The 288,358-nt window shown below is 47.7% G+C and overlaps 4 protein-coding genes and 3 non-coding genes across 12 annotated transcripts; 5 read left to right on the top strand and 2 right to left on the bottom strand.

The window, feature by feature from the left end:
* Positions 1-64,582: 64,582 nt before the first annotated feature.
* Positions 64,583-65,843, bottom strand: MARVELD1 (MARVEL domain containing 1). The gene has a single exon (XM_040361261.1). It carries the CDS (start codon positions 65,554-65,556, stop codon positions 65,062-65,064), a length of 495 nt encoding a protein of 164 aa, XP_040217195.1. The 5' UTR covers positions 65,557-65,843; the 3' UTR covers positions 64,583-65,061.
* Positions 65,844-80,242: 14,399 nt separating this feature from the next.
* On the top strand, positions 80,243-131,363 carry AVPI1 (arginine vasopressin induced 1). Of its 5 annotated transcripts, none has more exons than XM_040361255.1 (4): positions 80,243-80,373; positions 122,453-122,563; positions 124,859-125,193; positions 130,793-131,363. In XM_040361255.1, exons 1-4 carry the CDS (start codon positions 80,362-80,364, stop codon positions 130,983-130,985), a joined length of 651 nt encoding a protein of 216 aa, XP_040217189.1. In that variant the 5' UTR covers positions 80,243-80,361; the 3' UTR covers positions 130,986-131,363. The 5 variants fall into 5 exon arrangements, with proteins under 5 accessions (XP_040217189.1, XP_040217192.1, XP_040217190.1 ...); XM_040361256.1 differs by lacking the exon at positions 80,243-80,373 and adding an exon at positions 108,263-108,441; XM_040361258.1 differs by lacking the exon at positions 122,453-122,563 and having other exon boundaries at positions 80,244-80,373.
* Positions 131,364-134,978: 3,615 nt separating this feature from the next.
* PI4K2A (phosphatidylinositol 4-kinase type 2 alpha) lies at positions 134,979-176,927 on the bottom strand. Of its 2 annotated transcripts, none has more exons than XM_040361253.1 (9): positions 176,459-176,927; positions 160,726-160,926; positions 157,843-157,974; positions 156,207-156,360; positions 148,664-148,725; positions 148,475-148,574; positions 145,532-145,692; positions 141,790-141,849; positions 134,979-140,430 (listed from the first exon to the last, which is right to left on the bottom strand). In XM_040361253.1, exons 1-9 carry the CDS (start codon positions 176,804-176,806, stop codon positions 140,269-140,271), a joined length of 1,380 nt encoding a protein of 459 aa, XP_040217187.1. In that variant the 5' UTR covers positions 176,807-176,927; the 3' UTR covers positions 134,979-140,268. The 2 variants fall into 2 exon arrangements, with proteins under 2 accessions (XP_040217187.1, XP_040217188.1); XM_040361254.1 differs by having other exon boundaries at positions 145,559-145,692; positions 176,459-176,926.
* Positions 176,928-177,613: 686 nt separating this feature from the next.
* On the top strand, positions 177,614-216,141 carry MORN4 (MORN repeat containing 4). The gene is made up of 5 exons (XM_040361252.1): positions 177,614-177,740; positions 204,757-204,854; positions 208,127-208,241; positions 213,089-213,198; positions 214,790-216,141. The coding sequence occupies exons 2-5, from the start codon at positions 204,788-204,790 to the stop codon at positions 214,945-214,947; spliced, it is 450 nt and encodes a 149-aa protein (XP_040217186.1). The 5' UTR covers positions 177,614-177,740; positions 204,757-204,787; the 3' UTR covers positions 214,948-216,141.
* On the top strand, positions 187,178-187,250 carry TRNAA-AGC. Its single transcript has one exon. It is a non-coding gene; the product is annotated as a tRNA-Ala (tRNA).
* On the top strand, positions 188,949-189,020 carry TRNAG-UCC. The gene has a single exon. It is a non-coding gene; the product is annotated as a tRNA-Gly (tRNA).
* On the top strand, positions 189,437-189,525 carry TRNAY-GUA. The gene is given in 2 exon segments: positions 189,437-189,473; positions 189,490-189,525. It is a non-coding gene; the product is annotated as a tRNA-Tyr (tRNA).
* Positions 216,142-288,358: the final 72,217 nt, after the last annotated feature.

Genomic DNA, 288,358 nt, shown 5'->3' with positions numbered 1-288,358 from the left:
AAAACTCCTGGGATGTATGACAATTTTGGCCTAGGCCAGAAACCAGGAAGACAATGAAGAAATAAAAAACAATATAATCTACTTTCCGATCTATTTACTAATGTAAGCAGCTTAAGAGCCGGTTCACACTGGGGCGACTCGTCAGGCGACTCAGCCGCCTGACAAGTCGCGTACCATTCTATTCAATAGAACCGTTCTAATAGGAGCGACGCAAAAGGTTCTTGTACGACTTTGGGAGCGACTTGCATTGACTTCTATACAGAAGTCATTTTGCAAGTCGCCTCTGACGTAGTCTTCAGGACGCCTTGCCGAGTCGCCCCCAAAGTCGTGCCGCCCCAGTGTGGACCGGCTCTAAGGATTAAAGTGGAGTTCCATCCATAAATATAACATTACATCAATAGTTTTAAAAAAATGTCATTAGTCCTTTACGAAAAAAATGTTTTTTTTTAGATGCCTTCAAAGTGTTGTTAGGCAGAATAGTTAATCTTCCCACTTCCTGCACCTAGGTGCTTAATGCTTCCTAACCTACACCGCACAGACTCCTGGGAATGTAGTGGGTGTAACTTTCCAGGAGTCTGTGCACTCCCCAGTCTCAAAGAATCATGTGACTTGGACACCACAGGTGCTGAAACCTGATCTGACACTGCTTGTGCAGCACTGAGCATGTTCGAGATCTGCAAGGCTGAAATCCAGGAAGTCATACAGTCTGGCTTCATGATGCCCACACTTAAGATGGCCCCAGTCAATTTCTATTTTATAAAGTGTCTAAATGCTGTAACAACCTAACAAAATGGACCTTAGTTTATAGACTAACTTTACTAGAATACATTAAGCTTGTGTATTACAGGGGTATTTATATTTAAAAAGTGAAATTGTGGCCGGAACTCCGCTTTAAATATAGTTCATGCTGATTGAGAGAGTTAAATTCTGCTTTAAATAGAAGTGCTGGAAGCACAAATAGAAGGAAAATGAATGGCCCGCTGCCTGTGAGGCTCATAAAACGATGAACACAACTTGAAGGCATCCTAGAAGATCAAACAGAGAATGAGACCTGGAGGCGATGAATTCCTAGAATCCACTCCTTTAAGTCAGGCTGAAAGGGAATAGGGGACGGGGAGAGCTGGTAGCACCGCTCCGAGCATCTGTACTCCTCATGTTGCAGACGGACTGGAAGATAATTCTATGGAGCAGATTTTCACAATATTACATTCCTGCTTCCAATTCCTTATCAAAGTTGCTCAGCAGTGATTGTTTAGTTGTATTCAGGGCCTTTATTCCTCAGAAAATAGGTGCAGGAACTCAACCACGACAAATTTCACCACTAACAGTGGGAGGGACTTAAAGGGGGCGTCAAATACCAGGAGTGCATTACATACAGAGTAAGACTGCAGTGCTCGGGGGGGGGGGGGGGGGGGGGGTAGAGTTCCCAGTTCAGGAGTGCACTATTTGCAGAGTTTAGGTGTGTTTTACGTACATAGTGCCGAGTTCAGGGGTGCGGTGCATATACTGTAGAGTGCCGAGTTCAGAGGTGCACTGCATATAGAGTGCAGAGTTCAGGGGTGCGCTACATATAGAGAGTCGAGTTCAGGGGTGCACTGCATATAGAGTGCTGAGCTCAGGTATGCGCTACATATTAGTGCCGAGTTCAGGGGTGCGCTGCATATAGATTGCAGAGTTCATGGGTGCGCTACATATAGAGTGCCGAGTTCAGGGGTGCGCTACATATAGAGGGCCGAGTTCAGGGGTGCGCTACATATAGAGGGCCGAGTTCAGGGGTGCGCTACATATAGAGGGCCGAGTTCAGGGGTGCGCTACATATAGAGGGCCGAGTTCAGGGGTGCGCTACATATAGAGGGACGAGTTCAGGGGTGCGCTACATATAGAGGGCCGAGTTCAGGGGTGCGCTACATATAGAGGGCCGAGTTCAGGGGTGCGCTACATATAGCATGCCGAGTTCAGGGGTGTGTTACATATAGAGTGCAGAGTTCAGGGGTGTGCTACATATAGAGGGCCGAGTTCAGGGGTGCACTGCATATAGAGTGCCGAGTTCAGGGGTGCACTGCATAGAGTGCCGAGTTCAGGGGCGCGCTACATATAGAGTGTCAAGTTCAGGGGCGCGCTGCATATAGAGTGCCTAGTTCTGGGGTGCACTGCATTAAGAGTGCCGAGTTCAGGGGTGCGCTGCATATAGAGTGCTGAGTTCAGCGGTGTGCTACATATAGTGCTGAGTTCAGGAGTGCGCTACATATAGAGCGCCGAGTTCAGGGGTGCACTGCATATAGAGCGTTCGATATCCGGGGTGCGCTGCATATAGAGTGCCGAGTTCAGGGGTACGCTGCATATAGACATATAGAGTGCCGCGTTCAGGGGTGCGCTGCATATAGAGTGCCGCGTTCAGCAGTGCGCTTCATATAGAGTTCAGGGGTGCGCTGCATATAGAGTGCCGAGTTCAGGAGTGCGCTGCATATAGAATGCAGAGTTCAGAAGTGAGCTGCATATAGAGTGCCGAGATCAGGGATGCACTACACACGCCTTCTTCCACAACTGCTCACCTCTGCATCTCCCATCCACATCTCACTTTCACCCCTCTTCAGCTCTGATCTCTGCATGCAACCTTCCCTCTTTCTTAAAAGCTCCACCATCTTCCACATGTCTTCTTTTTTTTTTGCTGTGTTCAACGGAAGCATCCAGCTGGCTCTAGTACCTCCCCATACACTGTGTAGGTGGCACCTCCTTCCTCGCTTGCAGATCATCTAGTGGGTGTGTCAGCATCCACAATGAACCCCCAGGCACTTGCATTTCCCTTGATCCCATCCTACACTCTGCAGATCTGTTGGGAGACAAACTATCACTGGTAAACACAGAAGCTGGACTTCTGTGTTTACCAGTGATGGTGGTGAGCAGAGAGCAGAGTGCCTGAGCCAGAGGTAGTGGAACTGAGTTCCACCAAGTTCCAGCTGAAAAAAAGCCCTGGTTGTATTTAAAGCGGACCTTCCCCCTGAAGGTCAACTGGTTTCCATCACCCTTCTCCCTCTCTCACATTTGGATATTTTTTTAACTCTATTGTGTTTTTGTGCTGCAATGCAGTACTTCCATCTTTCTTGTCTAGGTGAGAATGACATTTTCCATCCACCCATCCATGTTGTTGCTATTGCTATTTTAGTGATTGTTTTATAGCATATATGTATATGGAATGATACATTTTGTTTACAATGTATTGTTTTTAGAAGCTAGGCTTACCCTACTCACAAGCTAATGAACTTGTATGGCTGGTTCATGAAGCTCATGCAACAGAAAATGATATTGGCAAAAAGCAGGGGGAGGGAACAAAGCACAAGTAATTTTGGGGGACACTGGGAAACAAGGCGCAATCTGGAAGAGATTCTGGATAGATGGAAGGCAACTCCATAAAAGAGAAAGACTGAAAATTCGAACTTTACCTGGGAATGATACTAAATCTAGAACCCAAGTTATGTGACTTTTAGTGCATCCCTAATACGTACATTTGCTAGGAAGGATAGGTAGCTTGTGCATGTGTATATTTTATGCATATTTTGTAGTACTCTATATGTCGTGTATATTCCTAAATTTGTAAGTAGAATGTACAGCATTCCTTTTTTTTTTTAAAACCAATGCATTCCTGGAGATTCTGTGACAGCTGGCAGTTATATTATCTCTGACTTTCTGCAAACTTATGCCAGCTGTACAGCAGGCACTCTACGGTGTAGTACAAATAGAAATCACTGAGTAACGTTGGACGAGATACAGAAATAAGATTCAGCAATAACAGAAACCTCCTCAGCAGTGGCGGCCAGTGCATTGTGGCTGCACATGCGCCACCCCCCCCCCCTAACACCACCGCCGCCCTCCCAGTCCCTACAGATGATCCTATTGCATGCCTGACGTGGAGCCAGGGAGGGAGCCGCTGGAGCCAGAGAGGAAGCCCGCCACCCTGTAGCAGCTGCCCGGTCCCCACACCCACTAGCCTGGGCCACTGCCCGGACCCCGTACCCAATAGCCTGGAGCCGCTGCCTGGACCCCGCACCCACTAGCCTGGAGCCACTGCCTGGATCCCGCACCCGCTAGCCTGGAGCTGCTGCCCAGACCCCGCTAGCCTGGAGCTGCTGCCCGGTCCCCGCTAGCCTGGAGCCACTGCCCGGACCCCGCTAGCCTGGAGCCACTGCCCGGTTCCCGCACCTGATAGCCTGGAGCCACTGCCCGGTTCCCGCACCTGATAGCCTGGAGCCACTGCAGGGACCCCGCACCCGCTAGCCTGGAGCCCGCACCTGCTAGCCTGGAGCCACTGCCTGGATCCCGCACCCGCTAGCCTGGAGCCCGCTAGCCCGGAGCTGCTGCACAGACCACGCTAGCCTGGAGCTGCTGCCCGGTCCCTGCACCCGCTAGCCTGGAGTCACTGCCCGGACCCCGCTAGCCTGAAGCCGCTGCCCCTGTTCCCGCACCTGATAGCCTGGAGCCGCTGCAGGGGACCCCGCACCCGCTAGCCTGGAGCCGCTGCCTGGACCCCGCACCCGCTAACCTGGAGCCACTGCCTGTATCCCGCACCCTCTAGCCCGCACCGCTAGCCTGAAACTGCTGCCCAGACCCCGCTAGCCTTGAGCTGCTGCGCGGTCCCCGCACCCGCTAGCCTGGAGCCACTGCCCGGACCCCACTAGTCTGGAGCCACTGCCCGCACCCACTAGCCTAACGTCATTACCTGGACCCCACACTCGCTAGTCTGGAGCCGCTGTCAACACCCTGTTGCGCTGGATGACACCCCCCATCTATCTGGATCCATCTATCCAGGTTAAGTGCCGGACCAACCGGCAGACACAAACAAAAAACCCACCCGCCGCCACTGCTCCTCAGGTTTACAGAACAGTGTGAATACATAATATAACATGGGCCCATGATTAAGTCACGTGTCCAGTGACGATACGCGTGGGGGAGGAGCTTGAGTGACGGGACGCACGGAGGTGCCGGATGAGGAGCCTGACAAGCTGAGCAGCACACATGCACATACGTTGAAGCCTTAATGTTACCGAGGATTCGTGAGTGATATTCTGAGTATTGTGAGATGCCAGTGTTTCATTTACGGTATCACACTATCGGTCTTTTCTGTCTCCCTTTTCTTTGCATATTTGAGCACGTGAATACCTGGTGGAAAGCACACTCTGACCTGACAAGTTTGATTATCACATCATCAAGCTGTTGATATCTCACACACTGTGTATGTGTGGTCTGGGAAGGTGTAGCTGAGTTGCTCTAGGATTATAGCATCAAGGGACGATTTACAATGAAGTTTGGAACTTTATTCTTTGTATAACATTGTCTTTCTCCTCCAGTAATTTTGATGTGTTGACACCTCACTTAATCAGTTGTTTTAGCGCATTATTATTTACACATATATTTTTGCTTGGTTTAGTTCACCGATATAATTGCAGCTTTTACATTTATTTATTGGTTAGGTGGTATAATTATTTAATCACTAGTAGCGCTGTAGACCCTCACATATCTTTTAGAAGATACTAACTTGCTGCTGTCAGTGATTCTTAACATTCCCGAGCTGTACCACTGGTGACGCACGCTGTTTTTTTGTTAGTGACGCTGTCCTTGGAATTGTTATTGATTAGGATCGCTTTTACTACATAGCCAACAGCCAGGAGAAAACATGTACACAAACTCCGGTGTCAGGCACATCATAATACATATTTTTAGGCATGGGAACCTAACTAAGCATGCAAGAATGCACACACACGCACGTGCACGCAGATGCACAGGCACGTCTACCACAGATACTTGTGCCTACTGGACTATTAAAATCTAGGCCCTGCATGGGTAGGATCACCTCAACCAGGGAGGGAGATTAGTGAGGGATGAATGGCTCTTTCTCAGCAGATATAAGCTGGCAGCAGGGAGAGGGGGAGAGACCAGCTTTCAGCTGCTGGAGGAAGAGTTCTGCAATTGTCATCCATCACTAATCCCCATCTCTGTGTGGGCCCCCTACAAGAGGACCAGTGGTCCCCCTTTTCAGTGGCCCTGGTGGTCTCGCTCAAAGGGACGGTTTTATCTGTAAAACTAGATGTCCGGAGCACTCCACACCCCCCCTCAGATGTCAAGAGCCCCCCCCCCCCACCATCAGAAATCAAGAGTCCCCCACCCTCCCTTACATCACAGTGCACCCATCCCCTTACCTTGTACAGCTGCTGGGAGTGGAGCTGAGAAGTATAAAGTGCAGAGTCTGGAGGAGGACCAGAGGTGAGCAGGAGTCAGCTGCCGGAGTCTGCTGAATGCTGAGAGCAGGGAGGTGGAGATTAGGGGGTGCTGTGGCTGCACTGAGAGGTGCAGGATTTGTAGGAGGGGTTCTGTCCTCCTCTATGTAGCTGACTGCTGAGATGTGGGGGGAGGGGGAAGAGACAAGCCTCTCCGCAGGTGCATATAGAAGCACAGGATCTGGCGGAAGAGTTCCGTCCTCCTCTTTACTGCCAATTGCTGAGACAAGGTGGGTGTGGAGACAGGGGGGGGGGGGGGGGGGTTCGACGGCTGCGGGAGAGGTGCTGAAGGACTCCAAGATGGTGAGAAATACGATTCTCTGGTCTGATGAGACCAAGATAGAACTTTTTGGCCATAATTCTAAGCGGTATGTGTGGAGAAAACCAGGCACTGCTCATCACCTGTCCAATACAGTCCCAACAGTGAAGCATGGTGGTGGCAGCATCATGCTGTGGGGGTGTTTTTCAGCTGCAGGGTTCAGGACGACTGGTTGCAATCGAGGGAAAAGATGAATGCGGCCAAGTACAGGGATATCCTGGACAAAAACCTTCTCCAGCGCGCTCAGGACCTCAGGCTGGTCCGAAGGTTTACCTTCCAACAAGACAATGACCCCAAGCACACAGCTAAAATAACGAAGGAGTGACTTCACAACTCCGTGACTGTTCTTGAATGGCCCAGCCAGAGCCCTGACTTAAAGGGGTGGTTCAGCCTAAAAACTACTTTTTCTTATTCCACTGCCCCCCCCACATTACAATACGATTAAGGCTATTATTTTTTTTTTTATGCTGTACATACCTTTGTACAGCATATTCACCCGGGTTGCGAGTCCAGCGGGAGTGGGCGTTCCTCACATGCTGGTGATTGACGTTTTGCCCAAAAACGAGCTCCCCCCCCCGTCGCGTAAGCCGCGTCACGATTGGCGAAAGTAGCCGAACAGCGATGCGCATGCGCAGTATAGCGTCGACTCGCCGTTCGGCTCCTTTCGCCAACCGTGACGCGGCTTACGCGACGGGGGGGGAACTTGTTTTTGGGCAAAACGTCAATCACCAGCATGTGAGGAACGCCCACTCCCGCGGGACTCGCAACCCGGATGCACGGGTGAATATGCTGTACAAAGGTATGTACAGCATAAAAAAAAAAAAAATAGCCTTAATCGTATTGTAATGTGGGGGGGCAGTGTAATAAAAAAAAGTAGTTTTTAGGGTGAACCACCCCTTTAAACCCAATTGAGCATCTCTGGAGAGACCTAAAAATGGCCGTCCGCCATATATTTACTATCCAACCTGACAGAACTGGAGAGGATCTGCAAGGAGGAATGGCGGAGGATCCCCATATCCAGGTGTGAAAAACTTGTTGCATCTTTCCCAAAAAGACTCATGGCTTCCACTAAATACTGAGCAAAGGGTCTGAATACTTAGGACCATGTGATATTTTACTTTGTCTTTTTTAATAAATCTGCAAAAATGTCAACAATTCTGTGTTTTTCTGTCAATATGGGGTGCTGTGTGTACATTAACCACTTAAGGACCTCCGCACGACAGTATATACGTCGACAGAATGGCACGGCTGGGCACAAGGGCGTACATGTACGTCCGCTTTAAGAACCCAGCCGTGGGTCGCGAGAGCACCGCCAGCTGCGCGCTCGCGACCCGGTCCGAAGCTCCGTGACCACGCCAGTGGGACCGGATTGCCGCCGGTGTCCCGCGATCAGGTCACAGGAGCTGAAGAACGGGGAGAGGTGAGTGTAAACAAACCTTCCCCGTTCTTCTCTGTGGCAGTGTCACTGATCGTCTGTTCCCTGTCATAGGGAACGACGATGAGTGACGTCACACGTCCAACCACGCCCCCCTACAGTAAGAAACACACATTAACACTCCCTTAACCCCTTTAGCGCCCTCTACAGCTTAACCCCTTCACTGCAGTGTAATTTTCACAGTAATCAGTGCATTTTTATAGCACTTTTCGCTGTGAAAATGACAATGGTCCCAAAAATGTGTCAAAAGTGTCCGATGTGTCCGCCATAATGTCGCAGTCACGATAAAAATCGCTGTTGATCGCTACCATTACTAGTAAAAAAAAATTATCAATAAAAATGCCATAAAACTATCCCCTATTTTGTAGACACTATAACTTTTGCGCAAACCAATCAATAAACGCTTATTGCAAATTTCTTTACCAAAAATATGTAGAAGAATACGTATCGGCCTAAACTGAGGGGAAAAAATATGTTTTTTTTATATATTTTTGGGGGATATTTATTATAGCAAAAAGTAAAAAATATATTTTTTTTAATTGTCGCTCTATTTTTGTTTATAGCGCAAAAAATAAAAAACCGCAGAGGTGATCAAATACCACCAAAAGAAATCTCTATTTGTGGGGGGGGAAAAAAGGACGTCAATTTGGTTTTGGAGCCACGTTGCACGACCACGCAATTGTCAGTTAAAGCGACGCAGTGCCGAATCGCAAAAAGTGGCCTTCCCCTTTACCTGCATAATGGTCCGGGACTTAAGCGGTTAATGAGGATAAAAAAATGAACTTAAATGATTTTAGCAAATGGCTGCAATATAACAAAGAGTGAAAAATGTAAGGGGGTCTGAATACTTCCTATACATGCTGTTTCACCAGACGAATGCTGTGGGGCGGTGTGTACTGAGGGGGGTCTGTACTGTGGGGGGTCTGTACTGTGGGGGGTCTGTACTGAGGTGTGGTCTGTACTGATGGGGGTCTGTTCTGTGGGGGAGGTCTGTACTGATGGGGAGGTCTGTACTGATGGGGAGGTCTGTACTGATGGGGGTCTGTACTGAGGTGTGGTCTGTACTGAGGTGTGGTCTATACTGATGTGGGTCTGTACTGTGGGGGGGGGGTCTGTACTGTGGGGAGGTCTGTACTGTGGGGGGGTCTGTACTGTGTGGGGGGTCTGTACTGATGTGGGTTTGTACTGATGTGGGTCTGTACTGTGGGGAGCTCTGTACTGATGGGGGGGGTCTGTACTGATGGGGGGGGGTCTGTACTGATGGGGGTCTGTACTGTGCGGGGGGTCTGTACTTAGTGGAGGGTCTAGATGAGAGAGGGGAGTCAGTACTGAAAGGGGTCTATACTGAGGGGGGTCTGTTCTGTGGGGGGGTCTGTACTGTGGGGAGGTCTGTACTGAGGGGAGGTCTGTACTGAGGGGAGGTCTGTACTGAGGGGAGGTCTGTACTGAGGGGAGGTCTGTACTGAGGGGGGTCTGCACTGAGGTGTGATCTGTACTGATGGGGGTCTGTTTTGTGGGGGGGTCTGTACTGTGGGGAGGTCTGTACTGAGGGGGGGGTCTGTACTGAGGGGGGGGTCTGTACTGAGGGGGGGGGGGGTCTGTACTGAGGGGGGGGGGTCTGTACTGTGGGGAGGTCTGTACTGAGGTGTGGTCTGTATTGATGTGGGGGGGGGGGGTCTGTACTTAGTGGAGGGTCTAGATGAGAGAGGGGAGTCAGTACTGAAAGGGGTCTATACTGAGGGGGGGTCTATGCAATTTTTTTTTAAAAATAGACCCCTAGCTATATAGTAGATACACCGAGAAGACTTCAAATACCATCCCCGGCCTCAGGATTGCTTGCAATGCGCAAGTCTCAAAAACTGCTACTGCTCCTTTAATGGTAAATTGGAAAACGTTCGATATAAATCCCATTATTTATGTTGATTTTATTTATTTTCACGTCTTTCTAGTTGCCGGAATTTATACAAGGTCATAATCCCCCCACACACACATACAGCTCTGCCTATGTTTTACCTGCTGAATCTGCTCTGTGTGACCTTCTGATTACAACGCGCACGGCGCGAAAGACAGATTTATAAAGAACATAATAAATCGCCTCCATTAAATCTCCCACCAAAATTACTTTTTTCTAAACAGATGTTTATATTTTCGGCTGTTTTTCATCCGACCTTATCGGAGGCGTCCTTTATTTGTTTTAATGGTGGCATGTAACTTATTTTGTTTCCTTGACGGGGAACATATTAAAACAACTCAACTAAACAAATGTTTTATAGGTCACTCATTAAATTAGCCGATTTTCGTAGAGATCTCTGCAGCAAAATAAAAAGTGTCGGTGAGTGAAAAAACGCTGCCCCCTGGTGTCCAGAATAAAGCCTGACACCCAAATAGAATGTATTTACGGGAATATCAGAATTATTATAAATAGCTCATGAAAACAAACCCTGAACTAAACCATGTGGTGTGACCAAATCCCCATATTTGTTTTTTATGTTCCGGTGCTTTTGCTCTGTTTGTATGGTCTTATAGCAGCAGCACCATCTTTAACCACTTCAATACCGGGGGGCACTTACGCACCTTCCTGCCCGGGCCAATTTTCAGCTTTCAGCGCTGTCGCACTTTGAAAGACAATTGCGCGGTCGTGCTACACTGTACGCAAACAATTTTTTTTATCATTTTGTTTCCACAAATAGAGCTTTCTTTTGGTGGTATTTGATCACCTCTGCGATTTTTATTTTTTGCGCAACAACAACCCCGGCCAATACTCTGCAATACCCCGGCCAATACTCTGCAATACCCGGAAAATAGTCTTGAAAAATAATGCATTTTAACCACTTAAGGACCGGACCAATATGCTGCTAAATGACCCAAGGGGTTTTTACAATTTGGCACTGTGTCGCCTTAACAGACAATTGCGCGGTCGTGCGACGTGGCTCCCAAACAAAATTGGCGTCCTTTTTTTCCCCACAAATAGAGCTTTCTTTTGGTGGTATTTGATCACCTCTGCGGTTTTTATTTTTTGCGCTATAAACAAAGATAGAGCGACAATTTTTAAAAAAATGCAATATTTTTTACTTTTTGCTATAATAAATATGCCCCAAAAACATATATAAATTTGTTTTTTTCCTCAGTTTAGGCCGATACGTATTCTTCTACCTATTTTAGGTAAAAAAAAAAAAAAACGCAATAAGCGTTTATCGATTGGTTTGCGCAAAATTTATAGCGTTTACAAAATAGAGGATAGCTTTATTATTTTTTTTTTTTTTATTACTAATGCCGGCGATCAGCGATTTTTTTCGTCACTGCGACATTACGGCAGACACTTCGGACAATTTTGACACATTTTTGGGACCATTGTCATTTTCACAGCAAAAAATGCATTTAAATGGCATTGTTTATTGTGAAAATGACAGTTGCAGTTTGGGAGTTAACCACAGGGGGCGCTGAAGGGGTTAGGGTTCACCTAGTGTGTGTTTACAACTGATGGGGGGTGTGGCTGTAGGTCTGACGTCATCGATCGAGTCTCCCTATAAAAGGGATCACTCGATCGATGCGCCGCCACAGTGAAGCACGGGGAAGCTGTGTTTACATACGGCTCTCCCCGTTCTTCAGCTCCGGGGAGCGATCGCGAGGGGGCGGCTAGAAACGAACAGCCGCGCCCTCGTCCCGGATCGCTCCTGAAGCCACGGGAACCGCCGCATGTACCGGGGGGGATCCTGATCGGACCCACGTCTAGGCAGGGACGTACAGGTACGCCAATGTGCCTGTCCGTGCCATTCTGCCGACGTAAATGTACATGCAGCAGTCCGGAAGTGGTTAACCACTTCCCGCCAGCCGGCCGTCATATGACGTCCTTGACTTTGTGCAGGGATATCTGAATGATGGGTGCAGCTACAGGCATCATTCAGATATCAGCTTTTTCAGCCGGCGATTCTCTACACCATAAGAATGATCATAGTGGCTGTTCCGCCTCCTGATCGTTCTTACGGGGAAGCGAAAGGGGACGTCCCCCACCCTCCCGTCACCCTACCGACTCACTGCTACGATCGAAGCCAGGATCGTTTTTTTTTTATTCCGGGCATCCCAGCCTAGAGGTGAGATGTGAGGTCTTATTCACCCCATGTCTCACTGTAAAGAGGACCAGTCATGCCATATTCCTATTACAAGGGATGTTTACATTCCTTGTAATAGGAATAAAAGTGATCAAAACATTTATTTTTGGGGAAAAACGTGTCAAACTAAAATAAATAAAGTAAAATGAACAATAAACATTCTTTTTTTTTTTTAATCGCCCCTGTTCCCGTGTGCTCGTATACAGAAGCGAACGCACACGTAAGTCCCGCCCACCGGCGTTCAAACCACACATGTGAGGTATCACTGCGAGCGTTAGAGCGAGAGCAATTAACCTCCTCCGTAACTCAAAACATGTAACTAGTAAAAATATATAAAGCGTCACCTATGGGGATTTTTAAGTAGTGAAGTTTGGCGCCATTCCACGAGCGTGTGCAATTTTGAAGGGTGACGTGTTGGGTATCTATTTACTCGGCGTAACTTCATCTTTCACATTATGCAAAAACATTGGGCTAACTTTAATGTGTTTTTTTTTTAAAAGCACAAAAAAACGCGGTCGAAAAATTCCTGTGCAAATACCGTGCGCGATAAAAAGTTGCAACGACCGCTATTGTATTCTCTATAGTCTTTGCTAAAAGAAATATATAATGTTTTGGGGTTCTATGTAATTTTCTAGCAAATAAATGATGATTTTTACATGTAGGAGAGAAATGTCAGAATTGGCCTGGGTGCTCCAGAACGCCTGAAGGTGCTCCCTGCTTGTTGGGCCTCTGTATGTGGCCACGCTGTGTAAAAGTCTCACACATGTGAAGGTGCTCCTTGCATGTTGGGCCTCTGTATGTGGCCACGCTGTGTAAAAGTCTCACACATGTGAAGGTGCTCCCTGCATGTTGGGCCTCTGTATGTGGCCACGCTGTGTAAAAGTCTCACACATGTGAAGGTGCTCCCTGCATGTTGGGCCTCTGTATGTGGCCACGCTGTGTAAAAGTCTCACACATGTGAAGGTGCTCCCTGCATGTTGGGCCTCTGTATGTGGCCACGCTGTGTAAAAGTCTCACACATTTGGTATCACCATACTCGGGAGGAATAGCAGAATGTGTTTTGGGGTGTAATTTGTGGTATGCATATTCTGTGTGTGAGAAATAACCTGCTAATATGACAATTTTGTGAAAAAAAAATAAAAATAAAAAAAAAATCTTGATTTTGCAAAGAATTGTGGGAAAAAATAACAACTTCAAAAAAACTCACCATGCCTCTTTCTAAATGCATTGGAATGTCTTCTTTCCAAAAAGGGGTCATTTGGGGGGTATTTGTACTTTTCTGGCATAATAGGGTCTCAAGAAATGAGAGAGGCTGTCAGTACTTCAGGTGTGATCAATTTTCAGATATTGGCACCATAGCTTGTGGACGCTATAACTTTCACAAAGACCAAATAATATCCACCAATTTGTACTTTTTGTCCGATGTGTCCGCCATAATGTCGCAGTCACGAAAAGAACGCTGATCGCCGCCATCACTAGTAAAACATTTTTTATAAAAATGCCATAAAACTATCCCCTATTTTGTAAACGCTATAAATTCTGCGAAAACCAATCGTTAAACGCTTATTGTGATTTTTATTGTGATTTTTTTTTACCAAAAATAGGTAGAAGAATACGTATCAGCCTAAACTAAGGGGAAAAAAAGTTTTTATTTATATCTTTTTTGGGGGATATTTATTACAGCAAAAAGTAAAAAATATTGAATTTTTTTCAAAATTGTCGCTCTATTTTTGTTTATAGCGCAAAAAAATTAAAACCGCAGAGGTGATCAAAAACCACCAAAAGAAAGATCTATTTGTGGGGGAAAAAGGACGCCAATTTTGTTTGGGAGCCACGTCGCACGACCGCGCAATCGTCAGTTAAAGCGACGCAGTGCCGAATCGCAAAAAGGGGTAAGGTGCAAGGTTAATTCGAATTTTTTTTAGTGGGAAGAAGATGGAAAATTTGAAAAGGAACCTAAAGCTCCACCTGCTGGCGGGTTAAAAAACTCAATAATATTCATGTATAATAATAAATATAAAAATAAAAACATTTATTTTTTTGGTCCAACCCATAAATATAAAAGAAAAAAAACACAATACATTCCCTTTAAACAAATGTTCTTACATGTACTGTACAATGCACTGTATACAGGACACTGTCTTAGTTTTTTACTTTTTTGTTTTTTTTAAACCAGACCATGAACCCATTTCTTCACAGAACTATTTTTTTTTTTCTTCAGAAACAAAGTTATATTGTGGGATACTGTCACCATTAAGAAGTGTATCATATGGTTACTTCTTATGTAATGGAAAGCTTATTGTAAAAACAATTGGGCGACAGCTCCCTCTTGTGACCTTTCCTCATATCACATTAAAAAGAGAAGCTTCTATTTTCCGGACACCATGCGCCGCAAGTGTCATCAACCCAAAAGTTTGCTAAATTTAATTTTAGCACTTTAACCCCTTCGGAACCAGGGCGATCTATGAGTGGATGCCCAGTGCAGAACTAGGTTACCACTCTCATTTGCAAGACACATATCTCTTATTTGGTAAATTGTTTTAATAAATCCCCAGTACAGAGTTTTTCTTATAAGCCAACAAAGGGAATAAAAAATACAAATTTTACTTAGTCAGATTATGATAATATTTTATTATTTGTCTTTTTTTTATTTATTTTTATAGTATTTTACTCAGCATCAGCCCCGGAGGATTTGGATGACCCAATGACCGGGCCATTTTTTGTGATTCGGCACTGCGCCGCTTTAACTGACAATTACGCGGTCGTGCGATGTGGCACCCAGACTAAATGTATGTTATTTTTTTTCTCACAAATAGAGCTTTCTTTTGGTGGTATTTGATCACCTCTGCGGTTTTTATTTTTTGCGTTATAAACAAAAGAAGAGCGACAATTTTGGAAAAAAATGCAATGGGGTAGATTCACAGACAAGATACGACAGTGTATCTCCAGATACGCCATTGTATCTCTGAGTCTGGCCAGGCGTATCTATGCGCCTGAGTCATAGAATCAGTTACGCATAGATTTCTATTAGATCCGACCGGCGTAAGTCTCTTACTCCGTCGGATCGTAACTGCATTTTTACGCTGGCCGCTAGGGGCGTGTATGCCGATTTACGCGTCGAAATATGTAAATCAGCAAAATACGCAAATTCACAAACGTACGCCCGGCCTGACGCAGTACATTTACGCCGTTAGGCTTTTAACGGCGTATAGTTACCCCTGCTATATGGTGGCGTAAGTGTGGCGTACCAATGTTAAGTATGGCCATAGTTCCCGCGTCGAATTTTGAATTTTTTACGTCGTTTGCGTAATTCGTCCCTGAATGGGGCTGGACGTCATTTACGTTCACGTCGAAACCAATGACGTCCTTGCGGCGTATTAGGAGCAATGCACACTGGGAAATTCCACGGACGGCGCATGCGCCGTTCGGGAAAAACGTCAATCACGTCGGGTCACACAACATTAACATAAAACACGCCCCCCTGTCCCACATTTGAATTAGGCGGGCTTACGCCGGCCAATTTACGCTACGCCGCCGCAACTTACGGAGCAAGTGCTTTGAGAATACAGCACTTGCCCATCTAAGTCGCGGAGGCGTAACGTAAATCGGATACGTTACGCCGCCGCAAACAAACACCGGTCTACGTGAATCTACCCCAATAAAGAGATTTTTAATACAGCTTACCTGTAAAATCTTTTTCTTGGAGTACATCACGGGACACAGAGCGGCATTCATTACTATATGGGTTATATGGAGTACCTTCAGGTGTAGACACTGGCAATCTCAAACAGGAAATGCCCCTCCCTATATAACCCCCTCCCATAGGAGGAGTACCTCAGTTTTGTAGCAAGCAGTATGCCTCCCAAAATGGTCCTCAAAAAAGAGGGGTGGGAGCTCTGTGTCCCGTGATGTACTCCAAGAAAAAGATTTTACAGGTAAGCTGTATTAAAAATCTCTTTTTCTTTATCGTACATCACGGGACACAGAGCGGCATTCATTACTATATGGGATGTCCCAAAGCAATGCTTACAATGAGGGGAGGGAGAACATCTCCAAGACAAAAGGATTTAATTTAGAGATATACTCAAATCATAATAAATCCAACTTAGTTGAGAAAAATAAAATTTTTAAATTTAACTCGAACAAGAGGAGCCCCCGGAATCCGAGGGTCTCAAACTGCAGCCTGCAGCACTGCCTGCCCGAAGGCAGTATCAGTATTCCTTCTTACGTCCAACTTGTAGAATTTTGTAAACGTGTGGACAGAAGACCAGGTTGCCGCCTTGCAAACTTGAGCCATAGAGATCTGGTGGTGTGCTGCCCAGGAGGCGCCCATGGCTCTAGTAGAATGAGCCTTTAATGATACTGGAGGAGGCAACCCTTTCAAGCCGTAGGCCTGAGTGATTAATTGCTTAATCACCTAGAAATGGTGGACTTTGCAGCTGCCTGCCCCTTCTTGGGCCCATCCGGTAGAATGAACAGCACATCTGTCTTCCGGATCTTCTTTGTAGCTTTAAGATAGGCCTTCATGGCCCTGACAATATCCAAGGTATGCAGCAACCCTTCCTTTCTGGAAGTAGGTTTAGGGAAGAAGGATGGTAATACCAAATCCTGGTTCAAATGAAAACTGGATATGACCTTCGGAAGGAAGGAAGGATGAGGGCGGAGAACGACCCTGTCCTTATGAAAAACAAGATATGGTTCCTTACAGGATAAGGCTGCCAGCTCCGAAACTCTTCTTGCGGAAACTATGGCAACCAAAAATACTAACTTCCTTGTCAGTAGAACCAAAGGAATATCAGCCAACGGCTCAAACGGTTGTTTCTGTAAACTTGACAGAACAAGATTTAAATCCCACGGACAAAGCGGGGATTTAACTGGAGGTCTAATACGTAAGACCCCTTGAAGGAAGGTCTTAACCAGCGAGTGGGTGGCCAGCGGCCGCTGAAACCACACTGACAGAGCAGAAATCTGTCCTTTGATTGTGCTTAATGCCAATCCTTTATCCACTCCTAGCTGGAGAAAACGTAATACTCTATCGATGGTAAATTTGCGAGAAAGCCATCGCTTGTACTCACACCAGCCTACATAGGCCTTCCAGACCCTGTAATAAATCACCCTAGAGACCGGTTTCCTGGCTCTGATTAGGGTAGAGATTACTTTCTGAGACAGACCTCTACCCCTGAGAATCAGGGATTCAGCTTCCAGGCCGTCAAATTTAGATGCCGTAAGGCAGGGTGGAGGATCGGACCTTGCGATAGCAGGTCTGGCCGTAGAGGAAGAGTCCAAGGGTCTCCCACTACCATCCTTAAGATTAGTGAGTACCATGCCCTTCTGGGCCATGCTGGAGCTACCAGGATGACTGGTATGTGCTCCACCCGGATCCTGCGCAGCAGGCGGGGTAGTAACTGGAGCGGGGGAAACGCATAAAGAAGTTTGAACTGATGCCAAGGGCAAACCAACGCATCGGTTCCGCAGGCCATCGGATCCCTTGAGCGGGACATGAACCTGTCTAGTTTCTTGTTGAGTCTCGATGCCATGATATCCACGTCCGGCACTCCCCATCTTTGGCAGAGTGCTTGAAAGACTAGTGGATGCAGAGACCATTCCCCCGGCCATAGAGTCTGGCGGCTTAAGAAGTCCGCCTGAAAGTTGTCCACTCCTGGAATGAATATTGCCGATATGCAGGGCACATGAGCCTCTGCCCATAGAAGAATCAAGCTCACCTCTCTCTGAGCGGCTTGACTCCTGGTTCCCCCTTGGTGATTTATGTGTGCCACGGCCGTGGCATTGTCTGATTGAATTCTCACCGGGAACCCCTGCAATTTTGACGTCCAAGCCCTGAGGGCTAGTCGAGCAGCTCTGAGCTCCAAGATGTTGATGGGCAACTGCTTCTCTGGCTTTGCCCAAGTACCTTGGCGAGTGCAACCATCCAAAATTGCTCCCCAGCCCGTCAGGCTGGCGTCTGTGGTCACTATCTTCCAAGCCACTGGGCTGAAAGACCTCCCCTTCAGTAGATTCTGAGGGTCTAACCACCAACACAGACTTTGTCGGACTCTTGATGAGAGCAGCAACGGGATATCCAAGGCCTGTGGCCTTCTGCTCCATGCTGACAGGATGGCTGCCTGTAGGATGCGAGTGTGGCTCTGGGCGTATGGTACCGCCTCGAATGTGGCCACCATCCTGCCTAGTAACCTCATACATAGGCGAATAGTCGGTTCTTTCTTGCTTAGAACCAGTAGGATTAATTCCTTGATGGCTTTTACCTTCCTCAGAGGTAGGAACACTCCTTGTTGTTCTGTGTCTAATCTCATGCCGAGATATTCCAACTGCTTTGTGGGCTGGAAAGCTGACTTTTCTCGATTTAGGACCCAGCCGAACCTCTCGAGGTATTGGACCGTGAGGGCCACTGCTCGCTCCAAGCCGGGAGACGAGTGATCTATGACTAGGAGGTCGTCCAGGTATGCTAGGATCGTGACCCCTTGGATCCTTAGTTTGGCTAGGATTGGAGCTAGGACCTTCGTGAACACCCGGGGGGCCGTAGCCAACCCGAAGGGAAGCGCCACGAATTGGAAGTGACGCGAAGCCACCATGAAGCGTAGATATCTTTGATGTGGCTGATAAATTGGAACATGAAGGTAGGCATCCTTTATGTCTATGGACGCCATGAAGTCGTCCTTCTGGAGTGTGGCAGCTGCTGACCGCACGGATTCCATCCGAAATGAGCGGATCTTTAGATATGCATTTACCATCTTTAGGTCCAAAATTGGCCTGACATCTCCATTGGATTTTGGGATGATGAATAGGTTGGAGTAGAAACCCAGCCCCTGTTCCAGGACTGGTACCTCTACTATTACTTCCTGGGAAAGTAGATGATCTAATGCCGATCTTAATGCGGCTCCCTTTTCCGGATCGTTTGGAATCCTCGACTTCTGGAAATGAGGAGGAGGAAACCTTAGGAAATCTAATTTGTAGCCTGTGGCCACGGAAGACCGTACCCACTCGTCGGGAATGCTGGCTTCCCAAATCTCTGAAAAGAGTCGCAGCCTTCCCCCCACCTTCGTGGGTGGGGGCGCCCCTTCATAAGGTTGGCTTGGGGGCTGGTTTTGCTGGTTTGCGAAACCACTGCCTTTTGCCTCTAACAGCCTGTCCTTGTGATCTGCTGTTGAAGCCGAAGTTTGCTTTTGCAGGAGGCCGTCGATACTGCTTGGCATTAGAGGGCCCCTGCCCAGGGGAATACTGTCGTTTAAACGCAGGTCCCTGAACCTTCTTCTTAGTTGGCAAGAGAGTACTCTTGCCGTTTGAAATGGTCTGAATGTATTTATCTAGGTCTTCTCCGAAGAGTCGTCCTCCATGGAAGGGGAACCCTACCAGGAGCTTCTTGCATGGGGGCTCAGCCTCCCAGCTTTTTAACCATAAGAGTCTTCTCATATGGATAAGGGATAACGATAAACGTGACGCTTGCTGGATAGAATCCTTGATTGCGTCTACCGTAAAACATATGGCCTTAGGGACATCCGAAAATTTTTCTGCCTGCTGGGCCGGAATAAGTTTAAGCATCTGCTTAAATTGATCCGATAATGCTTGAGCGACCCCAATCGCAGCCACAGCTGGCTGTACTACTGCCCCTGCAGTAGTGAAGGAGTTCTTAAGTAGTGCTTCCAAGCGCTTATCAACTGGATCCTTGAACACCTGTATGTTTTCTACAGGGCATGTTAACGATCTGTTAACACATGAGATGGCTGCGTCCACTGCAGGAGTAGCCCATCTTTTGGAAAATTTTTCTTCCATAGGATATAGGACAGAGAACCTTTTAGGTGGTAAGAAGATCTTATCTGGCTTGTTCCAATCTTGGAACAAAATTCCCTCTAATAGAGGATGGATCGGAAACACAGCATTGCTTTGAGGCGCCCTCAGTGAGCCCAAAGCTGAAACCGTCGATACCTGGAGATCTGGTACTGGCAAGTTGAATGTCCTATGGACCAAGTCCGACAATCCTTGAATCCACCAGCTCTCCCTCAGGGAGACTGCCCCAGACTCCTCTGTATCCGGGTCTTCGATCCCTGAACCTACTTGGTCCGTGTCCAAGAGGTCGTCCAATTCCCCTGAGGAAAGGACCTCCTCTTCTGAGGGTCCGCGCTCGGGCGACGGAGATCTATTCCGCTTACTGCCCCGCATAGCTGCGGATATCATTTTTCCCATGCTTTTCTCATCTCTTTTAAAGAGGTGAGTAATACCTCCTCCGTGACCATCTTAGGGTTGGACTGACCCGCGTCAGCTCCAGCCCCAGATCCCGATGGCCCCAAGGCTCCCTGTAGGGAAAACAGCGGCATACCATGGTACAATACCGAGGTACACCTGCTACCTATTGGTATTTGGAACTATAAAAGTTAATTGTCCAAACACCTGTTTGGGGGATAAAAAAATGCTTCCTCTCCCCTAGATGACTTTTTTTTTTTTTTTTTTTTTTTTCGTTTTTGTTTCAAATCCAGGAAAGAAAAAACATTCTGTCCCCCTGAGTAGTATTGCAAAGAAAAACTATGAGATGGAAAAGAAACAGCCTATTTCTAGGCTTGACAAAACAGTCCTCTGAAGACTGCAATATCCTTTCTGGCCACTGTGTGTCCTCGGCGCCCCGTGCTGCCGCTCTGGTCTTTCTCCTCAGTTCCAAAGTATTGATGGAACAAACAAGGAAGGGCCGCCCCTTCCTTTAAGCCACTGACCCGCCCTTCCCCCCCAGCAACCTCAAACAGGAAATGCCCCTCCCGACAGGGGGAGGGGGGGGGGATTTTGGGAGGAAGGGACCTCTCTGTTCCAGCAAACTGCAGCCTGCAGCCTGGAACCATGAGGAGGTCAGCGTTTTGCCTGCTTGCAGGCTCTGAGGAGGAAGACTGAATGGAGCATCGCCTGGAGGCCTGCAGGTAAGCAAAGCTCTCTGACACACACATATATTTTTATATAACACAGGCCCCACTCAATGCTTTTCCAACACTACAAGGGAGGTCACATCTTATGGGGAATAATACATAGAGAGCCATCCTATCTTTATGATATGTGACTAGTTTGCCAGATGCAGTGCATAACTTTAGGCATGTCCCCTGTGACCCCCCAGAAAAAAACCTGCTAAGAACCAAGTTCCGCAAGTTTTCCCCTCACTTACCTGCTCCATGCCGCAGGACTTTGCCAAGCAAGAGGCCCAATCTTCCCCCATCTCCGTGGGGATGTCTAGACCTTCAGGCCCTGGGTTCCTATGAAGGATCCACTGTCCTGGGCCCATATAGCACCCTGGCAACAGAAAACTTTAGGTACCCAAAGGTTTCTAAGTTCTGGGCCCAGGGTCCAGCTCTCTAAAAAGAAAAGCATTATGGGCTATACCCCAAGGGTTTGGGGTCCGGTTACTGACCACTTTAGCGCTGAGGCTTTTTTGGACAGAACCGGTAGCTCACCTAATCCCAAGGATGCGGAGGCAAGCTAAACCATGACTAACACCTAAGACACTGGCGTAAAAACTGAGGTACTCCTCCTATGGGAGGGGGTTATATAGGGAGGGGCATTTCCTGTTTGAGATTGCCAGTGTCTACACCTGAAGGTACTCCATATAACCCATATAGTAATGAATGCCGCTCTGTGTCCCGTGATGTACGATAAAGAAATTTTTTTACTTTTTGCTATAATAAATATCCCCCCAAAAAATAAAAAAATAGGATTTTTGTATTCACCGTAAAATCCTTTTCTCTTTCGTCCATGGACGGACACATACTCTTCACTGTAGGGTTATGTTCCGTCTATTAGGAGAGGATCCCCCGCCCACAGAACTGCCCTCTTCCTATCAACTCCCTCCCACATCACTGCCCCTTTACATCAACTCCTCCCTCCCCAAAGCACTGCCCCCTTCCTATTAACTCCTCCACCACCACAATACTGCCCCCATTTCATCAAACCCCTCCCCCCCCCCCACGTCCACAGCACTGCTCCCTTCCTATCAACTCCCCCCCCACAGTACTGCCCCCTTTACATCAACTTCCCCACCACCACATTACTGCCCCCCACTGGAGTATTATTTAAAACAAAAAATAGAGACTGTCATTGTTCACTTCTTTTTAAAGATGCAAGTTCCAGGGCCATCATCCTTCCTTTACTGGCCCCTGGGATATATTTTGGATGCATTCGACTTTAGTACAACTCATTCAAAAATACCTTTTCTTTCAGAAAGCACAATAAAACTTCAATGCTTCTTTAGTTCTCTGCACTAAGGTGTGATAATTTAGAACTGCCTGGACCTTTTCCTGTGTGGTCAAGCATGTAATTACATCCCACAGGACTCTATGGAAACACACAGCAAATGCATTGTAAATAAATAAAACTCACCTATAACTTGCTTGCATGCCTTGTAGGGAGATGGAAGCCAAACTGTGTCCCCCGAATCTCAGGAGCGCGTGCATGACGGCATAGAACACACAGGTACAGGTGTTGGGAAAACGCATTCGTACATGACCTGTAATACATTTGTGAAAACAGGTTCTCAGAGATAGAAATCCAAACATTTAATTAAAAATAAACATTTAGCTCGCTTTAATTTTCATTATATTTAATTGTCTGATCTGAAGATGACCCACTCTTAAATTCAAATTCATGGAGGTCCAGTAAAATTTTCTTGCAGCAAGGGTCCGAATCGCATGTTTTGTACGATGACTCCGATCCTTCCCATTACAGCCCCCCTCATTTTATATCACAATCCTGTTCATACATCAGTGTCCTCATTCACCCACCCATCACAATCCCCCCACTTCACATCAATTTCCACTGCCCCCTTCCTATCAACCCCCCCCCCCACAGTACTGCCCCTATTTTACATCACCCTCTCCCACCACAGCCCTGCCCCCTTTACATCACCCCCATAGCACTGCCCACTTAAGATCAACTTCCCCCACAGCACTGCCCCTTCCCCCTTCAGGTCACCCTCCCCATAATATTGTGCTCTGCCCCTTCAAATCGTCCTCCACACCCACAACACTGCCCCCTTTACATCATCCCCCAAAGCACTGCCCCCCTTTTACACCACCCTCCACAAAGCACTGCCCACTTAGCATCACCCCCCCCCCCCACAGCACTGCCCTCCTTTACATCATCCGTCTACAGCACTGCCCACTTCACATCACCCCCCCCCAAGTGCTGCACACTTCCTATCACCCCCCACCACACTTTCCCCATTTCACGTCACCCTTCCCCTACCCACAATAATGTGCTTTGTCCCTTCACATATGCCCCCTTCAAATCATCCCCACACGCACAGCACTTCCCCCTTTAAATAACCCACCACAGCACTGCCCACTTCACAACTCCCCCCCCCCCCCCCCACAGCACTGCCCATCTTTACATCACCTGCCCACAGCACTGCCCACTTCACATTACCCCCCTACAGCACAGCCCCCCTTTCACATCACCCCCCAAAGCGCTTCCCACTTCACATAAACTCCCCCCCACAGCACTGCCCCCCTTTACATCATCCACCCACAGCACTGCCCACTGCACAGCACCCCCCACAGCACTGCCACCCCCTTTCACTTCACCCTCCCCTACCTACAATAATGGGCTCTGCCCCTTCATATATGCCCCCTTCAAATCGTCCCCCAAACCCACAACACTGCCCCCTTTACATTAACCCCCACAGCACTGCCCCCCTTTCAGATCACCCCCCACAGCTCTGCCCCCCTTTACATCATCCGCCCACAGCACTGGCCACTTCACATCACCCCCCCAAGCACTGCCCCACTTTCACATCTCCCTCCCTCTACCCACAATAATGTGTTCTGCCGCTTCACATCTGCCCCCCCTTAAAATCGTCCCCCACACCCACAGCACTGCCCCCTCCACATCATTTACCCCCCACCCCAACCTCATAGTCATGTACACTTGCCCATCTTCACTCTCCTACCTTACACAGAGTGGAGAGCGGGAGGCACAGCAGCCCTGAATGGAGGATGGGAGCTTCCAGGGTTAACCTTTTATAATTACAAGCTGGTGATTGGTTGCTAGAACCGCCAGCCGTCCAACCAGCTACTTACCTGCTAGTTAATTAAAAAATTAACTTGTGCAGCTCCCGCTCCCACCCTCCATCCAGTTTGGCTGTGCCTTACACTCTCTGCTCTGCCATAAGAATTACAGCGACAGGGACCAGGGGGTAAGAAGCAACTCCTAAATGGCACATCTGTGGGTCCAGATGGGACAGTGGCTCAGTCCAGATCCAGACCACGGTCCGCTATTTAGTAATGCCTGGTCTAGACTGTTATACTAACCTTTGTACCCCAGAAGAACCCCTGCAATGCAACATAATTTGTCAGGTCTGATAAAACCAAATCATTCTTGGTCAGTGGTAACAATGAATGTTCCTTACATTGGTGGTCAGTGGTAAGAATGTTCCTTACATTGGTGATCAGTGGGAAGAATGTTCCTTACATTGGTGATCAGTGAGAAGAATGTCCCTTACATTGGTGATCAGTGGGAAGAATGTCTCTTACATTGGTGATCAGTGGGAAGAATGCTCCTTACATTGGTGATCAGTGAGAAGAATGTTCCTTACATTGGTGATCAGTGAGAAGAATGTTCCTTACATTGGTGATCAGTGGGAAGAATGTCCCTTACATTGGTGATCAGTGAGAAGAATGTTCCTTACATTGGTGATCAGTGAGAAGAATGTTCCTTACATTGGTGATCAGTGAGAAGAATGTTCCTTACATTGGTGATCAGTAAGAAGAATGTCCCTTACATTGGTGATCAGTGAGAAGAATGTCCCTTACATTGGTGATCAGTGAGAAGAATGTCCCTTACATTGGTGATCAGTGAGAAGAATGTTCCTTACATTGGTGATCAGTGAGAAGAATGTTCCTTACATTGGTGATCAGTGAGAAGAATGTTCCTTACATTGGTGATCAGTGAGAAGAATGTTCCTTACATTGGTGATCAGTAAGAAGAATGTCCCTTACATTGGTGATCAGTGAGAAGAATGTCCCTTACATTGGTGATCAGTGAGAAGAATGTCCCTTACATTGGTGATCAGTGAGAAGAATGTTCCTTACATTGGTGATCAGTGAGAAGAATGTCCCTTACATTGGTGATCAGTGAGAAGAATGTTCCTTACATTGGTGATCAGTGGGAAGAATGTCCCTTACATTGGTGATCAGTGGGAAGAATGTCCCTTACATTGGTGATCAGTGAGAAGAATGTCCCTTACATTGGTGATCAGTGAGAAGAATGTTCCTTACATTGGTGATCAGTGAGAAGAATGTCCCTTACATTGGTGATCAGTGAGAAGAATGTTCCTTACATTGGTGATCAGTGAGAAGAATGTTCCTTACATTGGTGATCAGTGAGAAGAATGTTCCTTACATTGGTGATCAGTGAGAAGAATGTTCCTTACATTGGTGATCAGTGGGAAGAATGTTCCTTACAGTGGTGATCAGTGGGAAGAATGTCCCTTACATTGGTGATCAGTGAGAAGAATGTCCCTTACATTGGTGATCAGTGAGAAGAATGTTCCTTACATTGGTGATCAGTGAGAAGAATGTCCCTTACATTGGTGATCAGTGAGAAGAATGTTCCTTACATTGGTGATCAGTGAGAAGAATGTTCCTTACATTGGTGATCAGTGAGAAGAATGTTCCTTACATTGGTGATCAGTGAGAAGAATGTCCCTTACATTGGTGATCAGTGAGAAGAATGTCCCTTACATTGGTGATCAGTGAGAAGAATGTTCCTTACATTGGTGATCAGTGAGAAGAATGTTCCTTACATTGGTGATCAGTGAGAAGAATGTTCCTTACATTGGTGATCAGTGAGAAGAATGTTCCTTACATTGGTGATCAGTGAGAAGAATGTTCCTTACATTGGTGATCAGTGAGAAGAATGTTCCTTACATTGGTGATCAGTAAGAAGAATGTCCCTTACATTGGTGATCAGTGAGAAGAATGTCCCTTACATTGGTGATCAGTGAGAAGAATGTCCCTTACATTGGTGATCAGTGAGAAGAATGTTCCTTACATTGGTGATCAGTGAGAAGAATGTCCCTTACATTGGTGATCAGTGAGAAGAATGTTCCTTACATTGGTGATCAGTGGGAAGAATGTCCCTTACATTGGTGATCAGTGGGAAGAATGTCCCTTACATTGGTGATCAGTGAGAAGAATGTCCCTTACATTGGTGATCAGTGAGAAGAATGCTCCTTACATTGGTGATCAGTGAGAAGAATGTTCCTTACATTGGTGATCAGTGGGAAGAATGCTCCTTACATTGGTGATCAGTGGGAAGAATGTTCCTTACATTGGTGATCAGTGGGAAGAATGTCCCTTACATTGGTGATCAGTGGGAAGAATGTTCCTTACATTGGTGATCAGTGGGAAGAATGTTCCTTACATTGGTGATCAGTGAGAAGAATGTCCCTTACATTGGTGATCAGTGAGAAGAATGTCCCTTACATTGGTGATCAGTGGGAAGAATGCTCCTTACATTGGTGATCAGTGGGAAGAATGTTCCTTACATTGGTGATCAGTGAGAAGAATGTTCCTTACATTGGTGATCAGTGAGAAGAATGTCCCTTACATTGGTGATCAGTGAGAAGAATGTTCCTTACATTGGTGATCAGTGAGAAGAATGTTCCTTACATTGGTGATCAGTGAGAAGAATGCTCCTTACATTGGTGATCAGTGAGAAGAATGTTCCTTACATTGGTGATCAGTGAGAAGAATGTCCCTTACATTGGTGATCAGTGGGAAGAATGTCCCTTACATTGGTGATCAGTGAGAAGAATGTCCCTTACATTGGTGATCAGTGGGAAGAATGTCCCTTACATTGGTGATCAGTGAAAAGATTGTCCCTTACATTGGTGATCAGTGAGAAGAATGTCCCTTACATTGGTGATCAGTGGGAAGAATGTCCCTTACATTGGTGATCAGTGAGAAGAATGTCCATTACATTGGTGATCAGTGAGAAGAATGTTCCTTACATTGGTGATCAGTGGGAAGAATGTTCCTTACATTGGTGATCAGTGAGAAGAATGTTCCTTACATTGGTGATCAGTGAGAAGAATGTTCCTTACATTGGTGATCAGTGAGAAGAATGTTCCTTACATTGGTGATCAGTGGGAAGAATGTCCCTTACATTGGTGATCAGTGAGAAGAATGTCCCTTACATTGGTGATCAGTGGGAAGAATGATCCTTACATTGGTGATCAGTGGGAAGAATGTCCCTTACATTGGTGATCAGTGGGAAGAATGTCCCTTACATTGGTGATCAGTGAGAAGAATGTCCCTTACATTGGTGATCAGTGGGAAGAATGTCCCTTACATTGGTGATCAGTGAAAAGATTGTCCCTTACATTGGTGATCAGTGAGAAGAATGTCCCTTACATTGGTGATCAGTGGGAAGAATGTCCCTTACATTGGTGATCAGTGAGAAGAATGTCCATTACATTGGTGATCAGTGAGAAGAATGTTCCTTACATTGGTGATCAGTGGGAAGAATGTTCCTTACATTGGTGATCAGTGAGAAGAATGTTCCTTACATTGGTGATCAGTGAGAAGAATGTTCCTTACATTGGTGATCAGTGAGAAGAATGTTCCTTACATTGGTGATCAGTGGGAAGAATGTCCCTTACATTGGTGATCAGTGAGAAGAATGTCCCTTACATTGGTGATCAGTGGGAAGAATGATCCTTACATTGGTGATCAGTGGGAAGAATGTCCCTTACATTGGTGATCAGTGGGAAGAATGTTCCTTACATTGGTGATCAGTGAGAAGAATGTTCCTTACATTGGTGATCAGTGAGAAGAATGTTCCTTACATTGGTGATCAGTGGGAAGAATGTTCCTTACATTGGTGATCAGTGAGAAGAATGTTCCTTACATTGGTGATCAGTGAGAAGAATGTCCCTTACATTGGTGATCAGTGAGAAGAATGTTCCTTACATTGGTGATCAGTGAGAAGAATGTTCCTTACATTGGTGATCAGTGAGAAGAATGCTCCTTACATTGGTGATCAGTGAGAAGAATGTTCCTTACATTGGTGATCAGTGGGAAGAATGCTCCTTACATTGGTGATCAGTGGGAAGAATGTTCCTTACATTGGTGATCAGTGAGAAGAATGTCCCTTACATTGGTGATCAGTGAGAAGAATGTCCCTTACATTGGTGATCAGTGGGAAGAATGCTCCTTACATTGGTGATCAGTGGGAAGAATGTTCCTTACATTGGTGATCAGTGGGAAGAATGCTCCTTACATTGGTGATCAGTGGGAAGAATGTCCCTTACATTGGTGGTCAGTGGGAAGAATGTCCCTTACATTGGTGATCAGTGAGAAGAATGTTCCTTACATTGGTGATCAGTGAGAAGAATGTCCCTTACATTGGTGATCAGTGAGAAGAATGTTCCTTACATTGGTGATCAGTGAGAAGAATGTCCCTTACATTGGTGATCAGTGGGAAGAATGTCCCTTACATTGGTGATCAGTGAAAAGATTGTCCCTTACATTGGTGATCAGTGAGAAGAATGTCCCTTACATTGGTGATCAGTGGGAAGAATGTCCCTTACATTGGTGATCAGTGAGAAGAATGTCCATTACATTGGTGATCAGTGAGAAGAATGTTCCTTACATTGGTGATCAGTGGGAAGAATGTTCCTTACATTGGTGATCAGTGAGAAGAATGTTCCTTACATTGGTGATCAGTGAGAAGAATGTTCCTTACATTGGTGATCAGTGAGAAGAATGTTCCTTACATTGGTGATCAGTGGGAAGAATGTTCCTTACATTGGTGATCAGTGAGAAGAATGTTCCTTACATTGGTGATCAGTGAGAAGAATGTTCCTTACATTGGTGATCAGTGGGAAGAATGTTCCTTACATTGGTGATCAGTGAGAAGAATGTCCCTTACATTGGTGATCAGTGAGAAGAATGTCCCTTACATTGGTGATCAGTGAGAAGAAAGTTCCTTACATTGGTGATCAGTGAGAAGAATGTTCCTTACATTGGTGATCAGTGAGAAGAATGTTCCTTACATTGGTGATCAGTGGGAAGAATGTTCCTTACATTGGTGATCAGTGAGAAGAATGTTCCTTACATTGGTGATCAGTGGGAAGAATGTTCCTTACATTGGTGATCAGTGAGAAGAATGCTTCTTACATTGGTGGTCTATAGGAAGAACGCCCCCTTTACACACAGCTAAAAAGATCATTGGTGTCATGCAGTTGGCTCTGCACTTATGATGCAATAAAAAATCTTGAAATCTTCATTGTGCTGACCATGGAGTAGGATGTGTGCTGAGGAAGGGCTGAGGATTTGTGTTGGGAGGGGGATAATTTGTGTTTGGAGGGGAGGGGTGAGCATTTTTATTTTTTTGGCAGGAAAGAGTGGGAATTTTCGTTGAAATGGGGGGGGGGGTGCACTGTATTCTACATTACATACTTCTCACCAGTGACAGCTGGTGCTGTATATTTTTTTTGGGGGGGGTGGCAAACAAGACACCTGCTCATCTGTCCCCCACCAGCCCCCCACTTAACCAATCTAGCAGCTTTGGCTTCTTCCTGTGTCTCCTCCTCCTCCATAGCGGTGGCCACCTTCTCAGCTTCCGTCTCCGGCTTCACGGCGGCTTCCCTCCTCCTTCCCTCTGCGGCGATCGATTCTCCTCTCGGCCAATCAGGTCGCAAGACCCCCTTCCTGATTGGCCCGGGAGGAGAATCAGGAAGAAAATAGCGAATATTAGTTTGCTATTGTCAGACAACTGGGTGGGCTCAGGGCACAGTGCTCTGCGCCCCCGAGCCCATCCTTTTTTTTAAGCCAATTAGAGCCACAGGGGTAGATTCAGATAGATTAGCGGATCTTTAGATCCGCGTAATCTATCTGATTTACGATCCGCCGGCGCAAGTTTGAGAGGCTAGTGCTGTATTCAGAAAGCACTTACCTCAAAACTTGCGGCGGGGTATCATAAATCCCCCGGCGGAATTCAAATTCCGCGGCTAGGGGGAGTGTAGTATTTAAATCAGGCGCGTCCCCGCGCCGATCGAACTGCGCATGAGCCGCCGGCTAAATTTCCCAGCGTGCATTGCTCAAAATGACGTCGCTAGGTTTCGGCGTGAGCGTAACTTGCGTCAGGCCGTATTCTGAATCGACTTACGCAAACGACGTAAAAATTCAAAACTCGGCGCGGGAACGACGGCCATACTTAACATAGAATACCCCTCACATAGCAGGGGTAACTATACGCCGGAAAAAGCCAAACGCAAGCGACGTAAAAAAAACGACGGGCGGGCGTTCGTTTCTGAATCGGCGGTTCTCCTCATTTGCATATTTGTCGCGTATACAAACCGAAGCGCCACCTAGCGGCCGGCCGGGAATTGCAGCCTAAGATCTGACGGTGTAAGTCGGATCTTAGGGGGATCTATGCGGAACCTGATTCTATGAATCAGCCGCATAGATACGACGGCCGGACTCAGAGATACGACGGCGTATCAGGAGATACGCCGTCGTATCTCATATATGAATCCGGCCCACAGACTCGAATCATGTGCTTAAAAAAAAAAAACATTGAGATCCATGCGTCCGGTGCCCTGCTTGTTGATTAGGGGCCGGACGCATAGATTAGGGGCCAGCGCCCCTGCGTCCCTAATGGACGGGCCATGACTGCTTCTCATTAAAGTGTTTATCGTCTCAACAGTCATCTCAATCGGCCCCTGACTATTATAATGAAGTTCTTCTGTAAGGTAGGCTCAGACAAAGTGTTAGCTCTCTGTCTATAATCAGTGTGTGCAAAACCATATATAATGGAAGCATTATTTTGTGTTATTATGCTGGAGTTTATATGTGTCAAAGCAGGGGTGGACCATCCAATGTGGGCGCACGGGCGCTGCGCCCCCCATCCATGCCACCTTCCTCTCTAGCCCTGTGCCTGGCACCTTTCAGGATGCCGGGTGCATGAATTCCTATGGTGGGGATGGGCAGGGGTGTGTTTTTTTGTAGGGTTGTCCCGATACCACTTTTTTAGGACTGAGTACAAGTACCGATACTTTTTTTCATGTACTCGCCGATACCGATTACCGATACTTTTTTTTTAATGTCATGTGACAGTTTTCAAATTTAAGAATGTCTCTTACATTGGTGGTCAGTGGGAAGGATGTCTCTTACATTGGTGGTCAGTGGGCACAGGGTATGGTGCACATCAGGGTACTGGGCACATCAGGGTGCTTTGCACATTAGGGCACAGCGGTGTACTGGGCACATCAGGGTGCTGGGCACATCAGGGCACAGCGGGGTACTGGGCACATCACGGTACTTGGGCACGGCAGGTCACAGGCCACATCAGAGTACTGGGCACAGGGTATGGTGCACATCAGGGTACTGGGCACAGGGTATGGGGCACATCAGGGTACTGGGTACAGCAGGGTACTGGGCACAGCAGGGCACAGGGTACTGGGCACGGCAGGGCACAGGGTACTGGGCACGACAAGGCACAGGGTACTGGGCACATCAGGGTACTGGGAACGGCAGGGCACAGGGTACTGGGCACATCAGGGTACTAGGCATGGCAGGGCACAGGGTACTGGGCAGGGCACAGGGTACTAGGCATGGCAGGGCACAGGGTACTGGGCACATCAGGGTACTAGGCATGGCAGGGCACAGGGTACTGGGCACATCAGGGTACTGGGCACAGCAGGGCACAGGGTACTGGGCACATCAGGGTACTGGGCACGGCAGGGCACATCAGGGTACTGGCCACGGCAGGGCACAGGGTACTGGGCACATCAGGGTACTAGGCATGGCAGGGCACAGGGTACTGGGCATGGCAGGGCAGGGCACTGGGCACATCAGGGTACTAGGCATGGCAGGGCACAGGGTACTGGGCACATCAGGGTACTAGGCATGGCAGGGCACAGGGTACTGGGCACATCAGGGTACTGGGCACAGCAGGGCACAGGGTACTGGGCACATCAGGGTACTGGGCACGGCAGGGCACTGGGCACATCAGGGTACTGGCCATGGCAGGGCACAGGGTACTGGGCACATCAGGGTACTAGGCATGGCAGGGCACAGGGTACTGGGCATGGCAGGGCACAGGGTACTGGGCACATCAGGGTACTAGGCAGGGCACTGAGCACATCAGGGTACTGGGCATGGCAGGGCACAGGGTACTGGGCACATCAGGGTACTAGGCAGGGCACTGGGCACATCAGGGTACTGGCCACGGCAGGGCACAGGGTACTGGGCACATCAGGGTACTAGGCATGGCAGGGCACAGGGTACTGGGCACGGCAGGGCACAGGGTACTGGGCACATCAGGGCACACGTTCTTTTCACTTTCCTTTAATGCAGAGTAGTGCAGGAAGCATGTTTAACCATGCCCCCTAAAGTGACACTAAAGGTTCATACTTACCTCCACTGTGCAGTTCGTTTTGCACAGAGTACCCCTGATCCTCCTGTTCTGGGGACCCACGGCGGCTCTCGCGGCTCCTCCCCGCAATAGATAACCCCTTCTGGGAAGCTCTCTCCCGAGGGGGTTACCTTGCGGGCGCGCTCCTGTGTCATACACTCTGCATCCATAGCCGCCAAGTGTATGACTCAGCCCCGCCCCCCAGCACCTGGGTCATTGGATTTGACCCCTTTAAGCCCCTCTCACTGTTAACAGCTTGGCCACACCCACTTTTGCCGTGGCATGCGTAGCGCGTTGCAGGTTGCTGCCTCGCTCAACTGTCCCTCATTCTCAAGTTCAAAAATCGGGAAGTATGAGACACACCACAACAGTTTATATTCATAGGGAAACTTCAAAAAGCATTCACAAACTCTCATGGTTCTCACTATTTATCTAATCTGCTTCACAAATATGTGAAAACGTATCAGGAGTTCCTCATCTATCAGATTGGACAACTAGTATCTAATTCGTTTCCATAAGAGGCGTTTTCTCGCTTCTTTCCCTTTCCAAATTCCATATATAGCCCCTTCGCGCCACACCCTGCGCGACTTTACGAGGAACAGAAAAGGCAGTGTTGAGGGAAGCACAGAATGGAAGACGCAGGCGGCCAAAACATGAAATCTATATTTAGACCACAAAAAGTGCTTTCAGATGCTGGAAAGCGGCGGATGACATCGCAATGTGCGGAAAATTTCATATGGACGCTTTATTAAGTGTTGAATTGATGTTGAAGAGATTCTGCCGTGAGGAATTAAAAACCCAGAACTGATTAAAGTGGAGGTTCACCCTAAAAACAAATTTTTTACATTAATAGTACAATAGTAACGACATTTCATTTCGGCAGGTTTTTTTTTTTTTTTCTCTGTACTTACCCTTATATCCGGATTTTGTCCAGGGCTTCCGCGTTCTGATGACTCCGGGACTGGGCGTTCCTATCCCTGCCTCAGGGTTCCGATGACTGCAGGACTGGGCGTTCCTATCCTTCCGTTCGATGATTGACGTCTTGTGAAACAGGTGACCTGTCGCACAACGCGCGTCACCAGATTTCCGAAAAAATAGCTGAGCTGGGAGTCGGCACTATACGGCGCCTGCGCCCGCCGTGTAGAGCTGACTGCGCCGGCGCCGTATAGTGCCGACTCGCAGCTCAGCAATTTCCAGACATCTGGTGACGCGCGTTGTGCGACAGGTCACCTGTTTCACAAGCCGTCAATCATCGAACGGAAGGATAGGAACGCCCAGTCCTGCAGTCATTGGAACCCGGAAGCCCTGGACAAAAACAGAATATAAAGGTATGTACGGAGAAAAAAAAAAAAATGACCTGCCGAAATGTAATGTCCTTAGTATGCTGGCTCTGCTAGAGGTAATTTGAATTTTATTTTTTTGGGTGAACCCCCGCTTTAAAGTACAAAGTGAAAGTTTTCCCAGAGGTACATGCACCTACCTGTACCAACCTCCCAATCCCTACCCCAAGCCAAATGCTGGGCTGTTCTGAGGCTGCATTCCCACTTGTAGCATCCTTGAACGTTTTTCCGGCGTTTCTTTGCCCCCTCCTCCTTCCCCTGCCACTGGGCCATTTACCAAGCGCAGCCTGCTTTACGCATGCGCAGTAGGGAACCGGCTGTGAAGCAGGCAGGGGGCTTTTATCAGAATCTGAAAGCCCCCTTTAACAAGGGGGCCCCCAGATCCTGGTCCCCACCCAATGTAAATGAGTATGGGGTACATATGTAGTACCCCTACTCATTCACCAAAAAAGCGTAAAAACGGAATAGACGGTACAGACGTTTTTGACAATTCCTTTATTAAAAAAAAAAGTTTGAAAAAGTCCCCTGATGTAGATCAATCGTCAATCACGATGTCCGCCACACCACCGGACCCGAAGAAAAAGAAAGAAAAAAACCTCTGGCCTCGTCAAATGCTCCCACCAGCTGCCTGCTCCTCCGTGTTTCTTAAATAGCTAAGGGGCGGAGTCACCCGATGACATCAGCAGGCGACCCTGCCCCCTTGTTGTGTCATTAACCCAGCATGCCCCGGTCGCTGACATCATCAGGTGACTCTGGCCCTTTGTTAAGAAGATGCCTTCACTCTCCATCCTGGTGTGCAGATCTGATGATCTCTGCACTGTACAGAGCAGACTGGCTGATTATGAACGGGGTACACACCTTTACACACCTCTTGCATCTTTCTTTTCACTGAGAAGGCCATTATCATAGTGATGGGCCATCAGTTACATACAGTAAGTGTGGAGCCTTCATCGTCCTAGCCCCTCCCCTACACTTGTTCGACACAGGGTCACATGTCTTCCTCAGGGGGATCTAGAGAGACCCCCTGAGGAAGACACATGACCCTGTGTCGAACAAGTATAGGGGAGGGGCTAAGACGGTGAAGGCACTTGGGCTCTATAGCGATTTGAGGAGCCGATTGAGATTTTGGATGTGCGGCTTTATGTTGCATTTTAAACCCATGTACGTAATAGTGTGGTGCGCTGGAAGCACCCGCATATTGTGAGTACCCTGTACATTTTAACCACTTTACCACCGGGCCAATTTTGGCACTTCTCTCCTTCATGCAAAAATCACAATTTTTTTGCTAGAAAATTAATCAGAACCCTAGGGAATAAAATGGTGGTCATTGCAACTTTTTTACTCGCACAGTATTTGCGCAATAATTTTTCAAAAGCCTTTTTTGGGGGGAAAAAAACGGTTTCATTAATTAAAAAATAACAAAACAGTAAAGTTAGCCCAATTTTTTTGTACAATGTGAAAGGTGATGTTACGCGGCTTACGCCGAGTAAATAGATACCCAACATGTCACGCTTTAAAATTGCGCACACTCATGGAATGGTGCCAAACTTCGGTACTTAAAAATCTCCATAGGTGACGCTTTAACATTTTTTACAGGTTACTATTTTCAAGTTACAGAGGAGGTCTAGTGCTAGAATTATTGCTCACACTCTAACGCACGCAACAATACCTCACATGTGGGGTTTGAACGGCGTTTACATATGTGGGCGGGACCTGCATGCGTGTTCGCTTCTGCGCGCGAGATAACGGGGACAGGGGCGTTTTGAAAAAAAAAAATGTTTTAATTTTATTTTTATTTTTATTAATTCTTTTTATTTTTACACTTTTTTTTACATTTTTTTTTTTATCACTTTTATTCCTATTATAAGGAATGTAAACATCTCTTGTAATAGGAATCAGTGTGACAGGCCCTCTTAATGGAGAGTTGTGGGGTGAATAAGACCTCACATCTCTCCTCCAGGCTTACAAGCATGAAATCGGTGAAAAAAAAATTACCGATCTCATGCCGACAGCCGCGATTGCGGCTTTGTTTACTTCCGGGTACCGGGCGTGACGTCATAACGTCGCGCCCGGGCCTCCGACGGTCATAGAGATGACTAGTGACCATCTGGTCACCAGTCATCTCTATGCTTTCCAGCACCGCCGACCGATTCGCTCTCCGGGCCCCCGATGGCACGGGAGAGCCCGGAGAAGCACCGGATGGCGGCGGGAGGGGGGAACGTCCCCTTCCGCTGCCTCTAAGAACGATCCAACGACCGGATTGCCGCTTTGATCATTCTTATCGTGAACAGACTCCGATATCTGAATGATGCCTGTAGCTGCACCCATCATTCAGATATCACCGCACAAAGAGGAGGACGTCCCAGGGACGTCCTCGGTCGTCAAGAGGTTAATAAACGCATGTTAAAGTGTTTTAAACAATTCAAGCACTATTGGAGTCTGCATATGCTCTGCTGCTGACATACAGTACTAAGGAGATCTTGGGAGAAGGTTAGGAGCCAGCTGTGTTGGATGTCTCGCTGAGTCCTGGGGTGACTCACAGGCGTTTTCTGACCCTACTTAGTTGGGGGGGGGGGGTGGCATTCCTAGAGGTGAGCCTAAACCCATTGGGGGGGAGCACGAATAAGGGGAGTCGTTGGTGGTCTGGAAGTTTTATATAGGATTTCACTGTTGTTCATCAATCAACATCCATTTGTAGAATTTTCACTCTTTTAATATGGACTTTTTTTTGCACTTTATTGCATGGACATTTAATTATGCACTTTATATGTTGTTTGATTCAATGATTTTTGATATTTGTTTATATTTTATCATTCAGTGCTGCACTCTTTTAACCACTTGCTTACTGGGCACTCTTACCCCCTTCCTGCCCAGGCCATTTTTCAGCGCTGTCACACTGTGAATGACAATTGCACGGCCACGCAACACTGTACACATATGACATTTTTATCATTTTGTTCACACAAATAGAACTTTCTTTTGGTAGTATTTAATCACCACTGGGGTTTTTATTTTTTGCTAAACAAACAAAAAAAGATTTTGAAAAAAAAAAAAAAAAAATTCATATTTTGTTATAAAGTTTTGCAAACATGTAGTTTTTCTCCTTCACGGATGGGCGCTGATAAGGCGACACTGATGGGCACTGATAGGTGGCACTGATCAGGATGCACTGATGTGGCTGCACTGATGGGTGACACTGATAGGTGACACCAGTGGCGTATCTAGGGTATGGCAGCCATGGCAAGTGCCATGGGCGCAATGGGGAGGGGAGTGGCAAAAAGCTACCCCCTGCACGGAAAAACCCCCACCCGTCCTCCTGCGGCCGCCTCCCGCACTAATGTAGCTCCCGGCATCGCGGCCGGCCTGCTGAAGCGCGGCGCCGGCACAGCAATTGCTAATATTGCTACTTGGCCCGGGAAGGGGCGTGACAGGTGCCCCCATGACGGCCTATGACTGGCCATTGATGGCACAGTGGCTGCTTTTGATGGGCACAGTGGCTGCAATTGATTTTTTTTTTTTTCAGTTTGTTTGCGCCCCCCCCCCCCCAAAAAAAAATTCAGCACCAGCCGCCAGTGGTCCCCAGTGTCCCTCTATGTCCTCGTCGCACTGCATCCCTCCCTGTCCCTGGTTATCTGAAAGGTTTCAAATGTTTTGACAGGGGCGCAGTTTCAGTGCTTGCCATAGGCACCATTTTCACTAGATACACCTCTGGGTGACACTGATAGGTGGCATTGATGGGCACTGATAAGCGGCATGGAGAGGTGGCACCGATGATGAGGCACTGGTGGACACTGATTAGCAGCACTGCAATGCACTGATTAGCAGCACTGGAGGGCACTAAGGGGACCGATGTCACTCTAAGGCCCCGTACACACGACCAAACATGTCTGCTGAAACTGGTCCGCGGGCCAGTTTCAGCAGACATGTTCGGTCGTGTGTAGGCCCGAGCGTGCAGGATTCCAGCAAACATTTGCCCGCCGGGCCTTTTCCCAGCAGACAAATATTCCTGGACTTGTTTTAAAACAGTCCGCTGGAATCCTGCCCGCTCGGACATGTTCGGTCGTCTGTACAGACCTACCGTACATGTCCGAGCGCCCGCCATCCCTCGCATGCGTCGAATGACTTTGACGCATGCGTGGAAGCATTTAACTGGCAGGCCCGCCCACGTCGCCGCGTCATTGTCGCGGCGACACCGCGGACACGCCCCGCGTATTGTTTACGCGCGGATTTCTGTACGATGGTTAGTACAGCCATCGTACAGAAATCCCCGGGCAGACATGTACGGTGAAACCGGTCCGGCGGTCAGCTGTCATTGGCTAACAGCTGATCACATGCCAATGATTGGCCCTTTACCTGATCTGTGATCAGCCGAGTCCCAAGGACTCAGCGGTCACAAAGCACGCTGCACGTGCCCCAGGGGTCGGGCGGGCAGCACAAGAATGGGAGGACGTCCATGTACACCCTCCTGGCATTTTAAGCCCGCGCTGTAGCCATCTTTTGGTTATAGGGTGGGCACCAAGTGGTTAATTTCTGTTTGCTTGTGTTATTGGTCTGTACATTAAATCTAAGAAAAAATGGCAACCGCCCTAATTTATAACTAGTTTTTGGAGCAAGGTGCATGTGGAAGGGCTTATCTCACCACAGACAAAACTATATGTACTGTACCTGCTCTGTGCAAGGGTTTTAAACAGAGCAGCCCTGATCCTCTTCATCTGGGGTTCCAACGGCTGCACTCCTCCTCTTTGGGTGCCCCCACGGAGAGCTACTCTCCATTGGGGCATCCATGCGGGCACGCTCCTAAGTCTTGCTGCTGTGTCCATTAACACAGACAGCAGGACTCAGCCCCACCCCCGGCTCCCGTGTCACTGGATTGGAATGACAGCAGTGGGAGCCAATGGCTCCCGCTGCCATCAATCTATCCAATGAGGACTGAGACAGTGGCTGGGCTCGTGCACGGTGCTGGAATGGATCGGCTCGGGTTAGCAAAAATCGAAATTTGGTGTGAAAATTAACACGGCTATCTTGGTTACTTGGGGAGCCACAGCCCAGTCTGCCTGAAACCTGGACACATGACTCAAAACTCACACTGTCCGGGTGAATCCTGGACAGGTGGCAACCCTAAACCAGCTGCCTCTAGTACCTCCCTGCACACTGTAGTTGGCTCTGCTTCTCCTACTTGCAGGGAGACCATCCCTTGGGTGTGTTGAGATCTGCACTGCACCCAAGGGCACCTGCATCTCCCTTCATGCGTCCCCATCCTGCATTCAGACGCTCAGGAGATCAGATTTGTGGGAGCCGTTGGGAGACAAGAAATCACTTGTAAACATAGAAGCGCCTGAGCCAGAGGTGGTGGAAACTGAGTTCTACCAAGTTCCAGCTGAAAAAATTAGCCCTGATTATACCAATTTCACTGAGTGTTGGGATTCCTGACTCGTTCCCTCTAAGGGTGCCCGCTGCTGACATATTCATCAGATACACCGACGTTACTACATTTATAAGAAACGTAAGTGAGGACGGTAAGTAGATATCGTCTGGTAAAAATGGAATTACCGGTATATATCACACACAGATTCATAAATTTGGAAGAAGACTGGCGTCTATGCAACAAATTAAATTTATGCCGAGAGCCTGACTGTAAGCGATATTCTGCACTACATCATGCTGAGACAGCGACTGAACTCCAGACCCCGCCACCAGCCATTAATTGTCTTTAATCACATTTTAAATGCGGCTGTGATTTAATCTCGGCTTCCTGGTTATGTTTCATTTTTGCTTCAATCTGAAAAACTCCCAGAATATTCTCCGCAGAGAAACGGGACTGAAAAATGAAAAAGAAAGGTAATTCTAGAGGAACGTTCTGTGCCACCGAATACAAAATACCCCAAAACTCGGCAACAATGATTTCCACTGAGTGCTATTTATGTGAGATAAATGTATCCATTTACAGAATAAATACAAAATAATATAAAATATATTCTATACATATCTATGCTGTATATATTATATTTATTAAGGCAGAACTCAACTGGATCTGAGCACCACTAACTGAAAATTAATTTTTAATATTTAAAGCAAACTCCTCCATCCATCCATGTCTCCATCCATCCATGTCTCCATCCATCCATGTCTCCATCCATCCATGTTTCCGTCCATCCATGTCTCCATCCAACCATGTCTCCATCCAACCATGTCTCCATCTATGTCTCCATCCAACCATGTCTCCATCTATGTCTCCATCCAACCATGTCTTTATCTATGTCTCCATCCATCCATGTCTCCATCTATGTCTCCATCCAACCATGTCTCCATCCAACCATGTCTCCATCCAACCATGTCTCCATCTATCCATCCATGTCTCCATCCATGTCTCCATCTATGTCTCCATCCACCCATGTCTTTATCTATGTGTCCATCCATCAATGTCTCTATCTATGTCTCCATCCATCAATGTCTCCATTCATCCATGTCTCCATCCATCCATGTCTCCATTCATCCATGTCTCCATCCAACCATGTCTCCATCTATGTCTCCATCCAACCATGTCTCCATCCATCCATGTCTCCATCCATCCATGTCTCCATCCATCCATGTCTCCATCTATCCATCCATGTCTCTATCTATGTCTCCATCCACCCATGTCTTTATCTATGTGTCCATCCATCAATGTCTCTATCCATGTCTCCATCCATCAATGTCTCCACCCATGTCTCCATCCATCCATGTCTCCGTCCATCCATGTCTCCCTCCATCCATGTCTCCGTCCATCCATGTGTCCATCCATTCATGTCTCCGTCCATCCATGTCTCCGTCCATCCATGTCTCAGTCCATCCATCCATGTCTCCATCTACCCATCCATGTCTCCATCCATCCATGTCTCCATTCATCCATGTCTCCATTCATCCATGTCTCCATTCATCCATGTCTCCACCCATGTCTCCATCCATCCATGTCTCCATCTATCCATGTCTCCATCCATCCATGTCTCCATCCATCCATGTCTCCATTCATCCATGTCTCCATCCATCCATGTCTCCATCCATCCATGTCTCCATCTATCCATGTCTCTATCCATCAATGTCTCCATCCATGTCTCCATCCATGTCTCCGTCCATCCATGTCTCCATCCATGTCTCCGTCCATCCATGTCTCCATCTATCCATGTCTCTATCCATCCATGTCTCCATCCATCAATGTTTCCATCCATGTCTCCGTCCATCCATGTCTCCATTTATCCATGTCTCTATCCATCCATGTTTCCATCCATCAATGTTTCCATCCATGTCTCCGTCCATCCATGTCTCCGTCCATCCATGTCTCCATCCATCCATGTCTCCATCCATCCATGTCTCTATCCATCCATGTCTCTATCCATCCATGTCTCCGTCCATCCATGTCTCCATCCATCCATGTCTCCATCCATCCATGTCTCCATCTATCCATCCATGTCTCTATCCATCCATGTCTCCGTCCATCCATGTCTCCATCTATCCATGTCTCCATCCATGTCTCCATCCATCCATGTCCCCATCTATCCATGTCTCTATCCATCCATGTCTCCATCCATCAATGTTTCCATCCATGTCTCCGTCCATCCATGTCTCCATTTATCCATGTCTCTATCCATCCATGTTTCCATCCATCAATGTTTCCATTCATGTCTCCGTCCATCCATGTCTCCGTCCATCCATGTCTCCATCCATCCATGTCTCCATCCATCCATGTCTCTATCCATCCATGTCTCCGTCCATCCATGTCTCCATCCATCCATGTCTCCATCCATCCATGTCTCCATCTATCCATCCATGTCTCCATCTATCCATATCTCTATCCATCCATGTCTCCATCCATCAATGTCTCCGTCCATCCATGTCTCTATCCATGTCTCCGTCCATCCATGTCTCCATCTATCTATGTCTCCATGCATCCATGTCTCCATGCATCCATGTCTCCATGCATCCATGTCTCCATGCATCCATGTCTCCATGCATCCATGTCTCCATCTATCCATCCATGTCTCCATCCATCCATGTCTCCATCCATCCATGTCTCCATCCATCCATGTCTCCATCCATTCATGTCTCCATCCATTCATGTCTCCATCTATCCATCCATGTCTCTAACCATCCATGTCTCTAACCATCCATGTCTCCATCCATGTCTCTAACCATCCATGTCTCAATGCTTTATTTTTTGAGAAATCACTTTGAATGAATTATTATTACATCCATTGACACCAATGTTGGGGTTTATTATTGTAGCCACTGACACCAATATTGGGGGTTATTATTGCAGCCACTGACACCAATGCTGGAGGTCATTATTACATCCACTGACACCAATGTTGGGTGTCATTATTGCGTACACTTACACCAATGTTGGGGGTTATTATTGCGTACACTGACGCCAATGATGATAGTTATCATTACATCCACTGACACCAATGTTGGAGGTATTATTGTATCCACTGACACCAATGTTGGGGGTTATTATTGTATCCTTGGACACAAATATTGGGAGTTATTATTGCATCCACTGACGTCAATGCTGGGGGTTATTATTGTGTCCACTGACACCAATGTTGGGGGTTATTATTGTGTCCACTGACACCAATGTTGGGGGTTATTATTGTGTCCACTGACACCAATGTTGGGGGTTATTATTGTGTCCTTTGACACCAATGTTGGGGGTTATTATTGCATCCAATGAAACCAATGCTGAAGGTTATTATTGCACGGCTTGTTTTTAACCTGCATATTTATGAATCCCAGTAAAATGAAATATAAATATGTTTACGTTTTTTGTGCACCAATGGGGGGGGGGGGGTTCCACTTATTTCCTGTCTTGGTGACATAACAGGAAGTGATAGAAAATGACCCCAATGGGGACCAGGGCACGAATAAAAAATCAATTTCTCTAGCCAAAATTAGAAAAAGAAAGATTGTGCATTTCCTCCACGAGAATGATTTGTATACAGTCAGGTGATGTGGGCTATGATTGTGATTATTATGATGCTGAGATGACTTGTTGATCAGGAAGAGCCATGTGTTCATTACTCAGCACCCCCCCAGGCGTCTTATAATCTCCATTAGCTGGAAGATCTTCACAAGCCTCCGCTAGCGAAACTAAACTCGCTCCACAAGAGCAGAGCGGAGATTTCCTCGTCTGATGAATTATGGAAAGCTTTTCCTTCATACATTAAAACTCCATTTTCGGGCGAGTCCATTTCACATGGAGTGAGACTCCGGGGAGACGGAGAGAGGATCCGTCCAAAGCTGCCTCAGTCCATTAGACGTCACCCCCCCCCATCTTAAATCATCGTTGTAAATGAGTGTTCTCCGGTTTATAGCAAAACCGCAATCAGGGGAATCGCCGGGCATAATCTCAGCATCGAAATCCATTCGCACATCACTCAACGCATTTCATGTTCCCACCTTCCCAATGGCTTCCGTCTAATTCTAGCTCAGTTATTTCCTATAGATAAACTCTGACGAGTCACTTAGTCACTGTGCACAAATGGTCAGCTGAAAAGTAAAATAAATAATAAAAAAAATAATAATTAAAGTGCCCCGTCCCGCCGAGCTCCCACGCAGAAGCGAACACATACGTGAGCAGCGTCCGCATATGAAAACGGTGTTAAAATCACACATGTGAGGTATCACAGCGATTGTTAGAGCGAGAGCAATAATTCTAGCACTAGATCTCCTCTGTCACTCAATACTGGCAACCAGTAGAAATTTTTAAACGTTGCCAATAGAGATTTTTAAGTGCCAATGTTTGTCGCCATTCCACGAGCGGGCGCCATTTTGAAGCGTGACATGTTTGGTATCAATTTACTCGGCGTAACATTACTTTTCACAATATAGCAGAAAATTGGGCTAACTTTACTGTTGTCTCATTTTTTTATAAAAAAAAGTGGGCCAGATTCACAGAATAAGTACGCCGGAGTATCTGCTGATACTCCGGCGTACTTTCAAATTTGCCGCGTCGTATCTTTATTTGTAATTCACAAACAAAGATACGACAGCATTTGGCTAAGATCCGACAGGCGTACGGCTTCGGATCTTAGGATGCAATACTTCGGCGGCAGCTGGGTGGAGTTCGCGTCGTTTTCCGCGTCGGGTATGCTAATTAGCTGTTTACGGCGATCCACGAAGGTACGCGCTTTCGTCGCATTCTCTTACGTCGTCGCTAGTCGGCTTTTTCGCGTTGCAAAGTTACGGCTGCTATTTAGGTGGTGTAACAATTGACAGCCCATGTTAAAATATGGCCGTCGTTCCCGCGTCGAATTTCAATATTTTTATTTTTTTTCCGTAAGTCGTCCGGGAATACGAAAGTACGTTACGCACGTCGCCGTTCAAAACATTACGTCGGGGCGACGTCATTTCGCGCAAAGCACGGCGGGAAATTTCAAAACGGAGCATGCGCAGTACGTCCGGCGCGGGAACGCGCCTAATTTAAATGGTCCCCGCCCCATTTGAATTAGGCGGGCTTGCGCCGGACGGCTTTAAGCTACGCCGCCGCAAGTTTACACGCAAGTGCTTTGTGAATCAAGCACTTACGATGAAAACTTGCGGCGGAGTAACGTAAAGGACATACGTTACGCCGTCGTAATTTTTCGTGAATCTGGCCCTGTGTATTCCCCCCCCCCAAAAAAAATTGCACTTGTAAGACCGCTGCGCAAATACGGTGTGACAAAATATTGCAACGACCGCCATTTTATTCTCTAGGGTGTCTGAAAAAAAATATATATATACTCAAGTATAAGCCGAGGCACCTTATTTTACCACAAAAACACTGGGAAAACGTATTGATTCGAGTATAAGCCTAGGGTGTCCATCTGCATGCCTCACTGTGCCTCACTTTGCCTCACTGTGTCCATGACCAAACTGACGTTTAACATGGGGGTCTATGGAAGGGGTGCCCCGGCTTTGAAAAATTGGTGCTCCCCGGCCGTAGGTCCCCCAGACAACAAACTTTGCACACTTGTAGAGGAAGAGTGGGGCTACATGTGTGGCAAGGTGTCCAGGGGACCTACGGTACCGGGTCCCCAAAGTCCGGGAGATCAGGCGCAAAAAGGTGGCTCGAGTATAAGCCGAGGGGGCATTTTCAGCACAAAAAATGTGCTGAAAAACTCGGCTTATACTCGAGTATATACGGTGTGTGTGTATATATATATATATATGTTTGGGGGTTCTAAGTAATTTTCTATCAAAAAATAAATTATTTTAACTTGTAAACAACAAATCTCAAAAAGAGACTCTGTCCTCAATTGGTTAACCACTTGACCTCTGGAAGATTTACCCCCCCCCTTCCTGACCAGGCCATTTTTTGCGATAGAGCACTGCGTTACTTTAGCTGACAATTCCGCTGCCGTGCGACGTTGTACCCAAATAAAATGAATACCCTTTTTCCCCACAAATAGAGCTTTATTTTGGTGGTATTTGATCACATCTGAGTTTTTTTTTTGCGCTATAAATAATAAAATACCAACAATTTCTTTTTATATTTTTTTTAATTCTGCTATAAAACACATCCAATAAAATTTTTGAAAAACATCTAATTTCTTAATTAATTTAGGCCAATATGTATTCCGCTACATATTTTTAGTATAAAAAAAAAGTCCCAATAAGTGTATATTGATTTGGTTTGGGATATTTTTATGGTATTTTTTATTTATTTTTTAACTAGTAATGGTCAGTGATTTGTAGCGGGACTGCGACATTGCGGCGAACAAATCTGACACTTTTGATACTTTTTTGGGAACCAGTGACATTGTAGTGATCAGTGCTAAAAATATGCACTGTACTAATGACACTGGCAGGAAAGGGGTAACACCAGGGGGCGATTAAAGTGTTAAGTGTGCCTAGGGGGTGCTTACTAACTGTGTGGGGGATGGACTGACTGGATGAACAAAGAGATCCAGAGATCTGTGTTCCTGATTAGCAGGAACAGAAGATCTGCATCCTCCCCTGTCAGAACGGCGATCTGCCTTGATCACCATTCTGCCTCTGGGGGGGGAATGATCGCTGGTGGCCGGCGAACAACGAGTCAACGGGACCCACTGATTGGCTCCCCCTTTGTCCAATGAGTGCACACCCACAGTATCTATTAAACAAAATTGCATACAGGTACGTTATTGGGCGCAAGAGAGCCGCCCTGTCGCAGTATATATGTGGTGAGCGGTCTTTAACCACTTAAGACCCGGACCAAAATGCAGGTAAAGGACCCGGCCAGTTTTTGCGATTCGGCACTGCGTCGCTTTAACTGACAATTGCGCGGTCGTGCGACGTGGCTCCCAAACAAAATTGCCGTCCTTTTTTTTCCCCCCAAATAGAGCTTTCTTTTGGTGGTATTTGATCACCTCTGCGTTTTTTATTTTTTGCGCTATAAACAAAAATAGAGCAACAATTTTGAAAAAAAATCTATATTTTTTCCTTTTTCCTATAATAAAAATCCCCCAAAAATATATAAAAAAAACGTTTTTTTTTCCTCAGTTTCGGCCGATACGTATTCTTCTACCTATTTTTGGTTAAAAAAATCGCAATAAGCGTTTATCGATTGGTTTGCGCAAAATTTATAGTGTTTACAAAATAGGGGATAGTTTTATTATTTTTACTACTAATGGCGGCGATCAGCGATTTTTTTCATGACTGCGGCATTATGGCGGACACTTCGGACAATTTTGACACATTTTTGGGACCATTGTCATTTTCACAGCAAAAAATGCATTTAAATTGCATTCTTTATTGTGAAAATGACAGTTGCAGTTTGGGAGTTAACCACAGGGGGCGCTGAAGGTGTTAGGGTTCACCTAGTGTGTGTTTACAACTGTAGGGGGGTGTGGCTGTAGGACTGACGTCATCGATCGAGTCTCCCTATAAAAGGGATCACACGATCGATGCAGCCGCTGCAGTGAAGCGCGGGGAAGCCGTGTTTACATACGGCTCTCCCCGTTCTTCAGCTCAGATCGCGACGGGGCGGCTATTAACGAATAGCCGCGCCGTCGTCCCGGATCGCTCCCTGCGGGAATCCGACCGCCACATGTAGCGGGGGGGGGGGGGGTCCCGATCGGACCCGCGGAAAGGCGGGGACGTACCTGTACGCCCATATGCCTGTACGTGCCATTCTGTGGACGTAAATGTACATGTGGCGGTCGGCAAGTGGTAAAGTGGTTAAACAAAAACAAAAAATACAGACAATTTTGGGAAAAAATATATATTTATTAGGGCTGCGGAAATTAACGATTAATTGTTCGATTAATCGTTAATTTCTTTGATCGACTAAAATTATTTTGATCGACGATCCGCGGAGTGAGCTCCGCGGTCTCGCCCATAGGAAAGACCGCGGCTTCGGCCTAGCTCCGGAGCCGCGGCCATCTTGGTCCACCCGGCGGCAGCCAAGTAGCGGTGCGCTGACGTCATCATCACCCGCCCGCCTGCTTGTATTATCTTCCCTTGCGCACGTGTCCATCAGCTACTCTGCGGACCGGTCTGTAGGTAAGAGAGGACGACAACCATCCTTTATATTAAAGCATGGGGGCATATGTGTATGTAAAGCATGGGGGCAAATGTGTATGTAAAGCATGGGGGCAAATGTGTATGTAAAGCATGGGGGCATATGTGTATGTAAAGCATGGGGGCATATGTGTATGTAAAGCATGGGGGCATATGTGTATGTAAAGCATGGGGGCAAATGTGTATGTAAAGCATGGGGGCAAATGTGTATGTAAAGCATGGGGGCATATGTGTATGTAAAGCATGGGGGCATATGTGTATGTAAAGCATGGGGGCAAATGTGTATGTAAAGCATGGGGGCAAATGTGTATGTAAAGCATGGGGGCAAATGTGTATGTAAAGCATGGGGGCAAATGTGTATGTGAAGCATGGGGGCAAATGTGTATGTAAAGCATGGGGGCAAATGTGTATGTAAAGCATGGGGGCAAATGTGTATGTAAAGCATGGGGGCAAATGTGTATGTAAAGCATGGGGGCAAATGTGTATATTCTTGCAGTATGGGGGCAGATGTGTATATTAAAGCATGGGGGCAGATGTGTATATTAAAGCATGGGGGCAGATGCTGTAATATACACATTTGCCCCCATGCTTTAATATACACATTTGCCCCCATGCTTTAATATACACATCTGCCCCCATGCTTTAATATACACATCTGCCCCCATGCTTTAATATACACATCTGCCCCCATGCTTTAATATACACATCTGCCCCCATGCTACTGTAATGTACACATCTGCCCCCATGCTTTAATATACACATCTGCCCCCATGCTACTGTAATGTACACATCTGCCCCCATGCTGCTGTAATGTACACATTTGCCCCCATGCTGCTGTAATGTACACATGGGGGCAGATGTGTATATTACAGCATGGGGCAAATGTGTATAATCTTACAGCATCAGGGCAAATCTGTATAATCTTATAGCATCGGGGCAAATGTGTATAATCTTACAGCATGGGGGCAAATGTGTATATTCTTGCGTTAATTAATCGAAATTAGTCGATTAATCGATAAAAAAAAAAACGATTAATCGAACACAAAAATTTTAATCAGTAACAGCCCTAATATTTATTACTGCTATAAAACATATCCAATAAAAAAAAATAGAATTTCTTCATAAATTAAGGCCAGTGTGCATTCTGCTACAAATTGTTTTGTAAAAAAAGAAAATCCCAATAAGCGTATATATTGATAGGTTTGCGCAAACATTATGGCGTCTACAAACTATGGGATTTTTCTATTTATTTATTTTTACTAGTAATGGTGGCAATCAGTGACATATAGTAGGATTGTGATATTGTGGTGGACAGTCGGACACTAATGCCCCGTACACACCATTACTTTATGTGATGAAAAAAAACGACATTTTCTGTGAAGTAAAAAATGACGTTTTTGAAACTTTAATTTTCAAAGACGAAGTTGCCTACACACCATCGTTTTTCTCACAATGCTCTAGCAAAGCGAGGTTACGTTCCACCACTTTTTTCCATTGAAGCTCGCTTCATAAGTAGCTTCTGGGCATGCGCGGGTGTAAAAACGTCTTTTTAAACAACGTTTTTTGCGACACACGGTCAATTTCTGTGAAGTAAAAAACAACGTTTTGAAAAACGACACATAAAATTGAAGCATGCTTCAATTTTTTTTGGTCGTTTTTTAGAAGACATAAAACGACGTTTTCCCCCACACACGGTCAATTAAAGTGACGTTTTTAAAAACGTCATTTTTTTTCATCACATAAAGTGATGGTGTGTACGGGGCATAAGGCCGGGTTCACACTGGTATGACACGACAGTTGTCTCACTTTGGATCTGACTTTGCCCTGCGACTTGAAGTCTGACACGCGTCAATGAACCCCAAACTCATTCACATAGGGTGGGGGGCCGGGATCTCAGGGCTCCCTTGTTAATGAGGGCTTCCAGATTCCGATAAGCCCCCCCCGCCCACAGAACCTGACAACCAACGGCCAGTGTTGTCGGGAAGAGGCCCTTGTCCTCATCAACATGGGGACAAGGTTCTTTGGGGTAGGGGGGCCATGTTGAGGGCATGCAGCCTGGTATGGTTCAGGAGGGGGGGGGGCGCTTGCTAGTCCCCACCCCCTTTCCTGACCTGCTGGCTGTGTGCTCAGATAAGGGTCTGGTATGGATGGAGATGGTCAGAGACTGCAGGCATGATACAAGAGATGGTCAGAGACTGAAGACACACTACAAGAGATGATCAGAGATTAGGAACATAATACTGGAGATGGTCAAGGACTGCAGACATACTACAGGAGATGGTCAGAGACCACAGGCATGATGCAAGAGAATGTCAGACTGCGGAAAAGATACAAGAGATGATCAGAGACTGCAGACATGATACAAGAGATGGTCAGTGACTTTGAACATACTACAGGAGATGGTCAGAGACTGTAGACATGATACAAGAGATGATCAGAGACTGCAGACATGATACAGAGACGGCAGACACACTACAGGAGATGGTCAGAAACTGCAGACATGATACAAGAGATGGTCAGAGACGGCAGACACACTACAGGAGATGGTCAGAGACTACCGACATGATACAAGATATGATTAGAGACTGCAGACATAATAAAGGAGATGGTCTGAGACTGCAGACCTGATACAAGAGATGGTCTGAGACTGCAGACCTGATACAAGAGATGGTCAGAGACTGCAGACATAATAAAGGAGATGGTCTGAGACTGCAGACCTGATACAAGAGATGGTCTGAGACTGCAGACCTGATACAAGAGATGGTCAGAGACTGCAGACATAATAAAGGAGATGGTCTGAGACTGCAGACCTGATACAAGAGATGGTCTGAGACTGCAGACCTGATACAAGAGATGGTCAGAGACTGCAGACATAATATAAGAGATGGTCAGAGACTGCGGACATGATACAAGAGATGTTTAGAGATTGCGGACATGGTACAATAGATGGTAAGATACTGCCGACATGATACAAGAGATGGTCAGAGACTGCAGACATAATAAAGGAGATGGTCTGAGACTGCAGACATGATACAGGAGATGGTCAGAGACTGGGAACATACTATAGGAGTTGTTGAAGGCGGGGGATATGCTTCAGAAGACAGTAATACATAGGGCAATAGGGAAACACAGATTAGTGTCTGCAGGGGCTCCGAGGGCTGCACAAAAAGTGGCAAATGGCCACAGATTGGGCACCAGCTATGTATAATATTTCATTAGGATACGTCTAAGAACTGCCTCACTAAAGCTTCCAAGACAACTAAGCACACAGGAAATGTCAGGTTCATGAATGTGTCAAACGTGCAGCATCCTCTTCCTGTGAAGCCGCGTCCGAGTTCGAAAGACGTGTTGGTTAGCTTCAGATTCCTAATTCACTTGTACTTATGAATGTAAAATAACGCTCGGTGCTGGCTAGACGCTTGGCCAATTTTCTAATATAATCAACCCGACCCAACCAATTTTCACAAAAACATTTAAAGAAGTCATGGTAACTGTGACGTACCGTCTGTCACCCAACCTGGGCGCCTCCGTCAAGATACAACTTCCTCCAATCTGGAACCATGAACCAGGTATTAAAGCTAGACAGGAAATGGTCAGAGACTGCAGACAAGATACAAGAGATGGTCAGAGACTGCAGACGTACTACAGGAGATGGTCAGAGACTGTAGACATGATACAAGAGATGGTCAGAGACTGTAGACATGATACAAGAGATGGTCAGAGACAGGGAACATAATACTGGAGATGACCAGAGACTGCAGACGTACTGCAGGAGATGATCAGAGACTGCAGACGTACTACAGGAGATAGTCAGAGACTGCAGATATGATACAAGAAATGGTCAGACTGCGGACATGATACAAGAGATGGCCAGAGACGGCAGACACACTACAGGAGAGGGACAGAGACTGTCGACATGATACAAGAGATGGTCAGAGACTGGGAACATAATACTGGAGATGATGAGAGACTGCAGACGTACTGCAGGAGATGATCAGAGACTGCAGACGTACTACATGAGATGGTCAGAGACTGCAGATATGATACAAGAGATGGTCAGAGACTGCAGACGTACTACAGGAGATGGTCAGAGACTGCAGACATGATACAAAAGATGGTCAGAGACTGCAGACCTGATACAAGAGATAGTCAGAGACTGCAGACATAGTACAGGAGATGGTCAGAGACTGCAGACATAATATAAGAAATGGTCAGAGACTGCGGACATGATACAAGAGATAGTCAGAGACTGCAGACATAGTGAAGGAGATGGTCAGAGACTGCAGACATAGTAAAGGAGATGGTCAGAGACTGCAGACATAGTAAAGGAGATGGTCAGAGACTGCAGACATAGTAAAGGAGATGGTCAGAGACTGCAGACATAATATAAGAAATGGTCAGAGACTGCGGACATGATACAAGAGATGGCCAGAGACTGCATACATGACAAAAGGGATGGTCAGAGACTGCGGACATAATACAGGAGATGGTCAGAGACTGCTAACATGACAAAAGGGATGGTCAGAGACTGCGGACATAATACAGGAGATGGTCAGAGACTGCCAACATGATACAAGAGATGGTCAGACACTGCGGACATGATACAGGAGATAGTGAAAGTCTGCAGACATTTTACAGGAGGTGGTCAGAGACTGTGGACAGTGCAGTTCTGAGATCAGTTCATATGTACGCCCCACAGAAATGGCTTTATAAAATTAAAAGGTGAGAGAAGTGTCCGTCTTCCAAAGAGCAAATCGTTACCAAAAGTGTCAATTTTTGTGCCAATTAGGAAATAAAAGCTAACACTTTTTTCTTTTTTTATAAAGGAAACCCTGAGAGTTTTTCGAAAGACGTGTTGGTTAGCTTCAGATTCCCCTTTACTTGTAGTTGAATGTAAAATAACGCTCGGTGCTGGCTAGACGCTTGGCCAATTTTCTGATATAATCAACCCGACCCAACCAATTTTCACAAAAACATTTAAAGAAGTCATGGTAACTGTGACGTACCGTCTGGCAACCAACCTAGGCGCCTCCTTCAAGATACAACTTCCTATATTTGCTGCCTATACTACGGTAGCCAAGGATATTACGATGTAACGCGTTTTACTTTAGCTGTTGATATGCCTTCACCTGTTAATATTTTGTGCACGCTTACCACTAGTAGTTTGTACCTTTCTCTCTCTCTTAAAATATTGAATAAAAAATGTGTTGAAAGCTGAAAATTGAAGGACAATGTGCCATAATTACCCATAAAATGCAAAGTTTAAGGGCCAGATTCTCAAAAGAGATACGCCGTCGTATCTCTGAGCTCGCCCTTTGTATCTATGCGACTGATTCTTAGAATCAGTTACGCATAGATAACCATTAGATCCGACAGGCGTAAGGCTCTTACGCTGTCGGATCCTAAATGCATTTTTTTTTTCGACGCTAGGTGTCGTTTTCTCAATCGAGTATGCCAATTAGCAAAATACGCGAATTCCCGAACGTAAGCCCGACCGACGCAGTGAAGTTACGACGTTTACGTAAGATTTGCGACGCGTAAAGTTGCCCCTGGGTATATGAGGCGCAGTTAATGTTAAGTATGGCCGTCGTTCCCGCGTCGAAATTTGAAAATTTACGCCGTTTGCGTAAGTCGCCCGTGAATGGCGCTGGACGCCATTTACGTTAACGTCGAAACCAATGACGTCCTTGCGACGTCATTTAGTGCCTAATTTAAATGATCCACGCCCCCTACTATTTGAATTAGGCGGGCTTGCGCCGGAGGATTTACGTTACGCCGCTGCAACTTTACAGGCAAGTGCTTTGTGAATCAAGCACTTGCCCGGAAAACTTGCGGCGGCGTAACGTAAATGAGATACGTTACGCCGCCGCAAAGATGCGTCGATCTACCAGAATCTGGCCCTAAATATGTTAGAATTATGCCGCATACACACGATCGGTTATTACGATGAGAACGGTCTGATGGACCAATTTCATCAGACCAAACTGATCGTGTGTAGGACCCATCGGTTATTTATCCATCGGTTAAAAAATGTGAAACTTGTTTTAAAATTAACCGATGGATACCTAACCGATAGAAAAAAAACGATCGTTTGTAGGCACGTCCATCGGTTAAAAATCCACGCATGCTCAGACTAAATTAGGGGACGGGAGCGCTCGTTCTGGTAAAACTAGCGTTCGTAATGGAGTAAGCACATTCATCACGCTGTAACAGACAGGAAAGCGCGAATCGTCTTTTACTAACACGAAATCAGCTTAAGGGTGGCGCCATTGGATTTGAACTTCCCCTTAAGGCCGCGTACACACGATCGGTTAAACCGATGAAAACGGTCTGATGGACCGTTTTCATCGGTCCAAACCGATTGTGTGTGGGCCCCATAGGTTAGTTAACCTTTGGTTAAAAAAATGGCAACTTGCTTTAAAATTTAACAGATGGATTGCTAACCGATAGGTCAAAACTGATCGTTAGTATGCAAAACCATTGGATAAAAACCCGCGCATGCTCAGAATCAAGTCGACGCATGCTTGGAAGCATTGAACTTTGTTTTTTTCAGCACGTCGCTGTGTTTTACGTCACTGCGTTCTTTTTTTTTTTTAATTCTTTATTTTATCCTTTTCTTTTTTCCATAGTAATGAGTGTTATATTGTTACATTTACAGACAAGTAAACATTTCTGGTTTCCATATATTAATACAAATATTATTACAGTCCTCTTGGTTACATCAGAGTTTCTGTATCTTTTACTGTTAAACTTAACTACTCACTGTTATGAAATAACCCGAATCTATACTTCATCTACCCGTTTCCCTCTTTTCCCTTAACTACCTCCCTCCTCCCTCCCCCCAAAAAAAAGTGACACGATCGGTTATTTAACCGATGGTGTGTACACACGACGGACCATCAGTCAGCTTCATCGGTTAACCGATGAAAACGGTCCATCAGACCGCTCTCATTGGATGGACTGATCGTGTGTACAAGGCTTAACTGTGGGGGGGATGGGCTACCACTGACGTGACACTAATCACTGCTCCCAATGACAGGGAGCAGTAGATCCCTGTCCTGTCACTAGGCAGAACAGGGAAATGCCTCGTTTACATAGGCATCTCCCCGTTCTCACTCTCCTCACCGCAATTGCGCGTCGTCGGCGTTGCGCGCGTGCCCGCTAGGCGGCAAATTCAATGGGACGTAGAGGTACGCCTATTTGCCTGCCCGTGCCATTCTTCCGGCGTATATTGGCGTGCGGCGGTCGGCAAGCGGTTAAAATGCAAATCAATTAATAACTTTTTTTAAATGCGTTTTTTTGGATCTTTTTTTTTTTTTGTTGTTTTTCTGTCTCTCGACGTTAAAATAAACCAACCATTAAAATTATAGGGCCAGATTCATGTAGAATCGCGGCGGCGTAACGTATCGTAGATACGTTACACCGCCGCAATTTTTCATCGCAAGTGCCTGATTCACCAAGCACTTGCAATGAAAACCTACGCCGGCGGCCTCCGGCGCAAGGCGGGCCAATTCAAATGGGCGTGTGCAATTTAAATTAGGCGCGCTCCCGCGCCGGACCTACCGCGCATGCTCCGTTTCCGAACTCCCGCCGCGCTTTGCGCGAAGTGACGTCATTTTTTTGAACGGCGACGCGCGTAGCGTAATTCCGTATTCCCGGACGGCTTACGCAAACGACGTTATTTTTTAAATTTCGGCGCGGGAACGACGGCCATACTTTACACAGCAATACGATTGCTGTGTAAAGTTAAGGCACCAAAAAAAACGACTAACTTTGCGACGGGAAACTAGACTAGCGGCGACGTAGCGAACGCGAAAAACCGTCGGGGATCGCCGTAACTCCTAATTTGCATACCCGACGCTGGTTTACGACGCAAACTCCCCCCAGCGGCGGCCGCGGTATTGCATCTTAAGATCTGACAGTGTAAAACAATTACACCTGTCGGATCTTAGGGCTATCTATGCGTAACTGATTTTATGAATCAGCCGCATGGATAGAAACAGAGATACGACGGAGTATCAGGAGAAACGCCGTCATATCTCATTTGTGAATCTGGCCCATAGACTGATCTTTTTATTTTTTTTATCAGTGGGCAAATGTACAAAACCAGTAGGGGGGTCAAATACTTATTTCCTCTCGCTGTATGTGTACAGTGTTACCCTGATGAACATGACCGGATTGTTGCAACGTCACCATTCTGGTTGTGGGGGTGAGGAATGGTTGTACTGCGCTCAATGCGCGACAAATATTAAACATCTGCTCGCTTCGTTCTTATAGTCCCCTGTGAGTCATTTCCATCTCAGGCACGCCGAGTGTACATTGATTCTAGATAACCACATCTGCTCCTCTTGTTCCGGGTATGTAGACAGAAATCGCAGGGACTTATACACTGAGAGAAATATGGGAGGCTACCATTGCTGACTTCTGTCTAAAAATGCCGGTTACCTGGCTATCTCTAGCTTCAATCCTCATTGGTTAGGAACAAGCATGCCTCCAGTGAAGTCAGATCCCTTTATATTGTTTTAAGCCAGATTCAGAAAGACTGGCTTAACTTTGTGCAGGCGTAGCGTATCGCATATACGCTACGCCGCCTTAAGTCAGAGAGGCAAGTGCTGTATTCACAAAGCACTTGCCTCCTAACTAACGGCGGCGTAGCGTAAATGGGGCCGGCGTAAGCGCGCCAAATTCAAATGAGGATGGGGGGGGCGTGTTTTATGTTAATGGGGGGTGACCTGACGTGATTGACGTTTTTTACGAATGGCTCATGCGCCGTCCGTGTACATATCCCAGTGTGCATTGCGCCAAAGTACGCCGCAAGGACGTATTGGTTTCGACGTGAACGTAAATTACCTCCAGCCCTATTCACGGACGACTTACGCAAACGACGTAAAATTAAAAAATTTCGACGCGGGAACGACGGCCATACTTAACATTGACTACGCCTCCTAGGGGCAGCTTTATCTTTACGCGGCATATCTCTTACGGAAACCGTGTATCTTTACTGCGACGGGCGCACGTACGTTTCTGAATCGGCGTATCTAGTTATTTGCATATTCTACGCCAAACTCAACGGAAGCGCCACCTAGCGGCCAGCGTAAATATGCACCCTAAGATAGGACGGCGTAGGAGACTTACGCCGCTCGTATCTCAGCCTAATTTAAGCGTATCTGGTTTCCAGAATACGCTTAAATTTAGGACGGCGTAGATTCAGAGTTACGATGGCGTATCTACTGATACGCCGGCGTAAAGCTACCTGAATCTAGCTATATGTCTATTTTTTTTTTCCTGGCCAGTGACTGGATTGAAATAAAATGGGATTTTCACTCATCCCCCCCCCCTCCGAAAAATAAAAGTCAACCGCTACAAATGATGTCGCTGCTGACTTTTAACCTCTGCAGCCCCCGGAAGGTTTACACCCCTTTTCATGACCGGGCCATTTTTTGCGATACGGCACCGCAGTACTTTAACCACTTAAGGACCTTGCCTGTTTTTAAGACTCGGTGTTTACAAGATTAAAACATTTTCTTGCTAGAAAATTACTTAGAACCCCCAAACGTTATAATTTTATTTCCAACACCCTAGAGAATAAAATGGCGGTCATTGCAATACTTTTTGTCACACCGTATTTGTGCAGCGGTCTTACAAGCGCACCTTTTTTTGGGGGAAAAAAATCACCTTTTTAAAAAAAAAACAAATAAGACAACCGTAAAGTTAGCCCAATTTTTTTTCATATTGTGAAAGATAATGTTACGCCGAGTAAAATGATACCCAACATGCCACGCTTCAAAATTGCGCCCGCTCGTGGAACGGCGTCAAACTTTTACCCTTAAAAATCTCCGTAGGCGACGTTTAAAAAATTCTACAGGTTGCATCTTTTGAGTTACAGAGGTGGTCTGGGGCTAGAATTATTGCTCTCTCTCTAATGATCGCGGCGATAAATATCCCCCAAAAATATATATATATAAAAAAAAAAAATTCCCTCAGTTTAGGCCGATACGTATTCTTCTACCTATTTTTGGTAAAAAAAATCGCAATAAGCATTTATCGATTGGTTTGCGCAAAATATTTAGGGCCAGATTCACAAAAGGGATACGACGGCGTATCTGCTGATACTCCGTTGTATCTCTGTTTCTATCTATGCGACTGATTCATAGAATCAGTTACGCATAGATAATCCTAAGGCCTCGTACACACCACCGGATCTATCCGCTGGGATTTATCCGCAGATCAGTTCCAGCGGATAGATCCTGTGGTGTGTACGGCCCAGCGGATTTATCCGCGGATATTTTTCGGGTCGATGGATTTCAAGCGGATATAAATCTCTTAGCATGCTCACCGGATCAATCCGTCCGCTCCTCTCCCTCGCATGCGTCGTAATGATTCGACGCATGCGTGGAAGTCTTTATCTTCCAGCGTCGCGCACGTCGCCGCGTCATCATCGCGGCGACGGCGCGACACGTCACCGCGGATGGATTCCGCGCGGATTTCGATCTGATGGTTAGTACAACCATCAGATCAAAATCCGCCAGAGGATTTATCCGCGGGAACGGTCCGGAGGACCGTTTCCAGCGGATAATCCTCTCGTGTGTACGGGGCCTAAGATCCGACAGGTGTAATAGTTTTACACTGTCGGATCTTAGGATGCAGTACCGCGGCCGCTGGGGGGAGTTTGCGTCGTAAACCAGCGTCGGGTATGCAAATTAGCAGTTACGGCGATCCACAAAACTTTTTCCCGTCGTTACGTCGCCGCAAGTGTTAGTTTGCCGTCGCAAAGATAGGGCACCTTTTACAAAGTGTAAAATTAGTACACCATGTAAAAGTATACCCGTCTTTCCCGCGTCGCTCTTGACATTTTTTATTTTTTTTTTCCCGGCGCAAGTCTTTTTTTCACGTCGCGATTCACAAAACGTCGGCGCCTCGTAATTTCGCGCAAAGCACGTCGGGAAATTTGCGTCGGGAGCATGCGCAGTGCGTCCGGCGCGGGAGCGTGCCTAATTTAAATGGTACCCGCCCCATTTGAATTGGCCCGCCTTGCGCCGGACGGATTTAGGATACACCGCCGCAAATTTCCAGGTAAGTGCTTTGTGGATCGGGCACTTAGACAGAAACTTTGCGGCGGTGTAACTTAAATCGGTTACGTTACGCTGCGCCCGGGCTACGTGAATCTGGCCCATAGCGTTTACAAAATAGGGGGTAGTTTTATTGCATTTTTATAAAAAAAAAAGTTTTACTACTAATGGAGTGTTCTCAGCCCCAAAATGCCTACAACTCACACACACATGGAGGATGGACTTGATGGACCGTATCCGCGGATAAATCCTCTCGTGTGTACTAGGCCTAACACACACACATGGAGGATGGACTTGATGGACCGGAGTCTTTTTTTCAACCGTATCTAATGTGTAACTATGTAACAGTGACATCTATCTGCCTCTTCCTGTCTGTAGTCTATGGCCCCTGGGGGGGAGGGGGACACACAAATGACATGATGGCACTTCCACTGTGTGTATGAGATCATCTTCCAGAGACAATGAGAGCTTTGAGATGTCAGATTGTAGAGATGTTCTCTGTACTCTTCACATACAATAGGGGGGATTTACTAAAACTGGAGAGCGCAGAATCTTGTGCAGCCGTGCATGGGAGCCAATCAGCTTCTAACATCAGCTTGTTCAATTAACCCCTTCTCGACTGCAATACGTATTTATATACATTGCGGCTTTAAAGTGGTTTACCGGGATTATGGCTGAAGCTGTCATACCCCGGATATTTTTATTTTATTTTTCTCGTGAAATGCGATCTGAGTGGCCGATTAGCTGCTGAATCGCTTTCAGAAGCAAGCGGGGGGGGGGGGGTTGCCCCCTCCTGCGGCTTTTGCCGGCGTTTCTCGTGCTTACTGTTCTTACCAGCGCTCCCGGGAATTTTTTGGGGGTTTTATTTTTAATCCTTTGCTTACAAAGTTAAGCTGGCCGCACACGCCATACAATTTTCTTATTCAATTTCCTTTAGACCCCTTTCGCAATGGGGCGTTTTTCAGGCGCTTTAGCGTTAAAAAAAAAAAAGCCTGTAAACCGCCTGAAAGAAGCCTCATCTGCAATCCCAATGTGAAAGCCCGAGTGCTTTCAGTGCCCTTTCACACTGCCAGCGCCCAAAAAACGCTGGTAAAGCGCCGCTAAGACCCCTTTCACAATGGGGCGTTTTTCATGCGCTTTAGCGTTAAAAAAAAAAGCCTGAAAGAAGCTGCATCTGCAATCCCAATGTGAAAGCCCCGAGTGCTTTCACACTGAGGCGCTGCGCTGGCAGGGCGTCAAAAAAAAAGTCCTGCAAGCGCCGTCTTTGCAGCGCTTTAAGAGTGTTGAATACACGGCTCCTAAAGCCCCCTTCCCATTGAGAGAGCTTTTTTTTAACGCCAAAGCGCCTGAAAAACGCCCTAGTGTGAAAGGGTTCTTAGCGGCGCTTTACCAGCGTTTTTCGGGCGCTGGCAGTGTGAAAGGGCTCTGAAAGCACTCAGGCTTTCACATTGGGATTGCAGATGAGGCCCGAAAAACGCCCCAGTGTGAAAGGGGTCTTAGATTTACCTTCAACTGTGCAAAAAACTACTTAGAACCCCCAAACATTATAAATATATATATATATATATATATATATATATATATATATATATATATATATATATATATATACCGTATTTATCTGCGTATACTGCGCACTTTTTTGCCCTGAAAATCATACGTACAGGACATGAGCCGGAGAAGCCGAGCCTGCCTGACTATACACGAGTATTCAAACTCAGGGCGGGAAAGCGGGGATCGAGCGGGGAGGACCCCGCAGAAGGACGCCGGACCCGACGAGGCGGCCGATGGACGCCATGCAAGACACCAAAACTGTAAGTACTAAAATCTTTTTTTACAGGAATGTCGGGTCCACTTTAGGGGTGCGCGCTATACGCCAGAGCGCACAATACCCCGATATATACGGTATATATATATATATATATATATATATATATATATATATATATATATTTATTTATTTATAAAAAATGTTTACTATGGCCCGGGAACCTGAAAGTGACGTCAAACATAACTCCAGTCCTCCAAATCTAAAGGAAGTCTATAGAAAAAAATTGTATAATGTATGAGAGCCCTTTCACACTGTCAGCGACCGAAAAACGCTGGTAAAGCGCCGCTAAAAGTAGCAGCGCGTTTTTCAAGCGCTGGCAGGGCGCTTTTAACCCCCGCTAGTGGCCGAATAAAGGGTTAAAAGTGCCCACAAAGCACCGCTGACAAGGCACTTAGCATTGATTTCAATGGGAAAGGGCGCTTTAGGAGCGCTGTATTCACTGCTCCTAAAGCGCTGCAAAGAAGCTTGCAGCGCCTCAGTGTGAAAACGCTTTCACGCTGAGATTCCAGGTGAGGCTTCTTTCAGGCGCTTTAGAGGCGCTTTTTTTAGCGCTTGAAAAACTGCCCCAGTGTTAAAGGGGTCTAATGTCTCGTACACAACTACACACGATCGGAATTTCCGATGAAAAAAGTCAGGACGGAATTTTTTTTCATCGGAAATTCCGACCGTCTGTGGGCCCCCATCTTTTTTTCGTCTAAGAAATAGAACATGTTTTATTTATTTTTATTCGATGGAAAAAAACTATCGAAAATTCCGATCGTCTGTGTGGAACTCCGACAGAGAAAAAAAACACACGCATGCTCAGAATCAAGTCGACGCATGCTCGGAAGCATTGAACTTTCTTTTTCTCGGCTCGTCGTAGTGTTTAACGTCACCGCGCTTTGGACGGTCGGAATTTGGTCTGACAGTGTGTATGCAAGACAGCTTGAACGTAATTCCGACGAAAAAATTCCATCAGATTTTTATACCGTCGGAAATTCCGATCGCGTGCACAGGGCATTACAGTAGATGGGGTCATTAGCTGGGCATGGAGACATGTGAGGCAAAGATGGTCGCCACTCATCTCTTTTTCCTTGGCTTGGAGGACCGGAGTTATGTTTGACGTCACTTCCAGGTTCCCGGGCCATAGTAAACATTTATAGATATAGATATAGATTTATATATAGATATCTATATATATATATATATATATATATATATATATATATATATATATATATATATATATATATACCGTATTTATCAGCGTATACCGCGCACTTTTTTGCCCTGAAAATCAGGGCAAAATCGTGTGTACGCGGTATACGCCGATACCCGCTTTCCCGCGCCGAGTTTTGAATACTGCGCCAACATATACCGAGCGCAGTACACTCGGGTATAGTCGGGCAGTCTCGGCTCCTTCCGCGCTCACGTCCTGAATGTACAGGACGTCAGCGCGAGAGTTGCCGAGCATTGCCGACAATACACGAGTGTACTGCGCTCTGTATATGTCGGCGCAGTATTCAAACTCGGCGCGGGAAACGAGTGGGAAGGACGCGAGGACGCCGCAGAAGGACGCCGGACCCGACGAAGAGGACACCCGAAGCCGCAGAAGGACGCTGGACCCGACGAAGAGGACACCCGAAACCGCAGACGAACGCCGGACCCGACGAGGCCGCCGATGGATGCCGCGCAAGACACCAAAACTGTAAGTACAAAAAAAACTTTTTTTTCCACAGGATTGGGGGCAACTTTAGGGGTGCGCGGTATACGCGGGAGCGCGTTATACCGCGATAAATATGGTAGATAGATATCTATATATAAATCTATATACATAGATATATCTATATAAATATATATGTACAGTATATGTATATATATTAGAGCTGGGCGATTTAAAAAAAAAAAACACAATTCATGATTCGAATCGATTCTTTTTTCTTTTTATATGGACGCCCCGCCGATCCTGAGGAGCTGCGGGCGGGAGTTTTTAGGCAAGGCTGCAGCTTCAGCCTAATCCGCGACGTCCGGCCTAGCGGACTAGGCCGCAGTCGCCGCCTCGCCTAAAAACTCCTGCCCGCAGCTCCTCAGGACCGGCGCGGTGTCAGCGCCGGTCCTCGTGGAAAAAAAATAAAAAAATCGAAAAAATCGAATTGCTGAAAATCTGAATCGATTTGACCTCTCAACTCGATTCAGGTTACAAATCGATTTTTCCCCCAGCCCTAATATATATATAAAATGTTTGGGGGTTCTAACTAATTTTCTAATAAATACAGATTTATACTTGCCAGGAAAGGCCTTGAAGAAGAAAAAATCTAGAAGCCGATTGGTTTCTATGCAGAGCTGCGCCAGATTTCGCACTCTCCAGTTTTAGCGCAGGGGTCGACAATATCCGGGCGCCAGGTCGCAATTGCGGCAAGAAATTGTGACCTGGAGCCCGCGCCCGCCGGTAATTGAGGCCGCGGCTTTGCGGCCTACAAGGCCGCGGCCTCAATTACCGGCCGCCGCAGGCCCGCCACGATCGCGCGGTGGGGGAGGTGGGGGCGCACGGAGGCACAGGATCCTGTGTCTCCGTGCGCCCCCACCTCCCCCGCTGCACGATCGTGGCGGGCCCGTGACGGCCAGTAATTGGGGCCGCGGCTTTGTGAAGTCCCAAGCTCTTCCTTCTGCGAGCTGGCGCCATCTGGTGGTGGCCGTTGGCATTACAAGTTAAACAGCAATTCTAAAATGTAATTTTTCACTATTTTCACTGCCATCTCCTTCCCCCTAATTAGAACCCCCAAACATTATATATATTTTTTATTCTAACACCCTAGAGAATAAAATGGCGATCGTTGCAATACTTTCTGTCACGCCGTATTTGCGCAGCGGTCTTACAAGCGCACTTTTTTGGGAAAGAATTACACTTTTTTTTTATTAAAAAATAAGACAACAGTAAAGTTATCCCAATTTTTTTTTATATTGTGAAAGATAATGTTACACCGAGTAAATTGATACCCAACATGTCACGCTTCAAAATTGCGTCCGCTCGTGGAATGCCGACAAGCTTTTACCCTTTAGAATCTCCATAGGCGACATTTAAAAAAATGTACAGGTTGCATGTTTTGAGTTACAGAGGAGGACTAGGACTAGAATTATTGCTCTCGCTCTACCAATCGTGGCGCTACCTCACATGTGTGGTTTGAATACCGTTTACATACGCGGGCGCTACTCACGTATGCGCTCGCTTCTGCGCGCAAGCTCGTCGGGACGGGGCGTGTTTTCTGGCTCCTAACCTTTTTAGCTGGCTCCTAGGGCCGGATTCAGAAACGAGATACAACGGCGTATCTCCTGATACGCCGTCGTATCTCTGAGTCCAGCCGGTCGTATCTATGCGCCCGATTCAGAGAATCAGTTACGCATAGATATCCCTAAGATCCGACTGGTGTAAGTGTCTTACACCGTCGTATCTTAGGCTGCATAACCACGCTGGCCGCTAGGTGGCGCTTCCGTATAGTTTCGCGAGGAATATGCAAATGAGCTAGATACGCCAATTCAGAAACGTACGTCCCGCCGGCGCATTTTTTTTTACGTCGTTTACGTTAGGCTTTTTTCGGCGTATAGTTACCCCTGCTATATGAGGCGTACTCAATGTTAAGTATGGCCGTCGTTCCCGCGCCAAGTTTTGACATTTTTACGTCGTTTGCGTAAGTCGTTCGCGAATACGGCTTTACATTCACGTCGAATCCAATACGTCCTTGCGGCGTAATTTGGAGCAATGCACACTGGGATATTTTACGGACGGCGCATGCGCCGTTAAAAAAAAAAACGTCAAAAAACGCGGGGTCAAGTAAAATTTTAATAAAACACGCCCCCAACATCCCCATTTGAATTAGGCGGCCTTACGCCGCAACACATACCCATTTGAATTAGGCGGCCTTACGCCGCAACACATACGTTACGCCGCCGTAACTAAGGGCGCAAGTTCTTTCTGAATACAGATCTTGCGCCCAAAGTTACAGCGGCGTAACGTAATCGGAGATACGTTACGCCGGAAGAAAGATGCGCTCATCTTTCTGAATCCGGCCCCTAGATTCCAAGCAAATTTGTCAAACCCTGTTGCGCTCAAATTTGTCAAACCCTGTTGCGCTGTCAAACCCTGTTGCGCTCAAATTTGTCAAACCCTGTTGCGCTCATCTTTCTGAATCCGGCCCCTAGATTCCAAGCAAATTTGTCAAACCCTGTTTTAGTGCATCAACCCCCCAAAGCCTTATCTAGCCCAGACGCACCACATACCGCGCGTTCCGCTCTACAATACACAATCATATATAGACGGTTGATACATTTGTCGTTTATTTTTCTTAAAGCCGTAGAAGCACTCCCCCCACCCCCTTTTCCCAGGAACACGGAAAGAAGGAAGGCGTTACATACATCTACTGTATAAAATATATAAAATAACACACAGAGATCAATCTCTGCCATCAAATATAATACTGTGATGGTGTAAAAGGTTCCCAAATCAAAGCTGCGTTCAGTTTTTTAATCGATAGGGGAAAAAAAATAAAAAATTCTGTAACCAAAAACTTATCTTTGGAGTTGTATTCAGAACTATGACAAGCGTTACAAAGACACAAAATAAAAGTAACAATGTTACATAAAAGGACTCATCATCAGAGATGAATATTTCCTCTGCCACACCTGGAACGCGTCATTCGCGTGTGGCTCAGAAAAGAGAAGTCAGTTTCTTCCACCCCGAGGCTACACAAAAAAAAAAAAAAAACACAATTTCTCCGCCAAAAAAGAAAAAACGTTAAATGACGCTCTTGTTCCCTTTACACTTCTTGACGGAGAAGCAGACGGTGGTGGAGACATAAAAGAGGCAGCAGAGGCAGGCGAAGACGGAGGCCACCACGTAGGTCTTGTAGTAACAGGCGCTCTTGTAGTTGGGGATGTTGCAATAAGAGTTGCTTTCGATGGTGACGACGATGATGGCAGTGGCGGCGACGTGGAGGGCAGCGGCCAGGGCGTCGTAGACCAGGTTGGTGAGGAGCCACCGGTCGCCTCCGATCAACGGGACCATTTCCTGCTTGTCCAGCAGGGTGACGAAATAAAGGAGCAGGGTGACCAGCCAGAAGAAGACGAAGACAAACAGGGCGAAGCGGACCGTGTTGTTGAAGTTGCTGGTGGCGATGGCGATCCAGACGGCGGCGCCCGTGGCGAGCTGCAGGAGCCTCAGCACCCCGGGGAAGCTTCGGAGGAATACCTTGTTGGGGCTGAGCGAACTCCTGGTTGCTTGGGCAGACATTGCACAGACCGCAGATGACTGACACAGGAGGGGGGGGGGGAGAGAAGACTTAATCCAAATTCTTGCAGATCAGAACTTCTCTCCGGAGGTCCAGAGGAGCAGCGAGGAGACACTTTTTCATACAATCCAGCTCTGGGCTTCTATAGAAGCAGATTGCAGGATCCCTTTCAGGGCTCTTTTTTTTTTCTTGTCGGGATTGGAGGGTGGGGGCAGTCCCACCGTGTAACTCAACGCCTCTCGTTCCTTTGCTGACATCATCCTCAGCATACAACTTCCTCTGCCTCAACATCTGGCTGAACAGAGTCCCAGCAGATACTCTATAGTATTGGCTCTATACACAGAGCGAAGGCAGTGTGTTCATACAGCATCAAAGCATGGCCAGGAATGTAGGATCTGAGCAATGACTGGGGGGGGGGGGGGGGGGGCTGCTGGCATTCCAATGTGAGGTGGAGAATTTATTACTTTTACTTTGTTATTATTATTTACTGTCAAGTGATACTAAAGGCTGTTTTCGGTTCTAAAAAATAAAAACGTATGCATGATGTTTGCTTACAGTAGAACCCCCAAAAACATTATATATCCTAGATATATATATATTTTTTATTATTTTTTTATTTTTTATTATTATTAATATTTTTTATTTCTTTTTTATAAAACATTTTTAGTGGAGACCCTAGAGAATAAAATGGAAATCATTGCAATATTTTGTCACACGGTATTTGCGCAGTGGTCTTTCAAACGCAATTTTAAAGTGTGACATATTAGGTATCTATTTATTTGGTGTAAAATATATATTTATATATATATATATATATATATATATATATATATTTTTTTTTTTTTTTAATTGGGTTATATATTGTTTTTTTTTTGCATTACAATTCCTTAAGTATATACCGTATTTATCGCGGTATAACGCGCTCCTGCGTATACCGCGTACCCCCAAAGTTGACCCGAATCCTGTGGAAAAAAAAGTTTTTTTTGTACTTACAGTTTTGGTGTCTTGCGCGGCGTCCATCGGCGGCCTCGTCGGGTCCGGCGTTCGTCTGCGGCTTCGGGTGGCGGGTCCGGCGTCCTTCTGCGGCTTCGGGTGTCCTTCTGCGGCGGGTCCGGTGTCCTCTTCGGCGGGTCCGGCGTCCTTCCCGCTCGTTTCCCGCGCCGAGTTTGAATACTGCGCCGACATATACAGAGCGCAGTACACTCGTGTGTTGTCGGCAATGCTCGGCTACCCGCGCTGACGTCCTGTACGTCCAGGACGTGAGCGCGGAAGAAGCCGAGACTGGCCGACTATACCCGAGTGTACTGCGCTCAGTATATGTCGGCGCAGTATTCAAAACTCGGCGCGGGAAAGCGGGTATCGGCGTATACCGCGCACCCACGATTTTGCCCTGATTTTCAGGGCAAAAAAGTGCGCGGTATACGTTGATAAATACGGTATATATGTGTGCGTGCCTGGTGGGCACGATGAACGACAGGCACCCGCGATTGCTCGTGACAGAGTGAGAACTCTGTTCTGTCAGGGGAGAGGAGACAGATTGTGGGGCAGATCCATATACATCTGCGCCGGGCACAGCGTATCTAAGATACGCTACACCGCCGTAACTTATCTTTTTTAATTAGAATCCACAACGAATCCGCGCCATAAGTTACGGCGGCGTAGTGTATCTCTCGCGACGTAAGGGCGCGGAATTCAAATGGATCTAATGGGGGCGTGTTTTATGTTAATACGTCGTGACCCCGACGTAAACAACGTTTTTTTGGAACTGCGCATGCGCCTTCCCTGGGGGTATCCCAGTGCGCATTCTTGAAATTAAACCGGAACCCGCCAATGCTTACGACGGTGACGTCATTCTACGCAAATTCCTATTTGCGAACGACTTACGCAAACGACGTAAAGAATTGTACTCGGGAAGGACGGCCATACTTAACATTGAGTACGCCTCAGTATAGCAGCTATAACTATACGCCGGAACAAAAAAGCCGAACGCAAACAACGGAAAAAAAATCGCCGAGCCGACGTACGTTCGTGGATCGCCGTAAATAGCTAATTTGCATACTCGACGCTGATTTCAACGGAAACGCCACCTAGCAGGCCGCCAAAAAATTGCAGCTTAGATCCAACGGCGTACGAAGACGTACGCCTGTCGGATCTAGCCGAGATGCCGTCGTATCTTGTTTTGAGGATTCAAAACAAAAATATGACGCAGGAATTTTGAAATTACGCCGGCGTATCAATAGATACGCCGGCGTAATTTCTTTGTGGATCTACCCCATTGTGTTTTTATACAAAGGAACCACAGATCTGTCTCCTCCTCTAGTCAGCCAAATTTCCCCTACAGTTAGAACCCAGGGAACACATTTAACCCCTTGATCGCCCCCTAGTGTTAACCCCTTTCCTGCCAGTGACATTTATACAGTAATCAGTGGCTATTTATAGCTCTGATCGCTGTATAAATGACAATGGTCCCAAAAAAGTGTCAAAAGTGTCTAATGTGTCCGCCGCAATGTTGCAGTCCTGATAAAAATCGCAGATCGCCGCCATTACTAGTAGAAAAAAAAATATTAATAAAAATGCCACAAAACTATCCCCTATTTTGTAGACGCTATAAATTTTGCGTAAATCAATCACTATACGCTTGTGATTTTTTTTTACCAAAAATATGTAGAAGAATACATATCGGCCTAAACCGAGGATTTTTTTTTTTTTTGTTATTATTATTTTTGGGGGGATATTTATTATAGCAAAAAGTAACAAATACAATTTTTTCAAAATTTACACTCTATTTTTGTTTATAGCGCAAGAAATAAAAACCGCAGAGGTGATCAAATACCACCAAAAGAAAGCTCTATTTGTGGGGAAAAAAGGACGTCAATTTTGTTTGGGTACAACTTCGCACAACCGCGCAATTGTCAGTTAAAGCAATGCAGTGCCGTATCGCAAAAAATGGCCCAGGCAGGATGGGGGGTAAATTCTTCCGGGGCTGAAGTGGTTAAAGTGCCTCCCCCTGTCCCCGCGAGCTCGAAAGAAAACGAATGCGTAAGTCGCGCCCGCATATGTAAGCGGTGTTCAAACCACACATGGGAGGTGTCGCCGCGATCGTCAGAGCGAGAACAATAATTCTAGCAAAAGATCTCCCCTGTAACTCTAACCTGGTAACCGTAAAAAATTAAAGCGTCGCCTATGGAGATTTTTAGGTGCCGTAGTTTGTTCGCCATTCTACTAGCGGGCGCAATTTCAAGGCATGACATGTTAGGTATCTATTTACTTGGCGTAACATCATCTTTCACATTATACAAACAAATTGGGCTAACTTTACTGTTTAGTATTTTTTATGATTCTTTGTTTTTTCTTAAAAAGTGCGTTTAAAAAGATCGCTGCGCAAATATCGTGTGGCGTAAAATATTGCACCATTTTGTTCTCTAGGGTCTCTGCTAAAATATTATATATATATATATATATATATATATATATATATATATATATATATGAATAAATAAATGTTTGGGGGTTCTAAGTAATTATGTAGCAAAAAAAATGTTTTTGCATTTCAGCTCCCGGTCCTGTCAGGGGGAGAAATGGCTGATCGTATGTTCATACAATGTATGAACAGCGATCTGCCATTTCCCCTAGTCGGTCCCACCCCCCCTTCAGTTAGAACACACCCTAGGGAACATACTTAACCCCCTTCCCCGCCCTCTAGTGTTAACCCCTTCCCCGCCCCCTAGTGTTAACCCCTTCACTGCCAGTGACACTTTTACAGTAATCAGTGCATTTTTATAGCACTGATCGCTATAAAAATGCCAATGGTCCCAAAAATGTGTCAAAAGTGTCCGAAGTGCCCGCCACAAGGTCGCAGTACCGATAAAAATCGCAGATCGCTGCCATTAGATCCTGCACCTCTCAGTGCAGCCACAGCACCCCCCCCTTGTCTCCGCCTCCCCTGGTCTCAGCATATAGCCGACTCCAGTCCTCCTCGAAGCCTCTGCACTTTCTGCTTCCCTGCTTCACCACAAGCTTCCAAGCTTCTTCCCAGCAGAAGCACATGGAAAGGGAGGTGCACAGCACTATAATATAAGAGAGGGTGGGGGGGGGCTCTGATGGTGGGGGGGGACTCTCGACTTCTGATGGTGGGGGGGACTCCCAGACTTCTGATGGTGGGGGGGACTCTCGACTTCTGATGGTGGGGGGGCTCTCGACTTCTGATGGTGGGGGGGGGCTCTCGACTTCTGATGGTGGGGAGGCTTTTGACTTTTGATGGTGGGGAGGCTTTTGACTTTTGATGGTGGGGGGCTCTTGACATCTAGTCTTACATACACAACCGGCCCTTTGAGGGCCATAAAAGTGATGGCTGTAGAGCCACCCAGATCACTATCACTAGGCAGCCAATCGCCAACGATCCCAAGATCAATGCTGCAGCGTGGAATGCACGTGGTTGCTGCACGCTGGTGCGGGGTTCAAGCAGGCAGCGAGGAGGCGATACATCCCCTCAATGCCTGTCAAAGCGATATAAATGCGGATCACCCTTCAGAGACCAACACTTGTGTGAACGAAGCCCTTCCTGCCACACGACAACCAAACTGAGGAGACTAAAAACGGTGACAGGCTTGCCCGTCGTGTGCGATTTCTGGCGTATCTTCTAACCCTAATAACCAAACAGATCGCCAGAAAACAATGTTGCAAATGCTTTACAGGCCCCAGCAACAAAGTTACAGATTTATACCATAAAATCTCCAGTAGGGGGAGCTATGAGATCAGTTTGAGTTCTATTTATTGCATCGTTCAAATAGAGGAAAAAAATCATAAATAAATAAGTATTAAAGTTACTCTAAGCCCCTCTTTCACACCGGTGACAGGCAGGGCTGGTGCTAGACTATTTTGCACCCTAGGCAAGACCATCTACCTACACCCCCCAGCCTCAAACCCCCCCCAGAAAATATTAAAACAACCTGTAGCTTGGGTGACATGACACGGTACCACTTTATATCACCTGCTAGCCGTAATTTTTCTCTGGACACTGGACTTTGTGTCATGGCAGCGCGATGGAGTCTGGCAGTGCGCTGGGGTCTGGAAGTGTGCTGGGGTCTGGAAGTGCGCTGGGGTCCGGCAGTGCGCTGGGGTCCGGCAGTGCGCTGGGGTGTCGCAGTGCGCTGGGGTGTCGCAGTGCGCTGGGGTCTGGAAGTGCGCTGGGGTCTGGAAGTGCGCTGGGGTCTGGAAGTGCGCTGGGGTCTGGAAGTGCGCTGGGGTCTGGAAATGCGCTGGGGTCTGGAAATGCGCTGGGGTCTGGCAGTGCGCAGGGGTCTGGAAGTGCGCAGGGGTCTGGAAGTGCGCAGGGGTCTGGCAGTGCGCTGGGGTCTGGAAGTGCGCAGGGGTCTGGAAGTGCGCTGGGGTCTGGCAGTGCGCTGGGGTCTGGAAGTGCGCAGGGGTCTGGCAGTGCGCAGGGGTCTGGCAGTGCGCTGGGGTCTGGCAGTGCGCTGGGGTCTGGCAGTGCGCTGGGGTCTGGCAGTGCGCTGGGGTCTGGCAGTGCGCTGGGGTCTGGTAGTGCGCTGGGATCTGGAAGTGCGCTGGGGTCTGTAAGTGTTCTGGGGTCTGGAAGTGCGCTGGGGTCTCGCAATCTGAGGTTCCACTGTATAAACAGACTAGACATGTGCACTGCCGAAAAATTTGTTTGTGTTCGTTTCATTTGTTTTTTGTTAGTTTTTTGGATCATTCGTTATGATCGCAATTTGGAAATTCGAAAAACCAAAAATAAGAGCGAAAACCAAAGATTCTAAATACTAACTAATAATAACAATTAAATGATAGGAATTGGAATGTCCTTTCAAATTTGTCTGTTAGTGAATGTAACAAATACAAATTTATTAGAAGTTACGAATTATCCGAAATAACAAATGCTGCATCTAAAAAAATAATAATAATAAAAAGTAATTAGTTCTGTTCCATTCGTTTTTAGATACGGCATTCGTTATTTTGGATAATCCGTAACTTCAGATAAATTCGTATTCGTTACGTTCACTCACAGCCAAATTTGTAAGAAAATTTCAATACCTATATTAAATAGTTAATTATTATTAGTTAGTTAGTTATTTCAGATTTTTAAATTTTAGGTTTTTCGTTCTTATTTTGGGATTTTAATTTTTTTGGGGGGATTTTCTAATTTTCTAATTTCCGAAATTTTGAGTTTTAGAATTTCCGAATTTTCTAATATAACAGAATTTCCGAATTTTAGGAATAGTTTGTTAAATGGGTTTTGTTTTTTTGTTCTTATTTGGGGATTTTCATTCTTTCAAATTTTTTTGATTTTTGATTTATTTATTTTTGGTGGGTGAATATTAGATGTAAGATTATGTATCTTGATAAAATGTATAAATGTATAACTTGTACTGTTATGAAAAGAATAAAAAAAGTACTAAATAAAAAAATAAAAATAAAAAATAATAATAATAATAAAAAGTAATTTTTTTTTGGGATTTTCACATTTCCGAAAATTTTGTGTTTTAGAATTTCCGAATTTCCTAATATAATTGAATTTCCGAATATTTGGAAAAGTTTGTTAAATGGGTTTTTGTTAATAATAACAATAATAATAATAAAAAGTAATTTGTTTAAAATTCTTTTAAATTTTAGAATTTTCCTTTTTTTTTCTCGTTAATAATAACAATAATTTTTTAATTATTTTTATTTTCGGTGGGTGAATATTAGATGTAAGATTATTTATCTTGATAAAATGTATGTATAACATTTCTACATACATTTTATCAAGATACATAATCTTACATCTAATATTCACCCACCGAAAATAAATAAATAAAAGATTCTTATTAACGAAAAAAAAAGGAAAATCCTAACATTTAAAATAATGAAAATCCCCAAATAAGAACAAGAAAAAACAAAAATGTGGAAATCTGAAAATTAACTAAATAAAAAAAAAAAATAATAATAATAAAAAGTAATTTGTTACATTCCATTCGTTTAGATGCGGCATTCGTTATTTCGGACAAATTCGTATTCGCTACGTTAACTAACCGCCAAATTTAAATGGGAATTCCAATACCTAGAATTTTATAGTTATTTATTACTTCAGAATTTTCGACTTTTTGGGTTTTTTGAATTTTTCGAAATTCTGAATTTCTAATTTACGAATTTTCTAATTTATGAATATTCGTAAAAAAAATTGTTACACAGGTTTTTGTTCATTCGAATGTTTCCGAATTAACAAATTTGACGAAATGCATAAAAAAAATAAAAAAACGAATTTGAAAAGAAAGCGATTTTGTCTAAAACAGACAAGATTCGTCGTCTTCCACATAAAATACGGGAAGTAAACATTTTATTATTCAGATAAGAAAAACTTACAGATAGCGGCTCTGCTCCGGGAATCCCGACATGGCTGTCCAATCATATCTGTTGTGAATAAAGAGAGAACTGTAAGTGGATGGCTATATAAACGAATGTCTGGGTCTGAGCCAATCACAGACCGCCTAGAACAACGTACTTGAAGCTTCGGGTGAATGGTGTGAGAGTCTCTGGTGCACCGCCCCCCAAAAATAAGTTTTTTTTTTTTTTTACTAGACTTCAGCTTTAACGTATTTTATGTTTGTTGTTTACTCGCAAAATCCTTCCTTGTGAGGAAATTCAAAAGCCCTGAGAGCCGGCGGGGGCCCCGCAGCCGGGATGTGATGTCAGCAGCCCCAGTAGACTGACATCACATCCAAGAGACCATGGCCTCCAGTTTCCTGGGCCTCCAGCCAGCTGCAGATACCCCAACCTCCCATGGACTTCCATAGTGCCCCCAGCCTCCAACAGGGTCCCACAGTGGCCCCCAGCCTTCTGCACAGCTGCCAGACCCTCATAGAGCCCCCAGCCCCCAAAAAAGGGCCCACAGTGCCCCCCCAGCCTGCTACAGAACCTCCAGCCCTCCATAGTACCCCCAGCCTCCAACAGTGTCCCACAGTGCCCCCCCAGCCTGCTACAGAACCTCCAGCCCTCCATAGTACCCCCAGCCCCCAACAGGGTCCCACAGTGCCCCCCCAGCCTGCTACAGAACCTCCAGCCCTCCATAGTACCCCCAGCCTCCAACAGTGTCCCACAGTGCCCTACAGCCTGCTGCCAGACCTCCATAGTGCCCCCAGCCTCCAACAGGGTCCCATAGTACCCCCCAGCCTACTACAGAACCTCCAGACCTCCATAGTACCCCCAGCCTCCAACAGTGTCCCACAGTGCCCCCCAGCCTGCTGCAAGACCTCCAGCCCTCCATAAAGACCCCAGCCTCCAACAGGGTCCCACAGTGCCCCCCAGCCTGCTACATAACCTCCAGCCCTCCACAGTACCCCCAGCCTTCTGCACAGCTGCCAGACCCTCATAGAGCCCCCAGCCCCCAAAAAAGGGCCCGCAGTGCCCCCCCCCCCATCCTGCTACAGAACCTCCAGCCCTCCATAGTGTCCCGGCCTCCAACAGGGTCCCACAGTGCCCCCCAGCCTGCTGCAAGACCTCCAGCCCTCCATAAAGACCCCAGCCTCCAACAGTGTCCCACAGTGCCCTACAGCCTGCTGCCAGACCTCCATAGTGCCCCCAGCCTCCAACAGGGACCCATAGTACCCCCCAGCCTACTACAGAACCTCCAGACCTCCATAGTACCCCCAGCCTCCAACAGTGTCCCACAGTACCCCCCAGCCTGCTGCAAGACCTCCAGCCCTCCATAAAGACCCCAGCCTCCAACAGTGTCCCACAGTGCCCTACAGCCTGCTGCCAGACCTCCATAGTGCCCCCAGCCTCCAACAGGGACCCATAGTACCCCCCAGCCTACTACAGAACCTCCAGACCTCCATAGTACCCCCAGCCTCCAACAGTGTCCCACAGTACCCCCCAGCCTGCTGCAAGACCTCCAGCCCTCCATAAAGACCCCAGCCTCCAACAGTGTCCCACAGTGCCCTACAGCCTGCTGCCAGACCTCCATAGTGCCCCCAGCCTCCAACAGGGACCCATAGTACCCCCCAGCCTACTACAGAACCTCCAGACCTCCATAGTACCCCCAGCCTCCAACAGTGTCCCACAGTACCCCCCAGCCTGCTGCAAGACCTCCAGCCCTCCAAAAAGACCCCAGCCTCCAACAGTGTCCCACAGTGCCCTACAGCCTGCTGCCAGACCTCCATAGTGCCCCCAGCCTCCAACAGGGACCCATAGTACCCCCCAGCCTACTACAGAACCTCCAGACCTCCATAGTACCCCCAGCCTCCAACAGTGTCCCACAGTACCCCCCAGCCTGCTGCAAGACCTCCAGCCCTCCAAAAAGACCCCAGCCTCCAACAGGGTCCCACAGTGCCCCCCCCCCCCCCAGCCTGCTACAGAGCTGCCAGACCTCCATAGTGCCCCTCAGCACCCCCTACAGGGCCACCAAGCGAACTTGTATTCAGTATGGAGAGGAGAAAGGAGATCCCCAGTTGTCACCAGATGAAAATATCCCTTCACTTCCTGTCCCATAGCCAACACAGGAAGGAAGAAAATCCCCCCCCCCACCCCCTCCAGGTGAGAGGAAGTTCCTCCAAGGTGAGGGAATCCCGGGTGTCACCATAACTTTCCCAATTAAAAGATTTTTCTTCACTTCCTGTCAGGCGGGCCAAGAGACCGTCAAATGCTCTCTGAAAAGCCATTCAAATGCTGAACGCTCTTCAGAGGGCGTCACACTCCACTGTGAGTGTCAAGAAACCCCCGGCATTGGTGGTCAGTGGGATCACCACGCTGTCCCTCCTTGCCACCAGTGTCCCCATTCAGAGATTTCCCTTCACTTCCTGTCCCATAGCCAGAGCAGGATGGGGGGATACGCTGTCGTCACCAGAACTTGTGTCCCCATTTGAAGATTTCCCTTCACTTCCTGGTCCATAGCAACAACAAGGAAGCGAGTAAAACCCTCCAAATAAGAAGAAATCCCTAGTTGTCACCAGAACCGGTGTCCCCAGTAGATTTTTCTTCAGTTCCTGTGCCATATCCAAAACAGGAAGTGAGAGGAAAACCCTCCAAAATGAGGAATCCCTGTGTGTCATCAGAACCAGTGTCCACAGTTGAAATTCCCCCTTCATTTCCTGTCCTACAGCCACAGCAGGAAGAGGGGGGGGGGAATCCCCGGTTGTCACCAGAACTACTGTCCCCATTCAAATATTTCCCTTCACTTCCTGTCTCATGGCCAAAACAGGAAGCGAGAGGGAATCTCTCCACAATGGGGGGGGGGGAGTTTCTTGTTTTTTACCAGATCTGGTGTCCCCAGTCGAAGGCTTTCCTTCATTTCCTGTCCTGTACCAGCAACAGGAAGTGAAATCCCACCGAGCGAGAGGAAATCCCTGGTTGTCACCAGAACTAGTGTCCCCAGTCAAATATTTTTCTTCACTTCCTGTTTCATATCCAAAGCAGGAAGTGAAAGAAAATCCCCCCCGGATGTCAGCAGAACTATTGTCCCTATTTGATGATTTTCCTTCACTTCCTGTCTCATAGCAACAACAGGAAGTGAGAGAAAATCCCCCCCCCCCCGGTTGTCACCAGCACTCTTGTCCCTTTTTGATGATTTCCCTCCACTTCCTGTCTCATAGCAACAACAGGAAGTGAGAGGAAATCCCTCCAAAGTAGGGGAATCCCTGGTAGTCACTGGAACTGGTGTCCCCGTTGGTAGATTTGTTCTCATTTCCTGTCACTGTAGCCACAGCAGCAGAAGGCGAGAAAATATTCTCAAGTGAGAGGAAATCCTCAGTTGTCACCAGAACTACTGTCCCCATTCAAATATTTCCCTTCACTTCCTGTCTCATGGCCAAAACAGGAAGCGAGAGGGAATCTCTCCACAATGGGGGGGAATTCCTGTTTTTTTTTACCAGATCTGGTGTCCCCAGTCGAAGGCTTTCCTTCATTTCCTGTCCTGTAACCGAAACAGGAAGTGAAATCCCACCGAGCGAGAGGAAATCTCTGGTTGTCACCAGAACTAGTGTCCCCAGTCAAATATTTTTCTTCACTTCCTGTTTTATATCCAAAGCAGGAAGTGAGAGAAAATCCCCCAGCCCCGGTTGTCACCAGAACTATTGTCCCTATTTGATGATTTCCCTTCACTTCCTGTCTCATAGCAACAACAGGAAGTGAGATCTGGTGTCCTCAGTCGAAGGCTTTCCTTCATTTCCTGTCCTGTAACCGAAACAGGAAGTGAAATCCCACAAAGCGAGAGGAAATCCCTGGTTGTCACCAAAGAACTTCCTGGCCCACAGCAACAACAGGAAGTGAGAAAGTCTCTCCAAAGAAAGAGGAAGTCCCCAGAACTAGTGTCCCCATAGGAAGATTTTCCTTCACTTCCTGTCCCACAGCCAAAACAGGAAGTGGGAGGAAATCCTACCAAATTAGGGAAATCCCTGGGTGTCACAAGAACTTGTGTCCCCATTGGGAGCTTTTTCCTTCACGTCCTGTTCCATGGCAACAACGGTAAGTGAGAAAATCTCCCTATGGGAGAGAAAATGCCTGTCATCGTTACTAGTGTCCCCATTCCAAGTTGTTCCCTCATTTCCTGTCATATAGCCAGTGTGGGAAGTGAGAGGAAATCTCCAGTTCTCACCAGAACTAGTGTCCCCAGTTGAAGATTTTTCTTCACTTCCTGTTCCGTATCCAAAACAGGAAGTGGGAGGAGATCCCTCCAAAGTGAGATAATTCCTGGGTGTCACCAGAACTTGTGTCCCCCAGGTGAAGTTCCCCCTTCATTTCCTGTCCTATATCCACAGCAGGAAGTGAAAAAATTCCGGTTGTCACCAGGACTTGTGTCCCCAGTGAAAGATTTTTCTTCACTTCCTGTTTCTTTGCAAAAAAATAAATAAATACAGGAAGTGAAAGGTGAGAGAAAATCTCACTGATTGTCGCCACAACTGGTGTCCCCATAGGAAGATTTCCCTTCACTTCCTGTCCCAGAGCCAAAACAGGAAATCTAGGAAACCCCTCAGGTGTCCCGATAGGAAGATTTTCTCTCCTGTTTTGGGACAGGAAGAGGAAAATCTTCCTATGGGGACACCTGGGGGTTTCCTCACTTCCTGTTTTGGCTCTGGGACAGGAAGAAAAGGAAAATCTTCCTCTGGGGACACCTGGGGGTTTCCTCACTTCCTGTTTTGGCTCTGGGACAGGAAGAAAAGGAAAATCTTCCTCTGGGGACACCTGGGGGTTTCCTCACTTCCTGTTTTGGATCTGGGACAGGAAGTGAAGGAAAATCCTCCTATGGTGACACTTAGGTGTTTCCTAACTTCCTGGTTTGGCTCTGGGACAGGAAGTGAAGGAAAATCCTCCTATGGTGACACCTCTGGGTTTCCTAACTTTCTGGTTTGGCTCTGGGACAGGAAGTGAAGGAAAACCTCCTATGGTGACACCTCTGGGTTTCCTCACTTCCTGTTTTGGCTCTGGGACAGGAAGTGAAGGAAAATCCTCCTATGGTGACACCTCTGGGTTTCCTCACTTCCTGTTTTGGCTCTGGGACAGGAAGAAAAGGAAAATCTTCCTCTGGGGACACCTGGGGGTTTCCTCACTTCCTGTTTTGGATCTGGGACAGGAAGTGAAGGAAAATCCTCCTATGGTGACACCTCTGGGTTTCCTAACTTCCTGTTTTGGCTCTGGGACAGGAAGTGAAGGAAAATCTCCTATGGTGACACCTCTGGGTTTCCTAACTTTCTGGTTTGGCTCTGGGACAGGAAGTGAAGGAAAACCTCCTATGGTGACACCTCTGGGTTTCCTAACTTTCTGGTTTGGCTCTGGGACAGGAAGAAAAGGAAAATCTTCCTCTGGGGACACCTGGGGGTTTCCTCACTTCCTGTTTTGGATCTGGGACAGGAAGTGAAGGAAAATCCTCCTATGGTGACACCTCTGGGTTTCCTAACTTCCTGTTTTGGCTCTGGGACAGGAAGTGAAGGAAAATCCTCCTATGGTGACACTTAGGTGTTTCCTAACTTTCTGGTTTGGCTCTGGGACAGGAAGTGAAGGAAAACCTCCTATGGTGACACCTCTGGGTTTCCTAACTTTCTGGTTTGGCTCTGGGACAGGAAGTGAAGGAAAATCCTCCTATGGTGACACCTCTGGGTTTCCTAACTTCCTGTTTTGGCTCTGGGACAGGAAGTGAAGGAAAATCCTCCTATGGTGACACTTAGGTGTTTCCTAACTTTCTGGTTTGGCTCTGGGACAGGAAGTGAAGGAAAACCTCCTATGGTGACACCTCTGGGTTTCCTAACTTTCTGGTTTGGCTCTGGGACAGGAAGTGAAGGAAAATCCTCCTATGGTGACACCTCTGGGTTTCCTCACTTCCTGTTTTGGCTCTGGGACAGGAAGTGAAGGAAAATCCTCCTATGGTGACACCTCTGGGTTTCCTAACTTTCTGGTTTGGCTCTGGGACAGGAAGTGAAGGAAAACCTCCTATGGTGACACCTCTGGGTTTCCTAACTTTCTGGTTTGGCTCTGGGACAGGAAGTGAAGGAAAACCTCCTATGGTGACACCTCTGGGTTTCCTAACTTCCTGTTTTGGCTCTGGGACAGGAAGTGAAGGAAAATCCTCCTATGGTGACACCTCTGGGTTTCCTCACTTCCTGTTTTGGCTCTGGGACAGGAAGTGAAGGAAAATCCTCCTATGGTGACACCTCTGGGTTTCCTAACTTTCTGGTTTGGCTCTGGGACAGGAAGTGAAGGAAAATCCTCCTATGGGGACACCTCTGGGTTTCCTAACTTTCTGGTTTGGCTCTGGGACAGGAAGTGAAGGAAAACCTCCTATGGTGACACCTCTGGGTTTCCTCACTTCCTGTTTTGGCTCTGGGACAGGAAGTGAAGGAAAATCCTCCTATGGTGACACCTCTGGGTTTCCTAACTTTCTGGTTTGGCTCTGGGACAGGAAGTGAAGGAAAACCTCCTATGGTGACACCTCTGGGTTTCCTCACTTCCTGTTTTGGCTCTGGGACAGGAAGTGAAGGAAAATCTTCCTATGGAGACACCTCTGGGTTTCCTAACTTCCTGTTTTGGCTCTGGGACAGGAAGTGAAGGAAAATCCTCCTATGGTGACACCTCTGGGTTTCCTAACTTCCTGGTTTGGCTCTAGGACAGGAAGTGAATTGAGGAAACGCCCCCCATAGGAGGGTTTTCCTTCACTTCCTGTCCCAGAGCCAAAGCAGGGGGTGAGAGGAAATCCCAGATCTGGTGTCCCCATTTAAAGATTTTCCTTCACTTCCTGTCCTGTAACAGGAAGTGTCCCCATTTAAAGATTTCCCCTCACTTCCGGTTTTATAGCAACGACAGGAAGTAAGGGGAAATCCCTCCAGAAGAAGTGAGGAAATCTGCAGACCGGTGTCCCCATAGGAAGATTTCCCTTCATTTCCTGTTCTATAGCCAAAACCCCTGGTAGTTGTGTGTGTCTGTGTGGGAGGGGGTCACACACGGTATATTATCACCTCCAGCCCCCGGCGGTGACCCCGCACACACCGACCGGCTCCTCTTCTGACTGGAAAAACGCTCTGAGGGGACACGGACACGCCCCCTCCCCGCCTCACACCCTCCCGGGTCACGTGGGTGTTCCTCGCGCGTTCACAGCAGGCGGGAAACCGCTCGCCTCGCACGAGGCTCCTCGTGACGTCAGTCACACCTCACCGCCACGTGGGCCTCGCAGGGCCCTCAGGGCCACGCCCGCCGACGGCTCCGATTGGCCGGGGGCGCGTCCTGCGCGTTACCTGGATGCAGAGAGCTGGTCGCGGGTCAGTCGGGGAGAAGAAGAGGAGGCGGGGCGATGTCCTCCTGGGGGGAGAGCGTGACCGGAGACGGGGCGCCGCATGGACGGACAGGTCTGTGATCACCACTGTGACGTCATACACCGGCCAAATGACGTCACGTTTTTTATAGCTCCCTCATATTCATTGTCATTATATATATTTTTATATGTGTCATACATGGAACGTCCTCATACTACGTCTGTGTGTCATACGCGGAACGTCCTCATACTACGTCTGTGTGTCATACAGGGAACGTCCTCATACTACGTCTGTGTGTCATACACGGAACGTCCTCATACTATGTCTGTGTGTCATACACGGAACGTCCTCATACTACGTCTGTGTGTCATACACGGAACGTCCTCATACTACGTCTGTGTGTCATACATGGAACGTCCTCATACTACGTCTGTGTGTCATACACGGAACGTCCTCATACTACGTCTGTGTGTCATACAGGGAACGTCCTCATACTACGTCTGTGTGTCATACATGGAACGTCCTCATACTACGTCTGTGTGTCATACAGGGAACGTCCTCATACTACGTCTGTGTGTCATACATGGAACGTCCTCATACTACGTCTGTGTGTCATACGCGGAACGTCCTCATACTACGTCTGTGTGTCATACAGGGAACGTCCTCATACTACGTCTGTGTGTCATACACGGAACGTCCTCATACTATGTCTGTGTGTCATACACGGAACGTCCTCATACTACGTCTGTGTGTCATACACGGAACGTCCTCATACTACGTCTGTGTGTCATACAGGGAACGTCCTCATTCTACGTCTGTGTGTCACACATGGAACGTCCTCATAGTACGTCTGTGTGTCATACATGGAACGTCCTCATACTACGTCTGTGTGTCATACACGGAACGTCCTCATACTACGTCTGTGTGTCATACATGGAACGTCCTCATAGTACGTCTGTGTGTCATACATGGAACGTCCTCATACTACGTCTGTGTGTCATACATGGAACGTCCTCATACTACGTCTGTGTGTCATACATGGAACGTCCTCATACTACGTCTGTGTGTCATACATGGAACGTCCTCATACTACGTCTGTGTGTCATACATGGAACGTCCTCCATACTACGTCTGTGTGTCATACATGGAACGTCCTCATACTACGTCTGTGTGTCATACATGGAACGTCCTCATACTACATCTGTGTGTCATACATGGAACGTCCTCATACTACGTCTGTGTGTCATACAGGGAACGTCCTCATACTACGTCTGTGTGTCATACATGGAACGTCCTCGTACTACGTCTGTGTGTCATACATGGAACGTCCTCATTCTACGTCTGTGTGTCATACAGGGAACGTCCTCATACTACGTCTGTGTGTCATACATGGAACGTCCTCGTACTACGTCTGTGTGTCATACAGGGAACGTCCTCATACTACGTCTGTGTGTCATACATGGAACGTCCTCGTACTACGTCTGTGTGTCATACATGGAACGTCCTCATTCTACGTCTGTGTGTCATACATGGAACGTCCTCGTACTACGTCTGTGTGTCATACATGGAACGTCCTCATTCTACGTCTGTGTGTCATACAGGGAACGTCCTCATTCTACGTCTGTGTGTCATACAGGGAACGTCCTCATTCTACGTCTGTGTGTCATACAGGGAACGTCCTCATACTACGTCTGTGTGTCATACACGGAACGTCCTCATACTACGTCTGTGTGTCATACATGGAACGTCCTCATACTACGTCTGTGTGTCATACAGGGAACGTCCTCATACTACGTCTGTGTGTCATACATGGAACGTCCTCATACTACGTCTGTGTGTCATACATGGAACGTCCTCATACTACGTCTGTGTGTCATACATGGAACGTCCTCATACTACGTCTGTGTGTCATACAGGGAACGTCCTCATACTACGTCTGTGTGTCATACATGGAACGTCCTCATACTACGTCTGTGTGTCATACATGGAACGTCCTCCATACTACGTCTGTGTGTCATACATGGAACGTCCTCATACTACGTCTGTGTGTCATACATGGAACGTCCTCATACTACGTCTGTGTGTCATACGCGGAACGTCCTCATACTACGTCTGTGTGTCATACAGGGAACGTCCTCATACTACGTCTGTGTGTCATACATGGAACGTCCTCATTCTACGTCTGTGTGTCATACAGGGAACGTCCTCATTCTACGTCTGTGTGTCATACAGGGAACGTCCTCATACTACGTCTGTGTGTCATACACGGAACGTCCTCATACTACGTCTGTGTGTCATACATGGAACGTCCTCATACTACGTCTGTGTGTCATACATGGAACGTCCTCATACTACGTCTGTGTGTCATACAGGGAACGTCCTCATACTACGTCTGTGTGTCATACACGGAACGTCCTCATACTACGTCTGTGTGTCATACATGGAACATCCTCATACTACGTCTGTGTGTCATACATGGAACGTCCTCATACTACGTCTGTGTGTCATACATGGAACGTCCTCCATACTACGTCTGTGTGTCATACATGGAACGTCCTCATACTACGTCTGTGTGTCATACAGGGAACGTCCTCATACTACGTCTGTGTGTCATACACGGAACGTCCTCATACTACGCCTGTGTGTCATACAGGGAACGTCCTCATACTACGTCTGTGTGTCATACACGGAACGTCCTCATACTACGTCTGTGTGTCATACATGGAACGTCATACTACGTCTGTGTGTCATACATGGAACGTCCTCATACTACATCTGTGTGTCATACATGGAACGTCCTCATACTACGTCTGTGTGTCATACTACGTCTGTGTGTCATACATGGAACGTCCTCATACTACGTCTGTGTGTCATACAGGGAACGTCCTCGTACTACGTCTGTGTGGCATACAGGGAACGTCCTCATACTACGTCTGTGTGTCATACATGGAACGTCCTCATACTACGTCTGTGTGTCATACATGGAACGTCCTCGTACTACGTCTGTGTGGCATACAGGGAACGTCCTCATACTACGTCTGTGTGTCATACAGGGAACGTCCTCATACTACGTCTGTGTGTCATACAGGGAACGTCCTCATACTACGTCTGTGTGTCATACATGGAACGTCATACTACGTCTGTGTGTCATACGCGGAACGTCATACTACGTCTGTGTGTCATACACGGAACGTCCTCATACTACGTCTGTGTGTCATACAGGGAACGTCCTCATACTACGTCTGTGTGTCATACATGGAACGTCATACTACGTCTGTGTGTCATACGCGGAACGTCATACTACGTCTGTGTGTCATACACGGAACGTCCTCATACTACGTCTGTGTGTCATACAGGGAACGTCCTCATACTACGTCTGTGTGTCATACACGGAACGTCATACTACGTCTGTGTGTCATACACGGAACGTCCTCATACTACGTCTGTGTGTCATACAGGGAACGTCCTCATACTACGTCTGTGTGTCATACATGGAACGTCATACTACGTCTGTGTGTCATACAGGGAACGTCCTCATACTACGTCTGTGTGTCATACATGGAACGTCCTCATACTACGTCTGTGTGTCATACAGGGAACGTCCTCATACTACGTCTGTGTGTCATACATGGAACGTCCTCATACTACGTCTGTGTGTCATACACGGAACGTCATACTACGTCTGTGTGTCATACATGGAACGTCCTCATACTACGTCTGTGTGTCATACATGGAACGTCCTCGTTCTACGTCTGTGTGTCATACAGGGAACGTCCTCATACTACGTCTGTGTGTCATACAGGGAACGTCCTCATACTACGTCTGTGTGTCATACATGGAACGTCCTCATACTACGTCTGTGTGTCATACAGGGAACGTCATACTACGTCTGTGTGTCATACAGGGAACGTCCTCATACTACGTCTGTGTGTCATACATGGAACGTCCTCATACTACGTCTGTGTGTCATACACGGAACGTCCTCATACTACGTCTGTGTGTCATACAGGGAACGTCATACTACGTCTGTGTGTCATACATGGAACGTCCTCATACTACGTCTGTGTGTCATACGCGGAACGTCCTCATACTACGTCTGTGTGTCATACATGGAACGTCCTCATACTACGTCTGTGTGTCATACATGGAACGTCCTCATACTACGTCTGTGTGTCATACATGGAACGTCCTCATACTACGTCTGTGTGTCATACAGGGAACGTCCTCATACTACGTCTGTGTGTCATACATGGAACGTCCTCATACTACGTCTGTGTGTCATACATGGAACGTCCTCATACTACGTCTGTGTGTCATACATGGAACGTCCTCATACTACGTCTGTGTGTCATACACGGAACGTCATACTACGTCTGTGTGTCATACATGGAACGTCCTCATACTACGTCTGTGTGTCATACATGGAACGTCCTCATACTACGTCTGTGTGTCATACATGGAACGTCATACTACGTCTGTGTGTCATACACGGAACGTCATACTACGTCTGTGTGTCATACATGGAACGTCCTCATACTACGTCTGTGTGTCAAACGCGGAACGTCCTCATACTACGTATGTGTGTCATACAGGGAACGTCATACTACGTCTGTGTGTCATACATGGAACGTCCTCATACTACGTCTGTGTGTCATACCCGGAACGTCCTCATACTACGTCTGTGTGTCATACATGGAACGTCCTCATACTACGTCTGTGTGTCATACAGGGAACGTCATACTACGTCTGTGTGTCATACACGGAACGTCCTCATACTACGTCTGTGTGTCATACAGGGAACGTCCTCATACTACGTCTGTGTGTCATACACGGAACGTCCTCATACTACGTCTGTGTGTCATACATGGAACGTCCTCATACTACGTCTGTGTGTCATACAGGGAACGTCCTCATACTACGTCTGTGTGTCATACAGGGAACGTCCTCATACTACGTCTGTGTGTCATACACGGAACGTCATACTACGTCTGTGTGTCATACACGGAACGTCCTCATTCTACGTCTGTGTGTCATACATGGAACGTCCTCATACTACGTCTGTGTGTCATACATGGAACGTCCTCATACTACGTCTGTGTCATACACGGAACGTCCTCATACTACGTCTGTGTGTCATACACGGAACGTCCTCATACTACGTCTGTGTGTCATACATGGAACGTCATACTACGTCTGTGTGTCATACAGGGAACGTCCTCATACTACGTCTGTGTGTCATACAGGGAACGTCCTCATACTACGTCTGTGTGTCATACTACGTCTGTGTGTCATACATGGAACGTCCTCATACTACGTCTGTGTGTCATACATGGAACGTCCTCATACTACGCCTGTGTGTCATACAAGGAACGTCCTCATACTACGTCTGTGTGTCATACATGGAACGTCCTCATACTACGTCTGTGTGTCATACGCGGAACGTCCTCATACTACGTCTGTGTGTCATACAGGGAACGTCCTCATACTACGTCTGTGTGTCATACATGGAACGTCCTCATTCTACGTCTGTGTGTCATACAGGGAACGTCCTCATTCTACGTCTGTGTGTCATACAGGGAACGTCCTCATACTACGTCTGTGTGTCATACACGGAACGTCCTCATACTACGTCTGTGTGTCATACATGGAACGTCCTCATACTACGTCTGTGTGTCATACATGGAACGTCCTCATACTACGTCTGTGTGTCATACAGGGAACGTCCTCATACTACGTCTGTGTGTCATACACGGAACGTCCTCATACTACGTCTGTGTGTCATACATGGAACATCCTCATACTACGTCTGTGTGTCATACATGGAACGTCCTCATACTACGTCTGTGTGTCATACATGGAACGTCCTCCATACTACGTCTGTGTGTCATACATGGAACGTCCTCATACTACGTCTGTGTGTCATACAGGGAACGTCCTCATACTACGTCTGTGTGTCATACACGGAACGTCCTCATACTACGCCTGTGTGTCATACAGGGAACGTCCTCATACTACGTCTGTGTGTCATACACGGAACGTCCTCATACTACGTCTGTGTGTCATACATGGAACGTCATACTACGTCTGTGTGTCATACACGGAACGTCCTCATACTACGTCTGTGTGTCATACATGGAACGTCATACTACGTCTGTGTGTCATACATGGAACGTCCTCATACTACATCTGTGTGTCATACATGGAACGTCCTCATACTACGTCTGTGTGTCATACTACGTCTGTGTGTCATACATGGAACGTCCTCATACTACGTCTGTGTGTCATACAGGGAACGTCCTCGTACTACGTCTGTGTGGCATACAGGGAACGTCCTCATACTACGTCTGTGTGTCATACATGGAACGTCCTCATACTACGTCTGTGTGTCATACATGGAACGTCCTCGTACTACGTCTTTGTGGCATACAGGGAACGTCCTCATACTACGTCTGTGTGTCATACAGGGAACGTCCTCATACTACGTCTGTGTGTCATACAGGGAACGTCCTCATACTACGTCTGTGTGTCATACATGGAACGTCATACTACGTCTGTGTGTCATACGCGGAACGTCATACTACGTCTGTGTGTCATACACGGAACGTCCTCATACTACGTCTGTGTGTCATACAGGGAACGTCCTCATACTACGTCTGTGTGTCATACATGGAACGTCATACTACGTCTGTGTGTCATACGCGGAACGTCATACTACGTCTGTGTGTCATACACGGAACGTCCTCATACTACGTCTGTGTGTCATACAGGGAACGTCCTCATACTACGTCTGTGTGTCATACACGGAACGTCATACTACGTCTGTGTGTCATACACGGAACGTCCTCATACTACGTCTGTGTGTCATACAGGGAACGTCCTCATACTACGTCTGTGTGTCATACATGGAACGTCATACTACGTCTGTGTGTCATACAGGGAACGTCCTCATACTACGTCTGTGTGTCATACATGGAACGTCCTCATACTACGTCTGTGTGTCATACAGGGAACGTCCTCATACTACGTCTGTGTGTCATACATGGAACGTCCTCATACTACGTCTGTGTGTCATACACGGAACGTCATACTACGTCTGTGTGTCATACATGGAACGTCCTCATACTACGTCTGTGTGTCATACATGGAACGTCCTCGTTCTACGTCTGTGTGTCATACAGGGAACGTCCTCATACTACGTCTGTGTGTCATACAGGGAACGTCCTCATACTACGTCTGTGTGTCATACATGGAACGTCCTCATACTACGTCTGTGTGTCATACAGGGAACGTCATACTACGTCTGTGTGTCATACAGGGAACGTCCTCATACTACGTCTGTGTGTCATACATGGAACGTCCTCATACTACGTCTGTGTGTCATACACGGAACGTCCTCATACTACGTCTGTGTGTCATACAGGGAACGTCATACTACGTCTGTGTGTCATACATGGAACGTCCTCATACTACGTCTGTGTGTCATACAGGGAACGTCCTCATACTACGTCTGTGTGTCATACATGGAACGTCCTCATACTACGTCTGTGTGTCATACATGGAACGTCCTCATACTACGTCTGTGTGTCATACATGGAACGTCCTCATACTACGTCTGTGTGTCATACACGGAACGTCATACTACGTCTGTGTGTCATACATGGAACGTCCTCATACTACGTCTGTGTGTCATACATGGAACGTCCTCATACTACGTCTGTGTGTCATACACGGAACGTCATACTACGTCTGTGTGTCATACATGGAACGTCCTCATACTACGTCTGTGTGTCAAACGCGGAACGTCCTCATACTACGTATGTGTGTCATACATGGAACGTCCTCATACTACGTCTGTGTGTCATACATGGAACGTCCTCATACTACGTCTGTGTGTCATACGCGGAACGTCCTCATACTACGTCTGTGTGTCATACATGGAACGTCCTCATACTACGTCTGTGTGTCATACATGGAACGTCCTCATACTACGTCTGTGTGTCATACATGGAACGTCCTCATACTACGTCTGTGTGTCATACATGGAACGTCCTCATACTACGTCTGTGTGTCATACGCGGAACGTCCTCATACTACGTCTGTGTGTCATACATGGAACGTCCTCATACTACGTCTGTGTGTCATACAGGGAACGTCCTCATACTACGTCTGTGTGTCATACAGGGAACGTCCTCATACTACGTCTGTGTGTCATACATGGAACGTCCTCATACTACGTCTGTGTGTCATACATGGAACGTCCTCATACTACGTCTGTGTGTCATACATGGAACGTCCTCATACTACGTCTGTGTGTCATACATGGAACGTCCTCATACTACGTCTGTGTGTCATACACGGAACGTCATACTACGTCTGTGTGTCATACATGGAACGTCCTCATACTACGTCTGTGTGTCATACATGGAACGTCCTCATACTACGTCTGTGTGTCATACACGGAACGTCATACTACGTCTGTGTGTCATACATGGAACGTCCTCATACTACGTCTGTGTGTCAAACGCGGAACGTCCTCATACTACGTATGTGTGTCATACAGGGAACGTCATACTACGTCTGTGTGTCATACATGGAACGTCCTCATACTACGTCTGTGTGTCATACCCGGAACGTCCTCATACTACGTCTGTGTGTCATACATGGAACGTCCTCATACTACGTCTGTGTGTCATACAGGGAACGTCATACTACGTCTGTGTGTCATACACGGAACGTCCTCATACTACGTCTGTGTGTCATACAGGGAACGTCCTCATACTACGTCTGTGTGTCATACACGGAACGTCCTCATACTACGTCTGTGTGTCATACATGGAACGTCCTCATACTACGTCTGTGTGTCATACAGGGAACGTCCTCATACTACGTCTGTGTGTCATACAGGGAACGTCCTCATACTACGTCTGTGTGTCATACACGGAACGTCATACTACGTCTGTGTGTCATACACGGAACGTCCTCAATCTACGTCTGTGTGTCATACATGGAACGTCCTCATACTACGTCTGTGTGTCATACATGGAACGTCCTCATACTACGTCTGTGTCATACACGGAACGTCCTCATACTACGTCTGTGTGTCATACACGGAACGTCCTCATACTACGTCTGTGTGTCATACATGGAACGTCATACTACGTCTGTGTGTCATACAGGGAACGTCCTCATACTACGTCTGTGTGTCATACAGGGAACGTCCTCATACTACGTCTGTGTGTCATACTACGTCTGTGTGTCATACATGGAACGTCCTCATACTACGTCTGTGTGTCATACATGGAACGTCCTCATACTACGTCTGTGTGTCATACATGGAACGTCCTCATACTACGTCTGTGTGTCATACTACGTCTGTGTGTCATACATGGAACGTCCTCATACTACGTCTGTGTGTCATACATGGAACGTCCTCATACTACGCCTGTGTGTCATACAAGGAACGTCCTCATACTACGTCTGTGTGTCATACAGGGAACGCCATACTACGTCTGTGTGTCATACAGGGAACGTCCTCATACTACGTCTGTGTGTCATACATGGAACGTCCTCATACTACGTCTGTGTGTCATACATGGAACGTCCTCATACTACGTCTGTGTGTCATACAGGGAACGTCATAATACGTCTGTGTGTCATACAGGGAACGTCATAATACGTCTGTGTGTCATACATGGAACGTCCTCATACTACGTCTGTGTGTCATACATGGAACGTCCTCATACTACGTCGGTGTGTCATACATGGAACGTCATACTACGTCTGTGTGTCATACACGGAACGTCCTCATACTACGTCTGTGTGTCATACAGGGAACGTCTTCATACTACGTCTGTGTGTCATACATGGAACGTCCTCATACTACGTCTGTGTGTCATACAGGGAACGTCCTCATACTACGTCTGTGTGTCATACATGGAACGTCCTCATACTACGTCTGTGTGTCATACATGGAACGTCCTCATACTACGTCTGTGTGTCATACGCGGAACGTCCTCATACTACGTCTGTGTGTCATACACGGAACGTCCTCATACTACGTCTGTGTGTCATACAGGGAACGTCCTCATACTACGTCTGTGTGTCATACATGGAACGTCCTCATACTACGTCTGTGTGTCATACATGGAACGTCCTCATACTACGTCTGTGTGTCATACACGGAACGTCCTCATACTACGTCTGTGTGTCATACATGGAACGTCCTCATACTACGTCTGTGTGTCATACATGGAACGTCATACTACGTCTGTGTGTCATACATGGAACGTCCTCATACTACGTCTGTGTGTCATACAGGGAACGTCCTCATACTACGTCTGTGTGTCATACACGGAACGTCATACTACGTCTGTGTGTCATACAGGGAACGTCCTCATACTACGTCTGTGTGTCATACAGGGAACGTCATACTACGTCTGTGTGTCATACATGGAACGTCCTCCATACTACGTCTGTGTGTCATACATGGAACGTCCTCATACTACGTCTGTGTGTCATACAGGGAACGTCCTCATACTACGTCTGTGTGTCATACATGGAACGTCCTCATACTACGTCTGTGTGTCATACAGGGAATGTCCTCATACTACGTCTGTGTGTCATACATGGAACGTTTTCATACTACGTCTGTGTGTCATACATGGAACGTCCTCATACTACGTCTGTGTGTCATACAGGGAATGTCCTCATACTACGTCTGTGTGTCATACATGGAACGTCCTCATACTACGTCTGTGTGTCATACATGGAACGTCCTCATACTACGTCTGTGTGTCATACATGGAACGTCCTCATACTACGTCTGTGTGTCATACATGGAACGTCCTCATACTACGTCTGTGTGTCATACACGGAACGTCCTCATACTATGTCTGTGTGTCATACATGGAACGTCCTCATACTACGTCTGTGTGTCATACATGGAACGTCCTCATACTACGTCTGTGTGTCATACAGGGAACGTCCTCATACTACGTCTGTGTGTCATACAGGGAACGTCCTCATACTACGTCTGTGTGTCATACAGGGAACGTCCTTATACTACGTCTGTGTGTCATACATGGAACGTCATACTACGTCTGTGTGTCATACGCGGAACGTCATACTACGTCTGTGTGTCATACATGGAACGTCCTCATACTACGTCTGTGTCGTGTCATACGCGGAACGTCATACTACGTCTGTGTGTCATACATGGAACGTCCTCATACTACGTCTGTGTGTCATACGCGGAACGTCCTCATACTATGTCTGTGTGTCATACATGGAACGTCCTCATACTACGTCTGTGTGTCATACAGGGAACGTCCTCATACTACGTCTGTGTGTCATACATGGAACGTCCTCATACTACGTCTGTGTGTCATACATGGAACGTCCTCATACTACGTCTGTGTGTCATACAGGGAATGTCCTCATACTACGTCTGTGTGTCATACATGGAACGTCCTCATACTACGTCTGTGTGTCATACATGGAACGTCCTCATACTACGTCTGTGTGTCATACATGGAACGTCCTCATACTACGTCTGTGTGTCATACACGGAACGTCCTCATACTATGTCTGTGTGTCATACATGGAACGTCCTCATACTACGTCTGTGTGTCATACATGGAACGTCCTCATACTACGTCTGTGTGTCATACAGGGAACGTCCTCATACTACGTCTGTGTGTCATACAGGGAACGTCCTCATACTACGTCTGTGTGTCATACAGGGAACGTCCTTATACTACGTCTGTGTGTCATACATGGAACGTCATACTACGTCTGTGTGTCATACGCGGAACGTCATACTACGTCTGTGTGTCATACATGGAACGTCCTCATACTACGTCTGTGTCGTGTCATACGCGGAACGTCATACTACGTCTGTGTGTCATACATGGAACGTCCTCATACTACGTCTGTGTGTCATACACGGAACGTCCTCATACTACGTCTGTGTGTCATACGCGGAACGTCATACTACGTCTGTGTGTCATACGCGGAACGTCCTCATACTACGTCTGTGTCGTGTCATACGCGGAACGTCATACTACGTCTGTGTGTCATACATGGAACGTCCTCATACTACGTCTGTGTGTCATACAGGGAACGTCCTCATACTACGTCTGTGTGTCATACACGGAACGTCATACTACGTCTGTGTGTCATACACGGAACGTCCTCATACTACGTCTGTGTGTCATACATGGAACGTCTTCATACTACGTCTGTGTGTCATACATGGAACGTCCTCATACTACGTCTGTGTGTCATACATGGAACGTCCTCATACTACGTCTGTGTGTCATACACGGAACGTCATACTACGTCTGTGTGTCATACATGGAACGTCCTCATACTACGTCTGTGTCATACACGGAACGTCCTCATACTACGTCTGTGTGTCATACATGGAACGTCCTCATACTACGTCTGTGTGTCTTACATGGAGCGTCCTCATACTACGTCTGTGTGTCATACATGGAACGTCCTCATACTACGTCTGTGTGTCATACATGGAACGTCCTCATACTACGTCTGTGTGTCATACATGGAACGTCCTCATACTACGTCTGTGTGTCATACAGGGAACGTCCTTATACTACGTCTGTGTGTCATACAGGGAATGTCCTCATACTACGTCTGTGTGTCATACATGGAACGTCCTCATACTACGTCTGTGTGTCATACATGGAACGTCCTCATACTACGTCTGTGTGTCATACATGGAACGTCCTCATACTACGTCTGTGTGTCATACATGGAACGTCCTCATACTACGTCTGTGTGTCATACATGGAACGTCATACTACGTCTGTGTGTCATACACGGAACTTCCTCATACTACGTCTGTGTGTCATACATGGAACGTCATACTACGTCTGTGTGTCATACATGGAACGTCCTCATACTACGTCTGTGTGTCATACACGGAACGTCCTCATACTACGTCTGTGTGTCATACATGGAACGTCCTCATACTACGTCTGTGTGTCATACATGGAACGTCCTCATACTACGTCTGTGTGTCATACACGGAACGTCCTCATACTACGTCTGTGTGTCATACAGGGAACGTCCTCATACTACGTCTGTGTGTCATACAGGGAACGTCCTCATACTACGTCTGTGTGTCATACATGGAACGTCCTCATACTACGTCTGTGTGTCATACACGGAACGTCCTCATACTACGTCTGTGTGTCATACATGGAACGTCCTCATACTACGTCTGTGTGTCATACATGGAACGTCCTCATACTACGTCTGTGTGTCATACAGGGAACGTCCTCATACTACGTCTGTGTGTCATACATGGAACGTCATACTACGTCTGTGTGTCATACACGGAACGTCCTCATACTACATCTGTGTGTCATACACGGAACGTCCTCATACTACGTCTGTGTGTCATACATGGAACGTCCTCATACTACGTCTGTGTGTCATACACGGAACGTCATACTACGTCTGTGTGTCATACATGGAACGTCCTCATACTACGTCTGTGTGTCATACAGGGAACGTCCTCATACTACGTCTGTGTGTCATACAGGGAACGTCCTCATACTACGTCTGTGTGTCATACAGGGAACGTCATACTACGTCTGTGTGTCATACATGGAACGTCCTCATACTACGTCTGTGTGTCATACATGGAACGTCCTCATACTACGTCTGTGTGTCATACAGGGAACGTCCTCATACTACGTCTGTGTGTCATACATGGAACGTCCTCATACTACGTCTGTGTGTCATACAGGGAACGTCCTCATACTACGTCTGTGTGTCATACAGGGAACGTCATACTACGTCTGTGTGTCATACGCGGAACGTCCTCATACTACGTCTGTGTCGTGTCATACGCGGAACGTCATACTACGTCTGTGTGTCATACATGGAACGTCCTCATACTACGTCTGTGTGTCATACAGGGAACGTCCTCATACTACGTCTGTGTGTCATACACAGAACGTCATACTACGTCTGTGTGTCATACACGGAACGTCCTCATACTACGTCTGTGTGTCATACATGGAACTTCCTCATACTACGTCTGTGTGTCATACATGGAACGTCCTCATACTACGTCTGTGTGTCATACATGGAACGTCCTCATACTACGTCTGTGTGTCATACATGGAACGTCCTCATACTACGTCTGTGTGTCATACAGGGAACGTCCTCATACTACGTCTGTGTGTCATACATGGAACGTCCTCATACTACGTCTGTGTGTCATACATGGAACGTCATACTACGTCTGTGTGTCATACATGGAACGTCCTCATACTACGTCTGTGTGTCATACAGGGAACGTCCTCATACTACGTCTGTGTGTCATACATGGAACGTCCTCATACTACGTCTGTGTGTCATACACGGAACGTCATACTACGTCTGTGTGTCATACATGGAACGTCCTCATACTACGTCTGTGTGTCATACAGGGAATGTCCTCATACTACGTCTGTGTGTCATACATGGAACGTCCTCATACTACGTCTGTGTGTCATACATGGAACGTCCTCATACTACGTCTGTGTGTCATACATGGAACGTCCTCATTCTACGTCTGTGTGTCATACGCGGAACGTCCTCATACTATGTCTGTGTGTCATACATGGAACGTCCTCATACTACGTCTGTGTGTCATACAGGGTACGTCCTCATACTACGTCTGTGTGTCATACATGGAACGTCCTCATACTACGTCTGTGTGTCATACAGGGAACGTCCTTATACTACGTCTGTGTGTCATACAGGGAACGTCCTTATACTACGTCTGTGTGTCATACAGGGAACGTCCTCATACTACGTCTGTGTGTCATACAGGGAACGTCCTCATACTACGTCTGTGTGTCATACATGGAACGTCATACTACGTCTGTGTGTCATACAGGGAACGTCCTCATACTACGTCTGTGTGTCATACACGGAACGTCCTCATACTATGTCTGTGTGTCATACATGGAACGTCCTCATACTACGTCTGTGTGTCATACAGGGAACGTCCTCATACTACGTTTGTGTGTCATACAGGGAACGTCCTCATACTACGTCTGTGTGTCATACAGGGAACGTCCTCATACTACGTCTGTGTGTCATACATGGAACGTCCTCATACTACGTCTGTGTGTCATACAGGGAACGTCCTCATACTACGTCTGTGTGTCATACAGGGAACGTCCTCATACTACGTCTGTGTGTCATACATGGAACGTCCTCATACTACGTCTGTGTGTCATACAGGGAACGTCCTCATACTACGTCTGTGTGTCATACATGGAACGTCCTCATACTACGTCTGTGTGTCATACATGGAACGTCATACTACGTCTGTGTGTCATACACGGAACGTCCTCATACTACGTCTGTGTGTCATACACGGAACGTCCTCATACTACGTCTGTGTGTCATACATGGAACGTCCTCATACTACGTCTGTGTGTCATACATGGAACGTCCTCATACTACGTCTGTGTGTCATACATGGAACGTCCTCATACTACGTCTGTGTGTCATACATGGAACGTCCTCATACTACGTCTGTGTGTCATACATGGAACGTCCTCATACTACGTCTGTGTGTCATACAGGGAACGTCCTCATACTACGTCTGTGTGTCATACATGGAACGTCCTCATACTACGTCTGTGTGTCATACATGGAACGTCCTCATACTACGTCTGTGTGTCATACAGGGAACGTCCTCATACTACGTCTGTGTGTCATACATGGAACGTCCTCATACTACGTCTGTGTGTCATACATGGAACGTCCTCATACTACGTCTGTGTGTCATACATGGAACGTCCTTATACTACGTCTGTGTGTCATACATGGAACGTCCTCATACTACGTCTGTGTGTCATACAGGGAACGTCATACTACGTTTGTGTGTCATACATGGAACGTCCTCATACTACGTCTGTGTGTCATACACGGAACGTCCTCATACTACGTCTGTGTGTCATACAGGGAACGTCATACTACGTTTGTGTGTCATACATGGAACGTCCTCATACTACGTCTGTGTGTCATACACGGAACGTCCTCATACTATGTCTGTGTGTCATACATGGAACGTCCTCATACTACGTCTGTGTGTCATACATGGAACGTCATACTACGTCTGTGTGTCATACACGGAACGTCCTCATACTACGTCTGTGTGTCATACATGGAACGTCCTCATACTACGTCTGTGTGTCATACATGGAACGTCCTCATACTACGTCTGTGTGTCATACATGGAACGTCCTCATACTACGTCTGTGTGTCATACATGGAACGTCCTCATACTACGTCTGTGTGTCATACATGGAACGTCCTCATACTACGTCTGTGTGTCATACATGGAACGTCCTCATACTACGTCTGTGTGTCATACATGGAACGTCCTCATACTACGTCTGTGTGTCATACATGGAACGTCCTCATACTACGTCTGTGTGTCATACATGGAACGTCCTCATACTACGTCTGTGTGTCATACATGGAACGTCCTCATACTACGTCTGTGTGTCATACAGGGAACGTCCTCATACTACGTCTGTGTGTCATACATGGAACGTCCTCATACTACGTCTGTGTGTCATACATGGAACGTCCTCATACTACGTCTGTGTGTCATACATGGAACGTCCTCATACTACGTCTGTGTGTCATACATGGAACGTCCTCATACTACGTTTGTGTGTCATACAGGGAACGTCCTCATACTACGTCTGTGTGTCATACATGGAACGTCCTCATACTACGTCTGTGTGTCATACAGGGAACGTCCTCCATACTACGTCTGTGTGTCATACATGGAACGTCCTCATACTACGTCTGTGTGTCATACATGGAACGTCCTCATACTACGTCTGTGTGTCATACAGGGAACGTCCTCATACTACGTCTGTGTGTCATACAGGGAACGTCCTCATACTACGTCTGTGTGTCATACATGGAACGTCCTCATACTACGTCTGTGTGTCATACATGGAACGTCCTCATACTACGTCTGTGTGTCATACATGGAACGTCCTCATACTACGTCTGTGTGTCATACATGGAACGTCCTCATACTACGTCTGTGTGTCATACAGGGAACGTCCTCATACTACGTCTGTGTGTCATACGCGGAACGTCATACTACGTCTGTGTGTCATACACGGAACGTCCTCATACTACGTCTGTGTGTCATACCCGGAACGTCATACTACGTCTGTGTGTCATACACGGAACGTCCTCATACTACGTCTGTGTGTCATACATGGAACGTCCTCATACTACGTTTGTGTGTCATACAGGGAACGTCCTCATACTACGTCTGTGTGTCATACATGGAACGTCCTCATACTACGTCTGTGTGTCATACAGGGAACGTCCTCATACTATGTCTGTGTGTCATACATGGAACGTCCTCATACTACGTCTGTGTGTCATGCATGGAACGTCCTCATACTACGTCTGTGTGTCATACGCGGAACGTCCTTATACTACGTCTGTGTGTCATACATGGAACGTCCTCATACTACGTCTGTGTGTCATACATGGAACGTCATACTACGTCTGTGTGTCATACATGGAACGTCCTCATACTACGTCTGTGTGTCATACAGGGAACGTCATACTATGTTTGTGTGTCATACAGGGAACGTCCTCATACTACGTCTGTGTGTCATACATGGAACGTCCTCATACTACGTCTGTGTGTCATACATGGAACGTCATACTACGTCTGTGTGTCATACATGGAACGTCCTCATACTACGTCTGTGTGTCATACAGGGAACGTCATACTACGTTTGTGTGTCATACAGGGAACGTCCTCATACTACGTCTGTGTGTCATACATGGAACGTCCTCATACTACGTCTGTGTGTCATACATGGAACGTCATACTACGTCTGTGTGTCATACATGGAACGTCCTCATACTACGTCTGTGTGTCATACATGGAACGTCCTTATACTACGTCTGTGTGTCATACATGGAACGTCCTCATACTACGTCTGTGTGTCATACATGGAACGTCATACTACGTCTGTGTGTCATACATGGAACGTCCTCATACTACGTTTGTGTGTCATACAGGGAACGTCCTCATACTACGTCTGTGTGTCATACATGGAACGTCCTCATACTACGTCTGTGTGTCATACAGGGAACGTCCTCATACTATGTCTGTGTGTCATACATGGAACGTCCTCATACTACGTCTGTGTGTCATACATGGAACGTCCTCATACTACGTCTGTGTGTCATACGCGGAACGTCCTTATACTACGTCTGTGTGTCATACATGGAACGTCCTCATACTACGTCTGTGTGTCATACATGGAACGTCATACTACGTCTGTGTGTCATACACAGAACGTCATACTACGTCTGTGTGTCATACACGGAACGTCCTCATACTACGTCTGTGTGTCATACATGGAACTTCCTCATACTACGTCTGTGTGTCATACATGGAACGTCCTCATACTACGTCTGTGTGTCATACATGGAACGTCCTCATACTACGTCTGTGTGTCATACAGGGAACGTCCTCATACTACGTCTGTGTGTCATACATGGAACGTCCTCATACTACGTCTGTGTGTCATACATGGAACGTCATACTACGTCTGTGTGTCATACATGGAACGTCCTCATACTACGTCTGTGTGTCATACATGGAACGTCCTCATACTACGTCTGTGTGTCATACACGGAACGTCATACTACGTCTGTGTGTCATACATGGAACGTCCTCATACTACGTCTGTGTGTCATACAGGGAATGTCCTCATACTACGTCTGTGTGTCATACATGGAACGTCCTCATACTACGTCTGTGTGTCATACATGGAACGTCCTCATACTACGTCTGTGTGTCATACATGGAACGTCCTCATTCTACGTCTGTGTGTCATACGCGGAACGTCCTTATACTACGTCTGTGTGTCATACATGGAACGTCCTCATACTACGTCTGTGTGTCATACAGGGAACGTCCTCATACTACGTCTGTGTGTCATACACAGAACGTCATACTACGTCTGTGTGTCATACACGGAACGTCCTCATACTACGTCTGTGTGTCATACATGGAACTTCCTCATACTACGTCTGTGTGTCATACATGGAACGTCCTCATACTACGTCTGTGTGTCATACATGGAACGTCCTCATACTACGTCTGTGTGTCATACATGGAACGTCCTCATACTACGTCTGTGTGTCATACAGGGAACGTCATACTACATCTGTGTGTCATACAGGGAACGTCCTCATACTACGTCTGTGTGTCATACATGGAACGTCCTCATACTACGTCTGTGTGTCATACAGGGAACGTCCTCATACTACGTCTGTGTGTCATACAGGGAACGTCCTCATACTACGTCTGTGTGTCATACATGGAACGTCCTCATACTACGTCTGTGTGTCATACCCGGAACGTCATACTACGTCTGTGTGTCATACACGGAACGTCCTCATACTACGTCTGTGTGTCATACATGGAACGTCCTCATACTACGTCTGTGTGTCATACATGGAACGTCCTCATACTACGTTTGTGTGTCATACAGGGAACGTCCTCATACTACGTCTGTGTGTCATACATGGAACGTCCTCATACTATGTCTGTGTGTCATACATGGAACGTCCTCATACTACGTCTGTGTGTCATACATGGAACGTCCTCATACTACGTCTGTGTGTCATACATGGAACGTCCTCATACTACGTCTGTGTGTCATACATGGAACGTCATACTACGTCTGTGTGTCATACATGGAACGTCCTCATACTACGTCTGTGTGTCATACGCGGAACGTCCTTATACTACGTCTGTGTGTCATACATGGAACGTCCTCATACTACGTCTGTGTGTCATACAGGGAACGTCCTCATACTACGTCTGTGTGTCATACATGGAACGTCCTCATACTACGTCTGTGTGTCATACATGGAACGTCCTCATACTACGTCTGTGTGTCATACATGGAACGTCCTCATACTACGTCTGTGTGTCATACATGGAACGTCCTCATACTACGTCTGTGTGTCATACATGGAACGTCATACTACGTCTGTGTGTCATACATGGAACGTCCTCATACTACGTTTGTGTGTCATACATGGAACGTCCTCATACTACGTCTGTGTGTCATACAGGGAACGTCATAATACGTCTGTGTGTCATACATGGAACGTCCTCATACTACGTCTGTGTGTCATACAGGGAACGTCCTCATACTACGTCTGTGTGTCATACAGGGAACGTCCTCATACTACGTCTGTGTGTCATACATGAAACGTCCTCATACTACGTCTGTGTGTCATACAGGGAACGTCCTCATACTACGTCTGTGTGTCATACAGGGAACGTCCTCATACTACGTCTGTGTGTCATACATGGAACGTCCTCATACTACGTCTGTGTGTCATACATGGAACGTCCTCATACTACGTCTGTGTGTCATACATGGAACGTCCTCATACTACGTCTGTGTGTCATACAGGGAACGTCCTCATACTACGTCTGTGTGTCATACATGGAACGTCCTCATACTACGTCTGTGTGTCATACATGGAACGTCCTCATACTATGTCTGTGTGTCATACATGGAACGTCCTCATACTACGTCTGTGTGTCATACACGGAACGTCCTCATACTACGTCTGTGTGTCATACACGGAACGTCCTCATACTACGTCTGTGTGTCATACATGGAACGTCATACTACGTCTGTGTGTCATACATGGAACGTCCTCATACTACGTTTGTGTGTCATACATGGAACGTCCTCATACTACGTCTGTGTGTCATACAGGGAACGTCATAATACGTCTGTGTGTCATACATGGAACGTCCTCATACTACGTCTGTGTGTCATACAGGGAACGTCCTCATACTACGTCTGTGTGTCATACAGGGAACGTCCTCATACTACGTCTGTGTGTCATACATGGAACGTCCTCATACTACGTCTGTGTGTCATACAGGGAACGTCCTCATACTACGTCTGTGTGTCATTCAGGGAACGTCCTCATACTACGTCTGTGTGTCATACGCGGAACGTCATACTACGTCTGTGTGTCATACGCGGAACGCCCTCATACTACGTCTGTGTGTCATACAGGGAACGTCATACTACGTTTGTGTGTCATACATGGAACGTCCTCATACTACGTCTGTGTGTCATACAGGGAACGTCCTCATACTACGTCTGTGTGTCATACAGGGAACGTCCTCATACTACGTCTGTGTGTCATACAGGGAACGTCCTCATACTACGTCTGTGTGTCATACAGGGAACGTCCTCATACTACGTCTGTGTGTCATACATGGAACGTCCTCATACTACGTCTGTGTGTCATACATGGAACGTCCTCATACTATGTCTGTGTGTCATACATGGAACGTCCTCATACTACGTCTGTGTGTCATACACGGAATGTCCTCATACTACGTCTGTGTGTCATACATGGAACGTCCTCATACTACGTCTGTGTGTCATACATGGAACGTCCTCATACTACGTTTGTGTGTCATACAGGGAACGTCATAATACGTCTGTGTGTCATACATGGAACGTCCTCATACTACGTCTGTGTGTCATACAGGGAACGTCCTCATACTACGTCTGTGTGTCATACGCGGAACGTCATACTACGTCTGTGTGTCATACGCGGAACGCCCTCATACTACGTCTGTGTGTCATACAGGGAACGTCATACTACGTTTGTGTGTCATACATGGAACGTCCTCATACTACGTCTGTGTGTCATACAGGGAACGTCCTCATACTACGTCTGTGTGTCATACAGGGAACGTCCTCATACTACGTCTGTGTGTCATACATGGAACGTCCTCATACTACGTCTGTGTGTCATACAGGGAACGTCCTCATACTACGTCTGTGTGTCATACATGGAACGTCCTCATACTACGTCTGTGTGTCATACAGGGAACGTCCTCATACTACGTCTGTGTGTCATACATGGAACGTCCTCATACTACGTCTGTGTGTCATACAGGGAACGTCCTCATACTACGTCTGTGTGTCATACGCGGAACGTCCTCATTCTACGTCTGTGTGTCATACACGGAACGTCCTCATACTACGTCTGTGTGTCATACAGGGAACGTCCTCATACTACGTCTGTGTGTCATACAGGGAACGTCCTCATACTACGTCTGTGTGTCATACAGGGAACGTCCTCATACTACGTCTGTGTGTCATACACGGAACGTCCTCATACTACGTCTGTGTGTCATACATGGAACGTCCTCATACTACGTCTGTGTGTCATACATGGAACGTCCTCATACTACGTCTGTGTGTCATACATGGAACGTCCTCATACTACGTCTGTGTGTCATACAGGGAACGTCCTCATACTACGTCTGTGTGTCATACATGGAACGTCCTCATACTACGTCTGTGTGTCATACAGGGAACGTCCTCATACTACGTCTGTGTGTCATACACGGAACGTCCTCATACTACGTCTGTGTGTCATACATGGAACGTCCTCATACTACGTCTGTGTGTCATACGCGGAACGTCCTCATTCTACGTCTGTGTGTCATACACGGAACGTCCTCATACTACGTCTGTGTGTCATACAGGGAACGTCCTCATACTACGTCTGTGTGTCATACAGGGAACGTCCTCATACTACGTCTGTGTGTCATACATGGAACGTCCTCATACTACGTCTGTGTGTCATACACGGAACGTCCTCATACTACGTCTGTGTGTCATACAGGGAACGTCATACTACATCTGTGTGTCATACAGGGAACGTCCTCATACTACGTCTGTGTGTCATACATGGAACGTCCTCATACTACGTCTGTGTGTCATACAGGGAACGTCCTCATACTACGTCTGTGTGTCATACAGGGAACGTCCTCATACTACGTCTGTGTGTCATACATGGAACGTCCTCATACTACGTCTGTGTGTCATACCCGGAACGTCATACTACGTCTGTGTGTCATACACGGAACGTCCTCATACTACGTCTGTGTGTCATACATGGAACGTCCTCATACTACGTCTGTGTCATACATGGAACGTCCTCATACTACGTCTGTGTGTCATACTACGTCTGTGTGTCATACTACGTCTGTGTGTCATACATGGAACGTCCTCATACTACGTTTGTGTGTCATACAGGGAACGTCCTCATACTACGTCTGTGTGTCATACATGGAACGTCCTCATACTACGTCTGTGTGTCATACAGGGAACGTCCTCATACTACGTCTGTGTGTCATACATGGAACGTCCTCATACTACGTCTGTGTGTCATACATGGAACGTCCTCATACTATGTCTGTGTGTCATACATGGAACGTCCTCATACTACGTCTGTGTGTCATACATGGAACGTCCTCATACTACGTCTGTGTGTCATACATGGAACGTCCTCATACTACGTCTGTGTGTCATACATGGAACGTCCTCATACTACGTCTGTGTGTCATACAGGGAACGTCCTCATACTACGTCTGTGTGTCATACAGGGAACGTCCTCATACTACGTCTGTGTGTCATACATGGAACGTCATACTACGTCTGTGTGTCATACATGGAACGTCATACTACGTCTGTGTGTCATACATGGAACGTCCTCATACTACGTCTGTGTGTCATACATGGAACGTCCTCATACTACGTCTGTGTGTCATACATGGAACGTCCTCATACTACGTCTGTGTGTCATACATGGAACGTCCTCATACTACGTCTGTGTGTCATACAGGGAACGTCCTCATACTATGTATGTGTGTCATACATGGAACGTCCTCATACTACGTCTGTGTGTCATACACGGAACGTCCTCATACTACGTCTGTGTGTCATACAGGGAACGTCCTCATACTACGTCTGTGTGTCATACACGGAACGTCCTCATACTACGTCTGTGTGTCATACATGGAACGTCCTCATACTACGTCTGTGTGTCATACATGGAACGTCCTCATACTACGTCTGTGTGTCATACATGGAACGTCCTCATACTACGTCTGTGTGTCATACAGGGAACGTCCTCATACTACGTCTGTGTGTCATACATGGAACGTCCTCACATTGGTGTGTGGGGGAGGGGGGATGGGACACATAAAGCTGTTGAGTGTAATAAATATCTCTCCTCCCCTCCCCCACCCTGCAGATTATTCCATAATCTCCCTCTAATCAGATTATTGTGATCTGCGCTGTGATTGGCTGGTTGCTGGTCATTCACAACTGATGACACGAGACTCCGCCTATCCCCTCCTTGTGTTCCCTGTGTGTGTGATTAGCGAAGGGCCACATCCGGCCCTAGTGCAGAGCAGGGGGGGGGGGGCCGACCAAACTGCGGCCCGATCGCAACACACAGTATCCCGCCCAGCGCAATCCTCCCAATCCGCTCCGCACTGTGACGGTCGGGGAACGTCCTCCCCACTCTTTCTACGGCCCAATCTGTGTTTGGAGAATTGCATTGGAGGGGCAAGGGAGACCCCCCCCCAATAGACTCCAATAAGAGTACCTGTCACCTGTCCGTGCTTCTTACCCCCCCCCCCCCCCTTGTGACAGCAACATAGGGAAAACATATATATATTAACTCCTTCAATAAAAAATTCAGTTTGTTATAACATTTTGCAAGCAGGTAATTTTTTCTCCTTCACTGGTGAACACTGATGAGTAGGCATTGGCGGTACTGATTGGCAACACCGATGAGGAGGCAGTGATGGGCACTGAAAGGAGACACTGATAGGATGTTATGGGCACTGAAAGGTGACACTGAGGAGGCACTGGCAGTACTGATTGGCAGCAGTGATGGGCACTGATTGGCAGCAGTGATGGGCACTGATTGGCAGCACTGGGAACTGATAGGAGGAAGTGACAGGCACTGATAGGTGACACTGCTTAGGAGGCAGTGATGAGCACTGATTGGCAGCACTGGGCACTGATAGGAGGCATTGATGGGCACTGGGAACTGATGATAGGAAGTGATGGGCACTGAAAGGAGACACTGATAGGTGACACTGAGGAGGCACTGGCAGCACTCATTGGCAGCAGTGATGGGCACTGATTGGCGGTATTGATGGGCACTTATAGGTGACATCGATGAGGAGGCAGTGATGGGCACTGATTGGCAGCACTGGGCACTGATAGGAGGCAGTGATGGGCACTGATTGGCAGTGATGGGCAGTGATGGGCGGTGATTGGCGGTATTGATGGGCACTAATAGGTGACATCGATGAGGAGGCACTGATTGGCAGCACCTGGCACTGATAGGAGACAGTGATTAGCACTGATTGGCAGTGATGGGCACTGATAGGCAGCACTGAAAGGAGACACCGAGGCACTTGCAGTACTGATTGTTTGTCAGCAGTGATGGGCACTGATTGGCGGTATTGATGGGCACTAATAGGTGACATCGATGAGGAGGCAGTGATGGGCACTGATTGGCAGCACCGGGAACTAATAGGAAGTGATGGGGACTGAAAGGAGACACTGATGAGAAGGCAGTGATGAGCACTGATTGGCAGCACTGAAAGGTGACACTGAGGAGGCACTGGCAGTACTGATTGTCAGCAGTGATGGGCACTGATTGGCGGTATTGATGGGCACCAATAGGTGACATCGATGAGGAGGCAGTGATGGGCACTGATTGGCAGCACTGGGAACTGATTGGAGGAAGTGATGGGCACTGATAGGTGACACTGCTGAGGAGGAGCACTGATTGGCAGCACTGGGCATTGATAGGAAGCAGTGTTTGGCAGTGATGGGCACTGATAGGCAGCACTGAAAGGACACACTGATAGGTGACACTGATGAGGAGGCAGTGATGAGCACTGATTGGCAGTGATGGGCACTGATAGGCAGCACTGAAAGGAGACACTGATAGGAGGCGGTGATGAGCACTGATTGGCGGCACTGATTAGCAGCACTGCACTGATGGAAGGAAGTGATGGACACTGGTAGCACTGATAGGAGGCATTGATTGATGGGCACTGATTGGCGGCACTGATGGGCACTGACTAGATTTGCAGGACGCCCATTGCCCCAATGAAGCTCCTATAAGGAGGGGCGACAATGCCAGTAAAAAAAAAAAAAACGTGCACATAGAATGGCAGGACACCTGTTGCCCCAAAGAAGCTCCTATGGGGGGGGGGGGGGCGACAATCGGGGTAAAAAAAAATGTGCAAATAGAGTTGCAGGATGCTTGTCGCCCCAAAGAAGCTACTATTGGGAGGGCTACAATCGCGGCAAAAAACTTGCAAATAGAATCTCGGGACGTCCGTTGCCCCAAAGAAGCTCTTATGGGGGGGCAACAATCGCAGTAAAAAAAGTACAAATAAAATAGCGGGAAGCCCAATTCGACCCAAAGAAGCTCCTGCGGGGGGCGTCAATCGTGGTAAAAGAAAAAAAAACATTCAAATAGAATCGCAGGAGGCTCGTTGCCCCAAAGAAGCTCCTATGGGGGGGGGGGCCACAATCACGGTAAAAAGACGTGCAAATAGAATCGCGGGACGCCCGCGAGAAGCTCCTATAGGGGCATCCCGCGATTCTGTTTGCCCGTTTTTTTTACCACGATTGTCGCCCGACGCGGGAAAGTCGTGCCGCATTTTGGGGTGCTATTTAAAAATCAATAGGCAACGTTCCCGGGATTTGCTGCTATCGCGGGGCACAATTGCGGCGATTCCGCCCGCACTTCGGAAAACGGAGATGTGAACAGAGCCTAAGGGCCAGATCCACAGAGCAAGTACGCCGGCGTATCTACTGATACTCCGGCGTACTTTCAATTTTCCCGCGTCGTATCTTTATTTTGAATCCTCAAAACAAGATACGACGGCATTTGGGTTAGATCCGACAGGCGTACGTCCTCGTACGCCTTCGGATCTTAGATGCAATACTTCGGCGCCCGCTCGGTGGAGTTCGCGTCGGGTATGCAAATTAGCGATTTACGACGATCCACGAACGTACGCGCGGCCGTCGCATTTTCTAACGTCGTCTGTAGTCGCCTTTTTCCGGCGTATAGTTAAAGCTGCTATTTTGCGGCGTATAGATAGACTTGCCATGTTAAGTATGGCCGTCGTTCCCGCGTCGAAATTAGAATTTTTTTTTTTTTTGCGCAAGTCGTCCGTGAATAGGGACGGACGTAACTCACGTCTAATTTCAAAAAATGACGTCGTTGCGACGTCATTTCGCGCAAAGCACGGCGGGAAATTTCAAAACGGAGTATGCGCAGTTCGATCGGCGTGGGGACGCGCTTCATTTAAATTAATCACGCCCCCTACCCGCCGATTTGAATTCCGCCGCCAAAAAAACACTACGCCGCCGTAACTTAAGGCGCGAATTCTTTGAGGATTCGAAGATCCGTAAGGTACGGCGGCGTAGCGTATCTCTGATACGCTACGCGGATCTAATTCTATGTGGATCTGCCACTGAATTTTAATTTTTTTCGTCCTGAAAATATATATTTGATAAAAAGCTGCGGCAATATCGCGCGACATAAAAAAAAAAAACTGCCGCCATTTTATTCTTCAGGGTCTCTGCTTTCAGAAAATATAAACATTTTTTTTTTTTTTTGGGGGGGGGGGGGGGGGGTTACAGTTTCTAAAAAAATATAAAAATAAGTAGAACATGTGTGCAAAATTTTATAAACAATTGCCCGGCATAGAAGTGGTTAAGGTGGAGTTTTGCAATCGGCGTTCTGCGGGGCGATGATGCGATTCTTCCACCTCCCGATGGTTCCAGTCTTTCCAGTTCCAGGGCTCCTGATGTCATCCTGCAGTGAGGGATTTTATTGCACAGGGTTGTTATTTCCTCCGTTATCTCCTGGATTGACGTCAGCGGCCAGTGCTGGTGTGCACATTCTTCTTCCCCGCACTGCATGCTGGGAGATGTGATCCCCGGCCAGGGATTTCATTCCCCGTCTCCATGCTTTAGTAATGGGAAATGTTGCAGTCGGGGGGGGGGGGGGGGGCAGATCAGCTTCTCTCTCCAATCCAATCCCGTCATCCGATCGTATTCGGGAGCTGTACACACACGCGTAGCTGTTGTGGATTATATTTGAAGATCGGACCTGACGCAGCTCGGCGCTTCCTTACCTGCGGATAACCGGCGCAACTTATTGACGGAGCTACGGATTTAAAGGGTAACTCTGCGTTTACTTTAAAGCAGAACTTCACTACTAGCGTTAGAAAATAGATATGAAGGTATATTCATTTTATTTTATTTTTTTAAAACAAGTAAATATAACGCATTTCCTTGCGTTACTTTCTGTCAAAATGATGTCATACTTTTTATTATTTTTATTTTTTTTATTTTTTTTTAGTATAATACTAATAATAATAATATAGTTATATTTTTAAATAATAATGACATACATATTTATTATATTTTTTTATGTCATTATTTAAAAATATAACTGTATTAGTATTATACTAAAAATAAAATAATACAAATAATAATAAAGTATGACATCATTTTGGCCCAAGTCAGATTTTTTTATGTAATTATTATTTAAAAAATATAACTATTTTATTATTATTATTTTTTTTTTTTGAACGTCGCCGTGCGTTACGTCCTTTCCTATTCCTATATTTTTACGCAAAAAAAAAAAAAATTCAATTTGACGCGGGAACGACAGCCATACTTTAACATGGCAAGTCTAAATATAAGCCACAGAATAGCAGCTTTAACTATACGCTGGGAAAAGCCGACTAGCGATGACGTAAGAGAATGCGACGACCACGCGTCCTTTCGTGGATCGCCGTAAAAAGCTAATTAGCATACCCGACGCGGAAAACGACGCAAACTCCACCCAGCGGGCGCCGAAGTATTACACCTACGATCCGAAGGCGTATGAAGCCGTACGCCTGTCGGATCGAAGCCAAAAGCCGTCGTATCTTGGTTTGAGGATTCAAACTAAAGATACGACGCGGGAAATTTGAAAGTACGCCGGAGTATCAGTAGATACGCTGGCGTACTTGTACTGTGAATCTGGCCCATAATATGTAAACATATGCACCTGATATCTCTTATTTACATTTTTTTTTTTGCCTTCAACTGTGTAATGGGTTAATTATATTTTATAATAATCATTTTTTAGATTTTAACGAGCTGGACCCTCTGATTCCCCCTGTATTGAATTGTATTGTAACTGTAATGCCTGCCCTCATGTTGTAAACGCCATATAAATCCTGTATTATAATAATAATAATAATAATAATAATAATAATAATAATAATAATGGATAATGATAAAGTTGTTTGTAATATTTTTAAAAAATGACATAAAAATATAATATGTAAACATATGCACCTGATATCTCTTATTTACATATTTTTTGCCTTGTTTTTGGTTTGTAGTGCCGCGTAGTTCCTCTTGGGATGCCGCGTAGTTCCACTTTAAATCCTGTGGCAGCCATAGGGGGTGATTCTAACTGTGGGGGGGGGATGGGCTACCACTGACATGACAGCGATCACTGCTCCCGGTGACAGGGAGCAGTAGATCAGTGTCCTGTCACTAGGCAGAACAGGGAGATGTCTTGGTTACATAGGCATCTCCCGGTTCTGCCTCTCCTCACAGCAATCGCGGGCCGCCAGCGAACGTCGAGTTCACTGTACCCACTGGCACATTCCCGAGGCGTGCGCCCGCCAGGCGGCAAGTTCAAAGGGACTTACAGGTATGCCCATTTGCCTGCCCATACCATTCTACCGACGTACATCGGCGTGTGGTGATTGGGAAGTGGTTAAGGACTCCGTGGCCGGGCTTCCTGGCCCCGATCCTTAACTACCAGCTTGCCCTGATTGGACAAAGCTTTGTATGTGTTGTGCAGTCATTGCATTGCATGGTGTTCGTTATTTATATATATATATATATATATATATATACAGCGCTCAGCATAAATAAGTACACCCATTCTCAATGAACACAAGAACAATTTCCAACATTTTGACAAAACAGAGTTTTATAGAACATTTGTTTAGCTCATTACATGAAAGTAAGGTTACTAATATAATTTAGATTACAAAATCTTCAGTTTTACTGAAATTAGTTGATGCAAAAATGAATCCACCCCAAAACAAAAACTCCTCCATCTAGTATTTTGTAAGGCGTCCATGATTTTGTAAGGATGGCACAAAGTCTTCTAGGCATGGAGTGAACAAGTTGGGGACATATCACAACATCGATCTTTTTACATTCTTCAGGAACTACCTCTTTTAGAGCCTGGGTGCTGGATGGAGAGTGATGCTCGTCTCTTCAGAATTCCCCATAGGTGTCCCTCGATTGGGTACAGATCAGGAGACATAATTGGCCACCTGATCACTTTCACCCGGTTCTTCTTCAGAAATTTAACAGTGGCCTTAGATGTGTGTTTTGGATCATTGTCCTGTTGCGAAAGTGGACGACTACCAAGGACAGGGAGTGATAGTAGCATCTTCTTTTTTCAATGTAGAGCAGGGCATCTGTGAATTCATGACATCATCAGTGAAATGCAGCTCCCGACACCAGCAGCACTCATGGCACCCCACAGAAGGACACAGCCACCACCATGTCTCACAGTAGGCACCATGCAGTTTTCTTTGTACTCCTCACCTATGTGACGCCATACCGTTTTGAAATTATAAGTTTCAAAAACATTTATCTTGGTTTCATCACTCCAGAGTTCCAGTAGTCTTCATCTTCAGTAGTCTTCATCTTCAGTAGTCTTCATCTACAGTAGTCTTCGTCTTCAGTAGTCTTCATCTTGAGTAGTCTTCATCTTCAGTAGTCTTCATCTTGAGTAGTCTTCATCTTCAGTAGTCTTCATCTTCAGTAGTCTTCATCTTTAGTAGTCTTCAGTAGTCTTCGTCTTCAGTAGTCTTCGTCTTTAGTAGTCTTCGTCTTTAGTAGTCTTCAGAAGTCTTCGTCTTCAGAAGTCTTCGTCTTCAGTAGTCTTCGTCTTCAGTAGTCTTCGTCTTCAGTAGTCTTCGTCTTCAGTAGTCTTCGTCTTCAGTAGTCTTCGTCTTCAGTAGTCTTCGTCTTCAGTAGTCTTCGTCTTCAGTAGTCTTCGTCTTTAGTAGTCTTCGTCTTTAGTAGTCTTCGTCTTTAGTAGTCTTCGTCTTTAGTAGTCTTCGTCTTCAGTAGTCTTCGTCTTCAGTAGTCTTCGTCTTCAGTAGTCTTCGTCTTCAGTAGTCTTCGTCTTTAGTAGTCTTTATCTTTAGTAGTCTTCAGTAGTCTTCGTCTTCAGTAGTCTTCATCTTTAGTAGTCTTCAGTAGTCTTCGTCTTCAGTAGTCTTCATCTTTAGTAGTCTTTAGTAGTCTTCGTCTTCAGTAGTCTTCGTCTTCAGTAGTCTTCGTCTTTAGTAGTCTTCATCTTGAGTAGTCTTCGTCTTTAGTAGTCTTCGTCTTTAGTAGTCTTCAGTAGTCTTTGTCTTTAGTAGTCTTCGTCTTTAGTAGTCTTCGTCTTTAGTAGTCTTCGTCTTTAGTAGTCTTCGTCTTTAGTAGTCTTCGTCTTTAGTAGTCTTCATCTTGAGTAGTCTTCGTCTTGAGTAGTCTTCGTCTTGAGTAGTCTTCGTCTTTAGTAGTCTTCAGTAGTCTTCGTCTTCAGTAGTCTTCGTCTTCAGTAGTCTTCGTCTTTAGTAGTCTTCGTCTTTAGTAGTCTTCGTCTTCAGTAGTCTTCGTCTTCAGTAGTCTTCGTCTTCAGTAGTCTTCGTCTTCAGTAGTCTTCGTCTTCAGTAGTCTTCGTCTTCAGTAGTCTTCGTCTTCAGTAGTCTTCGTCTTTAGTAGTCTTCGTCTTGAGTAGTCTTCGTCTTTAGTAGTCTTCGTCTTTAGTAGTCTTCAGTAGTCTTCGTCTTTAGTAGTCTTCGTCTTTAGTAGTCTTCGTCTTTAGTAGTCTTCGTCTTTAGTAGTCTTCGTCTTTAGTAGTCTTCGTCTTTAGTAGTCTTCGTCTTGAGTAGTCTTCGTCTTGAGTAGTCTTCGTCTTCAGTAGTCTTCAGTAGTCTTCGTCTTCAGTAGTCTTCGTCTTTAGTAGTCTTCGTCTTTAGTAGTCTTCGTCTTTAGTAGTCTTCGTCTTCAGTAGTCTTCGTCTTCAGTAGTCTTCGTCTTCAGTAGTCTTCGTCTTCAGTAGTCTTCGTCTTCAGTAGTCTTCGTCTTCAGTAGTCTTCGTCTTCAGTAGTCTTCGTCTTCAGTAGTCTTCGTCTTTAGTAGTCTTCGTCTTTAGTAGTCTTCAGTAGTCTTCGTCTTTAGTAGTCTTCGTCTTTAGTAGTCTTCGTCTTTAGTAGTCTTCGTCTTTAGTAGTCTTCGTCTTTAGTAGTCTTCGTCTTGAGTAGTCTTTGTCTTGAGTAGTCTTCGTCTTGAGTAGTCTTCGTCTTCAGTAGTCTTCAGTAGTCTTCGTCTTCAGTAGTCTTCGTCTTTAGTAGTCTTCGTCTTTAGTAGTCTTCGTCTTCAGTAGTCTTCGTCTTCAGTAGTCTTCGTCTTCAGTAGTCTTCGTCTTCAGTAGTCTTCGTCTTCAGTAGTCTTCGTCTTCAGTAGTCTTCGTCTTCAGTAGTCTTCGTCTTTAGTAGTCTTCAATAGTCTTCATCTTTAGTAGTCTTCAGTAGTCTTCGTCTTCAGTAGTCTTCGTCTTCAGTAGTCTTCGTCTTCAGTAGTCTTCGTCTTTAGTAGTCTTCATCTTTAGTAGTCTTCATCTTGAGTAGTCTTCATCTTGAGTAGTCTTCATCTTGAGTAGTCTTCGTCTTGAGTAGTCTTCGTCTTGAGTAGTCTTCGTCTTGAGTAGTCTTCGTCTTGAGTAGTCTTCGTCTTTAGTAGTCTTCAGTAGTCTTCATCTTTAGTAGTCTTCGTCTTTAGTAGTCTTCGTCTTTAGTAGTCTTCGTCTTCAGTAGTCTTCATCTTTAGTAGTCTTCGTCTTTAGTAGTCTTCGTCTTTAGTAGTCTTCAGTAGTCTTCGTCTTTAGTAGTCTTCGTCTTTAGTAGTCTTCATCTTTAGTAGTCTTCATCTTTAGTAGTCTTCATCTTTAGTAGTCTTCATCTTTAGTAGTCTTCATCTTTAGTAGTCTTCAGTAGTCTTCGTCTTCAGTAGTCTTCATCTTTAGTAGTCTTCAGTAGTCTTCGTCTTCAGTAGTCTTCGTCTTTAGTAGTCTTCATCTTCAGTAGTCTTCATCTTTAGTAGTCTTCGGTAGTCTTCGTCTTTAGTAGTCTTCGTCTTTAGTAGTCTTCGTCTTTAGTAGTCTTCGTCTTTAGTAGTCTTCGTCTTTAGTAGTCTTCATCTTTAGTAGTCTTCATCTTTAGTAGTCTTCGGTAGTCTTCGTCTTTAGTAGTCTTCGTCTTTAGTAGTCTTCGTCTTTAGTAGTCTTCGTCTTTAGTAGTCTTCGTCTTTAGTAGTCTTCGTCTTTAGTAGTCTTCGTCTTCAGTAGTCTTCGTCTTCAGTAGTCTTCGTCTTTAGTAGTCTTCGTCTTTAGTAGTCTTCATCTTTAGTAGTCTTCATCTTTAGTAGTCTTCATCTTTAGTAGTCTTCATCTTTAGTAGTCTTCATCTTTAGTAGTCTTCATCTTTAGTAGTCTTCATCTTCAGTAGTCTTCATCTTTAGTAGTCTTCATCTTTAGTAGTCTTCGTCTTCAGTAGTCTTCGTCTTCAGTAGTCTTCGTCTTCAGTAGTCTTCATCTTTAGTAGTCTTCAGTAGTCGTCGTCTTCAGTAGTCGTCGTCTTCAGTAGTCGTCGTCTTCAGTAGTCTTCGTCTTCAGTAGTCTTCGTCTTCAGTAGTCTTCGTCTTCAGTAGTCTTCGTCTTCAGTAGTCTTCGTCTTTAGTAGTCTTCGTCTTTAGTAGTCTTCGTCTTCAGTAGTCTTCGTCTTCAGTAGTCTTCGTCTTCAGTAGTCTTCGTCTTCAGTAGTCTTCGTCTTCAGTAGTCTTCGTCTTTAGTAGTCTTCAGTAGTCTTCATCTTTAGTAGTCTTCATCTTTAGTAGTCTTCATCTTTAGTAGTCTTCAGTAGTCTTTTCTTCGTCTTCAGTTGTCTTTTCTTCGTCATGGGACCTGGGAAACTCTAGGCTGGATTTTTTGTGCATGGGCTTTAGGAGAGGCTTTCTTCATGGACGACACCCATGCATGCCATTCCTCTGCAGTGTACTCCGTATTGTGTCAACAATCACCCCAGTTTGTCTTTCTACTTCTTTAGCAAACTGCAGTGAACTTGCATGCCGATTTTCTTCAACCCTTTTTCATCAAAAGACGCTCCTGTAAAGATGATAACTTCCGTGGACAGCCTGGAGGGCTCTGTGAAATGGTTGCATTTCCATCTTTGTTACATTTCTTTCTATCGCTTTAGCTCCAGGCCCCTTTCACACTTATACGACTTTTCCTACGACTTGGGACTTACAAAGTCGCATGACAAATCGTTCCCCATAATTTCCAGCGACAACCATTCATATTAGTACCACTTCAAGTCGCGCTCACTTCAAAGTAGTTCCTGCACTACTTTGGTCTGACTTTGATGCGAGTTCAGGTTCCTAGACCTCAAGTCTCCCTGAAATTGCGGCAAAATCACGCGACTTTGAAGTCACGGTAGTGTGAAAGGGGCCTAATAAGTAAAGCTGTGCTGATCTTCGTCACCTTTCTTATGTAAAGAAATGATTTTCTTTCTATGGCCTGATTCACACTTATGCATTTTTTGTGCTTTTTGCAGATTTGCGCTACAATCCATTTCACATGGTTTCCCATGGAACAATTTTCTGTAGTGCAAATCTGCAAAAAGCCCAAAAAATGCATAAAAGTGTGAATCATCAGGTTCTTTTCTCCTCCATGTGGTGCCATTGCTAACAGCATGACATAGAAGGGGTTTTGTTTGACCACTTCAATACCGGGCACTTTCGCCACCCCCCCCCCCCCCTTTCAGCGATGTCACACTTAGAATGACAATTGCGCGGTCATGTAACGCTGTACCCAAAATACATTTTGATCATTTATTTGAGACCGATAAAGCTTTCGTTTGGTGGTATTTTATTTGTTGTTGTAAATTTTTAGATTTTTTTTTTTTTTTTTTAAATAAGTACGTTTTTCTCCTTCACTGAAAGGCATTGATGAGGAGGCACTGATATGCAACACTGATGGGCATTTATAGGTGGCACTGGTGGGCACTGAATGGCAGCACTGGTGGGCACTGATAGGCGGCACTGGTGGGCACAGAATGGCCGCACTGATAGGTGGCACCGAGGAGGCACTGAATGGTCGCACTGAATGGCCGCACTGGTGGGTACTGATAGGTGGCACTGAATGGCCGCACTGGTGGGCACTGATGGGTGGCACTGGTGGGCACTGAATGGCAGCACTGGTGGGCAACGATAGGTGGCACTGGGCACTGAATGGCAGCACTGGTGGGTACTTATAGGTGGCACTGATAGGTGGCACTGGTGGGCACTGATAGGTGGCACTGGTGGGCACTGATAGGCGGCACTGGTGGGCACTGATAGGCGGCACTGGTGGGCACTGAATGGCCGCACTGGTGGGTACTGATAGGTGGCACTGAATGGCCGCACTGGTGGGCACTGATAGGTGGCACTGAGTGGCAGCAATGGTGGGCACTGATAGTAACCAAGACTCGTTCATTTGCACACACATAAATAAATAACTAAAAAAAAAAATTATATATATATATATATATATATATATATATATATATATATATATATATATATATATATATATATATAATTTTTTTTTTTAGTTATTTATTTATGTGTGTGCAAATGAACGAGTCTTGGTTACAATCAATGGGAGGATTTTGTAGTATCGTGTCCCATAGAAAATGTTGTTTTGTGAAAGGAAAGGTTTTCTGACAGATCTGTTGGGGTGTACTTGTGTATGCTGAGCACCGTGTATATAAATAATTACAATGGATCATCTTGTGTTAAGTAATGGTGAGTCATGGGGGCAGCTGCCGCTCGGCAGTTGATGGGATTGGCGGGGATCCAGCGCAGGATGTGCGAAGCTTGTTAATCGCTGGTAAGTCAGGAAGTGTCTTTCACGGATTTCTGCGGCTCGGGTTATTGTAGGCAGGTGGGATGTACATCATCTCGGTGATCAGACATGCCGCTGTTTGCTGCCATGGTGAAACGGGTGACATCCTGCCCGGCTAACCGCAATCCGCTGCTAAATGTAAGTACGTCAGCACAGGCGTGAACCTGAACACAATGTGAAGCCAAAATCTTATTTTTATGGTGACCTTATTTTAAAGTTCACATGCCTTGTGAAGGATGATGGAAAGGAGGGGGGTAGTTATACATCTCTTGCCAATTTGTTTCAGTTTTGGATATGTTCTGGAATTGTTCGGGTTCTCTCCGGATTTTTTTGGTGTCTGTGTCCTGTATTGGGGATTTTCTTTCACTTCCTGTCCTGGTGACCACATCCTCAATGAGGAATTGAAAGCTCTGGTGTTGCAAATGAAAAGGCTTCAGTGCAAAGTCTTCTCCAGTAGGCTTCAGTGCAAAGTCTTCCCCCCCCCCCCGTAAGGCTTCAACGCAAAGTCTTCCCCCCCCATAAGGCTTCAACGCAAAGTCTTCCCCACCGTAAGGCTTCAACGCAAAGTCTTCCCCCGTAAGGCTTCAACGCAAAGTCTTGCCCCCCGTAAGGCTTCAACGCAAAGTCTTGCCCCCCGTAAGGCTTCAACGCAAAGTCTTCCCCCGTAAGGCTTCAACGCAAAGTCTTCCCCCGCAAGGCTTCAACGCAAAGTCTTCCCCCGTAAGGCTTCAACGCAAAGTCTTCCCCGCCGTAAGGCTTCAACGCAAAGTCTTCCCCGCCGTAAGGCTTCAGCGCAAAGTCTTCCCCGCCGTAAGGCTTCAGCGCAAAGTCCTCCCCGCCGTAAGGCTTCAACGCAAAGTCTTCCCCGCCGTAAGGCTTCAACGCAAAGTCTTCCCCGCCGTAAGGCTTCAACGCAAAGTCTTCCCCGCCGTAAGGCTTCAACGCAAAGTCTTCCCCGCCGTAAGGCTTCAACGCAAAGTCTTCCCCGCCGTAAGGCTTCAACGCAAAGTCTTCCCCGCCGTAAGGCTTCAACGCAAAGTCTTCCCCGCCGTAAGGCTTCAACGCAAAGTCTTCCCCGCCGTAAGGCTTCAACGCAAAGTCTTCCCCGCCGTAAGGCTTCAACGCAAAGTCTTCCCCGCCGTAAGGCTTCAACGCAAAGTCTTCCCCGCCGTAAGGCTTCAACGCAAAGTCTTGCCCCCGTAAGGCTTCAAGCAAAGTCTTCCCCCCCCCCCCCCCCCGTAAGGCTTCAACGCAAAGTCTTCCCCGCCGTAAGGCTTCAACGCAAAGTCTTCCCCCGCCGTAAGGCTTCAACGCAAAGTCTTCCCCGCCGTAAGGCTTCAACGCAAAGTCTTCCCCGCCGTAAGGCTTCAACGCAAAGTCTTCCCCGCCGTAAGGCTTCAACGCAAAGTCTTCCCCGCCCGTAAGGCTTCAACGCAAAGTCTTCCCCCCGCCGTAAGGCTTCAACGCAAAGTCTTCCCCGCCGTAAGGCTTTCAACGCAAAGTCTTGCCCCCGTAAGGCTTCAATGCAAAGTCTCCCCCCCCCCCCCCCCCCCCGTAAGGCTTCAGCGCAAAGTCTTCCCCCCCGTAAGGCTTCAACGCAAAGTCTCCCCCCCCCCCCCGTAAGGCTTCAACGCAAAGTCTTGCCCCCGTAAGGCTTCAACGCAAAGTCTTGCCCCCGTAAGGCTTCAACGCAAAGTCTTGCCCCCGTAAGGCTTCAACGCAAAGTCTTGCCCCGTAAGGCTTCAACGCAAAGTCTTCTCCCCGCAGGCAAATGTCCGTTTCCGTTTTTGGCCAAGTGCATCCTGAATTTTCGGCACCGGAATTTTCATTTCGGTGCACCACTAAAATCAGGTTTTGAGGGGGAAAAATTTAAATCCTAGTCTAGTATGTATTATTAACTCAGACATGCACTTGCTATTGTTCTCGGCCTCTTCCAATTTCCAAATTGTGATCTGACTTCCTGTTAGAGGGTGGCTACATTTGTTCTCTATCATCCGACTGTATGTATGTAGGAACCTGGCTCCCCCCCCCCCTTTGCTCGTTTATGAGGTGGGATGTGGACTTTGGGACTGTGTGTGGGATGTGGGCCGTGTGTGGGGTGTGGACTGTGGGATGTGGACTGTGTGTGTGTGGGGTGTGGACTGTGTGTGTGTGGGGTGTGGACTGTGTGTGTGGGGTGTGGACTGTGTGTGTGTGTGTGTGTGTGTGGGATGTGGACTGTGTGTGTGTGTGGGGATGTGGGGTGTGTGTGTGGGGTGTGGACTGTGTGTGTGTGGGATGTGGACTGTGTGTGTGTGTGTGTGTGTGGGATGTGGACTGTGGACTGTGGGTGCGTGGGATGTGGACTGTGTGTGTGTGTGTGTGTGTGTGTGTGTGTGTGTGTGTGGGGTGTGGACTGTGGGATGTGGACTGTGTGTGTGTGTGTGTGGGGTGTGGACTGTGTGTGTGTGGGATGTGGACTGTGTGTGTGGGATGTGGACTGTGTGTGTGGGGATGTGGACTGTGTGTGTGTGGGGATGTGGACTGTGTGTGTGTGTGGGATGTGGACTGTGTGTGTGGGGATGTGGACTGTGTGTGTGGGGATGTGGACTGTGTGTGTGGGGATGTGGACTGTGTGTGTGGGGATGTGGACTGTGTGTGTGTGGGGATGTGGACTGTGTGTGTGTGGGGATGTGGACTGTGTGTGTGTGGGGATGTGGACTGTGTGTGTGGGGGATGTGGACTGTGTGTGTGTGGGATGTGGACTGTGTGTGTGTGGGGATGTGGACTGTGTGTGTGTGGGGGATGTGGACTGTGTGTGGGGGATGTGGACTGTGTGTGGGGGATGTGGACTGTGTGTGGTGGGGATGTGGACTGTGTGTGGGGGATTGGACTTGTGTGTGTGGGGATGTGGGACTGTGTGTGTGTGGGGATGTGAGACTGGAGTGTGTGTGTGTGTGTGGGATGTGGACTGTGTGTGTGGGGGATGTGGACTGGGTGTGTGTGGGGTGTTGGACTGTGTGGGGATGTGGACTGTGTTGTGGGGGTGTGGTCTGTTGTGTGTGTGGGGATGTGGACTGTGTGTGTGTGGGGATGTGGACTGTGTTGTGTTGGGGATGTGGACTGTGTGTGTGTGGGGATGTGGACTGTGTTGTGTGTGTGTGGACTGTTGTGTGGGGATGTGGACTGTGTGTGTGGGGATGTGGACTGTGAGTGTAGGGGATGTGGACTGTGTGTGTTGGGGATGTGGGACTGTGTGTGTGTGGTGACTGTGGAATTTGTGACTGAGTGAGGATGTGGACTGTGTGTGTGTGTGGGATGTGGACTGTGTGTGTGTGTGTGGGATGTGGACTGTGTGTGTGTGGGGATGTGGACTGTGTGTGTGTGGGGATGTGGCCTGTGTGTGTGTGGGGATGTGGACTGTGTGTGTGTGGGATGTGGACTGTGTGTGTGTGGGGATGTGGGACTGTGTGTGTGTGGGGATGTGGACTGTGTGTGTGTGGGGATGTGGACTGTGTGTGTTGTGGGGATGTGGACTGTGTGTGTGTGGGGATGTGGACTGTGTGTGTGTGGGGATGTGGACTGTGTGTGTGGGATGTGGACTGTGTGTGTGGGGATGTGGACTGTGTGTGTGTGTGTGTGTGTGTGGGGATGTGGACTGTGTGTGTGGGGATGTGGACTGTGTGTGTGGGGGATGTGGACTGTGTGTGTGTGGGGATGTGGACTGTGTGTGTGTGGGGATGTGGACTGTGTGTGTGTGGGGATGTTGGAACTGTGTGTGTGTGGGGATGTGGACTGTGTGTGTGTGGGATGTGGACTGTGTGTGTGTGGGATGTGGACTGTGTGTGGGATGTGGACTGTGTGTGGGATGTGGACTGTGTGTGTGTGGGGATGTGGACTGTGTGTGTGTGGGGTGTGGACTGTGGGATGTGGACTGTGTGTGTGTGGGGATGTGGACTGTGTGTGTGTGGGGATGTGGACTGTGCTGTGTGTGGGGATGTGGACTGTGTGTGTTGTGGGGATGTGGACTGTGTGTGTGTGGGGATGTGGACTGTGTGTGTGTGGGGATGTGGACTGTGTGTGTGTGGGGATGTGGACTGTGTGTGTGTGGGGATGTGGACTGTGTGTGTGTGGGGATGTGGACTGTGTGTGTGTGGGGATGTGGACTGTGTGTGTGTGTGGGGATGTGGACTGTGTGTGTGTGTGGGGATGTGGACTGTGTGTGTGTGTGGGATGTGGACTGTGTGTGTGTGGGGATGTGGACTGTGTGTGTGTGGGGATGTGGACTGTGTGTGTGTGGGGATGTGGACTGTGTGTGTGTGGGATGTGGACTGTGTGTGTGTGGGGATGTGGACTGTGTGTGTGTGGGGATGTGGACTGTGTGTGGGGATGTGGACTGTGTGTGTGTGGGGATGTGGACTGTGTGTGTGTGGGGATGTGGACTGTGTGTGTGTGGGGATGTGGACTGTGTGTGTGTGGGGATGTGGACTGTGTGTGTGTGTGGGGATGTGGACTGTGTGTGTGTGGGGATGTGGACTGTGTGTGTGTGGGGATGTGGACTGTGTGTGTGGGATGTGGACTGTGTGTGGGGGATGTGGACTGTGTGTGTGTGTGTGTGTGTGTGGGATGTGGACTGTGTGTGTGTGTGTGTGAGGGATGTGGACTGTGTGTGTGTGTGTGTGATGTGGACTGTGTGTGGGGATGTGGAGTGTGTGTGTGTGTGTGTGTGTGTGTGTGTGATGTGGACTGTGTGTGGGGGATGTGGACTGTGTGTGTGTGTGTGGGATGTGGACTGTGTGTGTGTGTGTGTGTGTGTGTGTGATGTGGGGACTGTGTGTGTGTGTGTGTGGGGGGGATGTGGACTGTGTGTGTGTGTGTGTGTGTGGGGATGTGGACTGTGTGTGTGTGTGTGTGTGTGTGTGTGTGGGGTGTGGACTGTGGGATGTGGACTGTGTGTGGGATGTGGACTGTGTGTGTGTGGGATGTGGGACTGTGTGTAGTGTGTGGTGTGGATGTGGACTGTGTGTGGGATGTGGACTGTGTGTGGGATGTGGACTGTGTGTGGGGTGTGGACTGTGGGATGTGGACTGTGTGTGTGTGTGTGTGTGTGTGTGTGTGGGATGTGGACTGTGTGTGGGGGATGTGGACTGTGTGTGTGTGTGTGTGTGTGTGGGATGTGGACTGTGTGTGTGTGTGTGGGGATGTGGACTGTGTGTGTGTGTGTGTATGTGGACTGTGTGTGGGGGATGTGGACTGTGTGTGTGTGTGTGTGTGTGTGTGTGGGATGTGGACTGTGTGTGTGTGTGTGTGTGTGGGATGTGGACTGTGTGTGTGTGTGTGTGTGGATGTGGACTGTGTGTGTGTGTGTGTGTGGGATGTGGACTGTGTGTGTGTGTGGGGATGTGGACTGTGTGTGTGGGGGGGGGATGTGGACTGTGTGTGTGTGTGTGTGGTGCATAGAGCAGTGCACATGACCGCAAGTTACCTACACTGCTTGATCCAATGAAATTAGGGGAAACTAGAAGTTCAGGAGCTCACGAAGGACATTTAAAGGAGGCAACAAAACACAAAAACAATATCCAGAGAAATCGATGACCGGACATTGAGTAAAAAAGGACGTGTATGGATTATTTTTGGAGAGTAAGGATGTTGTTGAGTGTCGATGTGCAGTGGACCTTTCCCAACTTTTACTTAAAATCGCATCGGCTTACAGCTCTGACTGCTGCCATGACGCTATCTTGCGTTCATTCGTTCAACAACCATTTTTCTTTTTTTTTTTTCCCATTTCCTGGTGAGACACTGGTGATGTAGCCCTGGCCTCACAGATACATCACCAGTGCCAACCTCCCGCGTCAGAGCTTACACGTGGATCAGGGCTTTAGGACGTTCTAACCCCCGCCCCCAATATGACAGCACTGGTGCATTGTGGGAAGGATGAGACCCATGCTCCCCATACCTAGTAGGTACTCCCGGGTGGAGGAGCAGAGTAAGTTGCGGGGGAGGGGGTGGTCATTAAAGTGATGATTATATCAGTGCGGTCAGAGCACAGGATGAATTTAGTAACGGTTGTGTCACTTCTCTATATTTAGAGAAATAATAGTTCTGTTGATGTCAGAAAAGCAGAACAGGGAACTGAAAGTACTTCCACCCGCCGAATGATAATAATTAGTACATTGGGCTCCTTAACATGCAGGTTACAGATGAAGCCCAAAACACAATGTTCTCCTCCCTCCATTCTAGAGACGTCCCGGATCTGAGCGCCACGCACCAGGATTTCCCGACCTCTGACCCTCTAGTGCCCCCTGTAAGTAGAACTGATCTCTGCAGGAAGGGGAGTTATTATCTATAATTAATGCTGATTGTAGAGTGCAAGAGGGAGATGCCTGGGAAGGTCGTCTTGCAAGAGGGAGATGCCTGAGAGGGTCGTCTTGCAAGAGGGGGGATGCCTGGGAGGGTCAGCTTGCAAGAGGGGGATTGCCTGGGAGGGTCCTCTTGCAAGAGGGGGATGCCTGGGAGGGTCACCTTGCAAGAGGGGGATGCCTAGTGGGAGGATCACTATACATAGTAGAGGATGCCTGGGAAAGTCACCTTGCGGGGGGGGGGGGGGGGGTGCCTAGAAGGGTAGCCTTGCAAGGGGGAGGATGCCTGACAAAGTAGCATTGAAAGGGGGGATGCTTGAGAAAGTCACTGTGCAGGGGGGGATACCTGGGAGGGTAGCCTTGCAAGAGGCGAAGGCCTGGAAGGGTCGCCTTGCAAAGGGGGATGCCTGGAAGGATTGCCTTGCAGGAAGTGGATGCCTGGGAGGATTGCCTTGCAAGAGGGGGGATGCTTGGGAGGGTCGGCTTGCAAGAAGGACATGCCCGGGAGGGTCGGCTTGCAAGAGGGGGGGGGGGGGGGGCGGGTGACTGGGAAAGTTGCCTTGGAAATGGGGATGCTTGGGAAAGTTGCTGTGCAGGGGGGGGGTGATACCAGGGAGGGTAAACTTGCAAGAGGGGGGATGCCTGGGAGGGTCAGCTTGTAAGAGGGGGATGCCTGGGAGGGTCGCCTTGCAAGAGGAGGGATGCCTGGGAGGGTCAGCTTGCAAGAGGGGGTGCCTGGGAGGGTGGCCTTGCAAGAGGGGGGATGCCTGGGAGGGTCACCTTGCAAGAGGGGGGATGCCTGGGAGGGTCAGCTTGCAAGAGGGGGGATGCCTGGGAGGGTCAGCTTGCAAGAGGGGGGATGCCTGGGAGGGTGGCCTTGCCAGAGGGAGGTGCCTGGGAGGGTGGCCTTGCCAGAGAGAGGTGCCTGGGAGGGTGGCCTTGCAAGAGGGGGGATGCCTGGGAGGGTGGCCTTGCAAGAGGGGGATGCCTGGGAGGGTGGCCTTGCCAGAGGGAGGTGCCTGGGAGGGTCGCCTTGCCAGAGGGAGGTGCCTGGGAGGGTCGCCTTGCCAGAGGGAGGTGCCTGGGAGGGTCGCCTTGCAAGAGGGGGGTGCCTGGGAGGGTGGCCTTGCAAGAGGGGGGTGCCTGGGAGGGTGGCCTTGCAAGAGGGGGGATGCCTGGGAGGGTCGCCTTGCAAGAGGGGGGGATGCCTGGGATGGTCGCCTTGCAAGAGGGGGGATGCCTGGGATGGTCAGCCTTGCAAGAGGGGGATGCCTGGGAGGGTCAGCCTTTCAAGAGGGGGAGGCCTGGGAGGGTGGCCTTGCAAGAGGGGGATGCCTGGGAGGGTCGCCTTGCAAGAGGGGGATGCCTGGGAGGGTGGCCTTGCAAGAGGGGGATGCCTGGGAGGGTGGCCTTGCAAGAGGGGGGATGCCTGGGAGGGTGGCCTTGCAAGAGGGGGGGATGCCTGGGAGGGTGGCCTTGCAAGAGGGGGGGATGCCTGGGAGGGTGGCCTTGCAAGAGGGGGGGATGCCTGGGAGGGTCAGCTTGCATGAGGGGGGATGCCTGGGAGGGTCGCCTTGCCAGAGGGGGGATGCCTGGGAGGGCCACCTTGCAAGAGGGGGGATGCCTGGCAGGGTCGCCTTGCCAGAGGGAGGTGCCTGGGAGGGTAGCCTTGCCAGAGGGAGATACTTGGGAAGGTCGCCTTCTGGGGGGGGGGGGTGGGGGCTCTGCCTGGGAGGATCGCCTTGCAAGAGGGGGATGCCTGGGAGGGTGGCCTTGCAAGAGGGGGATGCCTGGGAGGGTGGCCTTGCAAGAGGGGAATGCCTGGGAGGGTCGCCTTGCAAGAGGGGGGGATGCCTGGGAGGGTCGCCTTGCAAGAGGGGGGATGCCTGGGAGGGTCAGCTTGCAAGAGGGGGGGATGCCTGGGAGGGTCAGCTTGCAAGAGGGGGGATGCCTGGGAGGGTCGCCTTTCCAGAGGGAGGTGCCTGGGAGGGTCGCCTTGCCAGAGGGAGATACCTGGGAAGGTCGCCTTCTGTATTTGGTCAAAAAAAATACTACCACCATTTTTATTCTCCAGGGTCTCTGCCTTCAGAAAATATATTCTGTGCAGAAATGTAAGAATTGCCCCGGTAGGTAGGGGGTAAAATTGCGAGCACCAATGACGTGTGATTATAAAACGCTGTAGAAGATGTTACGTTGTCTCCGATGGATCCTCACGGTTCCTGTTCTTCTTCTCCTTCTAGTGGTTTCCTGGTGACCTCGTCATGGGCACTCCGGCGTCGGTAGTCAGCTCCCCGGCATGGCAGGCTCCGGAGCCCCGGACCCGGAAGAAGGCCTCCGCCAACATCTTCAAAGACATCGACCTCCTGCAGCTCCAGACGCTGTTCCGCGCCGGCGGGGACGAGTGCGCCGAGGAGCGAGCGCAGATCATCTACAACTATGCAGGAGACCGGCACATCGCCGACGCGCTGATGAAACTGCGAAGGAAGAAACGCAATAAAAACGTTCATTCTTCATCGAGCAAACTGAGCGCTGATGGGATCGCAGCGCTGTCCGTGCAGAACTTCAGCAAGCTCTGGTAAGTCGTGATTTGTTCTATTTGTTCACTATTCCTCCCACTGACACCAATGATGGGACACCATTCCTCCCACTGATACCAGTGATGGGGCACTATTCCTCCCACTGACACCAATGATGGGACACTATTCCTTCCACTGACACCAATGATGGGACACCATTCCTCCCACTGACACCAATGATGGGACACTATTCCTCCCACTGACACCAATGATAGGACACTATTCCTCCCACTGATACCAATGATAGGGAGCCTGTTCCTCCCACTGGCACCAATGATGGGACACTATTCCTCCCACTGACACCAATGATGGGACACTATTCCTCCCACTGATACCAATGATGGGACACTATTCCTCCCACTGATACCAATGATAGGGTGCTGTTCCTCTCACTGGCACCAATGATGGGACACTATTCCTCCCACTGACACCAATGATGGGACACTATTCCTCCCACTGATACCAATGATGGGACACTATTCCTCCCACTGACACCAATGATGGGACACTATTCCTCCCACTGACACCAATGATGGGACACTATTCCTCCCACTGACACCAATGATGGGACACTATTCCTCCCACTGATACCAATGATGGGACACTATTCCTCCCACTGACACCAATGATGGGACACTATTCCTCCCACTGACACCAATGATGGGACACTATTCCTCCCACTGACACCAATGATGGGGCACTATTCCTCCCACTGACACAATGATGGGACACTATTCCTCCCACTGACACCAATGATGGGACACTATTCCTCCCACTGACACCAATGATGGGACACTATTCCTCCCACTGACACCAATGATGGGACACTATTCCTCCCACTGACACCAATGATGGGACACTATTCCTCCCACTGACACCAATGATGGGACACTATTCCTCCCACTGATACCAATGATGGGACACTATTCCTCCCACTGACACCAATGATGGGGCACTATTCCTCCCACTGACACCAATGATGGGGCACTATTCCTCCCACTGACACCAATGATGGGACACTATTCCTCCCACTGACCCCAATGTGATCTAGGTTGTCAGTTCAGCGCTGTTGAAACAGCTCAACAGGCTCCACCCACTACAGGAGGGGGCGGAGACAAGACCAGTCACCCTGCTTAAGGAGAGACAGAACAGAGTTGTGGGAGGGGCCTATCAGGCTCCACCCACTACAGGAGGGGTGGAGACAAGACCAGTCGTCCTGCATAAGGGGGAGAGCAGAGCTGTGGGAGGACCTCAGCAGGCTCCACCCACTACAGAAAACTACAGGAGGGGGCGGAGACGAGACCCAGTCACCCTGCATTAGTAGAGGGAGGGAAGCAGTGATGAGTGGTCTTTATTACAGGAAGTCTCACACCCGATCACAGGAAGAATACACATGATGAATGGATTTATTATCCTGGAGTTCAGCTTTAGGCCCCTTTCACACTTGTACAACCTGAAAGTCGCACAAACTTTGACAGAACTGGAGGCAATGCCTGTGTGATCTTGGGGTCTATGGATCTCCAGTCACATCAAAGTTGGACCAAAGTAGTGCAGAAGTCGCACAGATATGAATGGTGCTCATTGGAAATCATGGAGTACGACTTGTCATATGACTTTGCAGTCGCAGAACAAATCGCACAAGTGTGAAAGGGGCCTTATAGGCCGTACAATCCTGACCCCGCTTGCGCTTACCGCCACAGCACCAACGAGCGATCTGCAGTCTCCGTCGCTCCAGTTCGGTACTCGCCACCACGGCACCTGCATGCGCTTGCTGAGGCTGTAACAATGTTCTTTCCCTGCTGCACCTGAATGCCCCCCTCCCCCCCCCGATTCCCCACCAATCCCTCACTCTCCACGTTTGCTGCCACTCTACAATACACACTTCATATGTAGTCCTATCTATTCTGAAAATCTCTATTAGGTGTGTATGTTGACCTCCTCCTGTGCCCACCAGGTGGCAGCCTTGTAATTTCTATTTATAGTAATGATGATAAAATATACTTTTGCAACAATGGCCCAGATTCAGGTAGCAATTGCGCCTGCGTAACCATAGTTACGCAGCTCAATTGCTGACTTGCGCCGGCGTAACGAGTTCTCCTGATTCAGAAAGGTCGATACGCCGCCTTAAGCCTAAGATACGAATGGCATAAGTCTCTTATGCCTTCGTATCTTAGGCTGCATTCTTGCGGTGGCTGCTAGGTGGCGCTCCGTTAGTTTTCAGCGTAGAGTATGCAAATTGCATACTCACGCCGATTCACAACCCTACCCGCCGTACGCATTTTACGTCGTTTGCGTTCGTCGGGTTCCACGTAAGGCTGCTCCTGCTATTAGCAGGGGCAGCCAATGCCAAGTATACCCGTCGTTCCCGCGTCGCAATGTTTGAAAATCACGTTGTTTGCGTAAGTGAATCGTGAATGGCGCTGGACGCCATTTACGTTCATGTTGAAGCAAATGACATCCTTGCGACGTCATTTGCCGCAATGCACGTCGGGAAAGTTTCCCGACGGAGCATGCGCACTATGTTCGGCGCGGGGACACGCCTAATTTAAATGATCCACGCCCCCTACGGGATCATTTAAATTACGTGGCAGTTTTAGGGAGCGCACACGCAAATTACGGAGCTACTGCTTCGTGAATGAAGCGTAGCGCAGGTAATTTACGGAGGCGCAGCGTTAAAACGGTACGCTGCGCCTCCGTAAGAGTGCACGCCCCTACCTGAATCCACCCCACTGTAACTAGGGTTGCACCGATACTGCTTTTTTTTTTACGAATGATACTTTTTTTTCAAGTGCTCTCCGATACCGATACAAGTACTTGTTGATTCCGATACCTTTTTTTTAATGTCATGTGACAGTGGCATTAATAGGCAGCACTGATGATGTGTTGTCAATTAAAAAATTTTATTATTACAATACTTTTTTTTTTATTATTATTATTTATTTTTACAATTTAACTTTTTAAAGTTGAGTTCCACCCATAAATATAACATTACATCAGTAGTTTTAAAAAAATGTCATTAGTCCTTTAAGAAAAATAAATACATTTTTTAGATGCCTTCAAAGTGTTGTTGCTAGGCAGAATAGTTAATCTTCCCACTTCCTGCACCTAGGTGATTAAGCTTCCTAACCTACACCGCACAGACTCCTGGGAATGTAGTGGGTGTAACTTTCCAGGAGTCTGTGCACTCCCCAGTCTCGAAGAATCATGTGACTTGGACAGTACAGGTGCTGAAACCTGATCTGAAACCTATTACACTGCTTGTGCAGCACTGAGCATGTGCGAGATCTGCAAGGCTAAAATCCAGGAAGTCATACAGTCTGGCTTCATGATGCCCACACTTAAGATGGCCCCAGTCGATTTCTATTTTATAAAGTGTCTAAATGCTGTAACAACCTAACAAAACGGACCTTAGTTTACAGACTAACTTTACTAGAATACATTAAGCTTGTGTATTACAGGGGTATTTATATATAAAAAGTGAAATTGTGGCCGGAACTCCGCTTTAAATATTTATTTATTTATTACAATTCTTTTTTTTTTTTATCACCCCTATTGGGCTTTGGTGAGATATCAGGGGTCTTAACAGACCCCCTGATATCTCCCTTTTGAAACACAGAAAGTGACTGAGGACACAGATTCCCCAGTCCCTTTCTCAGCAGCCTCAGCTGCACCAGACCAGAGTACACAGAGAGGGGAGCGGAGTAGACGTGGGGGGGAACCGGGGCGGAGTGGACGTGGGGGGGGGGGGACCAGAGCGGAGTAAGGGGGGGGGGGGGGGACCGGAGCGGAGTAGACGTGTGGTGGGAACGTGACCAGAGCAGAGTAGACGTGGGGGGATCGAAGAGATGTAGACATAGGGAGGGGCCCGGAGCGGAGTAGATGTAGGTAGGGGAGCGGAGTAGACGTAGAGGGGGGCCCGGAGCGGAGTAGACGTAGAGGGGGGCCCGGAGCGGAGTAGACGTAGAGGGGGGCCCGGAGCGGAGTAGACTTGGGGGGGGCCCAGAGCGGAATAGACATAGGGGGGCCCAGAGCGGAGTAGACATAGGGGGGCCCAGAGCGAAGTAGACGTAGGGGGGGGGCGCTGAGCGAAGTCGACGTGTGGGGGGCGGAGCGAAGTAGACGTAGAGGGGCGCGGGAGCGGAGTAGATGTAGAGGGGGGCCCGGAGCGGAGTAGACATAGGGGGGCCCAGAGCGGAGTAGACGTAGGGGGGGGGGCTGAGCGAAGTAGACGTGAGGGGGGCGGAGCGAAGTAGACGTAGAGGGGGGCGGGAGCGGAGTAGACGTAGGGGGGGGCCCGGAGCGGAGTAGACTTGGGGGGGGGGGGGGGCCCAGAGCGGAGTAGACATAGGGGGGCCCAGAGCGGAGTAGACGTAGGGGGGGGGCGCTGAGCGAAGTAGACGTGAGGGGGGCGGAGCGAAGTAGATGTAGAGGGGGGCGGGAGCGGAGTAGACATAGGGGGGCCCAGAGCGGAGTAGCAAAGGGGGGGCGGAGCGAAGTAGACGTGAGGGGGGCGGAGCGAAGTAGACGTAGGGGGGGCCCAGAGCGGAGTAGACATAGGGGGCCCCAGAGTGGAGTAGACGTAGGGGGGGGGGCAGAGCGAAGCAGACGTGGGGGGGGGCCCGGAGCGGAGTAGATGTAGGGAGGGGCCCGGAGCAGAGTAGACGTAGGGAGGGGGAAGAGCGAAGTAGACGTGGGAGGGGGCCCGGAGCGGAGTAGACGTAGGGGGGGGGGCAGAGCGAAGTAGACGTGGGGGGCGGAGTGGAGTAGATGTAGGGGTGACCGGAGCAGAGTAGACGTAAGGGGGGGCAGAGTGAAGTAGACGTGGGGGGGGGGGCCCGGAGCGGAGTAGATGTAGGGAGGGGCCGGAGCGGAGTAGATGTAGGGAGGGGCCCAGAGCGGAGTAGATGTAGGGAGGGGCCCGGAGCGAAGTAGATGTAGGGAGTGGCCCGGAGCGGAGTAAACGTAGCCAGGGGCCTGTAGCGGAGTAGACGTAGAGGGGGCCCCGGAGCGGAGTAGAGGGGGGGCTGGAGCGGAGTAGACGTGGGGGGGGCGGAGTAGAGTAGATGTAGGGGAGGCCCGGAGCGGAGTAGTTGTAGGGGGGGCCGGAGTGGAGTACATGTAGGGGGGAGCGGAGTACATGTAGGGGGGACCATAGCATGGAGGACTATACAGGGACAGTCGGGTGATCGGTGCGGCGGTTGGGGGTGTTGCAAGCACCGCAAGCACCGATCACCCCTGTATAGATTTCAATAAAGAAGCTGGAATCCGCGGAGGGGGGGGGGGGAGGATAAGTGGCTGTCAGCTGCTTTATTGGAATCTATGCAGGGAGATCGATCCTTGTAACTCCCTCCACTGCCGCACCGATCACCCCTTACTGCCCAGGTATCGGATTTGGCATCGGAGCATTTTCCCGCGTACGTACTCCTGCAAACACTCGGTATCGGCACTGATAAAAAAAAGTTCAGATTTTAGAACCACTTTAACTTTACGATCGCTTTAAGGAAACCCATGTTGATCGGTTTATGTTTTCCTCTTTTGCCTGTTCATATCTCCATTCTTCTCTATGGTATAACTCCTCCTTTTTTATCCCTTTTACAGCATCAATGAAAGTGGCCACCGAGGAAGCACGTCTTCTGAGGAGGATTCTGACCGCTCCAATGAAGTCGCACCGGACGAGGCGCCGGTCTCCGGAACGAAGAAACAACCGATGGCTCAAAGAACTAAACATGAGCTGAGGAGGCATCAGCAGCAGAGACGGATCTCCGGGTATCTGCACCAGATAAAGCGATGAAGGACGGAGGATGGGGGGGGGTTGTTACATCCGGGTCAGATATGTGTATAGAAATCCAGGACTACATGTGTCGCCCCCTCCTGGACTGGAGGAATACAACATATTTAAGCACTACAGGAGGACATCTGATAGTTTAGAAATGGTTTGGAACAAAGACGATGTTTGGGGGGGAATGTTCTCACCTTGACTACGCTGCTCATCAACTGCGCCGATGTTCCGGGAGCTGCCAGTCTGGGAGCTCCTCCGTCATCTTGTATTGTTGGTTGGCCACATAATTGGCCGTCTTCATCTGTTCTCAGTGTGACGTTATAACAATCAGCATGGGAATGGCACTAATTTATGTTTGTTTAATAAAGCAATATTAACCCCTTCCTGCCAGAACTTTAAGATGATCATCATGCTGGAGCAACATCATCTCTTTATGGGGCAATACCTGGGCTTCCTCTATCGTGTGACCACTGTGATTGGCTGCCACAGGGATCAACGGCCGGTTAGGTGACCATGAATGGTCGGTGACAGCTCAGTCACGGTACGGGGGGGGGGGTACACGATCAGTGGCCATGAATGGTCAGTGGCAGCTCAGTCACAGGGGGGGGGGGGGGCACCCATTGAGCATGCTCCCCCAGCAAAAAAAAAGAGTGACGCATATATGCGCCAGCTTGGTATTGGGACCAACCTCCATGCTGCAGCACATCTGTGTGGGATCTGAATAAAGTGGGCGGGGCTAGAGGAGAAAGCGCTATTTTTGTACATAGAAGCCATTGAATATGTTATGGTGTATATAGAAATCATTCGCCCTCAGATGTATTTTGCTGCCTTATTTCAAAACGTGTGTTTAATATTTAATTCATCAAAGATTAATAAATAGCAATAATGCCAAAAAAAAAATCTGTTTATTGAGATTCATTCCGTTCTCGCAGTTTCTCCTGCAGCATCCATGGATACATAAATTGTTACCTTTGTAGAGCCAATAGGACCTCATTTACATTTCAAAATGCATGAAATGGTGCGGCCCCTCGGCGGGTGGGCCTTGGCACCTGGCGGCCGCATATTTGCGTTCATTAGGGCTAATACAGCTGTGCCGAGAGTGCGCTCCCGGGCCGCTAACCGGCATGATCGTTTTTTTGCGATCGGGAGATTTCTGATTGTGTGACAGCCAATCACGGCGGTCACATTATCATAAACCCCGCCCTGCCTCCTAAACCCCTTAACCACTTAAGACCCGGACCATTATGGAGGTAAAGGACCTTGCCCCTTTTTGCGTTTCGGGCACTGCGTCGTTTTAACTTAACAATTGCGCGGTTCTTCATGGCCTCCAAACTCCACCCCCAATGCAGCAGTGGTAGACCAAGCTTAGTCTTTGCATGCTTCATGTCTTCCTAAGGAGGACCCCATTAGGTGTGTGCACCCCAAAGCTCAAATCACACTCTACCGATCACTCACGATGTTCATTCAGAAAGAGAAGGGGCCGGTAAATGCTATATTTACCGGCCCCTTGCCCTACTCATCCTAAAACATCCACAGCAACAACCAGTGGGAGGGGGGGAGCCAGGTCAGTAGGGGGAATCTGTTCTGCATAGGGTGATTAGGCTGTGCGCACGCCTATGGAGGACCCAGTGAAAGGGACATGATTGAGCAGAGGTAGGCAATCTTGGCCCTCCAGCTGTTGAGAAACTAGAAGTCCCATGAGGCAATGCAAGACTGGGAGCCACCGGCATGACTCCCAGAGGCATGATGGGAGTTGTAGTCTCACCACTTCTGGAATGCGGAGGTTGCCTTACCCCTATGGTAGAGTACTTTTTGCCCCTCTAATGGGTTCTCCATAGAAATACATAATAGTCGGGCCAGTGACTATTACTTTAGTACAGGGGTCTCAAACTGGCGTCCCTCCAGCTGTTGTGAAACTACAAGTCCCATCGTGCCTCTGCCTGTGGGAGTCATGCTGGTCACTGTCAGCCTTGCAATGCCTCATGGGACAGTTTGAGACCCCTGGTTTTTGTACTTAGTTGAACTGCCAACTATTAAGCGTGTGCGTAGTTTGGACGTGGGTGGGGGGGGGGGGGGGGTTACGATCTGTCCACTGGGGCCTTAAAGTGGTTGTAAACCCTTATAGACCACTTTTACCTACAGGCAAGCCTAGATTAAGGATTATCTGTAGGTGCTCGAAATATCTCCTAAACCTACACGGTTTAGGAGATATTTATACTAGAGGCTTACACCGATGTCTACGGCGCATAGACAATGGCACAGTTTAGAAACGGCGATTGTGCCGTTTCTAAAGGAGGACGTGCCGTGACTGCCGTCTCCCGCAGGCATGGGTGCGGCATCGCCGCTCCGGCCAATCACAGCACCGGAGTCGCAATACCCGGAACTAACTCCGGGACTACATGTCGGCAGCCAGTGCCGTTTCTGGCACTACAGCGGGGACTTCGATTCCCAGGTTAGTATTACATAATGAGCTAGAGTTTACAACCACTACACACTGATTGTTTTTTTTTAAACATTTTAAGCCTTCAGGATGGACAAATCCCCCACTATTGCAATTTTTTATTTTATTTTTTTACAGCTGGCCCCACAAGCCATCATAATACCCAACTAGTGCCTGCACCTGGTCGGGATTGGCGTGAACAGAAGGGACCGAGCGCCAGCTGATTCAAAAGTCCATATATCTTTTATTCTGGATAGTAAAGTACCGTATTTATCGGGGTATAGTGCGCTCCCGCGTATAGCGCGCACCCCTAAACTTGACCCGGATTCCTGTGAAAAAAAAGATTTTTGGTGTCTTCCGCGGGGTCCATCAGCGGCCTCGTCGGGTCCGGCATCCGTCTGCGGCTTCGGGTGTCCTCTTCGTTGGGTCCGGCGTCCTCCCCGCTCGTTTCCCGCACGAGTTTGAATACTGCACCGACATATACCGAGCGCAGTACACTCGTGTATCGTCGGGCAGGCTCGGCTACTCTCGCGCTGACGTCCTGTACGTCCAGGACGTCACCGCGAGAGGCGCCGAAACTGCCCGAAGATACACAAGTGTACTGCGCTCGGTATATGCCGGCGCAGTATTCAAGTTCAGCGCGGGTATCGGCGTATACCGCGCACCCCCGATTTTGCCCTGATTTTCAGGGCAAAATAGTGCGCGGTATACGCCGATAAATACGGTAACAACCAGTGGGAAGAAAATATTTAACAGGTTTAGGGGGCCAAAGAACCCACCCCGCCCCCCCCCCCCCCCTTCATCAGGGCTTGGACTTGGTTGCCATGCCACTTTTCAGGCTTTGGGCCCTCCAAGCTTGCTGGTGTTCCCTTCTGCGATATCCATCTGGGAGGTTATACCAGAGTCCAGATCGGAACTCTTAACAACCAAGCCCTGATGAAGGGGGGATTCCTTGGACCCCAAAATTCATTTGAGACTTTTCTTTCACTGGTCGGGACTTTACCATCAGGAATAAAAAAAAAACATATGGACCTTTGAACTGATCGTATGGAGCTTGGTCGCTTCTCAAGTTGGTTGTTCCCCCCACACTCCTGTAGGACTTTTCCCCTCTTTGTGTTTTCAAAACGGCCAAGATCCATTTGACAAGATCCACCATTTGCAGAAGGCCAAGCTTCAAGTCCAGGATCTGATTGGATGCAGGCATGGTTCAGAGGACAATTTCCCACTTTGATCCTTCAATTTTTTTAATCAAAGACTGCTGGGTGGGAAGCGGCCAACGGTGCCTTTCGCTGAGCCAATTTCGACCCAATCTGCTACATGCATGGCCACTGGCCAGCTTTAAACCGTGGTGGATAAGACTTTGCCCAACTGCACCCAAATGTGTTTTGGATATGGACCCATCAGTGTTTGAGCAAACAACCCGTTTACTTTATAGCAAAGCCCAACATCTTGCAAGCCAACCAGAATCATGAACTGATGGTGAGAACGCTGCGCTATGACCGCCGGCTCTTCTTTTACTCAACTCAGGCAGCCAGCAAGTGGCTAATAATCAGAACAAACAGCCGTTGATTTAACTGGTTCACATTTATTTATTCTGCTGCAGAGTCCGTTAAGAGTCATTATATCAATTAAAAGCATTCCTTCTTCCTAACAAATCCTCGAAGATTTGCAGAATCCATCTTTGCAGACTTTTTTTTTTTAAAGGAAGCTAAAACATGAGTCCGTAACTAAGAGCTTTATAATAAAATATAATAAAACCCTCACTGAGGGTTTAATTGTTTCACTTTGGAACAGGTGCAGGGAGGATGGGGCGGGTCTTTGTGGGTCAACAAATGGGTATGGGGAAGACGGGGCGGGTATTTATAGGTCAACAGACAGTAACGGGTGCAGGTCTTTGTGGGTCAATGAACAGGAACAGACGCGGGGAGGACAGGACGGGTGTTTGTAGGTCAATAGACAGGAACAGGCGCAAGTCTTTGTGGGTTAATGGACAGGAACGTATGCAGGGAGGACATGGCAGGTCAATGGACAGGCATGGGGAAGACAAGGCGGGTATTTTTTAGGTCAACAGACAGGAAAAGGTGCAGGTCTTTGTAAGTCAATGGACATGAACAGACACAGGGAGGACGAGGCAGATCAATGGACAGGAACGGGCATGGGGAGGACAGGGTGGATGTTTGTAGGTCAATGGACAGGAACAGGTCTTTGTAGGTCAATGGACAGGAATGGGCATGGGGAGGACAGGATGGGTCTTTGTAGGCCAATGGACAGGAACAGATGCGGGGAGGAAAGGGCAGGTCTTTGTAGGTCAATGGACGGGAACAGGTGCAGGAAGAATAGGGCGGATCTGTGTAGGTCAATGGATAGGAAGGGGCGTGGGGAGAATGGGTTGGGTCTTTGTAAGTCAATGGAAAGGATGCAGGGAGGATAGGGTGGGTCTTTGTCGTTCAATGAGAGAGGAACAGACACAGAGAGGACGAGGCAGGTCTTTGTAGGTCAATGGACAGGAAGAACGGGGCGGATCTGTGTAGGTCAATGGACAGGAAGGAGCGTGGGGAGAATGGGTTGGGCCTTTTTAAGTCGATGGACAGGAACAGATGCAGGAAGGATGGGGCAGGTCTTTGTAAATCAATAGACAGGAACAGATGCAGAGAGCACAGGATGGGTGTTTGTAGGTCAATGGACAGGAACAGGTACAGGTCTTTGTAGGTTAATGGACAGGAATGGATGCAGGGAGGATAGGGTGGGTCTTTGTTGGTCAATGGACGGGAACAGGTGCAGAAAGAATAGGGTGGATCTGTGTAGGTCCATGGATAGGAAGGGGCGTGGGGAGAATGGGTTGGGTCTTTAAGTCAATGGACAGGAACAGACACAGGGTGGATGAGGCAGGTCAATGGACAGGAACAGGCATGGGGAGGACAGGGTGGGTGTTTGTAGGTCAATGGACAGGAACAGGTCTTTGTAGGTTAATGTACAGGAATGAATGCAGGGAGAATAGGGCAGGTCTTTGTAGGTCAATGGACAGGAATGGGCATGCATGGGGAGGACAGGATGGGTCTTTGTAGGTCAATGGACAGGAACAGATGCAGGGAGGAAAGGGCGGGTCTTTGTAGGTCAATGGATAGGAAGGGGCGTGGGGAGAATGGGTTGGGTCTTTGTAAGTCAATGGACAGGAACCAATGCAGGGAGGACGGGGCAGGCCTTTGTAGGTCAATGGACAGGAACGGGCATGGGGAAGACAGGGTGGGTCTTTGTAGGTCAATGGACGGGGAGGTTGGGTCTTTGGAAGTCAATGGACAGAAACGGGGACAGGGCAGGTCTTTGTAGGGCAACAAACCGGAATGGGCGCAGGGAGGACAGGACGGGTCTTTGTAGGTCAACGGATAGGAACAGGGAAAACAGGGTGGTCTTTATAGGTCAATGAACAGAAGCAAATGATACGAGAAAACCAAGGTGTCCTTCAAGTGAGTGCACTCTGTCCTAGTGCATGCAGTCCACTCCAGGCATAGTAAGTGCTATCCGCCATCCTATACAACACTAGGAGAGCTAGTCCACTATAACATGCACAGTAAATACCATTGCGGCGGCACTATAGTTCAGGGAAGTTCCTTGCAAGGCTATGGGCATGACTAGGTCATTTCTAAAGAGGTTCTCTGTGAAAGAGTTAAACTCTTCTCATTTGTGGAGGATTGCGATTTACAGGCCTTAGTTCATTCTACAGGCACAACAAAAAGTCTGGTAGAGTAGTGTTGAGGCAGAGCAGCTGTCAAGGAAGGTGTTGCCATACCTACCTGCTCAGTACAATGAGCATCTATGGCAGCCCCTCCGCCAGCAGACTGCCTTGGGGCAGCTGGTTTCCGATAAGTAATCCGACTTTTAAGTCAATGAGCTGTAGTCTGAATTTCAACAGCCCCCCACTATAAGTGCAATGAGAACCTCTTACATGCTGGTCAATTATCAAGCAGGGATATATGGCAATGATGAGAGACGGGCAGCCTACGAGTCGGGACTCCAATGCATAAACTTGAGATTGGCAGATCTGCAGTACATTGCGCAGGAAAACACCCTTGTGGAGTTCCCAGGACGATGAAAAACTGACACTCGGGGGGGTCACAAATCAAAGCGATCTGACTCACGGTGACCGAATTCTGAAAGATTAAGCATTCTAGCTCTACGGGTAGCCTGAAGCAGCCCAATATTGGCTTGGGTATGAAAAGGGCAATTCAACCGACTGGCTGTATGACTGTGAATAGAGGTACTTGTATTAAACCCCCCCCCCCCCCCCTCCCTTCGATTGAAACCTTCAATTGGCATTCAGATCTGACATGAAAGCATCCTTTGGACAACTCTTTTTTTTAAGGTCGGAGCCAGTTTGTGGGCGCACACTATTGGGGGGGTGATCTCAGGCTTTGGGGGACATTTATCAAACACATTAGTGGCATTAGATGGAAATTAGACTGCCTCTGGCTTGGCAAGTAAATGTGACCCGTGTGCCTGGAATACTAGCCAACCAGCTGCGGCAGATCTGCAACAGATTACTTTAGGAGGAGACGCACAATGAAGAAGTGGTTGGGGGGGTCACAGTTTATTCAGAATTTATGACACTGTGCCCTTGTAATCAATCTGCATGAGACCTTAGCCAGGTTATGTGACACACTGAAGGCTTAGCCCTGTGTATGAGGCTGCGGCTGGAGGGCACAGTCCAGCCGATGCCAACAGCCTGTCCACCTCTATGAGAGTCTTCCAGCTTCTGCGGATGGACAGTGTCCTCAGCAATACTTCCCATTAGGGCAGTATGCACCAAAGGACCAACTCCTGGAACACAAGCTGCTTGCACTGCAGGCATTCATACCTGGGTGCATACAGCCACAGCTGCTGTCAGACTCTCATAGAGGCAGACAGGCTGGCAGAAGCAGGGCTGGATGTTGCGCCTGTGCCTTTCAGCCATAGAAATTCCTGAGCCTTATGCACTGGGGGGGGGGCTAAATATCCAGCGTGAATGAGGCCTAAGTGCTCTAGTTTAGCATTCCAAATTGTTTGTGTTATGGGCATGTCTTTGGAGGCATACTGCCACAGCAGCGGTCAGACTCTCAGAGGCAGACAGGCCTGCCAGGCCCTCATAGAGGCAGGCAGACAGGCCTGCCAGGCCCTCATAGAGGCAGACAGGCCTGCCAGGCCCTCATAGAGGCAGACAGGCTTGCCCTCATAGAGGCAGACAGACAGGCCTGCCAGGCCCTCATAGAGGCAGACAGGCTGGCAAAAACAGGGCTGGATGCTGCGCAGGTGCCCTTTAGTCGTAGCTAAATGCCTGAGCCTCGCGCACTGCGGGGGCTAAATATCTATCGTGAACGAGGCCCAAGTGCTCTAGTTTATCATTACAAGTTGCTTGCAATATGGATGTTCGTCTTTGGTTATATACTGCCGCAGCAGCTGTCAGACTCCCATAGAGGAGGACAGGCTGCCAGCAGTAGGGCTGGATGTTGCGCATATGCCCTTTAGCCGTAGCCATGCCTGAGCAATGGGGGGGGGGGTAAATATCCATCGTGAATGAGGCCTAAGTGCTCTAGTTTAGCATTGCAAATGGTTTGTGTTATGAGCGTTTGTCTTTGGAGGCATACTGCCACAGCAGCGGTCAGACTCTCAAAGAGGCAGACAGGCTGCCAGAAGCAGGGCTGGATGTTGCTCCTGTGCTCTTCAGCCGTAGCTAAATGCCTGAGCCTCACGCACTGCGGGGGGGCTAAATATATTTTGTGAATGAGGCCTAAGTGCTTTAGTTTATCATTACAATTTGCTTGCATTATGGGTGTTCGTCTTTGGTAATATACTGCCGCAGCAGCTGTCAGACTCCCACAGAGGACGACAGGCTGCCAGCAGTGGGGCTGCACATTAGCTACAGCTGGAGAGCAAAGGCACAAAAACCAGAACCTCACCCACTGGGGGCTAAATGCATCCACTGGGGGCTATGGGCCCGGTTCACATTACAATGGAACCGCGGCGGCTGAGCAGTGTGGAAAAACAAGCTTTTCCACTACGGACCAGAGCTCAGCTGAAGGCTTCATATACTGTCACAGTTTCCATGCACCTTAGCCAAGCTGTGGTGCGTAGAAATAAAAGAAATGTCATTTTGACATTTCAATAAAGTTGGGGGGAAAAAAAAAGTACACAGTGCATTGAGCTTAAATGTGCATCGCACCTCCCCTTCCCATAACCTTCCACTAACAGCTGCCCCCCCCCACATTAAAACGCTTGTGTGAACACACCCTTAGGGCCTTGCGACCTGCTCCTGGGGTGGTGTTAACACAGACCCCTCCACTGCAGAACGCTTTGAACGCAAAGAACGAAATGCGCATGGAATGTAGGTTTCCTGCACTGCGTTCTGGTATGAATGGCCCTTAGTCTTTAAAACCGTCTGGCGCCCCCCCAGCCCTGTCCTGATCTTTCCAGCACTTGTGTAGCCACCAACCTACCACCTGTAACCCCATAACCAGTGCAGAGATAAAATTGGGCAGAGCCAAGCACGCAGTTCTTTTTTTTTTTTGCTCCATTGTTGAGGCAGCCAATCACATTCCGGTTTCAGGTAGTGGTATAATTGAGAGGAAAGAGCAGACTATGCTTGTAGATAATGTAAGATGTCACACCGCTTGCAGAGTTTTCCTGGTATGCATGCAGGTGGAATGTACGGAGAGGTTATGAATACATTCCGGACAGTGGACGTCAAAGTGCTCCCATCACCCGGGCTGTAAAAATGTGCCGCTCTCGTCAGGACCCAGATAAAAGGGCTGGTTTGGGGGGTCCGCGGCGTTTTCCAGCCCTAGTCGCCATCTTTGCTCGACAGCGCTTGGGGGGGTTCAGTCTTTACCACCAGGAGAAGAAGGGCTTTCTGCTCTGGAAGCTCTGTGTATACGACTCGCTGGTGCTTTTCTGGTGTGATCGCGCTGTCTCCACAATGACCGGCGGCATCTGGACCAGCTGCAGCGGACTCTTCCCGTCTTTAAGTGCCTGAGTTAGGTTTAGGATCTGGAAGACGCAGATAAAAAAAAAAATATCACTTTCAAAGCAGTGATGCATGGAGATTATTTATGTATTTATACATGGAGATCATATGCCCCCCCTGATGTATTTATACATTGAGATCATATGCCCCCCCCCTTCCTTATGTATTTTATACATGGAGATCACATCCCCCTTATTAGCTAGATTCAGTAAGAGTTAGGTCGGCGTATCAGTAGATACCAAAAAAACGTCAATCACGTCAGGTCAAGCCCCATTAACATAAAACATGCCCCCTCAGCTAAATTTGAATTAGCCGCCCTTACGCCTGCCCGATTTAGGCTACGCCGCCGTAACTTAGCAGTGAATCATGTACTTGCCTAGCTTACTTACGGCGGCGTAGTGTAAACAAGCTACGCCGCCGCAAAGTTAGGGCGGGCTATGTGAATCTAGCTATATGTATTTATACATGAAGATCATATCCCCCTTTTAAATTTGTACATGGAGATCATATCCCCCCTTAATCTCCTCTTCTCAAGAGAGAATAAATTCAGTTCCTCTAATCTTTCCTCATAGCTGAGCTCCTCCATGCCTCTTATCAGTTTGGTTGTCCTTTGCTGCACTTTCTCCAGTTTCCCGAAAACCTTTTTGTATCACTGGCTGTTTATCTTCATGCATTTGGTGGAGTCCCTGTGATCATCACCATCCCAAGATATGACAAACAATCATCTGTGTTGGCTGTGACCACATGACTGATCACATTATCACAATGACTGCACAACCATGTGATCTGTAATATGGTGCAACACCCAGCGTCATCCTCATACAGCCTACAGCCACTGAGTGACAATCTGTGGACATCGGTGTACCTCCCTGACGGGCAAGATAAGGCCACTTCTTTAGCTAAAGGTAGCAACAGTTGTCCTGGGGGAAGCTGGTACCTGCATCCCCGGGGAGGGGCAGTGGCTGGCATCCGCATCCCGAGGGGGGCGGCTGGTATCCGCACCCCGAGGGGGGGGGGGGGCTGGTATCCGCACCCCGAGGGGGGGGGGGGGGCTGGTATCCGCACCCCAAGGGGGGCGGCCGGTATCCGCATCCCGAGGGGGCGGCTGGTATCCGCATCCCCTGGGGGGGGCGGCTGGTATTTGCATCCCGAGGGGGGCGGCTGGTATTTGCATCCCGAGGGGGGCGGCTGGTATCCGCATCCTGACAATCCCCGAGAATTGAATGGTCTTGTCCCAGTACTGGATGCATGTAAAAGCAGTAGTCAATTTACAGCCACGTGACACTGATGAGGCAATGACTGTGTGCAGACACAATGATGAGCAATGCATTGAGCCTGAGAGGAATGTGTGATGAAATGTAAGAGAAGATCTGGAGCCTCACCTGTCCTCTCATCACTGCGATCTGTTTGTGGAACTGTCCTCTGTCAAAGCCGGGATCTTTCTGCAGAAAATGATGGGATTATAAGATTAGGACTTCCTGCAGCCTGCATACATCACACCAACATTAATCATATCCTGCCAATAAAGGGAATCCTTCTATAGGGAGAAACGGAGGCGGCTGCCAATGCTGAATCATAGTCGCTGGACATACTGATCGTCTGGTGTCAGTACTTATAGGAAAGGTTTATAGAGCAAGTGCCCATTCACACTTAGGCCAGCCATAGGCGGTTCGAAACTCGGTTGGTTCAGCAGAGACTCGCTGAGATAGGCCGTTCAAAACTGCGCCGGTACAGCAGGGGACTGGGTGAGATAGTCGGTTCAAAACTCGGCCGGTTCAGCAGAGCCTGGCTGAGATAGTCGGTCCGAAACTCGGCCGGTACAGCAGAGCCTGGCTGAGATAGTGGGTTCGAAACTCGGCCAGCTCAGCAGAGACTGGCTGAGATAGTCGGTTCGAAACTCGGCCGGCTCAGCAGAGACTGGCTGAGATAGTCGGTTCGAAACTCGGCCGGCTCAGCAGAGACTGGCTGAGATAGTCGGTTCGAAACTCGGCCGGTACAGCAGAGACTGGCTGAGATAGTCGGTTCGAAACTCGGCCGGTACAGCAGAGCCTGGCTGAGATAGTCGGTTCGAAACTCGGCCGGTTCAGCAGAGACTGGCTGAGATAGTCGGTTCGAAACTCGGCCGGTACAGCAGAGACTGGCTGAGATAGTCGGTTCGAAACTCGGCCGGTACAGCAGAGCCTGGCTGAGATAGTCGGTTCGAAACTCGGCCGGTTCAGCAGAGCCTGGCTGAGATAGGCGGTTCAAAACTTGGCCGGTTCACCCAAGACTGGCCTGAGATAGGCGGTTTGAAACTCGGCCAGTTCAGCAAAAGCCAGCTGAGATTTAAACCGTATGGGCAGGCTAATTGTACCAAATTGATAGACTGATCAACTTGGGTACAACCAACCTGCCGGACTCAATTGCGCTTATCGGAATAATCACGGTCTTCTCCCGACGGGGGGCGGCTTCCCCCGCCAGGAGCAGACACTTGCTCTGCAGGAGAGATTCCCATGTCAGCACTGTCTGTGCTGTGTTGTTGGGGGAACTGTGCAAATTTCTTTCCTGCAACCCATGGTTGCAGGAAAGAAATTTGCACACAGTCTACATGGCTTGCCTTAGTGCGAGTGCAGCCTGGCGATTTAGAGACATTTTTTGCACACTTTTAGGCGCGACTTGTAGTACAGAATCCCACGGTTTTGGCCCTATTGACTTTTAAATGGGAGCACCCGAACAAACGCAGGTAAACGCATTTTTCAGGAGCTCCCATTAAAAACCAAACGGGACTATAAACATGCAATTTTGCCCCAAAGAAGCTTGTGTACTTTTTTGAGTTGCACACAAAAGGGCACACAATGCTCAGGGGCGAATGGGGGGGGGGGGGGTTTATTAACCCTCGTTCACAATAAAGTGGTTATAAAGGCAGAAGCCCCCCTAATACTTACCTGAGCCCCATCTCAATCCAGCGATGTCCATGAGTGCTGTGGCCGTCAGGCACTCTCCTTCCTCATTGGCTGAAACAGCAGCGGCGCCATTGTCTCTCACTGCTGCCAATCAAACTCAGCCAATCAGGAGAGAGAGGTGAGGGCCGAACTGAAGCTCCTTGTCTGAATGGACACAGGGAGCTGTGGCTCGGCTGACCCACATAGCAAGCTGCTTCCTGTGCTTCAACAGGAGGGAGGGGCCTGGAGCACCAGCCAGGGATGAGAGAAGAGGACCAAGTATAAGGGTAAGTAGAACATGTTATTCCAGTTATTTTAGGCTGGGTTATAATTTGACTGGAATTCCACTTTAACCACCTTTCAGCATTTTACTGCTACAGGGCAACAGCTGTACACACACTAATAGAGAAAGAAAGAAAGAAAGAAAGAAAGAAAGAAAGAAAGAAAGAAAGAAAGAAAGAAAGAAAGAAAGAAAGAAAGAAAGAAAGAAAGAAAGAAAGAAAGAAAGAAAGAAGCAAGAGAGAGACAGAGAAAGAAGCAAGAGAGAGACAGAGAAAGAAGCAAGAGAGAGACAGAGAAAGAAGCAAGAGAGAGACAGAGAAAGAAGCAAGAGAGAGACAGAGAAAGAAGCAAGAGAGAGACAGAGAAAGAAGCAAGAGAGAGACAGAGAAAGAAGCAAGAGACAGACAGAGAAAGAAGCAAGAGACAGACAGAGAAAGAAGCAAGAGAGAGACAGACAGAGAAGCAAGAGACAGACAGAGAAGCAAGAGACAGACAGAGAAGCAAGAGACAGACAGAGAAGCAAGAGACAGACAGAGAAGCAAGAGACAGACAGAGAAGGAAGAGTTATAGAAAGAAAGAAAGAAAGAAGAGATAGAGATAGAGAAAAGAGAAAGAAAAGAAAAAAGAATGAAAAAGAGAGAAAATATATATTTACGTGATCCTGCACTTCCACCTGCAGGGGGCGCCCGCCGCTTCTGCTGCAATTATGATTATTCACAGCAGAAGCCAATCCCTGGGTGTCGGCCAATGGATGTCCACCGGCACCCACCAATCATCGGGCAGAGACTCCGAACAGAGCTCTGCCTATGTAAACAAGGCAGATTTCAGTTCTGAAATTACTAGTAAAAAAAAAAATATTACATTTCAGAATATATCCCATAGTCTGTAGACGCTATAACGTTTGCACAAACCAATCAGTATACGCTTATTGGAAACATGGAGCAGGATACATATTGGCCTAAATTTATGAAGAAATTCGTTTTTTTTTTAATCATTTTTTATTGGATATGTTTTATAGCAGAAAGCAAAAAATATAGCTTTTTTTTTTCTAAATTATCGTTTTTATTGCGAAATATAAAAACCGCAGGAGGTGAATTTGTGTACAGCGTTGTATAACCGTGCAATTACCAGTTAAAGTAGCGCACTGCTGAATATCAAAAAAGGTCTGGTCATGAAGAGGGGGGGGGCAAAATCTTCCGGAGCGCTACTTGTGAAAAACAAAAAAAAACAAAAATTTAATTTGGGTACAGCGCTGCATGACCACACAATTCTCAGTAAAGGTCTATACACACGATCGGACTTTGACAACAGCGGTCCAACGGACCCGTTTTATCGTCTGTAGGCTCCATCGGACAATTGTTGTATGCAGATCTCCCCTGCTGTGCTATTGTTTTCCGACAGGGGGACGGCCCCATGCCAGAACACTCCGGACAGCGCTCTCAGTCATTGGCTGATTGGGAGCCGGTTAGCCGCTGGTTTTCCAGCATGCTCCTCCGACGTTTTGGAACGGCTGCCATACACACCGGCCAAATGTCGGTGTGTTTTTATTGAACCGGCTGATGTCGCCCGATAATTGGCCCGTGTGTTTACATAATCAGTTTCTAGTGCTGTTATTCTAACATGTTTCAGGCACTGGGGGTGGGAGGGTTTAGCTGTGTACTGGGACCAGTGTTAGTGCATCTCACTGGGACTACTGGGCAACAAATCTGAACATCCCCTTCACCACCACACGACAGTTCTCTCCTATATGATCTTTTCACTTTCTGAGCTTCTATATACATAGAAAGCCATGCAAGCCAGGCCCTCCGATTCCTCCTGTACTGCATTGTATCTGCACTGCCTGCCCTAATGCTGTAAAGCGCTGCACAAACTGATGGCGCTATACAAATCCTGTATAAGAATAATAATAATATGACTTTACCTTTAGACACAGTTTAGATAGAAGTACCTTAAACAGCTCATAAAGATCTTCCTCTAAGTCTTTGATAAAATTGGGGTCTGAAATTTTGGGAAGGATGAGTTCTTTGATCTCCTGGGAGAACGGGACTTTGGCTTGTGATAACCAGGCCCAGTAAAACGGATCTGTAAAGAAAAAAAAAAGAAAAAAAACGGAGACAAAATTGTAATGTCAAGATGTCGGGGGGTCAGAGCAACTCCAAAACTGCAGCCTTCGTGGGGATGTTCCTGGTCTGCAGTGGTTAGGACCAATCAAAAGTGGTCCGAGGAAGGAGAACCGGTGGTAGGGTCATGGGCAGCCAAGGCCTATTGATGGAGGTGGGAAAGGGAAGGTGGCCCATTGATGGAGGTGGGAAACGGAAGAGCCATGACTAAGCACTAACAGCGTGCGAAACGCGTCGGCTGTCCCTTGTGACTGTATTTTTTGGATTTGCATGTCCAGTTTTTATTAATAAAAGACTACTTTTTAAGTTTCCTTGGAGTGCGGCTGTCCATTTATCTCCATTTTTTGTATCCTGGAAGGCGGCCCATTGATGAAGGTGGGAAAGGGAAGGCGGCTCATTGATGGAGGTGGGAAAGGGAAGGTGGCCCATTGATGGAGGTGGGAAAGGGAAAGGTGGCCCATTGATGGAGGTGGGAAAGGGAAAGGTGGCCCATTGATGGAGGTGGGAAAGGGAAAGGTGGCCCATTGATGGAGGTGGGAAAGGGAAAGGTGGCCCATTGATGGAGGTGGGAAAGGGAAAGGTGGCCCATTGATGGAGGTGGGAAAGGGAAAGGTGGCCCATTGATGGAGGTGGGAAAGGGAAAGGTGGCCCATTGATGGAGGTGGGAAAGGGAAAGGTGGCCCATTGATGGAGGTGGGAAAGGGAAAGGTGGCCCATTGATGGAGGTGGGAAAGGGAAAGGTGGCCCATTGATGGAGGTGGGAAAGGGAAAGGTGGCCCATTGATGGAGGTGGGAAAGGGAAAGGTGGCCCATTGATGGAGGTGGGAAAGGGAAAGGTGGCCCATTGATGGAGGTGGGAAAGGGAAAGGTGGCCAATTGATGGAGGTGGGAAAGGGAAAGGTGGCCAATTGATGGAGGTGGGAAAGGGAAAGGTGGCCCATTGATGGAGGTGGGAAAGGGAAAGGTGGCCCATTGATGGAGGTGGGAAAGGGAAAGGTGGCCCATTGATGGAGGTGGGAAAGGGAAAGGTGGCCCATTGATGGAGGTGGGAAAGGGAAAGGTGGCCCATTGATGGAGGTGGGAAAGGGAAAGGTGGCCCATTGATGGAGGTGGGAAAGGGAAAGGTGGCCCATTGATGGAGGTGGGAAAGGAAAGGTGGCCCATTGATGGAGGTGGGAAAGGGAAAGGTGGCCCATTGATGGAGGTGGGAAAGGGAAAGGTGGCTCATTGATGGAGGTGGGAAAGGGAAAGGTGGCCCATTGATGGAGGTGGGAAAGGTGGCCCATTGATGGAGGTGTGAAAGGGAAGGTGGTCCATTGATGGAGGTGTGAAAGGGAAGGTGGTCCATTGATGGAGGTGTGAAAGGGAAGGTGGTCCATTGATGGAGGTGTGAAAGGGAAGGTGGTCCATTGATGGAGGTGTGAAAGGGAAGGTGGTCCATTGATGGAGGTGTGAAAGGGAAGGTGGTCCATTGATGGAGGTGTGAAAGGGAAGGTGGTCCATTGATGGAGGTGTGAAAGGGAAGGTGGTCCATTGATGGAGGTGTGAAAGGGAAGGTGGTCCATTGATGGAGGTGTGAAAGGGAAGGTGGTCCATTGATGGAGGTGTGAAAGGGAAGGTGGTCCATTGATGGAGGTGTGAAAGGGAAGGTGGTCCATTGATGGAGGTGTGAAAGGGAAGGTGGTCCATTGATGGAGGTGTGAAAGGGAAGGAGGTCCATTGATGGAGGTGTGAAAGGGAAGGAGGTCCATTGATGGAGGTGTGAAAGGGAAGGCGGCCCATTGATGGAGGTGGGAAAGGAAAGGTGGCCCATTGATGGAGGTGGGAAAGGGAAGGCGGCCCATTGATGGAGGTGGGAAAGGGAAGGTGGCCCATTGATGGAGGTGGGAAAGGGAAGGTGGCCCATTGATGGAGGTGGGAAAGGGAAGGTGGCCCATTGATGGAGGTGGGAAAGGGAAGGTGGCCCATTGATGGAGGTGGGGAGGGAAGGCGGCCCATTGATGGGAGGTGGGGAGGGAAGGCGGCCCATTGATGGGAGGTGGGGAGGGAAGGAAGGCTGCCCATTGATGGGAGGTGGGGAGGGAAGGTGGCCCATTAATGGGAGGTGGGGAGGGAAGGCGGCCCATTGATGGAAGAGGGGAGGAAAGACTGCTCATTGATGGAAGTGCATTAAGGTAAAAAAAAAAAAAAACCTTATAAATTATCTAATCTCAATCCAGTGCCGTGTGCGAGAGCAGCAGCTTTCTCTGCTCTCTCCCACCTCATTGGCTCAGAGAGAGGTCCACTGGCTCTTGCTGCTGTCAATCACAGCCAGTGAGGAGGGAGCAAAGGTCTATAAAACATACAGTGTAGCTAAGGAGCGAGCTTGCTTGAGTGCCTCCATAGCAAGTGGCTTTCTATGGTGGGCGCTCAGCCAGGGGGAGGAGTCAAGCGCTCTGGCGGGGGGGGGGGGGGGGGGGGGGAGACTGAGAAGGAAGATTGGTGCTGCTTTGTCCAAAACCATTACACAGAGCAGGTAAGTATAACATGTTTATTATTAAAAAATATTATGGCTTTGCAATAACTCTAACATGAGATATAGGCACTACAGCTCCACCTGCAGGCCAAACATGAAAATAAATATTTATATGCAATTTTTCATAAATATCTAATAAAATGATACAAATCTGAACACTCAGCATCATGTTATTCTCACCCCAATGCATATCATCTGTCAGTTTAGTAGACAAAAGATAGAAACTCACATGCTCTCCAGGAATCTGGATGCTTTAAAGGGAAGGCCAGACCATTGTCTATAGCAGCAATCTTGATGATGGGTTCTCGTACCAAAACCCAGTCCGAGTCCTACAGAAAAAAAAACACAACAATAGTCTTCAGAACAGAACTCCGACACCTCTCCGGACACAAGTACCCGCTCATTCCCCCATACTGACCCGACTGGCTGCATTCTCCATCGGATAGTCATACTTTATCAGCCAGTTATCGTTCCCTCGGTCTATGGAAAAAAAACAATAAAAGGATTAAATGACTAAAATAAAAGTATAAAAATAAAAATGTTTTTCTTTATTAATACCGATTACACATTATTCCCAAACAGTGCATACAAAATTCAGTGTCCAGTCAGGTCAATCTAGGAGCCAGTAGACACTTTTAAAAATTAAATCTATACTCCAGGATCTGTTGTTAATACAATCTACATCCATTCACTGCTGTCCCCCCTTCTCCTTGTGCAGGATGACTGGTCTAGTCTCCGCCCCCTCCTATCATTTTCTGTAGTGGGTGCAGATGCTGGGCCCCTCCCACAGCTCTGCTTTCTCTCCTTGTGGAGGAAGACTGGTCTTTACTCCACCCCCTCCTGTAGTGGGTGGGGTCAGCTGGGTCCCTCCCACAGCTCTGCTTTCTCTCCTTGTGCAGGAAGACTAGTCTTTACTCCTGCCCCTCCTGTAGTGGGTGGGGTCTGCTGGGTCCCTCCCGCAGCTCGGCTCTCTCCCCTTGTGCAGGATGACTGGTCTTTACTCCACCCCCTTCTGTAGTGGGTGGGGTCAGCTGGGTCCCTCCTGCAGCTCTGCTTTCTCTCCTTGTGCAGGAAGACTGGTCTTTACTCCACCCCCTCCTGTAGTGGGTGGGGTCTGCTGGGTCCCTCCCGCAGCTCGGCTCTCTCTCCTTGTGCAGGATGACTGGTCTCATCTCCGCCCCCTGCTGTAGTTTTCTCCCCCTCCAGGGTGGAGCTGCTGGGCCCCTCCCACAGCTCTGCTTTCTCTCCTTGTGCAGGAAGACTGGTCTTTACTCCACCCCCTCCTGTAGTGGGTGGGGTCTGCTGGGTCCCTCCCGTAGCTCGGCTCTCTCTCCTTGTGCAGGATGACTGGTCTTTACTCCGCCCCCTGCTGTAGTTTTCTCCCCTCCAGGGTGGAGCTGCTGGGCCCCTCCCACGGTTCTGCTCTCTCTTCTTGTGACACTTTAAAAAAATGAAAGCTGAACTCTGGGATATGTTGTTAATATAATCTACATCTGTAAGGTCAGGGGTTAAAAACGTTACGATATTCCATTCCACCAACCCAAGACAGCTTATCGACACTCCACAATCCAGCAGACAGGACCCATTGGATTTTCCCCAGAATAACGAGACACGGCTCTGTTCTCTGGTTCCAAACAGACAGATCTTTTTATGGTAAAACTCAGGTTTTTATACAGTTAGAAGCCCCAAGAAACAATGGCTTAACTCCACCCACAACATGACACACGGAGCTCAATACACATTCCTTTAGATAATGACATTCAGATAATCTACATGAGCTAATTACTAGACATTTACCCAGACGTTCCGACTCCGCGATAAGCTATTCTCACCTGCTACACAATACACATTCCTTTAGTGAACATAAGTCAGACATCTGACCTTTAGAGTGTGTTAATTCACAACAAATATTAGCATATAATAGAACTTTCACACAATACAGGGTTAGTTAGCATAGCACCATGAAATATCTTAGGAACCAGACTTAATTAACACAATAGACAATAGAATGCAATCACAGCAAGCTTTCATCACTACAGTCAGGTAGCTGGAGGTGATTAACATCAATTAACATCTTAACAGTCTACGTTTCACATTGATGAATGAGTCACTCTATTGACCTGTTGCAATTAGTTCTTCTAGACATTAACCAGTTCCCGACCCCCGCATGTACATATACGTCCACAACATGGCACGTACAGGCACATGGGCGTACATGTACGTCCTCGCCTATTAGCGGGTGGGGGGTCCGATCGGGACCCCCCCGCTACATGCGGAGGTCGGGTCCGCTCGGGGAGCGATCCGGGACCACGGCGCGGCTATTTGTTTATAGCCGCTCCGTCGCGATCGCTCCCCGGAGCTGAAGAACGGGGAGAGCCGTGTGTAAACACGGCTTCCCCGTGCTTCACTGTGTCGGCGCATCGATCGCGTCATTCCCTTTATAGGGAAGACACGATCGATGACGTCATTCCTACAGCCACACCCCCCTACAGTTGTAAACACATACTAGGTGCACCCTAACCACAGGTGGCGCTGTAGGAGTTAACTCCCAAACTGCAACTGTCATTTTCACAATAAAGAATGCAATTTAAATGCATTTTTTGCTGTGAAAATGACAATGGTCTCAAAAATGTGTCAAAATTGTCCGAAGTGTCCGCCATAATGTCGCAGTCACGAAAAAAATTGCTGATCGCCGCCATTAGTAGTAAAAAAAAAAAAATTAATAAAAATGCAATAAAACTATCCCCTATTTTGTAAACGCTATAAATTTTGCGCAAACTAATCGATAAACGCTTATTGCGATTTTTTTTACTAAAAATAGGTAGAAGAATACGTATCGGCCTAAACTGAGGAAAAAAAATATTTTTATATATGTTTTTGGGGGATATTTATTACAGCAAAAAGTAAAAAATATTGAATTTTTTTCAAAATTGTCGCTCTATTTTTGTTTATAGCGCAAAAACTAAAAACCGCAGATGTGATCAAATACCACCAAAAGAAAGCTCTATTTGTGGGGGGAAAAAGGACGCCAATTTTGTTTGGGAGCCACGTCGCACGACCGCGCAATTGTCTGTTAAAGCGACGCAGTCCCGAACTGTAAAAACACCTTGGGTCTTTAGGCTGCATATTGGTCCGGGGCTTAACTGGTTAAGGAATATATTGTGGATTACTGTCCCATGCTAAAACAATCCAACATATGTCCCTTATTTCCTGGCTCAATCTGTGCCCAAAGGTGACTCCCGTTACAACATCCATTCATCATGTGGTCGTCTTCTTGGATCTCAGGAGGAGGGAAGGGGGGGGTCAGAGAAGTGGGAAGGTCAGGAAGTTGGAAATTCATTTTTGAAATTACGAATGTACGAATACGATGTCAGTACTGGGTCGTGTAGTGACGGAACCACAACATTCAGGAGGGGGAATCGGGATCTCGCACATTCAGAAGTGTCAGATACCAGCAGCGGCCATAGTTCTGCAACAGAGTGAAGGTGCAGGCGCCATCTGCTGGACGGGCATTACCAATGTTCAGTTACAGATTACTTTTATTTGTTATATAGAGACAGGGTCCCTTTAACCACTTAAGCCCCGGACCAATATGCTGGCTAAAGACCCAAGGGGTTTTTACAGTTCGGGACTGCGTCGCTTTAACTGACAATTGCGCGGTCGTGCGACGTGGCTCCCAAACAAAATTGGCGTCCTTTTTTCCCCACAAATAGAGCTTTCTTTTGGTGGTATTTGATCACCTCTGCGGTTTTTATTTTTTGCGCTATAAACAAAAATAGAGCGACAATTTTGAAAAAAATGCAATATTTTTTTTTGCATTTAAGCCTAAATATGAGATGTGACGTCTTTTTGACCCCAGATCTCATATTTAAGAGGACCTGTCATGCTTTTTTCTATTACAATGGATGTTTACATTCCTTGTAATAGGAATAAAAGTGATCATTTTTTTTTTTTTTTTTATATTTTAGTGTAAAAAATAATAAAATCAATAAAATTAAATAAGAAAACAAACAAAAAAATGTTTTAAAGCGCCCCGTCCTGACGAGCTCGCGCGCAGAAGCGAACGCATACGCGAGTAGCGCCCGCATATGAAAACGGTGTTCAAATCACACAAGTGAGGTATCGCCGCGATCGTTAGAGCGAGAGCAATAATTATAGCCCTAGAGCTACTCTGTAGCTCAAAAAATGCAACTTATAGAATTTTTTAAACGTCGCCTATCTAGATTTTTAAGGGTAAAAGTTTGACGCCATGCCACGAGCGGGCGCAATTTTAAAGCGTGACATGTTGGGTATCATTTTACTCGGCGTAACATTATCTTTCACAATATATAAAAAAATTGGGCCGAATTTATTGTTGTCTTATTTAATTCAAAAAAGTGAATTTTTTCCAAAAAAAGTGCGCTTGTAAGACTGCTGCGCAAATACGGTGTGACAAAAAGTATTGCGATGACCGCCATTTTATTCTCTAGGGTGTTAGAAAAAAAAAATATATAATGTTTGGGGGTTTTAAGTAATTTTCTAGCAGAAAAAACTGTTTTAGTCTTGCAAACACCAAATCTGAAAAACACCTAAGGTCTTAAAGTGGTTAAAGCAGAGGCCGTAAGGAATAAAATGAAGGGTGTTGTAATTTTTTTTTTATGTCACACGGTATTTACGCAGCGATTTTTCAAACAAATTTTTTGGGAATAAAATTTTTTTTTTGTAATTTTAATGCAAAAGAAACAATATATAACCCATTTTTTTGGAAGGATATAAAAGGATTATGTTAACCACCTAAAGACATAAAAAAAAAAAAAAAAAAAAAAAAATGTGGTGTATAATTTAGTTATTATGCATAGTTTAACCACTTCCCGCCCGGCCTATGGCCGATTTACGTCCGGGAAGTGGTTATGAAATCCTGACAGGACGTTCTAGAACGTCCTGCAGGATTTCATGCCGCGCGCGCCCGTGGGGGCGCGCATCGCGGCGATCGGTGATGCGGGGTGTCAGTCTGACACCCTGCATCTCCGATCTCGGTAAAGAGCCTCCGGCGGAGACTCTTTACCACGTGATCAGCCGTGTCCAACCACGGCTGATCACGATGTAAACAGGAAGAGCCGCCGATGGCTCTTCCTCACTCGCGTCTGACAGACGCGAGGAGAGGATAGCCGATCGGCGGCTCTCCTGACAGGGGGGGTTCGCGCTGATTGTTTATCAGCGCAGCCCCCCCTCGGATCGCCACACTGGACCACCAGGGATGCCCACCCTGGAGCACCAGGGTGGGCAAAAAAAAAAAAAGACAAAAAAAAGACAAAAAAAAAAAAAGCATAAAGAAAAAAAAAAGATGCCAGTCAGTGCCCACAAATGGGCACTGACTGGCAACCTGGCAAAAATCAGTGCTGCCACCCCAGTGTCCATCAGCGCCACCCCAGTGTCCATCAGCGCCACCCCAGTGTCCATCAGCGCCACCCCAGTGTCCATCAGCGCCACCCCACAGTGCCCATCCATGCCACCCATAAGTATCCATCAGTGCCGCCCATGAGTGCCCATCTGTGCCGCCTATGAGTGCCCAGTGCCGCCCATGAGTGCCCATCAGTGCCGCCTATGTGTGCCCATCAGTTCCGCCTATGTGTGCCCATCAGTGCCGCCTATGTGTGCCCATCAGTGCCGCCTATGTGTGCCCATCAGTGCCGCCTATGTGTGCCCATCAGTGTCGCATACCAGCGCCGCCAATCAGTGCCACCTCATCTGTGCCCGTCAGTACTACCTCATCGATGTCCATCAGTGCCATCTCATCGGTGCCCATTAGTGCCGCCATATCAGTGCCCGTAATTGAAAGAGAAAACTTATTTACAAAAAAATTAACAGAAAAAAATAAAAACGTAATTTTTTTTCCAAATTTTCAGCCTTTTTTTAGTTGTTGCGCAAAAAAAAAAAATCGCAGAGGTGATCGAATACCACCAAAAGAAAGCTCTATTTGTGGGGAAAAAAGGACGCCAATTTTGTTTGGGTACAGTGTAGCATGACCGCGCAATTGCCATTCAAAGTGCGACAATGCTGAAAGCTGAAAATTGGCTTGGGCGGGAAGCTGCGTAAGTACCTGGTATGGAAGTGGTTAAAAAAAAATATATAATTGTGTGTGTGTGTGTGTATATATATATATATATATTCTTGAATCTATATGCAGTGGTAAATATCAATAACAAACTATATAAATTAGGGAACAACATATCTAATTCACTCCGAGAATAACATACAGAAGAGATACACAGTATCTCACAAAAGTAAGTACACCCCTCACTTGTCTGTAAATCTTTTCATGTGACAACACTGAAGAAATGACACTTTGTATCTACAATGTTGTGTAGTGAGTGTACAGCTTGTATAACGGTGTAAATTTGCTGTCCCCTCAAAATAACTCAACACACAGCCATTAATGTCTAAACCGCTGGCAACAAAAGTGAGTACACCCCTAAGGCCCCTTTCACACGGTTAGACCCTTCAGGTCCGCCTGTCAGTTTTGACGGCGGACCTGAACGGCCGTTCCATGCTATCCTTTGGAGCGTCAGATGTCAGTGGAGACATGTCCGCTGACATCCGACCTGATCCGCCAAAATCAGACAAATGGCGATACGTCCCCATCCGTCCATGGTGGATCGGATCGGGTGAGATGCTGTCCGTTTTCATCAGATTTCTCCATAGGAATCAGCAGCGCTGCACAAGCCCCTCCCCGCTTAGTGAGCAGAGAGGGGCTTGTCATCCGCCGGCTCAGTGGAGATCTGCGGACAGGAATCTGCCTAGTGTAAAAGGAGCCCAAGTAAAAAGGTTCAAATTGAGCCCAAAGTGTCCATATTTTGTGTGTCCACCATTTATTCTCCAGCACTGCTTTAACCCTCTTGGGCATGGAGGTCACCAGAGCTTCACAGGTTGTCACTGGAGTCCTCTTCCCCTCCTCCATGACGACGGAGCTGGTGGATGTTAGAGACCTTGCGCTCCTCCACCTTTCCGTTTGAGGATCCCCCACAGATGATCAATAGGGTTTAGGTCTGGAGACATGCTTGGCCAGTCTATCACCTTTACCCTCGGGGCCAGATTCAGATAGCCCGGCGTAATTTTGTGCGGGCGTAGCGTATCTCAGATACGCTACGCCGCCGTAACCTAGTGAGGCAGGTTCTGTATTCAGAAAGAACTTGCGGCTAAAGTTATGGCGGCGTAGCGTATGTGGTCCGGCATAAGCCCACGTTGTTCAAATTATTCAGGCAGTGGGCGTGTTGTATGTTGATGAACAGTGACCCCACGTAAATTACGTTTTTTACTAACGGCGCATGCGCCGTCCGTGGACGTATCCCAGTGCGCATGCTCCAAATTACGCCGCAAAGCCTCATTGGTTTCGACGTGAATGTAACTTACGCAAAGCCATATTCGCAAACGACTTACGCAAACGACGCAAAATTTGACGCTGGCCCGACGTCCATACTTAACATTGGCTACCCCTCATATAGCAGTGGTAACTTTACGCCAGAAAAAGCCTTATGTAAACGACGTAAAAAAATGCGCCGGGCGGACGTACGTTTCTGAATCGGCGTATCTACCTAATTTGCATATTCGACACGGAAATCTAGAGAAGCGCCACCTAGCGGCCAGCGTAAATATGCAGCCTAAGATACGACGGTGTAAGACACTTACGCCGGCTATATCTTAGTAAAATTCTGGCGTACCTTGCTTTCTGAATACAGAAAGAAGATACGCCGGCGCTTCGTAGAACTTACGCGGCGTATAAATAGATACGCCGGCATAAAGGCTATCTGAATCTGGCCCTCGGTTTCTACTAAGCGCGGGATCAGCAGAGCTGGGGGTTTCTACTAAGCGGGGGGGGGATCAGCAGAGCTGGGGGTTTCTACTAAGCTGGGGATCAGCAGAGCTGGGGGTTTTCTACTGAGTGGAAATGAGACCCGATACATTTGGGTAATGATGAGAGTTACCTGTATTCCGGATAATGTAGTCCAGAACCACCAGCCTCTCAAACTGTAACTGGAGCTGCCGGTTGGTGTTCTCGGGAAGGGGTTCCGTCTCAAACCTCCGCAGCCAATAATCCGCATCCTTATAGCCTTTGACAAACAACTGGAAGGAGCCCACCTAGGATCAGACATGAGTGAGGAGAGGTCACACACCAAGAGAAACAAATAGTCCACAAATCCATACCGCCCATTATTCCCCAATTCTACGCTTTTTTTTTTTTTCGTTTAGGGTTTTCTTTGTTTTTTAGTTAATTTTTTTTTTTTTTAATGTCGCATCAAAATTTCACAAAATCTGAGAGAGCGCAACTTCCAATCACCTCTGTCTCCGCCCCCCCCAGTGGGGCCGGCAATTATCATGGTGGAGCTGATGTTATAGGCTGGATCGCCGTGGGTGCGCAAGCGGCTTATCCTGCTGGACGTCATATGATGCCCAGCCAGGATAACTTTTGATATATGTCGGGCTGGAAGTGGTTAATTAAAGTGATAGCAAAGTTGGAGTTAGGCTTTAAAAAGGAGAAGTTTGGGATATATATATATATATATATATATATATATATATATATATATATATATATATATATATATATATATATATATATATATAAAAAACAATTATATTATTTATTTATAATAAATACACAGAAAATAAACCTCTATGCTGTCCAACGTCATCTATGAGACCTAGAACTTAGAGATCACATGACCACTGATTGTTCAGTTCTCAGTCTGCTTAGAGCAGAGAGTAATGACTGTCAGTCGCTGATTTCTGCTCTGTTCCTCCAGCGTCCAATAGAAAGCCAGGAGAAAGGTAGAGTCAGCTATCAAATCAGGTGGCCTGGGAAGATCCTGACAATATTGGTCGGGATTCTTTTAGAGCGATGAGCGGCTAATAGCGGGCTATAGATCACCAACAGCCTTGCTCAGGCTCACAGGAGAGCAAAAGTTAAAGCGGTAGTTCACCCGCAAAAACAAATTTAAGATTAGATTGAGGCTCATTTTGTCTAGGGGAATCGGCTAGTTTTTTTAAAATCTAAGCAGTACTTACCGTTTTAGAGAGCCATCTTCTCCGACGCTTCCGGGTATGGGCTGCGGCACTGGGCGTTCCTATTTGATTGACAGTCTTCCGACAGTCGCATCTATCACGTCACGATTTTCCGAAAGTAGCCGAACGTCGGTGCGCAGGCGCCGTATAGAGACGCACCGATGTTCGGCTTCTTTCGGCTACTCGTGACGCGATGGATGCGACAGTCGGAAGCCTGTCGGAAGACTGCCAATTAAGAAGGAACGCCCAGTCCCGAAGACCCATACCCGGAAGCGGCGGAGATCGCTCTCTAAAACGGTAAGTACTGCTTCGATTTTAAAAAAAAAACTACCAGATTCCCCTAGACAAAATGAGCCTCAATCTAATGTTAAAAAAAAATTTGCGGGTGAACTAACGCTTTAAGTCCAGTCCTGTGACCCACAGCAGACATTTAGCTTCATTCATACTTCTCCAACACCAACTACTGAAAGTTCATAGTTTCCCCAAAATGTGACAAATCACAGAGAGTAACAAGACACACATTAGTATCTGGTTGGATGGCGGGTTCTCCTACCTTACCTTAGGAGGCAATCCAATCCGATTAAATCGCTGACCGACTTTTGGCACTTTTTCTAATGCCAGTTTCTTCCCTCTGGACTTTACACGATCGATGGCACTGTAGTTAAATGTTTCACTGGATAGATATACAACCTGAAAAAAAAAAAAAATGAATAATAAAGGGCCAGCAAAAAATAAATAATATTAATATTATTAATAAGGCCCAGCAATAAAATTATATTAATAATAATATCCAGCAAAAAATAAAAAATTTAATAAGATTATTAATATTATAATAATAATGAGGGCCAGCAAAAATTTTTATTAATAATAAGAAGAAGAATAATAATAATAAGCAAAAAATAAATTATTATTATATTTTTTTTGCTGGCCCTTATAATAATATTATTACATTTTTTTTTTTTTGCTGGCCCTTATAATAATATTATTTAATTTTTAATTTTTTTGCTGGCCCTTATTATTATTAATAGTATTATAAGGGTCAGCAAAAAATAAATATTAATAATAATAATGGCCAGCAAAAACATTACCTATAATAAGAGACATTCTGAAAAAAAATACACAAATATATCAAAAACCTGATAGAGATAGAATATATATGTGTATAGAAAAGGGGAAAAGGACAGTAAAAATAAAATCCCAAATCTTTGAGCAGTCTCCAGAATTGAAAAAGATGGGACATGCAATTTTGGTGACTACCAGGGGATTCCTGCTGTGGCTATGGGACAGGAAGTGAAGGTAAATCTCTCCACTGGGACACAAATGGCAAAATAAACCACACAGGAGCTACATCCCTTCATTACTCCATACAAAAATAAAACCCCTGCCTTTATTTCTACTTTAGTCCCCTTTCACACTTATACGACTTGTCCCACGATTTTAGACGGCAAAATCGTATGACAAGTCATTCTTCGCGATTTTCAATGACTGCCATTCATACTGGCACGACTTTAAGACGTGCTGACTTCAAAGTAGTTCCTGCAGTACTTTTTTTCTGAAGTCGGATTCCGTATTAACAGATCCGACTTTGGCATGCGACTTGTACACGACTTGTGCATGAAGGGGAACTCCACGCCAATAAAAAAAAAAAAACCCACACGGCATGGGTTCCCCCTTCATGAGCATACCGGGCCCTTTGATCTGGTATGGATTTTGAGGGGAACCCCCACGCCGAAAAAATTGCGTGGGGCCCCCCCCAAAATCCATGCCAGGAGTGGGGGTGGGTGCACCTTGCCCCCATGTTGATGGGGACAAGGGCCTCTTCCCGACAACCCTGGCTGTTGGTTGTCGGGGTATGCGGGCGGAATCTGGTTCTTCTCCCGCTCTCCGGTGCCTTCTTCGGGGCTGGCCGCCGCCATCTTCTTGCAGCTTTTTTACTAGCGGCAGCCAGCCCGGTCTTCCTCCGTCGTCTTCTTCCCCCTTTTTTTTTTTTCCGATGTTGCCACAGCGCTCCCTCCCGCTGTAATGCCCGGTGTGCGGTGCGCAACGATTTATATAGGCCCTTTTATGACGTCACAGTCCCAGCATGCTCCGGGTGGTGACGACATAAGATGCTTTTCCCGACTTGTTCATTCCCCGAATTAGTTGGGGTAGGCGGTACACTTTGGTGGGGGTGGGTCAGCCACGCCCTGTGACCTTTGACTTCTGGGAACCCGCCTTCTGACCTTTGGGGGAGGTCCCTGTTCCAATTCCTGAGTCCTAGCCATATTCTTTAATGGCAAACCCTAACCCTTAACCCTAAGGGGTGGGGCAATTATGTCGTCACCACCCGAAGCATGCTGGGACTGTGACGTCATAAGAGGCCTATATAAATCGTTAGCGCGGTCGCAAAGTGGTTAAGGACCAAGCTGGTCCAAATGTACCATTTACTTCACCAAGTCATAACCCACCATTGGTATTAGTGGGAGGAATGGTGCCCTATCGTTGGTGTCAGCGAAAGGGCTATTGCCCCATTGTCGATGTTGGTGGCAGGAACTATGCCCCACGGTTGCCGACAGTAGCGGGGATTAATGCTCCAAGGGCTGGATAAAAGCACGCAAAGGGCTGCAACTGGCCCCTGGGCTGCAGTTTGGAGACCACTGATCTACAGGCAGGCCGGTTGCATTGAAGTCGATCGATCAGTACAACCAGCCTGTCGAGTTTTGTTGGCTATAGCAGCAGTGATCATTGTGCTCTGTCAGCAGGGAAACCTCCTGCTGTCAGAGGTTGGGGAGATTTACCTTCACTTCCTGTCCAACAGCCAAAACAGGAAGTGAGAGGAAATCCCAGCAGAAGGGATCCCCCCCCCCCCCCATCCACATTGATTGTGTTAATTGGGGAATCGAGTGAAGTACCGTATTTATCGGCGTATACCGCGTACCTTTTTTCCCCCTTAAAATCAGGGGAAATCGTGGGTGCGCGATGTACGCCGATCCCCGCTGTCTCCGACATTGTCCGAGCCGAGTGTACTGCGCACTCGGCCACGCTCAGCTCCGCCCGCAGCCAAGCGAGAGGGGCCGAGAAAAGCAGAGTGCGCAGGAAATCCGGCTCTGCACAGCGTGCCAAATTCAAACACACGGGGCTGCAACCCCGGGCAAGGTGCGGATGGACACCTCCAAAGCCGCAGACGGACACCCATAAGGTTCGACGGACTCGACGGACCCCGCGCAAGGCCGCCGATGGACGCCGGACAAGGCTGCCGGGCAAGACATCCAAAATTTAAGTTTTTCCCTAAACTTCCCTTCTCAGGTTGGGGTGTGCGCTATACGCCAGCGGTATATGCCGGTAAATAGTACGTTTGGACCGGCTTGGTCAAAACAAACTTTCTGAATTTCCTTCCAAGCTAGAGATCAGCGTTAACGTCCGTTCACTTTACTTGTACCGAAATCTCCCCCGAGGTCTTACCCGCGTCCGAGGAACAATGCTGAGCTCCAGTTTCTGGTCCACCAGGCTGGCCCCGGCCTCTGACAGATATCCCTGATTCAGGACCAGGCAATCTCTGCCGAAGCAACACGGACAGCAGAGCTTCTGCAACCATTTCGTCCACTTGGGGTTGAGCTGACCGTAGGGCTCCTCGGTTTTTGGTTTGAACACTGCGATGACTTCCTGTAGAGAAAGAGAAAGAGAGAGATTTATTCTCAGACACTCATCTGCTGAAAATCAATTGCGACATAACGCAACGTACAGCCCAGGGGGGGGGGGGGGGGGGGGGGGGGGGGGGGGGGGGGAAATCGGACTATAACCGCCCGGTGATAGGGAGTTTAATTCTCCGATGTTTGAAGAACTCATTGGATCACACTCATGCTATGGAGAAACTTTATACAAAACTATTCCCCCAAAATACAAAGAGCAGCCGTGCCATTTACAAAAGTGATGGCAGAGTGGTTAGAACCCTGTCCTTGCAACGCCGATCCCAAAATGGACACAGATAGCAAGGACTATACAGTAAAATCTTGGATTGCGAGCATAATTCATTCCAGAAACATGCTTGTAATCCAAAACACTTGTATAGCAAAGCGAATTTCCCCATAAGAAATAATGGAAACTCAGATGATTCGTTCCACAACCAATTTAGTCCTTCAGTTTATAGTCCATATAAAAAGATTATAGCGATGCGATTGGTTGTGTAACCATAAAATGTCCCTCCACAAATGGAAGCCTCCACAAGAAGCAAAATCCAGCAGGAGCTCCAGAGTATAAAAGAGAAGAGAGGCGCCTCTAAGTGTAACAATAAGTTGCTAAATGTATCTTCATTAAATGTAACCATATTATTGCTACACTTAGAGGCTCCTCTCTTCTCTTTTATACTCCGTTGTGACATGATGCTACTCTTATAGAACATTTATTAAAAATGTTTGCTTGTCTTGCAAAACGCTCTCAAACCAAGGTTTTACTGTATTGTCATGTTAGGAAAAATAAAAATAAAAAAAGTAAGAATGTTTAGCGGCTAACAAAGCAGATAGGCAAAACTTTTCCCCCCCAATTTTGGATTAAGTAAGGGGCGAGTTAGAACCCCTGCCAGGTTTTCTTTCCATCCATGTTCCTTTGGGGAGATTTACCTTCACTTCATTTACCTTCAATTCCCAGCAAATTAAGGGACCCGCCAGGTCACCAGAATTAGTGTCCCAATTGGAAAATGTCCCCTCTAATACTGGGGACAACACAAAACGTGGGTTTTTACTTTTACATTCACTTTTGATGAAGCACTGCACAAACTGTTGGCACTGTATAAATCTTGTATATTAATTTAAAACAGGACACAGAGAGGGTGACTCTCTCTAAAGCTTGGTACACACTACAATTTTTTGGGTTGAACGAAAAAAATCCATTCTTAATTAGTACAGCAATCTCCCCCCCGCTGAGCTGTTGTGTTCCAACAGGGGGACACCGGAGGACCCCCCCTTTCCTTCATTGGTTGAGAGTGCTGATCGAAAATCAGTTGGTTGCTGGCTTGCTAATCCAACAGAAGCCGCCTTCTGTCGCACAAAAGCGCAGGGAGAGGCCGCCGCACAGGGGAGAGGCCGCCGCACAAAAGCGCAGGGGAGAGGCCGCCGCACAAAAGCGCAGGGGAGAGGCCGCCGCACAAAAGCGCAGGGGAGAGGCCGCCGCACAAAAATGCAAGGGCGAGGCCTGTACTGGCCAATCAAGATGGCCGAAGAGTGGCAGCTGGAAGAAACCAGGGAGAAGATGCCAGTGAGGCAGTTTGCACATTGGACCACTGAACTGAAGGCAAGCATTGCAGTGCTCAGTTCTATGTTAAAATCTAGTGCATAAATATTACCAGCTACAATTAAAATATATATATATATATATATATATATATATATATATATATATATAAAAAGATAAGTGGAGCTTCCACTATTGGGTGGAACTCCGCTTTAACCTGCGTCCCCATGGCTGATTGACGAGCTTTAAGAAGCACTGAAGCCTGCTAGCAGCTTGCTTAAGGTGGCAATCAGCACTCTCATTGTGATCGGTGTTCAACATTTACAAACTGGAGCTGAATGGTACTTTAGCAAAGCTTGCTGCTCACACTAATCTTATAGAAGGTGAAGCCCAATGTGGCTTTGGAGTCCTTTTGGTACCCGATTCCAAACTGCTCCCCTATAATTCTTACTGGCTGCTCTGTACAGAAATTCTTTATGGGATTCTGGAGTAAAAAAAATATAAAAAATCATAAATAATATGGTTATGACATAAAATCATTTGGCAGCGGCACGCGGACAACAAATAAAAGACGAGCTTCCTGTTCTCCAGCAGAAGGAGACACATTGTGTGAGAAGGGAATGAGGAAGACTTGTGACCGATGAGTTGGTGGCAAGTGATGGGAAGTCCAGACAAAGCTTCTCTTCATGGACCGTGGAAAACACGATGGACAACCGTAGCCGCGGATAAACCCAATCAGCCCTTTACAGACCGGTCACCGCAAACCCCTCCCCCTTTCATGTCCTCTCCTCTTGGGTCACTTTTTAGAGTTGTGTGACAGGCAGCGATCGCCCGATTTAACCCTATAATTGCTGTACAACCACCCCGAAACCCCCATGCATTGCACGTTGATGTGGTGTGACCCGGACCCATAGAAGTGCATTGGTTGTGATCAGTGGTGGCAACACTCCGACATTTCATGTATGGAAAGGACTGTAATCCAGACTGGAGATTCCGATTTGCATGGATTCAAATATTCCACATAACGCTTCACAACATCATATCTACTACAGGGAGGGCTGGTGTGGATGGATCTAGTAGGGTGAATGATATGTTATGGATGGACCTGGTATGGATGGAACCCGGGGTGATGGATCTGGCTGGTGTGGATGGATCGGGTATGGATGGAACCCGGGGTGATGGATCTGGCTGGTGTGGATGGATCGGGTATGGATGGAACCCGGGGTGATGGATCTGGCTGGTGTGGATGGATCGGGTATGGATGGAACCCGGGGTGATGGATCTGGCTGGTGTGGATGGATCGGGTATGGATGGAACCCGGGGTGATGGATCTGGCTGGTGTGGATGGATCGGGTATGGATGGAACCCGGGGTGATGGATCTGGCTGGTGTGGATGGATCGGGTATGGATGGAACCCGGGGTGATGGATCTGGCTGGTGTGGATGGATCGGGTATGGATGGAACCCGGGGTGATGGATCTGGCTGGTGTGGATGGATCGGGTATGGATGGAACCCGGGGTGATGGATCTGGCTGGTGTGGATGGATCGGGTATGGATGGACCTGGGGGTGATGGATCTGGCTGGTATTGATGGATCTGGCTGGTATAGATGGACCTGGGGGTGATGGATCTGGCTGGTATGGATGATCTGGCTGGTATGGATGGATCTGGGGGTGATGGATCTGGCTGGTATGGATCGGGTATGGATGGAACCCAGGGTGATGGATCTGGCTGGTATGGATGGATGGATCGATCTGGCTGGTATAGATGGATCTGGTGTGGATGGATCTGGATAAACCTGGGATCTGGCTGGTGTGGATGGATCGGGTATGGATGGAACACGGGGTGAATGATACGGTATGGATGGATCTGGATGGACCTGGCTGGTATGGATAGATCTAGTGTGGGTGGATTGGGTATGGATTGAACCCGGGGTGATGGATCTGGCTGGTATGGATGGATCTAGTAGGGTGAATGATACGGTATGGATGGATCTGGATGGACCTGGGGGTCATGGATCTGGTGTGGATGGAACCCGGGGTGATGGATCTGGCTGGTATGGATGGATCTGGTGTGGATGGATCGGGTATGGATGGAACCCTGGGGTGACGGATCTGGCTGGTATGGATGGATCTGGTGTGGATGGATCGGGTGTGGATGGAACCCTGGGGTGACGGATCTGGCTGGTATGAATGGATCTGGCTGGCATGAATGGACCCGGTGTGGGTGGATCTGGGGTCATTTATATGGTATGAGAGGATCCGGTGGGGGGGGGGGGGGGGGGGGTGTTTGCTGGAATGCAGCTTCATGGATCCATTACTGAGATCACGTGACCAGAACATGTGGATTACGGCTGACCTCCGACCTTCTCCCACTATTACTATTCCAACTAACCGAAAGACATTGTGACAACTTGTAGCAAATCTTTCCTTTGGCTTTTACCCTCAGCTTTCACCTGGTGATCCGGCCAGTAACACACCTCCTGTATTAAAGTCTCTCCCCCCCCCCCCCCTCATACACAGGAGATTAAAGATTCAGCGAGTGGAACGAACGAACGCAGGACTCTGATCTACATACAGAGCGCCCAGGTCCACTTCCACATTCCCGCTATACTTTACTTACATGTCCGGCTCTTCTGCTTCACTAAACCAGAGATGGAGATAAAGTCACGCCGATCGAAAAAACGCGGCGCCAAAAATCGACAAAATATAAAGCAAGAGAGGAATAAGCCATTTGCGGACCACCTGCCCGCAATGTGCTGCAGATGGGCACCCCGTACAGGTACACTGCCTGTTTCCGGGTTTAGGATGTACACCCCCCTCCCTAACACCCACTGTGATTGTACACAGCGGGAGTTTGTCAGCAGGTCCCAGACAATGATTCAGGACCGGGACCTGCTGATCAGCTGTGTCCAATCACAGCCAGAGCTCTGTGTTGATGTCTCTGTACAGAGAAATGATCCGTTTCTTATCCCTGCAGAGGGAAGGATCTCTCCGCTTCTTATCCCTGCAGTAAGGCGGACGGCGAAGGGCAGGCGAGGCGGACGGCGAAGGGCAGGCGAGGCGGACGGCGAGGGCAGGCGAGGCGGACGGCGAGGGCAGGCGAGGCGGAAGGCAGGCGAAGCGGACGGCGAGGGCAGGCGAGGCGGAAGGCGAGGGCAGGCGAGGCGGAAGGCGAGGGCAGGCGAGGCCGAAGGCGAGGGCAGGCGAGGCCGAAGGCGAGGGCAGGCGAGGCCGAAGGCGAGGGGCGCGGGCAAGGCGGACGGCGAGGGGCGCGGGCAAGGCGGACGGCGAGGGCAGGTAAGGTGAACGAGGAGGACAGGTAAGGCGAACGAGGAGGACAGGCAAGGTGAATGGGGAGGGCAGGTAAGGTGAGATAGAGGCAGATAGACACCTGAGATGGGAAACTTTTACTGGAGAACGTGAAATCCGACTGAAAGGCTGCAGAGCTGCTCCTGTTACAAGCAAACTAATGAAGGGAAGGGGGTGGGGATCTCTAATTCACAAAAAAAAAAAAAAAAAAAAGGGAAAAGAAATTAAGAACATTAGCGCAGAACGCCACCCAAAAAGTTTGACAATTTGCAGACAATCTGCATTAAATCTGCATTATTTATTTATTTATTTATTTATTTTTACTAGAAAATTACTTGGAACTCCCAAACATTATAATATTTTCTGTAGGTAGTGCCTGGAGAATAAAATGGTGGCTGTTGCAATTTTTTTTCACGTCGAACACATTTTCAGGATTTTTTTTTTTTTAAAACAATACACGTCAATTTTAGCGCACGCAAACACGATAACCAATTTTTTTTTTGTGTGAAATATAAAAAGGAGGAGTCTGCGTCAAGTAAATGGATACCAAACATGTGAAGATTTAAAAATTGCACATGTGACCGAAATTTCCACCCCCATGAAATACCAGAATCCTACTTTCTGCAATCCAGACCACGGCATGATGCAAATAGAGGAGAGAAGCAATGCGAGGGCCCGGGGGGGGGGGGGGGGGGGGGGGGCAGCAGATATTTACTCTTCTCATCCAGCAGGAAAGTAAACTGTTTGCCCACTTGGCAGTGTCATTTGTGATTCAGCGGCTCCACGGGCACAGCCCACACGGCTCTGCGGCTTTGTGGCCCCCGAATGCGCACTCTCCCCCTCCGTACTAATGGGGCTTGGCTGCCGAATGACCGGGCCATTTTTCGGAATTCGGCACTGCATCGCTTTAACAGACAATTGCGCGGTCGTGCCACGTGGCTCCCAAACAAAGTTGGCAACCTTTTTTCCCCACAAATAGAGATTTCTATTGGTGGCATTTGATCACCTCTGCGGTTTTTATTTTTTGCGCTATAAACAAAAAAAAAAAAAGAGGAGCGAAAATTTTGGAAAAAAATAAATAAAAAAATAAAAATAAAAAATATTTTGTGTTTTTGCTATAATAAATAGACAATTTTTTTTTTTTAAAAGCTAAATTTTTTCCTCAGTTTAGGCCAATATGTGTTCTACATATTTTTGGTAAAAAAAAAAAAACATGCAATAAGCGTAAATCGATTGGTTTGCGCAAACGTTATAGCGTCTACAAAATAGGGGATAGATTTATGGCATTGTTATTACAATTTGTTTCTCTTTTTTTTACTAGTAATGGCGGCGATCAGCGATTTTTAGCAGTACTGCGACATTATGACGGACAGGTTTGACACATTTTTGAGACTAGTGACATTTATACAGCGATCAGTGCTATAAAAATGCACGGATTACTGTAAAAATGGCACTGGCAGGGAAGGGTGTTAACACTAGGGGGGTGATCAAGGGGTTAAGTGTTCCCTAGTGTGTGTTCTAACTGAAAGGGGGAGGGGACTGACCTAGAAGAAATGATAGATCGTGGTTCCTAGCTATTAGGAATTCACAATCCGTCTTTCCTCCCTGAAAAGAACAGGGATGTGTGTGTTTACACACACACACACACGCACACACACACACACACACACGCACACACACACACGCACACACACACAGCCCCGTGTTCTGCCTCTCGTGTCCGCGATCGCTCGCCGGTCACGAGCATCGGCACCCCAGTGATGCGGCGGGCGTGCGCACCTGCAATCCCGCTTAAAACGGAAGTAAACCCATCCATAAAACAGTTATCTTTCCGGCATGTGCTGGAAATATAACACTCCCATTGGTTGCGCTCTCAACCAAACTATCAAACCATCCAATGGCTGGTGTCATAACTGATCACATGTGAAGCATCATGGAAGTTGTAGATTAAACAGAGGCCAAGATGGCAGCTTCCTAGGAGGGTTTACTTCCACTTTAAAGGGACCGGCGTACAGCTACGCCGGTTCGCAGGATCGTGCCGACCTGCCGCCGTTATACTGCGGCTGATCGGCAAGCGGTTAACTTGTAAATACGCGGTCAGGTAACACGGCACCCAAATGACATTCATATAATTTTTCCCACACAAATAGAGCTTTCTTTTGCTGGTATTTGATCACCTCTGCGGTTTTTATTATACAAAGAGGGCTGCAAGTAATCATGGTTGATTAATAGAGATGCGATTGAAGCGATTCGCATTTGTAGCGCTATACAAGTTATTCACTCACTATCCATTAGGGGTGCAACGGATCGTCATTGATCCGTGATCCGAACCGAAAAAGATTGATCCGAACCGCACACACGTGATCCGAGGATTGTTTTCTAAAAAAAAAAAAAAAAAATAATTTGCGCATGTTCAGTCCACACACAGCGTGGTAATGGCGAACGGAGGAGCTTGAATGCCCCGCGTCATTAAAATCCCCTGTAAGGGAGCATTTTGGCTTCCCTGTCTAATATAATGATGAAGGAAAGAGGTTAGTGGATAAAACCGTGACGATGTGTAGGCACTGTGGCACAAGAATGCCATATGACAGTGGGAACACATCAAGTATTGTCACTAGGGGTGCAACTGATCCGTACAGATCAGCACCTTCGGGTCGGGACACACGGCGATCCACGGGCCTCCCGGTCCATAGGAAAGGCCGCGGCTTCGGCCTAGCTATCGAAGCGGCGGCCATCGAGGTCCACCCGGTGCGGGGGATGCAGGCTGCTCCTCGGAAGTTTGTGGGCACTTGAGCTCAATATGTCATTGACTCCTAACAGCCCAGAGATGAGCTCCATGCTGCACCTTGAGGAATCCGCACGGGGAGCCGCTGCCGCCGCCGCACCGGGCGTCCTGCTGCTTGCCAGAGAAGAGAGAGGAGGCGATCGGGGGGATCTGTATGGACTGAGCACGTAGGGGGGATTTTCACTAGACACTCAGCCCGCCGATCAATGACACTAAAGGGATCTGATGATTGGGATAGTTCAGGTCACAGTAGGGAACTGGTGACACCACTTTCGTACATGTCGGATTTCCAAACACTGTATTTAAGCACATAAGCTCCGTTTTGTGTTGAGAAGAACTGTGAAATCAAAAACTCTAGTGGGTGTAACAAGATTTGTCTTTTTTTTTTTGCTGATCCGAAAATGATCCGATCCGTGACTCCTGATCCGAGGATCGATCCGATCCGTGAGTTTTTTGATCCGTTGCACCCCTACTATCCATTGATTCTCTCCCCCCCCCCCCCAAGCTTGGCCTTGTTGCATTTTTCTCTTCTACCACTAGGTGGCCCGATACTTGGTGGTATAAGGGCAACGCAGGGTCAGATTTTGGGTATCTCAGCCAATGGGCAGGGGGTTTTCTTGAATCCCTTGGCCTGCTGGGAGAACCTATATATTTGGGTGGAGTCACGTGATCTGGTTCTGTGCCACCTGGACGGCTGTCTGGGTGGACATGCGTTATACTGCCCGGGCTGCTAGGCCAGAGATGAGGCCTATTCTGGGGGCATCTGGCTGCTAGGCTGTCTGAGGGCCCATCCAGAAGCAGGAGAGAGCAGCGCAGGGTTGGGATTGAGGCTTGCAGTCCAACCAGAAGTGACGGTTCTGCCAGCCGGAGAACCTGTCATGGTCGGAGGTAGAGGGGAAGCTGTCACCACTAAGGGACCCTCTTATTACCAGGGACCACAGTGAGTAATTGAAGCAAGTATCGGAGCAGCATTCTCACCAACCGGGGACGGTGAAGAATCTGGAAACTTCAGAGGGTATCAAGCCAGGGACCCAACCAGCGGAGGTGGCGCCTGCCGAGCAGCCTTGTGTGTCGAGCCAGGGACCCAACCAGCGGAGGTGGCGCCTGCCGAGCAGCCTTGTGTGTCGAGCCAGGGACCCAACCAGCGGAGGTGGCGCAAATTTTTTTTTTGCTGCTGGCAGTGGAGAACTCAGCACGACGTATCGGGAGATTCCAACAGACAAGTGACAATTCCATTCAGCTATGGAGAGGAATGTGGAGAATGTCGCACAATGTCTGCCGGACGTCTTTACACCGAGGAGTGAAGAGGAACGAGGAACAGAGGAGAGTCTTCTCAAGTGTGCGATAGTCAGGAGGTCAGACGCTGAACTACGCCTTCTATGGGTGCGCCACTCACCCTCCGACAAGGACACCGGCCTCAGGGGGGCACCACTCACCCTCCGACAAGGACACCGGCCTCAGGGGGGCACCACTCACCCCCGACAAGGACACCGGCCTCAGGGGAGGCGCCACTCACCCCCGACAAGGACACCGGCCTCAGGGGAGGCGCCACTCACCCCCGACAAGGACACCGGCCTCAGGGGAGGCGCCACTCACCCCCGACAAGGACACCAACCTCAGGGGGGGCGTCACTCACCCCCCCCCGCCAAGGACACCGATCAGGGGGCGGCCCTCCTCCACGGGCAGAGCTCATAATGTTATGGCCAATCAGTGGATGTAGTAGTAGTCCAAGCCTTGAAGGATACAATATTCTTTTCATAAGCCATTGTATCTGGAGTAATCTCCAAAGCTTGCATGGAAACCAACCCCCGCCCCCCCCCACCCCACCCCCCCCCCCCCCCTCATTTCCCTGCACCGACCACAAGCAGAAACGAAAGACGAAAAAAGATGTAAAGTCGCCAACATGGCGGTAAGGATCAGAAGAGGAAATTAATTTCTATGCAGCATGTGAGGTCTTCTCCGAGGAAAAGATTACTTCACCCCAACATTCAGCTGCTCCAAGGTCTTCCATCGCTCACCCCAGGAGTAGTACCGTCCCCGCTGGTAGTACCTACACACCCAGGAGTAGTACCGCCCCCGCTTGTACGACCTACACACCCAGGAGTAGTACCGCCCCCGCTGGTACGACCTACACACCCAGGAGTAGTACCGCCCCCGCTGGTACGACCTACACACCCAGGAGTAGTATCATCCCCGCTGGTAGTACCTACACACCCAGGAGTAGTACCGCCCCCGCTGGTACGACCTACACACCCAGGAGTAGTACCGTCCCCGCTGGTAGTACCTACACACCCAGGAGTAGTACCGTCCCCGCTGGTACGACCTACACACCCAGGAGTAGTACCGTCCCCGCTGGTACTACCTACACACCCAGGAGTAGTACCGTCCCCGCTGGTAGTACCTACACACCCAGGAGTAGTACCGTCCCCGCTGGTAGTACCTACACACCCAGGAGTAATACCGTCCCCGCTGGTAGTATCTACACACCCAGGAGTAGTACCGTCCCCGCTGGTAGTATCTACACACCCAGGAGTAGTACCGTCCCCGCTGGTAGTACCTACACACCCAGGAGTAGTACTGTCCCCGCTGGTAGTACCTACACACCCAGGAGTAGTACCGTCCCCGCTGGTAGTACCTACACACCCAGGAGTAGTACCGTCCCCGCTGGTACGACCTACACACCCAGGAGTAGTACCATCCCCGCTGGTAGTACCTACACACCCAGGAGTAGTACCGCCCCCGCTGGTACGACCTACACACCCAGGAGTAGTACCGCCCCCGCTGGTAGTACCTACACACCCAGGAGTAGTACCGTCCCCGCTGGTACGACCTACACACCCAGGAGTAGTACCATCCCCGCTGGTAGTATCTACACACCCAGGAGTAGTACCATCCCCGCTGGTAGTACCTACACACCCAGGAGTAGTACCGCCCCCGCTGGTACGACCTACACACCCAGGAGTAGTACCATCCCCGCTGGTAGTATCTACACACCCAGGAGTAGTACCGTCCCCGCTGGTAGTACCTACACACCCAGGAGTAGTACCGTCCCCGCTGGTACGACCCACACCCAGGAGTAGTACCGTCCCCGCTGGTAGTATCTACACACCCAGGAGTAGTACCGCCCCCGCTGGTAGTATCTACACACCCAGGAGTAGTACCGCCCCCGCTGGTAGTACCTACACACCCAGGAGTAGTACCGTCCCCGCTGGTAGTATCTACACACCCAGGAGTAGTACCATCCCCGCTGGTAGTAACTACACACCCAGGAGTAGTACCGTCCCCGCTGGTACGACCTACACACCCAGGAGTAGTACCGCCCCCGCTGGAAGTATCTACACACCCAGGAGTAGTACCGTCCCCGCTGATCACCTCTCTCCCCCCATCACTGATCACCTCTCTCCCCCTCCCACTATTAATCACTTCCCTCCCCCTCCCACAATTGATCACTTCCCTCTCCCTCCCACTATTGATCATCTCCCTCCCCCTCACATTATTGATCATCTCCCTCCCCCTCACATTATTGATCACCTCCCTCCCAATCACTGATCACTTCCCTCCCCCTCCCACTATTGATCACTTCCCTCCCCATAACTGCTCACTTCCCTCCCCATAACTGATCACTTCCCTCTCACTATTGATCACCTACCTCCCCATCACTGATCACCTCCCTCCCCACCCCTCTATTGATCACCTCCCTCACATCACTGCCTTGTGTGTCGAGCCAGGGACCCAACCAGCGGAGGTGGCGCCTGCCGAGCAGCCTTGTGTGTCAAGCCAGGGACCCAACCAGCGGAGGTGGCGCAAATTTTTTTTTTGCTGCTGGCAGTGGAGAACTCAGCACGACGTATCGGGAGATTCCAACAGACAAGTGACAATTCCATTCAGCTATGGAGAGGAATGTGGAGAATGTCGCACAATGTCTGCCGGACGTCTTTACACCGAGGAGTGAAGAGGAACGAGGAACAGAGGAGAGTCTTCTCAAGTGTGCGATAGTCAGGAGGTCAGACGCTGAACTACGCCTTCTATGGGTGCGCCACTCACCCTCCGACAAGGACACCGGCCTCAGGGGGGCGCCACTCACCCCCGACAAGGACACCGGCCTCAGGGAGGGGGGGGCGCCACTCACCCCCGACAAGGACACCGGCCTCAGGAAGGGGGGGGCGCCACTCACCCCCGACAAGGACACCGGCCTCAGGGACGGGGGCACTCACCCCCGACAAGGACACCGGCCTCAGGGACGGGGGCACTCACCCCCAACAAGGACACCGGCCTCAGGGGGGGGGGGGGGGCGCCACTCACCCCCGACAAGGACACCGGCCTCAGGGGGCGCCACTCCCCCCACCGACAAGGACACCGGCCTCAGGGAGGGGGGCGCCACTCACCCCCGACAAGGACACCGGCCTCAGGGACGGGGGCACTCACCCCCGACAAGGACACCGGCCTCAGGGGGGGGGCGCCACTCACCCCCGCCAAGGACACCGGCCTCAGGGGGGGGGGCGCCACTCACCCCCGCCAAGGACACCGGCCTCAGGGGGGGGGGGCGCCACTCACCCCCGCCAAGGACACCGGCCTCGGGGGGGGGGAGCGCCACTCACCCCCGACAAGAACAGGAGTAGTACCGTCCCTGCTGGTACGACCTACACACCCAGGAGTAGTACCGTCCCCGCTGGTAGTACCTACACACCCAGGAGTAGTACCGTCCCCGCTGGTAGTACCTACACACCCAGGAGTAGTACCGTCCCCACTGGTACGACCTACACACCCAGGAGTAGTACCGTCCCCGCTGGTAGTACCTACACACCCAGGAGTAGTACCGTCCCCGCTGGTAGTACCTACACACCCAGGAGTAGTACCGTCCCCGCTGGTACGACCTACACACCCAGGAGTAGTACCGCCCCCGCTGGTAGTACCTACACACCCAGGAGTAATACCGTCCCCGCTGGTAGTACCTACACACCCAGGAGTAGTACCGTCCCCGCTGGTACGACCTACACACCCAGGAGTAGTACCGCCCCCGCTGGTACGACCTACACACCCAGGAGTAGTGCCGTCCCCACTGGTACGACCTACACACCCAGGAGTAGTACCGTCCCCGCTGGTAGTATCTACATACCCAGGAGTAGTACCGCCCCCGCTGGTACTACCTACACCCCCAGGAGTAGTACCGTCCCCGCTGGTAGTATCCACACACCCAGGAGTAGTATCGTCCCCACTGGTACGACCTACACACCCAGGAGTAGTACCGTCCCCACTGGTAGTACCTACACACCCAGGAGTAGTACCGCCCCCGCTGGTAGTACCTACACACCCAGGAGTAGTATCGTCCCCGCTGGTAGTACCTACACACCCAGGAGTAGTACCGCCCCCGCTGGTAGTACCTACACACCCAGGAGTAGTACCGCCCCCGCTGGTAGTACCTACACACCCAGGAGTAGTATCGTCCCCGCTGGTAGTACCTACACGCCCAGGAGTAGTACCGTCCCCGCTGGTACGACCTACACACCCAGGAGTAGTATCGTCCCCGCTGGTAGTACCTACACACCCAGGAGTAGTACCGCCCCCGCTGGTACGACCTACACACCCAGGAGTAGTACCGTCCCCGCTGGTAGTACCTACACACCCAGGAGTAGTACCGTCCCCGCTGGTAGTACCTACACACCCAGGAGTAGTATCGTCCCCGCTGGTAGTACCTACACACCCAGGAGTAGTACCGCCCCCGCTGGTAGTACCTACACACCCAGGAGTAGTACCGCCCCCGCTGGTAGTACCTACACACCCAGGAGTAGTATCGTCCCCGCTGGTAGTACCTACACACCCAGGAGTAGTACCGCCCCCGCTGGTACGACCTACACACCCAGGAGTAGTACCGTCCCCGCTGGTAGTACCTACACACCCAGGAGTAGTACCGTCCCCGCTGGTAGTAACTACACACCCAGGAGTAGTACCTACACACCCAGGAGTAGTACCGTCCCCACTGGTACGACCTACACCCCAAGGAGTAGTACCGTCCCGCTGGTAGTATCTACACACCCAGGAGTAGTACCGTCCCCGCTGGTAGTACCTACACACCCAGGAGTAGTACCGTCCCCACTAGTACGACCTACACACCCAGGAGTAGTACTATGTGTAACTATGGGGGGGGATATTACATGTGGATTGATGGAGGCTTCACCTCCCTCTTATTCTAAGACACAGGCTGGAGGGGCGTGACACAGCCTGTGACTGCCAGAAATCCGCCCACACCATGTCATTGTCAAAAAATAATAAAGATTTGACTTCAAATATATATTTGTACGACAATCTAACCTCTCCTGGTTTCCAAGTGGTTTTCCGGGATTATGGATGAAGCGATCGGCCACACCCCCCTATTTTATCTTCTCAGCCGGAGCCTGGCTTTTCTTATGAAAGCGGTCAGAGCGGCTCATTAACCGCTGGATCACTTTCAGAAGTGGCGGGAGGGGACTTCATCCAATCAGAGCTTTGTATAATCCGGGAATGGCGCACAGAACGCTCCTTCACCCCGCGCTGTAATCTCCGATTAGTGATCTGCATTCCGATCGCTTTTCACAGAGCAAGTGACCGGTGGTGGGGGAGGAGCCACATGACCCACTCTAATCCCTTCAACCCCATGATAGTAGAATATAGTAATAGAGCGGGCCAATCACCGGAGAGGGTTGTGTTTGGTGGGCAGAATACCCGCCGCAGAAGGAGCAAGACATGGCAGCCATGTACGGCCCCCCCTCCCCCCGCCCTGCCAGTACAGGAGAGGTACACTTACCCCCTGCCCCAATGATCACCTACCCCACCACCACCACCGATCTCCCCCCCCACCACCACCACTGAACACCTCCCTCCCCATCCCACTACCGATCACCTCCCTCTCCACCAATGATCTCCCCCCCACCACTAAACACCTCCCTCCCCCTCCCACTATTGATCACCTCCATCACCCTCCCATCATTGATCACCTCCCTCCCCCATCACTGATCACCTCCCTCCCCCTCCCCCTATTGATCACCTCCCTCTCCCTCCCACTATTGATCTCCTCCCTCCCCCTCCCATCACCTCCCTCCCCCATCCCACTATTGATCACCTCCCTCTCCCTCCCATTATTGATCATCTCCCTCCCCCTCCCACTATTGATCATCTCCCTCCCCCTCCCACTATTGATCACCTCCCTCCCCATCACTGATCACCTCCCTCCCCATCCCACTATTGATCACCTCCCTCCCACTATTGATCACCTCCCTCCCCATTACTGATCACCTCCCTCCCCATCCCACTATTGATCACCTCCCTCCCCATCCCACTATTGATCACCTCCCTCATCACTGATCACCTCCCTCCCCCATCACTGATCACCTCCCTCCCCCTCCCCCTATTGATCACCTCCCTCTCCCTCCCACTATTGATCACCTCCCTCCCCCTCCCATCACTGATCACCTCCCTCCCCCTCCCCCTATTGATCACCTCCCTCTCCCTCCCCCTATTGATCACCTCCCTCCCCCTCCCATCACTGATCACCTCCCTCCCCCTCCCATCACTGATCACCTCCCTCCCCCTCCCATCACCTCCCTCCCCCATCACCTCCCTCCCCATCCCACTATTGATCACCTCCCTCCCACTATTGATCACCTCCCTCCCCATCACTGATCACCTCCCTCTCCCTCCCACTATTGATCACCTCCCTCCCCCATCACCTCCCTCCCCATTACTGATCACCTCCCTCCCCATCCCACTATTGATCACCTCCCCATCCCACTATTGATCACCTCCCCACCCCACTATTGATCACCTCCCTCCCCCTATTGATCACTTCCCTCGCCCATCACTGATCATCTCCCTCCCCCATCCCCCTATTGATCACTTACCTCTTGCTGATCTTTCACGAAGTAGCTCCCGCTGGATCCCTGGTAGATCCTCTCCGGGAAGATCCCGCGGCTGATCGCCTTCTCGGCTTTCCTCACCACCTCTCCGAACTCGGGCTCCTCCGGGAAGGAGTTCTTATCCCGGGTGGCGGATCGGTCCAGCAGCGGCTGCCTCTCGCTGTCGGTGGGGGATCCGGGCGGAGAAGGAGCCGCCGGTGTGGGCGGTCCACCCTGAGGGATCCGGATCACCACACCGGGGAACCGGGAGGAGGCGGGGCTCAGCTGTCCCGGGGAGGCGGGGTCACACTCCGGTTCCCTCACCGGGGACACCAGCGGGCTGCTTTCATCCATGACAACCCGGGGGGAGGGGGCGGGACAATTGGCGGAGAGCAGCCGGTGTGTTCCGCCACAGCGAAAAAGCGACAACACGAGAACAGGTGACACTCAGCTGACTCACTCACATACTTCCGGATCACCGCGACCAATGGGGAGACGGCGACCTGCCCGGCCACGCCCGCTGTCACTTCAACGACCAATGGCTTGTACTCGCCCACATCCATCATGGCGGCGGAAGCGTCTGTTCATCATTTACACATTAAATGTTCATAAGTCTTTAATTTCCACTAAAGTTTTCTATTTTTTAATGCTATCTACTTATTTCCATTCGTTTTTTGAGGTTTGTTTTAAAAACAAAATCAGAAAGAAAAATATAAACATTAAGGGAATTGCCCTTTTCCAGGATGGCCGCCCAGAACGCCTCAGGTTCATTGTCATTGAAATACCGAATGAACGGCTCGTATTTTCTCACAAAGCTGAAACGCGTCGGAGAATTTAACGTTTTCTATATTAAATGTAATTTTTTTTTTTATTTTAATGTTTCGGATATATTGGCAGCGAACAGGTGGATTTGCCCGTTTTAAACATGGCCGCCGCGTTCTCAGAGGCACTCTCATACAAAGTATAGAAACCAGGGACTTCGTTTCTTTTTTCCCGGACCCCGATGTATCTTCTACACCTCATCGCCGTATTTCCATTTGAATGACCGGCGGAAAATATCCAGACAAAGCAGACACAGCGGACGGCACGGCGCTCTGCCCACATCCAAAATGGCAGCTCGCTCCTCAGGTAAACGTAGACGCCCCGGTCGGCCAATGATGATCAGAGTTGTCATAGCAACGGGCCGGACAGACGGTGGCCGGGGAGAGTGATGATCCGGGGCTGAGAGCCGAACCGGAGAGCGGACAGAGGCGTCTATGGGGAGCGGCGGAGGAGGCGGGACCGACAAGTAAAAGGTGGGGGAGGGGTGCTCACCATTCTACTGCCCTGTCCCTGCAATTGCTTTATTCTTAGCACCCCGTCCCTGCAATTACTTTATTATAGCATCCCATGGCTCTACAATTGGTTTATTCTCAGCATCCCGGGGAACTAAACATGTTTTCTCTATGGAAACGCGGGGCGCTGAGAACAAACCACCTGCAGGGACAGGGGGCGCTGAGAACCAACCACCTGCAGGGACAGGGGGCGCTGAGAACCAACCACCTGCAGGGACACGGGGCGATGAGAAGCAACAACCTGCAGGGACACGGGGCGCTGAGAACCAACCAACCAACTGCGGGGACACGGGGTGCTGAGAACCAACCACCTGCGGGGACAGGGGGCGCTGAGAACCAACCAACCAACCAACTGCGGGGACACGGGGTGCTGAGAACCAACCACCTGCGGGGACAGGGGGCGCTGAGAACCAACCAACCAACTGCGGGGACAGGGGGCCATGAGACCCAACCACCTGCAGGGACACGGGCCGATGAGAACCAACCAACTGCAGGGACACGGGGCGCTGAGAACCAACCAACTGCAGGGACACGGGGCGCTGAGAACCAACCAACTGCAGGGACACGGGGCGATGAGAACCAACCAACTGCAGGGACAGGGGGCGCTGAGAACCAACCACCTGCAGGGACACGGGGCGATGAGAAGCAACAACCTGCAGGGACACGGGCCGATGAGAACCAACTGCAGGGACAGGGGGCGCTGAGAACCAACCACCTGCAGGGACACGGGGCGATGAGAAGCAACAACCTGCAGGGACACGGGCCGATGAGAACCAACTGCAGGGACACGGGGCGCTGAGAACCAACCAACCAACTGCGGGGACACGGGGTGCTGAGAACCAACCACCTGCGGGGACAGGGGGCGCTGAGAACCAACCAACTGCGGGGACACGGGGTGCTGAGAACCAACCACCTGCGGGGACAGGGGGCGCTGAGAACCAACCAACCAACTGCGGGGACAGGGGGCCATGAGACCCAACCACCTGCAGGGACACGGGCCGATGAGAACCAACCAACTGCAGGGACACGGGGCGCTGAGAACCAACCAACTGCAGGGACACGGGGCGCTGAGAACCAACCACCTGCAGGGACACGGGGCGCTGAGAACCGACCACCTGCAGGGACAGGGGGCGCTGAGAACCGACCACCTGCAGGGACACGGGGCGCTGAGAACCGACCACCTGCAGGGACACGGGGCGCTGAGAACCGACCACCTGCAGGGACACGGGGCGCTGAGAACCGACCACCTGCAGGGACACGGGGCGTTGAGAACCGACCACCTGCAGGGACACGGGGCGCTGAGAACCGACCACCTGCAGGGACACGGGGCGCTGAGAACCGACCACCTGCAGGGACACGGGGCGTTGAGAACCGACCACCTGCAGGGACACGGGGCGTTGAGAACCGACCACCTGCAGGGACACGGGGCGCTGAGAACCGACCACCTGCAGGGACACGGGGCGCTGAGAACCGACCACCTGCAGGGACACGGGGCGCTGAGAACCGACCACCTGCAGGGACACGGGGCGCTGAGAACCGACCACCTGCAGGGACACGGGGCGTTGAGAACCGACCACCTGCAGGGACACGGGGCGTTGAGAACCGACCACCTGCAGGGACACTGGGCGTTGAGAACCGACCACCTGCAGGGACACTGGGCGTTGAGAACCGACCACCTGCAGGGACACTGGGCGTTGAGAACCGACCACCTGCAGGGACACTGGGCGTTGAGAACCGACCACCTGCAGGGACACTGGGCGTTGAGAACCGACCACCTGCAGGGACACTGGGCGTTGAGAACCGACCACCTGCAGGGACACTGGGCGTTGAGAACCGACCACCTGCAGGGACACTGGGCGTTGAGAACCGACCACCTGCAGGGACACTGGGCGTTGAGAACCAACCACCTGCAGGGACACTGGGCGTTGAGAACCAACCACCTGCAGGGACACTGGGCGTTGAGAACCAACCACCTGCAGGGACACTGGATGCTGAGAACCAACTAACAGCAGGGACACGGGGCGCTGAGAACCAACCAACTGCAGGGACACAGGGTTCTGTGAAACCAACCAAAACTGCAGGGACACGGGGCGCTGAGAACCAACCAAAACTGCAGGGACACGGGGCGCTGAGAACCAACCAACTGCTGGGACGCGGGGCGCTGAGAACCAACCAACTGCAGGGGGGCTGAGAGTTGGGAGTACGGTTCTCAGTGTTGGGGGGGTGGAGTTGGGAGGACGTTGCTTGGTGTTGGGGGGGGGGGGGAATATGGAGGACATTGCTTGGCGTTGGGGGGTGAAGTTGGAGGACAGTGTTGGGGGGGGTTGGAGGACAGTGTTGGAGGACGTTGCTTGGTGTTTTGGGGGTGGAGTTGGAGAACGTTGCTTGTTGGGGGGTGAAGTTGGAGAACGTTGCTGGGGGGTGAAGTTGGAGAACGTTGCTGGGGGGTGAAGTTGGAGGACGGTGTTGGGGGGGTGAAGTTGGGGGACATTGCTTGGTGTTGGGGGGTGAAGTTGGAGGATGTTGCTTGATGTTGGAGGACGTTGCTTGGTTGTTGGGGGGTGGACTTGAAGGACGTTGCTTGGTGTTGGGGGGGGGTTTAGTTGGAGGACGTTGCTTGGTGTTGGGGGGGTGTAGTTGGAGGACGTTGCTTGGTGTTGGAGGACAGTGTTGGGGGTGAAGTTGGAAGACGTGTCTTGTTGTTGGGGGTGGAGTGGGAGGACGTTGTTTGATGTTGGGGGGTGAAGTGGGAGGACGTTGCTTGGTGTTGGGGGACGTTGCTTGGTGTTGGGGGAGTTGGAGGCCGTGATGGAGTTGGAGAACGTTGCTTGGTGTTGGGGGTGAGGTTGGAGGACGTTGCTTGGTTGTTGGAGGGTGAAGTTGGGGGACGTTGCTTGGTGTTGGGGGAGTTGGAGGACGTGTTGGTGGTGAAGTTGGAGGACGTTGGTTGGTGTTGGGGGTGAAGTTGGAGGACGTTGCTTGGTGTTGGTGGTGGAGTTGGAGGACGTTGCTTGGTGTTGGGGGTGAAGTTGGAGGACGTTGCTTGGTGTTGGGGGTGAGGTTGGAGGACGTTGCTTGGTGGAGGGTGAAGTTGGGGGACATTGCTTGGTGTTGGGGGAGTTGGAGGACGTGTTGGTGGTGGAGTTGGAGAACGTTGCTTGGTGTTGGGGGTGAAGTTGGAGGCCGTTGCTTGGTGTTGGGGGTGAGATTGGAGGACGTTGCTTGGTGTTGGGGGTGAAGTTGGAGGACGTTGATTGGTGTTGGGGGGGTGAAGTTGGAGGACGTTGCTTGGTGTTGGGGGGTGGAGTTGGAGGATGTTGCTTGGGTTTTGGGGGGTGAAGTTGGAGGACGTTGCTTGTTGGGGGGGGGGGGGTAGAGTTGGAGGACAGTGTTGGGGGTGAAGTTGTAGGATGTTGCTTGTTGGGGGGTGGAGTTGGAGGACAGTGTTGGGGGTGAAGTTGTAGGATGTTGCTTGTTGGGGGGTGGAGTTGGAGGACAGTGTTGGGGGTGAAGTTGTAGGATGTTGCTTGTTGTTGGGGGGGGTGGAGTTGGAGGACAGTGTTGGGGGTGAAGTTGTAGGATGTTGCTTGTTGTTGGGGGGGGGGGGGGGGGGTGGAGTTGGAGGACAGTGTTGGGGGTGAAGTTGGAGGACGTTGCTTGTTGGGGGGTGGAGTTGGAGGACAGTGTTGGGGGTGAAGTTGGAGGACGTTGCTTGTTGTTGGGGGTGGAGTTGGAGGACAGTGTTGGGGGTGAAGTTGGAGGACGTTGCTTGTTGTTGGAGGACAGTGTTGGGGGTGAAGTTGGAGGACGTTGCTTGTTGTTGGGGGGTGGAGTTGGAGGACAGTGTTGGGGGTGAAGTTGGAGGACAGTGTTGGGGGTGAAGTTGGAGGACGTTGCTTGTTGTTGGGGGGGTGGAGTTGGGGGTGAAGTTGGAGGACGTTGCTTGTTGTTGGGGGTGGAGTTGGAGGACAGTGTTGGGGGTGAAGTTGGAGGACGTTGCTTGTTGTTGGGGGGTGGAGTTGGAGGACAGTGTTGGGGGTGAAGTTGGAGGACGTTGCTTGTTGTTGGGGGGGGTGGAGTTGGAGGACAGTGTTGGGGGTGAAGTTGGAGGACGTTGCTTGTTGTGGGGGGGTGGAGTTGGAGGACAGTGTTGGGGGTGAAGTTGGAGGACGTTGCTTGTTGTTGGGGGGTGGAGTTGGAGGACAGTGTTGGGGGTGAAGTTGGAGGACGTTGCTTGTTGTTGGGGGGGGGTGGAGTTGGAGGACAGTGTTGGGGGTGAAGTTGGAGGACGTTGCTTGTTGTTGGGGGGGTGGAGTTGGAGGACAGTGTTGGGGGTGAAGTTGGAGGACGTGTTGGAGGTGAAGTTGGAGGACGTTGCTTGTTGTTGGGGGGTGGAGTTGGAGGACAGTGTTGGGGGTGAAGTTGGAGGACGTTGCTTGTTGTTGGGGGTGGAGTTGGAGGACAGTGTTGGGGGTGAAGTTGGAGGACGTTGCTTGTTGTTGGGGGGTGGAGTTGGAGGACAGTGTTGGGGGTGAAGTTGGGGGTGAAGTTGGAGGACAGTGTTGGGGATGAAGTTGGAGGACGTTGCTTGTTGTTGGGGGGTGGAGTTGGAGGACAGTGTTGGGGGTGAAGTTGGAGGACGTTGCTTGTTGGGGGGTGAAGTTGGAGGACAGTGTTGGGGGTGAAGTTGGAGGACGTTGCTTGTTGTTGGGGGGGTGGAGTTGGAGGACAGTGTTGGGGGTGAAGTTGGAGGACGTTGCTTGTTGTTGGGGGGTGGAGTTGGAGGACAGTGTTGGGGGTGAAGTTGGGGGTGAAGTTGGAGGACAGTGTTGGGGATGAAGTTGGAGGACGTTGCTTGTTGTTGGGGGGTGGAGTTGGAGGACAGTGTTGGGGGTGAAGTTGGAGGATGTTGCTTGTTGTTGGGGGGTGGAGTTGGGGGTGAAGTTGGAGGACAGTGTTGGGGGTGAAGTTGGAGGACGTTACTTGGTTGGTGTTGGGGGGGGGGGGGGGGTTGGAGTTGGAGGAGGTTACTTGGTTGGTGTTGGGGGTGGATTTGGAGTTGTGTTCTCCTCTCTCTGGTCATTAGTAGAAGTGGTGTCTGGGGAATACAGAGACATCAGTAATGGGGGGGATACAATCCATTAGATTAGATGAAATAACCCTGACCTCCCCCAGACATCTCATCACACTGAGTGCTGCCACCCCTCCCCCCTCATTTCAGTCTTTATTTACGGTATTTGATCTTTGCAACAATGTTTCTGTTTTCCTTGAATTGTATCCGATCACATGACTCCTCCTCCTCCTCCTATAGTGTGATACTGAGACGGAAACCAATCTGTATCTATTTGTATACATTGTGTGTGTGTATATGTGTGTGTGTATGTATATATATATATATATATATATATATATATATATATATATATATATATATATATATATATATATATATATATATATAATATTTAGTGTGTCTATCCAGTGTCTGTATAAATTGACACTTCTCAGTATACGGATGTCATCTCTCATATACAGATCCGGGACGGATTGGAGGTTTGATGCTATGTAAATAATATTGTTGCTGTTCCATGTTTCCCGAGGTTGCTCCGCCTCCTGTTGTAGTGAAGGTGTGATGTGATAGGATGGCAGATATTACCATTGATGACTCCATATATAGCAGGGATATGCAATTGGTGGACCTGCAGCTGTTGCAGAACTACAAGTCCCATGAGGCATAGCAAGACTCTTGCAGCCACAAGCATGACACCCAGAAGCAGAGGCATGATGGGACTTGTAGTTTTAACAGCTGGAGGTCCGCTAATTGCATATCCCTGATATATAGATTCTTACTTGATGGAGCTCATGTTTAATCTGATAATATTTTGCTTTCCCTAGTCCTAATCAATATGCTAAAGAAAATTTGCAATGGAGCCTTTCCGTTTTTTATTACATACCGTTTTTTAGACACTGTGACGTTACCACTGGGTCTCTGTGCTTCTCTATGCAATACAGGCAGATCATGGTTGTGAGAGGGGGGTGTTTCGGTGGGGCGTCGTGAGTTTTGGTCGGTGGAGGAGACGTCGTGACTTTTGGTCGGTGGAGGAGACGTCGTGACTTTTGGTCGGTGGAGGAGACGTCGTGACTTTTGGTCGGTGGAGGAGACGTCGTGACTTTTGGTCGGTGGAGGAGACGTCGTGACTTTTGGTCGGTGGAGGAGACGTCGTGACTTTTGGTCGGTGGAGGAGACGTCGTGACTTTTGGTCGGTGGAGGAGACGTGATCAGTTCTGGTCGGTGGAGGAGCCGTGATCAGTTTTGGTCGGTGGAGGAGCCGTGATCAGTTCTGGTCGGTGGAGGAGACGTCGTATGTTCTGGTCGGCGGAGGAGGCGTCGTATGTTCTGGTCGGCGGAGGAGACGTCGTATGTTCTGGTCGGCGGAGGAGGCGCGGGGAGTTCTGGTCGGCGGAGGAGGCGCGGGGAGTTCTGGTCGGCGGAGGAGGCGCGGGGAGTTCTGGTCGGCGGAGGAGGCGCGGGGAGTTCTGGTCGGCGGGGAGTTCTGGTCGGCGGAGGAGGCGTGGGGAGTTATGGTCGGCGGAGGAGGCGCGGGGAGTTCTGGTCGGCGGAGGAGACGTGGGGAGTTCTGGTCGTCGGCGGAGGAGGCGCGGGGAGTTCTGGTCGGCGGAGGAGACGTCGTATGTTCTGGTCGGCGGAGGAGACGTCGTATGTTCTGGTCGGCGGAGGAGACGCGGGGAGTTCTGGTCGGCGGAGGAGGCGCAGGGAGTTCTGGTCGGCGGAGGAGACGTGGGGAGTTCTGGTCTTCGGCGGAGGAGGCGTGGGGAGTTCTGGTCGGCGGGGAGTTCTGGTCGGCGGAGGAGGCGTGGTGAGTTCTGGTCGGCGGAGGAGGCGTGGTGAGTTCTGGTCGGCGGCGGAGGAGGCGCGGGGAGTTCTGGTCGGCGGAGGAGACGTCGTATGTTCTGGTCGGCGGAGGAGACGTCGTATGTTCTGGTCGGCGGAGGAGACGCGGGGAGTTCTGGTCGGCGGAGGAGGCGCGGGGAGTTCTGGTCGGCGGAGGAGGCGCGGGGAGTTCTGGTCGGCGGAGGAGGCGCGGGGAGTTCTGGTCGGCGGAGGAGGCGCGGGGAGTTCTGGTCGGCGGGGAGTTATGGTCGGCGGAGGAGGCGTGGGGAGTTATGGTCGGCGGAGGAGGCGCGGGGAGTTCTGGTCGGCGGAGGAGACGTGGGGAGTTCTGGTCGTCGGCGGAGGAGGCGCGGGGAGTTCTGGTCGGCGGGGAGTTCTGGTCGGCGGAGGAGGCGTGGGGAGTTATGGTCGGCGGAGGAGGCGCGGGGAGTTCTGGTCGGCGGAGGAGACGTGGGGAGTTCTGGTCGTCGGCGGAGGAGGCGTGGGGAGTTCTGGTCGGCGGGGAGTTCTGGTCGGCGGAGGAGGCGTGGTGAGTTCTGGTCGGCGGAGGAGGCGTGGTGAGTTCTGGTCGGCGGCGGAGGAGGCGCGGGGAGTTCTGGTCGGCGGTGGAGACGTGGGGAGTTCTGGTCGTCGGCGGAGGAGGCGTGGGGAGTTCTGGTCGGCGGGGAGTTCTGGTCGGCGGGGAGTTCTGGTCGGCGGAGGAGGCGTGGTGAGTTCTGGTCGGCGGAGGAGGCGTGGTGAGTTCTGGTCGGCGGAGGAGGCGCGGGGAGTTCTGGTCGGCGGAGGAGGCGCGGGGAGTTCTGGTCGGCGGGGAGTTCTGGTCGGCGGAGGAGGCGTGGGGAGTTATGGTCGGCGGAGGAGGCGCGGGGAGTTATGGTCGGCGGAGGAGGCGCGGGGAGTTCTGGTCGGCGGAGGAGGCGTGGGGAGTTATGGTCGGCGGAGGAGGCGCGGGGAGTTCTGGTCGGCGGAGGAGACGTGGGGAGTTCTGGTCGTCGGCGGAGGAGGCGTGGGGAGTTCTGGTCGGCGGGGAGTTCTGGTCGGCGGAGGAGGCGTGGTGAGTTCTGGTCGGCGGCGGAGGAGGCGCGGGGAGTTCTGGTCGGCGGTGGAGACGTGGGGGGTCTGGTCGTCGGCGGAGGAGGCGTGGGGAGTTCTGGTCGGCGGGGAGTTCTGGTCGGCGGAGGAGGCGTGGTGAGTTCTGGTCGGCGGAGGAGGCGTGGTGAGTTCTGGTCGGCGGCGGAGGAGGCGCGGGGAGTTCTGGTCGGCGGAGGAGACGTCGTATGTTCTGGTCGGCGGAGGAGACGTCGTATGTTCTGGTCGGCGGAGGAGACGCGGGGAGTTCTGGTCGGCGGAGGAGGCGCGGGGAGTTCTGGTCGGCGGAGGAGGCGCGGGGAGTTCTGGTCGGCGGAGGAGGCGCGGGGAGTTCTGGTCGGCGGAGGAGGCGCGGGGAGTTCTGGTCGGCGGGGAGTTCTGGTCGGCGGAGGAGGCGTGGGGAGTTATGGTCGGCGGAGGAGGCGCGGGGAGTTCTGGTCGGCGGAGGAGACGTGGGGAGTTCTGGTCGTCGGCGGAGGAGGCGCGGGGAGTTCTGGTCGGCGGGGAGTTATGGTCGGCGGAGGAGGCGTGGGGAGTTATGGTCGGCGGAGGAGGCGCGGGGAGTTCTGGTCGGCGGAGGAGACGTGGGGAGTTCTGGTCGTCGGCGGAGGAGGCGTGGGGAGTTCTGGTCGGCGGGGAGTTCTGGTCGGCGGAGGAGGCGTGGTGAGTTCTGGTCGGCGGAGGAGGCGTGGTGAGTTCTGGTCGGCGGCGGAGGAGGCGCGGGGAGTTCTGGTCGGCGGTGGAGACGTGGGGAGTTCTGGTCGTCGGCGGAGGAGGCGTGGGGAGTTCTGGTCGGCGGGGAGTTCTGGTCGGCGGGGAGTTCTGGTCGGCGGAGGAGGCGTGGTGAGTTCTGGTCGGCGGAGGAGGCGTGGTGAGTTCTGGTCGGCGGAGGAGGCGCGGGGAGTTCTGGTCGGCGGAGGAGGCGCGGGGAGTTCTGGTCGGCGGGGAGTTCTGGTCGGCGGAGGAGGCGTGGGGAGTTATGGTCGGCGGAGGAGGCGCGGGGAGTTATGGTCGGCGGAGGAGGCGCGGGGAGTTCTGGTCGGCGGAGGAGACGTGGGGAGTTCTGGTCGTCGGCGGAGGAGGCGTGGGGAGTTCTGGTCGGCGGGGAGTTCTGGTCGGCGGAGGAGGCGTGGTGAGTTCTGGTCGGCGGCGGAGGAGGCGCGGGGAGTTCTGGTCGGCGGTGGAGACGTGGGGAGTTCTGGTCGTCGGCGGAGGAGGCGTGGGGAGTTCTGGTCGGCGGGGAGTTCTGGTCGGCGGAGGAGGCGTGGTGAGTTCTGGTCGGCGGAGGAGGCGTGGTGAGTTCTGGTCGGCGGAGGAGCCGTGATGAATGTCCCTGTGGATGGTGTGTGTAGTCAGTAAGTGGAGGGGGACATGCACGGTACATTGGGCGGGGGATTAGCTCAGATGGTAGAGCGCTCGCTTAGCATGCGAGAGGTAGCGGGATCGATGCCCGCATTCTCCAAGTCTTTTTATTGTTCAGTTTCTTCCTTTTTAAACTTTTTGTTAATTTGGTTTTTATATTTAATATAATTCACATTATTTTCTACTAAATTACCGGGTTCGATGAGTTCAGTCTGTTGTGTTGTTTCAAAGTAATACAGAGGGGGAGGGATACTGTGATGTATCTGTGTGTTGTGGGGATTGTATTGAATTTGTATGTATACCGGACCTATTGGATCACGGGGGTCGTGGGAGGTCTGGAAATGTGGGGAAGTCTCTGGGTAAGGGGGCAACAGGAGGTCTATAGGTATGGAACTGTCTTTACATACGGGGGTCATGAGAGGTCTGTAGGTATGGGGGGTCACAGGAGGTCTGTAGGTATGGGAATGTGGGGAGGTCTCTAGGTATGGGGGTCATGGGAGGTCTGTAGGTATGGGACCGTCTTTACGTATGGGGCTCATGGGAGGTCTGTAGGTATGGGAATGTGGGGAGGTCTCTAGGTATGGGGCTCATGGGAGGTCTGTAGGTATGGGACCGTCTTTACGTACGGGAGATCTGTAGGTATGGGAATGTGGGGAGGTCTCTAGGTATGGGGGTCACATGAGATCTGTAGGTATGGGAATGTGGGGAGGTCTGTAGGTATGGGGGTCACATGAGGTCTGTAGATATGGGAATGTCTATACGTATGGGGGTTATGAGAGGGCTGTATGTATGGGGGGTCACAGGAAGTCTGTAGGTATTGGAACGTCTTTACGTACGGAAGGTCTGGGAATGTCTTTTTATGTACGGGGGTTGTGGGAGGTCTGTAGGTATGGGAATGTCTTTACGTATGGGGGTCATAGGAGGTCTGTAGGTATGGGAACATATTTTTAGTACGGGGGTTGCGGGAGGTCTGTAGGTATGGGAATGTGGGGAGGTCTCTGGGTATGGGGGTCATGGGAGGTCTATAGGTATGGGAACCTCTTTACATACGGGAGGTCTGTAGGTAGGGGAATGTCTTTACGTACGGGGGTCATGAGAGGTCTGTAGGTATGGGAATGTCTTTACGTACGGGGGTTGCGGGAGGTCTGTAGGTATGGGAATGTCTTTACGTACGTGAGGTCTGTAGGTGTGGGAATGTGGGGAGGTCTCTAGGTATGGAAATGTCTTTACGTATGGGGGGGGTTGCAGGAGGTCTGTAGGTATGGGAATGTGGGGAGGTCTGTAGCTATGGGGGGGTCACATGAGGTCTGTGGGTATGGGAATGTGGGGAGGTCTCTAGGTATGGAAATGTCTTTAGGTATGGGGGGGGTCGCAGGAGGTCTGTAGGTATGGGAATGTGGGAAGGTCTCTAGGTATGGGGGAGTCACATGAGGTCTCTATGTATGGGAATGTCTTTACGTACGGGGGTCACAGAAGGTCTATAGGTATGGGAATGTGAGGAGGTCTCTAGGTATGGAAATGTCTTTACGTATGGGGGGGTTGCAGGAGGTCTGTAGGTGTGGGAATGTGGGGAGGTCTCTAGGTATGGAAATGTCTTTACGTATGGGGGGGTTGCAGGAGGTCTGTAGGTATGGGAATGTGGGGAGGTCTGTAGGTATGGGAATGTCTTTACGTATGGGGGGGTCACAGAAGGTCTGTAGGTGTGGGGAGGTCTCTACATACGCGGGACGGTAGGAGGTCGGTATATATCTGAGCTCAGTATGTCTGTAAGTATGGGAGCAATAAGCACAGATATGAGGCGTTGGTGGTATAGTGGTGAGCATAGCTGCCTTCCAAGCAGTTGACCCGGGTTCGATTCCCGGCCAACGCAGATACATTTTTTGTTATTTAAAACTTTCTCAATACGATCAAATGAGACACAAATCCATTTATCGATTGCTTTCTTTCACATTCTGTCCTCTCCTATAGATCCTCCTTGTACCTGCGTGTAGATATCGGTATTCTGCAGACGCGGCGATCACGGACGGGTCACTTCTCATCAGTTTTAGTACATACGTGGCGTGAAATGTTCGTTATTTTTAAACCTAATTTGTTTATAATGTTTGGTAGAATTTCTGGAAGGTTCAGCAGATCTTATTCCTGCAATAGAAGACTCATTCGGTGAACGTTGTCAATCGCGGTGTGCACCCCTCCCCCATACATGAATACTGCCGATCGCGGTATGCACCCCTCCCCCTCCATAGATCTCTGTACAGATGGATTGCTGGCAGGGCTGCACACATGGCTCCTTCGATAGCTCAGCTGGTAGAGCGGAGGACTGTAGAGGAAAACAAGCAGACATCCTTAGGTCGCTGGTTCGATTCCGGCTCGAAGGACAATGTTTTTTATTTTTTTTGCCTTGTAGGTCCATTGCAGTGTATAGTATTATTGTAGTCCTATTATTTTATATGTTGTTACTGCTGCTTTATGTTTATTTTTCTCATATTAAATATTTCCTGTATACAGTATACTGCGTTCTCCTATCTGTAACACGATTCCGATGTCCGGAAGAGGAAAACGACGATCAAAGTTTTAGTTCATCACATCAGTCTGTCTGGGGTGTTTTTATAGATACAAAAAAATCACTGGCGCTCAATGGGAAATAACTAATATCCCATGAAATACTTAAAACCCTCGTATGGGCTGAGAACAGTCCGTGCTGCAGAGATCCGGATACCCTGAAGTACCGCAAATACACAAATACACCAAAAAGGAAAACTCTGCGCTCCTGAAAGTTCACCAATTATAAATCCACTTAATGTTTGTGAAGAAAAAAACATACATTAACACTTTAATTTTCGGAAGATCCAGTCCTTTATATGGTTAAAAAAGGGAAAGTTTCCACAATGTACACAATATAATAAAAAAAGTATAAAAAAAAACTTTCCAAATGTCTGCATCAGACCAGCACCCTCTTCAGACTTCAAATGGTTAAAGCTTGCGGTTTTAGTTTGTGGGCTGTCTAGCAAGACATCATTAGTGCAAATGGTGAGCACAGTACATTACCCAGCCAGATGTACACATCGATCGAATGTCCTTCTCCTGGCTGATGTAACAATGTCCGGGATCCTAAGCTCTCTCCTATGCGGGTATGGAAGCTTCACAGACCCGATAAATGTGACTGCTGGAGACACAGGGTGGATCAGCCTATCAGAAAGGACGCTCTCCCTGGGTGAACATGCAAGCGTCCCACGTCTGAGACACTGTTTCAGTAAACCAGCTGTACTGCAGGGAGAAGTTTAGGCGCCCTCCAGTGGGCAAATTGCAGTATGCGCTTGTTGAAAAATCAACAGCGTTGCATGGCGATTAAAATAATCCGATATAAAAGTTCTTATGCATGAATAGGATCTTCCATCATAAAAGGGGGATATTAAGAGGGGTCCTAGACGACGCGTTTCGCCCTTACAAGAGCTTTGTCACAGTCAATAGGACCTAGGTATAAAGTTTAATTAAATAGACTAAGATAGGGGGGGGGAATTTGAGGAAGGGGAGGAGAAAGGGGAGGTGTACCAAACCGAGAGATTTAACCCTTTGGACATCCAAAAAGACAAACAGACAAATAAATCACATATATATTGCAAGAGAATTATTTTTAAAAAATATATTGCAAGAGAATTCGTTTTAAAAAAACATATAAGCACATCATAAATTACTAAAAGATAAACAGCAGTTTTTTTGTGTCTTAACTGGTCACTAGATCTCATTATAACAAATCTATATTGTTGCAACATAATATCCACAATAGGTTGTATGGGCACTCTATCCAAATGGTGCCCTCTAGTGGCAATTCATAAAAACTATATTCTAAAAAATGTTATAGAATATAGAATAAAAAGCTATATATAAAATAGGAAGAGTTAGATAAGAACGTTAACTTCAATTTCCTCATTTAACCCCTTAGGTGCCAAGCTGTCGAACTTATGTATCCAGAAGACCTCCCTTCTGCAAAGAAGGGAGAATCTTTCATTGGTAGTCAGAGTTCCTTTCGGAATGTGCTCAATTACAAAAACTTCAAGATATTTAAAATCCCTGTTGTGACAACGATCAAAGTGCCGAGGAACGCTGTGTTCAGTACAGCCCTTTTTAATCAGGCGACGATGATCGCCGATTCGGGCGCGTAGAGCTCTGATAGTTCTGCCAACATAGAAAAGACCACAGGCACACCGTAGGACATAAATAACAAATTCTGTAGAACATGTCACAAAATGTTTGATACCAAATGATTTTCCAGGAGATAGATGAATCTTCTCTGTGCCATGGGAAATGAATTGGCATGTCAAGCATGCCCGTTTTTTGCACTGAAAGATCCCCTTACGGTCATTAAAATAGCTTCTAATATCTAATGGAGAACCTGATGGTTTCTTCTGAATTTTACTAGGGGCTAAGATATTTTTGAGTGTACGGGCCCTCCGAAAAGTAACCTGCGGGATGGCTGGAAGTATAGGAGCCAATCTTTGATCTAAGTGAAGTATTTTAAAATGTTTCTTTATAATATTGGCAACTGATTTGTAACAATCATTGTATGTAGTAACAAATCTAGTGGTATATTCACTAACCCGTTGTTCTTTGGTTGTTACCGTCTCAGGGGGTTTCAGAAAAAAAGAAAAGGCCTCATTGACTAACTTTTCAGGATAGCCCTTCTCTTCAAATTTCTTCTGCATTAGGATGCTCTGTTCAATATATTCATCATCCCGAGTACAATTCCTTTTGAGTCTATTGAATTGTCCTTTTGGAATATTCTTCTTCCACACAGGATGATGGCAACTGTCATAGTGCAGATATGAGTTACCATTAGTTGGTTTGTTATGATTCTTGGTAATTATTTTATCTTGTTCATGTGTTACCACTAGATCCAAGAAGACTATTTCAAGAGGATCTATTACATATGTAAAGGATAAATTGAAAGTATTGCAATTACAATACGAGACAAAGGAGAGAAAAGTCTCCATTGTCCCACTCCAAATGAGGATCACATCATCAATGTAACGTCCAAAATAAACTATAAATTCAGCATAGGGATTGTTTTGCCAAATATATATGTCTTCCCATTGGCCCATGGTTAGATTGGCATATACAGGTGCATAATTAGCTCCCATCGCCGTCCCCTTTAATTGTAAATAAAACTGCTCACAGAACGTAAAATAATTGTGTTTGAGACAGAACTCCACTGCCTCCAATAAAAACTGGGACTGTAAAGAATTAAAATCTCCACTCTTGTTTAGGAAATATTGGACAGCTCTAGTTCCCACTTCGTGCGGAATAGAGGTATATAGCGATGCCACGTCCAGAGATGCCCAAAAGTATCCTGGTTCCCATTTGTAATGTTGGAGGGCGTCTATCACTTCTTTTGAATCTTTTATGTATGACGGCAATTGGAGAACCAGAGGTTGTAACATATGGTCGATATACATTGAAAGACCATTAAGGAAGCTGTTTGTGCTGGCTATAATAGGGCGGCCTGGAGGATCTACAAGAGATTTGTGAATTTTCGGTAAAAAATAAAAATGGGGGGTACTACATTCAAAGGGGAGGAAAAACTGCCTTTCTCTTTTCGTGAGCACACCACTTTCCCACGCTGTATAAATCAGCGTTTTCAGTAGCTGTTGGTATTCGGGGAGAGGGTCTTTAGACAGTTTAAGGTAAGTGTCAGTATCCGCTAGAAGACGGCTGGCTTCTTTCAGATAATCTACCTTATTTTGGATCACTATGCTGCCCCCTTTGTCCGCCTGTTTAATAATAAGGTCAGCATTATTCTTTAAAACTTTAAGAGCTTGATTCTCCTCAAATGATAAATTCAAATGTTTTGTATTTTTTGTTTTTTCACACAAAACGACCAGATCTTTGTAGACCGCTTGATAGTAGGTCTCGATGTACGGCCCTTTAGAGGAACTGGGGTAAAATGTGGATTTGGGTTTAAAAGTGGTGGTTAGCATAGGGGGCTCCACCTGTGATATGGCGACATCCCCCTCTACGTGACCATCCTGCCATAGGTCCTCAAGGATTTGTAGTACCTCTTCCTCCGGCATAATTGATGTCAAAGGTGTTACTGCCACCATTTGGCTGTTGTAATTACCTTTATGGTGCACCAAAGGATTAGTCGCAAAGTGACGCTTCAAAGTAAGCTGCCTGATAAATACATGTAGGTCTTTAAATAAGCCAAATTTATTCGGGCCATTAGAGGGTGAGAAACTTAACCCTTTCTGGAGGACCCGAGTTTCGAAGGGAGACAATATGTGTGAAGAGAGATTGTAGATTTTTATGGTGTCAGTACTTGGTTCCTTTCTACTCTCTCTTTTTTGTTGTCTCGTCTGTCGAGCTCCTGCTCTTCGTCCTCTTCTAGTTTTCTCTTTTCTTTTCCTCCCTTTGGAGGTGGCCTCTGAAAATTTTGATCTGAGGGAGATAGCTCTCCTAGTGAGGGATCCAATTGAGACGGAATAGACGTATTGTCTTCTGTGGATTTTGGTCTAGCTCCTTGTATTTTGTAGATTTCAAGGTCCCTAGAGAGGGGGCTAAAACTATTCCGAATTGGAATATTAAAAATCTCTGTAGGTCTGTTAGTGTTAATAGGCCTCATCCTGTCGACATCTAAATTAGTAGGAATGGAAGTTTCAAGAGGGAAGGGAGGGACAATGTCCGTTGTTCCAATGTCCATAGTGGATAAGTCTCTCTCTTCTCCAATTGTTCCAGGAGGGTATTGATTCCAAGTGAGCTGAGCTCCTATGGGAATAAGATTACTATTACTCTGTGGCAGTGAGGGTTCATCAACCCTTTGTGAGTATTGAATATGTTCATTATTAGGTATTCTGGATCTATATTTATTATTTTTTTTATTTTTATTTCTCGGTTTGCTTTGTGTATTCTGTGGGGGAATGCCCTGTGTTTCATTGTGTGGACGCTTCCATTCGAATACCTGACCATTACTATAGTCGAAAAGATCTCTTTCAAGCTTATTAGTTTTCTTTGAGATTAGCAAATCCTCATCTTTTTTAACGTTTCTATTAAGTACTTCCAACCATTTGGTGAACAAGCAAGAGGAACTATATTCATTTAAGAGTATTTCTTTTTCGCTGACCTGATGTTGCGCTAGTTCCAACTTCCTCTCTCTTTGTGTGACTAATACTTTAATCCATTTCATCGTACAGAATTCTGCTAGAGATCTCCATTCTTTGGTGAGATCTTCATCCAGAAAACTACACTGTTTTTTGATACGTAAGCCGCGTGGTGTAATGCCTAATTCAAGATATTTGTTTAAAAAAGCTAAATCCCACCATTGCGTTTGCTCGTAGAGCCTAGCATCCTGTGATTGGAGGAAGGCTTTTCTCATACGTATCTCGAAGAGCTCGCTATGTGGTTGATTACGGCTTATTGGAACTTCATTATATTTTACCGAAAGATTTTTACTGTTACAGTCAATATTATTAAAAATGGCTTGAAGTCTAGCATTTCTAGCTATGCAATTACTCATATTCAAAAGTTAAAAGGTTTTTTCTATAATGTTAAGATATTAAAAGGTTTAAGATTTTATTAAAACAAAAAAAAAAAAAAAAAAAAAGGGGGGCGGAAAAAACTCGGTTCGGAAAAAAAAAAAAAAAAAAAAAAAAAAAAAAAAAAAAAAAAAAAAATTACAATGGTGATGATGAAAAACTGAAGGGAAATTGACACTTAACAACAGTCAAGGATTAACCCAGAGCAGCCATGTGAACAAAGTCCAGACAGCAATATTGATACAAAAAAATCACTGGCGCTCAATGGGAAATAACTAATATCCCATGAAATACTTAAAACCCTCGTATGGGCTGAGGCACCTAAGGGGTTAAATGAGGAAATTGAAGTTAACGTTCTTATCTAACTCTTCCTATTTTATATATAGCTTTTTATTCTATATTCTATAACATTTTTTAGAATATAGTTTTTATGAATTGCCACTAGAGGGCACCATTTGGATAGAGTGCCCATACAACCTATTGTGGATATTATGTTGCAACAATATAGATTTGTTATAATGAGATCTAGTGACCAGTTAAGACACAAAAAAACTGCTGTTTATCTTTTAGTAATTTATGATGTGCTTATATGTTTTTTTAAAACGAATTCTCTTGCAATATATTTTTTAAAAATAATTCTCTTGCAATATATATGTGATTTATTTGTCTGTTTGTCTTTTTGGATGTCCAAAGGGTTAAATCTCTCGGTTTGGTACACCTCCCCTTTCTCCTCCCCTTCCTCAAATTCCCCCCCCCTATCTTAGTCTATTTAATTAAACTTTATACCTAGGTCCTATTGACTGTGACAAAGCTCTTGTAAGGGCGAAACGCGTCGTCTAGGACCCCTCTTAATATCCCCCTTTTATGATGGAAGATCCTATTCATGCATAAGAACTTTTATATCCGATTATTTTAATCGCCATGCAACGCTGTTGATTTTTCAACAAGCGCATACTGCAATTTGCCCACTGGAGGGCGCCTAAACTTCTCCCTGCAGTACAGCTGGTTTACTGAAACAGTGTCTCAGACGTGGGACGCTTGCATGTTCACCCAGGGAGAGCGTCCTTTCTGATAGGCTGATCCACCCTGTGTCTCCAGCAGTCACATTTATCGGGTCTGTGAAGCTTCCATACCCGCATAGGAGAGAGCTTAGGATCCCGGACATTGTTACATCAGCCAGGAGAAGGACATTCGATCGATGTGTACATCTGGCTGGGTAATGTACTGTGCTCACCATTTGCACTAATGATGTCTTGCTAGACAGCCCACAAACTAAAACCGCAAGCTTTAACCATTTGAAGTCTGAAGAGGGTGCTGGTCTGATGCAGACATTTGGAAAGTTTTTTTTTATACTTTTTTTATTATATTGTGTACATTGTGGAAACTTTCCCTTTTTTAACCATATAAAGGACTGGATCTTCCGAAAATTAAAGTGTTAATGTATGTTTTTTTCTTCACAAACATTAAGTGGATTTATAATTGGTGAACTTTCAGGAGCGCAGAGTTTTCCTTTTTGGTGTATTTGTGTATTTGCGGTACTTCAGGGTATCCGGATCTCTGCAGCACGGACTGTTCTCAGCCCATACGAGGGTTTTAAGTATTTCATGGGATATTAGTTATTTCCCATTGAGCGCCAGTGATTTTTTTGTATCAATATTGCTGTCTGGACTTTGTTCACATGGCTGCTCTGGGTTAATCCTTGACTGTTGTTAAGTGTCAATTTCCCTTCAGTTTTTCATCATCCCCTTTGTAATTTTTTTTTTTTTTTTTTTTTTTTTTTTTTTCCGAACCGAGTTTTTTCCGCCCCCCTTTTTTTTTTTTTTTTTTTTTTTTTGTTTTAATAAAATCTTAAACCTTTTAATATCTTAACATTATAGAAAAAACCTTTTAACTTTTGAATATGAGTAATTGCATAGCTAGAAATGCTAGACTTCAAGCCATTTTTAATAATATTGACTGTAACAGTAAAAATCTTTCGGTAAAATATAATGAAGTTCCAATAAGCCGTAATCAACCACATAGCGAGCTCTTCGAGATACGTATGAGAAAAGCCTTCCTCCAATCACAGGATGCTAGGCTCTACGAGCAAACGCAATGGTGGGATTTAGCTTTTTTAAACAAATATCTTGAATTAGGCATTACACCACGCGGCTTACGTATCAAAAAACAGTGTAGTTTTCTGGATGAAGATCTCACCAAAGAATGGAGATCTCTAGCAGAATTCTGTACGATGAAATGGATTAAAGTATTAGTCACACAAAGAGAGAGGAAGTTGGAACTAGCGCAACATCAGGTCAGCGAAAAAGAAATACTCTTAAATGAATATAGTTCCTCTTGCTTGTTCACCAAATGGTTGGAAGTACTTAATAGAAACGTTAAAAAAGATGAGGATTTGCTAATCTCAAAGAAAACTAATAAGCTTGAAAGAGATCTTTTCGACTATAGTAATGGTCAGGTATTCGAATGGAAGCGTCCACACAATGAAACACAGGGCATTCCCCCACAGAATACACAAAGCAAACCGAGAAATAAAAATAAAAAAAATAATAAATATAGATCCAGAATACCTAATAATGAACATATTCAATACTCACAAAGGGTTGATGAACCCTCACTGCCACAGAGTAATAGTAATCTTATTCCCATAGGAGCTCAGCTCACTTGGAATCAATACCCTCCTGGAACAATTGGAGAAGAGAGAGACTTATCCACTATGGACATTGGAACAACGGACATTGTCCCTCCCTTCCCTCTTGAAACTTCCATTCCTACTAATTTAGATGTCGACAGGATGAGGCCTATTAACACTAACAGACCTACAGAGATTTTTAATATTCCAATTCGGAATAGTTTTAGCCCCCTCTCTAGGGACCTTGAAATCTACAAAATACAAGGAGCTAGACCAAAATCCACAGAAGACAATACGTCTATTCCGTCTCAATTGGATCCCTCACTAGGAGAGCTATCTCCCTCAGATCAAAATTTTCAGAGGCCACCTCCAAAGGGAGGAAAAGAAAAGAGAAAACTAGAAGAGGACGAAGAGCAGGAGCTCGACAGACGAGACAACAAAAAAGAGAGAGTAGAAAGGAACCAAGTACTGACACCATAAAAATCTACAATCTCTCTTCACACATATTGTCTCCCTTCGAAACTCGGGTCCTCCAGAAAGGGTTAAGTTTCTCACCCTCTAATGGCCCGAATAAATTTGGCTTATTTAAAGACCTACATGTATTTATCAGGCAGCTTACTTTGAAGCGTCACTTTGCGACTAATCCTTTGGTGCACCATAAAGGTAATTACAACAGCCAAATGGTGGCAGTAACACCTTTGACATCAATTATGCCGGAGGAAGAGGTACTACAAATCCTTGAGGACCTATGGCAGGATGGTCACGTAGAGGGGGATGTCGCCATATCACAGGTGGAGCCCCCTATGCTAACCACCACTTTTAAACCCAAATCCACATTTTACCCCAGTTCCTCTAAAGGGCCGTACATCGAGACCTACTATCAAGCGGTCTACAAAGATCTGGTCGTTTTGTGTGAAAAAACAAAAAATACAAAACATTTGAATTTATCATTTGAGGAGAATCAAGCTCTTAAAGTTTTAAAGAATAATGCTGACCTTATTATTAAACAGGCGGACAAAGGGGGCAGCATAGTGATCCAAAATAAGGTAGATTATCTGAAAGAAGCCAGCCGTCTTCTAGCGGATACTGACACTTACCTTAAACTGTCTAAAGACCCTCTCCCCGAATACCAACAGCTACTGAAAACGCTGATTTATACAGCGTGGGAAAGTGGTGTGCTCACGAAAAGAGAAAGGCAGTTTTTCCTCCCCTTTGAATGTAGTACCCCCCATTTTTATTTTTTACCGAAAATTCACAAATCTCTTGTAGATCCTCCAGGCCGCCCTATTATAGCCAGCACAAACAGCTTCCTTAATGGTCTTTCAATGTATATCGACCATATGTTACAACCTCTGGTTCTCCAATTGCCGTCATACATAAAAGATTCAAAAGAAGTGATAGACGCCCTCCAACATTACAAATGGGAACCAGGATACTTTTGGGCATCTCTGGACGTGGCATCGCTATATACCTCTATTCCGCACGAAGTGGGAACTAGAGCTGTCCAATATTTCCTAAACAAGAGTGGAGATTTTAATTCTTTACAGTCCCAGTTTTTATTGGAGGCAGTGGAGTTCTGTCTCAAACACAATTATTTTACGTTCTGTGAGCAGTTTTATTTACAATTAAAGGGGACGGCGATGGGAGCTAATTATGCACCTGTATATGCCAATCTAACCATGGGCCAATGGGAAGACATATATATTTGGCAAAACAATCCCTATGCTGAATTTATAGTTTATTTTGGACGTTACATTGATGATGTGATCCTCATTTGGAGTGGGACAATGGAGACTTTTCTCTCCTTTGTCTCGTATTGTAATTGCAATACTTTCAATTTATCCTTTACATATGTAATAGATCCTCTTGAAATAGTCTTCTTGGATCTAGTGGTAACACATGAACAAGATAAAATAATTACCAAGAATCATAACAAACCAACTAATGGTAACTCATATCTGCACTATGACAGTTGCCATCATCCTGTGTGGAAGAAGAATATTCCAAAAGGACAATTCAATAGACTCAAAAGGAATTGTACTCGGGATGATGAATATATTGAACAGAGCATCCTAATGCAGAAGAAATTTGAAGAGAAGGGCTATCCTGAAAAGTTAGTCAATGAGGCCTTTTCTTTTTTTCTGAAACCCCCTGAGACGGTAACAACCAAAGAACAACGGGTTAGTGAATATACCACTAGATTTGTTACTACATACAATGATTGTTACAAATCAGTTGCCAATATTATAAAGAAACATTTTAAAATACTTCACTTAGATCAAAGATTGGCTCCTATACTTCCAGCCATCCCGCAGGTTACTTTTCGGAGGGCCCGTACACTCAAAAATATCTTAGCCCCTAGTAAAATTCAGAAGAAACCATCAGGTTCTCCATTAGATATTAGAAGCTATTTTAATGACCGTAAGGGGATCTTTCAGTGCAAAAAACGGGCATGCTTGACATGCCAATTCATTTCCCATGGCACAGAGAAGATTCATCTATCTCCTGGAAAATCATTTGGTATCAAACATTTTGTGACATGTTCTACAGAATTTGTTATTTATGTCCTACGGTGTGCCTGTGGTCTTTTCTATGTTGGCAGAACTATCAGAGCTCTACGCGCCCGAATCGGCGATCATCGTCGCCTGATTAAAAAGGGCTGTACTGAACACAGCGTTCCTCGGCACTTTGATCGTTGTCACAACAGGGATTTTAAATATCTTGAAGTTTTTGTAATTGAGCACATTCCGAAAGGAACTCTGACTACCAATGAAAGATTCTCCCTTCTTTGCAGAAGGGAGGTCTTCTGGATACATAAGTTCGACAGCTTGGCACCTAAGGGGTTAAATGAGGAAATTGAAGTTAACGTTCTTATCTAACTCTTCCTATTTTATATATAGCTTTTTATTCTATATTCTATAACATTTTTTAGAATATAGTTTTTATGAATTGCCACTAGAGGGCACCATTTGGATAGAGTGCCCATACAACCTATTGTGGATATTATGTTGCAACAATATAGATTTGTTATAATGAGATCTAGTGACCAGTTAAGACACAAAAAAACTGCTGTTTATCTTTTAGTAATTTATGATGTGCTTATATGTTTTTTTAAAACGAATTCTCTTGCAATATATTTTTTAAAAATAATTCTCTTGCAATATATATGTGATTTATTTGTCTGTTTGTCTTTTTGGATGTCCAAAGGGTTAAATCTCTCGGTTTGGTACACCTCCCCTTTCTCCTCCCCTTCCTCAAATTCCCCCCCCTATCTTAGTCTATTTAATTAAACTTTATACCTAGGTCCTATTGACTGTGACAAAGCTCTTGTAAGGGCGAAACGCGTCGTCTAGGACCCCTCTTAATATCCCCCTTTTATGATGGAAGATCCTATTCATGCATAAGAACTTTTATATCCGATTATTTTAATCGCCATGCAACGCTGTTGATTTTTCAACAAGCGCATACTGCAATTTGCCCACTGGAGGGCGCCTAAACTTCTCCCTGCAGTACAGCTGGTTTACTGAAACAGTGTCTCAGACGTGGGACGCTTGCATGTTCACCCAGGGAGAGCGTCCTTTCTGATAGGCTGATCCACCCTGTGTCTCCAGCAGTCACATTTATCGGGTCTGTGAAGCTTCCATACCCGCATAGGAGAGAGCTTAGGATCCCGGACATTGTTACATCAGCCAGGAGAAGGACATTCGATCGATGTGTACATCTGGCTGGGTAATGTACTGTGCTCACCATTTGCACTAATGATGTCTTGCTAGACAGCCCACAAACTAAAACCGCAAGCTTTAACCATTTGAAGTCTGAAGAGGGTGCTGGTCTGATGCAGACATTTGGAAAGTTTTTTTTTTTTATACTTTTTTTATTATATTGTGTACATTGTGGAAACTTTCCCTTTTTTAACCATATAAAGGACTGGATCTTCCGAAAATTAAAGTGTTAATGTATGTTTTTTTCTTCACAAACATTAAGTGGATTTATAATTGGTGAACTTTCAGGAGCGCAGAGTTTTCCTTTTTGGTGTATTTGGGGTGTTTTTATAGACATGGGCAGTTTTGTTTCATTCCGAATCAAAATTCGGATGAAGTTTTCATTATACGGAAATTAACCCGAATTTAAAACAAATCCGAAAAACAAAATTTCGCTCAAAATCTATTTTCAAATCGAAACTGAATCGTTATTGAATTTGAATCATTTTCAAATCTAATTCTTATATGAATTTCTAAAGAGAATAAAATAAAATAAAAAATAAAAGAATAGATAATAATAGAGTAAAACGGAACAGAATACAAAATAAAAGAATAGAAAAAAAAACATCTAGAAAATAATAGAAAATAAAAAAAACAATAGAAAGTAAAACGATAGAATTAAAAAAACAATAAAATAGAACATAATATAACCATTTCCCAAAATTCAATTAAAATAGAAAAACAATAGAATAGAACCAATTCCAGTAGAATAAATTGGAATAGAATAAATTAAAAATTTCGCTCAAAATCTATTTTCAAAATCGAAACTGAATCGTTATTGAATTTGAATAATTTTCAAATCTAATTCTAATATGAATTTCTAAAGAGAATAAAATGAAATAAAAAAATAAAAGAATAGATAACAATAGAGTAAAACGGAACAGAATACAAAATAAAAGAATAGCAAAAAATAAAACGTCTAGAAAACAATAGAAAAAAAAATAGAAAGTAAAACGATAGAATAAAAAAAAACAATAAAATGGAACAGAATATAACCATTTCCCAAAATTCTAATAAAATAGAAAAAAAAAACAATAGAATAGAACCAATTCTAGCGGAATGAATTAGAATAGAAAAAAAAAAATAGAATAAAAAAAAATTTTCGCTCAATTTTTTTTCAAATCGAAACTGGTTATTGATCTTGAATCATTTTCAAATCTAATTCTAATATGAATTTCTAAAGAGAATAAAATAAAAGAATAGATAATAGAGTAAAACGAAACAGAATACAAAATAAAAGAATAGAGAAAAAAAAACGTATAGAAAAGAAAAGAAAAAAAAAAAAAAAATAGAAAGTAAAACGATAGAATTAAAGGTGTGGTTCCCCCTTAAAACAAATTTCTAACAATACATTTGGAAGACTGCTTACACTGCGGGTAGGCTGGTTTTTTTTTTTTTTTGTACATACCTCGATATCGCCGTTTCATCCCTCGACTTCCGGGTATGAGTCTTGTGGCGGTGGGCGTTCCTAGTTGATTGACGTTCCTCCGACCGACGCATACTTGACGTCACGACTTTCCGAAAGAAGCCGAACGTCGCTGCGCAGGCGTCGTATAGAGCCGACTCTATACGGCGCCTGCGCAATGACGTTCGGCTTCTGTCGGAAAGTCGTGACGCGCAGTATGCGCCGGTCGGAGGAACGTCCATCAACTAGGTCCAGCAAGACTCATACCCGGAAGCCGAGGGATGAAACGGCGATATGCGATATGATCGAGGTATGTACGATAAAAAAATAAATAAAAAGCCAGCCTACCCGCAGTGTAAGCAGTCTTCCAAATGTATTGTTAGAAATTTGTTTTAGGGGGAACCACCCCTTTAAAAAAACAATAGAACAGAATATAACCATTTCCCAAAATTCAAATAAAATAGAAAAAAAAACAATAGAATAGAACCAATTCTAGTAGAATAAATTAGAATAGAAAAAAATATAGAATAAAAAAAAATTATATAACCATTTTCCAAAATTCGAATAGAAAAAAACAATAGAATAGTAAAAGAATATAATTAAAACTATAAAAAAAAATTATTATAACCATTTCCCAAAATTGGAATAGAAAATTACAATATAGTAAAACCATTTCTAGTAGAATACATTGGAATAGAAAATAAATCATAGAATAGAAAAAAAATTATGTAACCATTTCCCAAAATTAGAATAGAATAAGACAATGGAATATAACCATTTCTAGTAGAATAAATTAGAATAGAAAAAAATTGATAGAATAGAAAAAAATTATAACTATTTTCCGAAATTCTAATAGAATAAACTTGAATATAAAAAAAACAATAGAATTAAAAAAAAAAAAAAAACTATAAAATTGAACAGAATATAACCATTTTTCAAAATTTGAATAGAAAAAAAAAACAATAGAATAGAACCATTTCTAGTAGAATAAATTAGAATAGAAAAAAAATGATATAACCATTTTCCGAATTGGAACAGAATCGAAAATAAAATTTAGAATGAAATAGAAAAAACAAACATTTTTTATGTGGAGAATAAATTCGATTTCTAATGGAATTCAATCAATTCGAATAAACAAAAAAAATTCAGAAAATGAAATTTTCACTTAAATTTATGCACATAACAAAACATTTTTTTTTTCGTTCTGCACATGTCTAGCGTTGTATGCTTTGGCGTTAAACAAAAGGTTGTCATGTAGTAGAGGTATTTAGGGATTAGAAAAATGCTAGTTACCTGGCTGTCATGCTGTCATACGGTCCTGACAGCAGGAGGTTTAACGCACCCGTTCCCGGCCACTGAAAGTATGTGTGTGTGTGTGTATATCTGACAAGCCAGCTGTCAAATGGAATCAATCCAGCAGTTGGGCAACCACCCGATCGCCTCCAAGCCCCCCTGTAAAGGGTGCCCCCTGCTATGTTCCTGGGCCCTGCTTGCCCACCTGGGACTGGCATTGGGGGGGGGGCTCAGCTTTCCTCCCCTTCTTTTTTTATATTTCATAATTTTTCAAAAAATTGTGAGAAGATTGCAACTTGTTTAGGGAGGTCCTCATTGGCAGCCGCCAAGTTTTAGGGAGGTCCTCATTGGCATCCGCCAAGTTTAGGGAGGTCCTCATTGGCAGCCGCCAAGTTTAGGGAGGTCCTCATTGGCAGCCTCCAAGTTTAGGGAGGTCCTCATTGGCAGCCGCCAGGTTTGGGGGTGGTCATCATTGACAGTCGCCAGGTTTGGAGGGAGGTCACCATTGGCAGCCGCCGGGTTTGGAGGGAGGTCGCCATTGGCAGCCGCCGGGTTTGGAGGGAGGTCGCCATTGGCAGCCGCCGGGTTTGGAGGGAGGTCGCCATTGGCAGCCGCCGGGTTTGGCGGGAGGTCACCATTGGCAGCCGCCGGGTTTGGCGGGAGGTCACCATTGGCAGCCGCCGGGTTTGGCGGGAGGTCACCATTGGCAGCCGCCGGGTTTGGAGGGAGGTCACCATTGGCAGTCGCCGGGTTTGGAGGGAGGTCGCCATTGGCAGCCGCCGGGTTTGTTTTTAGGTTTCCTTCTTTATTCTTGGTGAAGCTGCCAAGTGAAGGGATGAACACGGCTTTCCTATAGGCAGTGCTGATGTCTAAAGAGAAAAAGCTGAACACAACGTGTTTCTCCTCCTATAATTCATCAGTTTATTGGTCATTGTTGGGTATTTTCTGTGTTTCTTCTGATTTTCATGCGTTTTTTTGCTTTTATCTCATGGCAGGTTTCACTGTATCCTGTAGGTGGCCAGAAACATGACATTGATTAAAGGCTCCTTCACCTATTCCAATGGTGAGGAATATCACGGAGAATGGAGAGAAGGTAATAACCAGTAGCACCCCTGGTTGATGGGGACATAGCTCAGGGCTGGGACCCCCATGTAGTGTTATAATTGATGGATCTGGGTGTTGCTTGCAATGGTTGGAGCCAAGCAGAACCACAATGAGGGCTCTTTGGAGTGTGGTGCCCTCTGAAGAGCGATCCTCGTTCAGATTGCTTTTCAGAGGACATTTGGTAAGCAGTGAGAATGTATTATCTTGTCTCCTCACCGCCTGATTTAACCCTATAATGTCGTAGTATCGCACCGCAATGGTATGCATTGTGTGTAGTTGCAATGCAGCCCCTTTGAGCTCAGTGGGGAGGGGGAGGTTGACGGGTGTTACCGCTTATCAAAGCTTTATTTGCAAAGGGCGGTAAAACAAGCGTTTGGGACATGGTTTTGCCGCTCGTAAATGAGCAGCTGGGGCGGAGCTGTACATATGCAAAGCATTGCGGCTGCGGAGTTTGACAGGCGTCGCTACCTGTTGCACTCACCCACTGAGTTCAGAAAGGCCGTGCCACACCCGTGTGCAATGCATGCAATTGTAGAGGGTTAGAGATATAATGCCTCCTCACAGCCTGTCAAATGCCCTCTGAAAATCGATCTGAAAGCAGATTGCTGCGTTAAAAATCCTGCAGCCACGGCATGTGGCTGGTAATATACAGTTCAGGTGGCCCCGCCCCCCCAAATCCTATTTCACTGGATAGAATGCATTAAGGTGAAAAATCTGGAGACTTTACAACTCCTTTAAAAGCAAAAGATCCAAAAAAAATATATAAATACATATATATATTATGTACTCCTTTTATATATAAAAAAAATGGCCTTGTTTACATAGACCAGAAACTAAAGTGACATCATGATATCTCTCGGGTCCTCCTAGGGCAGGGGTGGCAAACTCAAATTCATGGGGGGCCGCATTAGCAGTATGGTTGCCCTCAAAGGGCCGGTTGTATCTGTAAGACTACGTGTCCACTATTATCATAAATAATTGTCACTGCATTTGTTTATTACTGGTATTATGGAGCGCAGGGTTCAAGAGTTTGCTGCGTACGAAATGCAGGATACAGGAGTATGCTATGGACCGTGTACAATATCTGACCTCTGCACCCTCCACTCTCCTTCCATCCTCCCATCCACCCTGGAATGAGATGGGGTGGGGTAGGATGAGATGAGGTGGGGTGGTATAGGATGGCATGGGATGGGGGTGGGGTAGGATGGAATGAGATGGGATGGGATGGGCTACCTGACATACATTCACCTACCTGACATACACTGACTTCACCTACCTGACATACACTGACTTCACCTACCTGACATACACTGACCTCACCTACCTGACATACACACACTGACCTCACCTACCTGACATACACACACTGACCTCACCTACCTGACATACACTGACCTCACCTACCTGACATACACACACTGACCTCACCTACCTGACATACACACACTGACATCACCTACCTGACATACACACACTGACATCACCTACCTGACATACACTGACCTAACCTACCTGACAAAGATAGACCTACCTGACATACATGGACCTACCTGACATACATGGACCTACCTGACACATACACTGACTTCACCTACCTGACATACACTGACTTCACCTACCTGACATACACTGACTTCACCTACCTGACATACACTGACTTCACCTACCTGACATACACGGACTTCACCTACCTGACATACATGTAACATGGACCTACCTGACATACACACATCATGTGTCACAGCAGCCAGCCAGAAAGGAGGGGAGGAGGAGAGAAGAGCCGCCTTCCCGAGCCAGGATCTTTCTTTACAGTGGAGGCTTGTAATTGCCGCCTTCTGGAGTCTGTGGCGCCTATGATGGACGTCACACATCCCGCGGTCCCGGGATTGTATCTCTGGGAAGTCCATCATAGGAGCCGGGTGTACCAAGATGGCCGACTGCTCAGAGCTAGGCCGAGGCAGCGGTGCGGATCACGGATCGGTCACGATCCGTTGCACCACTAGTGGCAACGGACGGCCCGTTGCGCGGTGCCACATGGCAAGGTCTGGCGGGCCGGATTCGGCCTGCGGGCCTTGTGTTTGCCACCCCTGTCCTAGGGCATAGAGATGAGCAGAGGCCATATTTCCTTCACTCATCTCTATGCCCAGTCACTCCTGCCGTTTCTAAAAGTGATCAAGCGGCGGAACCGCCGATCGTGCCACTTTTATGAGAAAGGCTTATAGCAGGGATATGGCATCTAGCCGCAGCCACAACCCCGGTACTGACATCACGTATTTTCCCAGTTAGACGGTCGGTAAGTGGCTCCTACTATCCTATCCATTTTTATAGGATGAAAAGTTTATGGGAATAAACCCATCAATTTAGATATTCCCTAAAAAAACGGCATGCCGTGATCGATAACTGTAATGCCGCGTACACACGGTCGTTTTCTGCGATGTAAAAAAACGACGTTTTTAAAAACGTCAATTTAATTGATCGTGTGTGGGAGAAAACGACGTTTTATGTCTTGTGAAAAACGACACAAAAAAATTGAAGCATGCTTCAATTTTATGTGTCGTTTTTCAAAACGTCGTTTTTGACTTCACAGAAATTGACCGTGTGTAGCAAAAACGACGTTTCAAACGACGTTTTTACACCCGCGCATGCCCAGAAGCTAGTTATGAAGCGAGCTTCAATGGAAAAACGTGGTGAACGTAACCTCGCTTTGCTAGAGCACTGTGAAAAAACGATGGTGTGTAGGCAACATCGTTTTTGAAAAGTGTCGTTTTAAAAACGTCGTTTTTTACTTCACAGAAAACGTCGTTTTTTTACATCGCAGAAAACGACCGTGTGTACGCGGCATTACAGTTGCTTGTGCTCCCACCTGAACTGTCAAGCCATCAAACAGCTGCTGTCATGACTGATCGCATGTGCAGCACCATGGTGACCGCAGATCAAACAATTGCAGGAATACGAAAGAAGGTTTGGACAGCCGCACTCCAAAAAATGTTTTTGTTTTTTTTGTAAAATGAAATCACAAAAATACATGCCACAGCAAAAAAAAAACAGATAAACTGACGCGTTTCACACTGTAACTCCGCGCTTAATCATAGCTGCAGATAAAACAAGAGCTAAAATGGCAGCTTCCTTATGTAAAGGCCCGGGAGGGTTTAGTTCCCCTGTGACACAAATAATAAATGTGACCATCACCCCCCACCTAGGTGTGACCATCACCCCCCCCCCCCCCACCTATGTGTGACCAGACCTTCTTTCTCTCTCCAGGTAGAAGACATGGAATTGGCCAGCTGTTGTTTACTGATGGATCCGGCTACGTCGGCCTGTTTGAAAATGGACTTTTTAAGGGGTATGGGGTTTTATCCTTCCCGGACGGCTCAAGGTGAGAAAAACTCCTTTCAGAAAGCAGCAGAATATAATCTGTATGTGACGGGACGGCGATGTTCTAAATCAGATCAGGGAGTGTCCAAACTTTCTAAACAAAGGGCCAGTTTACTGTCCTTCAGACTTTAGGGAGCCAGTGGGAGTAGAAAATGTCCTGGCATCAGTGAGAGTAATCAATACCCCATCATTATTGTCGGTAGGAGGAGTAGTGCCCCATCATTGGTGTCAGTGGGAGGAATAGTGCCCCATCATTGGTGTCAGTGGGAGGAATAGTGTCCCATCATTGGTGTCGGTGGGAGGAATAGTGCCCCACCATTGGTGTCATTGGGATGAATAGTGTCCCATCATTGGTGTCGGTGGGAGGAATAGTGTCCCATCATTGGGAGGAATGGTGTCCCATCATTGGTGTCAGTGGGAGGAATAGTGTCCCATCATTGGTGTCAGTGGGAGGAATAGTGTCCCATCATTGGTGTCAGTGGGAGGAATAGTGTCCCATCATTGGTGTCATTGGGAGGAATAGTGTCCCATCATTGGTGTCATTGGGAGGAATAGTGTCCCATCATTGGTGTCATTGGGAGGAATAGTGTCCCATCATTGGTGTCATTGGGAGGAATAGTGTCCCATCATTTGTGTCATTGGGAGGAATAGTGTCCCATCATTGGTGTCAGTGGGAGGAATAGTGTCTTATCATTGGTATCAGTAAAAGTCCTGGCAGAGGTTCTGAGTTCCATTGGAAGTCCTGGCAGGGGTTCTGCAAGCACCATAACACTCTGCCTGGTTTGTATTGCTATCTGGGGCTCTATTAGAGAGATATCATCACCCAACTTCCTGTCCTGCTGACATTTTACCAAACGGGAAATGAGAGAACATTTGCAACCGGGACACCTGCCTTTAGAACCACTTTGTAACTATAGAAATTATTGACTTTTTTTTTACTTTTTTTATTGGCAGTGCCAGGTGGTGGCGCTGTTGTTTTATGAAACAGAAAGCGGCTCCAGCAAAACATTTTTGCTCTCACTTATACCTCTACCCCTTGATTTTATTTGTTCAATTATTGTGTACAGTGAGGGGGAAAAAGTATTTGAGCCCCTGCTGATTTTGTACATTTGCCCCCCTGACAAAAATGATCAGTCTTTAATTTTAATAGTCGTTTTTTTTTTTTTTTTTTGAGAAGAGCAAAAATTAGAGCAAAAATTAGACAATAGGGGCAACAGCGTGCCCCTAAACATAAAATGTGCCCATGGGCACGTTTTATATTAAGGGACACTCTGATGGGCACATTTTATGTTAAGGGGCACCCTGATGGGCACATTTTATGTTAAGGGACACCCTGATGGGCACATTTTATATTAAGGGGCACTCTGATGGGCACAACAAAACATGTCCCTTAACATAAAATCTGCCATTTAGAGTGCCCTTTAATACAAAATGTGCCCATCAGTGTTGCTCTTAAAATAAAATATGCCCATCAGAGTGCACCTTAACAAAAAATGTCCCCATCAGCAATGACCCTTAACATAAAATAAGGGTCACGCTGATGGGCACCTTTTATGTTAATGAGCACTTTGATGGGCACAATTTTATTTTAAGGGGCACGCTGATGGGTATATTTTTAATGTGTACACAGATGGGCATATTTTATGTTAATTGTCACTTTGATGGGCACAACAAAATGTGTCCCTTAACAAAATATGCCCATCAGTGTGCACATTAAAAATATACCCATCAGCGTGCCCCTTAAATAAAATTCGTCCATCAGAGTGCCCCTTAACATAAAAAAGGTGCCCATTAGCGTGACCTTTAGAAACATATGACCAGCAGTGATCACTAAGTAACATGTCACATACCTTGAATGCAATGCTGCGAGATAAGGAGCCCGGGACCGCGAGTAGCAGGGGGGCAGGGCGCGCACGTGACAACGTGCTCATACTTTAAAGGAGAGCCAGGAGTGGACCCGCTCGCGGCAGGGGGCGGGGCACGCACGTGACGTCACGCCCCTACTCGCGGTCGAGGATTGCAAGTTGGTCAACTCCGAGTCCAGCGTCACTGGTTGCTGGGGAAACCCGCGGCCCCAGCAAACCAACGCTGACATTCAAATTATACTGGCGGCATGGCGGTCCGGGCAGAAGCGTCACTCGGGCCGGACTCGGACCGCGGGCCGCCATTTAGTGATGGCTGGATTAGAGCAACAGAATTTATTCTCGCTTGGGAAGAGGAGAATAAGGGGGGATATGATCACCATGTACAAATATATAAGGGGTCCATACAGTGAACTTGGTGTTGAGTTATTCACTTTACGGTCATCACTGAGGACAAGGGGGCACTCTTTACGTCTAGAGGAAAAGAGATTTCACCTCCAAATACGGAAAGGTTTCTTCACAGTAAGAGCTGTGAAAATGTGGAACAGACTCCCTCCAGAGGTGGTTCTGGCCAGATCAGTAGATTGTTTGAAGGCTGCATTCACACCTGAGCGTAGCGTTTTGCGACGTTTTTTTACCACGATTTGCCGCGACAAAACGCAGCATTTTTTTTACCGCAATTTTTTACAGGTCTAGGGTCACCAATGTAAAACGCCCAAATTAGAGCGACAAAAAAGGGTCCAGAACTTGTTTGGGCTTCAGGCGTTCGGCGTCAGGCGTGTTGTAGTGGAGATGTAAACCATCTCCATAGAGCAGGGGTGCCCAACCTTTTGAAGCGCGAGGGCCAGTTAAGTGACTTGGTAACCGGTCGCGGGCCACAATAAATGGTGCGGGTGGGTGGCAGGTCCATGTCTGCTCTGCATATGCAGAGCAGACACGGACATAGCCCACTATAATCTTTTTTAGCGGATCAGATTGGAGGTAGGACACAAGTCGGTTTACATCTGCCACTCCTTAGGCCTCGTACACACGGTCGGTCCATTCTCATCGGTTAACCGATGAAGCGGACTGATGGTCTGATGTGCCTACACACCATCAGTTAAAAAAACGATCAAGTCCAACACGGTGAGGTAAAACACAACGACGTGCTGAGAAAAATGAACTTCAATGCTTCCAAGCATGCGTCGACTTGATTCTGAGCATGCGTGGATTTTTAACCGATGCTTTCGCGTACTAACCGTTGGTTTTGACCTATCGGTTAGGCGTCTATCGGTTCAATTTTAAAGCAAGTTCTAAAATTTTTGACACGAAGGATAACTGACCGATGGGGCCCACACACCATCGGTTTGGACTAGGGTTGTCCAGATACCGATACCAGTATCGGGACCGATACCGAGTATTTGCGGGAGTACTCGTACTCGAGCAAATACCCCCGATACCTAAATAGAATACTTTCCCCCCCCTTCCCCCCCCCCCCCCGCCGCTGCCGCCACATCGAGGGACATTGCTGCATATGTGAGGGACATGGCTGCATATGTGAGGGACATGGCTGCATATGTGAGGGACATGGCTGCATATGTGAGGGACATGGCTGCATATGTGAGGGACATGGCTAGAGGGACATTGCTGCATATGTGAGGAACATGGCTAGAGGGACATGGCTGCATATGTGAGGGACATGGCTGCATATGTGAGGGACATGGCTGCATATGTGAGGGACATGGCTAGAGGGACATGGCTGCATATGTGGGGGACATGGCTGCATATGGGGGGGGACATGGCTGCATATGGGGACACATTAAAAAAAAGTATCGGTATTCGGTATCGGCGACTACTTGAAAAAAAGTATCGGTACTTGTACTCGGTCCTAAAAAAGTGGTATCGGGACAACCCTAGTTTGGACCGATGAAAAGGTCCTTCAGTCCGTTTCCATCGGTTTTGACCAACCGTGTGTACGCGGCCTTAGAGGTGAATGGAGGGTCCAATTGGGTCGGACTGTCCGTGTAAAAGGGGCCCTAGGCTGTTTTCACACTGATGCGCTGTGATTTACCAACGCAGTGTACTTTTGGCTTTCCTGCACTTTGCAATAGACAGATATGCCTATATATATATGCTGTGATTTTAGTAATAAACGTACTTTTATTAACAGTATTCTATTCCATCCCAGAGCAGGTGGTCGCGGGCCACATCAGAGGGCTCCGCAGGCCACCTGTGGCCCCCGGGACACTGGTTGGGCACCCCTGCCATAGAGAATAATGTATTTTTTCCCCTCTAACGTTTTGGGGCGTCGCGCTTTAGGCGACAAAACGCTCAGGTGTGAATGCAGCCTAAGAAAGGCCTGGATACTTTCCTAAATGTACAGAATATAACTGAGTACTAAGATTTGTAGGTAAAGTTGATCCAGGGAAAATCCAATTGCCTCTCGGGGGAATCGGGAAGGAATTTTTCCCCTGCTGTAGCAAATTGGATCATGCTCTGCTGGGGTTTTTTGCCTTCCTCTAGATCAACTGTGGGTATGGAGTTGGGTGTATGGGATTGTATTGTGTTTTTTATTTAGTTTTTTTTGTTTTTTGTGGTTGAATTGGATGGACTTGTGTCTTTTTTCAACCTGACTATGTCTCTGCCACAGACCCTCCTGGAATGAACTCAGTAATGAGAACCTGGAGGCCAACTCCAAGAAACGTCTGACCTCTGTGATTACCAACAAGGGTTTCTCCACCGAGTACTAAGTCATGTTTTGCAAAGGGGTCAAATACTTATTTCACTCATTAAAATGCAAATCGATTTATAACTTTTTTGAAATGTGTTTTTCGAGATATTTTTGTTATTCTGTGTCTCGCTGTTAAAACAAACCGACCAATAAAATTATAGACTGATCATTTCTTTGTCAGCGGGCAAACGTATAAAATGAATTGTAATGTTGTTTTGAACTTTTTCATTTTAATTTAAGACTATGCCCGCCTATATTTCTCTGTGTACCAATCAGATACGAAGGAGAATTCATTCAAGGGAAGTTCCATGGCGTTGGAGTCTTTACTCGCTACGACAACATGAAGTTTGAGGGGGAATTTAAAGGCGGCCGGGTAGAAGGATATGGTAAGTAGAAGTTTTTTTTGATCAGATGATTTAACAAAAACTTCCCTGAAATTGTTCCGATCATTTTAGGTTTTGGGGGGAAACCATACCGGGTCGGTTTTGCCTGCTCACGATCGTTACTCTGAGACCAGGCGCTCTGTTAGGGCGCACAATCCAGCTCTGGGGCATCCCTTTAACTGTTCTATTCTTCCTGGGGGGGTGGGGGGTGGATGGTCTGCCTAATCATGTGACTACTGTGATTGGGTATCACAGTGGTCACATGATCAGGAGCTGGGTCCCACCAGCTCCCAATCATCGGGAAAATACCAAAAACTGTGCTGGGAGCGTGCAGTGTGCGCAATCTCGGGATAGAAACCTCAGCCGCCCATAGACACACATGTGGGTATTTATCAACGCACATGTGCGTTATGTGGGCGGCCAGAGGCTAAGCATCAAATTAAAGTCCACAATGCTACAGTGGTTTAAGTCAGGGGTCGCCAAACTTTATAAGCAAGGGGCTTGTGTAGTCTCCTTCAGACTTTAGGGAGACTAGACTGTAACCAGTGGTAGTTGAAATGCCCCACCATCCGAGTAATTGGTGCTTCAGGTTTGGTGGTCAGTGGGAGGAATAGTGTCCCATCATTGGTGTCAGTGGGAGATATAGTGTCCCATCATTGGTATCAGTGGGAGGAATAGTGTCCCATCATTGGTGTCAGTGGGAGATATAGTGTCCCATCATTGGTATCAGTGGGAGGAATAGTGTCCCATCATTGGTATCAGTGGGAGGAATAGTGTCCCATCATTGGTGTCAGTGGGAGGAATAGTGTCCCATCATTGGTGTCAGTGGGAGGAATGCTGTCCCATCATTGGTGTCGGTGGGAGGAATAGTGTCCCATCATTGGTGTCAGTGGGAGGAATAGTGTCCCATCCTTGGTGTCAGTGGGAGGAATGGTGTCCCATCCTTGGTGTCAGTGGGAGGAATAGTGTCCCATCCTTGGTGTCAGTGGGAGGAATAGTGACCCATCATTGGTGTCGGTGGGAGGAATAGTGTCCCATCATTGGTGTCGGTGGGAGGAATAGTGTCCCATCCTTGGTGTCGGTGGGAGGAATAGTGTCCCATCATTGGTGTCAGTGGGAGGAATGGTGTCCCATCATTGGTGTCAGTGGGAGGAATAGTGGCCCATCATTGGTGTCAGTGGGAGGAATAGTGTTCCATCGTTGGTGTCAGTGGGAGGAATAGTGTCCCATCATTGGGTGTCAGTGGGAGGAATAGTGTCCCATCACTAGTGTCAGTGGGAGGAACAGTGTCCCATCATTGGGGTCAGTGGGAGGAATAGTGTCCCATCACTAGTGTCAGTGGGAGGAATAGAGCCCCATCATTGGTTTTCACTGAAGAGAACCTCGCGCTTATTATTCTCATGATTTGTTCTGTTAGTTATCTGGGTCAGTAATGTATTTATTGTAAAAATGGTCATAAAACTAAAAAAAAGGGAATATCTATGCTGGTTACCACACATATTTTAAGCCACGTGATTTTATTTTCTCCATGATTAGCAACGTTCCACCAAAGCCAGACCATACCCTAAGTGAGATTTCCTTTCCTCATACACAGGCCTGTTAACCCTTCCTGACGGTTCCCATGGGATCCCAAGAAACGAAGGTCTCTTTGAGAATAACAAACTGGTGAAGAGAGAGAAATGTCAAGCGGTGATCCAGAGGGCCATAAGTGCCTCCAAAGCCTCCTGCTGCCTGGTAGTCAACCAAATCTGACGGGACCGCGTCACTCCGACGAGACCGCGTCACTCCGACGAGACGGCCGCTCCTCTTCTCACATCCTACAAGTGCACTCACTTTTTTTTTTTCTTTTACGTGTTTACACTGCTTGCTGGTAAAAGCAGACATAAGCGACTGCTGTTTTTTCAGGAGCTCCTCTTCTTGTTCCATGCTTTGTAGCTTGGGGCCCCCTATATATGTAAGATGAGGTTACGGGGGGGGGGGGGATTGAGGGCTTCTGAAGTTGTGTTGCTGCTGACACTTCCAAGTTCAGTAGAACTTTACACAGTGCCTCCCTAGAAAGAGAGACCACCTCTGCTTCTGGAAGGAATAGATGAGATGGGGGGTAGCTGCTGACTGTACATGTATATTCTCCCCATATAATGTATGTTTTTGCACTATTTTATTTAACGGATTGCAGAAAGTTTGGGTTTATTCATCCCTTTTATTGGTCAAAGAAAATAAGAATAAGCACAAGGCACATTCATTCTCTTCAGTGAGATGTGTCCCTTGTGCTGCCCCTATTCAGCAGAAGTCTTCCTCCTCGGATGACCCCCCCTCCATTCTCTCTGCTCAGTTGTGCACCTCAAACCCACCCGGCTTACCTTTTGGACCCCAACACGCCGCAAACATCTGAACCTCGCAACCTCTTCTGCTCACCTCTGCACCCCGATCCTGCATTGCTTACCTTTGGACCCCACTATTCTCTGCACCCGAAAACCTTCTGCACACATCCTCTTCCATACCTCTATGCCTCTTCTCTCATCTTAGATCCCCTGCTTGTCCCCCCAATCCCACCCGCTTACCTTTTTGGACCCCAACACGCAAACATCTGCACCTCGCAACCCCTTCTGCTCACCTCTGCACCCCGATCCTGCATTGCTTACCTTTGGACCCCACTATTCTCTGCACCCTAAAGCCTTCTGCTCACCTCTGCACCCAGCCTCTTCTCTCATCTTAGATCCCCTGCTTGTCCCCCCAATCCCACCTTGCTTACCTTTTGGACCCCAACCCCCCCCGCCCCTCTTACCTCTGTTCCTTATGTTTCTTATCAGACCCCCCTTTTCCACTCACTTCTACACCCAGCCCCCCTCTTGGCTCGCCTTTGTGCCCCACTCTTGCTGCTAACCTATGCACCCCAACCCTTCCTCTATTCCTTACCTCTGTGCCCCCTCCCTCAGATTCCCCCCCCCCCCCACTCTAAGCTCACTTCCACATCCAAAATCCCCCCTTCTTGCCTCACCTCTGCACCCCAATCCTACATTGCTTACCGTTGGACCCCCAAACCCCACTATTCTCTGCATTCTAAAATCTTCTGCTCACCTCTGCACTCAAACCCCCCTCCCCCCACCCGTTTCTTGGCTCCCCAATCCCACTTTGCTTCCCTTTTGGACCCCAACCTTCTGCTCACCTCTGCACTTCAACCCACCCACCCACTTCCTTACCTCTATCCCCCTTCTCTCATTTTAGACCCCCTTCTTGGCTCCCCAATTTAGCAGAAGTCTTCCTCCTATGATGACCCCCCACTCTCTCTGCTCACCTGTGCATCTCAGACCCACCCGCTCACCTTTTGGACCCCAACACGACGCAAACTTGTGCACCTCACAACCCCTTCTGCTCACCTCTGCACCCAATCCTGCATTGCTTACCTTTTGGACCCCACTATTCTCTGCACCCTAAAACCTTCTGCTCACCTCTGCACTCATGCCCTTCCATACCTCTATGCATCTTCTCTCATCTTGGATCCCCTTCTTGGCCCCCAATCCCTCGTTGCTTACCTTTTGGACCCCAACCCCCCCTTCTTACCTCTGTTCCTTATGTTTCATATCAGACCCCCTTCTCCGCTCACCTCTACACCCAACCCCCCCTTCTTGGCTCGCCTTTGTGCCCCACTCTTGCTGCTAACCTATGCACCCCAACCCTTCTTCTATTCCTTACCTCTGTGCCCCCTCTCACCTCAGATTCCCCCCTCCCCCACTCTCTGCTCATTTCCACATCCCAAACCCCCCTTTTTTTCCTCACCTCTGCACCCCAATCCTGCATTGTTTACCTTTGGACCCCCAAACCCCACTATTCTCTGCACCCTAAAATCTTCTGCTCACCTCTCCACCCCCTTTCTTACCTCTATGCCCCTTCTCTCATCTTAAACCTCTTTCTTGGCTCCCCAATCCCGCCTTGCTTACATTTTGGACCCCAACCCCCCCCGCCTTCTTACATCTATTCCTTATGTTTCATATCATGCCCCCCCCCCTCCGCTCACCTTCACACCCAGCCTTCCCCTCTTGGCTCACTTTTGTGCCCCACTCTCGCTGCTAACCTGTACACTCCAACCCTTCCCCTATTCCTTACCTCTGTGCCGCTCTTTCAATTTAGATGCCCCCCCCCCTACTCTCTGCTCACTTCCACATCTCAAACACCCCTTCTTGCCTCATCTCTGCACCCCAATCCTGCATTGCTTATCTTTGGACCCCCCAAACCCCACTATTCTCTGCACCCTAAAACCTTCTGCTCACCTCAAACCCCCACCCACCCCCTTCCTTAACTCTATGCCCCCTATCTCGTCTTAGACCCCCCTCTTCTATCCCCAACCCCCCTTCTTACCTCTGTTCCTTATGTTTCATATCAGACCTCACCTCCACACCCAGCCCACCTCTAGGCTCACCTTTGTGTTTCTCTCTCGCTGCTAACCTATGCACCCCAGCGCTTTCTCTATTCCTTACCTCTGAGCCCTCTCTCTCACCTCAGATTCCCCCCCCCCACTCTCTGCTTATCTCCACATCCCAAACCCCCTCTTGCCTCACCGTTGCACCCTAGTTCTGCCTTGCTTACCTTTTGGACCCCAACCCTCACTTTGCACCCTAAAAACCCCTTCTGCACATGTCTTCACCTCAACTACCACCCTTTCTTACCTCTGTGCCCCTTTCCCCACCTTTGGACCCCCTCTGCTCCTCTCCACACCCCAAAACCCCAAGCTTTGCACCCCACGCTAGCGGCTAACCTCTGAACCCCAACCCTCATGCTCCCCTCTGATCCCCTCCACACCCTGCTTTCCTCTTTTCTCACCAGAGCCTCAGGACTGTTACTCTGTAAGAATCCATGAAACCGTGAGCTGGGCTGGTCTTAGGAGGAGCCAAATGGTGAGGGTGGCCATACTAGTGAACTACAAGTGGCTGGGTACTTGCAGCCGCAGCCATTGTGAAGACTTTTAAAAAACAATAGAGGGCGATCGCAGCATCAGAACCCTGGGCACCTACAGTGGGAAATGCAGTGCCCTGGTTGTGCGGTGCCCCCTTCCCCACATGCCCACCCTATGAATGGAAAGGTGGATGATTTGAACGGTCCACCCCTCTATATAATAGAAGCTGTAGTCCTGGCTTCTCTGACTGGAGGAGCTGGGTGGAAAGTTTTGGTGTAGTCGGCCACTCTTGATAAGTGCTTATAAAGTTCCCTCGGCTCTATTAACCCCCCTGATTGATTGTGGTGGTGGTGGGCATTAGAAGAGGAAGATTTCTGCTATACGAGGACACAGCAGCACAAGGGACACATCTCACTGAAGTAGGTATTGTCCCTTGTGGTGATTATTATTATTATATAATTTTTTATTATTTTTTTTTAGGAAATTTTAAACTTTAAATTTCCAAAGATGAAAGGTTTTGGTATAACGGTGATCTCTTCGTCTTCTTTTTTTATTTGTTATACATTTGTATAAACCTGAACGAAGGGGATCTAAGTTATCCCAAAATCATTAAATAACGTAAGTTGTCCAACAAAGGGAATGACTTGAGCTCCAGATTTTCTCCATTTAATCGATGGCTAGTATGGTACGACAATACTACTGCTATTTATCTGATTGCATAGAGAATGTACCAAGCTTTCTGTACAATGCCAAAACCCAACCCATAGGAGAAATGGACTCCTATTCATGATAGAAATGGAGGTAAATGTAGAAATGATAAAAGAGAATACTGTGTTGGGGAACTGGTGACCCTCGGCCAACGGCCACTAACCAGAACTAGTGACCAACAACCACCACTGCCACCCTTGGTCACCTAAATCCCTTTCTTACTTTATCTAAAACAAACAAAAAATGTTTTGGCTTCAGATACACTTTCAGGGCTCACGCATATGACCACCTGAAGCTGTACAGTGGAACTGTTGACCCTCGGCCTCCATGGGGAACTGTTGACCCTCGGCCTCCATGGGGAACTGTTGACCCTCGGCCTCCATGGGGAACTGTTGACCCTCGGCCTCCATGGGGAACTGTTGACCCTCGGCCTCCATGGGGAACTGTTGACCCTCGGCCTCCATGGGGAACTGTTGACCCTCGGCCTCCATGGGGAACTGTTGACCCTCGGCCTCCATGGGGAACTGTTGACCCTCGGCCAACGGGCACTAACCATATCTAGTGACTACTACTGCCACCCTTGGTCACCTAAATCCTTTTCTTACTTTATCTAAAAAAACAAAAAAAGGTTTTGGCTTCAGATACACTTTCAGGGCTCATGCATATGGCCACCTGGAGCTGTACAGTGGAACTGGTGGCCCTCGGCCGCCATTGGGAACTGGTGGCCCTCGGCCGCCATTGGGAACTGGTGACCCTCGGCCGCCATGGGGAACTGGTGACCCTCGGCCGCCATGGGGAACTGGTGACCCTCGGCCGCCATGGGGAACTGGTGACCCTCGGCCGCCATGGGGAACTGGTGACCCTCGGCCGCCATGGGGAACTGGTGACCCTCGGCCAACGGCCACTAACCATATCTAGTGACTACCACTGCCACCCTAAAAAAAAACAAAAAAAGTTTTTGGCTTCAGATACACTTTCAGGGCTCATGCATATGGCCACCTGGAGCTGTACAGTGTAAAGTTTTGGTGTCTGCCTCCCAGTCCGCCTGCTGTCCCATAGACATAGCCATACGCGGCTGTATGCAGGTATATGCTGGTGCTTGCATAAACATGTGCATGCATACAGATGTAAAACCTCAACGCATGCAGTCTACCTTCAAGGTTTTTTATGTCTGTACACTTTATTCAAATACCTGCACATACTTCCATGTACACCTATTCATGTCTATGGGGTGGCTGTTCCCAGCACCTGGACCCCCAGGTGGGAAAATGCACCTGAATTTTATAATGTACAGCCCCAGGCAGCCAAGTGAATGACCCCCCCAGTCTGCCTGCTGTCATGATGGAGCTCTAGACAGGCTGATTTCTGTGTTCAAAGAGCTGGGAACATTCTGTAGACCCAACTTTATTTATACTATGTAGACAGTGATTATACTCCATTAACATTAGTCTGCTTGCACTCCTGGTGAGGTCAATGTCAGCAGACTATAAGGCACGAGTTAGCCCATAGTAGACGCTCGCATACTATACACCTAGAAATGATATGAAACCATTTCACTATAACGTCATCTATGTTAGACAGTCTGAATGTATCTGTCACTGATGATCACCAGTATCGTCATACACTCATAGAATGTTACTCGTAGATCTGACTGTTGTTTGTGCACCGTGATAGGACAAGTTCACCGTACAGGAAAAATTTGCATTTTATGAGCTTGCACTTTCAGATTTCATGGAATGATATTCCCATATGTGTGTGTGTATATAATGTTATTTATAGCAGATCTTCCACTTTGAAAATACTCTGTCTACAAATTTGATGCAAGCTATAACATGGCTAATGAATAGTTGGCCTGACGGTCTCCTGAGCCACTGGCCTATGGCGTCCACTTTGGAAAACCCTCTTATATGCTTTTGTTCTCCATCAGATTTCATCTGGCTTTCTTCCTCCTTGCATAACCTTCTACTCCCTCTTCTCGACCTTAAAGAGAATCTGTCACTTTGACCATCCAGTTCGAATCAAGCCTACCCCCAACACTCCCCTTCTCCAGATGATGATGCTGCGAGTCCTAGGCCCCTTTTCCCATGGGCGATCCAGTCCACCTAAAACTGATGGTCCATGCAGTCCTATGGACAGGCGTGTTTAAAGGGACATGTGTCCTTGTTTTACATAAGCTGTATCCTTAATCTTATAGCCAAGCACAGGACGAGAGGCTACAGCAGGAGTCAAGACCAGTGTTCTGATGAGAAAGGTCCCCCATCGAATAATGCCCACCCTGTACTGCGCAGGCGCAGCGTTTGCACAGTACGGAGCACAACGGTGCAGCCAAAAATCTCTGAACATGAACAGCTGTTGATCAGCTGTACACGACGCCTGTGCAATCCAGACGACATTTGCCACACGCTCCTGATGCTCGTGCAACTCTGCAAGGGGCAGGTGTATTATTCATTGAACTCTGCAAGGGGCGGATGCTCAGAGTCTAATTAATGATTTCAGCTGCGCAGTCGTCTTGATTGCGCAGGCTCCGTGTACAGCTGATCAACAGCTGTTCATGTTCCGAGATTTTCGGCGGCACCGTTGTGCTCTGCACTGCGCAGTGTAGGGCGGGCATTTTACGACGGGGGACCTTTGTCGTCACAACGCCGGCACAGACACCAGGTTTGGGTCATCCCTGAGCAGGAAGTAGATGATGAACCTAGTTTATCCCCCGAAGAAAGATGGTGCTGGAGATAAGGAGAGAAATTATTAAGGCATAGTCAGGGGTAGTACTGTGATCTCCATGAGAGGTAATGCATACCTGAAAGGTAAATGGTACTTTCATTTACCATGAAAAATATATTTATCGCTAGAGAAGTTTACAAGATGACTTTGCTGAAAGGGATGAGGTTATAAGAAAAATCCCAGAACCTCCATCTTAGGACGCTCCATGCTCATCACTCCCCCAAGCTGGGATCCAGATCTTCCAAACTTCCCAAAACAAAAGCCGTCCTGGGCCATCCTCCAAATGTGGTCACTTGTTCTCTTCAGAAATTGTCCAAAACCTTGTCTAGTCTTTCTGAACCAGGGTTCCATGGAGCCCTAAGGTTCCTCCAGCGGTGGCTAAGGGTTTCCTGAGCAATTTCTGCATCTCGGATATGTAACCACTATGAATAATTATCTTTTTCACTATCTGTGAGAATGGTGATCAGTGGGAAGATTCCCTATGTAAGGGACATTCTTCCCACTGATCACCAATGTAAGGGACATTCTTCTCACTGATCGCCAATGTAAGGGACATTCTTCCCACTGATCGCCAATGTAAGGGACATTCTTCCCACTGATCACCAATGTAAGGAACATTCTTCTCACTGATCACCAATGTAAGGAACATTCTTCTCACTGATCACCAATGTAAGGAACATTCTTCTCACTGATCACCAATGTAAGGAACATTCTTCTCACTGATCACCAATGTAAGGAACATTCTTCTCACTGATCACCAATGTAAGGAACATTCTTCTCACTGATCACCAATGTAAGGAACATTCTTCTCACTGATCACCAATGTAAGGGACAATCTTCTCACTGATCACCAATGTAAGGAACATTCTTCTCACTGATCACCAATGTAAGGGACATTCTTCCCACTGATCACCAATGTAAGGAACATTCTTCCCACTGATCACCAATGTAAGGAACATTCTTCCCACTGATCACCAGTGTAAGGGACATTCTTCTCACTGATCACCAATGTAAGGAACATTCTTCTCACCGATCACCAATGTAAGGAACATTCTTCCCACTGACCACCAGTGTAGGGAGCTTTCTTCTATGGTCATCACACTCATGTACTGTGAACTTTTGATATAGTATTTATTCGTAGGTGTTCCCTGGGACTGGAAAGTTAAGCCAAGGGTTCATCTATGATAAGAGGGTTGTGAAAGGCTGGTCTGGTTGGTGGTCCTCCTTGGGCTTCCTCCAGATAGATGTAGAACAGAGGAGAGTTTAGAGTTGTTCTAAACCCCACACTATGGGCCACACACTCAGCTGAGCGTTTATTTGGCGATTTGCTATTTTTAGCCAATAAACTAATATTAGAAAATGTTATAACTTGCATCAAACTCCAGGAGAAGATTCTCATCATTGTTTTATCTTCCGTATCACTGAATGTTCGGAAAACAAGGGTTGGATGTAATCTAGTCTACAAAGCTAAGGACCCAACTGCGCGCCGAAACGGTATCCCTATACATATATAGTATTTATTATTACGTCTTAAGCATAGTAAAGCCCTGACAATTTTTTTGCCTTGGCCTCGGGAAGAGAATTCATTCAGGAGTTTGACTCTTGTCTTTTGCTGTTTGCATGTAATTCGGGGGGTTTCCCCCTCGAGTGTCCCTGTACCCCCCTCTTGTGCACTCTGCCTTAGGTTTTTACTGCCTTATGTTCAAATCATTGTGACTAGTCTACTAACTAAGATGTTTGTTTCCAAATGTGTGTGCATATATTCACTAACATGGTGTGATTTCCTAAATGTTGCTGAAAAGTCAACTGGGTTGTTCTGACAGCTTCTGTTTAAAAGACTTTCACCCAAAAGTTTGAAGGACGGCCTCAGAAAGCTTCTTCCGGCAACAAACTGACCTTTATACACAGACCGCGATGGTGCCACAATCAACCGGGGCTAGACTAATGGCCTTCTCAGCTCGAGTTTGTAACCCTAAACACGGGTCCTTTTTTGGATACTATAAGTATATTTAAAAAAAGTTATAGGTGAGCTTGGGCTGGAGTTCCCTTTAATGTTGAGCGTTGGATGCGGACAATTATTGCAGAACTCTGGAGCCAGGGAAGGAGGGCTTTTGAAAGGCCTTGGAACATGTACTTCTACTGGCCACATTTTTTGTGAAAGCTCCAAAAATTTGGATCCATCAGTATTGTTAATTGGGATCTGTACAGTTCTAATTTGGGTGGAGAGGAGTGAGGGCCGGCTGAGCATGACTTGGTAACCCCCCGCATCCCTAATGTCTATGATCATTGTATTGATTGTCCTCTGGCAATCCAAATATGACAGTGATTGGAAGACTTTTATAAAAATAAATTAGGCGCTCTCCCCCATGTATTTATAACAAAGACAAGACCGGACATTCCATATCCTTTTAATAATGGCAAGTGGATCCTGATGAAGAAATCCTGCGTGAAACGCGTCAATCCACCAAGCTATTCTTCACATGCATTATGCTATTGAATGAAGATATAGAAAGAGATATGGAATGTTGTTTTTAATGTCTTTGTATTTTAAATATACTACCGTAATAAAGCTGTATTTTATGTTTTTGTTTTTTTTAAGCAGACATTTTATCCCCTTGGAGGTCTGGTCTTGCCTTGATTGTTCTCTGTCAATCCCTTCTCTTTGCTGCCTTTATTGCCTCTGGTCATTGAAATTTGGCTCTTGGATTTTTCACTTTAAGGGAACCTGTACTAGAATGAAATCCCCCCCACCCCCCCCTATCCTGATCAAACTGCCTCAATATTCTATGTATAGGTGTGTTCACTGGGTGTACCGGACGTTCCTACGCACACCCTTATTACCCCATGCAGCAATGATTCATGCTGCTGCCTCTCCTGTCAGCTGCTGTGTGGGACTTTTTCAGGATGGAGAGCGTAATTTACCAGCCCCTTCATTTTAGTGATCACTACTGATCGCTTCTGTGTCACTTCATAACTGAGGCATAGTAAACTGGGTCATGTGACCTCAGTCAAAAGGGACCGACAGAGCCTGATAATCAGCAACTCCTCCTGAATACCGACCCTCCCCTTTGGGTAGGATCATGTGACCGGTGCCTCACCACGATTGCAGCGTTTTCATAACTTTACTGCTATACCTATTATGGGAGAACAGCTGAAGCAGAGTATAACTATAGGCAAAACTCATTTTGGATAGAGTAAGGGAGGGTTTTAACCCCCCTGTTGGTGAATCTCCCTAACAGGAGATCTAATCCCTGTCCACTCTATCCAACAGTAAAAACAAGTTTTGCCCTTTGGTTATAGTATAAGCAGGGGCGGACTGACCATTCGAGCACTCAGGCACTGCTCGAGGGCCCCATGCCACTAGGGGGCCCCATCAGGGTAGCCAGGCTCAGTAAAACCAGAGACAGTATGTAAAAATCTGTTTTTTTTTTACATCTGTCCCTGATATGTCCGATACCGACATGCTTTTGATGTGAAAATCCTGAGATTTTAGCTGCACCACCTCTGCACTGCCTCCTGGCGTGGTGCCCATCTGTAAGCCCGGGGGCCCCATAATCTTCTATTGCCCGGGGGCCCCATGAGTTGTCAGTCCGCCCCTGAGTATAAGTCTGGTTTTGCTCAGTATACCACGTCTTGTGGATGACCGGCCCAAATTTTGCACTAATTACCTTGAAAATGACATATATGTTGAGTGTAATGAAGGTTTTAATGATCCACGTGCTCAATGCTTCTATATGGGCTGATTTACTAAGTCAAAGAGCTGAAGGCCATAACCCAAAGCAGCCAGTCAACATGAATCTGATTTAACTGCAGCACATTGGGATGCCATTGGTTGGTTGTTTTCGGTTACACTCCTGTTCATCACCATTGTGCTTTTTACATTGGCTTATTAAATATGCCAAACGGTGAATAGCACTGTTCCTGTGATAACGCCGCAGTCATCCTTCCTCTGTATACTCTATTTTTATTTTTTTTACATTTGAAAGAGCCACTTCAACCAAAAAAGAGAGATTCCAATTCTGATTTTGCTTGTATGTGCTTTCATGGGGGCCTGTGCATTGTCTGGGACACTAGCATTGGTCAAACGGGGGGGGGGGGGGGGGGGGGCGGGTGTTTCGTTTAAAATCAATGCAGTACTTACCGTTTTAGAGATAGATCTTCTCCGCCGCTTCCGGTTATGGTCTTCGGGACTGGGCGTTCCTATTTGATTGACAGCCTTCCGACGGTCGCATACAGCGCGTCACGAGTTGCCGAACGTCGGTGCGGCTCTATACGGCGTCTGCGCACCGACGTTCGGCTACTTTCGGAAACTGGTGACGCGCTGTATGCGACGGTCGGAAGGCTGTCAATCAAATAGGAACGCCCAGTCCCGCAGACCATACCCGGAAGCGGCGGAGAACATCCATCTCTAAAATGGTAAGTACTGCATTGATTTTAAACAAAACACCCGATTCTGCCTCCAGTAATTCGCCTCAATCCAATGTTAAAACTTTATTTTTTGGGTGAACCTCCACTTTAAATCATTATTTTCCTCCCAAAATTCTACAAACAATCCCCCCCATAATGACAATGTGAAAGAAGTTTGTTCTGAAATATTTGCAAATTTTATTAAAAATAAAAAAGGAAAAAAATCCCATGTACACAAGTATCACAGGCTCCTCCCATGTACACAAGTATCACAGGCTCCTCCCATGTACACAAGTATCACAGGCTCCTCCCATGTACACAAGTATCACAGGCTCCTCCCATGTACACAAGTATCACAGGCTCCTCCCATGTACACAAGTATCACAGGCTCCTCCCATGTACACAAGTATCACGGGCTCCTCCCATGTACACAAGAATCACAGACTTCTCCCATGTACACAATTATCAGACTCCTCCCATGTACACAAGTATCACAGGCTCCTCCCATGTACACAAGTATCACAGCCTTTGCTCAATACTTTGGTGAAGCCACTTTGGCACCAATTGCATCCTCAAGTCTTTTTGACTATGATTCTACAAGCTCGGCACACCTATGTTTGGGCAGTTTCTCCCATTCTTCTTTTGTAGGACCTCTCCAGTTCCATCAGGTTGGATGGGGAGCGTCGGTGCACATGGCATTTTCAAATCTCTCCAGAGATGTTCAATCGGGTTCATGTCTGGACTCTTGCTGGGCCACTCAAGGACATTCACAGAGTTGCCCCGTTCCCACTCCTTTGTTATCTTGGCTGTGTGCTTTGGGTCGTTGTTTTGTTGGAAGATGAACCTTCTAAAAAAAAAATTTAGATGGGCATCTTGGTAAACACAATATACAGGGATTTGGGAAGTGGTAGAGACTTGGGTACATACACACCTCCACACAGGTACAACTGATGGACTGGAGTCTTTACTGAACCTTACAAATGGTCTACAGGTAGTTTTCAGAAATGGATCCCCTAGTTTAAAGCTTTTAAAGCAGGAGTTCACCCTAAAAAAAAAATTAAGATTAGATTTATGCTCATTTTGTCTAGGGGAATCGGGTAGTTTTTTTAAAAACGAAGCAGTACTTACCGTTTTAGAGAGCGATCTTCTCCGCCGCTTCCGGGTATGGTCTTCGGGAGTGGGCGTTCCTTCTTGATTGACAGGCTTCCGACGGTCGCATCTATCGCGTCACGAGTAGCCGAAAGAAGCCAAACGTCGGTGCTGCTCTATACGGCGCCTGCGCACCGACGTTCGGCTACTTTCGGAAAATCGTGACGCGATAGATGCGACCGTCGGAAGCCTGTTGGAAGACTGTCAATCAAGAAGGAAGTCCCATACCCAGTCCCGAAGACCATACCCGGAAGCGGCGGAGAAGATGTATCTCTAAAACGGTAAGTACAGCTTTGATTTAAAAAAAACTACCCGATTCCCCTAAAGCATGAATCTAATGTTAAAAATTGTCATTTCCGGGTGAACCTCCACTTTAAAGGCAACCCTAAAAGGACATTAATATTCCAGAGTGGGAATTCATGGAGACGTATCTCAGGAACAGTGTTATGGTGGGTTCGGTAGAAGATCTTTACTTGTAACTGTCTGTTGTCACTTTTTTCCTTTTATGATGTAATATATGGCAATGACTAATGTTGGCTTTTATTGCTTATTCATGTGTGTAGTTCTATATTCACTTCCAGGTGATGAATGTCATCTATATACACTAATAACGTGTCTGTATTGATAATTGTGCCTTGGCTTTCACATGTCTGAATTCTAATATACTTGAAGAAAACCAATTAAAGTTCTATACCGAGTCCGCTTCTGTCTTGTTTTCATTGTATCCTATAATTTTCTTATCGGTTATAAGATGCTTCCCGAATACCCCACCTGTGACCATGGTACCCCTGTGATAGACTCACCCAGAACATGGGGTTTTCGAGGGGACTGAATGCTAGCCTCTTGCCTACTGACTATGGACCCTGGCATTTGAGGGAGCTTCAAGCATTTAGGAATATGTTCTGTTATGTAATGCAAATGGACATTTTTAAGGAGGCCATGATGGTCTCTGCCAGCTTGGGACTCATAGCAGAGTCATCAGCAAACCACTTGTCTGGGGCCTCCTGCCATAATGTGTTTATTGTAAGTAGGTCTGCTAGTGTGTGAACGAGTCCTGTGTTTTATACTTATGATGATGTGTATTGTGTCTTCTGAGCTAGAAGACGGCAAGTCTAACTTGAAGGGTCAAACCTCTGAGTCACCTAGGCTGGTTAATTGCTAGTTAATTAGCTAATCTTTATGGTTACAGTTTTTATTGTTGGGGTAATAAGATCAGAAGCGGGGAACCTCCTCAAGTGTATAAATGCCTTGATTCGTGTTCAAAATAAACCGTTCCAGTTCAGCAGCCAAAACGAGTACTGCCTAGTTCTTGGTTGCAAGTGGCTGTAATATCTAATATTTATATTCAGACTGGAGGATGCGTTATATGACGGAAGCACTCAAGCAGAGTGTGGGATGTTCTGTTGCAACCCCCAAGCCTAAAGCCAGCCATAGATGGTGTGATTTTCTTTGATTGCAGGAAATGATATCCCTTGATTTCAACATCAACACACAGTTGTGTGAAGGAGTTCTGTGTTTTATACTACTGATGATGTGTACTGTGTCTTCCGAGCTAGAAGACGACAAGTCTGACTTCAAAGGTCAAACCTCTGAGTCACCTAGGCTGGTTAAATTACTAGTTAATTGGCTAATCTTTCTGGTTACAGTTTGTATTGTTAGGGTAATAAGATCAGAAGCAGGGAACCTCCTCAAGTGTATAAAGGCCTGGATTCTTGTTACAAATAAACAGTTCCAGTTCAGCAGCCAAAACGAGTACTGCCTAGTTCTTGGTTGCAAGTGGCTGTAATATCTAATATTTATATTCAGACTGGAGGATGCGTTATATGACGGAAGCACTCAAGCAGAGTGTGGGATGTTCTGTTGCAACCCCCAAGCCTAAAGCCGGCCATAGATGGTGTGATTTTCTTTGATTGCAGGAAATGATATCCCTTGATTTCAACATCAACACACAGTTGTGTGAAGGAGTTCTGTGTTTTATACTACTGATGATGTGTACTGTGTCTTCCGAGCTAGAAGACGACAAGTCTGACTTCAAAGGTCAAACCTCTGAGTCACCTAGGCTGGTTAAATTACTAGTTAATTGGCTAATCTTTCTGGTTACAGTTTGTATTGTTAGGGTAATAAGATCAGAAGCGGGGAACCTCCTCAAGTGTATAAAGGCCTGGATTCTTGTTACAAATAAACAGTTCCAGTTCAGCAGCCAAAACGAGTACTGCCTAGTTCTTGGTTGCAAGCGGCTGTAATATCTAATATCTATATTCAGACTGGAGGATGCTGTATATGACGGAAGCACTCAAGCAGAGTGTGGGATGTTCTGTTGCAACCCCCAAGCCTAAAGCCGGCCATAGATGGTGTGATTTTCTTTGATTGCAGGAAACAATATCCCTTGATTTCAACATCAACGCAACAGTGTTAGTGGAGGAATGCCTACCGCAGAACTATTGTGCTCTCCCAGCAACACAGTGATTATTGCTAGCACAGTGGCCTGATCTTTGTTCTGTCACGCGGAATCCTCTTGGTGCTTGCTTGGGATCATCTCTAGTTCTCTTCATTTTTCTGTTGGATTATTATTGGACTATTTAGAACTACTTCTTTTTTTTTTTTTTTTTTTAAGAAACCAGTGTTTTATTATAAAAATCTAAATCTTACAACCAGATAAAAAAAAAAAAAACCCACAGACAGCAAAAGGAAATGTTGACCAATCTGACAGTTGGACAGTCGGGGTGGGGGATCAAGACAAGAAATAACGAGAAAGGGAGGTCACCTCACCAGACACGAGATGAGGGAAACTGGGTTTACAAGGCGAAAAGTTAAAGGGGTGTACCGGTCATTTTTAATGTTTATTAAAAGTCAGCAGCTACAAAAAGTGTAGCTGCTGGATTTTAATAAACATGCACTCACCTGCTCCACGTTCCAGCGACGCGCCGGCCAGGGCTCCGCTCCTCTGCCCCCCCCTCCTCTCCGTCTGGCGTATTCATTCTAAGTGTGGGCACCCAGCCGTGACAGCTTTCAGCTTCACGGCTGGGCACCCACTGCGAATGCGCGAGCGGCGCTGCGTCATCCGATTGGACAGGCGATCGCCTGGGACCTGTCTCGTGTCCCAGGCGATCGCCTACAGGGAGGGGCTGCCAAAAGGCGATTAGACTATTCGCCATAGCAGCCCCTCGGTGGATGGAGGAAGTGGGACAGGAAGTCCCACTCCTCCTGAAGCCCCCCACTCCCCCCCCAAAAAAATTACATGCCAAATGTGGCATGTAAGGGGGCGAGGAGTAGATTAAGCGGAAGTTCTACTTTTGGGTGGAACTCCGCTTTAAGTGGAATAAAGTCACCAAAACAATAAAAAAGAGCAACTGGGGTCACCAGGACAACAGACATGGGGAAACGGGTCACCAGGGCAACAGACGAGACAGGGGTCACCAGGGCAGCGGTTAAAAATAACCAGAACATAGGAGGAGGGGGAGCAGGGGTCACAGGACAATGGAAAGGGATAAGAGCATCACCCAGAAAAGGGATAAGGGAAACCAGGAGAGGAATACACAAACTACAATACAAAGCTGATAAAATGCCTACATTCCTCCTATATTTCATGTTCCTGTGCATGTATTTGAATTTGAAAACTCTCATACTTAATATGTTAGAAATTATTCTGCTCATTGTAAGAGGCAATGATGGGGCACTATTGCTCCCACTGACACAATGATGGGGCACTATTGCTCCCACTGACACCAATGATGGGGCACTATTGCTCCCACTGACACCAATGATGGGACACTATTCCTCCCACTGATACCAATGATGGGACACTATTCCTCCCACTGACACCAATGATGGGACACTATTCCTCCCACTGACACCAATGATGGGACACTATTCCTCCCACTGACCCCAATGATGGGACACTATTCCTCCCACCGACACCAATGATGGGACACTATTGCTGGGACATTTTATTCTCTCACTGTCTACAGTCAGTGTCCCACCCCAATGTTTGAAGTAAAGTAAACTGGCCCTTTGTAAAGTTTTGACACAAAAAAGGAAAGATAAACTCTCCAAGATAGTCACTAAGTGGCACACACATTGCTTTTATTGAAAAAATGTTCAATTAAAACAGCAAATCCAATCCCTTCACCAACACTTGTTAAAATAAAGACAAGGTTATCTTGCTGACAGGAAGCAGCTGCACACCCATCCAAACCACCATTCGCTCACAGGGGAATCCAGTCCTAGTAATCAAGGATTTAGGGGCTTGTGATAGTGAAGCAAGTGTCCCAAAGACTCTTAGCCCATAGTCCACTCATAAACTGTCCGAGTCACATATTCTATTAAGTTCTGATCAAGATGGTGGGGGGGGAGTGGAATTTTGGAGATAATCAGCCAGGTAAGCTTGGGTTCGCTGGTTATTTCCACAATAAACTGGAAGGGTGCTTGTGCAAATGCAAGTCAATACTCCTCCTATGTAAGAAGAACCTTCAAACTAAATCGCTCTTCAGGTGCAGTGAATGAATTGCTAAAGGTAAGTACACAACTAGGAGATACACTTGGGAGCTAAAGGCAGCAGCCCACTTTTTAGAGCTTGAACATCCTCTGCTTGGTGCACATAATGAATTTGTACTGGAACTCTTGGAGTTCATGTTAACCCATAATTTTTTCAAACTTTAAGGAATTAATTATCATTAGGTAAGAGTAACATGTATGGTAGCGCCATGGGCCTCCGACGTATGCATGCCTTCATTTGGGCCTGTGGAAGGAGGAGAGGGTGTATGTGTCCTCGATGTACCTCGGCCACTGTGTGGCGTGTCTAAGGTACATCGACGACGTACTCCTGGTGTGGAACGGAACTATTGAACAGCTGGTGGAGTTCATGGATGATCTCAATCAAAATAAAATAAATATTAGATTGACCTATACCCACCATGAGAAGACATATAGGTAGATTCAGGTACCTGGGTGCATACTTGCGGCGGCGTAGCTTAGCCTGTTTAGGCTATGCCGCCGTAAGTTAGCTAGGCAAGTACATGATTCTCAATGTACTTGCCTGCTAATATACGGTGGCGTAGCCTAAAGCAGGCGGGCGTAAGGGCGCCAAATTCAAATGTCTTGGAGGGGGGCGTGTTTTATGGTAATGAGGCTTGACCTCATGTTTTTGACCTTGTTTTTTTACTGCGCATGCGCCGGGCGACTACATTTCCCAGTGTGCATTGTGGCTCAGTACGTCGCACGGGCCTATTGATTTCAACGTGGACGTAAACTACGTAAATCCCGATTCGCGGACGTAAAAAATTTGAATCTCGCGGCGGGAACGGCGGCCATACTTTAACATTGTTATTCCACCTAATAGGTGGAATAACTTTAGGCCTACTAATGCCTTACGGAAACGGTGTAAATCGACTGCGGCGGCCGGGCGTACGTTCGTGAATCGGCGTATCAACTCATTTACATATTCTACGCCGACCACAATGAAAGCGCCACCTAGCGGCCATCCAAAATATTGCAATCTAAGATAGGACGGCGCAAGCCATTGTATCTTAGATATGTTTAAGCGTATCTCTGTTTGAGCATACGCTTAAACATAAGTCGGCGTAGGTTCTGAGTTAGGTCGACTTATCTACTGATAAGCCGGCCTAACTCTTTCTGAATCTACCTAAATATCTTTCCTCGACTTTCAGGTATCTATAGAAGGCATGAAAATAGTGACCAAAATTTTCCGGCAGCCAATACCCCCTGTGACCACGTCCAATTGCGACGAAACATTGGGCAGGCGACGTTCTGACATCACCGCGACACCAGCTGAACCGCAAGACGCGGGCAGGCACATCGAGGAAACGGCCGGCTCAAATTTTATCTATACCCCCCTTTAGGCACAGAGCCATCACCCCTAGGTTATTGATACAAGGAAATCTGGCTAGTTTCTACGAATTAGGAGAAACTGTTCCAAACATAATTATTTTGGGGAAGGAGCCCTATCAGCGATTTAGGAAAAGAGGCTACCCACATAGGATCCTTAAAAAGGCGTGTCTGAGGTACATCAACGACGTACTCCTGGTGTAAAACTGAACTATTGAACAGCTGGTGGAGTTCATGGATGAGCTCAATCAAAATGAAAGAAATATTAGATATTAGATTTACCTATACCCACCATGAGAAGATAATATTTTTCCTCGACCTACAGGTATCTATAGAAGGCATGAAAACAGTTTCCAAACCTTTCCGGCAGCCAATACCCTCCTTCAGGCACAGAGCCATCACCCCTAGGTCGTTGATACAAGGAATTCCAACTGGTTAGTTTCTACGAATTAGGAGAAACTGCTCCAAACATAATTATTTTGGGGAAGAAGCGAAGGCGCTCTTTCAGCGATTTAGGGAAAGAGGCTACCCACATTGGGTCCTTAAAGAGGGCAGGAGAAACCGATCATATAACCCTGCTTGGAAGGAATGATCGATGGGAAAATGATCAAAAAATATGAAATCATCCAAGAGTGATCACAAGGTTTGGCTCACAGTTGTGCCAGGTTGAAACAATTCTTTAAATAAAACACTGGCACGTTCGTACGGTATCCCCAATGGTGGTGGAGATTGTGGGCCCCTAGGCCCTTGATGACGGAGAGAAGGGCCAGTGATCTCTGTGATGTGTACACTCAGAATTTCAAAGGACCCCCAAAAAAAACGGCTAACGGACTTACCCCCTTTGTGCGGAATGCACCGCCTGTGGCCATTGCCATATTTGTAACTATGTCCAACGGACGGATAGGTTCACCAGTTCAGATGGAATGAAAGATTTCAACATTAGGCAGTTCATCGAATGCTCGACAAAGACAGTAGTCAACATCAGTGGTTCTCAACCCTGTCCTCAAGTACCCCCAACAGGCCATGTTTTGGAAAACCCCCCCCCACCCCATCACTGGTGTCAGTAGGAGGAATTAAGCCCCATCATTGGTGTCAGTGGGAGGAAATGTGCCCCATCATTTGTGTCAGTGGGAGGAATTTTGCCCCATTGTTGGGTGTCATTTGGGTGGAATTGTGCCCCATCATTGGTGTCATTAGGCCTAACTGTTGGGTGTCATTGGGAGGAATTGTGCCCCATTATTGGTATCATTGGGCCCCATTGTTGGTGTCTATGGGAGGAACTGTGCCCCATCATTGGTGTCATTGGGCCCCATCGTTGGTGTCATTGGGAGGAATTGTGACCCATCATTGGTGTCACTGGGCCCCATTGTTGGATGTCAAGACATTTGGGGGCCCCAAGCAAAAAAAAATGTCATTTTGAGTTGAGAAGCGGGGGGGGGGTTTGTCTTACCTCTATCCTCCGCCCCGCCTCACACGCACACGCCGGCATATGTTGGTGTCCGCACAGGGGCCCCAGCAGGGAGGGCCCTTGCCGCATCGCTGAATCCTCCTGCAGTCCGGTCGGCCGTGTACCATAACCGCGCGGTACAGGAGTTTCAGTTTGCTGTTCCCGGGGCCGGACTGAGAGGAAGTCAACACTCCGTGTGTGCACTTCCTGTTAGTCCGGCCGGGAACAGGAACCTGATTCTCCTGTTCCCGCGCGGTTATGGTACACGGCCGACCGGACTGCAGGAGGACGCAGCGGTGCGGAAAGGGCCCTCGTTGCTGGGGCCCCTGGCCATCTCGGGGGCCCCAGGCAAATGCCTCCTTTGCCTGTCAGGTTCCGACGGGCCTGGGTGTCAGTGGGAGGAACTGTGCCCCATCATTGGTAGGAATTGTAAAATCATTAGTGTCAGTGAATAAAATAGCACCCCAAGGGCCAGATAAAAGCAAGCAAAGGGCTGCATCCGTCCCTCGGGCCACAGTTTGGAGACCACTGTGCTAGAGGATGGATACAATGTACCCAGCGGTATTTTATAAATTATTTTCAGTGTGATGGATGATAGTGAGGAATGTGCGACATCTAGTGGAAATAACTGAACATTACAGTGTCTGAAAAGTATTTAACCACTTAAAGGGGTTATAAAGGTAAATGTTTTTTCACCTTAATGCATTGTTTGCATTAAGGTGAAAAAACATCCGGGCATTAGTGCCCCCCGAGCCACCCTCGAAAGTCCCGTGCCGTGAACGCGCAGGTTTCTGGGCCGGCTTCTCGGCTCATTCACTGGTTGATTGAAAGCAGCGCAGCCATTGGCTAGCGTTGCTGTCAATCATATCCAATGAAGCAGCGCGCCGAGGGGCGGGGCCGAGTGATACAGTGGCCGCCGGCTGTATCACAGGAGCGCGCCCGCAAGAACTTTCCACCACTCCGCTCGCATGAAAGTGGAAAGTTCTTGCGGGGGGGGGTGGAGCCAAGACAGCCGTCGAGGGACCCCGTTAAAATAATATATTTTTTTTGCTAGAAAATTACTTAGAACCCCCAAACATTATATATATATATATTTTTCAGATACCCTAGAGAATAAAATGACGCTTGTTGCAATACTTTATGTAACACCGTATTTGCACAGCGGTCTTACAAGCGCAATATTTTGGGAAAAAAATATACTTTTTTTAATAAAATAAGACAACCGTAAAATTAGTACTATCTTTTTTTATATTGTGAAAGATAATGTTACGCCGAGTAAATTGATACCCAACATGTCACGCTTCAAAATTGTGCCCGCTCGTGGAACGGCGACAAACTTTGACCCTTAAAATTCTTCATAGGCGACGTTTAAAAATGTCTACAGGTTACCAGTTCTGAGTTACTTATTATTAATTATTGCTCTCACTCGAACGATTGCGGCGATACCGCACATGTGTGGTTTGAACACCGTTTTCATATGCTGGGCGACTTACGTATGCATTTGCTTCTGCGCGCGAGCTTGGCGGGACGGGGCGCTTTAAAAATATATATATTTTTTAGCATTTATTTTACTTTTTATTTTTTGTTTTGACACTTTCCTTTTTAAAAAAAGAAAAAAAAATTAGGAGGAGGGAGATTATCAGTGATGGGAGATGATCAGCGGTGGTAGGGAGGTGATCACTGATAGGAGGGAGGTGATCAGTGGTGATCAGTGGTGGGAGGTGATCAGTGATGGGAGGAAGGTGATTAGTGGTGGGAGGGAGATGATTAGTGATGGGAGGGAGGTGATCAGTGGTGGGAGGGAGGTGATCAGTGATGGGATGTGATCAGTGGTGGGAGGGGGGTGGTTAGTGATGGGAGGGAGGTGATCAGTGGTGGGAGGGAGATGATCAGTGATGGGAGATGATCAGCGGTGGTAGGGAGGTGATCAGCGATGGGAGGGAGGTGATCAGTGGTGGGAGGTGATCAGTGATGGGAGGAAGGTGATTAGTGGTGGGAGGGAGATGATCAGTGATGGGAGGGAGGTGATCAGTGGTGGAAGGGAGGTGATCAGTGATGGGAGGTGATCAGTGATGGGAGGTAGGTTATCAGTGGTGGGGGTAGGTGATCAGTGATTGGAGGTAGGTGATCACTGATCAGTAATAGGAGGTAAGTGATCAGTGGCTGCCCTCCAGCCGCCACCTAGATGAGGTAAGTGACGGTCCGACCTGCACAAAATAAAACCCCACCAGCCGCCACTGATGCACCATAAGAGCAATCATCGCGGCTGTTCTATCCGCTTGCCCATGCGATCAGCGGCGGAAGTTCACCATAGAGAATATCACAGACCAGATGGTCCACGGCAGTCTCTATGACCTTGGGAGGCTGGGTGCGACATTAGTTTTTTTTTTTTTTATCTCAGTCTTTCCAGCCTGGAGGAGAGATGTGGGGTCTTATAGACCCAATATCTCTCTATAAAGAGGACCTGTCAAATTGGTAATTTTCTAGCAAAAAAAATATGATTTTTACATGTAGGAGAGGAGTGCCAGAATTGGCCTGGAGTTTCGATTAAAACCAATACAAAGCAATAATAATAGTAAGCAGTATACATTTCACATAACTACTGTAGAATTGTATCCCTGGTGACCTTTCTCCTGTCTAATAGCATGGTGCGCACACACGGAGACGCGCGTCCCGGAATAGCCGGGGGGCCATAAAGGGCATTATATCCCCAGAGGCTGCAATACCAGGTGAGCCGGCAATCAGCCCGTCTCCAGGTAAAAGGCTCCTATGGAAACCGAGCCGAGTGCCCAGATCTCCGGATCTACGGGGTGTAGAGGGGTCAGAGTGCTGGGAGGATATCTGGGGTGTAGAGGGGTCAGATTGCTGGGGGATATCTGGGGTGTAGAAGGGGTCAGATTGCTGGGGGTATATCTGGGGTGTAGAGGGGTCAGATTGCTGGGGGATATCTGGGGAGTGGAGGGGTCAGAGTGCTGGGGGGATATCTGGGGTGTAGAGGGGTCAGAGTGCTGGGGGGATATCTGGGGTGTAGAGGGGTCAGAGTGCTGGGGGGATATCTGGGGTGTAGAGGGGTCAGAGTGCTGGGGGGATATCTGGGGTGTAGAGGGGTCAGAGTGCTGGGGGGATATCTGGGGTGTAGAGGGGTCAGAGTGCTGGGGGGATATCTGGGGTGTAGAGGGGTCAGAGTGCTGGGGGGATATATGGGGTGTAGAGGGGTCAGAGTGCTGGGGGGATATCTGGGGTGTAGAGGGGTCAGAGTGCTGGGGGGATATCTGGGGTGTAGAGGGGTCAGAGTTCTGGGGGGATATCTGGGAAGTAGAGGGATCAGAGTGCTGGGGGGATATCTGGGGTGTAGAGGGGTCAGAGTGCTGGGGGGATATCTGGGGTGTAGAGGGGTCAGAGTGCTGGGGGGATATCTGGGGTGTAGAGGGGTCAGAGTGCTGGGGGGATATCTGGGGTGTAGAGGGGTCAGAGTGCTGGGGGGATATCTGGGGTGTAGAGGGGTCAGAGTGATGGGGGGATATCTGGGGTGTAGAAGGGTCAGAGTGCTGGGGGGATATCTGGGGTGTAGAGGGGTCAGAGTGATGGGGGGATATCTGGGGTGTAGAGGGGTCAGAGTGCTGGGGGGATATCTGGAGTGTAGAGGGGTCAGAGTGTTGCCCAGGGGCCCATGATGCTATTAAGACGGCCCTGATTTGAATATGTAACTTATTAAAGATTCCAGATTAGAGTCCATGCAAGATATTTGATGGTGTCAATTTTCAGACAAGGTTTCGAATTTTTGTTATTTTTGGTGGTTCGGGAGCCAAAAAGCTGCAAAAAAAAAAAAAAAAAGCTGCACCCAAAGCTTTTCCTTCTGCTTTGTGTTGCTCCGGCTGTTGCCTGGGCACCCTAAAGTTCCTTTATCACCCAGGATTGTAATGAACTGGTTCTACCACTAGATGGCGAGCCGTCATCACACACAGCGGAGGGAATGTACTTTGCCGTGTGATTGGAACTGTATTGTTATGTAGTGTTCTTATGTGCTGCTGTTTAATACATTTTAATATAGTAATATATTTTGTATTTATCAACAACAGACATTTTTTTTAACATGTATCTTTTTTTAGTGCTTCAATTTAATGGTATATCAGCTTGATTCTTTATTATGTACAGTGATGCACATTATAATTTTTTATATATATAAATAAATGACAAAAAATATATATATATATAGATATCTATATCTATATAGATTTATATATACAGTATCTCACAAAAGTAAGTACACCCCTCACATTTGTGTAAATCTTTTCTTGTATCTTTTCATGTGACAACACTGAAGAAATGACACTTTGTATCTACAATGTTGTGTAGTGAGTGTACAGCTTGTATAACGGTGTAAATTTGCCGTCTCCTCAAAATAACTCAACACACAGCCATTAATGTCTAAACCGCTGGCAGCAAAAGTGAGGACACCCCTAAGTGAAAATGTCAAGATTGGGACCAAATTATCAATATTTTGTGCGGCCGCCATTATTCTCCAGCACTGCCTTAACCCTCTTGGGCATGGAGGTCACCAGAGGGCTCGGCTGCGCGAAATCAGGTAGCTATATGTCATTTTGCATTCCAGCCATTAGGGGCGCATACGCGCCGCCGGAGGCGCACGCACGCGTCCCCTGGTGCCGACACGCGTGCCCGGCGGGTGCGATCACCTCCGGCACCCGCGATCGCTCGTTACAGAGCGGGCACCGGGAGCTGTGTGTGTAAACACACAGCTCCCGGTCCTGTCAGGGGGAGAAATGACTGATCGTCTGTTCATACAATGTATGAACAGCGATCAGTAATTTCCCCTAGTCAGTCCCCTCCCCCCTTCAGTTAGAACACGCCCAGGGAACATACTTAACCCCTTCCCCGCCCCCTAGTGTTAACCCCTTCCCTGCCAGTGGCATTTTTATAGTAATCCAATGCATTTTTATAGCACTGATCGCTATAAAAATTACAATGGTCCCAAAAATGTGTCAAAAGCGTCCGAAGTGTCCGCCACAATGTCGCAGTACCGATAAAAATCGCTGATCGCCGCCATTACTAGTAAAAAAAAAAATATTAATAAAAATGCCATAAAACTATCCCCTATTTTGTAAACGCTATAATTTTTGCGCAAACCAATCGATAAACACTTATTGTGATTTTTTTTACGAAAAATAGGTAGAAGAATACGTATCGGCCTAAACTAAGGAAAAAAAAGTTTTTTATATATTTTTTGGGGGATATTTATTATAGCAAAAAGTAAAAAATATAGTTTTTTTTTCAAAATTGTCGCTCTATTTTTGTTTATAGCGCAAAAAATAAAAACCGCAGAGGTGATCAAATACCACCAAAAGAAATCTCTATTTGTGGGGAAAAAAAGGACGCCAATTTTGTTTGGGAGCCACGTCGCACGACCGCGCAATTGTCGGTTAAAGCGACGCGGTGCCGAATCGCAAAAAGTGGCCCGGTCATTGACCAGCAAAATGGTCCGGGGCTTAAGTGGTTAAAATGCGCTAATTAACTAGTCACTTGAACCAGCCTAGGTGACTCAATGCCCACCCAGACATTGTTGTGATTAATCAGATATCCCCACTTCAGATTAGACTTGCCAGCACCGAGCTCACAAAGCACACACTAGCACATTATGCCTTTACCTTGCGGGTCCGGAAAAAAAAAGTGGACATTACTGATTACTGGGGGGGGGGGGGGGGTATAAGGAGGCAGAGGAGAAGAGTAAATCACTGGGGGGGGGGGGGGGTGAAGGTGGCAGAGAAGGACAGTGCTGTGGGGGGAAGGGGGGGTATAGTACATAAAGGTGGGCATAGGTCTCTGCTGTGGGAGTAGGGTTGCCAAGGAGAACAGTAATGCGGTACACATAGCGCGCCACAGCAAAATGTGGGTGTAACCAAATTGCTTTTGCTGACATCATCAACCTGCCCTCCAGTGATGCCGAACCTGCTCCCAGTAGCTCCCGGATAGCAACAGATTTGTGTGTGACTATCTCGGTTACTTGGGGAGCCACGGCCCGGTCTGATTAAATGTGTCCGGGTTTCAGTCTGTCTGAAACCCGGACACATGATTCAAAACCCGGGCCAGACAGGTGGCAGCTCTAGGTGGGAGATGAAGGGGACACTTCTTCCCCCAGGACTGTACCCCCGAGTACACCCCTAAGCCCAGGGGAGGGCTGGCAGCCTTAGGTCTGGGGGGCAAGTCCAGTCAAGTGGCCCAAAGAGCGTGGAAAAGTGATGGGTCGAGGAAAACAGTCTAAGATTTTTCATGATCACAAGAGTTCGCACAGAGCCTCCCCTTACATCAGAGTCCGCACAGAGGCCCCCCTTACATCAGAGTCCGCACAGAGCCTCCCCTTACATCAGAGTCCGCACAGAGGCCCCCCTTACATCAGAGTCCGCACAGAGGCCCCCCTTACATCAGAGTCCGCACCGAGGCCCCCCTTACATCAGAGTCTGCACAGAGGCCCCCCTTACATCAGAGTCCGCACAGAGGCTCCCCTTACATCAGAATCCGCACAGAGGCTCCCCTTACATCAGAGTCCGCACAGAGGCTCCCCTTACATCAGAGTCCGCACAGAGGCCCCCCTTACATCAGAGTCCGCACAGAGGCCCCCCTTACATCAGAGTCCGCACCGAGGCCCCCCTTACATCAGAGTCTGCACAGAGGCCCCCCTTACATCAGAGTCCGCACAGAGGCTCCCCTTACATCAGAATCCGCACAGAGCCTCCCCTTACATCAGAGACCGCACAGAGGCCCCCCTTACATCAGAGTCCGCACAGAGCCTCCCTTTACATCAGATTCCGCACAGAGCCTCCCCTTACATCAGAGTCCGCACAGAGCCTCCTCTTACATCAGAGTCTGCACAGAGCCTCCCCTTACATCAGAGTCCGCACAGAGGCTCCCCTTACATCAGAATCCGCACAGAGGCTCCCCTTACATCAGAATCCGCACAGAGGCCCCCCCTTACATCAGAGACCGCACAGAGGCCCCCCTTACATCAGAGTCCGCACAGAGCCTCCCTTTACATCAGATTCCGCACAGAGCCTCCCCTTACATCAGAGTCCACACAGAGCCTCCTCTTACATCAGAGTCTGCACAGAGCCTCCCCTTACATCAGAGTCCGCACTGAGCCTCCCCTTACATCAGAGTCCGCACAGACCCCATATACATCAGATCTGATGTAAGGGGTGTTCTGGGAAACTTGATTTAAGGGTGCATGCTATGGACTATTGTGTAAAGAGGGTCTTTGCTCACCAAAGCCTGCCTCCCCTCCCCTTTAACAAAGTCCACAGAGCCCCCCTTTTATACACTGGGAGGCAGGAGAGACTAGAGAGGGTGAGCTTACCAGGATGGAGGCTGAGGCACAGGCAGGCTGTCTGATGCTTTTTTGGGTTCAAACTTCCTGTCCAGTGCCCACACATGCCTCTGGAGTGTGGGCAGGGCAGACTCAGAAGGAGAAGGAGCAGATGAGCTCTATCTCTCCTCATGTCTGTGCAGAGAGAGAAGGGGATGTCAGCGCTGGTGTGCGCTGAGGCTGAGCTATGTGTGAGACGAGACATAGCTCAGCCCTGCAGCCATCTACCTCGGAGCTGACACAGGCACGGCTGCACAGTGGGAGGTGAGCAGCGGCCGTGACCTGTGTTAACAAAGCTCTAGCAGGCATATGCCTGCTCTGCAAAAACAGCATTTGGTAGTGGCGGCCGATGGCTGTGCATAGTGTCACCAGCAGTGGCGGTTCATCCATAGAGGGCGCTGGAGCGCCACCCCCTCTGGCTCCGCACCGCCACTGACTAATAACATAGATTCATTGCATTGCATGAATCTATGTTATTGTCGCCGCTGACGCTGGTCTGTTCAGATGGCCGGACCTAGAGCGCCCGCCACCTGAATAACGGCAGCTGGTTGGCTGTTTGGAAGTGCCTATCAGAGCCAGCGGCTCTGATAGGCTGTAGTCGGCTGTAGTCGGCTTCCGAATGCTTATCCGGGGGACGTACCCGGTTCACCGGTACTGGCTATCGGTAACCTGATTGGCTGAAGCGTCATCGAGGGCGGGAGAAGACATCGAGGGACGTGGATGGCTGACTCCAGTAAAGGTAAGTGCCGGGCGGGGGGGAAGGGGAATTTTACAGGGCACAGCGGCGACGAAGGGCACAGTGACATCAATGGGCACAGTGGCGACAATTGGCACAGCGACATGAATGGGCACAGTAGCGACAATTTGGCACAGTAGGGACAATGGGCACATCGGCATTAATGGGCACAGTGGCGACAATTTGGCACAGTGGCGACAATTAAAGGGCACAGTGACATCAATGGGCAGAGTGGCGACAATTAAAGGGCACAGTGGTGACAATTGGCACAGTGGCGAAAATTGATGGCACAGTGGCTGTGTTTGATGGCCTGGCACAGTGGTGACAATTGATGGCACAGTGGCTGCGTTTGATGGCATGGCACAGTGGCTGCGTTTGATGGCATGGCACAGTGGTGACAATTGATGGCACAGTGGCTGTGTTTGATGGCATGGCACAGTGGTGACAATTGATGGCACAGCGGCTGCATTTGATGGCTACAATTTTTTTTCTTTTTCGTTTGCGCCCCCCCCCCCCCCTAAAATTTTGAGCACCAGCCGCCACTGGTCACCAGCCCGGGGAGGAGATTTCCACCCTGCCCCCCCTGCCAGCCCTCCCCTGCCCCTAGCCACGGCCTCTGTTGCTTTCTGTTTGAGCGTTGGGCCGCACACTTATGGACCGTCACCGAGTGCAAAGTTGTAAGAGTTCAATTGTCTAAATTGTCCAGGTAGTGATATTGTAATGTATGCAATCTCTCGTACTTTGCGTTGTCCTGGTAAAGTACGTATGTAGAGTGTAAACTTACCGCTGGAGGCCGATGTTTCCTTGGCTGCGTTTTCCTCTTTGTGTTTGTTATTACCTCCTGTCTATAATTTGGTTATAAAGTGTGACTATAGATGTCTACGTGTCCATGGATCTGTGAGATACGGCGCTTTTCACACAATGACTAAATGTTTTCTGTGTGTCAGTAAACACCATGTAACACCATGTAACAATTGTATTGGCGGCTGAGAGCCGAGATTTGCATGTCACCGGCAGGAGCCGAGCGGTGACACCATAAAGGTGTGCAAATATACAAGAGAAGCGGGAATTACCGGGAGTGTTTAATATGAGGAACGGAAGGATAGGAGGATATTACATACTCTATATATACAGTATTAGCCGGATTCAGGAAGACGTGCGCATCTTTAAGGCGGCGCAGCGTATCGTATTTACACTACGCCGCCGTAAGTCAGAGAGGCAAGTGCTGTATTCACAAAGCACTTGCCTCCTAAGTTACGGCGGCGTAGCGTAAATGGTCCGGCGTAAGCGCGCCTAATTCAAAAGAGGACGAGGGGGGCGTGTTTTATGTAAATTACTCGTGACGCGACGTGATTGACGTTTTTTACGAACGGCGCATGCGCCATCCGTGTACATATCCCAGTGTGCATTGCTCCAAAGTACACCGCAAGGACGTATTGGTTTCGACGTGAACGTAAATGACGTCCAGACCCATTCACGGACGACTTACGCAAACGACGTAAAATTTTCAAATTTCGACGCGGGAACGACGTCCATACTTAAAGCGGATGTGCCATGGTGAAAAAATATTAAAAGCCAGCAGCTACAAATACTGCAGCTGCTGACTTTTAATATTAGGACACTTACCTGTCCTGGAGTCCAGCGCTGATCGCAGCAGAGGACGAGCGATCGCTTGTCTCTCTGCTGCTCCCCCCGCCATCCACGCTGAGGGAACCAGGAAGTGAAGCGCTGCGGCTTCACTGCCCGGTTCCCTACGGCGCATGCGCGAGTCGCGCTGCGCCCGCCGATTGGCTCACACGCTGTGTGCTGGGAGCCGAGTGTTCCCAGCACACAACGGGCGACAGACGGGAAGTCAGAAAAACCTGTCTTTTTCCCGTAGCGTGTGGCCGGAAGTGGGTGCAAATACCTGTCTTTAGACAGGTATCTGCACCCCCCTCCCCCCTGAAAGGTGTCAAAAGTGACACCGGAGGGGGGGAGGGTTCCGATCAGCGGGACTCCACTTTAGGGTGGAGAACCGCTTTAACATTGACTAGTCCAGCTATTTGATGGAATAACTTTACGCCTGAAATCGCCTTACGTAAACGCCGTATCTTTACTGCAACGGGCGCACGTACGTTCGTGAATAGGCGTATCTAGTCATTTACATATTTTACGCCAAACTCAATGGAAGCGCCACCTAGCGGCCAGCCTAAATATTGCACCCTAAGATACGACGGCGCAGGCTGACGTATCTCAGCTAGGTTTAAGTGTATCTCAGTTTGAGAATGCACTTAAACTTACGACGGCGCAGATTCAGAGTTAGGTCGGCGTATCTACTGATACGCCGGCCTAACTCTCTCTGAATCTAGCTATAAATACTGAAATTTGCACCTAAAAATTTAATTTAGTAACTTTTGTGAAATTCCAGTAAAAACGTGGCTGTGCCAGTAAATATTGGGTGTAGTGACGGTAAATTTCAATCTGGTAGGTTGGCAACACTGGGGGGGGGGGGGGGGGTAAATCTTCTGGAGGTCAAGTGGATAGTGAAAGTTGATTTCTTTGATTACTAGTAACCAGGACATGGAAATAATATATTATATCGCATTTCCTGGATTCCTTGGGGACGGCAGACACAAGAACAAATGAGGGCGCCATGACATGCCAATCATTGCACATTCCATTACTGACAGGTGCCCTCACACAAAGACATATTCATTATTGTTCAAATCTATAGTAACACAAATAACGATGGCGTTATCTTTATGACATGATAACAAAGGAAAATAGTCCATGACACCTACGAGGTAGAATTTCAGAAGTGATTTGTGACAAACAATGAGCTGTCTATATGTCCAATGACAAGGAAGAGAACATGTGCCGCAAAATTATAGGGGTCCAATTTCCGCAACCGTCTTTTATTGTCATTTGACGAGCAGTAAAAGGAAGAGATGGTGAATAACGATCTTGTTTGTTTGGCTTTTTATGTGTTTACGTGCTTATTGATGTGTTTATGGTACAAATGACGTGTCAATTTTTTTTCACCTGTTAATGGTGATGATGAGATGGACTTAAAACATAACTCTAATAAATAAATAAATAAAAATTGTAAGGCTCTGCTCTCCTTTACTATCTGTATTTGCAAATAACTGTGCTATCACAGAACTAGTTACATACAAGAGTTGGAAACCCCAAATGAAGGAAATGGAGAAGGAGAATCTGGGACCACATGCCCTGTCCATGGAGAAGCTGCTGCTGATCCAGACCAGAAGCAGGGATTATTAGGCAAGTGTTCCTATGTGAAAATGCCAGTGGCTTTTGGGTGTCATGAATATGCAGTAGTCTCTAAGCTTACCTGTTTCCATCTGTTCATTAGAGGCCTGACCCTGTTCTGGTTCCCTTTTTATCACTTCCTCTTCCTGTATGGCCCCACCCAGGCCATCCCAGGAAGTCTATATTAACAGATCTGCAGTGCTGTTCAACAGTGTTGTTTTGCTTAAGTTCCTGTCTGCAGTGTGCTACTATTGTCTTCCTGTGTACCGTTCTTGGCTTGTCCCTGACTTCTCCTGCTTGCCTGTGACCCTGACCTTTTGCCTGTCTCCTGGTTACCCTTGTCTGCCTGTTGCCCTGACCTCGGCCTACCCATCACTACCGTTTGTCCTGCCTGCTGCTTCCCCTCTCTCCCTGTGAAGTGTGACCTAGGAAATCCCAGGGGTCGCGACCTGGATCCAGCTGCGGCGAAGGCCATCCTCACCACTAGGGGCTCTGGTGAAACACAAATCTGGGTCTTAGACTCCGCGCCCTGGGTGATCTTGGGTTTGCGCTTCCTCCCTGATAGTAGCAGTCGGCTATAGGGTTCACTACCCTGAGGTGCATCCCTGACCCCAACGGGGTGCACTTGTCACCTGGCTACGGGTGACCTGACATTGGGTATATACACTATATTACCCAAAAGTCTCTACCTTGGAGGAAATCTCTCCAACATTGCAACGTCATTCACACCCCAAGAACCCCCAGAAGGGAGAATTCAGAAGTAATTTGGAGGGATTCAGTCTATCTTTTACAAATTGTGGATGTTTTATGAGACAAAATAAAGACTAAGGCAGAAACGTCAGAAAGAACACCACATCCCAATAATGGCCCAGATTCAGTAAGCAATTGCGCCTGCGTAACCATAGTTACACAGCGCAATTGCTGACTTGCGCCGGCGTAACGAGTTCTCCTGATTCAGAGAACTCGTTACGCCGACTGCAGCCTAAAATCTGCGTGGCATAAGGCTCTTATGCCACGCTGATTTTAGGCTGCATTCTTGCGTTGACCGCTAGGGGGCGCTCCCATTGTGGTCAGCGTATAGTATGCAAATTGCATACTTACGCCGATTCACAATGTTGCGCGGGCCCTGCGTACGCAAGTTACGGAGTTTCCGTACGGCGTCTTTAGCGTAAGGCTGCCCCTTCTAATAGTAGGGGCAGCCAATGCTAAACTATACCCGGCTTTCCCGCGTCGTGAAATTTGAATTTCACGCCGTTTGCGTAAGTGATACGTGAATGGCGCTGGACGCCATTCACGTTCACTTTGAAGCAAATGACGTCCTTGCGACGTCATTTGCCGCAATGCACGTCGGGAATGTTTCCCGACGGCGCATGCGCTTTACGATCGGCGCGGGAACACGCCTAATTTAAATGATTCCCGCCCCCGGCGGGATCATTTACATTGCGCGCGCTTACGCCGGGCAATTTTGCCGGCGCGCCCTCGCAATTTACGGAGCTACTGCTCCGTGAATCGAGGGCAGCGCAAAATATTTGCGGGGGCGCAGGGCAAAATCGTTGCCCTGCGCCTCCGCAAATAGAGCGCAGATCTCTTTGAATCCGGGCCAATGTTTATAGCAGTGATGGCGAACCTTGGCACCCCAGATGTTTTGGAACTTAATTTCCCATGATGCTCCACTACACTGCAGAGTGCATGAGCATCATGGGAAATGTAGTTCCAAAACATCTGGAGTGCCAAGGTTCTCCATCATTTATAGCAACAAATGGGGGAAGGAGGGGTAACAAACCCCGGGACTTTAACAGTGTTTAACCACTTAAGAACCACCTCCTGCACATTTACGTTGGCAGAATGGCACGGCTGGGCACAGGCACGTACAGGTACTTGCTGTGCTATTGTGCACGCGACCCGGTCCGAAGCTCCGTGAGCGTGGTCGCGGGACTCGCGGACCCGATCGCCGCTGGTGTCCCCAGATCGGTCCCCAGAGCTGAAGAACGGGGAGAGCTGTGTGTAAACACAGCTTCCCCGTTCTTCACTGTGGCGCTGTCATTGATCGCGTGTTCCCTTATATAGGGAATCACAATCGATGACGTCACACCTACAGCCACACCCCCCTACTGTTAGAAACACAGATGAGGTCACACATAACCCCATCAGCGCTCCCTTGTGGTTAACTCCCAAACTGCAATTTTCATTTTCACAATAAACAATGCATTTTAAATGCATTTTTTGCTGTGAAATGACAATGGTCCCAAAAATGTGTAAAAATTGTCCGATGTGTCCGCCATAATGTCGCAGTCACGAAAAAAATCGCTGATTGCCGCCATTAGTAGTAAAAAAAAATATTAATAAAAATGCAATAAAACTATCCCCTATTTTGTAAACGGTATAACTTTTGCGCAAACCAATCAATAAACGCTTATTGCGATTTTTTTTTACAAAAAAATATGTAGAAGAATACGTATCGGCCTAAACTGAGGAAAAAAATGTTTTTTTATATATTTTTGGGGGATATTTATTATGGTAAAAAGTAAAAAATATTATTTTTTTTCAAAATTGTCGCTCTATTTTTGTTTATAGCGCAAAAAATAAAAACCGCAGAGGTGATCAAATACCACCAAAAGAAAGTTCCATTTGTGGGAAAAAAAGGACGCCAATTTTGTTTGGGAGCCACGTCGCACGACCGCGCAATTGTCAGTTAAAGCGACGCAGTGCCGAATCGCAAAAAACTGGCCGGGTCCTTTAGCTGCCTAAAGGTCCGGGTCTTAAGTGGTTAATATACTTTTGTCGAACTGTTATTTTCTCTTTCCTTTTTCCTGTATTTTGAATATCTGCGGTTTCCCTCAAGCTACATCCTGCTGCAATCGGTCATTGTGACCCAAAAGACATTTACTTTTGAGGAATAACACGCTTCTATGTAATGCAGATTTCACAGTCAATCTAACGGCATAATTAATGAGTTGCTAACACTCTAAAATGTATTATTAATGATTATGGAAATAATTATCACTGCCCTGAACATTGAAACGGAAAGTGCCGAACGCTGGTCTTGTGTCAGTTTCTCCAGCATATGTTATACTTGGGCGCGCCATAACACTTCTCTTCTAGGATAGGTGTGCTATTCGAAATGTACAGTTCCTTGAAAAAGTATTCACACCCCTTGACATTTTCCACATTTTGTCTAAAAACGTAAATGTATTTTATTGGGATTTTATGTGATGGACCGACACAAAGGGCCAGATCCACAGTCAGAGTACGCCGGCGTACTTTCAAATTTGCCGCGTCGTATCTTTAGTTTGAATCCTCAAACCAAGATACGACGGCATCTGGGTAAGATCCGACAGGCGTACGCCTTCGGATCGTAGATGCAATACTTTGGCGTCCGCTGGGTGGAGTTTGCGTCGTTTTTCGCGTCGGGTATGCAAATTAGCTATTTCCGACGATCCACGAACATACGCGCGGTCGTCGCATTCTCTTACGTCGTCTCTAGTCGGCTTTTTCCGGCGTATAGTTAAAGCTGCTTTTTTTGCGGCGTATAGTTAGATTTGCCATGTTAAGTATGGCCGTCGTTCCCGCGTCGAAATTAGAATTTTTTTTTTTTTTTGCGTAAGTCGTCCGTGAATCGGGATGGACGTAAGTCACGTCTAAGTTTAAAAAATGACGTCCTTGCGACGTCATTTCGCGCAATGCACGGCGGGAAATTTCGAAACGGAGCATGCGCAGTTCATTCGGCGCGGGGACGCGCTTCATTTAAATGAAACACGCCCCCTAATCGCCGATTTGAATTCCGCCGCCAGAAATACACTACGCCGTCGTAACTTACGGCGTGAAATCTTTGAGGATTTGAAAGAACGCCAGGTGCGGCGGCGTAGCGTATCTCTGATACGCTGCGCGGGTGCAGATCTATGTGGATCTGCCCCAAAGTGTCACATAATTGTGAAGTGGAAGAAAAATGATAAATGGTTTTCAATTTTTTTTTACAAATAATTATGTGAAAAGTGTGGGGGGGAGGGGCATTTGTATGGCGCCCCCCGGAGTCAATACTTTGTAGAACCCCCTTTCTCTACAAGTCTTTTTGGGGGTGTCTCTACCAGCTTTGCACATCTAGAGAGGGACATTTCTGCCCATTCTTCTTCTTTGTAAAATATCTCAAGCTCTGTCAGATTGGATGGAGAGCGTCTGTGATCGGCAATTTTCAAGTCTTGCCACAGATTCTCAATGCGATTTAGGTCTGGACTGTGACTGGGCCATTCTAACACATGAATAGGCTTTGATGTAAACCATTCCATTGTAGCTCTGGCTGTACTTTAGGGTCGTTGTCCTGCTGGAAGGTGAACCTTCGCCCCGGGCTCAAGTCTGTTGCAGGTTTTCTTCTAAGATTGTCCTGTATTTGTCTCCATCCATCTTCCCATCAACTCTGACCAGCTTCCCTGTCCCTGCTGAAGAAAAGCATCCCCACCACATGATGCTGCCACCACCATGGTGAGTGAGTGAGAAACTTGTATAGCGCAACACATGCGAACTGAATCGCCTCTGGGCGCTTAGTATCCTTTCCCTACTGTACTTTTGCCCTCAGAAAAGATGGGTTTTGATTTTTTTTCTGAAGGCCAGGTGATTCACCTCCAACCGGATGCTGGTTGGTGTGGATGGTGTGTTCAGGGTGATGTGCAATGTTATACTGCGTACACACGGTCGGAATTTCCGACAAGAAAAGTCTGATGTGAGCTTTTGGTCGTAAATTCTGATCGTGTGTAGGCTTCATCGGACTTTTCCTGTCGGAATTTCCACCAACAAAAATTTGAGAGCTGGTTCTCAAATTTTCCGCCGGAAAAAACATTCCAATTGGAAATTCCGATTGTCCGTAGCAATTCCGACGTGCAAAATTCCGACGCATGCGGGGAAACAATTCAACGCATGCTTGGAAGCATTGAATTTCATTTTTTTGGCTCGCCGTAGTGTTGTACGTCACAGCGTTTTTGACGGTCGAAAGTTCAGAGAACTTTTGTGTGACCGTGTGTATGCAAGCCGAGCTTGAGCGGAATTCCGACGGAAAAAACATCCCCGTTTTTTCCAACAGAAAATCCGTTTGTGTGTATGCGGCATTACAGGTTTTCTTCTAAGATTGTCCTGTATTTGGCTCCATCCATCTTCCCATCAACTCTGACCAGCTTCCCTGTCCCTGCTAAAGAAAAGCATCCCCACCACATGATGCTGCCACCACCATGTTTCACGGTTTACAACCCCTTTTTTTCTCAAACAATATGTGCTGTAACTCAACCCCGACCCCCACCCCCCCCCCCCCCCACCACACACTCACACCCACATCCTCCAATTCACATCAACTAGTCAGTTGAGTTTCACAAACAGTAGGAGGGTCTTAAAGGGGCATTAACCACTTCCTAGTCATATGACGTCCACAGGTGGGATCTTTCATCCTGGGGGGGGGGGGGGGGTGGGCGTCATATGACGTTCTTGACGTTGTGGGGGGGATCTCTAATTGGTGAGTGCAGCTAGAGGCATCATTCTTTCATGCCGGCGATTCTGTGCACGATTAGAACGATCATGGCGGCACCACTTGATCGTTCTTATAGGCGATGGGAGGGGACATCCCCCCCTCACGCCGCCATCCAGTGCTTCCCCGGGCTCTCCCGTGCCATAAGGGGCCCGGAGAACGAATCCTCCGGCGTCGGATGACGAGCATAGAGATTTCCGGTGACCAGATGGTCACCAGTCATCTCTATGACCGTCGGAGGCCTGGGCGCGACGTTATGATGTCACGCCTGGGTTGCTGTAAGTAAACAAAGCCGCGTTTGCGGCTAGTAAGCATGAGATCGGTGATTTATTTTTCCCGATCTCATGCCTTCCAGCCTGGAGGAGAGATGTGAGGGTCTTATTGACCCCCGCATCTCTCCAGAAAGAGTACCTGTCACACACCATTCCTATCACAAGGGATTTTTACATTCCTTGTAATAGGAATAAAAGTGATCAAAAAATAAAAATGTAAAAAAAGTGTAAAAATAAAAAGAAATAAAGTAAAAAAAAATAATAATAATAAAAAAAATTAAAACGCCCCTGTCCCTGGTAGCTCGCGCTCAGAAGCGAACGCACACATAAGTCCCGCCTACCTATGTAAACGCCGTTCAAACCACATATGTGAGGTATCGCCGCGTGCGTTAGAGCGTGTGCAACAATTCTAGCCCTAGACCTCCTCTGTAATTCTAACCTGGTAATCTGTAAACATTTTTGGCACCATTTCATGAGTGTGCACAATTTTAAAGTGTGACATGTTAGGTATCTATTTACTCTGCGTAACTTCTCTTTCATATTTTACAAAAAAATTGGGCTAACTTTATTGTTTTGTTATTTTTTAATTTATGAAACCATTTTTTTTTTTTTTTTAAAAAGGCGTTTGAAAAATGATTGCGCAAATACCGTGCGAGATAAAAAGTTGCAAAAACCGGAATTTTATTCCCACCTGTTGATGATCCTGCTCACTTAACACTTCCAGCTCATTTGCTCTCTGCCTTCGCCTTGGTCAACATCACAGAGACTATCTCCTGCGTTCCCGTTGAAGACTTGTTTGGCTGACGTCCCTTCTGGCTCCAGATCCTGCTTGCTGTTCTACTACGTTTCTCTCTGGCTCTCTGACTTTGGCTTGGCTGACTATCCGATCCGGTTGCTGAACTCTGGCTATGTTTTGACTACGCTTACTGGGCCAGATCCACAAAGAAATTACGCCAGCGTAATTTCAAAGTTCCCGCGTCATATCTTTGTTTTGTATCCACAAAACAAGATACGACGGAATGAGGGATCGATCCGACAGGCGTACGTCTTAGTACGCCGTCGGATCGTAGGTGTATATTTACGCTGGCCGCTAGGTGGCGTTTCCGTCGAATTCCGCGTCGAGTATGCAAATTAGCTAGATACGGCGATCCACGAACGTACGTCCGGCCGGCGCAATTTTTTTACGTCGTTTGCGTTCGGCTTTTTCCGGCATATAGTTATAGCTGCTATATGGTGGCGTACTCAATGTTAAGTATGACCGTGGTTCCTGCGTCGAAATTTTAATTTTTTACGTCGTTTGCGTAAGTCGTTCGCGAATAGGGATTTGCGTAGAATGACGTCACCGTCGTAAGCATTGGCTTGTTCCGGTTAAATTTCGAGCATGTGCACTGGGATACCCCCACCACACTACGCCACCGTAACTTATGGCGCGCATTCTTTGAGGATTCGAAAAAAATATATAAGTTGCGGCGGCGTAGTGTATCTTAGATACGCTACGCCCGGCAAAAATATGCGCCGCTGTACGTGGATCTGCCCCACTCTGTTTATCTTTTTATTATTATTATTAGATAATAATAGAGATAAACACAGTAGAACAGCAAGCAGATAATAATAGAGATACACGTAGTAGAACAGCAAGCAGGATCTGGAGCCAGAAGGGACGTCAGCCAAACAAGTCTTCAACAGGAACGCAGGAGAAAGTCTCTGTGATGTTGACCAAGGCAAGGGCAGAGAGCAAATGAGCTGGAAGGCTTAAGCAGGCAGGACTGACGAGCAGGACACACAAGTGTGATTTAACTGTAGTTCTGTCTCAGTCTGATTCATGGTTTCTGACAGCAACAAAATGTGATTACGGTATTTTAAAGGGGGGGGGGGGGGTGATTCTTTTCTATACCCACTGTATGTAAATGAGAGCATTTATGGCCGGAGTTTGGCTTTAAGTTCCAGTCTTAACTGGAGTCTACCTTTGAGCAAAGGTCAGAAAGCACACAGAAGGGTTGCATTATATATTTGCATAAAGGAGAAATAATCCGTAACAGCAGGAAGTTTTCTGTTGCTTCATCTTGTTGCTTGGAGGAAGCTGATGCTTGTGGTATATGAATGTCATTCATCCGTGTTCAGATATCATGAGCACCCATTGTTTGTCGAATTATAGCTTTTCTGGATTAAGCTGATGGTTACCATCCCACATACTGCTTACCACGTATCCTGCACCTCTTGGTGCTGAGTGTCAGCCATTCTGGTGTCACCGCCTCATATACTTCTTTCCATTTGAGACTGCAGATGTGTTTGTCGCTATACTCTGCACATCTCTTGTCCCACAATGCAGGCCGATCATGCACCAGCTTTATGAGGTGCTCCTGTGACACGTCTTTTGCCATTGTTGGGGGTCTTCTCTCCAGTTCTTCTCTATGGGCCAGATCCACAAAAACCTGACGTAACTTAAAAAATCCAATTTAAGTTACACTGCCTTAAAGTTTCTACCTAAGTGCCTGATCCACAAAGCACTTATCTAGAAATTTCAGGCTGTGTAACTAAAATTCCGCCGGGGCAAGGCGTTCCTATTCAAATGGGGCGAGTCCCATTTAAATGAGGCGCGCTCCCGCGCCGGCTGTACTGCGCATGCGCGCCGGCCGTACTGCGCATGCGCGAAGTTACGTTACGCCGAGTTTTGAGGATCGCGACGGCTTAAAGTTGCGTCGGGGATAAAAAAAATGACAGCGGCATGCATTCCTGAGGGAGAACTCCATGCCCATTTTCAAAGAAAAAAACGGCATGGGTTCCCCCCCCAGGAGCATACCAGGCCCTTAGGTCTGACATGGGTTGTAAGGAGACCCCCCCACGCCGAAAAATTGACGTAGGGGGTCCCCCTACAATCCATACCAGACCCGTATCCAAAGCACGCTACCCGGCCGGCCAGGAAGGGAGTGGGGACGAGCGAGCGCCCCCCCCCCCCCCCCCGAGCCGTGCCAGGCCGCGTGCCCTCAACATGGGGGGGTTGGGTGCTCTGGGGCAGGGGGGCGCACTGCGGGCCCCCCCACCCCAGAGCACCCTGTCCCCATGTCGATGAGGACAGGACCTCTTCCCGACAACCCTTGCCATTGGTTGTCGGGGTCTGCGGGCGGAGGCTTATCGGAATCTGGGAGTCCCCTTTAATAAGGGGGCCCCCAGATACCGGCCCCCCACCCTAAGTGAATGGATATGGGGTACATCGTACCCCTATCCATTCACCTGGAGGCAAAAAGTAAAATTTAGTAAACACACAACACAAGGCTTTTTAAAATATTTTATTATTCTGCTCCGGACGCCCCCCCTGTCTTCGTTATTAGCTCAATTACCAGGGGGGGCTTCTTCTTCCGCTCTCCGGGGGTCTTCTCCGCTCTCCGGGGGTCTTCTCCGCTCTCCAGGGGGGGTTTCTTCTTCCGCTCTCCGGGGGGCTTCTCCGGACTCCGGGGGTCTTCTTCCATCTTCTCCCCTCTTCCGCTCTTGACTCGGTGAACCCCGGTTCTTCTGCAGCTCTCCGGTGCCTTCTTCTTCAGCGCTGGCTGCCTGCTATGTTTGTGTGTTAGCTCGATTTCAAACAGGCAGCCGGCGCGGTCTTCTGTGGCGTCAGGGTCTTCTCTTCCTTTCTTCCGATGTTGCCTCGTCGCCTCTTGTCGCTGCAATGATGGAAGCGCGCCTTGCATCCCATTTATATAGGCATCACCGTCCCATCATGCTCCGGTAGGTACCCACGTGGTGGGTGCACGTGGGTAGGCACCCACCACGTGGGTACCTACCGGAGCATGATGGGACGGTGATGCCTATATAAATGTGATGCAAGGCGCGCTTCCATCATTACAGCGACAACAGGCGACGAGGCAACATCGGAAGAACAGAAGACCCTGGCGTCACAGAAGACCGCGCCGGCTGCCTGTTTGAAATCGAGCTAACACACAAACATAGCAGGCAGCCAGCGCTGAAGAAGAAGGCACCGGAGAGCTGCAGAAGAACCGGGGTTCGCCGAGTCAAGAGCGGAAGAGGGGAGAAGATGGAAGAAGCCCCCCGGAGTCCGGAGAAGCCCCCCCGGAGTCCGGAGAAGCCCCCCCGGAGAGCGGAAGACCCCCGGAGAGCGGAAGACCCCCGGAGAGTGGAAGAAGAAGCCCCCCCTGGTAAAAGAGCTAATAACGAAGACAGGGGGGGCGTCCGGAGCAGAATAATAAAATATTTTAAAAAGCCTTGTGTTGTGTGTTTATTAACTTTTACTTTTTGCCTCCAGGTGAATGGATAGGGGTACGATGTACCCCATATCCATTCACTTAGGGTGGGGGGCCGGTATCTGGGGGCCCCCTTATTAAAGGGGACTCCCAGATTCCGATAAGCCCCCGCCCGCATACCCCGACAACCAATGGCAAGGGTTGTCGGGAAGAGGTCCTGTCCTCATCAACATGGGGACAGGGTGCTCTGGGGTGGGGGGGCCCGCAGTGCGCCCCCCTGCCCCAGAGCACCCAACCCCCCCATGTTGAGGGCACGCGGCCTGGCACGGCTCAGGAGGGGGGGGGCGCTCGCTCGTCCCCACTCCCTTCCTGGCTGGCCGGGTAGCGTGCTTTGGATACGGGTCTGGTATGGATTGTAGGGGGACCCCCTACGTCAATTTTTCGGCGTAGGGGGGGTCCCCTTACAACCCATACCAGACCTAAGGGCCTGGTATGCTCCTGGGGGGGAACCCATGCCGGTTTTGTTTTTTACAAATTGACGTGGAGTTCTCCCTCGGGAAAGTATACCAAATGCCGTCGCTGGAATGGGCCTTTACAAGGTGTGACTAACTTTACACTTTGTAAAACGAGCCCTAATTTTACACTTGCAAAATAACACTTACGGCGCAAAAAGGAAGCTAGAAAACTTTGTGGATCGCCTTAGTGCTAATTTGCATACTAGCAACGGCATTTCGACTCGAAATGCCCCCAGCGGCGGATGCGGTACTGCATCCTAAAATTAGGCAGTGTAATTCAATTACACATGCCGGATCTTCTGTGTAACTTTGGAAAAAGCCTTTTGAGGATCGTTTCCAAAGTTACACACAGACTGAACAGCAGTTAAGTCGGAGTATCTCTTTTGAGGATAACCCCCTATATGTTCTTATCACCAGGCACTAGCCAGCATGTGCTTAATAAACACTTCCTGGGTCAAAGGGTATTGCAATGTATGCATATTATTAAAGTTTATTGAATTCTGTCTTTTTTTAAATATTTTGAGGAAAAACGGATGTTAGCGGATCGGATGTTAAACGGATCGTCCACTAACATCCGTTTTTCGTCCGTTCCGTTTTTTTTGACGGAAGAAAAATCGGGTTTTCTTCCGTTCAAAAAAACGGAGCTTGACGGAGACGGATGTTAACGGACGTTAGCGGATGGTCATCCGCTAACGTCCGCTATCCCATAGGAAAGCATTGCAGTCCGTTTTTCATCCGTAAACGGACGGATGAAAAACGGACGACGGTCCGCACGTGTGAAAGGGTATAACAAACTATGAAAAAATTATTATTTTTTAAAAATTTTTGGTCTTTTTTCGTTTGTTTAGCAAAAGATAAAAAAAAAAAAAACAGTGATTAAATACCACCAAAAGGAAAATGATAAAAATGTCCTTTGTGTACAGTGTTACATGACCGCACAATTGTCATTCAAAGTGTGACAGCGCTGAAAGCTGGAAATTGGCCTGGGCAGGAAAGGAGGTGCCCGGTAGGCAAGTGGTTAGAGGTTAAGTACCAAAATTTGGCGCCATATCACAAGTGTGCGCAATTTTAGAGCGTGACATATTAGGTATCTATTTACTCGGCATAAAATCTTCTTTCACACTATACAAAAAATTGGGTTAACTTTTACTGTTTTGTTATATTTTAATCCATGAAAAACGCGTTTGATAAATTGGTGCGCAAATGTCGTGTGACATAAAAAGTTGCAACCACCGGCATTTTATTCCCTAGGGTGTCTGTTAAAAAAAACAAAACATATATAATATTTGGGTGCTCTGAGTAATTTTCTAGCAAAAAAAATATGATTTTTACATGTAGGAGTGCCAAAATAGGCCCGGTATGGAAGTGGTTAAAAATAAAAGTTACCATTGAGGCCTCATGCACACTGGACGTTTTTTACAGCTGCTGTTTTTGGCTTCAGATGTTTTTTTTCTAATGTCAATAAACTCTCCAGCATGTTATCCTATGTGCCCATGCATCCTGTTTTTGTCTGAGATGTTTTCTTGGCTGTAAAAATAACCCAAAACTAGTGGGTTTTTCAGCTGTAAAAATGCTCTTATGTAAAAAAACGCCTAAAAACACCTAAAAACAACAAAAAATGCACAAAAACACTGATAAACGCAGCTCAAAGTTTTTTAACGTTTTTGATCCCATTGAAAAAAAACGCTTAAAAATGTTAATGCTAAAAAACACTGAAATAACTTTATGGTAAAAATGTTGAAAAACTTGATGCAAAGCTACTGGCAATTCTGTAACGTTACTACCTCGATGTCCGCCGGTGTCCCGCGATCGTGTCACGGTACTGCACAACAAGGCATTTCCCTATTCTGCCTAGTGACAGGACACTGATCTACTGCTCCCTGTCATCGGGAGCAGTGATCAGTGTCGTGTCACAGTAAGCCACGCCCCCACACAGTTAGAACCACTCCCTAGGACACACTTATTCCCTTCCGTGGCCCCTAGTGGTTAAGCCCTTCCCTGCCAGTGTGGTGTGAATTACTGCGCTGCTAGAACATGTATGTACCTTCCCTGCCAGTGTCAGTGCATTTTTATAGCACCGATCGCTGTATAAATGACAATGGTCCCAAAATAGCGTCAAAAGTGTCCGATGTGTCCGCCATAATGTCGCAGTCGCGATAAAAATCACTGATCGCCACCATTTCTAATTAAAAAAAATATATTAATAAAAATGCCATAAATCTATGCCCATCTGTGCCACCCATAAGTACTCATCAGTGCCACCCATAAGTGCCGCCCATCAGTGCCCATCAGTGCCCCCTTTGAGTGCCCATCAGTGCCCCCTTTGAGTGCCCATCAGTGCCCCCTTTGAGTGCCCATCAGTGCCGCCTTGGAGTGCCCAGTGCCGCCTATGAGTGCCCATCAGTGCCGCCTATGAGTGCCCATCAGTGCTGCATACCAGTGCCGCCTATCAGTGCCCATCAGTGCCGCCTATAAGTGCCCATCAGTACCACCTCATTGGTGCCCATCAGTGCCGCCATATCAGTGCCCATCATTGAAGAAGAAAACTTACTTATTTTCAAAAAAATTAACAGAAAAAAATAAAAGCGTAGGGCCAGATCCACAAAAACGGGCGTATATTTAGGTGGGTGTAGCGCATCTAATATGCGCTACGCCGCCGTAAATCAGAGTGGCTCCTAGGGTATCCACAAAGAACTTGCACCCATATGCGGGCCGGCGTAACGTAAATCTGCCAGCGTAAGCCCGCGTAATTCAAAGTAGAATTGGGGTGGGTGTGTTGTATGGTAATCTGGTATGACCCCACGTAATTGACGCTTTTTACGAACGGCGCATGCGCCGTCCGTGGACGTATCCCAGTGTGCAAATAGTCAATGCTTTCGACGTGAACGTAACTTACGCAAAGCCCTATTCGCGAACGATTTACGCAAACGATGTAAACAACGGAAAATTCACCGCTGTCCCGACGTCCATACCTAACATTGCGTACACCTCATAGAGGCAGGGGTAACGGTACGCAGAAAAAAGCCTTACGTAAACGACGTAAAAAAATGCGCCGGGCGGACGTACGTTTGAGAATCGGCGTATCTAGCTAATTTGCATACTCTACGCGGAAATCAACAGAAGCGCCACCTAGCGACCAGCGTAAATATGCACCTAAGATCCGACGGCGTGCTAAGACGTACGTCAGTCGGATTTAGCCCACATTCAGGCGTATCTTGTTTTGTGGATACAAAACAAAGATACGACGGGGCATCGTAGAACTTACGCGGCGTATCAATAGATTCTTTGTGGATCTGGCCGTAATGTTTTTCAAAATTTTCGGTCTTTTTTTAGTTGTTGCGCAACCTATATAAAATGTATGCACCCAATCAGTGTTAATTTCGTTGATTAAAATAAGTAAAACATGTCGCAGAAAAATTGCAGAAAATTGAACTAAAAAATCAAAGTTACAATTTATTCCCAATAAAAAAACAAAGAGCAATTGCGTCTGCGTAACCATAGTTAAGCAGCGCAATTGCTTACCTGCGCCGGCGTTACGAATGCTCCTGATTCAGGAACCTCGATACGCCGACTGCAGCCTAAGAAATGACTGGCATAAGGCTCTTATGCCGTCATATCTTAGGCTGCATTCTTACGCAGGCCGCTAGGTGGCGTTCCCGTTGTGGTCAGCGTATAGTATGCAAATTGCATACTAACCTTGATTCACAATCCTACGCGAGCCCTGCGTACGCAGTTTACGTCGTTTGCGTACGTCGGTTTTTGCGTAAGGCTGCCCCTGCTAATAGCAGGGGCAGCCAATGCTACGTATACTTGTCGTTCCCGCGTCGCGAAATTTGAAATTTAAGTCGTTTGCGTAAGTGAATCGTGAATGGCGCTGGACGCCATTCACGTTCACTTTGAAGCAAATGACGTCCTCGCGACGTAATTTACCGCAATGCACGTCGGGAAAGTTTCCCGACGTAGCATGCGCACTATGCTCGACGCGCGAACGCGCCTAATTTAAATGATTCCCGCCCCCTACGGGATCATTTAAATTGCGCGCGCTTACGCCGGGCATTTTGCCGGAGCGCCCACGCAATTTACGCAATTTACTCCGTGAATCAAGGGTAGCGCAGGTAATTTGCGGAGGCGCAGCAGCAAAACGGTGCGCTGCGCCTCCGTAAAAACTGCGCAAAGCTACCTGAATCTACCCCAATGTATCCAAATTTGCACTTTAATTAAATCCCTGGAGAAAAAAAAAATGGGGTAGTGTACAAATGCTAAGCGGTACAAAGTGTGGGATTGCCAATAAAAATAAAAAACGAAACGCTATGAGGGACGCAAGGAGGTTTAGGGAGAAGAATTTCCCCGGGGACTCGAATGGTTCAACTTGACCTTGGAAATTCTATTTTTGTTTCTTCTTTGTCTGCCTGAAACAATAAGCGGAAGATATAATGTGAGGAGTAGAAAGTAGACGTGTCGGAGAACACCTGAGGGGGTGGAAGGTTTGTTTATGGCCGGTAGACGTGACGTGAAGGAAGGCGACAATAAAGAAAATAAGAGCCAAATCCACAAAGATCCTGCCTAACTTAATTTTTTCCATTTAAGTTACACTGCCTTAAAATTTCTACCTAAGTGCCTGATCCACAAAGCACTTACCTAGAAATTTTGGGCTGTGTAACTTAAATTCCGCCGTCGCAAGGCGTTCCTATTCAAATGGGGGCGATTCCCATTTAAATTAGACGCGCTCCCGCGCCGGCCGTACTGCGCATGCTCGTGACGTCATTTTCCCGACGTGCATAGCGCGAAATTACGTTACGCCAAGCTTTGTGGATTGCGACGGGTCAATAAAGTTGCGTCGGGAAAAAAAAAAGATACGGTGGAAAAAAAAAAATCTAAATTTTAAAAAAATCGCGTCGCTGGACAGAAAGGTCTGCTTTTACATGGTGTACTAACTTTACACCATGTAAAAGCAGCCCTAATTTTGCGTATGCAAACTAAAACTTACGGAGAAAAAACGAAGCTGAAAAGCTTCGTGGATCGCCCTAAGTGCTAATTTGCATACCCGAGGCGGCATTTCGACACGAAATGCCCCCAGCGGCGGATGCGGTACTGCATCCTAAGATCCGGCAGTGTAAGTCCCTTACACATGTCGGATCTTCTCCTATCTCCTATCTATTGGAAACTGATTCTGTGGATCAGTTCCATAGTTAGGAACAGGGATACGACGGCGTTACAGCAATTACGCCGTCGTATCCCTTTTGTGGATTTGGCCCTTAGAGCGGAATAATCCAAGCAATGGTCATAGCGCTGAGAGCTTTGTATGAGTTAATCATCAATCTACAATCTATGGGGTGGATTTACTAAAGGCAAACAGACTGTGCACTTTTCCAAGTGCAGTTGCACTTATTTTCCCAGAGCTTAGTAATGCCGGGTACACACGAGAGGATTTATCCGCGGAAACGGTCCTCCGGACCTTATCCGCGGATAAATCCTCTGGCGGATTTTGATCTCCTGGTTGTACTAACCAGGAGATCAAAATCCCTGCGGAATTCCGTCCGCGGTGACGTGTCGCGCCGTCGCCGCGATGATGACGCGGCGACGTGCGCGACGCTGTCATATAAGGATATCCACGCTGGCGTCGAATCATTATGACGCATGCGAGGGATGGGAGCGGATGGATCGATCCGGTGAGTCTGTACAGACCACCGGATCGATCCGCTGGAGCCGATTCCAGCGGATAGATTTCTTAGCATGCTAATATAGATTTCTAGCATGCTAATATCCGCTGGATCGTACACACCAGCGGATCAATTTCAGCGGATCGATCCTCTCGTGTGTACGGAGCCTAAGGCTGCATTCACACCTGAGCGTATTTTGCAGATTTTTTTTGTGCGTTTTTATGTGCGATTTGCTAGTTTTGATGCAGCGTTTTTGAACTTTGGCTTTTTTTGTTAGCCAATAGAGAAAACGACCGTCTGTTGCGTAATTTGTTGCTAGGTTTTTGAGCCTTTTTTAGCTTTTCCTTCAGCTTTTATTTTATTTTTTATTATTATTCATTTTATTTGTATTTTTTCTTGTTTGGGTCAGGCTGGATTCACATATTAACCGCATTCAATGGGCATAACATCTCAATGCGGCCGGTCCACACATGTCCGGTGCGTTATTGGGTCCGGTTCAGGTGCAAATTCAGGCAAAGATTCGCACCTGAACCAGTGAACAGAAACGCACCGGCTCTGGGCTGCAAACTGCAGCCGGACATGTGTGAACCCAGCCTAAGGGGTTAGAGTTAAAGGGGTTGTAAAGGTAAATGTTTTTTCACCTTAATGCATCCTATGCGTCCTCGTTATCCTCTTTAGTTCCCAGCATGCCCGTTGATTGGCTAGGCTGGACGGATTGATAGCAGCAAATCACAGCGGATGACGCAGCGCGCCGGGGGGTGGGGCCAAGTGATACAGTCGGCGGCTATGCCCGCCGCTGTATCACGGGAGCGCGCTCGCAAAAGCTTTCCACCATGCGAGCTCGCATGAAGGTAGAAAGCTTTTGCGGGGAGGAGCCGAGACAGCCGCCGAGGGACCCCAGAAGACAGGATTCGGGGCCACTCTGTGCAAAAGGAGCTGCACAGTGGAGGTAAGTATAACGGGCCAGATTCACAGAAGAAATACTCCGGAGTATCTACTGATACACCGCCGTATTTTCAAATTTCCTGCGTCGTATCTTTAGTTTGAATCCTCAAACCAAGATACGACGGCTTTTGGCATCGATCCGACAGGCGTACGGCTTCGTACACATTCGGATCATAGGTGTAATACTTTGGCGCCCGCTGGGTGGAGTTCGTTTTCCGCGTCGGGTTTGCTAATTCGCTTTTTACGGCGATTCAGGAAGGTACGCGCGGCCGTCGCATTCTCTTACGTCGTCGCTAGTCGGCTTTTCCCGGCGTATAGTTAAAGCTGCTATTTCTTGGCCTATCTTTAGACTTGCCATGTTAAAGTATAGCCGACGTTCCCGCGTCGAATTTAAATTTTTTTTTTTTTGCGTAAGTCGTCCGTGAATAAAAAAGGACGTAACTCACGTCGACATTCAAAAAATGACGTTGGTGCGACGTCATTTCGCGCAAAGGACGGCGGGAAATTTCAAAACAGAGCATGCGCAGTACGTTCGGCGCGGGAACGCGCCTAATTTAAATGATCCACGCCCCATTTGAATTAGGCGGGCTTGCGCCGGAGGGATTTACGCTACGCCGTCGCAACTTTACAGGCAAGTGCTTTGTGAATCAAGCACTTGCCCGTAAAACTTGCGGCGGTGTAACGTAAATGAGATACGTTACGCCGCCACAGATGTACCTGAATCTGGCCCAACATGTTTGTTATTTAAAAAAAAAAAATGTTTTTGCCTTTAGTGACCCTTTAAGGTTAGGTTAAGGGTTAGGATTAAGGGTTAAGGTTATTTATTTATTAATTGTTGTGCTAGGGTTAGGGTGTTAATTATACTACTACTACTAATGAATACATGTAAAATACATACACAAATAAATGCAAATAATCACAAATAAATAATAAATAAATAAATAAATACAATAAATGAATACTATGTAAAAAGAAATAAATAATTAACCCCTAAACCTTAAAAACACTAAAACATTAAATAATAATAACACCAACATAATAAATAACTACGGTAAATACCCTAACCCAAACTTAAAATAAATAATAATACTTATTATTATTATTATTATTATTATTATTATTATAGTATTAATAATAATAATGATAATAATAATAATAATAATAATAATAATAATAATAATAATAATACTTTGCTTAACATATTTTGTTATGGTTAGGGTTAAATTTTATTTATTTATGATAATTTTTAATTATTTATGTGTTTATTTTACATTGACTTATTCATATATTATTTAAAAAAATGTAATTTTTTTTTCATTTGAGCAGAAAATTGTCCAATGAGGAGGAAGCTGCTGTGCTCGTGCACATTGCTGGATTGGCAAGCCATTGGCTTCCACTGCTGCCTCAGCCAATGAGGAATGAGAGTCCCCAGAGAGCTGAGGCTCTCTGGGACATCGCTGGATCGAGAGGGGACTCAGGTAAGTATTTTTTGGGGGGGCTGCTGCACACAGAATTTTTTTTTACCTTCACGAAGAAGGTAAAAAACATTGAGCCTTTAGAAGCACTTTAAACCAACAAGGAGCAACTAGCGTTGGCTAGATTAGGCAACCGGTCTCTAAAGTCTGGATTCACCTTATGGTCAACGTTGGACCCTCAAAGTCTTGGGGTAAATACGGGGTTAATCGTGTTAATGTCAATCGCTGTGTATATGGAAAACATTTGTGCTCCATCTGTCTCTACTGATAACTTTCAGGATGAGATATTTGCATACAAACAGCAGAAGGCCAAGGACAGATCCTTACACAAACACAATGAGGAGATGGAGGAACCGGTATATCGGCACGTATGGCCTTCTCCTGCCCGGCATCACTCTGTAGATGAGGAGAATGTGAAACTCTTTGTTGTCAGAGGCCTGGATTCAAGAAGCAATTGCGCCTGCGTAACCATAAGTTACACAGCGCAATTGCTTACTTGCCCCGGCGTAACGAATGCTCCTGATTCAGGAACCTCGTTACGCCGACTGCAGCCTAAGATATGCGCGGCATAAGGCTCTTATGCCCGCATATCTTAGGCTGCATTCTTGCGATGGCCGCTAGGTGGCGCTCCCGTTGTGGTCAGCGTATAGTATGCAAATTGCATACTAACGCCGATTCACAACGTTGCGCGAGCCCTGCGTACGCAATTTACGCCGTTTCCGTACGGCAGTTTTCGCGTAAGGCTGCCCCTGCTATTAGCAGGCGCAGCCAATGTTACGTATACCCGTCGTTCCCGCGTCGCGAAATTTGAAATTTACGTACTTTGCGTAAGTGATTCGTGAATGGCGCTGGACGCCAGTCACGTTCACGTTGAAGCAAATGACGTCCTTGCGACGTCATTTGCCGCAATGCACGTCGTAGAGAATGCGCTCTACGATCGGCGCGGGAACGCGCCTGATTTAAATTTAAATCTTACGGGATCATTTAAATTGCGCGCGCTTACGCCAGGCATTTTGCCAGCACGCCCGCACAATTTACGGAGCTTCTGCTCCGTGAATCGAGAGCAGTGCAAAAACGTTGCCCTGCGCCTCCGTAAAAAAAGCGCAATTGTTACTGAATCCGGGCCAGAGTTTATAGTGAGTCTGTTGCCTTTAGGTACAGTATGCATGGGGATTGACCATTGGCTCCTGACCCTGCTAAGTTCTTCATAACTAATATCCTCCAGACCCTTTGTTGCCCTTCTTTGTACTCGCTCCATTTCCAGTACATCCTTCCTGAGGACTGGAGCCCAGAACTGGACGGCATACTCCAGGTGCGGCCGGACCAGAGTCTTGTAGAGCGGGAGAATTATGGTTTTATCTCTGGAGTTAATCCCTTTTTTTAATGCCAATATTCTGTTTGCTTTGTTAGCAGCAGCTTGGCATTGCTGAGCCTATCATCTACTAGGACCCCCAGGTCCTTCTCCATCCTAGATCCCCCCAGAGGTTCTCCCCCCCCCCAGTCTATAGATTGCATTCGTCTTTTTGGCACCCAAATGCATTATTTTACATTTTTTTCACATTAAACCTCATTTGCCATGTATGAAACTATAATATAGCCTCAGAGAAACATATATAATGTGTTAGAGATCTGTAGTACCTTCATCCAAAAAATGGAAATATAGAGGTCGGACTTGTTTTCGTCCCCAAACCAACGTTTCGGAAAATGGGGGCTACTGGACAATCTCGGTACAACTTAACCACTTAAGGACCGCCTCCTGCACATTTACATCGGCAGAATGGCACAGCTGGGCACATGCACGTACAGGTACGTGCTGTGCTATTGTCCATCCGTGGGCCGCGGCGCGTGCCCGCGACCCGGTCCGCAGCTCCGTGACCGGGACCCGATTGCCGCTGGAGTCCGGCGATCGGTCCCCGGAGCTGAAGAACGGGGAGAGCTGTGTGTAAACACGGCTTCCCCGTTTTTCACTGTGGCGGCGTCATAGATCGTGTGATCCCTTTTATAGGGATACATAATCGATGATGTCACACCTACAGCTACACCCCCCTACAGTTGTAAACACACACTAGGTGAACCCTAACTCCTACAGCGCCCCCTTAGTGGTTAACTCCCAAACTGCAACTGTCATTTTCACAGTAATCAGTGCATTTTAAATGCATTTTTTGCCGTGAAAATGACAATGGTCCCAAAATGTGTCAAAATTGTCTGAAGTTTCCGCCATAATGTCGCAGTCACGAAAAAAATGCTGATCGCCGCCATAAGTAGTAAAAAAAAAAATTTTTATAAAAATGCAATAAAACTATCCCCTATTTTGTAAACGCTATAAATTTTGCGCAAACCAATCGATAAACGCTTATTGCGATGTTTTTTACCAACAATATGTAGAAGAATACGTATCGGCCTAAACTGAGGAAAAAAATTTTTTTTTATATATTTTTGGGGATATTTTTTATAGCAAAAAGTAAAAAATATTGCATTTTTTTAAAAATTGTCGCTCTATTTTTGTTTATAGCGCAAAAAATAAAAACCGCAGAGGCGATCAAATACCACCAAAAGAAAGCTCTCTTTGTGGGGAAAAAAGAACGCCAATTTTGTTTGGGAGCCACGTCGCACGACCGCGCAATTGTCTGTTAAAGCGAAGCAGTGCCGAATCGCAAAACCTGGCCGGGTCCTTTAGCTGCATTTTGGTCTGGGGCTTAAGTGGTTAAAGAGGTAGAATCGAATATAGAAACATATATAGAAAAATAGAAAGTATTTTATTAATACATAATTAATAAAAAACAACACAAAATCATTTACAGATTAAAAACATGGTGGGAATCCATACATATCACGAAAATAGCAGTCCCCAAGGAGGAAAAGTCACAGTGGGATTGTGTGTCGCAAAGAGCATCTCGACTAGTTTCACGGACTAATGCCGCTTCGTCAGGAGAAAATATGTGATATATATAGTTGACAAGTATACATTTGCATAGTACAGTCTTATACATAACAAGCAGTAATACAAGGTACATGGGGAAAGATGGAGCGTAGCAGCTTACCTAAAAACCCTTGCCAATCAGGGACGGACACCATCTTTGGTGGCGCCTTGCGTCCCTGATTGGCAAGTGTAGATATTGGGGGGGGGGCACCTGTATAAAAAAATGTTGATTGTGCTGCCCATGTTACATATCGCCGGGAACACCAGAGTGAGAGCAATAATTCTAGGCCCATCATTCAGCTTCACTGGAGGGAAGGTGAGACATTAGGGGCCTAATTAGTCCCTTAATGTCTCACCTGTGACCAGGGAAAAAAAGATAATGGAACACAATCTGCTCTACGTTAGCTTAAGTCGAGGGCTCGCAAACCGAGTCAGAATTTAAAAAAAAAAAGTTGCTCGCAAATCAAAACGCTCTCAAACCAAGTTACTCTTAAACCGAGGTTCCACTGTATATATATATATATATATATGTATATATAGCAGCAGGGCAATAGACAGTCAGTAGAGCAGTGGACAGTGTCAGTAGTTTATCTTTATTATTTTTACTATGGCCCAGATTCTCGTAGAATGGCGTAACTTAGGGCGGGCGTAACGTATCTCATTTACGTTACACCGCCGCAAGTTTTTCAGGCAAGTGCTTTATTCACAAAGAACTTGCCTGTAAAGTTGCGGCAGCGTAGCGCAAATCACCCGGCGCAAGCCCGCCTAATTCAAAATAGGCGGGTAGGGGGCGTGTAGCATTTAAATTAAGCGCGTTCCCGCGCCGAACGTACTGCGCATGCGCCGTCCGTAAAATATCCCAGGGTGCATTGCTCCAAATGACGTCGCAAGGACGTCATTGGTTTTGACGTGAACGTAAATGGCGTCCAGCCCCATTTTACGGACGACTTACGCAAACGACGTAAATTTATAAATTTCGACGCGGGAACGATGGCCATACTTAACATTGGTTGCCCCTCATATAGCAGGGGCAACTTTACGCCGGAAAAAGCTAACGTAAACGTCGTAAATTTACTGCGTCGGCCGCGCGTACGTTAGGGAATTCGCGTATCTAGCTAATTTGCATACTCAACGGGGAAAACCACGGAAGCGCCACCTAGCGGGCAAAAAAAAAATTGCAGTTAAGATCCGACGGCGTAAGAGCCTTACGCCTGTCGGATCTAATGGATATCTATGCGTAACTGATTCTAAGAATCAGTCGCGTAGATACGACGGCCCAGATTAGGACTTACGACGGCGTACATGGCGTTGCGCCGTCGTAAGCCCTTTGAGAATCTGGGCCTTAATATTTACTTTTATTTTTTACCATATTTGTTTACAATCATATTTTTTATATATTTTTTTTACAGTTTTTTTTAAGCCACAGGGGAGGGCTTTGGTGAAATATTAGGGATCTAAACAGACCCCTGATGTCTCAATTTTGAGACAAAGAAAGGGACTGAGGACAGAGATGCCCCAGTCCCTTTCTCTGCAGCCAAGCAGCAGAACAGGGTGATTAGGGTGTGCCCCGGCACACCTGGCACACCCTGTACGCACGCCTTTGGAAATATCTATTTCTGTGACTTAAGTTGGACTTCAATGATCTGTTTTTGATTGTTTGCCCACCAACTATAAAGCTCATTTTAGGCACATGTTCCCTTTTGAGGAATGTACGGTAGCGCTATTTCTCCTCTTTGTCTGTCAGGTGTGAAGGACGCAGCAAAGGACAGTCTTTATACATGAGGCCCTGCGGCTCAGGTGATCCGGTGTACATGAGAATCACCGGGGGAGGACAATGGGGAATTTTTACATTGTTGTGTTGCGGATGGCGTATCGGATTATATCTCGCGTGTACGCTTACCTTCCTGGACTTGTCTGCTTACTTCCTCGTGTGCCTGTAATTAAGACATAAAAGAATTCTGTTGGGTGACGATCGTTTAGTCATTACCCAGGTGAAGTCATAATCAAGGTCAATGAATCATTAGGTAGTAAAGTCAGCACTAGGATGACAGCGGGGTCCACGCACCTTTAAAAAAGAATTGCAAAAGCAGATCCTGTGTAAGCAATCACTAGACATGTGCACAGCAAAAATTTTCGTTTATTTCTGTTTCGTTTCTGTTCGTTTATCGTGATTCGTAACGAGTCGTAATTTCGTAAGACGTTAGTTATCGTATTCGTACTCTTTAGTATTTTCGTAACACTTTTTTTTCCGTTTCCGTTTTTTTCTGTTAGTTTATTTTTCGTTGAATCGAGATTCGTATTTTCGTTATATTTTGTATTCTGCCGCGTTCGTATTTTTAAAATGATTTTATTCGTTCCTTCGTTTTTACGTTGGTTTAATTTTAGTTTTGCTATTCGTATTTACATTATATTTTCCATCATGCCGCGTTCGTATTTTCTTAAGAAATATATCTTCGTTGCTTTATGATCATTCGTATTTTCGTGTCTAATTTCCTTTGGTTGTAAAAACGTACTTTTGTAGATTTTATTGCATTCGTAATTCTGTTAGAATACATTTTACGTTTATTCGACACACTACTCGTCGTAATTTTGTAATTCGTACTTTACTGCGATTGACTTGACTGTCTTAGTTAGCACACACACCCTGTCTAGAATGAAGTCTGACGTAGAAGAAAACTAAAATATGTCAGATATTACAAATACAAATCTAGAAATGAGATGCACTGCAGTCTAACACAGAAAAAGACACAAGGAGCCAGGAGGTAATGAGAAAGAAGCTCATTGGGGGAAGGAACAAACCTCTTCAGAGGAAAGGGACAGCGCTCAGTGGCTATTGGTCAATGTCCAGAAATATTTCAGTACTAACGAAAGCTAATTTACATTATTTCGTATTTTCGTTGTTTTCATTTCCGTTTTCCGAAGATTCGTAATTTATTTTTCGTTAGTTTTGATTTTCGTTTTTTATTCTTTGTTCGGCATTTCGGTTGTTTTCTTTTCGGTCTTCGAATATTAGTAAGTTTGCATTTTCGGTCATTTTGTTTTTCGTAATTATTTTTTTTTTTGGGTTCGGTATTTTCGTTGTTTCTATGTTTTCGTTTCTTTCATCTTTCGTATCTTCGTTGTTTTTCATATTCGTTATTTTGAAAATATCGTTATTCGTTATTAATTGCGCTAAACCATTAGTTCATTCGTATGTTAACAAATCAACTAAAATAACGAAAATTGACGGAAAACGTATTCGTAACTTAAAAAATTGCACATGCCTAGCAATCACGGAATTCTTGATGTCATACGTCGGTGGCGGCTGGGAATGTACCGTATGTAAATGTCACAACCAGACTGATGGCTTTCAGATGGAAGCAACCCGCCGGATTGCTTCCATGGGCCCCATCGTGTTTCCCAGGCTCCGCTATCCAACCTACATGCCCAGAACCTGCATGGTGAGAATCATTGGGAAGAAGACCAGCGAACATGCTTTCGCTGATCTCCCCTACATACTAAGAACTCGATGCGTTGAAGATTTTATCACTTCTGGGTTCAGCTATCACTTTCCCCGACCGCTATGATCAGGCCCCTGATGTCTCATCTACCCTCCACTGAAGCTAATGGAGAGAAGATTGTGCTCCATAATCTTTTTTTTCCTGGGCTGATGAGACATTAGGGGTCTCTTTAGATCCCTGATGTCTCATCAGCCCTAGACTTCTGGGTTCAGCTGTTACTTTCCCCGAATGAGTCCCAATGAGACATTAGGGGTCTCATTAGATCCCTGATGTCTCATCAGCCCTTCACTTCTGGGTTCAGCTGTCACTTTCCCCCGACCACTATGACCAGAGAAAAAAGCTATCTGCTCTCCATTAGGCCCCTGATGTCTCACCTGCCCTCCGCTGAAGCTAATGGAGAGCAGATTGCGCTCCATTATCTTTTTTAATGAGACATTAGGGGTTACATTAGATCCCTGATGTCTCATTATCCCTAGACTTCTAAGTTCAGCTTTCACTTTCCCCCAAATGAGACCTGATGAGACATTAGGGGTCTCATTAGATCCCTGATGTCTCATCAGCCCTAGACTTCTGGATTCAGCTGCCACTTTCCCTGAATGAGACCTAATGAGACATTAGGGGTCTCATTAGATCCCTGATGTCTCATCAGCCCTAGACTTCTGGGTTCAGCTGTCACTTTCCCAGAATGAGACCCAATGAGACATTAGGGGTCTCATTAGATCCCTGATGTCTCATCAGCCCTAGACTTCTGGGTTCAGCTGTCACTTTCCCCTACCGCTATGACCAGAGAAAAAAGCTAATGAAGCACTATCTGATCTCCATTAGCTTGGAGGGCAGTTGAGACATTAGGGGTCTAATTAGGCCCCTGATATCTCACCTGCCCTCCACTGAAGCTAATAGAGAGCAGATTGCGCTCCATTATCTTTTTTTCCCTGGTCACAAATGAGACATTAGGGGTCTCATTAGATCCCTGATGTCTCATTAGCCCTAGACTTCTGGGTTCAGCTGTCACTTTCCTCCGACCATTATGACCAGAGAAAAAAGCTAATGGAGCACTATCTACTCTCCATTAGCTTCAGTGGAGGGCAGGTAAGACATTAGACTTCCGGGTTTAGCTGTCACTTTCCCCAAATGAGATCTGATGAGACATTAGGGGTCTCATTAGATCCCTGATGTCTCATCAGCCCTAGACTTCTGGGTTCAGCTGTCACTTTCCCCTGAATGAGACCTGATGAGACATTAGGGGTCTTATTAGATCCTTGATGTCTCATCAGCCCTAGACTTAAGCTATCGTAAAGCAGAATGTGCTTCATTATCTTCATTTTTCCTTGGTCACAGGTGACACATCAGGGGTCTAATTAAACCCCTAATGTCTCACCTGTGACCAGTAAATAAAGATAATAGAGTGCAATCTGCTCTCTATTAGCTTCACTGGAGGGCAGGTGAGACATTAGGGGCCTAATTAGTCCCCTAATGTTTCACATGTGACCAAGGAAAACAGATAATGGAGCACAATCTGCTCTAAGTTAGCTTAAGTCTAGGGCTGGTGAGACATCAATAGCCAGATTCACGTTGATGTGCCTAACTTTAGGCAGGCGTAGAGCATCTCATATACGCTACGCCGCCGTAAGTTAGAGAGGCAAGTACAGTATTCACAGAGAACTTGCGCGTAATTCAAAGTAGGCTGTAGTGGGCGTGTTGTATGGTAATGAATTGTGACCTCACGTAAATGACGCGCCTAACGAACGGCGCATGCGCCGTCTGTGAACGTATCCCAGTGCGCATGCTCAAAATCACATCGCAAATAGTCAATGCTTTCGACGTGAATGTAACCTACGCCCAGCCCCATTCTGAATGGGCTTACGCAAACGACGTAAACGACGTGAAATTTGACGGCTGTCCCGAAGTCCATACTTAACATTGGCTGCGCCATCTTTTTGGTGGTTTATCTTTACGCCTGAAAACGCCTTACGTAAACGGTGTATCTTACTGCGACGGACGTGCGTACGTTCGTGAATAGGCGTATCTTGCTCATTTGCATATTCTCAGCGTAAATCGCTGTACATGCCCCTAGCGGCCAGCGTAAATATGCAGCTAAGATACGACGGCGTAGGAGACTTACGCCGGTCGTATCTTAGCAGCAGAGAAGCGTATCTCAATTTGAGCATACGCTTAAAGCGGGAGTTCACCCATTTAAAAAAAAATAAAAAATCTCCCCTTAGCTTCCTGCTCGTTCGGTCTAGGGGAATCGGCTATTTATATTAAAATATGTGCAGTACTTACCCGTTTTCGAGCTGCATCTTCTTCCGTCGCTTCCGGGTATGGGTCTTCGGGAGCGGGCGTTCCTTCTTGATTGACATTCTTCCGAGAGGCTTCCGACGGTCGCATCCATCGCGTCACTCGTAGCCGAAAGAAGCCGAACGTCGGTGCGGCTCTATACTGCGCCTGCGCACCGACGTTCGGCTTCTTTCGGAAAATCGTGACGCGATGGATGCGACCGTCGGAAGCCTCTCGGAAACCTGTCAATCAAGAAGGAACGCCCATTCCCGAAGCCCATACCCGGAAGCGACGGAGAGGATGCGTCTCGTAAACGGGTAAGTACTGCACATATTTTAAAATAAATAGCCGATTCCCCTAGTAATAACGAGCAGGAATCTAAGGGGGAAAAGTGCCCTCTAAGGGTGAACCCCCGCTTTAAAGATACGACGGCGCGGATTCGGACTTACGACGGCGTATCCACTGATACGCCCTCGTAAGTCTTTGTGAATCTGCCTACAAGGGTCTAATTATACCCCTGATGTCTCACCTGTAACCAAGGATAAAGGCTAATAGAGTGTAATCTACTCTCTATTAGCTTAAGTGGAGGGCAGGTGAGACATAAGCCTGCTGGAGTCTCAACTGTGACCAGGTAAAAAAGATAATGGAGCGCAATCTGCTCTCCATTGGCTTAAGTCCACAGTTGGTGAGACATCAGGGGTCTAATTAGACGCTTGATGTCTTACCTGTAGCAAGGGGAAAAAAGCTATTGGAGTGCAATCTACTCTCCATTGGCTTCAGTGAAGGGCTGATGAGACATCAGGGATCTAATTAGACCCCTAATGTCTCATTTGTGACCAGAGAAAAAAGATAGTGTAACCCAATCTATTTTCCATTAGTTTAAAGCGGAGCTCAAAAACAGGTACCCGCTCCTCCCTCTATTCCCCCCCCCAAAAAAAGTGGCAAATGTGGAAACGGAGGGGTGGGGGGGGGGGGTCGTTAGCAAACAAGTGGAGCTTCCCCTTTTGGGTGGAGCCAGGGCTGGACTGGGACAAAAATTTGGCCCTGGACTTCATGCAGACTGGCCCACTTTGACAGGTCTCTCCCATGGCGGCCGGACAACTCCCGCCCCCCCCACCCCCGGCCACCCAAGCCCCCTCTCTCCCTTCACTAGTCATTCTGCTTTATTAGAGTAGAACGGTTGGTACTGGTACACTTATAGGCAGTACCAGTGAGGAAGCTAGACATTATTTCACCCGGGGCAAAGAATCAGTTCAGTGCCCCCCCCCCTTATGGGACAAGATTTGGCAGAAGAGAGAAACGCCCAGGCCATAGCTGTTGAGTCAGCTGTCTGTTCCCTTCCCCATGCTCCTCTGTTGTCCCCCCTGCTCCTCTGGTCCTCCCCCTGCTTCTTTGTTCCCCAAAGGTGAGCGCTGCGGGAAGGGAGAGACAGAGGAGCGGAGGAGGGCGGCAGTCCCGTCACTGAAGCCGGCCCACTGAGCCACGGCCCACCGGGAAACTTCCTGTAGTCCCAATGGCCAGTCCATCCTTGGGTGTTGGGTGGAGCTCCGCTTTAAGTCTAGGGCTGGTGAGACATCATGGATCTAATTAGACCCCTGATGTCTCATTAAAGAGAACCTGTCACTGTAAATATGCGATCACATATTGGTCCCCTATGTGAGATCAATAAAGGTAAAAGAAAAAGCACTTACCCCCCCCCCCACCACCACCACCACTAGACACCCACAAATGTATGCATCCGGGGGCACCTGTATAAGAAAATGTTGACTATGCTACCCATGTTACATATCCCTGGGCACACCAGAGTGACAGCAATAATTCTAGGCCCATCATTCAGCGTCAGTCTACCCAGCAGACAGGGAGAGCAATAAAAACCTGGAAGGGTCTCTATTACCCCCCTCAATAACCCACCATATCCACTCAGAACTGAAACACACATTTTGGATGGACTGACTCTTGAACGGGGGGGGGGGGGGGGGGCAGTGTGAGCGGATCACACGTCACATAATGGAACACTCCGGGTTTATCATTAACATTCTTATCGGCTGAGCTGCTAATTGAAGGTTGTTCTCTGTGTATTGACACCCTGAGAAGAACGACCTTCCCCCGCCCCCCCCCCCCCTCCTCACCGCCAGACAAGTCATAAATCTTTTGTTTGGCGTGTTTATTATTATACACCTTTTGTAGACGCGATGACTTTTGCACAAACCAATCAATATATACGCTTATTGCGATTTTCTTTTACCAAACATATGTAGCAGAATATACATATTGGCCTAAACTGATGAACAAATTTTTTTTTTTTATATATATATTTTTGGGGGGATATGCATTATAGCAGAAAGTAAAAAAATATAAATATTTTTGTTTTCAAAATTTACATTTTTTTTGTTTATAGCGCAAAAAATAAAAACCGCCAAATACCACCAAAAGAAAGCTCTATTTGTGGGGAAAAAACAATGGCCCGGATTCAAGAAGCAATTGCGTCTGCGTAACCATAGTTACGCAGCGCAATTGCTTACTTGCCCCGGCGTAACGAGTTCTCCTGATTCAGAGAGCTCGTTACGCCGACTACAGCCTAAGATATGCGTGGCATAAGCCTCCTTATGCCTTCATATCTTAGGCTGCATTCTTGCGGTGGCCGCTAGGGGGCGTTCCCATTGTGGTCAGCGTATAGTATGCAAATTGCATACTAACGCCGATTCACAACGTTACGCGAGCCCTGCGTACGCTATAAACAAAAAAAAAAGTAATTATGTATATGTATATTCTGCTACATATTTTTGGTAAAAGAAAATCGCAATAAGCGTTTATATTGATTGGTTTGTGCAAAAGTCATCGCGTCTACAAAAGGTGTATAATAATAAACACGCCGTACGGCGTGTTTAGCGTAAGGCTGCCCCTTCTAATAGCAGGGGCAGCCAATGCTAAAGTATACCCGTCGTTCCCGCGTCGCGACGTTTGAATTTTACGTAATTTGCGTAAGTGATTCGTGAACGGTGCTGGACGCCATTCACGTTCACTTTGAAGCAAATGACGTCCTTGCGACGTCATTTGCCGCAATGCACGTCGGGAAAGTTTCCTGACGGAGCATGCGCTCTACGCTCGCCGCGGGAGCGCGCCTAATTTAAATGATTCCCGCCCCCTACGGGATCATTTACATTAGGTGCCCTTATGCAGGACAAGTTTACACAGCGCACACGCAATTTACGGAGCTACTGCTCCGTGAATCGCGGGTAGCGCAGGAAATTTGCGGGGGCGCAGGGCAAAAACGCTGCCCTGCGCCTCCGTAACAAAGGGGCAAATCTACCTGAATCCGGGCCAATGTCTATTTTGTTTGGGTACAACGTTGCACGACCGTGCAACTGTCAGTTAAAATAACGCAGTGCCGTATCGCAAAAAATGGCCTGGTAATTAACCATTTCAGCCCCGGACCATTTTGCTGGGCCACTTTTTGCGATTCGGCACTGCGTCGCTTTAACTGACAATTGTGCGGTCGTGCGATGTGGCTCCCAAACAAAATTGGTGTCCTTTTTTCCCCACAAATAGAGCTTTCTTTTTGTGGTATTTGATCACCTCTGCGGTTTTTATATTTTGCCCTATAAACAAAAATAAAGCGACAATTTTGAAAAAAATAATAATATTTTTTACTTTTTGCTGTAATAAATATCCCTAAAAATATATAAAAAAATATTTTTTTCCTCAGTTTAGGCCGATACGTATTCTTCTACATATTTTTCGTAAAAAAAAATCGCAATAAGCGTTTTTTGATTGGTTTGCGCAAAAATTATACAAAATAGGGGATCGTTTTACGGTATTTTTATTAATATTTTTTTTTTTTACTAGTAATGGCGGCGATCAGCGATTTTTATCGGTACTGCGACATTATGGCGGACACTTCGGACACTTTTGACACATTTTTGGGACCATTGGAATCTTTATAGCGATCAGTGCTATAAAAATGCATTGATTACTGTAAAAATGACACTGGCAGGGAAGGGGTTAACACTAGGGGGCGAGGAAGGGGTTAATGATGTTCCCTGGGGGTGCTCTAACTGTAGGGGGGTGGGACTGACTTGGGGAAATGACAGATCGCTGTTCATACATTGTATGAACAGACGATCAGACATTTTTCCCGCTGACAGGACCGGGAGCTGTGTGTTTACATCTCCCGGTTCTCACTCTGTAACGTGCGATCGCGGGTGCCCGGCGATGATCGCGCCCGCCGGGCACTCGCGTCGGCACCAGGGGCGAGCAAGGGGGGGCGTGCCACCAATGGCTGGAATGCGAAATGACGTATATTCCGCGCAGCCGAGCCGACCTGCCGCCGTATAACTGCGGCGGCTGGTGGTTAAGGGGGTAAATCCTTCCGGGGCTGAAGTGGTTAAACTTGTGTGCCAAAAAAAAAAAAAAAGCAGAAACGGCTGAGTTAAAGAGATAAAACATGGGCAAATGTATTGCAGAGACGTACTAAATTTATGTTTTTTTTATTTTTATTTTTTTGCCGTGAAATACGCTTTCAATAAAGTATCGCTAATTATTTCAAAATCATTCCAGACGACATCAATAGCTTCCCAGACTGTATGGGTAAATCCCGCAGCTGTTATCGCCGCAGACGGAACAATTTGTCACTTTCTACTATTCAATAAACAATAAAGAGCTGCATAATCAATACTCTGCTGATATGCCGAGCCTTTACTCTGTGCAGCCTATGCTGAGCTCAGCCAATAGAAAGAGAGCGAGAGTGATAAGGTACAAGGGACCCAGCTTGGGCAAGGAGATAACAGTGGCCCGGATTCAGGTAGATTTGCCCCTTATTTGCGGAGGCTAATTTACTGCGCTACCCGCGATTCACGGAGCAGTAGCTCCGTAAATTGCGTGTGCGCTGTGCAAACTTGCCCTGCGTAAGGGCGCCTAATGTAAATGATCCCGTAGGGGGCGGGAATCATTTAAATTAGGCGCGCTCCCGCGCCGAGCGTAGAGCGCATGCTCCGTCGGGAAACTTTCCCGACGTGCATTGCGGCAAATGACGTCGCAAGGACGTCATTTGCTTAAAAGTGAACGTGAATGGCGTCCAGCGCCATTCACGAATCACTTACGCAAATGACGTAAAATTCGAACGTCGCGACGCGGGAACGACGGGTATACTTTAGCATTGGCTGCCCCTGCTATTAGAAGGGGCAGCCTTACGCTAAACACGCCGTACGGAAACGACGTAAATTGCGTACGCAGGGCTCGCGCAACATTGTGAATCGGTGTTAGTATGCAATTTGCATACTATACACTGAGCACAATGGGAGCGCCCCCTAGCGGTCATCGCTAGAATGCAGCCTAAGATATGCGTGGCATAAGAGCCTTATGCCACGCAGATTTTAGGCTGCAGTCGGCGTTACGATGTTCCTGAATCATTCGTAACGCCGGGGCAAGTAAGCAATTGCGCTGTGTAACCTATGGTTACACAGGCGCAATTGCTACTTGAATCCGGGCCAGTGATTATTCCTGAAGACAGGAGCACGGAAAAGAGCGATCTGATTTCTTATTTAAAGGGATTAGTTTGCTATAGTAAAATTATTATTTGTATTAGGTATTATTACTTCTACTGATGCCATTGCTCCGCCCTTGAGGAACCGTCCTCTGAAGTCTGCTGCAAAAACAACACTTCTGAGATCCCTGCCCCCCCCACCCCTCCTAGGGTTAAAAGCAGTTATTCCCGCGCTACAATGGGGTCTATATGAGCAATGGTCAGAGGTGTAGCAACTACCGAATAGGCCAAACACTACCCTCCTAGGGTTGCCACCTGTCCAGGATTCACCCGGACAGTGCAGGTTTGGAATTACGTGTCTGGGTTTCAGTCCACCTTAAACCTGGACACATTATCTAGACAGGAATGTGGCTGCAAACAGGGCTTGACAGGAGGGTGAAGGGGCACTATGTGCGCCGCATTACTATTCTCTTTGGAGAGCCCAAAGGTGTCCCAGGTCTGTTACAATCCTATAGTGTATATTAAAACTCACAAAAAAAAAGTACTGTGCGCCACTAAAGTGTTTGGGTTTGACTTGAGGTAAAAGTGGCAACCCTACCCCCTCCCCCAAGACTCAATTGTTCCTCCTGCTGACCTCCTCATCACTACTGTGTCCTATTAGTGACATGGAGGTAAACGGAAGGAACCAATGAGCCCTGCGGGGGAAGGACAGGTTATCGACACTCCTGGATGTGTCATTTCCCCCAGCAGATTTCCAGGAATGATTCCTTAGCTATGAACAGTAACTGGGGAAGCAGCTTAGATGATTAGCTGTTGTGGAGGACAGGGGAGACATTGGGGGTTTAATAAACCCCAGAGGTCTCCATAAAGCGGACCTGTCATATGTGCCCATTCTATCACATAGGGGGCTTGTGATTGCAATAAAGTGGTTCTAAAGCCTAAACATTTCTTGCATTAAGGTAAAAAATGTTTAGACATCAAATTTGGCCCCTAAAATGGTGATGGTGGTGGTAGTGGTGGGGTGGTGGAGTGGTGGTGGTTGTGGTGATGGAGTGGTGGTAATGGTGATGTTGGTGGTTGCAGTGGGGTGGTGGTAATGATAGTGGTGGAGTGGCGATGATGTTGTGGTGGTGATGGTGGGGATGATGATGATGGTGGGGGTGGGATGGTGGTGGTGGCGGTGTAGTGGTGGGTTGTTGGCAGTGGGTGTGGCATGCAGATTTTGATATGTGTGTGAAACATGCCCCACTAGACAAGGGTTGGGGTGTTTTTTTTTTGAGGCGGGTGGTGGTGGTGGTGATGGTGGAGTAGTGGTGATGAGGTGGTGGCGGAGTAGTGGGTTGGTTGAGGTGGTGGCGGAGTGGTGGGTTGGTTGGGGTGGTGGTGGAGTGGTGGGTTGGTTGGGGTGGTGGTAGATTGGTTGGGGTGGTGGTGGTGAGTGGTGGTGCCAGGGTGGGTTGGTTGGGGTGGTGGTGGTGGAGTGGTGGGTTGGTTGGGGTGGTGATGTGCAAAAACAATAAGGATATGGACAGCCGCACTCCAGTAACTTGAAAAAGATGTGCCCTTTATTGGGTACAGGAAAAAAATGCACTACAGGTATCAGCACACAGTGGGATAAACAGCTGATGCGTTTCGCATTGAGTGTCAATGCTTAATCATAGCTATGATTAAGCATTGACACTCAATGCGAAACGCGTCAGCTGTTTATCCCACTGTGTGCTGATACCTGTAGTGCATTTTTTTCCTGTTCCCAATAAAGGGCACATCTTTTTCAAGTTACTGGAGTGCGGCTGTCCATATCCTTATTGTTTTTGCACATCCTGTGCATTGCCAGCACCCATCTGCTTCTGAGTGGACATCAATTACCCTAGTGAGCTCACCTGGAGCGGCAGCTCTCTTACCGGTTGGGGTGGTGATGGTGGTGGTGGTGGAGTGGTGGGTTGGTTGGGATGGTGGTGGTGGAGTGGTGGGTTGGTTGGGGTGGTGGTGATGCCAGGGTTGGTTGGTTGGGGTGGTGATGGTGGAGTGATGGGTTGTTAGGGGTGGTGGTGCCGGGGTTGGGATGGTGGTGGTGGAGTGGTGGGTTGGTTGGGGTGGTGGTGATGCCGGGGTGGGTTGGTTGAGGTGGTAATGGTGGAGTGGTGGGTTGGGTGGGGTGGTGGTGCTGGAGTGGTGGGTTGGTTGGGGTGGTGGTGATGTTGGGGTGGGTTGGTTGGGGTGGTGATGGTGGGTTGGTTGGGATGGTGGTGGTGGAGTGGTGGGTTGGTTGGGGTGGTGGTGATGCCGGGGTGGGTTGGTTGAGGTGGTAATGGTGGAGTGGTGGGTTGGGTGGGATGGAGGTGGTGGAGTGGTGGGATGGTTGGGGTGGTGGTGATGCCGGGGTGGGTTGGTTGGGGTGGTGGTGATGCCAGGGTGGGTTGGTTGGGGTGGTGATGGTGGGTTAGGTGGGATGGTGGAGGTGGAGTGGTGGGTTGGTTGGGATGGTGGTGGTGGAGTGGTAGGTTGGTTGGGGTGGTGGTGATGCCGGGGTGGGTTGGTTGGGGTGGTGATGGTGGAGTGGTGGCTTAGGTGGGATGGTGGTGGTGGAGTGGTGGGTTGGTTGGGGTGGTGGTGATGGTGGAGTGGTGGCTTAGGTGGGATGGTGGTGGTGGAGTGGTGGGTTGGTTGGGGTGGTGGTGATGCCGGGGTGGGTTGGTTGAGGTGGTGATGGTGGAGTGGTGGCTTAGGTGGGATGGAGGTGGTGGAGTGGTGGGTTGGTTGGGATGGTGGTGGTGGAGTGGTGAGTTGGTTCGGGTGGTGGTGATGTCGGGGTGGGTTGGTTGGGTTGGTGATGGTGGAGTGGTGGGTTGGTTGGGGTGGTGGTGCAGGGGTGGGTTGGTTGGGCTGGTGGTGGTGGGTGGTGGTTTGGAGATTTTGACATGTGTGCGAAACATGCCCCAGTAGACAAGGGATTTCTTTAAGGGGGGACCTCAGTTGTTGTGTCATGGGTGAAAGAAGAACTGTCGGTGTTACTAAGTGACCAGTTAGATCTTTACTATCAGGGTCAAACCTGCACAGCCAACATGAAAGAATTTTCAGTTGCTATTGGCAACACTTGATACTCTTTGTACTCAGAGTCTCAGGAAATCGTGCTAGTGACCTGAGGTGTGCCGGGGTCACGTGGTCAGTATGCCTAAAAGGGGGCATACCCAAGTAGAAGTAAAAGAGAAGAAATAGCAAAAAAAAAGGGGAAGGGTGGGAGGGTAGCACCCTTCCTATGCTACTCTAGCATCTGGGTTTCAAGACACGATCTGCATGGACGGTGTATAATTTCCAAGTTCTGCACTGGTTACCCCCCCAATATAAAACCTCCTGAAAAGTTAATTGATGCTGAAGTCCATGTGAAGGGTCCAGGGAGGGATGGGAACGGCTGTTTGCAGTCTATAAATGGCTGTGTAATATGTTATGGCTATAAAACACCAGGAACAAAAAGTGTAATGTAATGTAAATAATATATAATACACGGCTATAAAACACCAGGAACAGAAAGTGTAATGTAATGTAAATAATATATAATACACGGCTATAAAACAGTTATTGACTTTCACATTTACTGCCAAGAAAACCAGGTGTGACACCACAACGACGTGTTCACATTGGGCCCCAAAGGATGGTGGTCACCATGGAAATGAAGGAAGCTATGCTCATGGGAGATGCATGGAAAGGTATTCTGTTTGTCACGTGGTTACCATGGAGACAAAGGAAGCTATGTTCATGTGAACCCCCTATGGAAAGGGATGATGGTTGCTATGTGGTTATCATGAAAACAAATGAAAGCTCTAATCTTGTGATCCCCATTAGAAGGGATGCTGCTCACCAGGCGGTTACCATGGACATGAAGGAAACTATGTTCATGTGAACCGCCATAACAAAGGGTGCTGGTTGCCATGTGGTTACCAAGAACACAAAGGAAGCTATGTTCATGTGAACCCCATAAGAAGGGATGATGGTTGCTATGTGGTTACCATAAAACAAGGGAAGCTATAATCTTGTGAACCCCTTTAGAAGGGATGATGGTTGCTATGTGGTTACCATGGACATAAGGGAAACTATGTTCATGTGATAATGCCATAATAAGGAATGCTGGTTGCTATGTGGTTACCATGGAAACAAGAGAAGCTTTAATCTTGGGAACCCCATGAGAAGGGATGATGGTTGCTATGTGTTACCACAGAAACAAAGGAGGCTATGTTCATGTGAACACAATGAGAAGGGATGATGGTTGCTATGTGGTTACCATGGACATGAAGGAAACTATGTTCATGTGAGCCGCCATAATAAGGGATGCTGGTTGCCATGTGGTTACCAAGGAGACGAAGGAAGCTATGTTAATGTGAACTCCATAGGAAGGGAATTAAGGATGCTGGTTGCCATGTGGTTACCATGGAAACAAGGGAAGCTTTAATCTTGGGAACCCCATGAGAGGGGATGATGGTTGCTATGTGGTTACCATGGACATGAAGGAAGCTATGGGGTACTGGTTTCCATGTGGTTACCAAGAGCACAAAGGAAACTATGTTCATGTGAACTCCATGGGAAGGGATGCGGTTGCTATGTGGTTACCATGGACATGAGGACATGAGGGAAACTATGTTCATGTGAACTGCCATATTAAGGGATGCTGGTTGCCATGTGGTTACCATGGAGATAAAAGAAAGCTGTTTTCATGTGAACCCCATAAGAAGGAATGCTGGTTGCTATGTGGTTACCACGGAAACAAGAGAAGCTTTAATCTTGGGAACCCCATGAGAAGGGATGATGGTTGCTATGTGGTTACCACAGAAACAAAGGAGGCTATGTTCATGTGAACACAATGAGAAGGGATGATGGTTGCTATGTGGTTACCATGGACATGAAGGAAACTATGTTCATGTGAGCCGCCATAATAAGGGATGCTGGTTGCCATGTGGTTACCAAGGAGACAAAGGAAGCTATGTTAATGTGAACTCCATAGGAAGGGATGGTGGTTACCATGGAAACAAGGGAAGCTTTAATCTTGGGAACCCCATGAGAGGGGATGATGGTTGCTGTGTGGTTACCATGGACATGAGGCAAGGTATTGAAGGGGTTACATTTTGTATTTTTATTTTTTTTAACACAAAATAAAAACCATCAAAAGAAAGCTCTATTTGTGTGATTTTTTTTTTTTAAATGTCATGTGGGTAGAGCGTTTTATGACCGCGCAATTGTCATTCAAAGTGTATCAGTGCTGAAAGCTGAAAATTGGTCTGGGCAGAAGGGGGGTTTAAGTGCCCAGTAAGCAAGTGGTTAAAAAAAAAAACTTTTATTGCTGTCACAAGGAATGTAAACATCCCTTGTGACAGTAATAGGTGGTGACAGGTACTTTTTATGGTGGGATCGTTTTTTTTTTAAAGCGCCATTGGCAGCTGAGTAAACCTGAAGTGACGTTGTGACGTCGCTTCTGGGATTTTACATCGGAGCTGAGTCCGGCCTTTTTCGGGTCTCAGCCTAGCTAGCGGATATGCCGGATCATGGCTCGGGTCTCCCGGTGGGACGGGAAGAGCGGCGGAAGGTGGCGGAAGGTGGCGGGGGGGATGTCCCCTCCCACTCCTTTAGGATAACAGCCGAGTGGCTTTTAGCCGCATCGGTTGTTATCACTAAAAAGCCAAGAGCTGGCTCTAAAAAAAACGGTACCGGGGTGATGCCTGCAGCTGCATATTATCCCGGTATAACCTCTACAAGCCATCAACGCAAATTTGCGTTAAGGGGTTAACATGAACACAAGAGAAGCTATGATCATGTGCGCTCAGAAGGGATGCTGGTCGCCATGCGGTTCCCATGGAGATAAAGAAAGCTATGTTTATGGTTTGCTGGTTGCCATGGAAAAGAAGGAAGCTATGTCCATGTGATCCCCATGAGAAAGGATGCCGGTCTCCATGTGGTTACCATGGAAACAAGGGACGCTATAATCTAGTGAACCGTAAAGGAAGCTTAGAAGGGATGCTGGTTGCCTTGAGTTACCATGGAGACGAAGGAAGCTATGTTAACGTGAGCCCCCATAAGAAGGGATGATGGTCGCTATATGGTTACCATGGAGACGAAGGAAGCTATGTTAAAGTGAGCCCCCCATAAGAAGGGATGATGGTCGCTATATGGTTACCATGGAGACGAAGGAAGCTATGCTAATGTGAGCCCCCATAAGAAGGGATGATGGTCGCTATATGGTTACCATGGAGACGAAGGAAGCTATGCTAATGTGAGCCCCCATAAGAAGGGATGATGGTCGCTATATGGTTACCATGGAGACGAAGGAAGCTTTGTTAATCTGAGCCCCCATAGGAAGGGATGATGGTCGCTATATGGTTACCATGGAGACAAAGGAAGCTATGTTAACGTGAGCCCCCCATAAGAAGGGATGATGGTCGCTATATGGTTACCATGGAGACGAAGGAAGCTATGATAACGTGAGCCCCCATAAGAAGGGATGATGGTCGCTATATGGTTACCATGGAGACGAAGGAAGCTATGTTAACGTGAGCCCCCATAAGAAGGGATGATGGTCGCTATATGGTTACCATGGAGACGAAGGAAGCTATGCTAATGTGAGCCCCCATAAGAAGGGATGGTGGTCGCTATATGGTTTCCATGGAGATGAAGGAAGCATTGTTAACGTGAGCCTCCATAAGAAGGGATGATGGTCGCTATATGGTTACCATGGAGACGAAGGAAGCTATGTTAACGTGAGCCCCCATAAGAAGGGATGATGGTCGCTATATGGTTACCATGGAGATGAAGGAAGCTATGTTCATGTGAGCCCCCATAAGAAGGGATGATGGTCGCTATATGGTTACCATGGAGACGAAGGAAGTTACGTTCATGTGAAGCCTATTAGACAGGAAGCTGGTTGCTTTGTGTTTCCATGGAAACAAAGGAAGCTATGTTCATGTAAACCCAGAAGGGATGCCGTGGAGACAGAGGAAGCTATGTTCATGTGAAGCTCATGGGAAGGGAGGCCATTTGACTTACAGTTACCACAAAGATGACAGAAACTATGTTCATGTGAACCCCATGAATAGGGATCCTGGTTGTCATGTGGTTACTGTGGAGAACCCCATGAGAAAGGATGCTGTTCATTGCCATGGAGCAGACGGGCTGGCCGCCATCACCATAACAACCAGGGCCAGAGCAAACAGCATTATTAGTTGTTATGGTGATGGCGGCCGGCTACCTGCACCATGACAACGCATTACTCTCAGGGCTGCAGGGGCCCCAGCTGCAGGGGGGGCCCTGCAGTTTCCCCAAAGCAGGGTGTAGAGGGTCAGAGTGCTGGGGGGATATCTGGGGTGTAGAGGGGTTAGAGTGCTGGGGGCATATCTGGGGTGTAGAGGGGTCAGAGTGCTGGGGGGATATCTGGGGTGTAGAGGGATCAGAGTGCTGGGGGGATATCTGGGGTGTAGAGGGGTGAGAGTGCTGGGGGGATATCTGGGGTGTAGAGGGGTCAGAGTTTTGGGGGGATATCTGGGGTGTAGAGGGGTCAGAGTGCTGGGGGCATATCTGGGGTGTAGAGGGGTCAGAGTGCTGGGGGGATATCTGGGGTGTAGAGGGGTCAGAGTGCTGGGGGGATATCTGGGGTGTAGAGGGGTCAGAGTGCTGGGGGGATATCTGGGGTGTAGAGAGGTCAGAGTGCTGGGGGGATATCTGCGGTGTAGAGGGGTCAGAGTGCTGGGGGGATATCTGGGGTGTAGAGGGGTCAGAGTGCTGGGGGATATCTGGGGTGTAGAAGGGTCAGAGTGCTGGGGGGATATCTGGGGTGTAGAGGGGTCAGAGTGCTGGGGCATATCTGGGGTGTAGAAGGGTCAGAGTGCTGGGGGGATATCTGGGGTGTAGAGGGGTCAGAGTGCTGGGGGGATATCTGGGGTGTAGAGGGGTCAGAGTGCTGGGGGGATATCTGGGGTGTAGAGAGGTCAGAGTGCTGGGGGGATATCTGCGGTGTAGAGGGGTCAGAGTGCTGGGGGGATATCTGGGGTGTAGAGGGGTCAGAGTGCTGGGGGATATCTGGGGTGTAGAGGGGTCAGAGTGCTGGGGGGATATCTGGGGTGTAGAGGGGTCAGAGTGCTGGGGGATATCTGGGGTGTAGAAGGGTCAGAGTGCTGGGGGGATATCTGGGGTGTAGAGGGGTCAGAGTGCTGGGGGGATATCTGGGGTGTAGAGGGGTCAGAGTGCTGGGGGGATATCTGGGATGTAGAGGGGTCAGAGTGCTGGGGGGATATATGGGGTGTAGAGGGGTTAGAGTGCTGGGGGGATATCTGGGGTGTAGAGGGGTCAGAGTGCTGGGGGGATATCTGGGGTGTAGAGGGGTCAGAGTGCTGGGGGGATATCTGCGGTGTAGAGGGGTCAGAGTGCTGGGGGGATATCTGGGGTGTAGAGGGGTCAGAGTGCTGGGGGAATATCTGGGGTGTAGAGGGGTCAGAGTGCTGGGGGGATATATGGGGTGTAGAGGGGTTAGAGTGCTGGGGGGATATCTGGGGTGTAGAGGGGTCAGAGTGCTGGGGGGATATCTGGGGTGTAGAGGGGTCAGAGTGCTGGGGGGATATATGGGGTGTAGAGGGGTTAGAGTGCTGGGGGGATATCTGGGGTGTAGAGGGGTCAGAGTGCTGGGGGGATATCTGGGGTGTAGAGGGGTCAGAGTGCTGGGGGGGATATCTGGGGTGTAGAGGGGTCACAGTGCTGGGGGATATCTGGAGAGTAGAGGGGTCAGAGTGCTGGAGGGATATCTGGGGTGTAGAGGGGTCAGAGTGCTGGGGGGATATCTGGGGTGTAGAGGGGTGAGAGTGCTGGGGGGATATCTGGGGTGTAGAGGGGTCAGAGTGCTGGGGGGATATCTGGGGTGTAGAGGGGTCAGAGTGCTGGGGGATATCTGGGGTGTAGAGGGGTCAGAGTGCTGGGGGGATATCTGGGGTGTAGAGGGGTCAGAGTGCTGGGGGAATATCTGGGGTGTAGAGGGGTCAGAGTGCTGGGGGGATATCTGGGGTGTAGAGGGGCCCAGAGTGCTGGGGGGATATCTGGGGTGTAGAGGGGTCAGAGTGCTGGGGGGATATCTGGGGTGTAGAGGGGTCAGAGTGCTGGGGGGATACCTGGGGGGATACCTGGTCTGTTTACCTGGGGGAAACAGTGTGGGGTCCCCCCCCCCCAAGATCCCCACGTCATTTTTTTATAGATTTTTTATATTGCCGCCAATTCTTGTTTTTACATTCAGCTGTCAGCAGGAAACCCAGCTGACAGCTGGTGACTCAATGGTTGTTAAAAGAGAAGTATGGGGCTAGTTTTTTTTTTTTTTCATACTTACCTAGGTGGATGCTGCATCACAATCGGAATTGTGTCATGGAAGGGTTTTGTTGGAAAACCTGACCGTTTGTACGCACAATCGGACAATTGTTGTCAGATTTTCCGACAACAAATGTTGGATAGCGCGCTGTAAAATTTTCTGACAACAAATGTGTCTTGTCGGATTATCCGATCGTGTGTACACAAGTCCGTCAGAAAAGAATACAAAGTACAAACACGCATGCTCGGAAGCAATGCTAACCACAACACAACTTTAGCGGAAGTTGCCCAAAGGGCGGCGCTAAAGAGCTGAAAAACCACATAGTTTCGTATTTGTTGGCAGTCAAAGTTTTGCCGTCTGTATGCAGAACAAGTTCACGGCCAATGCTCTTCGGACAAATCCGATCGTGTGTACGAGGCTTGAGACTGAGACCCGAGCGATCAAACACCACCAATCACTCAGTTCTCAGCTATAGCTGGGTAGAGAGCTGATGACTGTCAGTCACTGGCTCTCTGCTCCCCCCCCCCCCCCTACTCACTGGAGTGCTGGGCTATGGAGGGAGT

This window comes from Rana temporaria, chromosome 8 (genome assembly GCF_905171775.1).
Source record: "Rana temporaria chromosome 8, aRanTem1.1, whole genome shotgun sequence".
Classification (NCBI taxonomy): Eukaryota; Metazoa; Chordata; class Amphibia; order Anura; family Ranidae; genus Rana; species Rana temporaria.
The sequence above is the reverse complement of the archived record's forward strand: the minus strand, read 5'-3'. Positions and strand labels throughout refer to the sequence as shown.

Coding starts and splice junctions, on each gene's coding strand:
- MARVELD1 (XM_040361261.1), bottom strand. CDS start 65,556: ATGTCTGCCCAAGCAACCAGGAGTTCGCTCAGCCCCAACAAGGTATTC.
- AVPI1 (XM_040361255.1), top strand. Junction 122,564..124,858: donor CTGACCCTCTAGTGCCCCCT/GTAAGTAGAACT, acceptor TTCTCCTTCTAG/TGGTTTCCTGGTGACCTCGT. Junction 125,194..130,792: donor CAGAACTTCAGCAAGCTCTG/GTAAGTCGTGAT, acceptor TCCCTTTTACAG/CATCAATGAAAGTGGCCACC.
- PI4K2A (XM_040361253.1), bottom strand. CDS start 176,806: ATGGATGAAAGCAGCCCGCTGGTGTCCCCGGTGAGGGAACCGGAGTGT. Junction 157,975..160,725: donor GCATTGTTCCTCGGACGCGG/GTAAGACCTCGG, acceptor TTTTTTTTTCAG/GTTGTATATCTATCCAGTGA. Junction 141,850..145,531: donor TATCTAAACTGTGTCTAAAG/GTAAAGTCATAT, acceptor CATTTTCTGCAG/AAAGATCCCGGCTTTGACAG.
- MORN4 (XM_040361252.1), top strand. CDS start 204,788: ATGACATTGATTAAAGGCTCCTTCACCTATTCCAATGGTGAGGAATAT. Junction 208,242..213,088: donor TCCTTCCCGGACGGCTCAAG/GTGAGAAAAACT, acceptor TGTACCAATCAG/ATACGAAGGAGAATTCATTC. Junction 213,199..214,789: donor CGGCCGGGTAGAAGGATATG/GTAAGTAGAAGT, acceptor CCTCATACACAG/GCCTGTTAACCCTTCCTGAC.